At 43.1% G+C, this 263,846-nt stretch overlaps 10 protein-coding genes, 2 non-coding genes and 1 pseudogene across 23 annotated transcripts; 5 read left to right on the top strand and 8 right to left on the bottom strand.

The window, feature by feature from the left end:
* Positions 1 to 16,086: 16,086 nt before the first annotated feature.
* On the bottom strand, positions 16,087 to 32,293 carry slc25a20 (solute carrier family 25 (carnitine/acylcarnitine translocase), member 20). The gene is given in 9 exon segments (NM_203768.1): positions 16,087 to 16,611; positions 18,477 to 18,601; positions 20,540 to 20,649; positions 24,690 to 24,762; positions 24,888 to 25,005; positions 26,419 to 26,509; positions 27,293 to 27,420; positions 28,080 to 28,172; positions 32,149 to 32,293. Coding segments are annotated over 9 exon segments (906 nt in total). The 5' UTR covers positions 32,254 to 32,293; the 3' UTR covers positions 16,087 to 16,548.
* A 7,174-nt stretch (positions 32,294 to 39,467) lies between these two features.
* Positions 39,468 to 68,203, bottom strand: p4htm (prolyl 4-hydroxylase, transmembrane (endoplasmic reticulum)). Its single transcript, XM_002933057.5, has 9 exons — positions 67,805 to 68,203; positions 62,790 to 62,871; positions 54,179 to 54,369; positions 52,292 to 52,388; positions 51,675 to 51,837; positions 45,384 to 45,569; positions 44,665 to 44,755; positions 41,683 to 41,806; positions 39,468 to 40,028 (listed from the first exon to the last, which is right to left on the bottom strand). Exons 1-9 carry the CDS (start codon positions 68,168 to 68,170, stop codon positions 39,811 to 39,813), a joined length of 1,518 nt encoding a protein of 505 aa, XP_002933103.2. The 5' UTR covers positions 68,171 to 68,203; the 3' UTR covers positions 39,468 to 39,810.
* On the top strand, positions 54,915 to 62,012 carry frzb2 (frizzled related protein 2). Of its 2 annotated transcripts, none has more exons than XM_012961122.3 (4): positions 54,915 to 55,433; positions 56,833 to 57,002; positions 57,564 to 57,650; positions 59,796 to 62,012. In XM_012961122.3, exons 1-4 carry the CDS (start codon positions 55,108 to 55,110, stop codon positions 60,110 to 60,112), a joined length of 900 nt encoding a protein of 299 aa, XP_012816576.1. In that variant the 5' UTR covers positions 54,915 to 55,107; the 3' UTR covers positions 60,113 to 62,012.
* Positions 68,204 to 74,763: 6,560 nt separating the features above from the next.
* arih2 (ariadne RBR E3 ubiquitin protein ligase 2) lies at positions 74,764 to 107,169 on the bottom strand. 2 transcript variants are annotated; one of them, XM_012960809.3, is made up of 16 exons: positions 107,057 to 107,169; positions 103,565 to 103,641; positions 102,489 to 102,863; positions 89,877 to 89,944; positions 89,023 to 89,086; positions 87,800 to 87,947; positions 87,174 to 87,295; positions 85,542 to 85,651; positions 82,462 to 82,579; positions 80,280 to 80,330; positions 79,652 to 79,673; positions 78,517 to 78,668; positions 78,083 to 78,226; positions 77,218 to 77,286; positions 76,582 to 76,665; positions 74,764 to 75,538 (listed from the first exon to the last, which is right to left on the bottom strand). In XM_012960809.3, exons 3-16 carry the CDS (start codon positions 102,738 to 102,740, stop codon positions 75,467 to 75,469), a joined length of 1,476 nt encoding a protein of 491 aa, XP_012816263.1. In that variant the 5' UTR covers positions 102,741 to 102,863; positions 103,565 to 103,641; positions 107,057 to 107,169; the 3' UTR covers positions 74,764 to 75,466.
* A 2,350-nt stretch (positions 107,170 to 109,519) lies between these two features.
* On the bottom strand, positions 109,520 to 148,780 carry LOC101730580 (rab GDP dissociation inhibitor beta). Of its 3 annotated transcripts, none has more exons than XM_012961689.3 (11): positions 148,740 to 148,780; positions 122,441 to 122,548; positions 121,522 to 121,618; positions 120,798 to 120,927; positions 120,252 to 120,450; positions 119,210 to 119,341; positions 118,126 to 118,225; positions 114,551 to 114,722; positions 113,295 to 113,439; positions 110,933 to 110,987; positions 109,520 to 109,706 (listed from the first exon to the last, which is right to left on the bottom strand). In XM_012961689.3, the coding sequence occupies exons 2-11, from the start codon at positions 122,485 to 122,487 to the stop codon at positions 109,563 to 109,565; spliced, it is 1,221 nt and encodes a 406-aa protein (XP_012817143.1). In that variant the 5' UTR covers positions 122,488 to 122,548; positions 148,740 to 148,780; the 3' UTR covers positions 109,520 to 109,562. The 3 variants fall into 3 exon arrangements, with proteins under 3 accessions (XP_012817143.1, XP_004914150.1, XP_004914151.1); XM_004914093.4 differs by lacking the exon at positions 148,740 to 148,780 and adding an exon at positions 127,716 to 127,801 and having other exon boundaries at positions 120,798 to 120,932; XM_004914094.4 differs by lacking the exon at positions 148,740 to 148,780 and adding an exon at positions 127,716 to 127,797.
* On the top strand, positions 134,464 to 137,317 carry LOC116410515 (annotated as a pseudogene).
* A 1,904-nt stretch (positions 148,781 to 150,684) lies between the features above and the next one.
* Positions 150,685 to 163,392, top strand: wdr6 (WD repeat domain 6). 2 transcript variants are annotated; one of them, XM_002933076.5, is made up of 7 exons: positions 150,685 to 150,774; positions 152,831 to 152,970; positions 153,937 to 156,391; positions 157,255 to 157,350; positions 158,559 to 158,675; positions 160,478 to 160,593; positions 162,808 to 163,392. In XM_002933076.5, the coding sequence occupies exons 2-7, from the start codon at positions 152,904 to 152,906 to the stop codon at positions 163,284 to 163,286; spliced, it is 3,330 nt and encodes a 1,109-aa protein (XP_002933122.1). In that variant the 5' UTR covers positions 150,685 to 150,774; positions 152,831 to 152,903; the 3' UTR covers positions 163,287 to 163,392. The 2 variants fall into 2 exon arrangements, with proteins under 2 accessions (XP_002933122.1, XP_004914153.1); XM_004914096.1 differs by lacking the exon at positions 150,685 to 150,774 and adding an exon at positions 152,559 to 152,649.
* A 91-nt stretch (positions 163,393 to 163,483) lies between these two features.
* LOC100485975 lies at positions 163,484 to 170,274 on the top strand. Of its 2 annotated transcripts, XM_002933056.5 has the most exons (4): positions 163,484 to 163,746; positions 165,046 to 165,202; positions 166,875 to 166,983; positions 169,483 to 170,274. In XM_002933056.5, the coding sequence occupies exons 2-4, from the start codon at positions 165,176 to 165,178 to the stop codon at positions 169,998 to 170,000; spliced, it is 654 nt and encodes a 217-aa protein (XP_002933102.1). In that variant the 5' UTR covers positions 163,484 to 163,746; positions 165,046 to 165,175; the 3' UTR covers positions 170,001 to 170,274. The 2 variants fall into 2 exon arrangements, with proteins under 2 accessions (XP_002933102.1, XP_031757041.1); XM_031901181.1 differs by lacking the exon at positions 163,484 to 163,746 and having other exon boundaries at positions 164,620 to 165,202.
* Positions 170,275 to 171,197: 923 nt separating this feature from the next.
* Positions 171,198 to 183,450, bottom strand: dalrd3 (DALR anticodon binding domain containing 3). Of its 3 annotated transcripts, XM_012960526.3 has the most exons (13): positions 183,149 to 183,447; positions 181,365 to 181,672; positions 180,293 to 180,582; positions 178,861 to 178,919; positions 178,286 to 178,396; positions 177,626 to 177,696; positions 177,063 to 177,121; positions 175,571 to 175,653; positions 174,505 to 174,628; positions 174,357 to 174,415; positions 173,380 to 173,493; positions 172,185 to 172,253; positions 171,198 to 171,825 (listed from the first exon to the last, which is right to left on the bottom strand). In XM_012960526.3, exons 1-13 carry the CDS (start codon positions 183,335 to 183,337, stop codon positions 171,706 to 171,708), a joined length of 1,656 nt encoding a protein of 551 aa, XP_012815980.1. In that variant the 5' UTR covers positions 183,338 to 183,447; the 3' UTR covers positions 171,198 to 171,705.
* Positions 183,451 to 192,970: 9,520 nt separating this feature from the next.
* Positions 192,971 to 193,047, bottom strand: mir425 (microRNA mir-425). The gene has a single exon (NR_049626.1). It is a non-coding gene; the product is annotated as a microRNA mir-425 (primary transcript).
* A 3,129-nt stretch (positions 193,048 to 196,176) lies between these two features.
* mir191 (microRNA mir-191) lies at positions 196,177 to 196,262 on the bottom strand. The gene has a single exon (NR_049685.1). It is a non-coding gene; the product is annotated as a microRNA mir-191 (primary transcript).
* A 41,640-nt stretch (positions 196,263 to 237,902) lies between these two features.
* On the top strand, positions 237,903 to 243,214 carry ndufaf3 (NADH:ubiquinone oxidoreductase complex assembly factor 3). 2 transcript variants are annotated; one of them, XM_012960866.3, is made up of 6 exons: positions 237,903 to 237,987; positions 238,773 to 238,889; positions 240,159 to 240,351; positions 241,031 to 241,097; positions 241,540 to 241,640; positions 242,058 to 243,214. In XM_012960866.3, exons 2-6 carry the CDS (start codon positions 238,798 to 238,800, stop codon positions 242,154 to 242,156), a joined length of 552 nt encoding a protein of 183 aa, XP_012816320.1. In that variant the 5' UTR covers positions 237,903 to 237,987; positions 238,773 to 238,797; the 3' UTR covers positions 242,157 to 243,214.
* impdh2 (IMP (inosine 5'-monophosphate) dehydrogenase 2) lies at positions 242,665 to 257,687 on the bottom strand. 3 transcript variants are annotated; one of them, XM_012960932.3, is made up of 15 exons: positions 257,512 to 257,687; positions 254,772 to 254,820; positions 254,579 to 254,680; positions 254,347 to 254,421; positions 253,245 to 253,451; positions 252,308 to 252,395; positions 252,017 to 252,216; positions 251,721 to 251,811; positions 250,428 to 250,523; positions 249,043 to 249,114; positions 244,732 to 244,875; positions 244,278 to 244,422; positions 243,706 to 243,849; positions 243,441 to 243,524; positions 242,665 to 243,045 (listed from the first exon to the last, which is right to left on the bottom strand). In XM_012960932.3, the coding sequence occupies exons 1-15, from the start codon at positions 257,607 to 257,609 to the stop codon at positions 243,024 to 243,026; spliced, it is 1,617 nt and encodes a 538-aa protein (XP_012816386.1). In that variant the 5' UTR covers positions 257,610 to 257,687; the 3' UTR covers positions 242,665 to 243,023.
* Between the last annotated feature and the right edge of the window lie 6,159 nt (positions 257,688 to 263,846).

The raw sequence follows: 263,846 nt of genomic DNA on the forward strand, positions 1-263,846 counted from the left end.
TGGAAAACCAGTTAGTGTAGACCTAGGCCAGTGGCCCCACAGTTTAGCAACCACTGACAGACTGACTGTCACTCTCTGCAGCAAGAGGATAAGTTTAACCCCCTTACTGTATGATGTATAATAAACTATACTGCAGAATAAGCCATTGAGTATTAAGAGTTAAAACAAGAAACCGTAGGTCACTTTGCACTTTACGGAATTTCAGAATATACCCACCATGCTTTTACATACCCCCTTGCTGTCTAATTGGTCTATACCTGTATTAGTTTCACAATGAAAATGCCCTGTTATTTAGAACTGGGTTTAGCATCTGCACACTGGATTCTTCTGACAGACGGCTGGCTAATTTCGGAGCCTTGACCTATTTCTCCGTACCTGATTAATCAGGTATTCGCCCCCCCCTAATGTATGCATTTTGCTGCTTTTTTTTTAATTCCTCCCCAGCTGAATGAAGTACATTGCAGCAGATAGCATCGTGAGAACATGGTATAGAAGTCAGGTTTCCATGGAGACCCTGCTGTGAACAGGGGCTCTTATAACTAAATTGAGCAAAAGAACAAAGGCTGTAGGAGAAGTGGAGAATCAGATGCCATACACACTTTGCGCACCCCCCCCCCCCCCCCCATCCAGCATTGTAATGAGCTAGCCATGGATAAAGTGGGGGGTGTTTTCTAACAAGCTTGTCTCATTCAGGAAAAAATAGAGCTGATTTTACACTTCCATATAAATGCCTTGTAAAGAATAAATGGGGGATGTAGGGCTTATCTAACCAGGCAGTATTTTCATGGCAGTTAATATTCTGAAGCCGTGAAGTGATTGGAAGAAAGGAAAGCTGATTTCCCTGGGTTATGTAACTGACCAATGTCCTTAATCATCGCAGATTCCACTGACCAATTTATCTCCACTTCAGAACATCTGCTGGGGCCCTTATAGACCTTTCATTGTTTTAGTCCTACAACAAAACCACCGTAAGAGTCACCATTCTCAGTAAGTTTATTGAAACATCCAGCAGAACTAGGTCCAGCATTTTCATCTGAGGAAGGATCATGTGTAATCCAAACATGTTGCATGGGACTTCTTAATGAAATGTACAAGATGGATAACCATTACCAGGAATGGTGACTCTCCAGTGGTTTTGCTTTTGAACTTGAAGCATTATACAGACGGAATGTTGTCTGTTCACCATAGAAGGACCATGAATACAGTTTCTACTGTGCAACTGTAAGGGCCTTGGCCATCAGAGTAGAGGAGAAAAGCCAATAAATGCCAGTAAAGGCATTCACATCCCATTTGAAGGGTGGAAGAATTGCATACAGCAGGAATATCCATCCTGAACTTCTCCAGTTGTCGTTGGACTACAAAAGTCATCCACTCAACCTTCAACCCTAACCAGCCCAATACATACAACTAGGCTTTGTGCTTGATGGGGATAGGCACCTCTCCCAAACGGTCCTATAATAAAATTACCCAACATTCCCAATTATTATGATTTTACTATTCCTTTATACTTTCTTGTTACACTATGTCCAATAGGTTTTTGAGAACATCTGCTAATTCTGCAGCTCCAACTCTGCTGGGAGGGTATTCCACAGCCTTACAGCCCTATAAAAAACCCTTTGTGAAGATGAAAAGGCCTTCCTTCTAAACTCAAGCGATGGCCTTGGGTGATGCCTACAGAGCTGGTCATGAAAAGATGTGCAAAAAGGCTTTCTATATTTGCCCTGGAATATTTATAGAATGTCACGTATAACTGAGTGGTGGGGGAAACACACACAGTCTGTCTTGGGTTGGCAAAAGGGGAATAGTTATTGCCAAAGCCCAGTGCAATACAAATGTACCCACCAAGTACAACCTATTCTTATAATCAAACAAAGCATATTCATTTTAAGATAATCCTGGGAGAAAAAGAGCCTTTTTTGTGCCATGTTTAATACGTCTATCTGTGTGTGGCTGTGGGTGTATTTGGGTGCAGGTATAGAAGGCCCCCGCCCCCGTGGCATCCATGGAACACAAGCTCTTAGCGAAGCAACTATGGAATCTCCAGCACAGCAATTCCCTCTTATCACTGTTATTAAAAGGGTTCAGAGTTCACTTGCGCTAAAGATTGTGGCTCAGGAAAGACTGATCTCATTGTTCTCTAAAGAGGTGCCGGCTTGTGAATAATTTTGTTTGTGTGACTGAGAGAAAATATCACCGACCAAGGTGAACCTAACCGACGGGCTGAGAGAAGGGAAGCACAGATAAAAGTAGAGAATGGTTTATTCTATTTCATGCCTGCCTAGTGTCTCAACTCAATTTTTCTTTCCTTATATTAAGTTCCCAACTGATGAGTATCAAGGTGGTCCTTCAGTTACATGAGAATGAGGGTTCTATTTTCATTTCATAGTACATGCATCTTAGGTAACTTGAGATCCATTTACTATTGTGTGAAGCAACAAATTATTAATTGCTACCAATCAACACCCACAGTGTTGAACTATGGCGTCCTGGGACCACTGAGGGCTGCCACCTTGTAGGCCCACACCCCACATTACAAACCCTCCCCAATGCATACGTAGGGTTGCAACCTTTTCTTCAGCCCTTTACCAGGTGATGATGTATGGAGTAGGGGGTGGATCCAAAGGGGTGGGGCTATGATGTTGCAAGGGCGGAGCAGTGACATCACAAGGGCAGGGCTAGACAGAGCTGGTGCAAATTCTGGGAGTAGGCTGGGTTTGGGGGCATACAGTGGGAGAGATTTCTCCCTGTAAACACCCACAAAAACAATAATATGTAACAGTCCAACCAAGTACACACTAAACAAAAACCCAATGGGATTTTCAAACCTACACAAGTAATATCTACCTGATTTTTATCCAGATATCAAGAGAGCCGGACCTTCCACAGGTCCCTATACAATGGCTAAAACGTTTTAATTTGTGTTTATTATAAATAGCTAAGGATCACATTTTCTTTCATAGGGCAATACTATTGGGGGGTATTTTTAGTTTGAAGTCTCTGCTTCCACCTGAGCGTTGGGGACATTTATTATCAAATGTCCCAAGTTGCAAACAGTGAGAAACTATCCCTCTGCAATAATTGAAGCTTTGCTTGTGCCTTTCCCAATAGGGAGCATTTCCCCCTTCCCAGTCATCTCAAACACATTCTCTTCCGCTTTATTAGGAACAAACACCGTGACTTGTTGTATCCCGGTGAAACCTGATGCTGCTTTATCACCTACAGTTATATGATCTGGAAAGTTATTAGCTGGTCAAATTTCACTTTTCCTTTCAAACCCGCTGCCCAGAATGCTTAGCAACCTCAAACCAAGCTCGGAAATGCATCAGCTTATCTGTATGGACCAGCGCTGCCGGACTGCGGGGAGATTTCCTTACTTACTTGCGGCTTTCAAGTTTTTTTGGCTTTTAGAAACCATTTAGGCCCCAGCCTAGGACAATTCCTATCAGCACATTCTTGTTTTCCTCTGCTGGGGCCAGACCCCCCGGATACTAAATGCAGCACTTTGTGGCATTGCAGTGCCATCATGTATATTAGCTCTATCATGTTTGTTGTAGGGTAGTTCATTGGTGTTGGTTTAGGCAGGGCCCGAGTTTTAGTTAAATTTCACCAGTGTGTATGGGTTTTTATACAGGGCAATATTAGAAATATAGATAGACTCATGGGAATTGTCGTAGGCTGAGATCCTCAGGTACTCTAGGTAGGAGGCCAGTCCAGCTCTGTAATTATATAGAACAGTAGAACCGACCCCCACAAATAAATAAAATGGGTTGAGTTTTCAGCACAGGTATCACAACCATGGGAAAGCGAAGATTCTGCAAATTAGCAGCTTCTATGTTAGTGCAACACCCAGGCTGTGTCACCCACACATACATCGTCTTTTGCACCTCTCCCCCCCCCTCGCTCACACATTAGCGCCACCCCCAGTACCAGCAGGATCCAGTATTCCTTCCTACATCACTTTATTATCCCTGGCTTCCCTTTCTCACAGATTGCACAGGGAATGTTTTCATACAGAACTGATTATTACTCAGCCCCTGGCTCCCAGTTTCTATGGCACATTTAATGGAGAACTTTGACTTAAACATTAACCTGCAAGTTCCTGGGAACGGCGGCATTAACTGTCCAACTCCCTGTAGCTTCCCAATAGCCTTCCTGCTGGGAGTCTGTTACCCATGGAGCTAGGCGGTAGGGTTAGAAGTACTCAAGCACTACTTATACTAATGCTAAATAAGAAGAACTGAAGGGTTACATATGGAAGAGCAGTGGGCAAAGTGCAATTTTAGTCACAATTCAACAACTGTTGTTTTCCCAGAATTACAGGGGCAATTGTGCTGTGAGGTACCTACTTAGTGCACCGCAAATTCCCCGGCATATTGGACTCTTCTTACAAGTCGGACGTCTATTGTATAAGAGGAGTGAGCCCATTACAGTGGCCATTGTGTCTGCCATGGGCTCTCATCTCAGGATTTGTTATGTAAAATGGGAACAGGTGATTAGGGAGGTTTTGAACCCCACTGATTTCTACAAGAGGCTCCATCTCCTGATACACCACTTAGCTACATTACTTACCGGCTCCATCTCCTGATACACCACTGAGCTACATTACTTACCGGCTCCATCTCCTGATACACCACTGAGCTACATTACTTACCGGCTCCATCTCCTGATACAGCACTGCAGTTCCATTGCTTACAGGCCATCTTTTGATACACCACTGCAGCTACATTACTTACTGGCTCCATCTCCTGATACACCACTGCAGCTACATTACTTACTGGCTCCATCTCCTGATACACCACTGAGCTACATTACTTACCGGCTCCATCTCCTGATACAACACTGCAGCTACATTACTTACATGCTCCATCTCCTGATACACCACTGAGCTACATTACTTACCGGCTCCATCTCCTGATACAGCACTGCAGTTCCATTGCTTACAGGCCATCTTTTGATACACAAATGCAGCTACATTTCTTACAGGCCCCATCTGCTGATACACCACATTGCTTACATTCTCCTTCTACGGATACATCACTGCAGCTACATTACTTACAGGCTCCATTTCCTGATATACCACATTGCATACATTCTCCATCTACGGATGCAGCTACATTCTCTGCATCTCAACTGCAGCTTTATGCCTATAGACTAAACGTCTGATACCCCATTGCAGCTACATTGCTTACATGATCTATACCCTGATACACCACTGCAACTATTTTAATAGTATAGTTATTTTTATATGACTGTATACTTGCAGCTCATTCAGCAGTAAATCAAATGAAATGTGTATGATAAGCAAAGTCACTGCCCTGTGGGACCCTGCCATGAGTCAGACACATTAGCTGGGAAACAATAAGGCACAGTGTGGGTCCCTCGGGAGAGAGGCACCCAGGGGTTAGTTAGATGAGTTTGCACTCATGGGGCTGAGGCTGTGAGAACAAACATGAATATCTGTGAGATCCCTATGACAGAGACAGGGCAGGAATGTATTTGAAAGCAATCAGCACATGCCTTTCACAAGTTGTTCATCCAAGAGAAATATTTGTGGTCATGTGCGCAGTTCTAAACAGGCAATTGTTAGCTGGTTTCCTGGGACTCAGAGATAGGGGAGAAACAAAATATATTGGGATTTTGCCAGCTAAATAAACACAGAAATGGTACATGCTGTATGGCCACAAATGTTAACTGCACGCTTATCCCCAGCCCTGTGTAGCCTCTGCCACAGCCACATCCGGGCCTTTAGAGCTTACAATCTAATGTCAGTGCATGGATATCCGTCACTTACACCCGAAGGAGAAATGGCTCCATAATTGGATCACTTTAAGGCAGCTAAAAACCATTTAACCATTAAATAAACTCAATAGGGCTGTTCTGCCCCCAATAAGGGGTAATTATATCTTAGTTGGGATCAAGTACAGGTACTGTTTTATTATTACAGAGAAAAGGGAATCATTTAACCATTAAATAAACCCAATAGGACTGTTCTGCCCCCAATAAGGGGTAATTATATCTTAGTTGGGATCAAGTACAGGTACTGTTTTATTATTACAGAGAAAAGGGAATAATTTAACCATGAAATAAACCCAATAGGGCTGTTCTGCCCCAATAAGGGGTAATTATATCTTAGTTGGGATCAAGTACAGGTACTGTTTTATTATTACAGAGAAAAGGGAATCATTTAACCATTAAATAAACCCAATAGGGCTGTTCTGCCCCCAATAAGGGGTAATTATATCTTAGTTGGGATCAAGTACAGGTACTGTTTTATTATTACAGAGAAAAGGGAATCATTTAACCATGAAATAAACCCAATAGGGCTGTTCTGCCCCAATAAGGGGTAATTATATCTTAGTTGGGATCAAGTACAGGTACTGTTTTATTATTACAGAGAAAAGGGAATCATTTAACCATTAAATAAACCCAATAGGGCTGTTCTGCCCCCAATAAGGGGTAATTATATCTTAGTTGGGATCAAGTACAAGGTACTGTTTTATTACTACAGAGAAAAGGGAAATTATTTTTAAATATTAGAATTATTCACCACATTCACTTACCCCCTTGGGGCCTTGGGACACTCAATCTCTGGCCCTGAGAATTATTATGAAATAAAAATGTAATGTAAGCATCAGCTCATAAAAATAAGTAATAATAATATATAATATTACTTATATATTTAGACACTAATAATAGTGTCTGAATATAATCACTTACATTGATACTGACACAGTCTCTGTATGACTAACCGACACAGAAATAACCAATGGCTTAGGGAAACATCGTCAGATCCGCCACACACAGTCAGGGCTGAAACAGCAGATAAGGAGGTAGAAACAATAGGATTTCTACCTCCTTCTGCCGATTCAGCCCTGACGGCAGATTTTGGTCAGACGCCTTCTATGGCGCCCAATCAAAATTTTCTAACCTGCCCGATCAGCGAGTCGTCCGATATCAGCAGCTTCCTGCGATATCGGTCGACTCGCCGACATGCCATACACGCACCGAATATCATACGAAACGAGGTTTTGTACGATAGTATCGGTGCGTGTATGGCCAGCTTAATAGGGGACATTGTGTGGGGGAGTGGGAGGTGATGTTGCACAGGGGTGGGGAAATGGGCCGGACTGAGTTAGAAAATGGGCAGGGCATAGGCAGGACTATCCTTATAAGTGGTAATCCAGCAGCAGAGAGGGTCGAGACAGGGAGGGATTTACATTGCCAATAAATTTGTAATATCCGCCCCCAGCCCCAGCTGCTGATTTACCGGCTGTGCTGGTCAAATACCAACCAGGTGGGAACCCTACGGGGATGGTCACTAACACATTGGTCCTGCTGCAGACTGCACTTCTGCATTAGTTAGGGAATCAACATTTAGGTGTCAGTATCACTTTAAATATTCTGTACTGCCTTTTAGGGTATTTTTATCAAATACATCATTGACCTGCGCTCCCTTTGCCTCTGTGATGTATTTAAACTCTCAAACAAACAAAAAATAACCCCCTGCACACAGCCTGTATGTAGGAGAAGGGGAGGGAGCGAGGGAACAAACAGGAGCAGAATGTATAATTGAGTTTATTTAGAACATTGGATGAAGCTTATAAATATGATGGTTTTATCCTGCAAAATCAGATTAGTCCTTGATTGACTGACAGGGAATGATGGGAGTTGTTGCTGAGCAACAGCTGAGGGAGGAGTTTGTGTGAATGTGCCAGTATAGCCAGTATAGGGCCAGTTCCAGCTGCTGCTGCTGGGGAATCTGCACACAGCGGCGCTTTCCCCTCCTCTTAACACAATTTCATCTTCCGTTTATAGGAGTGTGTGGGTGGGGGACATCTCAGTTCATAAGGAACCTTAATAAGCTCCAATCAGTGAGCTGCCGTTATACAAATGTAAGCACAATCCTGATTGGTTGCTATGGGTATTACACCTGATTTATGGATATTTTAAGTTTCATTGTCCCTATATTTGGCTGAACCGTTTAACCCCACTATGAACCATAAGCACATTTCTTAAGATTTAAAAGCTGAAATGCTGGCGTTAGCACCCCTTCAAAAATGGACCATCCCAGAGCTCTGAAACGGGGGTGGTTCACCTTTACGTTAAATTGTAGCATGTTATAGAATGGACAATTCTAAATTTTCAGTTGGTCTTAATTATTTCATTTTTATATATTTTTTTTAATTATTTGCCTTCTTTTTCTGCCTCTTTCTAGCTGTCAAATGGGAGTCACCGGCCCCAGCTACCAAAAAAAAACTATTGCTCCGCGAGGCTGCAGTTTTATTCTTATTATTACTTTTCCTTCTATCCAGACCCTCTCTTATTCATATTCCAGCGTCTCATTCAAATAACTCCATGGTTGCTAAGGTAAACTGGATCCTAGCAACCAGATTGCTGCTGAAATTCCAAACTGGAAACTTACCTCAACAACCCCTTTAAGATAAGAAAGCTAAGGAAGGAAGAAGAAATCAAACCATGTGAGCTTTACAGCACGTGCCGTTAGGAAAGCTGCAGAGCAGTAACCAATCATGTGCAAGAAATAATGGGAAATGATGAGATGACAGGGTCCCTAATTATTTCTTAGTAAGTGTGTAATTAGGGGGTACAAGCCTGGGCGCTACCCCTGTACAAGCAGAATACAATGAGGCCCAGTGACAATGCCAATAAGCTAATGTGACGCACACCTACATTCCCAGCCTTTGTCTCCGCTTCTCATGTCAGTGACACAAAGGCTTCGTTTGCAATGCAAATGGCTCATATGATGCGCATCACTTGCTTTCCACGTGCCGCGGAGCTGCTTTGTTGCCATATGGAAACGCTTCCCTGTCTCAGCTGCTTGGGATTGTGGGGGAAACCGAGGAGAGGGACACTGACAGTAATGGGTCCAAGAAAGTACCGGTGATTTTTGACGCTCCAGGGCACAGCCAGGGTCAGACTAAACAAATAAGGGGGTGTTTCCCGCCATGACTGTCTATGTAAAGCCTACATTTTACTACAATGTATAAAAGTTGGGCACATCACCCGCACCTAAATGGCATCATGTATACTGTATATATATATACAGGGTCGGACTGGGTGGTGCAGGGCCCCCCTGGGCTCCCGCCCCAGGGGCCCTGCAGGTGCCCCAGCAGCCGTGTCCCCTACCCCCCCAGGGGCCCCCCTAACCCCCCCCACAGGGCCCCCACCTGATGTCCTCCCCGAGCGCGTATAAATTGAACGCGTCGGGAGGAACAGTCAGAAGGGGGAGCGCCAGCAAAGGTCGGACTTGGCTGCCAGGGCCCACTAGGGCCGGGCCCACCGGGATTTTTCCCAGTCCGACCCTGTATATATATATATATATCCCCTCTGCCAGCACCATCACATTTTCCCATAACAAACAGCAGCTTTCTCCCGGTGGCCATTTTCCCTCGGACACATCATCCGTGACATTTAATTCTGCAAACAGCATACGTGCACAAAGACCCCTATTTAGCGCACATTTTAGCAAGACTGCAGGCTTACACTTACATGAGCACTGTAATGGTTAAGCTGAGCTTGGGAGTAAAAAAATAGGAGCAGGGTTTCTATGGGAACCAGTAATGCCTTCTCTTCATTGGCTGCTAGACTGGAGGAAGTGTTTAGTAATCAGGTGGAAAGAACTGAGCATGCCCAGGAGCCAAAAGCCAAAGTAAATTCCTGAGGGAGGGGGGTGAGTGGGTTTCAGGAGGAGAAGGAAATCTAAGTGATTAAGGGGATGCTGCAGCCTTACTATTAACCTTTAAACAACCAGAGTGCCAGGTATTTAAAGATTTCAAAGAGGCTGTTCACTGATTACATTTTTGTGTGTGCACAAGGGCACCTAGGGCTACTGGCACCCAAGACCCCCTGCTGCCTCCACTGAACCCCCCATCCTGCACACCAGCACCGCTGCCCCTTGCCACTGCTCCAGCTTTCCCCAACCAACTCCTAGCACAGCGGAAGCAGATGTGCCCCCACACTATGGGGTAAACTGTTCTCTCCTCCCGTTGTGCCCAAGGAACATGCTGCCTACCCCCAGTCATGGCTGTGTAATACTGAGACTTGCAGACTATAATCTCTAACAGTAAGTCTGAGCCCTGAAACTCCCAGGACCTGCAGGTTTAGACCGGCAAAGCACATCTTTAGAGGTTAATGGGTGGGTGGCAGGACGATCTCTGCCAACTGCCCCAGTCTGTGTTGTTAGCATGCCAACAACTTCCCTATTGGCTGCCTGCCCTGCCATTGTTTATATACTCGCAAGTGCTTGCCCCGCCCCTTATGGTGACATCAGTGATGGGCAGCGTATAAATAATGAGAACATGCCATGTTGGGGGGAGAGCAGGTTAGGGTCGGGTTAGCTATTTGCCCCCCAGTATCACTAGTGCCCCTGTCTAGATCTGAATCCCCAGTGCATTAAGCCAAGTCATTCTTTTCAACCAATTAAAATGCAGTTACATATACTGTAAAAGGATATGATCCCTTTAACTTCTGCCTGGAAAATATGCTATATATTATAGGCTGTGTTTCTATTAGTAAGCTAATTAGTCTTTATAGACTCTCGGTTCCTATTAACCCCCCACCCCCAGCGCCTCGGCCTCGCTCTGGCACATGAGGGTGCAGGGAATTGAAACCATTTATTTTAACACTGATGGCAAAAAGGATATAAATTGAGCTAAGAAGGGAAATAAGTGGAAGCGGCGGGTGGGACTGGAAGTTACACGGCAGGAGGTTGTGTTAATGAATAAACTGACGCACGGAACAAACCATTTCAGACACTAAGAGCAGCAGTCAATCAATTACTCCATAGACAGTCTCTGGGAGGTCCATTTCCCACTCAGTACCAGATGGATTTGCACTAAGTACATCTGTACTGGGATTTATTGGCCCCTTACTCACAGAGCACTTACATGTCCCCCAAAGCAACTCAATGCGGGGATAAAACAGCCCAAAATGGAGCAAAGTCCGAATGTCCTTTATTTAGGGTACGGGTTGGCCCAGCAATGGCAGTGACCCCAGCAGCCAAATCACCGGTTCCCTTGTTGGGAGCTTTCACTTTTACTATTATTGTAAATTTTTATTGTCCCCTTTTCTAGAGACACACTCATCTTCCATTCTCACTTCCAAACTGCTACCTAGTTGCTAAGGCAAGTGGGACTCTTAGCAACCAGATAGCACTCCAAATTCCAAAGTGAAGAGCTGCAGGAAAAAAAAACTTGATCATTAAAAAAAATGGAGAAAATAATGAAGACCAATTGCAAGCTCTCTCAGAAAATCGCTGGGGGTCAGTTATAAACATTGGGCAAAGTTGCACCTGGCAAGTAACTCATGGCAACCAATCAGATTGCTTTCAGCATTCAACCTGCAAATTGCTGGAAAAGTCTAACCACTGATTGGCTGCTATGGGTTCTGACCAGGTGCAAATTTGCCCAGTGTTTATAGAAGAGCCCCACTGTCTGCATCATCATTATTTAAAGGTAAACTACACCATTAATGTTAAGCAGCCTGTGATTTCCTCATTAGGAAAAGCCAAACAAAATGATATTGTACTCGGGGCCCGACTTGAAGAAGAAGGGAATTTGTGTGAAATCCTACTGGTTTCCTAGTTACACCTGGAAACCGTCTGAGGGTCAATTTGGATGAGATTTGGTGTGAATACATAGGGGGTTATGTAAAAAAAATCATTAAGTTTGCCCAGGAGCAGTAACCCATAGCAACCAATCAGCAGGTAACTATCGAGAAGGCAAGCTCTGTAGCGGTTATGCCTAGACTTACATACTCTTAGGGACTTTGGCTAAATTACCCATACAGAATTATTTTCATATGAGCTGTCGCTCATGCCCCTCAGATCCCATTACATTATATGGGGCAGCCCTGCAACAGGAGTGCAGAAAAGGCCAATAACGGCCTCTTGTGCAGGCAGAATGCAATATAGTCAATACTGTATTCTACTGCAAACATAAAATAATATCTGTGAATAATGAATGCTGTTCCTTCAGACAGGTGCTTATTTGTCAGGATAAAACAACGAGTGATTGTTCGTCTCGGGCCAGAGGCAAAACTCCGCGCTCAATGTTGGCACTCACAGCAGCAGTTAGCAGCAAGAGTATTTTGGGCACACAGACTGGGTAAATAAAGCACAGCTGTGAATCGCTGGAGCGACCCATCAGAACTTTCCTTACCTGGAACTAGAGATGTAAATGTCTCCCAGAAAAAAAAACAAAGTGGTACGTTCCAGTAGTGTCAGTGCATAAAGTAATGAATAAATGATGATGATGATGATGAGAGGGGCTGCTATGCAGGAAACATGGTGTCCCCTTTAAACGGGACGGGCAACTAACATCCTCCCAGCAGCCCTGAAAGCTAAAGAGCAGTACTTTGCGTGATGTTGTGCCCCAGGGGCAAGAATGATCCCCAGGGGGCCCCCAAAGCGCTGTGCCAAATAGGCATGTCCAACACATGATGATTCCTGATCTTCATACAAACTGTAATTTAGTCTCAAGGGCCCCTTCAGAGACCAGGGGTCAAGAGCAAATACCCTACGAGCCATGGGGGAATGAGCCCCCAAGAAGTCATTGCTATATTGAAACATGGCTTGCAGTGATTGGTTGGGCTGATAAGTAGCAGAGGGCACCCATTGGTCATGTGCTTGATTCATAGCCTGGCCATCGACACCAACTCAAATCAGTACTCAGCGCGCCATGGGCCACTAGTGCCAGGGAATGTTGCCTGGAGAGTGTGACTCTGGGCTGGAATTCAATGCCCCTCTGGCATTTCAAGTACACAGAGGCCCAAACAGCCCCCCCAGCCCAATAAATAGTGACTGTCTATGGCATCTTACAGCAGCCCCTATGGCATTTGCCTGAACCCAGAGATTGCCAGTTTCCAGCTGACACTTGCCCCTACAGATGCAGCTAGAGAGCCCATTTCCGGCACTGGCCAAGGGTCTCCTGGAGCATAAAAACTTTCCCTGCAAGACGCAGGGGGAGAATAATAATGTATATGAATTAGACAGGGGAGACAGCTAGATGGGACATCTGGCACTTATCTGCCTTCAGATGCCATAGAAAAGCAGCAGCAGCCCATAGGCTGATTAGTGGCAGGTTGGGATGTAACCCACATCTCTCTCCCAGCACTCCCATCTTTATTCCACATTCTAATGCCGCTCGCCTAATCCCCCCACTCGAGATGCCTGCGCTAAGTAAAGCCTCTAATCTGCTTTTGTCTCACTGCTGTTTTTTTCTCTTTGTAAGTGCGTCCGTAATCCAGAGGCAAGCGTGGGAAGTTTGATTGTATGAGGCCCCCGTGAGCTCTGTGTGTCACTGTATTTGTGTGGAACCAATGCCGGGGGAATGGGAAGGAAGCTTATTATAGGTGGGAATATTATAGGGAGAATGGGAAGGAAGCTTATTATAGGGGGGAATATTATAGGGGGAATGGAAAGGAAGCTTTTTATCGGGGGGTATATTATAGGGAGAATGGAAAGGAAGCTTTTATATAGGGGGAATATTATAGGGAGAATGGAAAGGAAGCTTATTATAGGGGGGAATATTATAGGGAGAATGGGAAGGAAGCTTATTATAGGGGGGAATATTATAGGGAGAATGGAAAGGAAGCTTTATATAGGGGGGGAATATTATAGAGGGAATGGAAATGAAGCTTATTATAGGGGGAATAAACAAGAGCAAGGGAATGTGCCTAATTATAAAATTAGTAGGAGATTTCAGCAAGGGCACCTACAGAAATCATACTATCCATGCCCTCTCCAGCTGCCAATGTGCCGCTCACTCCAGTAACCATGCAGCTTATGAGCTGAAATACCCGGTGACATTGAGGCACTGCCTAGGCAATACACTCATGCCACACAAGGGGCTCTGGGAAGCTGGGTATGGCGGCTGGTATCAGGTGGGAGGGCTGGTGCCCATAAAGTGATAGTGTAAAGGGGCCATACTCAGTAAGATCGCTTGTTTGGCGAGGTCGCCTAAGTGAACTAATCTTCTCCCAATATGCCCACCTATGAGTGGGCGATCGGGATAATTCGATCGATTGAATTAAAACATTGGGCATAGGCACTGTCGGTTTGGGGACCGCATTAGCTCCCAGATCCAGCAGAAAAATCAAACCTGACAGATTGAGATCTGCCCAGTTTCAGGGCAGATGAGGCCCTTCGGTGGTGCCCATACATGGGCAGATAAGCTGCAGACGGGGGAGCCTTCATCCTGCCAAAAACAACCTTTAGGGCCCTTATACACAGGTGTTTTTACCCCCAATGGGTACACAGACCCCCGTCTGTGCCAATAAATGTCTCCATCTATAAAACAAGACAGTGTATATTCTAAAGCACTGCTGTCCCTTTAAGGCACAAGAAGGAAGTGTAAGTGGCACTGTGTGCGCCAGTCCCATCACGTGGCCCTCGGCATCACAGGAGGAAACCCCGTTGGAGCAGAAATGCCGTTGCCTAGTGAGACAATTGTAATTGGGATATCATCCAGCAGGATTAATTACCGCTCTCGTGTAATTGCTCCCCTACACAAAAACCCTCTGACGTCACCCGTCACTTCTCAGGCCTTTATATAATCCACTAATACATTAATCCTGCCGCAGGCTGTCACTTTGTCCTACACCCTCAAGGTCTTTTCTTTAATAGCCCCAGAGCACGGCCCCCAGAGCTAATCAGGCAAATCCCCACTTCCCCTCTCTGTCTGATGCCACTGCTGCAAGTTGCCCGCTGCCCCCATTTGCTCAGGGATTACACAGATTCTACCTGCACCCAGCTGACTTTAGTTTAACCAGTGAACTGCCATGAGGTTTCGCCTTGGTGGCACAGTGGGATTTTAGCTACATTGGTGCCACCTCTGGACTGGGATTCAAACTAGACCCTGGCATTTCAAGTACTGAGACCAAACACCAGCCCAATAAATAGTGAGTGTCTCTGGCAGGGGTGCCCAAGAGGTAGATCGCGGCCTACCAGTAGATCACAAGTTTTTGGTAGACCACAAGGCGGGATGCCCCCAACATAACAGAGCTTTTGACTACAGCCATACTGCTGTGTTGACACTTGTATAATGTTATGTGGCCATTAAATGTGAATTTGACACTGCATTTATATATACTGTATATATTTCTATGTGTATTTAGGTATTAAACATCAACTTTTTATTAAAGCAGATCTCATGATGGAGGCCAGGTGGCAAGAGTAGATCACAGGGTGACAAACTCTGGGTACCCCTGGGCTATGGCATCTTACAGCAGCCCCTCTTTGCCAGAACCCTCAGAATGCCAGTCCAGGTCGGAAGCTATGCCAGTGGGGCCCTATTTTCTATATAGGCACCTACAGGCCCTGTGCTTGGGGAACAACATTAGTGAGGCGGCCTAGTGGTTCTGATGTAGAACGTTTCCAATTTTGCTTTATGCCCCCAGCTCCCCCCCCCCCATAGAAACTCTGCACTGTATGCCAATATAGTTAGTCCCCTGTACTTCAGAGAAATGTACCTACTGTATATAAAAACCCATTAAGTCTAAAGCATGACATCATCTTTTAAAGGTCCACTACACCCTAAATTATCTGCTATCAGGGAAATATTCAGCACAGTGTATTATCTATATCCACACTATAAGCAGCACCTGGGTGGCTTGTTCCTGCCAATTCTAATAAGTCAAGGCAAACCATAAGTGGGGCTTTTCAGCTGACCACACCCCAGTGACATCAAACCACACCCCCTGGATAAAATGGCTACAAGGTGATTAGAACACCATGGAGGGGCTATGGCAGGCAATATCCAGCCAATAAACAGTCTCTAGAGTACTGCATTATGTGTATAGATAGGTAACAAATAACATAGTAATAATAATAATAATGATTGCTCTGACCGCTGAAGAAAGGTAAGTTCCCTAACAAAGTATTTATATTCTGTGTGATTTGTAGCACTTGCATCCACTGGTAAAGACAGAGATGAGTGACACAAAGGCCCAGAGGCCATAAATCTACTCTTTTTTACACCATCAAAACAGAAGGCCCATTGGCAAACAACACAATGTGTCAGTACCCATGGGCGAGTGAGATTCCAACTGTAATTAATCAAGACGAGTGACATTTGTTAGAAGGCTAAAGTTTTACTGCTGCTAAAATGCATGTATAAAATGTATCCGTTAGAGCGACACAGACTGTCCCAACAAGTGGTCTGTGAGCCGATTAAGCGCCCCATTGGCTACACAGAGCGCTGGTGTGAGGAACAGTAAAACCCTGTTACACATATAATTATTATACAGAGTATTTGATACTTTTAGCCATATACATTCATATACTGAAGAGGCTTATCTTCCCCAAATGACTGGGGCACTAGCATGTACACCAAAAGCTGGGTAGGGCTATGGGGTGTCTCAGTCTCAGATGTAAGACTTCGGTGTTAAGAGAACAGCACTAATTTAGCACCGCTCACTAATAAGGCAATTTATTGTGTATTTCAGTCCATGTAGTCATGGTGCTCTCTGAGAGGTACCTAGCAGCGCAGTCACCGACAGCCACATCTTCACTTCTACACCTAATTCTGGGTTTCACATGTTCGGTGCCATCCAGTTCAGGAATTTCATGGCTACCTCAAATCCAAGAAAACATGCCTAGGAACAAGAGGGCAGACAGACATCATTTTGAAAAACTATTTCAGGTATTAGCAAAAAATGCTTATTTAAAAAATAAATGACCATACTTATTGTTATTACTGCTGCTACAGTCAGCATATCATTGTCACCCAGTATGGCCCATCTAATCTAGCTAGCTTGTCACCCAGGGTTCCGTCATCTGATGTAGCTGGCTTGTCACCCAGAGTCCCATCATCTGATCTAGCTAGCTTGTCACCCAGGGTCCAATAATCTGATCTAGCTATCTTGTCACCCAGGGTCCAATAATCTGATCTAGCTAGCTTGTCACCTAAGGTCCCATCATCTGATCTAGCTAGCTTGTCACCCAAATTCCTATCATATGGTCTAGCTAGCTTGTCACCTAAGGTCCCATCATCTGATCTAGCTAGCTTGTCACCCAAATTCCTATCATATGGTCTAGCTAGCTTGTCACCTAAGGTCCCATCATCTGATCTAGCTAGCTTGTCACCCAAATTCCTATCATATGGTCTAGCTAGCTTGTCACCTAAGGTCCCATCATCTGATCTAGTTAGCTTGTCACCCAAATTCATATCATATGGTCTAGCTAGCTTGTCACCTAAGGTCCCATCATCTGATCTAGCTAGCTTGTCACCCAAATTCCTATCATACGGTCTAGCTAGCTTGCCACCCAGAGTCCCATCATCTGATCTAACTAGACACAAAGCTGCATTATCATGTGTAGCTAGACTGGCACTCTATCTTACACAGCAAGCAAGACCCTATCTAATGTGGCTAGCCTGTCAGCCAGAGTTGCTTGATCTAATGTAGCTAGGAACACACAGGAGTGTCTAACAAGCAGGGGTGTAGCAGAAGTTAAACTACATGGCATCCCCTCTAACATCCACAGCAGACTCTCAGTGATAGCTTTGCCATAAAATGTGTTGCCCTGCTTCCATCTTTAGCATGGCTCTGTGAGCATGAACATTTTCCCAGTGACATGTGAGTCTTACTGAATAGTGAATTCTCCTGTGATTGCCTCTGGAGATGTTATGTGTGACTGCAAGGAAGTGCTTGCTACGATGGGCCACTCTACAGCATTTTATATCATGTGCTACATTGCTAAATGTCCTGTCTGCTGTCAGTCTAACATAGTGTTTCCATAACTACATGGCACATTGAAAAAAATTGGAGCTCTACAATAGGCTTTCCTGGGGTCCTCAGATAAAACTGTTTGAACCACTGAATATTTTCTGCATTTTCCAACAATTAAGCAGGGGAAAGCACTCTGATAGTGTATTACCCTCTACATACTATATAACCTATGTTAAAGTTTCAATTGTTGTATATGAGTCATATTCTAATTTAGGGGCAAGGGCTAGGCCAGGTGGCTAAGGAAAGTACTGGCCGGTGTTACAAATGTGATGGTTAAGAGATCAGGTGCCGTAATTTAGGCTGCACTGTGCGACTACAAGAAGCGATTTAGCAGCACCAGAATAAGGAAAGCCTATAAGTACGTGAATGTGGAAAGAAAATAGTTGGTTTCTTGCTAGTGCATCCGGCAATGCGTAAATTAAAAACACAATCCTGCCTTAATTGAAGCAAATCTAGTGATGAGCCAGGCTGAGACAGGGGGTTGTTATAGGGCAGAAACTGACCCTGGCAGTTCTGAGCTGGTAGAAGAAAGCTGAAGATCTTCTGTCTCTGTTGGTACAAAAAATACCAACCTGTGCCCTGTGTAATGCAGCTCCAAGGAGCCGGGCTGAATCTGACTAACTTGGTCACATTGGTGCCACCAGGAATGAAAGCACTGGAAATCACAACTTTCTGTGTTTGTGGTGATACCCATTGCCGCTAAAGAAGGTGGATACTGTGTGTGCTCTTACCGCATTAGCCGGGAATGCCCGCAGCATAACTGCCGTGAAGCCTTTGTATAGGGATCCTATGCCTTCCTCTCGGATCAACTCTCGTAAAACGTCCCTGAATCCATTTGGATACTTCCCTGCTGGAGCTATAGAAAAGGAAAACACAAAAAGCCCACAGTTAGTCATTTCCATAGCTAGATGAACAACAACACTTGCTTTACAGGCATCGGCTATCAGTGATCCCTGCCGAAAAATGGAATTCTCCAGCGCTTCAAGTGGATACAGGTAATATGATGAGATGGGTCAGGTCACACTCACAGCCCTGTCGGGTTCCACCAGAACCTTCACCTGTGGTATCTTGCTAACATGATGTTATTAATGCTAATTTGCCATGTTTTGAGTTGCACAGTGTAATATACGATTCCTCTTTCGTTGCATTAGGCCATAAGAGCCAGCTCCTAAGCTCTGTATACCCTAAGAAAGGTTCGGAGTGCCAGCTTGGTATGCCAATTCATTTTCACTACCCATATACACAGCACTACAGAATATAATTTAGCAACAAACTAAAATATACTCACAGCACTGCAGGATGTGAAAATGAAATAATGAACTTGTATCTCCTGTGTACACTGTAATTAAATCTGTGCCAGGTAACGGTCATTAACTAAGCAAAGTGACAGCGTAATGATGTGTTCTCCATGCAGAACTGCAATGACCCACATGAAATGAAAACAATTAATTGCGCTGTAGCTTTGCTGATTTCTCAATGAATGAATGACCCCGATGAGTCACTGTTACCAGGGAAATTTGTAAGAAGGATGCCTAAAAACTGCTGCACAACGGAACCAGGCCACCGCCTCTGCAATTAATCATTTACTGTTACTTATATAACTACTGGGGATTTCTGGGTTATCATAGGGATAACTGAAAACTTGGAGGACTAATGGACATCTCAAATGTGTTTCAAAAGTTAGGGCCCAGACTGGCAATCTGTAGATTCTGGCAAATGCCATAGACAGTTACTATTTATTGTGCAGTATGGGCCCCTGTGTATCTGAAACGCCAGGGCCTATTCTGAATGCACCAGTCTGGGGTACTTTTTATTATACAACTGCACCAAGTGAGGGAATACAGGTTATGGGCGATAGCTCTTAGTACAAGTGAGGGAATACAGGGGTATGGGAGATAGCTCTCAGTACAAGTGAGGGAATACAGGGGTATGGGAGATAGATCTCAGTACAAGTGAGGGAATACAGGGGTAGGGGGGATAGCTCTCAGTACAAGTGAGGGAATACAGGGGTAGGGGAGATAGCTCTCAGTACAAGTGAGGGAATACAGGGGTATGGGAGATAGCTCTCAGTACAAGTGAGGGAATACAGGGGTATGGGAGATAGCTCTCAGTACAAGTGAGGGAATACAGGGGTAGGGGGGATAGCTCTCAGTACAAGTGAGGGAATACAGGGGTATGGGAGATAGCTCTCAGTACAAGTGAGGGAATACAGGGTTATGGGAGATAGCTCTTAGTACAAGTTGATCCAGGGACTGGTCCGATTGCCATCTTGGAGTCAGGAAGGAATTTTTTCCCCTCTGAGGCAAATTAGAGAGGCTTCAGATGGGGTTTTTTGCCTTCCTCTGGATCAACTAGCACTTGGCAGGTTATATATAGGCATTATGGTTGAAAGTGATGGACGTATGTCTTTTTTCACCCTAACTTACTATGTTACTATGTAACTTCTACTTTCCCAGCATTCTTTCGCAATACCCTGGGCCAGTGCAAGCACTGTACAATAGTTGTTGTTACCAGGGATTGCTGAGTAGTAGAAAATGACGGCATGGCGCTATCATAAGAGGCACTCCGGGACCATGGGCTTTTTAAAGAGACGTTCCAGTCTGAGGTCCCCGGTATCAATTAAAGTCACTGGGGGGGGCCTAACAATTTGGAAACCCTCAGTAATAGCAAGAAAGGGCATGATGCAGAGCTAGATCATTAGCTTGAAGAACAGAGAGAGAGACAGTCTCCAAGGCTGTTGCTGAAAAGAATGGCGACACCCTGGAGGGTTGCGCGAGAACGAGACTTCACCCACCTGTCTGGAAGCGAGATTTTAGCACGTCTGGAGGAATTGCAACAGCCCAGTTAAAGATTCCTGCCATTCCGCCAGCAAAGAGAATTTTCGGAACACTCAGCTCACTTACACTGTAAGGAAACATGAACAGCAGAATTCAGAGACAGTTCTAAGGCCTGCGGCAATCCCTGAAAAACAGGCAAAGAATTTGCTTGCTAGGGATAACTTGGCCTTGTGACCTAATGCTTGCGTATGCAACAAATCAAAGCTAAATACCGGCAAGTTTGTATCATAAAATCCATAAATATCACAGCAGTGATTTAAGCCACATGTTCAGGGTTTGGCAAGCTTTACTTGTCCTTTAAAAGGCCTTTTGTCTTTGTGGGACCATATAAGCTGCCTTATTTTTTTGTGGTCAGCTTAGATAAACATAAAAAGTCGGCAACATCAAGGCAGCATCTATTGTATGCCCCCAATGTAGTTCTTACAATGTTCAGACTTAAAGGGTTAGTTCACCTTTAAAAGCTGTAGTATTATGTAAACAGCAATATTGCACCTGGGCTTCATTTTAATTCTTTTCAGCAGACCTCCAGTTTGATGTTTTAGCAGCTCTCTCATTGCTAGGGTGCAATTTACCCTAGCAACCAGGCAGAGGCTTGCACGAGAGACTGCAGAATGAATAGGAGTGGGTCTGAATAGAAAGATGAAGAATAAATAAGTACATTTTAGCCTCAAAGAGCAACTGATTTTTGGCTGCCGAAGTCAGTGACCCCCTATATGAGTGCTGGTCCTCTGTTATATATATATATATATATATATATATATATATATATATATATATATATAAAAAGGAAGAGTGGAGCACACCCTACAAAGGCTCAAATGCCTTGGGTTCTGGCAAAATGAGGAAATATAAGGACAGAGAGCCGCACGCACAAGGACTTAATGATTAGTGAAAACATTTATTTGAAAAAAATCCAACGTTTCGAGTACTGACTGTTTTGTCCCTGAAGAAGAGTACAGTCAGTACTCGAAACGTTGGATTTTTTCAAATAAATGTTTTCACTAATCATTAAGTCCTTGTGCGTGCGGCTCTCTGTCCTTATATATATATATTATATATATATATATTTATATATATATATATATATATATATATATATTATATATATATATATATATATATATATATATATATATATCAATCCAAATGGTGTCCGCACTCCAAGGCTCAATATTATGCGGGGTGCATAGCCAAAATTATGTATATATAGAAAATAATCATCTGTGGCCAGCACACCCTTCAATGCTTTATCAAAAATTTATTGAAAATATATTGTTAAAACCTATATATATATATATATATATATATATATATACACACACATATATAAATATAAAAGTTCCCGATAAACAGCACTCACGATATAGTGAAATCTCAGGCGCCTGGGTGCAATCCTCTTCAGCGTAGATAGTAAACAAAATATGAATCGCATCGCTCAGGACTTACAACAAAATTGTAGTTTATTAAGTGTAAAAAAAGACAACTGACGTTTCGGCCACAATTGCAGCCTTTTTCAAAGTTGCCAAAAAACAGTACATCTAAACTTAAATACCCTGTGTGGCGGGAAACTCGATAGTGACGTGTCAAAAATGACGTATACACTCAGTGAAATTGGTTACATACAATGAAATGAAAAAATAAAATAAAATAACAATGCCCTTTACCATGTGTCAGAAATATTTTTTCAATGTGTGTAATAAAGGATATAAAATAATGTTGTAAACTGTGTCACAGTTCTTTTAGCCGCGTAATGTGCTCTAACTTGCTCCTACTATTGGGGCGCGGGGCTACGTCCTTAATGTATCAATATTGAATTATTTACGGCCCATACTTCTCTAATTTGTATAGATAAAATAGAGGGGTTAGTTGGACTCCAAAGGGTATCACAAAACAAGTGCGCTATAAATTTTCAAGCATTATAAACATCACTGCATATTATAATTAATTTCGTAATATAATTATACATTCAAAAGATTTTAAGAGTAAGATATCCAGCAAGCAGAATACGAGTGAAAGAAGTGTACATAGTTATTTGAAAATTATTAAGAAACCCCATTACCTCAATGGACCAGGACCCCCGTGGTGCCGTTCAAGTAATTACCTCCTCAGTGATATTGGGGAATAAAATCCCCTATTTCAGCCTCGAATAGTAGGGAGTGTGTTCATGTCCTCTGTGGTATAGGTTTACTTGGTGTTCGGATGCGTTGCTAAGGTCATGTTGCTATGGACCTGTGCGTCTTGTGGGGCCTTAGCAACGCGTCCGAACACCAAGTAAACCTATACCTTTGGAGTCCAACTAACCCCTCTATTTTATCTATACAAATTAGAGAAGTATGGGCCGTAAATAATTCAATATTGATACATTAAGGACGTAGCCCCGCGCCCCAATAGTAGGAGCAAGTTAGAGCACATTACGCGGCTAAAAGAACTGTGACACAGTGTACAACATTATTTTATATCCTTTATTACACACATTGAAAAAATATTTCTGACACATGGTAAAGGGCATTTTTATTTTATTTTTTCATTTCATTGTATGTAACCAATTTCACTGAGTGTATACGTCATTTTTGACACGTCACTATCGAGTTTCCCGCCACACAGGGTATTTAAGTTTAGATGTACTGTTTTTTGGCAACTTTGAGAAAGGCTGCAATTGTGGCCGAAACGTCAGTTGTCTGTTTCTACACTTAATAAACTACAATTTTGTTGTAAGTCCTGAGCGATGCGATTCATATTTTGTTTACTATATATATAAATATATATCAATGCTCATGAAGAAGATCCTTTAATTAGACACCACTGACAGGCTGCCAGCTCTTGCTTCTTGGCATTACTACCCAATTAATAATGGCTGTACTGTGAGCTGGAAGTGGCAATCCATGTGCTGGGATTATGCACAGTGCCACTACTGTCTCATTCGTATGCTTCCCTGAAACTAAAACAGCACCAACTTCCCCCAACAACACAGAATGTAGCTAGGAAATAGAAAAACACTGATATAATTAGCAGCACTGAAAATTCAAAGGTTGTTAGTACCTCGGGACATCAAGGCTTTCCTTGGCATTTGCAGAATGCTGCTAACTACCACCATCCAGTGATGGGAGTGCTAGGAGAGTACTGTAAGGCTCTGACTGCTCAAAGAGGTCTGTGGAGAATAGGGCCACGCAGGGCATTGAGGGGCTGAGAATCCCACAGTACGTCACTGCTTGGAGGGGCTACATGTGACCCATGGGCCCCCAGCCCTGATCTACATTATACTAGTATGTTGTTAGTCAGTCAGCAGGGGGCAGTAACCCCCACAGCTTTTTGTTTATGGAGATTTTTTTTAATGTGTGCATTTGTGGCTATACACATTTTTGCCCATTAGCCAGATGGTATATAAGGGATTAGGGTCTGCCCCTGCTTCCAACATAGCACAAGTTAGGGTGAAGACACACAGAGCTACTAGTAGCAGCTACTTGTGGCTACTTAAATAGACAATGCTGATCATTTACTGATAATTGTCTCTACGTGTGTTTTAGCAGAGCCAATTCTCAGTATTGTCTATGGCAGGGGATTTTCTGGCATTTAGTAGCCATGACAAGTAGCTGCTACTAAATAGCTCTGTGTGTCTTGGCCCTTAGGGGATGGGTAGGAGAGATGTCTAAGTGCCACCCACACACACACTCCTTGTAAATACTGTGCTGCCCAAAGCTGGCAGTGCTGTATTCATGAAGGCAAACATAGGTCTCAGAAAGGGAGCACAGAGACCATTGGCATTTTATCAAAAGAGGGCAGGGTGCCAGGTGCAAAAAAAAAAATGGGGGTTTGTGCCAGTCTTTTGCAATCTGCACACTGCCTTTCAGTATGTAAATGACCCCTAAAGTGTTTACCCTCACTTTGAAGCCAAAGGCAATGAATGGGTGTCTGCATGTCGGTGTTGTATCTATTACACTAAGACATATCATTCCATCTTAAAATTATTTCACAGAGGCAAAATCTCTTATAATCTATCACTGTTCTTAAAGTAGTCGGATCTGACTGCTCAACTGAAAATGTTCTGATGCTTTGAGAGGCTGTAGGTTGGTCCAGCCCAGAAAGCAATTGAATCCTAAGTTTGATTACCTGTGTCCCTCTGGTGTGAGGATGTTCTTCAGCCATTCGTAGGTCATGAAGTACATTCCACTGGCCGGAACATCTACAAAACAGCCAGCCAGGAAACACAAATTAGAAAACAGCGACCTCTAGTGGAGAAAATAAAATAGTAACAAAATACATGTAAGTTGCTATAATGCAGGTAAAAAATTCACCTTCCCCACATACCTCTCATAAGTGTGAGCACCGTCCCTTTGTATATTCCCCGAATTCCGGCCTCTCTGTACAGCTGCTTGGCACAATCCATGGGGCCAGCATATTTGACTTCTCCAGAGGCAGCCTGGATCTGCAAGAGCACATTAGTGTGTAATGTATGGGGAGCCATTATAATAACAGGCCAGCTGTACTGGCACAGTATCTCACAGACTCACAGGGTAACTCCAAGAGGAGCAGGATGATATTTTTAAGCATGAAGTTTCAGGAGAGAAACCGTTATGGTTGGCGACCATGAGCTATGTTTTGTAAATAGTTAACATTACAAAGGAGAAAATAGGACAATAAAGGTGGCCTTACATGGGCAGAATTTAGCTGGAGATTTGGAAGCTCATCTGCCCATGTATGGGGCACTTTGACAATCCTACCCAACCAATATCTGTCCAGATATCAACTGGACAAATTTAAAAATCTCATGATCTCAAGGTGGGCAAATCAGGGAAAGATCAACTTGTTTGGCGACCTCGCCATATGAGGGGATCTTTCAATGCATGGCCAGCTTATAAGTTGGGAGATAATGAAGTACAGTATGTAATGAGTCAAAGGCCATCTAATGAAGGTATTTACATTCATCTAAATACAATTAAGCTGCACCACTAACCAATAAATTCCTTTGCTCTACACACATCTCCGCCATATAATTTGCCTTAGTGCATGAATTCTCCATAACCTCAGGAGAGCCAAAGGCTATTCCCTCTGCTAAGGCAGCAAGACATATCAACCCTGCCCACCCTTACCTGTCCCCCCTCTCAGCCCCAGGCCAGGGTGAGGGTGCTAGTGTAATAGAGTGCTGGTGTGATTTCCTTACACCTAACCTCCTGTCAAAAAGATGGAAGTTCAGCTCTAAAAATGGCCCCTAGTAAAATACCACCTGAGGCACTGGGTTGAATAGCTGGCACATAAGGAGAGGGAATAATAGTAATACTAACTCATCTTCATACCAGTGCACCTCAGATCAAGTTGGGAAATCTGTAAATGCAACCGCACAGTTTGTCCAGTACCCTAGTAGCAATGCTGTGGAACTGCCCTCACAGGTTCTACAGGAGCCATGTCTGTGGATATGGTCCGGAGGGGTTTTCCCTGCAGCTGCTAAACATATACCTACCTACTCATAGGAACAAGCACACACATGAGCTTTACAGGCTGTTTACAAGTGCAGTCTCTTAGTGAAGCAGCAGCAGGAATGCTATTATGGGGCCAGAGAGCCTAGAAGTTCCTGCTAGCACATAATCATTATATAATCTGTAATGTATAGTGATATAGAACTAATAAATGTATGTTGCTGGGCTGCAAACTAAATTCTCATTATAAGTAATAAACACAGCTCTACTAGAAATAACCCCCCCTTTTCCCGTCACTGTCATTTGCTACCACAAAAACAAAACATACAGGCATAGGGTGTCAAAAGGAAACAATTCTCCATGATAAATGAGCTTTGGGTTACAACTGGTTATGTAGCAGCACTTTCTGTGGCCCTTCTGCTTACCTGCAAGAGGCACTTGATTCGCTCACCTGGAGCCATGATCGCAGTAGTAAATACTCCCGACAGCATCCCGGCAGCAAAGAGTTGTGGGTATCTAAAAACAGATCAGTAGTGTTGTACATAAAGTGACTGACAGAGAAGGTTCTCGTGACTTGACTATGGATCAGCTATAATCAAAAACTGCCCAGTGACACCTAACTGGCCAGTCATTTTAAAGACAGTACAGTACTATTCTGTCTGCACCCTGCCAGGCCAACAGTGACAGACAATAAGAGGATCAGGCAGTAATACTGAGATGCCTGAGCTTAAGCTAGGATACCCTTAAACCCAGGCTGCTTTTAGTTGCCAGGCCCAAAGCTGCGGCTTTCTTTTCCAGTGATCAGAGGGCCGGATAGTAAAATTCTCCTTTAGAGCCCCAAGGTGCCATATTAATATGTTTAATGGCCACTCACTCTAACAGAAGGTTATTTACTGAACCTTCTGCTGAATACAAGAAAAGCCAGCAACAAAGCAGAGGGGGTGCCGTCCCTGTCCTGGTGATTACCATCAGCCCATAAAATGTTCCAAGACAGTATCATGTCATTTCATATTCCAACTGGCCTTAGTGGACACCAAGGACCATTTGCACCAGTTGCTGGTGTGTTGCAGCATTTTGGCCTGAACTGGGAGTCAAAATAGCCCCTAGCATTGCAAGTACACAGAGGCCCTAGCAGCCCCCCCCCAGCCCAATAAATAGTAAGTGTCTATGGCATCTTACAGAAGCCCCTCTGGCATTTGCCTGAACCCACAGATTGCCTGCCTGACAGAAATACTCACACACACACACACACACACAGACACCTCTATAGGAATAGTTGGAAAATAGAAAAGAACTTACGTCAGAATGTCCTCAGGGTGCTTTTGCTGGAGCTTTTTACCAAGGCCAAAGCCGAAAAAGCAAACAGCAAACATGGGTGTTACACCGATAATGGGAGCTGCCATGCCTTTGTACAAGCCGCGGAGACCCTGAAAAGCAAGAGTGTGAGGTGAGTATCTGCGCCATGTTTCCCCTCCTAGAGCGCAGCTCAGTGCAAAGACAAAGCAGTGATAAACCGAAACAAATAATTTGTGTAATATGCTTATCATAAACATGCTGCCATGTCGGACTGGCAATCTGTGGATTCAGGCAAATGCCAGAGGGGCTGCTGTAAGATGCCATAGACAGTCACTATTTATTGGGCTGGGAAGGCTGTCTGTGTACTTGGAATGCCGGGGCCTACTAAATTCATATAACACACTAGGGCATCACGGGACACTTTGTCTGTGTGTTTGGAGTGTGGAAGGAACCCCAAGAAAACACAGGGAGAAATTACAAGCCCCTTGCAGGCAGCACCTATGTTGGAATTGAACTCAAAACCCCCACCATGTAATCAACAGAGTAACAAAGTAACAAAAATAATGAAACTGTAGCCTCACAGAGCAATAGTTGTTTGGCTGCCGGAGTCAGTGACCCCCATTTGAAAGCTGGAAAGTGTCAGAAGAGGAAAGCCAATTATTCAAACTCTATTAAAAAAAAAATGAAGACCAATTGAAAACTTGATAAGAATAGGCTATTCTATAACATACTAAAAATGAACCTGAATGTGAACCACCCCTTTAATGCAGATTACACAAAGGCAACGTACCTCATTTACAAGAGTCTTTTTAAAGCAATCAAAGGTTCCAGAATATAAGGGAGGTATCCCCGGCACCGGCTTTGGTTGGGTTTGAATCCGAACCTATCAAATATGAGACAAAAGGTTATTTTGATACATACTCATTGCATGGTAAAGTCAAGCTAACTGGGAGGTAAATGAGGATACAGCACCCTCTCCCTATACACACTGCTCCACACAGCACTCAGTGCCAAAGCTGGCATTATAAAGAGAGGGCGACCTATGACTGTGTTGGTATATTGCCAAGACATCGTACCTGGCAGTACAGGAGGGTGGCGCTATAGTAGGCAGAGCATGTGAATTGGGAGCATTACAATTCCCCTTTGCACTGCCCAGTATGTAGTGGGATTAGCCAGTGAATGTAGGAATGCAGAGAGTGGGACTGACATGCAGGTAGTGATTAACTTACTAACCTGCTCTCCGGCCTCCAGGGCCTTTAACCCACAAAGCAGCTGCCGCCTGTAACCTCTGGCTAAGGAGCTGCAGTCTGTCTGTCCTTCTGTTACTTTCTAACCCAATGCACCCTCTGCCCAGTTCTTTGGCTCCTCGGCCATGGCCTTCCCAACTCATTTCTCCTGCTACTTTCTCATGGCCTATCAATCCAGGGTTCCCAAGTGCAGGGATGTCCAACATTTTATGTTTTCAACTACAACTCCCATAATCCCCTGCCTTAGGAGCTGACATTAACTGCATTTCAGGAACTTTACGGTTTAATGTATAATTTAGTATGGATTTAAAAGTGCTAATGATTCTATATACTGTACTAGGCCTTTCCTGTCCCCCTTCTACTTCTTCTTTCAGGGGGCTCTCCTGCAACCCTTCTCCCTATTCTTACAGGGGGCTCTCCTGTCACCCTTCTCCCTATCCTGGCAGGGGGCTCTCCTGTCACCCTTCTCCCTATCCTGGCAGGGGGCTCTCCCGTTGCCCTTCTCCCTATTCTTGCAGGGGGCTCTCCTGTCGCCCTTCTCCCTATCCTGGCAGGGGGTTCACCTGTCACCCTTCTCCCTTATCCTGGCAGGGGGTTCACCTGTCACCCTTCTCCCTATCCTGGCAGGGGGGTCACCTGTCACCCTTCTCCCTATTCTTGCAGGGGGCTCTCCTGTCACCCTTCTCCCTATTCTTGCAGGGGGTTCACCTGTCACCCTTCTCGCTATCCTGGCAGGGGGCTCTCCTGTCACCCTTCTCCCTATCCTGGCAGGGGGCTCTCCTGTCACCCTTCTCCCTATCCTGGCAGGGGGCTCTCCTGTCACCCTTCTCCTTATCCTGGCAGGGGGCTCTCCTGTCACCCTTCTCCCTATCCTGGCAGGGGGGTCACCTGTCACCCTTCTCCCTATCCTGGCAGGGGGCTCTCCTGTCACCCTTCTCCCTATCCTGGCAGGGGGCTCTCCTGTCACCCTTCTCCCTATCCTGGCAGGGGGGTCACCTGTCACCCTTCTCCCTATCCTGGCAGGGGGCTCTCCTGTCGCCCTTCTCCCTATCCTGGCAGGGGGCTCTCCTGTCGCCCTTCTCCCTATCCTGGCAGGGGGCTCTCCTGTCGCCCTTCTCCCTATCCTGGCAGGGGGCTCTCCTGTCGCCCTTCTCCCTATCCTGGCAGGGGGGTCACCTGTCACCCTTCTCCCTATCCTGGCAGGGGGCTCTCCTGTCACCCTTCTCCCTATCCTGGCAGGGGGCTCTCCTGTCACCCTTCTCCCTATCCTGGCAGGGGGCTCTCCTGTCACCCTTCTCCCTATCCTGGCAGGGGGGTCACCTGTCACCCTTCTCCCTATCCTGGCAGGGGGCTCTCCTGTCAACCTTCTCCCTATCCTGGCAGGGGGTTCACCGGTCACCCTTCTCCCTATCCTGGCAGGGGGCTCTCCTGTCACCCTTCTCCCTATCCTGGCAGGGGGCTCTCCTGTCACCCTTCTCCCTATCCTGGCAGGGGGTTCACCGGTCACCCTTCTCCCTATCCTGGCAGGGGGCTCTCCTGTCGCCCTTCTCCCTATCCTGGCAGGGGGCTCTCCTGTCGCCCTTCTCCCTATCCTGGCAGGGGGCTCTCCTGTCGCCCTTCTCCCTATCCTGGCAGGGGGCTCTCCTGTCACCCTTCTCCCTATCCTGGCAGGGGGCTCTCCTGTCACCCTTCTCCCTATCCTGGCAGGGGGGTCACCTGTCACCCTTCTCCCTATCCTGGCAGGGGGCTCTCCTGTCAACCTTCTCCCTATCCTGGCAGGGGGTTCACCGGTCACCCTTCTCCCTATCCTGGCAGGGGGCTCTCCTGTCACCCTTCTCCCTATCCTGGCAGGGGGCTCTCCTGTCACCCTTCTCCCTATCCTGGCAGGGGGTTCACCGGTCACCCTTCTCCCTATCCTGGCAGGGGGCTCTCCTGTCGCCCTTCTCCCTATCCTGGCAGGGGGCTCTCCTGTCGCCCTTCTCCCTATCCTGGCAGGGGGCTCTCCTGTCGCCCTTCTCCCTATCCTGGCAGGGGGCTCTCCTGTCGCCCTTCTCCCTATCCTGGCAGGGGGCTCTCCTGTCGCCCTTCTCCCTATCCTGGCAGGGGGGTCACCTGTCGCCCTTCTCCCTATCCTGGCAGGGGGCTCTCCTGTCGCCCTTCTCCCTATCCTAGCAGGGGGCTCTCCTGTCGCCCTTCTCCCTATCCTGGCAGGGGGGTCACCTGTCGCCCTTCTCCCTATCCTGGCAGGGGGCTCTCCTGTCAGCCTTCTCCCTATCCTGGCAGGGGGGTCACCTGTCGCCCTTCTCCCTATCCTGGCAGGGGGCTCTCCTGTCAGCCTTCTCCCTATCCTGGCAGGGGGGTCACCTGTCGCCCTTCTCCCTATCCTGGCAGGGGGCTCTCCTGTCACCCTTCTCCCTATCCTGGCAGGGGGCTCTCCTGTCACCCTTCTCCCTATCCTGGCAGGGGGCTCTCCTGTCAGCCTTCTCCCTATCCTGGCAGGGGGGTCACCTGTCGCCCTTCTCCCTATCCTGGCAGGGGGCTCTCCTGTCGCCCTTCTCCCTATCCTGGCAGGGGGCTCTCCTGTCACCCTTCTCCCTATCCTGGCAGGGGGCTCTCCTGTCACCCTTCTCCCTATCCTGGCAGGGGGCTCTCCTGTCGCCCTTCTCCCTATCCTGGCAGGGGGCTCTCCTGTCGCCCTTCTCCCTATCCTGGCAGGGGGCTCTCCTGTCACCCTTCTCCCTATCCTGGCAGGGGGCTCTCCTGTCGCCCTTCTCCCTATCCTGGCAGGGGGCTCTCCTGTCGCCCTTCTCCCTATCCTGGCAGGGGGGTCACCTGTCGCCCTTCTCCCTATCCTGGCAGGGGGCTCTCCTGTCGCCCTTCTCCCTATCCTGGCAGGGGGCTCTCCTGTCGCCCTTCTCCCTATCCTGGCAGGGGGGTCACCTGTCGCCCTTCTCCCTATCCTGGCAGGGGGCTCTCCTGTCGCCCTTCTCCCTATCCTGGCAGGGGGCTCTCCTGTCGCCCTTCTCCCTATCCTGGCAGGGGGCTCTCCTGTCGCCCTTCTCCCTATCCTGGCAGGGGGCTCTCCTGTCACCCTTCTCCCTATCCTGGCAGGGGGCTCTCCTGTCGCCCTTCTCCCTATCCTGGCAGGGGGCTCTCCTGTCGCCCTTCTCCCTATCCTGGCAGGGGGCTCTCCTGTCGCCCTTCTCCCTATCCTGGCAGGGGGCTCTCCTGTCGCCCTTCTCCCTATCCTGGCAGGGGGCTCTCCTGTCGCCCTTCTCCCTATCCTGGCAGGGGGCTCTCCTGTCGCCCTTCTCCCTATCCTGGCAGGGGGCTCTCCTGTCACCCTTCTCCCTATCCTGGCAGGGGGCTCTCCTGTATTTCTTCCCATTCCCTGAGCAGCCCTTGCCACTTTTATCACTATATCAGGCTGATATTCTTCCCTATTGGCTTACGGACGCAGGGACATGGGTTACTAAACTACAACTCCCAGAACCCTCTAACATTAAGGTTTCAAAATCTCTGCTTCCGGCTACCGGCAGGTGCTGGGAGTTGCAGATAACAGCAGGAGGGTCCCCTGACAGATATTCCGAGTGACCCACCTCCGCTCCTCACCTTAATAGTGTCCAGCGGGTGCCCGGCAAACACCAGGCAGATCCCTCCGAACCCGCCGGCAAAGAAGTTCTTCATGGGACTAATAGGCTGCGGTTGCTTGGCCATCCTGAGTGCGGTGAGGGGGAAGGCCGGTATCCGCTGAGTGAAAGGCACCTCTCCGGTACGGGGCAAATACTACTACCCCGACCTTTGCCCTACTTCACCCTCCAACCCTGAGACGACCAATAGCAGCAAGAAACGAAGGAAGCTGATACTAGCCAATCATCGTGCCTCATTCGGCTAAACCACGCCCTCTTCTTTAAATTGACACAAATAACTCGCCTATCGCCGCTCACTAGAGCACAAGCCCCGCCTCAGCCCTGTATAGTGGCAATGCGGAAGCCTGAGGCGCCATGTGTGTAACTGGCAAGAGAGTTCATTCATTTGTGTTTACCCTAAATTATTGTATTTTATACACACACACGGTTATCCTGACTAATACTGAGCGTACGTAGGTGCTGAGCGGCCTCCCAAAGGAATCTCTGGCTACTTCTGTGTGAAACATTTAACTGTTTTTGTTTCTGTTGTGTGTGTGGAACCTGGCGCTCACATGATCATTTCTTAACCCATGTATCGAGCTTCCGCCCTCACAGTTTGAAGAAAATTTACTTTTCAGCTTATTTTCCAGTATTAACACCCCATGATTCATTAATAAACGTGATGCAATACCAATTACATTTACACATAACTTGAAAGCCAGAATACTTTCTATCTTCCCCTCCTGTATCGATTATTGATTATATGTTACTCTGTATGTCCAATGTATGAAACCCACTTATTGTACAGCGCTGCGGGATATGTTGGCACTTTATAAATAAATGTTAATAATAATAATATCGTTAGGCAGCATTTTATTTTTGGGCTTCCATCCCCTTTCCTTGCCCACTGGGACGTGCATATACACAATACAGAGCTTTCCTGGGTTGGACTGGGATGGCAGGGCACCAGGAAAATACCCAGTTGGCAGGGTCGGACTGGGCCGCTGGGACACCGGGAAAATACCCAGTGGGCCCCAGCCCTGGGGGGCCCCAATGGCCCAGACCTGACCCTATTGCTGCTTTCTCTGACCTCCGATGTCCTCCCCTGAGGACAGGGGCCCCTGGGGGGGGGAGGTTTTAGGGGTGCGTGGCGGGGCCCCTGTGGGGGGAGTTTAGGGGTGCGCGACAGGGGCCCCTGGGGGGGGTTCAGGGGTGCACGATGGGGGCCCCTGTGGGGGGGTTTAGGGGTGCGCAGCGGGGGCCCCCGTACGCACGAGCGCAACCTTATAAAAGGGCCTGTTGCCGCCATACAAGGAGCAGAATAAGAAGCAGGAGCCACAAGAAGAGACGGGGCCGGAGCGCTCGGCTGCAGCCAGCACATCCCGCTGGCCTGGATAGTTTAATGAATGTTCTGCATTTCCATAATGCGTGTCCAGTTGGCACCGGACACCCCAGTCCTACACTGGAGCTGTCTGTCATGAAGAAGATAATGATCCAGTCCTGTTTTTTTTAGGCCTGAATTGCTATCTAATAACATGAAATACGGTCTCAAAAAGGTCTGGAATGGAGCTGATGTATCAAGCGCAGCCCTATATACTGCACATCATGCTTTTCGTATCCAGCGGTTTCCATTGTGTTGCAGATTGGCTCTTGGGCAATTTCTAGATGGAATATATTTTATAGAGAGGAGGAAGAGGAGAGGTGAAACTTGGGACAGAAATGGACCTTTAGGCAAGGTAAAAATGGGGCATAAAAGATCATGGGTACTGGGAGGAGATATGGTGTTTTGCTTATAGCCATAATTAGATAAATATACTATATAGTTATTGTTTCATATAGCATGGTGACTTGGTAAATCATAATTTTATGAATCTTAATTCCCAATTATACTGTCATCCTAACCTACAGTTCTGCCCAAACCCTCTATCCCCCTAGCCTACAGTTCTGCCCAAACCCTCTATCCCCCTAGCCTACAGTTCTGCCCAAACCCTCTATCCGCCTAACCTACAGTTCTGCCCAAACCCTCTATCCCCCTAGCCTACAGTTCTGCCAAACCCTCTATCCCCCTAGCCTACAGTTCTGCTAAACCCTCTAGCCCCTTATCCTACAGTTCTGCCCAAACCCACTATCCCCCTAGCCTACAGTTCTGCCAAACCCTCTATCCCCCTAGCCTACAGCTCTGCCAAACCCTCTAGCCCCTTATCCTACAGTTCTGCCCAAACCCACTATCCCCCTAGCCTACAGTTCTGCCCAAACCCTCTATCCCCCTAGCCTACAGTTCTGCCCAAACCCTCTATCCCCCTAGCCTACAGTTCTGCCCAAACCCTCTACCTCCCTTGGCTACAATTCTGCCCAAACCCTCTATCCCCCTAGCCTACAGTTCTGCCCAAACCCTCTATCCCCCTAGCCTACAGTTCTGCCCAAACCCTCTATCCCCCTAGCCTACAGTTCTACCCAAACCCTCTATCCCCCTAGCCTACAGTTCTGCCCAAACCCTCTATCCCCCTAGCCTACAGTTCTACCCAAACCCTCTATCCCCCTAGCCTACAGTTCTGCCCAAACCCTCGATCCCCCTAGCCTACAGTTCTACCCAAACCCTCTATCCCCCTAGCCTACAGTTCTGCCCAAACCCTCTATCCCCCCTAGCCTACAGTTCTGCCCAAACCCTCTATCCCCTTATCCTACAATTCTGCCCAAACCCACTATCCCCCAGCCTACATCTCTGCATCACTATGCCCCTCCAGCACTACCTCACCAGTACTACACCTCCCTTTATTAACGCATTTGCTTTCTATAAATGATCCAGAAGTTTTTGAATGTCGGAATGGAAAGTACAAAAGACACACATAAAGAGTTTCAGGTGCTGAGTGTAACTGTTTATTTTAAAGTCTAATCCAATGAAATACAATCAAATGTGTGCAAATAACAAATTCACATGAATTCAGTGGTTTTAGGGTGCTTAGTTGTGCAAATATTGATCCACATTCTTCATTTAATTAAAACAGGCATTTCAGAAAATAAATAGATATAAATACATAAATAACACAAAAAAAACAAAAACAACAGATTTGCAATAAGCATGGCTGACAATAACAGAGAGGCTCGTGGGCCCAATAGGAGGTTACAGGAATCTCTTTGGAAGCGTTGGCTGAGAATTGGACTTTCCCAATGTACAGGTTCAGAATCCTTTATTAAAGCAGGGGGAGTCGGGCCTGCAGCCAAGCAGCGCTAAGTAGAAGAGAGTTTGCAGGGAGGTATCATTTAGCAATAGCTGAAGGACCACAGACCGGACATGATAAATATTTAACCATTTGCTAAAGTTAAGGTGGCACACATGGGCAGAATTCAGCTGCCGATTTAGAGCCTCCAGACTGATTTGGCAGCTTATCTGCCCATGTATGGGCACCCCCGACCGATATCTGGCCAAAAATTGACCAGATCTCGATCGGGCAGGTTTGATTTTCCGTCAGATCGGTGACCACATTGGCTCGTTGATGCTTTCAGTCCAATGGTGCTTATGCCCACCATTTTAGTTTGATCGTTTGGCCCTAAGGCCAAATGATCAAATTAGCCCAATATCGCCCACCTTAGGTGGCCAGTGATCAATCAGCATGGATTACGTGAAGCCATTGCTTTCCCAGATATACCAATCACACCCGAACTCCTGCCAGACTCTAGCACCAATTCCAGAGCAATGTAACCTATTGTAACCAGAATGGAGCCTCCACTTGCCTCTGCGTCTCCATCAGTAAGACTTACAGTATAAATGAAACAATACCCATGTTGCCATTAATAAAAGCTGCTTAATGTAAATTCAGTCCATCAAAATGTCTGCACTTTTCTGCATTTTAGTGTCCAAAAACAGAGATAAAATATCAACAAAGTGGTAAAAATCCTGCACTTTATCCCCGACCCCTGGTATTTCTTACATTGGTTCCAGTAACTGACGATTTGTTATTGCATATTGCACTTGATTACAGATAGACAAATAAACAATTTAAAAGCACTTTGAAACTGATACATGATATGCTCTCTGCGTGGGGCTGATACTTACAACAATTATCCCACAATAAATAAAAATAACTCAAGTTCTCTCCAGGACTAAGGTCAATTAAATGGGGAGGAAAAGCAGGAAGCCTACACGTTGGTTGGCTGTGTATAAGGGGAGGTATATTTCATATTGTATAGAGTCGGACTGCAGGAGTACTAGAGGGTCTGCCAGTGGGCCCAGCCAAGGATAAGTCCCATCAGCCCTTTCTTATTTCCACCATAGGTCTATATGACAACTACAGATATAGGATCTATTATCCAGAATGCTTGGGACATGGGGTTTCCCATATAAGGGTCACCATACTTTAAATCTGCTAAAAACTATTTGAACATTAAATAAACCCAATAGGACTGTTCTGCCCCCAATAAGGGGTAATTATATCTTAGTTGGGATCAAGTACAGGTACTGTTTTATTATTACAGAGAAAAGGGAATCATTTAACCATGAAATAAACCCAATAGGGCTGTTCTGCCCCCAATAAGGGGTAATTATATCTTAGTTGGGATCAAGTACAGGTACTGTTTTATTATTACAGAGAAAAGGGAATCATTTAACCATTAAATAAACCCAATAGGGCTGTTCTGCCCCCAATAAGGGGTAATTATATCTTAGTTGGGATCAAGTACAGGTACTGTTTTATTATTACAGAGAAAAGGGAATCATTTAACCATTAAATAAACCCAATAGGGCTGTTCTGCCCCAATAAGGGGTAATTATATCTTAGTTGGGATCAAGTACAGGTACTGTTTTATTATTACAGAGAGAAGGGAATCATTTAAGCATTAAATAAACCCAATAGGACTGTTCTGCCCCCAATAAGGGGTAATTATATCTTAGTTGGGATCAAGTACAGGTACTGTTTTATTATTACAGAGAGAAGGGAATCATTTAAGCATTAAATAAACCCAATAGGACTGTTCTGCCCCCAATAAGGGGTAATTATATCTTAGTTGGGATCAAGTACAGGTACTGTTTTATTATTACAGAGAAAAGGGAATCATTTAACCATTAAATAAACCCAATAGGGCTGTTCTGCCCCCAATAAGGGGTAATTATATCTTAGTTGGGATCAAGTACAGGTACTGTTTTATTATTACAGAGAAAAGGGAATCATTTAACCATTAAATAAACCCAATAGGACTGTTATGCCACCAGTATGGATGCTATTATGGATGCAGCTTAGGATCAATTACAAGGTATTGTATTATTATTACAGAGAATAAAGTCATATTTAAACATTAATTATTTGCATAAAATGGAGTCAATGGAAGACGGCCTTCCCCTTATTAGGAGCTTTTTGGATAACGGGTCTTTTCAGATAAGGAATCCCACACCTGTATTACATTTAAAACTGTCTACATCTAATGTCAGCTCCTTTGATTGGCCCAAGCAGGCCCAGAGCGACACTAATAGGTGGAGATTTGATGCAAGATTTTTTGCACTAAAAAAACTAGAATTCGAGTTAAGGTTCGGAAACTCAAATGTCTGTTTATTTTGTATTTGTGAGTTTATTCGATTGAAAGAAACAAACTTGAATTCACAAACTGGAAAACTGCTAAATAAGCCCACTAGTGTAGCTTTTTGCCATGGTAACAAATAACTGTCTATAGATATATACTGTAATACTGACGGAACCACTGATTGCTCAGTGACAGTAGATAAACAGACGGGCCCTGCTGGGCCGAGGCTTCCCCTATGCACTAACACCTCAACACAAAGCACATGAATTTCAAAGCAATTCCCATGACAATTTCTTTGGTTTAATCAAAGATCCCCCAAGCTGCAATTCCTGATCTGTAGGGCAGCCAGGCAAAGGCATGCTGGAAAAGCTCCCCACAGGCAATTTGGGCACCCCATAGCTACCCTGTTACTGTAATTCCAGGTGATCAGAGCCCCCATCACACACACAAAAAAAAAAAAATTGTTGAAACACTGATATCCTGCAATGCTACCTTCATCCAGCAGATGTCTCCCTTTCCCACTGTTTGCAGGCAATGCAAGTAGTGAATATGTATATACAGAGCTTGTGTGTTTGAGGCATATGCGGTGAATGATGCAGTATATATATATATCGTAGTCACTTACTAAACGTACATATGAATAATGGAAGTTGCATTGTGACTGTGTCTGATAAAATAAAGTCAAATAAAGCCCCCATGCCTCCTGAAGACCATCTATAAGAACACGGTAGAAAATATATTCTCTGTATTTATAATTGTAACTAGTAATGATATGTATAAATTCAGATGCCATTTACAAACAGTGTACTGGCTCATTGCTGGACCAGAAAATACACGTATCTGTTGCTCGGGGGGCTGGTTTACAATCGAGCACATACTTGCTCCTATCTACTGTTTAATAACTGTATAATATAGTATCATGTACAAAGTTTGCTCTAGGTGTACTAACACATATCAACCAATCAAGTGTTTGCTTTCATGCAGTAGATCAGTAAATGCTTCTTTCTGATTGGTTACTAGAGATAAATCCAGCCATGTCCCCAAGGGACCCCAATGATGCTGGGGGACCCCGGACATATGCCCCCCTCTGCCTGACCGCCTCTGCAGTCTCACCAATGTTATTCCTTTGGTCGGTAGGTATGGGAGAGGGTATGAAAATCCTCATTGTAACAGCAACTGGCTCCCTGTTGGCACTGTGATTTGTCTCTGTAACAACAAACTGTGCCATAAACCTATAATCACTGTAAAAAAAAAAATAATCCAACCTATAATAAAGCTATAAAGTACATGAACATATACACAATGAGGTAAAACCAAATTCTCCTAGACTGTAATGTATAAATGCAGCATTTTCACTTGTGTCGTACTCAGCTTTAAGCGTAAGCTCACGGGGTACATTCACCTCTCTTTCCACTTGTGATTATTTCCCGTACCTTTGTAGGTAACAGAGAAACATGTTCCCCTTTAATTACAGACAGCGAGCTGAAATGCCCCCCAGCTAGAGTATCGATATTGCTCACACTCTCTGCTCTCTTAGTTGTAGGATATTCGGCCAAATGCCGACACTGATATTCCCGCTTCCTTACTGTAACACAGGAGTATTTTGTTTCTATGAAGCCTTTTAGGAGGACGTTATAAGGACTAGATATATAGATATGATTTGTAGGCCTTTGGTATCCTTTGTAAGTGAAAATAATCTGTAATAATTTGTAGCCAGCAGGGGTCGCTGTTTCATTGGCTTCTTCCCTTGGATAACCAGTCATAGGAACAAAACCTAAACCCAAGGCGATATAATATTATTGTTTATGACTGCTGCTGTTTCCAGGAGAAATGTAATTGCCGTTGATGGCAATAGCAACAAAATTGTCCCTGTGTTACTCTGCCCTTAGAAATAAAGTGCCACGGGGCGCCTGGACCCATGCAGTCTGACAGCTGATTCCAAGACGTTTTCTCACTTACCCACTGGAGTTGGGGCACCAAGCGATTGCACTTGCATATTTCTGCAGCGGGTATGTACAAACTACCCCCAGCGGGGTATTTCTTAATGCATCACCTTCCAAATGCCCAGAGTTTATTGGCGTGCAAGTAAAATGTCTGCCTGGGCAGGGACAGATACGTACGTGGGACCAGGCTCCTATAGATCCATATGCATGTCCTTGTAAGACTTATCTACTGCCCACTCCCTCTGTATGTCACTGTCCTCTTTGGCATAGCGGGCCATCTCCTGCTGGAACCAAAGCTGCCGCTGCTTGTTGGGATCCACATTGATCCAGTTGTTTGCGATCCATTTGGTTCCTGCTGTGACTAAGCAGCCTCCATGCAGAGCAAACTCATCAACGTCCCCAACCCAGCCTACAATAAAAGTAATATTATAGATTAATGGGGTTATGCATATAAAGCATTTAGGGTTATATTCTGGTATGTGTGACTGCCTCTACTTCCTGTCTGGCAAAACAGCAGCAGTCAGGTCTTGCTTTATGGCAGATATTCAAAGAATTAGAGCTCATTTATGCAAATCTTTTTACACACAATGCAATGTTTTCCCCAGCATAATAGTTGGGGCCCCACAAAACAGAGTGCAGTAATAAAATATTCCAAAGTGCCCTCTTCTGCTTTAGACTTAGCGATGAGGTCTTGTGAGGAAAAGAAAAGAAAATATATAGTGTAATACTGTTATTACTTCGCAATGTGCACTCTCATGTGCTTTTTAACACCAGTGATGACTTTTACTTATATCACCCTTTTGTGCCCAATTGTGATCAGGGGCGGGCCAAGCTGACCGGGCGCCCTAGGCAACCTGGTTGGCCAACTCCGCCCACCTCCCCGCCCCCCCGAACGGCGCATGCGCGCCGAAGCACAGGAGGCGGTGCAGGGGGGGCGGGGCGATTAGATCGGTCATTGCTAATGACAAGCAGCGGAGGCAATGACAAAGTATCACTAGGGGTAGGCAGGAGACGCTCCTGCCTGGCGCCCCTCAATCGTTGCGCCCTAGGCAGCTGCCTCTTCTGCCTACCCCTAGTTCCGGCCCTGGTTGTGATATCCCTTTCCGATTGCCAATCTACTTACAGACCCCCTTGGGTTTATATGGCATCCAATTGGTTCGCTTGTAGCTCATGACTCTACTTACAGACCCCCTTGGGTTTATATGGCAGCCAATTGGTTCGCTTGTAGCTCATGACTCTACTTACAGACCCCCTTGGGTTTATATGGCAGCCAATTGGTTCGCTTGTAGCTCATGACTCTACTTACAGACCCCCTTGGGTTTATATGGCAGCCAATTGGTTCGCTTGTAGCTCATGACTCTACTTACAGACCCCCTTGGGTTTATATGGCAGCCAATTGGTTCGCTTGTAGCTCATGACTCTACTTACAGACCCCCTTGGGTTTATATGGCAGCCAATTGGTTTGCTTGTAGCTCACGACTCTCTGCTTTCCCACCTCTTAGTTTCAGGCAGTGTTAGGAACCTCTTCACATAGGTAAATTTCCAACTTTAGCAACTTTAGGTTAATTCCACGACTTTTCTGTTTCCCTTCCCCTTCTGTGCACTTACTGTGGACGCGGAGAGGAGCACTATACAGGGCAGGACTGCTGAACCCAGGAACGACACTGCAGGTCGGGAACAGGGAAAGAAAAAGGAGCAGCCACCTGATCCATACCAGTGACTCCTGATACGTGCATCCTATACTTTGTTTGTGTGTATTGGGAAGTTTTATTTGTATTAAAGTAATTACATTTTTACACATATGGCGTATGCATTTATCCCACAGTAAGTGCACAGAAGGGGAACGGAAAGAGGGCCAGTGGGGGGAGGCACAGGGGAGCCTATGGCAGGCAGGGTGGATGTAACTCACTTATTGTGCCTTTTAAGGTTGCCTTTGAATAAGGTTAATGAACTGCGATATGTGCCTCAAGAGAGACTGCTGAACTCCATCTCCCTGCGTCACAGAGCTAGATTTCAGCTGCAGACTGCAGATCTATATGGGTCATTGTGCCGCAGGAGCTTACCTTTTCCGTCAGACAAATAGTTGTACCAGAAGACCGCTGTTCCCTGCCGAGGCTTTATTCTCAGGTTTCCCTTGTCGCAGTGCTTCCTTGTATCTCTGAGATCTACATCGTTCTGTATCAAGGACTGAAAAAGAAGGAGAGAGTGCTACTTACAGCTCACGCTCAGCCTGGCCTCTACCACTCACACTAAGCTGTGGGGTCCCCATTAAATGATAGGCATGGTACAGGTATGGGACCTGTTATCCAGAATACTCGGGACCTGGGTTTTTCCGGATAAGGGACCTTTCCGTAATTTGGATCTCCATAATTAAGTCTGCTAAAAATCATATAAATACTGAATAAACCCAATAGGCTTGTTTTGCCTACAATAAGGATTAACTATATCTTAGTTGGGATCAAGTACAGGTACTGTTTTATTATTACAGAGAAAAGGGAATCATTTAACCATTAAATAAACCCAATAGGGCTGTTCTGCCCCAATAAGGGGTAATTATATCTTAGTTGGGATCAAGTACAGGTACTGTTTTATTATTACAGAGAAAAGGGAATCATTTAACCATTAAATAAACCCAATAGGGCTGTTCTGCCCCAATAAGGGGTAATTATATCTTAGTTGGGATCAAGTACAGGTACTGTTTTATTATTACAGAGAAAAGGGAATCATTTAACCATTAAATAAACCCAATAGGGCTGTTCTGCCCCCAATAAGGGGTAATTATATCTTAGTTGGGATCAAGTACAGGTACTGTTTTATTATTACAGAGAAAGGGGAATCATTTAACCATTAAATAAACCCAATAGGGCTGTTCTGCCCCCAATAAGGGGTAATTATATCTTAGTTGGGATCAAGTACAGGTACTGTTTTATTATTACAGAGAAAAAGGGAATCATTTAACCATTAAATAAACCCAATAGGGCTGTTCTGCCCCCAATAAGGGGTAATTATATCTTAGTTGGGATCAAGTACAGGTACTGTTTTATTATTACAGAGAAAAGGGAATCATTTAACCATTAAATAAACCCAATAGGGCTGTTCTGCCCCCAATAAGGGGTAATTATATCTTAGTTGGGATCAAGTACAGGTACTGTTTTATTATTACAGAGAAAAAGGGAATCATTTAACCATTAAATAAACCCAATAGGGCTGTTCTGCCCCCAATAAGGGGTAATTATATCTTAGTTGGGATCAAGTACAGGTACTGTTTTATTATTACAGAGAAAAGGGAATCATTTAACCATTAAATAAACCCAATAGGGCTGTTCTGCCCCCAATAAGGGGTAATTATATCTTAGTTGGGATCAAGTACAGGTACTGTTTTATTATTACAGAGAAAAAGGAAACCTTTTTTAAAAATTAGAATTATTTGCTTATAATGGAGTGTATGGGAGATGGCTTTTCTGCAATTCGGAACTTTATGGATAACGTGTTTTCGGATAAGGGATCCCATACCTGAACTGTTACTCGTGAGAGGCACACACATTATTCCATTCCCATTATGTAATGGCCCTAGCAGATTCACCTTCGCATAAAATTAATATTTTGTAATGTATCCTGCCCATGTAATGGGCAAAATGAGCACAAAATGCAATCAGAATCAGTTTAAAATGTTGACTTGGATTTCCCTGAATGGATTCAGTAAGACAAATGGAATAATTTGCCATTAATGGGTTAACATACCATGATTATATTAGCTTGATGTTTATTTAAGACTCCAGCTCTTCTGTGTAATAATTATGGATATGGTTTTTATGATTTTTTAGTTAGATTAGTAGCACTGGGAGAATGGTAGAGGAGTTTACTAGTGTGCTTACCAAATCCTTACGTGGATCTGTATTAATGGAAGGCATGGGCAGCTCCACTTTGGTTACAGCACCCCTCCCAACATCACGTGTCCCTTTAGTGGTGCCTCATAGAATATAAAGTGAGTACATTTTTAAATATAATTGAGTAAATTGAGACGTAAGTCAGGGAAAGTCCCTCAGTGACAAGATGCGGTGCAGGAATGAGGAAAGGCAGCCTTAAGGTGGCCATACACGGTCCGATTCTAGCTGCCGATATTGTTCCCTTAGACTGATTCGGCAGCTAATCGGGCCGTGTAGGGGCACTAATGATGGGCCTGCCCGACTGACATCTGGCCTGAAATTGGGCAGGTTAAAAAATTTAGTCGGATCGGGGACCGCATCGGCTCGTTGATGTGGTCCCCGAACCAACTGTGCCTATTCCTGTCGTTGGGGCCAAACGACCGAATTAAGCTGAATTCGCCCGATATCGCCCACCCGTAGGTGGGGATATAGGGAGAAGAGCTAGCGGATCTTAGTGTGTATGGCCACCTTTACACTTGTGTCACACAGATATCTGGCTGATCAGACCCCAGGCTGAGTGGGTAGAAACTGCACAACTGATTGTATGAGGGATGGCTTGGACTGGCAATCTGTGGGTTCAGGCAAATGCAAGAGGGGCTGCTGTAAGATGCCATAGACACTCACTATTTATTGGACTGGGGGGCTGTTTGGGCCTCTGTGTACTTGAATGCCAGGGCCTATTTTGAATCCCAGTCCATACCTGCTCCTCCTATAACCAGTTTTGCTGAGTGCAGGCAGTGCTGCATACAGACAGGCATTACAGGGTGCAAAGAGTTGCACTTCAAGGTGCTTGGAACACTGATTTTCACACTTTTCACCTTGCTGCCCTGTTTGGTTGTTTATTTTGCTGTGACCATCCCCTTGACAGATTAAATGAAAAACTTAGAAAAACTGGGTTTACATACCAGAAACTTTGCTTGGATAATTTGGGAATAAGCTGCCATTCTGAAGCAAAACAAGCTGTTGCAGAATGACCCAAAAGGATCTTCCTGATCTAAACGCTTCCAGCCAAGGTACAGCTTTGCTTCTGCATTGTGAATGGCTGCACTGTGCAAAATCATTGCATTTAACTGCCTGAAACTGTCTTGTGTGTGTGCAAAACTGAACTGCACGACTCACCAATTCCTCATATGTTCTGTTATCGGCTACTGGAAAAGTGGTCTCGCCTCCCCCCGTCACGTTATTCAAGTAAAACAGAACAGTCACATAGCTGCAAAACAGAGAAGCGAATGTACAATGTCAGCGTATCAGCGTATTTTGGCTTTCTTGACACAATAAAAGGAAATGCCTGGTTAAGGCACAATCCCCAGATTTCAATTTACAAATATGCTTAAGGCTGGTAAAATTGGGGCTATGTCCACTGACAGATGCTTTCCATTCAACTAAATGGGAAACTCGCTGTCCATGGCAGATGCTTCTGTGAGTGGGTAACTTACTAAAGCAGGCCTGGACTGGCAATCTGTGAATTCTGGCAAATGCCAGAGGGGCTGCTGTAAGATGCCATAGACAGTCATTATTTATTGGGCTGGGGGGCTGTTTGGGCCTCTGTGTACTTGCCAATAACAAAAGGGCCTATTTTGAATCTCGGTTTGGCCCTGCACTAAAGCATACTGGACAGGCTACATTAGGAAACAGAAGAGGGATATTTATGGATGTGATGACCACCTGTTAATGCTACTTTTTCCTATCAAAAACACTACACATTTTGGGTATATCTTCTGAGTTCCACATTCGGATATAAAATGTTGGTCCTGTTTATAAAGGCCACAGGCATCTAATTAGGGAGCGGCTTTTATTTCTGGCTTCACAAGGTATCTTGTATCTGTATCTCGCCTTACCGACAGGAAGTTTCAAAAGGGGCCGTTTCATTGGTTGTTAGCTTTGTATGGGTGCACGCAGTCTCTGGGAACACCGGGCCGCTGTCCATATGGGCATGATAATGTCCTCCCGTGTCATACCTCACCACCTGCAGAGGCTCGCTGTTCTCCACGATGTCCAGGGGCAGATGGGTAAGTTTAATGACTCTGTAATGGAAGCAGGGACACTGATAAATACACAAACTAGAAAACCGCTTCAATGGTGCAAATCTGCGCCCCTTAGAACTCATTTAGAGAGCACTTGCGTTCATGAGAATTGTGCATAATGTGTTTCATACCCCATATTTAGCCCAGACCAAAGTGAGAATCACTTACTAAAGTAGGCCCGGACTGACAATCTGTGGGTTCAGGCAAATGCCAGAGGGGCTGCTGTAAGATGCCATAGACAGTCACTATTTATTGGGCTGGGGGGGCTGTTTGGGCCTCTGTGGACTTAGGGTGAAGACACACAGAGCTACTAGTAGCAGCTACTTGTCGTGGCTACTAAAATAGACAATGCTGATCATTTACTGATAATTGTCTCTGTGTGTGTTTTAGCAGAGGCAATTCTCAGTATTGTCTATGGCAGGGTATTTTCTGGAGCTTAGTAGCCATGACAAGCAGCTGCTATTGGTGCAACAATGCGTACTTTCTTGATTCCATAATGATATTCGCTCCATGTAGCTCCACACAGGCCAACACTATGCCTGTCAATGGAGCAAAAAAGGAGCCCATGACAGAGTTTCTGCTTTCCTCCATCTGGGTAAAAACCGCGGGTGGAGAAAATCAGAGGATCTGCTCTGTGTGCCTTACCCTTAAGGTGGCCATACAAGTAGCAATTTAAATCTTTTGTGCTACCATTGGTCGCACAAAAGATCGTTCCCACCCTCCACTGACGTTCAGGGCTGAATCTTCAGATATGGAGGTAGAAACAATAGAAATTTTACCTCCACCTGCCGATTCAGCCCTGAATGTAGATTTTGCTCGGGCCCTTCAATGGTGCCCAAATAAAATCTTTTAACCTGATCGACCGATATCCGCAGCCTTTTGCAAAATCGTCACCTCATCGAGCCGCCATATACGCACTGAGGTTTCGTACGATATCATCGGTGCATGTATGGCCGGCTTTAGGCCCCTATACATCCCTGAATCAGACGTTCCCTAACAAGCCAATCTTTAAATTACTTAAATGAAAAATAACCCAGCCAAGACTTCTTAATAGGGGTGAACTCACCAAACAGACGTAGTGGGCGCAAGGACATGCCTTCAGGCTGATAGAAAATAATAGGAAATGAATCAGTACATAGTGAGAAAGGCTGGCACAAAGAATTGGACCACAGAAAATAATGTGGTGCTGTTAAAACATGAGCTGAATGATGATCAGTTGACCAAAAATGGTGCTGAGGCTTCTTATGTTTGAGATGCTTTTTCTTTAAATAAAATATGTTTTATCTTAAACCGCATTGTTTTCAGTGGCCCAGTTCTTTGTTCCAGCCTATTTCACTATGTAGTGATTCATTTGATTTCATATAAAGCCATTCTTTAGCCTTTCACCCTTTTTACACTTATTTCTAGTGCCAGCAGTTTAGTGATGCCCCCTGTTGTGTTAGAGCCGTAGGAATGAGTAGGCAGGATTGGCACAGCTAACGGAACTAATTATCTCTCTCCGTACTTACTCATCTGGTCATTGTTTTAGTAGCGTCACTTTGTGTTACTTATTAACTGAGAGCAAACAAGGGGGAGGCACTGTCAGCCAAACATAATTAGCTGAATCCAAATTACCCATTTCCTTTTTTCTCACTTAATTAGCCCTGTGTTTAAATGAGTTAATCAATCCTCTGTCTGGTTATCTCACACTCCCTGGGAAGCTGGACGTCACCCCACTGGGATGCAGATTTAGCAAAGAGCCTATACCATTCGCTTATTTGTGTAGGGATATTTAATATAGTGATGGGAGCTCAGTAATCAGGGTAAAATGCTTCCCATTGCTGGAGCAGCCCAATAGCTTCCAATGTCAGATATATATACACAACCCACAACTATGGCAAATTATGTGATATTATGTACAAGAACTATTAGCCAGAATGCTCAGGACCTTGATAAAGGATCTTTCCATAATTTGGATCATGTCTTCATAAGTCTACTAACAAATCATTTAAACATTAAATAAACCCAACAGGGCTGTTCTGCCCCCAATAAGGGGTAATTATATCTTAGTTGGGATCAAGTACAGGTACTGTTTTATTATTACAGAGAAAAGGGAATCATTTAACCATTAAATAAACCCAATAGGGCTGTTCTGCCCCCAATAAGGGGTAATTATATCTTAGTTGGGATCAAGTACAGGTACTGTTTTATTATTACAGAGAAAAGGGAATCATTTAACCATTAAATAAACCCAATAGGGCTGTTCTGCCCCCAATAAGGGGTAATTATATCTTAGTTGGGATCAAGTACAGGTACTGTTTTATTATTACAGAGAAAAGGGAATCATTTAACCATTAAATAAACCCAATAGGGCTGTTCTGCCCCCAATAAGGGGTAATTATATCTTAGTTGGGATCAAGTACAGGTACTGTTTTATTATTACAGAGAAAAGGGAATCATTTAACCATTAAATAAACCCAATAGGGCTGTTCTGCCCCCAATAAGGGGTAATTATATCTTAGTTGGGATCAAGTACAGGTACTTTTTTATTATTACAGAGAAAAGGGAATCATTTAACCATTAAATAAACCCAATAGGGCTGTTCTGCCCCCAATAAGGGGTAATTATATCTTAGTTGGAATCAAGTACAGGTACTGTTTTATTATTACAGAGAAAAGGGAATCATTTAACCATTAAATAAACCCAATAGGGCTGTTCTGCCCCCAATAAGGGGTAATTATATCTTAGTTGGGATCAAGTACAGGTACTTTTTTATTATTACAGAGAAAAGGGAATCATTTAACCATTAAATAAACCCAATAGGGCTGTTCTGCCCCAATAAGGGGTAATTATATCTTAGTTGGGATCAAGTACAGGTACTGTTTTATTATTACAGAGAAAAGGGAATCATTTAACCATGAAATAAACCCAATAGGGCTGTTCTGCCCCAATAAGGGGTAATTATATCTTAGTTGGGATCAAGTACAGGTACTGTTTTATTACTACAGAGAAAAGGGAAATCATTTTTCCTTTTTTTTAATTATTTGATTATGGTTTTCCCATAATTCAGAGCTTTCTGGACAAAAGGTTTCCAGATAACGTATCCCATACCTGTATTAGACCACAATTTTTCATTTAAAGGTACCTTATATACCTCAATGCTGGTTTTATGGTTGTCGAGGAGCACCCACTGTATAATTTTTACACAGGGGGCCATTTAACTGTCCCTGCTGGATATAAAATCTACCCAAATCAAGGAACTGTACATATAATTCAAACATAGCCCAGTCACTCTCCACTTTACAAAAATGAATACAGACATAGTAATGCATATAATTGTATAATAGGTGGCCACTCATAGGGGCACATTTACTAACCCACGAATCCGAATCCGAATTGGAAAAATTCCGATTGGAAAACGAACATTTTGCGACTTTTTCGTACTTTTTGCGATTTTTTCGGCGCCTTTACGACTTTTCAGAAATTGTTGCGACTTTTTCGTTACCAATACGATTTGCGCGAAAAAACGCGAGTTTTTCGTAGCCATTACGATGCGCTCGTATCTTGTCGCGACTTTTTCGTATTGAGCGCTCGTAAGCGGCGGGCGAAACTTTCAGACTTAGCATGATTTTGGAAGCCTCCCATAGGAATCAATGGCACTCTGCAGCTCCAACCTGGCCCAAGGAAAGTCTCCCATAGGGATCAATGGCACTCTGCAGCTCCAACCCGGCCCAAGGAAAGTCTCCCATAGGGCTCAATGGCACTCTGCAGCTCCAACCCGGCCCAAGGAAAGTCTCCCATAGGGCTCAATGGCACTCTGCAGCTCCAACCTGGCCCAAGGAAAGTCTCCCATAGGGCTCAATGGCACTCTGCAGCTCCAACCCGGCCCAAGGAAAGTCTCCCATAGGGCTCAATGGCACTCTGCAGCTCCAACCCGGCCCAAGGAAAGTCTCCCATAGGGCTCAATGGCACTCTGCAGCTCCAACCCGGCCCAAGGAAAGTCTCCCATAGGGCTCAATGGCACTGTGCAGCTCCAACCCGGCCCAAGGAAAGCCTCCCATAGGGCTCAATGGCACTCTGCAGCTCCAACCCGGCCCAAGGAAAGTCTCCCATAGGGCTCAATGGCACTCTGCAGCTCCAACCCGGCCCAAGGAAAGTCTCCCATAGGGCTCAATGGCACTCTGCAGCTCCAACCCGGCCCAAGGAAAGCCTCCCATAGGGCTCAATGGCACTCTGCAGCTCCAACCCGGCCCAAGGAAAGTCTCCCATAGGGCTCAATGGCACTCTGCAGCTCCAACCCGGCCCAAGGAAAGTCTCCCATAGGGCTCAATGGCACTCTGCAGCTCCAACCTGGCCCAAGGAAAGTCTCCCATAGGGCTCAATGGCACTCTGCAGCTCCAACCCGGCCCAAGGAAAGTCTCCCATAGGGCTCAATGGCACTCTGCAGCTCCAACCCGGCCCAAGGAAGTCTCCCATAGGGCTCAATGGCACTCTGCAGCTCCAACCTGGCCCAAGGAAAGTCTCCCATAGGGCTCAATGGCACTCTGCAGCTCCAACCCGGCCCAAGGAAAGTCTCCCATAGGGCTCAATGGCACTCTGCAGCTCCAACCCGGCCCAAGGAAAGCCTCCCATAGGGCTCAATGGCACTCTGCAGCTCCAACCCGGCCCAAGGAAAGTCTCCCATAGGGCTCAATGGCACTCTGCAGCTCCAACCCGGCCCAAGGAAAGCCTCCCATAGGGCTCAATGGCACTCTGCAGCTCCAACCTGGCCCAAGGAAAGTCTCCCATAGGGCTCAATGGCACTCTGCAGCTCCAACCCGGCCCAAGGAAAGCCTCCCATAGGGCTCAATGGCACTCTGCAGCTCCAACCCGGCCCAAGGAAAGTCTCCCATAGGGCTCAATGGCACTCTGCAGCTCCAACCCGGCCCAAGGAAAGCCTCCCATAGGGCTCAATGGCACTCTGCAGCTCCAACCCGGCCCAAGGAAAGTCTCCCATAGGGCTCAATGGCACTCTGCAGCTCCAACCCGGCCCAAGGAAAGCCTCCCATAGGGCTCAATGGCACTCTGCAGCTCCAACCCGGCCCAAGGAAAGTCTCCCATAGGGCTCAATGGCACTCTGCAGCTCCAACCCGGCCCAAGGAAAGTCTCCCATAGGGCTCAATGGCACTCTGCAGCTCCAACCTGGCCCAAGAAAAGTCTCCCATAGGGCTCAATGGCACTCTGCAGCTCCAACCTGGCCCAAGGAAAGTCTCCCATAGGGCTCAATGGCACTCTGCAGCTCCAACCTGGCCCAAGGAAAGTCTCCCATAGGGCTCAATGGCACTCTGCAGCTCCAACCCGGCCCAAGGAAAGTCTCCCATAGGGCTCAATGGCACTCTGCAGCTCCAACCTGGCCCAAGAAAAGTCACCATACTGAAGCTTGAATGAATCCGAATCTTTCGTAGTCGGCGCGAAGGCTACGAAAAAGTCGTGACTTTTCGCGCAAGTAGTAACGCTACGAAAAAATCGCCAAATTTTGCGCAACATTCGGAATGGCAACGAAAAAGTCGCGACAATTTTCCGAAAAATTGCCAAATACCGATCATTACGAAAAAAACGCAATCGGACGCATTCGGCCCATTCGTGAGTAAGTAAATGTGCCCCCTAGAGTACCTTGGTCAGGCAGTTCTACCCTGCTGATCTGTTATTAAATATGTAGTGGTGACCAAATCTACCTTTGGTTTCTCACCTTTATAAATAATATAACTCTTAATAATATGTATGGTTCAACACCATACATATGCAAGTATAGACAAGCACATACCTTGTATCTATTTTTGTTTATTTATCTATTATTGTGATGACCCCCTGTCTTATTGTATTAATGTATTGTTCTACTGTACAGTGCTGTGTACATAAGTAGAGCATTATAAATATATATATATAAGATATGCATACATCCATATAGGTGGAGAAAATGTATTGGTGATCTTTTGACTGGTGCAATTCTACTTTTTGAGACTGTAAACAAGCCTTCAGTTGTCCCATAATGTATTTTGTATATCTCTCTTTTAAGTGAATGATATACAGAACGCCAAGATGCCCAGACAGCATTTCCCTGGCCCTCAGACATAAAGATGCTCCTACCTCTGACGAATGGATCTCAGCACATGATGGGCACCTTCTCCCTGGTACAGCCAAGTATGATGACTATTCCTGACCAGGTCACTCATGGTAACCTCCTGTTTGCCCAGATATTTATGAAAGTCCCTGAGGTTTAGTTTCTTGAATTCATCCAGGCTAAGGACTCCTATGAAAATAAAACAGACAATGTTAGGATAAAGTAGTAGCCATGCATTGAAGTTATCTTTATCTACTTAGCCCTGAGTCTGCCATCTTTGCTGTGGCCAGACTGCCATCTTTGCTGTGGCCCTGGGGCTAAATGACTGGATTACAATGACAGGAATACGAGTCGTTGGAGCAAGGACTGCATCAATAAGCTGATGTGGTCCTCGATCTGACATCAGCCTGATTTTGGACCAGATATCAATTGAGTAGGCCTGTTGGAGGGCCCTATACACAGGCAGATAAGTTGAAGAATCTAAATCAGCATCTTAAATCTGCCCATGTGTGGTCACCTTATAGCTGGCCATACAATTAAAGATTCACTCCATCTTGAGGGGGGCAATATTGAATTGATCTGATCATTTGGTGGCCCTTGTCAGATTTTTCTGATAAAGCATGAAGGATTTTTGCAGCCTTACCATTTCCATCTGGATCAGCTCTCAGTGCAGAATACATCTCTCTGATGTTCTCGGGGGTCATCCATCTGCCGTTGCCTAAACGAGAGTGGGTTAATACCTGTGGTAAAAAAAAACAGATAATGAATAGATGAGGTTGGGGTTGTCTCAGAGTCTCAGAGTCAGAGGAATTTTCTGCTCAGTAATATGTAATGCACACTGACACCCAATGCTTACATAAGGTGCATTTTATTACAGCAGACACTTGCCTTGAAGGAGCACGAGTCCTGTAATTTAATCAAGACCAACTGCAGACCTCACACACGCTGAACTGGGTCACGGGCTGGTCTGGCTGTCCCTTTTGGCTAATATATAGATTGTAAGCTCTACGGGGCAGGGACCTCCATCCTTTGACTCTTAACTGATTGCAACTATATCTTTTATTTATTTGTGTTTATTCTTATACAGGTATCGGACCCCTTATCCGGAAACCCGTTATCCAGAAAGCTCCGAATTACGGAAAGCCTGTCTCCCATAGGCTCCATTATAAGCAAATAATTCAGAATTTTTAAACTGATTCCCTTTTTCTCTGTAATAATAAAACAGTACCTTGTAATTGATCCCAACTAAGATATAAATAATCCTTATTGGATGCACAACAATCCTATTGGGTTTAATTAATGTTTTATTGATTTTTTAGTAGACTTAAGGTATGGAGATCCAAATTACAGAAAGACCCCTTATCCGGAATACCCTTGGTCCCGAGCATTCTGGATAATGGGTCCTATACCTGTACTTTGTATTTATCTCTTATTATCTTAATAACCCCCTGTTTGTATTAATGTATTCTACTGTACAGCGCTGCGTACATAAGTAGCACTTTATAAATAAAGATATACATACATACATACATACATCTACACTGACCTTGTATGAACCTGAATAACCATGAATAACACAACAGTATTATGCTAGTATAAGAAATTAAACAGAGCTGCATGATGCCAATATCTACTTGCTGCCCCCATACTTTTCAAGAGGCGGGGGGGCCATGTTTTTTATGTGCACATATTTATTACTAGGTTGTAGCATAATGATGAGAACAACCCCTTCCCAGAAGAAGAGATACAGAAATTTCTGTTTATTTAGTAATTGAGAAACAATAGGCTGGGTTATTTATTGCTCTACTGAGATAACAGCCCTTGGATATATCCTTTTTGTTGGCATTTAGGAAGCAAATACAGGTATGGGATCCCTTATCCGGAAACCAGTTATCCAGAAAGCTCCGAATTACGGAAAGCCTGTCTCCCATAGACTCCATTTTAATCAAATAATTTAGAATTTTAAAACTGATTCCCTTTTCTCTGTAATAATAAAACAGTACCTGTACTTGATCCCAACTAAGATATAATTACCCCTTATTGGGGGCAGAACAGCCCTATTGGGTTTATTTAATGGTTAAATGATTCCCTTTTCTCTGTAATAATAAAACAGTACCTGTACTTGATCCCAACTAAGATATAATTACCCCTCATTGGGGGCAGAACAGCCCTATTGGGTTTATTTAATGGTTAAATGATTCCCTTTTCTCTGTAATAATAAAACAGTACCTGTACTTGATCCCAACTAAGATATAATTACCCCTCATTGGGGGCAGAACAGCCCTATTGGGTTTAATTAAGGTTTTATTGATTTTTTTTAGTAGACTTAAGGTATGGAGATCCAAATTACAGAAAGACCCCTTTATCCAGAATGCCCTTGGTCCCGATTGTTCTGGATAACAGGTCCTATACCTGTACACGATTTCCTATAGGCAAGCCTGGAATGGGATTCGAAATAGGCCCTGGCATTTCCAAGTAACCAGCCCCCACCCGGCCATTAAATAGTGACTGACTACTATGGCATTCTTACCTCTTTTATTTGCAGCTGCCCGTCCTGGTTGTGATCCAACAGATTAAAAATATCAGCTTTGCTAATATCAAGGTTGTCCATGGCTTCTTTGTACCCATCTACTGGCAAAATCTGGCTGGTCTGGAGTCCTTTCAACCTGGCCAGATGGATGAGCAGCTTGCACTCTTCTTCCGTGAGAAAATTAGGGATTTCTAACAAAAAAATCAACAAAAACAAAAAATAAAGTGGCATAAAATCTGCCCCACCAGGTCTAGCCTATTGAATGTATCAGCAGTAGTAGTATGTGGGCATTTTGCACCATTTTTCACTGTTATTTTCCGTTTCCGTGTCAAGCACTGAACTAAATTTTGCAACGTTATGTATAATCATGAATATACCTTTACCTTGATTGGGAAGACTTGGTCAATTAGATTGTTACAGTGAATGTAAGTTAATAGGAAAGCAGTCAAAGAAAGCAAGTTAGTTAATGTCTGTTTGAGGATACCTAAGGAGAGATAAATAGTCCTTTCTTAAGTCAACAAACGGTTGTTTTGCTTGTGTCAAAAAAAAAAAGAATTCCAAATGTTTATACAAGGGAGATAATTAATGAGGGGGCTATGGTCAAGCAAATTGCTCTCCTTAGTGATCCAATCAAACATACAATAATACCCCCCAAGATAATGATTGTATAGGAGGGTCGGAACGGTTAGCCCCAGTTGTCCGTCCTCATTACAACACCTACTAATCCAAGCAGGCTCCCTACAGGACTAAACAATCGCTGTGGTATTGTATTTACCTACAGAACACCAAGAGTGCTCAATCTTAATGAGAAAGGATTAGCAGCCAAGTGACTTCCACACTATAAAAATCCATTAGCCCAAATCAAGGCAAGCTCACTCGCCTGATCGTTTGGGGAAGGAGAAACATTTGCCTTTAGTGCAGCGCCTATAATGGCCCCTCAGTCGTGTCAGAGTCTGGGAAAGCTGTGTTCCCAGGGGCAACTGATTGTTTTGTTGTGCTTCTTGACATGTGGCTCGCAGTCTATGTATTTGGACTTCTTCGGCAGCTCTTCAAGATGCACGCGGATCCCGAGGAGCATGGCTCTGTGCTATGACATTGGATATTCAGAGATGAGGATCCCCAACTTGCTGGAACATGACACAATGGCCGAGGTGATCCAACAATCCTCCAGCTGGTTACCGCTGCTGGCAAGGGAGTGCCACCCCGATGCAAGGATATTCCTGTGCTCCCTATTTGCACCTATTTGCCTGGATCGGTAAAGTACCATATTTGCAGCACCTTTTCCTTTCCTTGAAACCTTTATCCCTGCATCATTATCATATCACGAGAGGCCACTTGGTAGGGCTTGTTATACACACTAGATTTTCCTGATTTCACTTACAGCCTGAGGTTACTAACCTTATCTTTCTTATTCCCTGCACTGAATATAATCCATGTTTCCTGGAAATGTATATATAATACACAAGGAATATCCTGTAAATGATATCCTTATAAACAGTGCTTAGTGATGTCAGTTATTATCAGTGCTTGGTGAGGTAATTTCTGTCACATGACTCACTAAAACTTGTGTATTATAATAATAAAGTACCCCCAAGGTCACCTTGGAGTTCCATGGCCTATTATATAATATCCTTTTACAATAGGGGGTACATTATTCTCTATATAATACATTTATACCTGGATGAATATATTTCCTCTCTTATTTAGTACAAACCTACATCACATCTATGGCCATTATCTGACATATCTGCCTATTATATGGTTTAGTATTGTTGAAAACCTCATGGCTGACATTCTCCTGTAATTTGTATCAATGAAATACAGTCCAGGCTTTGATAACACATATAGGACATATACAACATAGTGTAAATCTTTCCTTATCAGCACAGGAACATGGCACATTTCTTATGTTACTCAATGCTGATACACTGCAAACTGTCTCACCGGGAATGTCTCGCTTTGGTGCTTCCGATATTGCAGAACTACAGCATCCACCTGCTCAGTTAATAAAGGAATTCTGGGAGTTGTAGTCCTGCAACGTCCGTGGAATGTAAGGCTGCCTACGCTGCCTCTTTTGGATAATGAGACGCATCGTCGTTGGCCAGTCCTCATCTAACAGCGGAAATGGCTACTAATTAGTCCCTTTGATTGGTAACAGTGGGAACAATTGGCAGAATGTGCCCCAACTGAGTCCCTCAGTTTTCCAACTGCTCCATGTGCTTTTAGCCATACAATTATATTTGGGAATGTGGCCTCATATACAAAATCATTTGTTGTTTTTTGCTGGAGTCTTTCCACCTAGTTTTTGCTTAATGAATTACTAATTAGAACTTATTAAAAATTTCAATAACGTCATGTTATAGCTCAGCAATGTGTGTTCATCCCTTTCCCTCTTTCCACTCACTCCTGGTTCTGACTTTTTTAATACTGTAGCAGAAGTCAGTTCTTCTCCAGGACTGTTAATCAGCAGGCTTCTGCTATAGAGCCTCAGATGTCAGAACCAGCAGTGCATGGAAAATAAACAGAAAGACAGACATGGTTTTACGTATTAAATTTTAGAGCTAATTTTAGCATTACATTTTCTTGTATCCCCTTAGATGCAAAACATGTTTCTTATGTGATTATTCTCTGCTGATTTTCCTGTCTGTTCCCAGGTATATCTACCCATGCCGCAGTCTGTGTGAGGCAGTACGGGGCAGCTGTGCCCCTATAATGGCCTGCTATGGGTACCCATGGCCTGAGATACTCAGATGCGATAAGTTTCCTGAGGACCACGGCATGTGCATCTCACCCATCACAAATGGCACCGGTTCTACCCGCAGAAGTAAGACAATTTTCTTTTTACTTGAATGTGACCTCAGTGAGACAAAATGGTATTGATTATTGTAGGCTCCCCCTTTCTCATTAATACAAATGGCAATTTATGGCACATATTTTGTCCAATGTAAGGCCAATGTACTGTATTGCACAGAGCAAACTGGCCAGGGAAAAGGCCAATGTACTGTATTGCACAGAGCAAACTGGCCAGGGAAAAGGCCAATGTACTGTATTGCACAGAGCAAACTGGGCAGGAAAAAGGCCAATGTACTGTATTGCACAGAGCAAACTGGGCAGGGAAAAGGCCAATGTACTGTATTGCACAGAGCAAACTGGGCAGGGAAAAGGCCAATGTACTGTATTGCACAGAGCAAACTGGGCAGGGAAAAGGCCAATGTACTGTATTGCACAGAGCAAACTGGGCAGGGAAAAAGCCAATGTACTGTATTGCACAGAGCAAACTGGCCGGGGAAAAGGCCAATGTACTGTATTGCACATACCTGATTCTGTACCATATTGCCTATAAGGAATGTAGCAACACTAGAGCTCTTTCCCTGTGTTACAGCAGTGCCCCGAGCCAGCTGTAGGGACTGTGAACTTGAAGAAGCCAGCACAGCCAAGGAGATACTGGATACCTTCTGTGATAATGATTTTGGTAAGTAAAAATCATTATTTTCAAACTGACCCACGATGGGCATGTGATTGACTAGATTCCATGTCAGTCAGTGCAAAGTCCTATCTGGGTTTCAAACCTTCAAAAACTACACAGGGAGGTTTAAACCTGGAATGTCCTGTTCAGAACTGGACTGGACTTTGAACATTTTGCACTTTCATGACACTCAGGACACCCAGGAACATGTACAGTGGAAGATAACCCACTGCGCTGGCCCAGTGTGCAGGAACTACTACCATGGAACCTGGGAATGGAAGGATCATCCCTCTACTGAATGTGTCCTACTGAATACTACTGAATTGGTGACAGATGTATCAGTGCCAAAATGCGAGGCCTGGCCTGTTCCTGCTCAGAAGGGGCACTTTCCATTCTGCAGGATACAGAGTGATGCCAGGCACAGAGTAGTATTTAGTCACTCACCTCTGCCTGGGGGCAGCAGCAGCTAAAGTGCCCTGTGTGCCATAGGCCCTAATGATACACTTTCAGGAGTGAGTTCCTTTTGTAAGAGACATTTCTGTCTATGCTTAAGCAGCGGGTAGCCAGACAAACCATTAATTAGATGGCACATGGTGAGCTCTTCAGCAGGCTTAAAGGACAACCAAAAATACAATTTTTTGCCTAATAAAAGAAAACTAAATTTTAAGCAACCTTGCAATATGCATTCATTACAAATTTGTAATGGGTTTTGCATTATTTGTATGTATAATTGCTAATAAAAGCAGTGTTTGCCAGTCCTTTACTATTCCCTGCCCTGGGGGCTTTGGCATTTGAAACAATGTAACACAAGGCAGCAGCCTGACAGACCTGACTCGCTGGAGGAGACTGACCTTTGCAACACTGTTTCAATAGCAATTACATTTACACATAACTTTGAAAGCACTCAAATGTTTATTAAACTCATATTGGAAAGTTGCTTAGAATTATGTTTTCTTTTATTAGGCAAAAAAATATTTTTGGGGTTGACATGTCCTTTAGAAGTGCCCAAAATTGCTCAAAGGTTCCCAAAATCAGGGAAAGCCAACCCAAAAGCATGTAAATATTTGATTTATTGGTTGCAAAAGGACAAGGGGACAAGGTTTGGGTGGAATATGGGCGGGGATAATGGGAAATAACTGGGTTGGGTTAGGGGCATGCAGGGCCGGATTTCTTAAATCGGCGCCCCAAGGCCTTGCAACACTGTTTCAATAGCAATTACATTTACACATAACTTTGAAAGCACTCAAATGTTTATTAAACTCATATTGGAAAGATGCTTAGAATTATGTTTTCTTTTATTAGGCAAAAAAATATTTTTGGGGTTGACATGTCCTTTAGAAGTGCCCAAAATTGCTCAAAGGTTCCCAAAATCAGGGAAAGCCAACCCAAAAGCATGTAAATATTTGATTTATTGGTTGCAAAAGGACAAGGGGACAAGGTTTGGGTGGAATATGGGCGGGGATAATGGGAAATAACTGGGTTGGGTTAGGGGCATGCAGGGCCGGATTTCTTAAATCGGCGCCCCAAGGCCTTGCAACACTGTTTCAATAGCAATTACATTTACACATAACTTTGAAAGCACTCAAATGTTTATTAAACTCATATTGGAAAGATGCTTAGAATTATGTTTTCTTTTATTAGGCAAAAAAATATTTTTGGGGTTGACATGTCCTTTAGAAGTGCCCAAAATTGCTCAAAGGTTCCCAAAATCAGGGAAAGCCAACCCAAAAGCATGTAAATATTTGATTTATTGGTTGCAAAAGGACAAGGGGACAAGGTTTGGGTGGAATATGGGCGGGGATAATGGGAAATAACTGGGTTGGGTTAGGGGCATGCAGAGCCGGATTTCTTAAATCGGCGCCCCAAGGCCTTGGGCATTGCTCGCCCCCCCCCCCCCCCGCATATGTGCATCCATGTAACTTGGGTACGGAGCAGTGGGGAGAGGAGGCGCTGAAGTTATCTGCACGTCCGGTCCTTACTGCTCTGTACGCAAATTTTCAGTGCGGCTTGTGCCGGCCTAGGCCCGGGCCTTTGTGACAGCTCTCTATAGACAAAATATTGGTTTGGGATTAATATTAAAATCTAATGAAATTGAGCAATTAAAGCAGGGAAACAAAATTTGAATAATCTTTTTTTTCTCCCTGTGTAAAGTTGCCAAGGTCCGTATCACCAAAAAGAACATCACTTCGGCTAACCTGTATGACTTTGATTTGGATTCCAAACTCGAGATCCTGAAACACGGCTCCTTGCCTAAAACAGACGTCCTCCCTAGGCTTCAGCAGTGGCTGGATCTGGATGCTACCTGTGTGCAGAATATCATGCGTGGGACTCGCACAGGCATCTACGTGATTGGCGGAGAAGTGCAAGAGGACAAGGTAGTGGTGAACAATGCCTACGCTTGGCAGAAAAAGAACAAAAACCTGCAGTTTGCCGTACGGAAATGGAAGAATCATAAGTGTCGGCCATAGGAATTCCCAATTTGTTCTACTGCTGAAAATTTATCTATATCTGTAAATATCTATACTAACTTACTATAAAAAAAACTTTTTGGAAAAAAAGAGATGGTCTCCTACTGCATCAGAGGTCCCCAGGGTACTCAGAGAAGGTATATTATTGCGCTTAAGATTTACTTAGGGGTGTGTTCTCACTCAATATACATACTTTCTCCTCTGTAAGTAACAATGAAATGGGCCAGGCAAAAAAATAACTTATAGCCAATATATACCCTGTAGCCAATTAGTATATGTTCATCAGACCCAGCTACTCACAAAGAACAGCAGCTATTGGCTACATTCCACCTGGGTAAAAGCAGAACTGGTAGAAACTCTATGATCTTTATGGCAAAGAATCAGATATGGACCCTCTTTCTTAGATACACGGACTCATTTGCTGACATGGGTCTACAGCAGCAGTTATGGTTGATTAATTAAGTAAAAATCTGATTGGCTGCTAGGAATAACTGCACTGCTGCACCCATGTTAGTAAATTGCCCTGCAGTAGTTCTACTGCTTACACATGGAAGAAAAAAAAACCCAGCAGCATATTAAAAAAACTATCTAATTTTCTTATTTAAAGCCAAACAGCACTGTTTAAGTCTGTGTAAAAAAAAAGTGGGATCAATAAGAGACTTACCGACAGGTAATGACTGCAAAAAGCTCTAGTGCACTTATATAGGGTCATTATGTACAGGGATAGGGATGATGGCACACTGGAGCTTGTTATGGGACAAACCCAGGATAATAAAATACTGAGCAGGACCTGGGGGTGGGGGGCTGTTTGGGTCTAAATGTACTTGCAATGCCAAGGCCTATTTTGACCCCCAGTCCAGACCTGACACTAAGAATAGCTTCCCCCTGATTACTCTGGGTACCACAGACAGTAGGCCATGGTTTTTGGGAAATGATGACAGGATAACCTGTGAAGTTATATCATTGCTGCTTTTCCAGGGCAACATATTCCAACAGCCATAAAGGAGGGCTTTAACTAATGCACATTCCTCTTGCACTCAAATGCTTACATGCCTTTGCAGAACTGAAATAAATCCCATATACTATGTTTATATGGCTGATAGTCCGTTGCACTGGTACATTAATCATATTTTAGTGTAATGTGATAGAACTGAGAAGGGTAATGTCAAGAGACACTTCCTACCTCAGTAAATTAAGCTTTTGCTGTTCTACCTGGCTCTCATCTGGGGCGAACACAAGGGGGCACTCAGGTTACACGTTTGTGATATTAACATATAAAAAGATTTAAAAAGCAAAATATCTAATGTACATTGCAAAAGTGCTGAGAGGAGCGCTCTGAGAAATTTTCTTTCAATCAGTACTTCCATTCAAACTATAATGATATCACTGGAAAAGAGCCATCAAAGTGACAGTCCTTATTAACCAGAATAATGACTTAATGGCTGGTTATTGGTTAATTTCCCCACTGTTAATACAAGTGCGCTGTAAAATAGCAATGTAAGTGGAAATGTAACATTTCTGAAGGGGTGGGGGGGGGATTTAGATCTGTACAAAGTGCCACACATTTTCAAATGCTTATAAATAATAATTAAAATGTGTTTAACAACAAATTCTGGAATGGTTATATGGAATAGTCATAAACACGAGGGAGGAGTATTACCTTATACACCATACTGTATGTTTTAATAGCTAATTAATTACTAATCTCCAAAGGTCAAAAAATATAGATTCCCCATGTACTGTGAGCTTGTTAAATGGATCTTGTACAGCACAGGCAGCCAATGGCATTGTTGCACCACCTTGGAACCCAGATGGAAATCAATATAAGGGCCTGAGGCACCTACATCCCATATTGCAAGTACTGAGAAAAGGCAAAGGACTAGTAAGAGAGGCAGGTCACTCTAAATAATACTGTAGGGAATAATGGGAAATATACGGATGTTACAGCCACAGAGAGGTTATTGCATCAGATTGCAGGCAAAATGTACATTATTTTGTACAATACACAAAGTTTAATGCGCTGTGGCACACGTGGCATCACTAATAATAACTGATATTATGAAGTGCCTTTTATAAGAATGTTTATTATATTTAGTTTATCAGTGTACAGAAAGGAGGCTGAATTGCCTAAAGCTGGACTGTAGTGGCACGTAGTGTTATTCAGTAAATCCTCCCCTCACTGCAGGCTGGATCCCAGCTCTGAGCCCCACTACAGGGCTGAACTAGGGATGCACTGAATCCAGGATTCGGCAAAATACTAACCTTTTCAGCAGGGTTCAGCCGAGTCCAAGTCAGGGCTGGACTTCAAGCTAGTGAGCCCCTAGTCTGCTCTTACACCCCCTGCCCACTCACACACCAGAACCTTAAATATAACATGAACATTGGTCACAAATTTAGGAAAATTGCAAAACGACCGAATTAGCCTAAATGACCCCGATATTGCCCACCCGTAGGTGGGGATATCGGGAGAAGATCCCCTCGCTTGGCGACCTCGCCAGGCGAGCGGATTTTTACGTGTATGGCCACCTTTAGTCCACCACTGGATGGGCCCAGATGTCCCCAAATTGCCATATAGGAGGAAAGGAAGCACATGAAAAAGGAAAAAGTCATGTAAATATAAGCACTTTATTTGAGTTAAATGATGCTAAGATCCTGCAAAAAGTAACAAATCTCTTACCAAACAGCAACGGCTTCAAACTCAGAGTTCTCAGTTCATGGATTTTGTTTGGAACCAAGTCCACCCTCTCTCTGTGACCAACCTGAAAAACAGTATTATTGCTATTAGGTGTATGATTCTCATTAGTATATTATATATTCTGTCATTATGAGAGCGGTGGGATTTATTTCAGAGTATAAACCTGTAGGAATTCCCTAGTCAGAAACCGAGCGAAGCCAATAACACCAATAGGTATAATCATTAGGGGCCATTTATGACTGTAAGAGCAGATGTGTTCCTGCACATTTTCCCACCGTGAGTTGTCCCCTTTATCATGGCTGTATCTATATATAGGCACCCATGGGTCTGTGCCTAGGGCGGAAGCCTTGGGGGGGGTCCCCCTATATAACAGATAAAAAAATGAAAACCCACCCCAGCCGCCACCAGATGCTTGCTTCCTGGCCAAATCCAGCAGCGGAGCTGTAGGGATGAGAGTTCCTGCGGTGATCACTGGCACATGTGACATTGCTTCTAACTGAGGTGATGTCACACATACAGCAGTGACATCATACGCAACCTAGGGGCATAGTTAGGTCCAGGGCCTACGGTGGCACCACAACATCCCCTTATGCCTGCTGGAATTCCGGGGGAAAAGATATGCACTTTTTTCACTGCCCTTGTGATCGAAAATAATTCCCTAATATATATTGCATATGAAGTGCTTAGTGCTAACGACACATGAAGAAGAAGATCCCTGTACTGCAGAGCTTACAATCTATTTAATGTATATTCTAAAGTTGCTTAGAATTATATTTTCATTATTATTGTATTTTTTTGGTTTACATCCCCTAAGTTTTTTTTTTACTAAAGAAATAAAATGAAATTATAAGCAAATGTTCTATATTCATTAATTAAATACTCTCTCGTCACACCAAGAGTCAAAGCAACTAGTTGCAAGGAGCAGACAGGGACAGATGCTGCTTTTGGCATGTAATACCCCTGAAGTGATTAACTAATGTATATTGCAAAGTTGCTTAGAAATAGATTTAATTAAGCAAAGTGTCATTCTGAATAATTGCAGCGATGCAGAGACTTTTATAGACTCTGCTGATATTATACACATTTGAAAGGGAATTTTGATATAATTATGAAGCTAAAATACTGAGAAGAAATTGCTGCATCTACCGCACTTTTGGTAACCCCTTTAGTGTTTTATCTGAGCCTATTGGGATAGCACAGTCTGTAGTGTCTGATATAGGGACGGGGATTCTAAAATCAGTCAGCCCTCATTCCCACCGCTGGGTGTGTGAGATAACATATTGCTACAGACTGGCCTGTATAACATCATGCAACACCCCCTCAACATTGTAGTGGTAATACTAGGGGGAGGGGAGCCGTAAATACTGTCACTTACATAAAGCCCTACAGCTGTTACAGCACCATCTTTCCCTACTATACCTGCTATCCCACAGCCCCAGTCCCTTCCCAGAGGCTATTATCCCCCCACTGCTACTATAGGCACCATCTCTCCCTACTATACCTGCTATCCCACAGCCCCAGTCCCTTCCCAGAGGCTATTATCCCCCCACTGCTACTATAGGCACCATCTCTCCCTACTATACCTGCTATCCCACAGCCCCAGTCCCTTCCCAGAGGCTATTATCCCCCCACTGCTACTATAGGCACCATCTCTCCCTACTATACCTGCTATCCCACAGCCACAGTCCCTTCCCAGGGGCTATTATCCCCCCACTGCTACTATAGGCACCATCTCTCCCTACTATACCTGCTATCCCACAGCCCCAGTCCCTTCCCAGAGGCTATTATCCCCCCACTGCTACTATAGGCACCATCTCTCCCTACTATACCTGCTATCCCACAGCCCCAGTCCCTTCCCAGAGGCTATTATCCCCCCACTGCTACTATAGGCACCATCTCTCCCTACTATACCTGCTATCCCACAGCCACAGTCCCTTCCCAGAGGCTATTATCCCCCCCCCCACACTGCTACTATAGGCACCATCTCTCCCTACTATACCTGCTATCCCACAGCCCCAGTCCCTTCCCAGAGGCTATTATCCCTCCACTGCTACTATAGGCACCATCTCTCCCTACTATACCTGCTATCCCACAGCCCCAGTCCCTTCCCAGAGCCTATTATCCCACTGCTACTATAGGCACCATCTCTCCCTACTATACCTGCTATCCCACAGCCACTGTCCCCTCCCAGGGGCTATTATCCCTCCACTGCTACTATAGGCACCATCTCTCCCTACTATACCTGCTATCCCACAGCCCCAGTCCCTTCCCAGAGGCTATTATCCCCCCACTGCTACTATAGGCACCATCTCTCCCTACTATACCTGCTATCCCACAGCCACTGTCCCCTCCCAGGGGCTATTATCCCTCCACTGCTACTATAGGCACCATCTCTCCCTACTATACCTGCTATCCCACAGCCCCAGTCCCTTCCCAGAGGCTATTATCCCACTGCTACTATAGGCACCATCTCTCCCTACTATACCTGCTATCCCACAACCCCAGTCCCTTCCCAGAGGCTATTATCCCCCCACTGCTACTATAGGCACCATCTCTCCCTACTATACCTGCTATCCCACAACCCCAGTCCCTTCCCAGAGGCTATTATCCCCCCACTGCTACTATAGGCACCATCTCTCCCTACTATACCTGCTATCCCACAGTCCCAGTCCCTTCCCAGAGGCTATTATCCCCCCACTGCTACTATAGGCACCATCTCTCCCTACTATACCTGCTATCCCACAGCCCCAGTCCCTTCAAAGAGGCTATTATCCCCCCACTGCTACTATAGGCACCATCTCTCCCTACTATACCTGCTATCCCACAGCCACAGTCCCTTCCCAGAGGCTATTATCCCCCCACTGCTACTATAGGCACCATCTCTCACTACTATACCTGCTATCCCACAGCCCCAGTCCCTTCCCAGAGGCTATTATCCCACTGCTACTATAGGCACCATCTCTCCCTACTATACCTGCTATCCCACAGCCCCAGTCCCTTCCCAGAGACTATTATCCCACTGCTACTATAGGCACCATCTCTCCCTACTACACCTGCTATCCCACAGCCCCAGTCCCTTCCCAGAGGCTATTATCCCCCCACTGCTACTATAGGCACCATCTCTCCCTACTATACCTGCTATCCCACAGCCCCAGTCCCTTCCTATAGGCTACTATTAGTACTATAAGAACCATTTCAGCTAGGACCTGGATAAAAACAGTTCTAAATGCCATTGAGAGCAGAATCCTTAGTAAGATCACAGTAGTGGCACAGCTGAAAGCTACAGCTGATATGCTTTTGCTCACATAGGGTTACACAAGCACATATTGAGAGAAAAAAAGCCATTGAGAGTTAACAGGACAATTTAGAAGTGATGTATGACAATGTATTACAGATAGAACAGGGAGAAGGGGGCTGTTTAAGATTCATATCAATTTGTCATCCCAAAGTGGGTCAAATCATAGAGCAGCTGCTAGACACATTGGTGCCACTGTACAGACCATACATGTGGTATCTCCATTTAATAGAATCAGAGCATCACAAACAGGTTTGTTCCTCAAGCAACAGTAATAAGGCAGCTGATGCTGCTCTGTGTATTATTAACCTCAGAGCAAGGATTTCCCCGGCTAGAATCAGCGCCGGATTCGTCCTTTCGGCGCCCCTAGGCCACCCCCGTTGGTCGCCCCTAAGCCCCCCCCCCCCCCCGTGTGCGCATGCGCGAATGCGCGAATGCGGAACCACCGCCCCCATGTGCGCATGCGCGAACGCGGAACCACCGCCCCGTGTGCGCATGCGCAAACTCTGAACCACCACCCCCTGGTTGCGAGCGCGCATGCGCAAGCATTTAAAGTCCGATACGGAGCAGTGGGGAGAGGTCCCCGTTGCTCCGTAAGGGAGGCAAACTTACACATTTTATTGCGGCGGGGCGGCATGCCGCCCCTAAATTTTTGCCGCCCTAGGCCCGGGCCTTTGTGGCCTCGCCACAAATCCGGGCCTGGCTAGAATTATCAGAATAAGTGAAAAACATCAGTGCAGCCCAGTAAGCCAGAGATTAGAAGGGTCTCTGATTTTTTACATGATGTAGTAACCTTAACCTAAAGGTGGCCAACGCAAGTCAGTTGAGGATTCCATGATCCCATAAGGTGGCTAGTAAACCTACACTAAAGGTGGCCATACAGAAGTCAGTAGGGGATTCCATGATCCCATAAGGTGGCTAGTAACCTTACACTAAAGGTGGCCATACACAGGTCAGAAGGGGTTTCCATGATCCTATGTGGCGGCTAGTAACCTTACACTAAAGTTGGCCATACACACGTCAGTAGGGGATTCCATGATCCTATGTGGCGGCTAGTAACCTTACACTAAAGGTGGCCATACACATGTCAGTAGGGGATTCCATGATCCTATGTGGTGGCTAGTAACCTTACACTAAAGGTGGCCATACACCATGCCTGGGATGATAGAATAGCTATTTCAGCCCTTTAGAATGGATCACATAGTATCCTGCATGGATAATGAGTGTCAGGAATGGTTTTAGGGTACACTCCCCTTGGCTCCCAGTATCTCAGGGGTCTGTATGCGCATGGGATGCTGGTAGTTGTAGTTCAACAAAAGCTGAATTGTCACATAAGTTACATATTCTCCCCTTAGGCTAAGGGCACATGGGGTGTTCTATCCAATAACACTGTTGGCCAGCAGCAGACAAAGCCCCTGACAGGGCAAACCTTGCTGCAAAAACACTTAAGTGCCAATGGCATTCTGGCCACAGGTGGGACACAAGCAAAATAGCCCATATGCCATAGGCTTTAGTGTGGGGCCCCAGCCTGTGCAATGCTTAGGGCCCAATCTCTAACAGCCCTGAGTAGGATGTAGCCTGCAGCCTGCATTGGCTTCTATACAGCCAGACTGAATCTACATGTTGTTCCACAGAGCCCCCCCCCCCATGTTGCTGTAGTAGTGCCGGCCCCACAGTATAGGGGATTGCCCCGCCCCCTCACCTTGATGCCCTCCAGCCGGGGCAGATATGTGTAGGGACCGGCTAGTTCCTCCAGGCGCGATATGGGCCGGGGATCCGGGGTGGGAGTCCCTACAGCTGCCTGGCCTGTATCCCCGGCTCCGGGCTCGGCTCCGTGTTGGTTGCCATTGCTGTAATACACATAGAGCAGCAGGGCGATGACATTCAGGATGTACACATGCACGAACACCATCACCACCACGAAGTACGAGCGGGAACACACGCCGCCGCCTTTCTGCATCCCGGCCAGTCGGTCTCTCACAGGCGGGGGCGGCGGGGGTTCATCCTGAGGCGGCGGAGGCCCTCCGGTTATCGCACTCCCCAGAGCAGCCGCCGCCGCTGCCTCCATCCTCCGGCTTTGACAGGAGCCCGGGAGCGCGCTGGTTGCTATGGAGACGGTGTGCGGTGCGCGCCCCCGAGCTGTCAGGGACGAGTCGGATTTGCGAGAGCGGGAGGCGGGGCCAGGGGAGGGGGTTGCTAGGCAACCGAACTCGGTACTAGGGACTGACAGGCGTGCTTGTGTTGTGGTGGGAATTCCTTCTTCTCTCAGGTCTACGGATGGGAAAAGTGACAGTGGTCTATACGTTCACTAGTATTAATAAATAAAGTATTTTAAGCAAGGTTCAAGGGTTAAAGCGACGGTCCTGCTGCCCAGAGCGTTTCCTGAGGGACTGTGGGGTTGCAGGCCTGTCAGGACGTTTTGTAACTAGAATTGAATGGAACTTGTAGAGATATCATAGTAGGGCCTTGTAAGACATTTTTAATACATTTTTATCAGTTCCATACTGGCACCTCTGTACAGTCTGGGACTGTCCCTAACTGGCAGACACAGGGTCTGCTTCTTCAATAGTCACTCTGACAGAAAGAAGCCTAAGGGTGAAGACACACGGAGCTACTAGTAGCAGCTACTTGTCATGGCTAATAAAATAGACAATGCTGATCATTTAGGGCTCTGGCACATGGGGAGATTAGTCGCCCGCTACAAATCTCTCTTGTCACGGGCGACTAATCTCCCCTACCATCCCACCGGCGAAAATGTAAGTCACTGGTAGGATGGCACACGCTGCGCAGGTGACATAAAAGTCAATTGGAATAAGCAAGTTAAGCAGATCCTCAAGGCAGTCTTGAACATTATTCAACTGTCAGAAGTGTATTTACAGAATTCTTAAACATAGTCCTCTGCTGGTCACTTCCCTTGAGGCAAAGCCCTTAAAGCAACCTGTGCTGTTTGGCCTATTTTGGAATCCCCATCAGGGGCAGGCCGAGCCGACCGGGCGCCCTAGGCAAATGTTAATACATACAGCAATGGCCCAGTTAAACAGGAATCTCTGACACTGCCTTCCTTTAGTGCCATCAACAAGGCAGCTGCCCCATCTGTTTATCCATTAATCTTCAAATCCATCTCTTTCTAACAGCCTGTTTTTTTGCTTCCAATCTGTCTCTTTTCTCCTTATGTAATCTCCTCCCACTCTTCCCTCAATGCTACGCACACGCTGCAGTCTCTCTAGACAACCCCTTATCACCTTCTTTTAGACCAGTGATCCCCAACCAGTGACTCGGGGGCAACATGTTGCTCACCACCCCCTTTGGTGTAGCTCCCAGTGGCCTCACAGTAGTTGCCAATTTTTAAATCTCTGGCTTGGAGACAAGTTTTGGAAGCCCAGAGACACAGTTTTACTCCAAGCAGAGCCTCCTGCAGGCCAGCAGTCCCCATGGGGCTACCAAACAGCCAATCACAGACCTTATTTTTTCATGGTTATGTGGCTCGAGTAAAAAAAAAAAGGATCCCTGTTTTAGATCCTTTCAGGGTGGGACTAGCCATTTGGTACCTGCTGAAAGGCTGGTCTTTATATTTTATCTTTACTAGGATTAGACAAGCCAGTTCACTTCCAAAAACTTGATACTGTTGTTAAAAATACCTTTTAACTGCATAATTAGTTAAATTCAATTGTTGCCAGGAACCCACGGGTACCAGCAGTACAGAATGAGTATTGGATAGCTAGCTGAATGCAGGTACTGGTAGGGTGTGCCTCAAATTACCCATGGATTAGATTTGGTGCAGTATTGTGCCCTTCAATACTATATGCAGCCCCTCCTTTTCTGCCTCCATCTTGCCCCTCTCAGAATGTCACTTCCTTATATCAGGGCAGGGAGTGGGTTGGGAAGTGGGGGATTGCAGACTGCAGGCTCAAGGGGGTATAAATGCAGATTGGATGCAAGCCCATTGTGGACTAAAAAAACTGTAGAATTTTCCTCTATTTTTGGCGATCATAGTGTAACATCACTTCCAGGGTGTGCAGGGGGGGACAAGAAGTCATTATTTGGGTTTGGCCTGTTGAGATAGCTTGGTGAAGATGGCAATGCATGGGTTCCAGCGGTTACACAGGTCTACTAAATTAGAACCGAGCAGGACAGCTTTTTGTCTCCCCTGGTAATGTGCCACCTCCCTGGTTATTTGACCCTTTGTCCAATTCTTTGTGTTACTATGAACCAAGAGCTGCTATAGAAATATATACGGTATATGTATATATATATATATATATATCAGTCCTGATGGTGTCTGCACTCCAAGGCTTTAGTATTCTGTGGGGTGCACAGCCAAAATCGGAGTATTTAGCATGAAATAATCCATGGCCGGCACACCCTTAAAATTCAAAAAAATTTTTTTATTGAAAACTCATTGTTTAAAAACCAACGTTTCGGTCCTCATTAGGACCTTTATCCTTGATGAAAGTTCCTGTAGGAACTGAAACGTCGGACTAATAAAGAACCTCACTTCTCTACTAATCGTTTAAAGCCTCTGATGTTTAAATAGCCTGTGAGTGCCGGTCTATTCCGCTTTCCTATATATATATATATATATATATATATATATATATATATATATATATATATATATATACATACATATACAGGTATATACACACACTTACATATTACGGGACCAGTACCCTATGTTAGAAACAGACAGCATGGAACATAAAACAGATCATGGAAAGTGCTGAGAGACATCACGCACACATGGACTAAAAATATCTCCAATCTCCCAACTTATCAAAACAAAGTGCACTGCTCAGCGCCAGGATAGGGCCGGAGCCATGCTAACGGGATTTAGATTTCCTATACCCAGGTTTTAACCCAATAACCACCAGTGACCGAATCTGTTACCAAATGCCGGCGGAAAAGGCTAACTGTTTTCCATTGAAATGAATTGTAAGCTTGTGCCTTGAGAGCAACTGATGCATTAAAATAAAGATATATAATATATCCAAATACAGCAGGCTGGTTAGCAAGTACATTGGCAAATACAGTAAACACTAGCACCATCTCTGGGGATTCCCTTCCCAAGGAGATAAGGAGGAAACTCAACACTGGAGGAATCATTGATTTTTTTTGCTCAGTTAAACAAAGTCATCAATAATTAGCGGTTTCCAGTGGGCACCGGCAGATGGTAATTAGGGAGTTACCCTCACTAGGGCTTTTGGGCTGTACCATAAAAGGGTGATTACTATTAGGAATTAAAAAACGGAAAGAACTTGTTAAAGAGGTTACAAAATATTACTGGTAAGTGGCCTGAGGGGCTCTTACAGGCAGTTTTTTTTAATGCATTTATATGTAGTTTTCTAAATACACATTTCTGTCGGTTCCAAACGCAGCCCTCTATTCTATTGTCTTCTGAATGTGAGTAAAGTGCAAGCAAATGCAGCATGGGCGTCTAACAGAAAGGCAAAGGCCATAAAACACAACTTTTAGGTGCACTCAGACCTGCGTCTCAAACATGTCATATAAAAAATCCCATTTTCATTAACAGAGCCAGCTCTGTGCATGTGAGTTACAGAGGGGATACAATGTGCAACAGATTCCGACCACAGCTAAAGGGGGCCCTACAGTAAGGCTGGGGCCCTAACGTGAGGGGAAAATGGTGTAAATCAAGGAGAGGCATTGGGTAGCCCCCAGCTGTAATTGTACTACAAGCTCCAGCCCCTGACAGCCTTCAGATAATAAAATTGTGACAGCACAGTTACCCTTTAAACACCAGCAATTCATTTGCTTCATTTTCTATGTTTGTTATTACTATGGAGCAGCACAGTGCCACAATACTTAACGCTAGGGTACTGGGGTTCCCCGATTCCTGCCTGGGCTCCAATTGCAAGGAATGTGGATGTTCCCAGCAGTGATGAGGGGTCAGACTCACACCTACCCCTTTACATTCTTGGCCTACCTCATTAGGGACTTGCATCAAAGATCATGACAAAAGGGTGTGGGCTTTAGAAACACCACCCCCCCAAAGGCAAGGCTAGCTCTGATACTGCAGTCTAGTTTTGGCCCAAACATAACTAGTTTTCTGTGTCCGTGTTGGTTTCTGGTTCCCCTCCATAGGAAGAGTTGCCACCCCACCAGTATTTAACCAGCCTATTTTACCCCACTCCAAATGACATCACAACCTGCCCCAGAACCCTAGTTTGTGTACATGGCATAGAGATCTTAGATTGTAAAGTCCACTGGGGTAAAAACTAGTGTGCATGTGTAAAGCATTGCAGAATACCATTTAAAGAATATTCCATAGGGCAGGTTGTGGCCATGCTGCTCCCTATTTAAGTAAATAATAGTGAGTGATCAGACCACACACAGGAGTACCCTTCTTTTACAAGGTGGAGCAGTCCATTAATACTAAAGGGTAAGCAATGAAACTCATGCCTGGCTGCTATGGTGGAACTGTGGTGTGTAGGAGCCTTTGGGGCTGCCCCACCAGGGGTAACCCCACCACCTGCCCAACCCCCTCCCCTATGAGCACAAATGCATTATACTTCAGCGCAATTGGGGAGGGAAATCAGCAGGGTAGCGCCGGCTGGGATTGGATCTGGGTTGGCGGGGTGCACTTGATTTTTTTTTTTTTTTCCCCAGTGCCCACTCCGACCCTGTGGGTTTCACCATCACACACAATATTTGTAGATGAGGAATTTTGGCTACTGGCAGTTTTATCAGCATACTGCTACTCGCACCTCAGTGAGTTGTGATGGAAAACACAGACACGTCCCAGCTGTCTCTGTGAATTCCTTGCCATTTATATTTATCGTTCCTGCTTGATAAATACAGCTGGGATGACTCTGCCTTTTTGAAAGTGCTGCTCAGAGAATGACACGCACAATGTGCCCAAAGACTGATAAACTCACTCAGCAGAGGATCCGCCGAGTGGCAGCTATTCTGTTGTTGCTGAAGGGAATCCCTTGGGTCAACTTCACAAGCTGCTGGGCTTTATGATTCCGAGACAGCTGGGCAGGCGCCAGATGCAGCACAGACCTTGGTGACATACAGACATAATATACGTGAGCCAGATAACTGTTTCCTCTGCTGCAGTTTCCATAGGGGGCAGTGGCACTGATACAGGTTTCCAGAGGTGCCCAGTGTAGCACTGGCCTACAAGGGGATTGTATAGGGGGCCCAGCCTAGGAGTATTCTCACCCATCCTAAAGGTCCCCATACACGGGCCGATTCTAGCAGCCGATATCAGTCCCTTAGACCGATTCGGCAGCTAATCAGCCCGTGTATGGGCACTACTGACGGGCCTGCCCGACCGATATCTGGCCTGAAATCGGGCAGATGTTGATCGGGCAGGTTAAAAACTCTAGTCGGATCGGGGACCGCATCGGCTCATTGATGCGTCCCCGGACAGACTTTGCCTATACCACGTCATTATAATTCGATTGTTTGGCCCCAGCAGCTCTCCAGTTTGTAGTTCAGCAGCTATCTGGTTGCTAGGGTCTTGTTTACCATAGCAACCAGACAGGTGTTTAAATGAGCTGATTCTGTGTACTGCTTACAGGGCCACACACACAAGGTTCAGTTTCATCAGCAGGCAATTACCCTTCCTATAGACAGGCCCGGACTGGCACTATGTGGGTTCAGGCAAATGCCAGAGGGGCTGCTGTAAGATGCCATAGACACTCACTATTTATTGGGCTGGTGGGGGCTGTTTGGGCCTCTGTGTATTTGAAATGCCAGGGCCTAATTGCCAGGGCCTGTGCAAGGAAATCAGAGCATCCAGACTCCGTACCTATACAGTAGAACCCCAGTATTACATTTTTGGAGACCATAAAAAATAGTGTCAAATCCAGGAACATGTCAAATCAAGGAAACGCTGTGTGATATATAGGTGGGACCACAAAAAACACTGCAAGATGAGGAAAAACGTAAAATCAGGGGATGTAAAAATCTCCCTAAAGCTCCTGGGTTAGGGGTAAGTAACCATGGTCTAATCCTCAGGCACATGTAGCTGGGGGACATATTAAATGCACTGCAGACTTATGAAGTTATGTAATAATAAAAGGTACTAAGTTTGCCCAGTAACCCATAGCAACCAATCAGCAGGTAGCATTCCTGGGCAAACTTAGTGCCTTTGATTATATAGGGGGTTAAGAATGCTAATAGGCAGTGTAAAGGTCCCCTTACACGGGTCGATTGTAGCTGCCGATATTGGTCCCTTGGACAGATTCGGTAGCTTAGCGGCCCGTGTAGGGGCAGAAACGACGGCCATACCAGACTGATATCTGGCCTGAAATTGGCCAGATATCGATCGGGCAGGTTAAAAGATTCAGTCGGATCGGGGACCGCATTGGCTTGTTAATGTGGTCCCCGAACAGACTGCCCCATTGCCGCCATTATAATTCGATCGTTTGGCCCCAGGGTCAAAAGATCGAATTGGCCTACATGTTCCCCGATATCGCCCACCCGTAGGTGTATGGGGACCTTAAGACTCACATACAAGGAGGGGCCTTGATATGGCACGTGAGCTTACATATTTTGGCCAAAGTGCGGTACTAACACCTCATTTTTTTTGTAACAATTCTTTTTAAAGGCAAACTGGGTGCTGGAAGTCATTCAAAAAGGTAGAAAAACCGTCAACCAAAAGCTAGAAAAAAAAAAAATAACAAGACCAAAATGTTTTAAAAAGTGTTTTTTTTTTCTTTTTTTTGTAATTCTCTTTTTCTGTATAATTGTACAACAGTTCAAAATAACAGTTTGCATAATAATCTAAGTCTATTAACAGCCATTCAAAAAATTGAACTACTTTTCCAAGAATTGCCTTCTGGAACAAAAAAAAAAAGGGGGGGGGGGCGCGGAAAGAAAACAAGTAAAAAACAAGAAGTATTAACCCTTCCTCTGCTAAAGGAGCAAAACAAAAGCATGGGTTACAGGCTCCCGCCAGCAGCAGAGAGGGCGAGGATGTTAAACAGAAGAAGGAGGGATAAGGGGGCGTAGATGTGAGACGGGATACCGGCGTATGGCAGTTAATGTGGCAGGGTGTTAGTGCAAGAATGTGAAATGCTGGGCCTTCTGGGTGATGAACACTCAGCCCCAAGCTGAGAGTCCGCCCCAGCCGACCGGCTGCTAATTTGATATCCCTGGGTTAGTGGCTGAGATGGGGGGGGGGGGGGAGAGAAGGAAAAGAAAAGGGGACAGAAACAAACGGACCACATTTCGTACGAGCGAGCGAGCAGGGTTGTAAGAAAGGTGGATTCTCTTCACATTCCTCTGAGCGTCTGTATCTTGCAGCATTAGTCCTCCTTCACAATCAACATGCTCATGTTGCCAAAGGGGCGAGGGGAGGAGAGAAAAAAAAAAAAAAAAAAAAAGCACCTCCCTTCTAGGTGTCGTGGAAATCTTTTAGCAGTGTTCTCCGGCGTTGCTCAGCTATATGCATCTGATTCTCCAGGTCCTGAAAAAGAAAGGCAGTGAAAAATGTAGGCTCTTCTCCAGTACTAAAGGGTAAATAAGCTACAGCTTTTATTCCATTTAGGTTCCTTTAATTAAACAGCTGGTTACATAGCCGCTTAACCCTTCTATCCCATAATCACTGTAGCTCCTGACTGAGCAAGAGGAAGGCAAAAAGAAAAAAGCAATCTTAAGTCGTCTCCAATATGCTAGAATGAGAAAAATCTCTACTGCCAAATATGTTAGAAATCAGCCTAGGCCAATAGATAAAGATGGCAAGATCACCAAATGAGAGGATCTTTCCCAGATATGCAGGTATAGGGCTAATCTGATTGCTTGGCCCCAGGGCCACATGATCGGATTACAATAATGCAAACCTGCCCGATCGAGACCTGGCCGATGTTCAGACAGATGTTGGTCGAGTAGGCCTACTGGAAGAAGTGGTGCCTACTGGGAAAGCTAACTTCCTCTGCTCCAATGAAAAGGGGGTGGAGCTTCATGCTAGATAAGGAAGTCGGTAAAAGAGCTGTAGTTGAACTGGCTGTAACAGAGAAACTAAATACAACTGCATTCAGGGAGGAAAGCATGTTATTCTGGGTAATTATATCTATATATATATATATATATATATATATATATATATATAGATATAGATATATATATATATAAAGGGTTTACTTATTTTTATATATGTATTAAGTATAAATCATAGTTATGGTCCCAAGAATATCTTATCTAGAAGAGCAAATACATATTGACCTCTAACTGGGCTTTGAGTCATATCTAGGAGTGTAAATGGTCATTCTCTCCAAATGTCACCGTATGATTCAAGCTGAGACCCCCTGCCACAGCTGCCAGCCCCCCCCCCCCCCCCCCCCCCCCCAGTTTGGGACCCTATGCCTCAAGTCATAAGAAGTACTGCTGAGAGACATTGGGCAATGTGCCTGTTCTGACCCACAGCCAATTACCCAAGGTATCAGTTCTCTTTATTCGGACTGGTAAGTGACTGAAAAATGCAGATTGTAGCTGATCGTCAAAAACACTTACCCCTCTATCATAGCTATCGGCTCGTTCCACTTTCCAAGAAAGATTCTCTATTTCTGCCTCCAGCTGCGCTTGCTGATACTCAAACTGTAAGAGAGACCACACTGCTGAGAAATTGGGGGAAAACACTACCAAAACAATGAAACTTAATAATCAAACATAAATCCACTATTAGCCAAACCCAACCTTACAATCACACAGTGTTCTCATCACACCCAAAGATAAAATAACTAAGGGTCAGCTGTCATAGCAATGCATCTGGGCCAGGATTAAAGGGATGGTGAAATCACAGCTTCATTTGTTTATAATCCCAGGTCGTAAATTCCCATTTAATTAACAGCAAACTGAAGCCACAAGAAAAAAAACACATTCTTTGGGGTAAGCACAGAAAACAAAAATAAAGCTAATACTACAAACGTTGATGTTACATTCCTGGAGTTTTTAATGGATCCTAATATTATTCTTAGCTCCAAAAATCTATTTTAATTCCTTAATTTTATATCTTTTTGCCCCGGTAATTCATTTGTTTGTTATTATGATGGGCATGTTAAACCCTATTTTAAAAGAGAAGGAAAGATACAATCATGAGAGGGTGCCAAATATAAGGCACCCCCAGAAAGGAGGTTCACATATACTCACCAGCTTCTTCCGTGGGCCGGATTCCATGTAGTAAGCGTAGGGATATGTGTATTGCAGAGTGTACCGACACTGGTTTTTACATGCGGGAGAAAAACCATACACAGGATCAGCAGTGCCCACAGGACTTAAGACAATTAACCATTTGTTTTTCAGTCCCTACTATTTCAAATACTATTCCCATCAGTGGAACATTCATATAAGCAGAATGCCAGTTACTGTGTAGAAGAGCACACAAAGGGCACTAAAGTTACAGCAAAGTTTAGAGACAGCAAACCTTCAAAATATATGCACCTCCAACAGACGTTATGTATTGTAATAGAAGGTGCCCAGTTTGCTGCATGTCTAGAAACTCATAGTAACCAATTGCATGTCTCCTTTCAAACATCAGCTCACAAGGGTTACAAGAGTTTTGCACTTGTTAATACACTGCCCTTTACTTAAGGAATAATCCTACATATATCCTACACATATACCCTAAAATAGACCAAGCTCTCTGTGCCCTAGCACATTTGGGTGCCTGTGCCACAGCCCCAGTAGTCAAAAGGCTAATTCTTGGCCTGAGAATCATCCCCTACTCTTGCATCAGCCTTTCCCTGTGCTTGCACCTAGAGCCACTACGTCAGCCTGGGTGCAGGCATCTAGAGTGGATTTCAGCACCAATTCATGCATACAAGCAATGGCAGAGGCCTAGAATCGTGTGTGGCATTAGCCTTAGCCCCCCAAATGTATTTATTATGAAACCAATTACAAAACTAAATTGGGTGCGTGACAGACCAACAAATAAAATGGTCTAGAGTTTCTAGGTTTCTTTACAATAAAGCATTTGGCTGATGCCAGACTATGGGGAAAAGATGGACCTACTGACCTTTGCTAGCAGCTTTGCAGCATTCTGGAGATACTGCCAGTCAATCCAGGTACCAAGATTGTTCATGACTCTCTCCTGAATCTTCTCTTGGATCTGCTGGTAGGTCTGTGCCTCTAGCTGCAGGCTTTTATTGTGATTCTCCCACTGGCCAAGTAACACAACAGTAGTGAGAAGAGAAGCAGGAGCATAACAATAACAACAATAACAATAACAGTGGGAAACCCATTAGTAGTAGATAATAGCCATGAAATGTGTCAGTGCTTCAGGGGTGGCAAGCTCTGGGCTATATGATTATATTTATAGAGAAATACATACAGATCAGGCAGAGAACAAGTCCTTGGTATTGTTACACATACATAGCCGGCATTATACAAGCATATTAAAATTTCTTAGTGGCAGCTTATTTATTAGGTCTGTGCTGAGCTTCCACTCACCCTTTCAAAGTAGAACAAGTATTTCTTCAGGGCCTCTCTGGCCTGTGCCTGCTGGCTCTGATTGACAATATCTGGGTTCTCTTTGTACCGACTGCATTCATAATACTCGCTGCCGTGGGTTTTCCAGTCCCCCAAACACATCCAGCAGAAGTCTGAAAGCACAAATAAATACAGCTGTGAGGGCAGATCGCCAGGGCTGGGTGGCTGGTGTTTCTCTCTAATACAAATTTCTCATTTTTATCCAATATGGACTCCTAAATAAGAACATTTAACTACAGACAATGATAAATTGCCATACATGGGCAGACTTGAGCTGCCGATTAGAGTCCTTCTGTCCCTGTATCCCTGTATGGGGGATGCCTGTCTGGCCTACCTGACCGATATCTGGCCAAAAATCATTCCTTACTACAACGTCTCGCACAGCCCTAGGGCTAAACAATCAAATTAGGCTGATATCGCCCACCTTAGGTGGGTATATTGGGAGAAAGATCCCCTAGTTCGATGATCTCTTAACGTGTACTGCTACTTTAAGGCCATTGAGCACTTTTTAACCTAAACATACCAGAGACCTCTTGTTTTCAATAGTTTGCTAGTGACCATTGCATCCATAAAGCATATTAATTCCTCTTTGTATTTAGACCCTCACCTAGCAGATCCAAACCAAGGCTCTCTGTCCCCAGTCACCCACAACCCCACTATCCCTATGGGGAAGGGTCAGGGAGGGGGTCTAATGAGCTACTAAAAAATAGTGTGCTGCTCTGGCCCTGCATTCCAACAGCATGTCAATCTAACCACTGCCTGATTACTAGGGTAAGGGAGAAACAAGCAACCAAATAACGGTCTCATTTGCAAACCAGAGAGCTGCACAACAAAAAATGCCAAATTGCCTTTATAAGATTTTTGTTTCTCTGATTTGCAAATCTCATTGTCAGAATACTGATTGGTCCCCGCATACCCAGCAATGTTATGCGCACAATGCACATTCTCTACCCAAATGCACAAACCTGTCCGTGGCAACCCCGTTATGTGCTTCAATAGCAACTGCCATTTGGGCAGAATTTTAGTCTTTATCTTCCCTTTTTTGCTCAGCTTTAAGGTGCTTTAATAAAGAATGGATTTCATGAAGTGATCTTACCGTGCTTGCATTTGGAACATTGCTGTAAGAGAAAAAAAACAGAACAAGATTAATGCTCACAATTATTGGGCAATTTATATTGGCTTCATCTTTAGCTGGAAAACACAAATTATTATGGCTCTAGGCCAAAACCTTGTGAATCTTCCCCTGATATGTCCACATCATCTGGCCCAGCCCAAACAATAGGATCACACTGACGGGATGCAGGCTGTCAGGGCAAGGACCGCATCAACTAACCAGTGCAATCCATGCCCTGAAGGGATTTTTAAACCTGCCAGATCGACATCTGAACAATTCTTGGCCAGGCTGTTAAGCTGCCGATTCCAGTGCAGCTTTTATTGACCAGTGTATGGCCACCTTTAAACTGAAAATTCACTTAGAGCATGGTACAGACAATGATATTTCTAAAACAAATTGCAATTAGTCTTTTTTTCCCCAACTTGTTTCTGCTCTTAAATTATTTATCCTTTTGATGATTTTGCTCAGGTTTCAGTTGTTTTGTTTGCCTCACTTAGAAGTGGGAAACTTTCAACAGAAACCTCCTCTATTTATACAGCTGAAAGGACTTCGAACTTATGTGTTTGGGAAATAATTATGAAAGAATGTACTTATTATTACAGATACTCACCATGTGATTGCATCCTCCATTCTTTTCAATACAAATATTGCACTTGGGACACTAGAAAGAGTAGAAGAAATGCATTCAGAATGAGAGGATAAAGACACTATATTTCATATATTTACATTATTATGCATACATACATACATTTATTATGCAGACTAAACTGTACAAGGTATCCCCAAGGTGAAGTGGTGAACCAGCTAGAACACGTCTTAAAGGAACAGTAACACTAAAAAATGAAAGAGCTTTAAAGTAATAAAAATATAATGCACTGTTGCCCTGCACTGGTAAAACTGGTGTGTTTGCTACAGTAACACTACTATAATTTATATAATAAGCTGCTGTGTAGCCACGGGGGCAGCCATTCAAGCTGGAAAAAAGGAGAAAAGGCACAGGTTACATAGCAGATAACAGATAAGCTCTGTGGAATACAATAGTGTTTTATCTGTTATCTGCTATGTGCCTGTGCCTTTTCTCCTTTGAATGGCTGCCTCCATGGCTACATAGCAGCTTATTTATATAAATTATAGTAGACTTTCTGAAGTAAACACACAACTTTTACCAGTACAGGGCAGCAGCATATTATATTTTAGTTACTTTTATACACTTTCATTTTTTGCTGTTACTGTTCCTTTAACACACACTGAACTAAATGGAAAGAAGCTATGGGTGGAGGCAGCCATTCTGATCACCGGCAGTTCTCCCTGAACAAACTAACTATGCTGTAGGCCTAAATAAATTAACAGTGTTAATTTAAGCCTGATGCAACACAGGGCTGGTCTTGGCCTGCAGAAAAACTGAGGTTTCTTTATTGATCACCCTAAAATGCTTAGGAATTTTAAAAATTCTATGGTTTGTTTGTTCTGCCTCTGGCTGAGCTCTTATCTCTACACTATCATAGCTTAATTATATAAATACCTCTCCAAGCAACAGTACCAAATGGGCTACAGTCATGACAGCACATTAACAGGGGTAAGAAAAAGCCCCAATACTGCATTACATGAAATATATGCTATTTAAGGTGTGCATAGCGCTAATACAGTATATCAAAAATGCACCATTCTTTCATCGACTATTCTTTGTGCCATTCTTTCAGATATACAGGTATGAGATGTTATCCAGAAGCTCCGAGTTATGGGAAGGCCATCTCCCACATCTCTTGGAAAAACCTAGGTCCCAAGCCTTCTGAATAACAGGTCCTGTACTATCCCCACCTCTGAAACTGTGTTTTCCTCCTCCCTCTCCACTCTTTCTTGAGAGTTCTTTTTCCACCTCTTCTTCCAATAAGTATTTTAGACCTTCCATCTGTTCCTTTCCTCCCTGTATGATCCACAATAGATTGCCAAACCCCACATGCAGTCCAAAATTGCAGAGTATTTATGTATATGAATTTTCACTAAATGTCTCTGGTTTGATAAAGTTTATATAAGTGAGAAAACCGTTTGTGTTGTACCAACATGGTAACCAGAAGCATCATAAAATTGTTTATTAGGACCAAACCTGATTATAAGTGATTGCTGACAAAAATTAAACCCCCTTCTTTGATATCATAGACTAAATCAATAAAGAATGTTTATCAGACGGTATCTCTGTAATGGGCTTTTTACCTAAACCCCCTTGGGAATAGCGCCAAATGGTTTAGTCCCTCCCCATTATGATCTAAGGGAGAGGTAAGAGCTCTGTCCCTGTTCTGTTTAATATAGTGTCCAAATCTGTTTTAAAGAGTTAATTTCTCTTTTGCAATAAGTTTACATCTTCTGCTATAGTCACTGTGTGTTGTAGAGCAACTTTACTGAGCTTGCAGTGCAGAAGAGCTGAAATTTCTTCAGGGCACATGGTACATCCCAAGATGGCTGCTGTGTAAGTGACAGGCACAGTCTGAGCAGCACCGTTATCGGGTCATCATTGTCTCTTTACAATGCAAGGAGACTGTGATTTACTAACATCTTATGTATTTTACCCTATGCTGTATACAATAAAGTACACAGCTCTTGTAATATGACTGCCTGTTGTAATGTAGGTGGGCCTTGCAGTATACATACAGTGGCGGTGGGTTCCCCTGCTGTTTTACAGGGTTCCAGCCAAGTGCATAACGAGTGCACTCAATGCTGAGCGAGTGTGGGGATCCAGTAGCTGCGCAGGCTGGCGTGACAATGCAGGTTACATATGCACTTGGTGTTCTCCTTACATCTTTAGTGTGAGCACTTATGTAGTTGGCGGTTTCGGAGTCATCTGCACACTTTGTCAGCCACTTCCGGATGGTGGCACAATCTGTGGGAGCGTGGTACATCTGACGACACCGGAAGCTGAAAAGAAAACATTGCAAGGGCTTAGAACCCAGACAGCTGGGTAAATACAAGAGTGATTGGTTAGAAACATTACCTTGAGCCAAGGGATAGGAGTAAGACCTGTTCTACATTACTACAGACCAGGTCCATACTAGGATTCAAAATAGGCCCTGGCATTTCAAGTACACAGAGGCCCAAACACCCAATAAACAGTGAGTGTCTATGGCATCTTACAGCAGCCCCTGGCAGCATTTGACCAGATCCCACAGATTTCCATTCTGGGCCTGCTACAGACCACTGTATAACTTGTCCCCCCCCCCCATCTTTTTTTTATGTATTGCAGACAATTATGTTGTTAATGCCTTACAGTGGGAAAACATAAAGAATGCATTTTGGTAAAAACCATTTTTTTATACATAGGGTATAATCTTACTTTTTGCTATGGACACCAGATGGATAAAAATAAACATGCTGATCGAGGCCGCCCTTCAGCAGAAGCCACACAAATTGCCCCACCTGCTTCAGTTACTAGGCATAAATTTCTATATACCCCATACCTCTCCTGCTCTGTTACAATCCCCTTACAAAGAAGCTACAGTTGCTCTCTAGTAAACAAAGACGTGTATGTATTTGTACTTGTACGTAAGCCCATGTGCCCCAGGCCAAAAGCTGGTGTTTAGCTTGCCGACGGAATAATGTTATTGGTATCAAAAGGCAGCAAGTGGATAAGAGTAAGCCATTTAATACATAAGCAGAGTGGCTGGGTGGGCTGAGAGGTTATTTACAATCTCTAAGCATAAAGTAAGCAAGGTAACATAAAAATGTTTTTATCCAGTCTGGATCCTGAATTGGCAGAGGCGGCAGCTCCAGTTCGTGCCTGCAGTCCAGCGGAGCGCTTTCCACAAACGCAGCCAAGAAGGGGTCATGGCAAATGCCAGGAGTTTAATAAATGCAATGTAGCTCGCAGCACAAGCCAACGCACAGAAATAGAACTGGCAGGCCTCTGCTTTTTATTTAAGATGTTTTCTGCAGAAGAGACTGCTTCACAGTAGGACTCACGGAATCCTTGAACCAACAGCAAATTATGGAGATTTCTGGCAGTTAACAGCATTAAAGAGCACATAATACATTTATACACTGAAGCAGGTCACTTACAAAACCTACAGTGTAAGTGATAAACTGCTACACTGATCCATTGCACCCAGGAACTGTGATCACTTGAATGCAAGTAATACAGGGAATGCAAATGATTGGTTGCTGGGTATAACTTCATTGGTGCATTTATCACCGGTGTCAGTAAATAAGCCTTGAAGACAGGTAATAAGTAAAGAGTGCACATCTGCTTCTACACTCATCTTCAGTCAGTAGATGGAGCTGTAATATATTCTATGCACCCCAGTTTGGTACTTCTTGTACTTCCGGCAATTTATTTAGTACCTATGTTAGTAAATCAGCCTCTATGGGTTTTGTTTAACCATGTAACTGCTGAAGGTGGTAAAATGAATGATCTGGGCAGTAAAGGCTTAGCATAGCACAGGATGTAAATGTTACAGCCTGCAGCAGTTCTAGGTCAGGGAACAAAGGGCTGGCCCCTTATTTACTCCACTGCCCATTGACAACAAAGTAAAATGGGGGAATGAATGTCCTCAGCAATCCAGACAGGTGGAAACCATATATCTGCTGTTGTCCTTGCATCTTGAACCTCTCAGCACTGCTTCTTCATCTTGAACAGCATGGTGGTCATCCTTTTGGACCTGCAGCCCTCCTGCATCTGATGCTTGTCAGCTTGGACCCAGGTCAATGACACACACACTTACATGAACATACAGCTTAAAGAGATTTACCTATATGGATCTTAAATTAAGCTACTCCCTAGAAGTGTGTGTAGGGGCTTTGCATTTGAAAATGACAATATGAAATGCAGCACAGAGTGCTAAGTTCAGTGCCATCTTGGGCACATATGTAGCACCTTCAATTCTTTAGGGGCCAATTTGACAGCAAAAAAAAAAAAAATGGAGGAAAAAAAACCAAGGGGGAAACGCTCTTTGCCGCATCAATTTCCAGATTTTATAAAGCGTTTTCCAGCTTCTCCCCTACCTTAAAGACAAGGGTAACAGTTCAACTGTGTGACGGGAGTTTGGCAGCCATACGGCAAAACACGTCTGGGAAATTAGCAAAGTCTGGGAACGGTACCAATACCTCAGAGACCTAATCCCCTGCTCCTCGACTGTGTGGCTTTCTGATTAAGTACAGAACACCTACGGCACTCTCTTGCCCATAGCAGGGATCTCTAGAAGAAACATTCCTCATGTGTTCCTGACAAACTTAATGGGAAGGAAACTTTTCCAAGTACTTAACACAAAGCAAATGGTTTTCAGGCAGCAACAGTAACATGGTGCTTTTGCAAGTAGCAGAGGTGATGACAACTTTCACTAGCTAAGCTCTCCATCATAATCCTTAAAGCTGTGCCTCTTCTGCTCTCTTATGGGGAAAAAACCCTTAGCTTATTATTTATTTATTATTTGAGTTGTGGACTTTATACTCTTGTTGAACTTTTCAAACTGATTACTGAAACTGAAGACTACTTTTGGTTTTAAATTAGTCCCCCATCTCTGAGGAAAAAAAATCAAGTAATCAAATCCTTTTCTCGATTTATATATAGTATAGTGAAATTCCCACTATAGAGACACCAGTAAGTCTTATGTCACACAGCTCTTTCAGCTGCAGCCTCATGCCTTTATATGTCCGGGTAAGTCACTGAACTTTGAATATCTTTATATTTTAAAATAGATGGGGGACCTTCCTTTTGTACCGTGATCTCAACATCTGAATGGTAGGAGTTGTAATTCAAAGTAACAGGCCTACAAGTGTCAGCTCCTGCTTAACATGTAAATCTTTTAGAAAGCAAATTTTATTTTAGAAAGTTCACATTCTAACCTTTTCTAAGTTTGTGTTACTTAGTTTAACTAAGGTTACTTACCAGAAGACCTCGCTGCACCGGTTGCATTGTACTCGCCGAGCCTTTGGCTCCTGAACCTGTATGACCATTGGACAATCTGCCCCTGGACAGAGCTGTAGCTGGTAGTGGCTCTGGGTAAAGAGTAACATGTAAAAAGGTCAATGTTATATACCAACAGATGGCCCCTGCCCATATAATTCAGGATAGGAATAAACACGTAGAAGCTGAGGGATATAGTTTCATATAACAAAGGGCAGGAATATACCATGATAAGCATATGGAACACCAGGATTCAGTGTTCAGCCAGGATTCGGCCTTTTTCAACAGCGTTCGGCCAAATCCATGGTCCTGACTGATCCAAATCATTATTATCATATGCTAATTAGGATTTGGAAGGGTTAATGTAGTAGCATAAACATGGAAGTGTAAAATTTTTCGCCACGCGGTTCAGTATTCAGCCGAATCCATTTTTATTCGGCCGAAAAATGGATTCAGCCAAACCCGAAAAACTGGGTTCCGTGCATCCCTAGTGTATTTATAAGTGTGTGTGTTTGCTGAGGCTCAGAATTAGCTCTGAGATTAATTACATCTGTAAAAAAAAAAAAAAAAGCTTTGCTCTGCAGGCAAGCAAGAAAAAGCCTGTTTGTTAAACAGTAGGGGGTGGTCTTAAGTTAATCCTTTTCTAACCACAAAAGAAAACATACCCTCAGATTCTTTTGAATTATATTTCTTTCCAGGAGTATTAAGCCAACAGAGGTCTCCCATACACCCCCACCCTAGTAAAGTCCACTGTAGTTGCAAAAATACAAAAAACACAGCCTTAAAGTAACGCCCTATGTGTGGAACTGACCCTTTCAATGATAAATTATGAACTAGAGCTCATTTATTAAATCCCCCCGCCCCCCCCCAGTAAAAGGTAAAGGAAATCATTTATGTAGAGCTTCTCTCCAAGGCAGCCATCATAGGCACACTAAGTATGCTGGGACACCAGGAGATTAAGTAACTTGGTAACAAGGAATCGAACCAAGTTACTTACAAAGGTAATTTCTATTGAAAGTAGGTTTTGTCCCTTGGTAGTCTCTGCAATGCGGGTTCTGACTAAAGTTTCAGGGTCCAGGGAATAGAAAGGGACAGACCAATACTGCTTTTCAATAGCAATTACATTTACAAATAAACTGATGGAAATCTGTCCATTCTTTAATTAGGCACATTTTTATTTTTGGGTTTACATCTCCTTAAATGAGCCATATTTCTCACAACGATCAGTGGGAATTCTCTGTGTTTTGTCACTGTGGCATAACTATTATTCTGTCACACAAAATGGCCACAGACACATTTACTGCATTTAAAATCTATAAACTGACACTGAAATGTGTCTTTAAACATAACTAAAGTACAACAATCATGATTATGGCACTGAGAAGCCTGAAGACCCTAAACAGTTATTGGTCCACATTCACTGGAGAAGTGACTAGTGCTAAATAAACCGGTCCCGCTTCGCTGAAAAATTTGCAAAACGCATTGAAGCCAATGGGTGTTTTTTGCAGCTATCGTGCAACTTTTTTGTTGCCGTTGGAGTTTATGGGCATTTCTTCTCATCAAAACCTGGCGAAAAATTTCAATTATCGATGGAAGTGACATATCTCAACATACCTCTACATAGTCCCTGAAGAGATAACGTCTGTATTTGTCCTTTAATTCTTCGTTGGGTAACAACGGAAACACAAAATCCTCTGGTGTTCGGAGCAAGCATTCCTGTGCCATGCAGGAAATCCCTAAATTAGGGAGAGAGAATAGAAAAATGTTCACAAACCATATTTTTAAACTTACATATTTACACATGACACATATACACCTTTAGTCTCCAAATATGCAGTTTTAATACATTATTCAAATTCAGAAAGAAGTACTTCTACATCAAACATGCAGAAATGCTCCGCCCCAACCCACGTCATCTACACTATACCACTGATATGTAACACCCCTCAGCAATCAAGGGGCCCAGGAGGACTGTTTCAAGGTTTAAACTGGAGCAGATTGCACTCACATACCCTACTATCTATAACAACTTGACAAATCTTTATTCAATTAAGCAACGCCATCCGCAATTAAGTTGTTCATGATGCATGGCTTAGTCAGTATCTGCCCCAGTGGAGCCAACAAACTGCCTAGACTCTAATTGGCTCCACTGGGGCAGATACTAAGCCGTGCATCACGAACAGCTTTGTTGCAGTTGGCATTGATATCATGGAAATAGGATATCATGGAAATGGTCTTACCTACACCAGCCCCATCTTTCACTAGAACTGTGCAGTGCTGCTCCCAACAGCTGCGACAAAACTGGTGCTGACAGGCAAGTGAGAGTAGATTCTCCTTCCGTACGAACTGCATACAGACGGCGCAGTGATGGGAGGAATGTGCCATAACCTACAAAACACCACATTAGCAATTAGGGTACAGCAAGTCATGGGGCCAGGAAAAAAACAGTTCACTACAACTGGGGAAGAGTCCTGCACCTTAAAGTCACCTTATCATTTTTTTCTTCCTTTATTTATTCTAAGTAGCTGAAGAATAAGCATGCTAAATGCAGAGGTCTGCCTTGCCAGAAAGGTACGGCTTACCTATTTATGAACACTGAAGAAGAACCAAAATCAGGGATAACAAACCCTAAGACAGCTGGTTATTAGAAGTGCAATTCATGTTAAACTTTAAAAAAAGAAATATTTATTTTCTTTATTTATCATATTGCGGTTTGACACATTGCCAGCAGCAGAGTTAATCTGCATGACAGGGAAAAAAAGTTTAATGGGTTTGAGAAAAATGTATTACTTATTACCACTTTTAATAGTCATAAGCTCTTTATAATACTAATTGCATTCCAGAATGATGTAAAGGTCTGTACAGTGTTCTGTCATGCCCAGATCTGCCCAACCCTAATATACATGGCCAATTTTAAATAAAGCCTAATTTGAGCTGCCTACTTGTACTAGAATGAACACACCCAGTAATAGGGACTGTTTAAATACTAATACATAAAACAGTCCATAGGAACGTGTCAACATTACTAAACAGTTGCGGCACGAAAAGCTTTTTAGATAAAAGTCCCCCACAGCCACACTCTAGTCCACGCAGGGGAGACACTCTGTTTTCCTGTGTCACACCAGGTTGGGGGGCAGCGCGATCCTTCAATAGGCTAATTACAAGTGGATACATTACTCCGCCCTATGACAGGTTCACACCCCCCAAACCCAGCTTGATGGACACAACTACAGAGGATCCTTTTGCTGCATTGGAGTGTCGCTCAGGTAAGTACCACTCAGTTGGAGGTGCCTTTGGGGGACATTTCGCAAGACAGATTTTTATGCTGCAACTGCTTAGTAATACTGACGCATTCCTTTGTATTTTCATTAAAGTGTCAGTGTCCCTTTAAATCCCAACAAGCAAATACTTCAACACCACCTCCACAGCCAGAAAATCAACGTAATAACCCCTGGACACTTACATGTTTAGATGATAAAAGTTGAACTCTTGCTTCTACTAACAACTGGGCAGAATTCAGTTTATGTCTATGGGAGAAACATACATGAGTTATTTTATTATTCTTTATATTAATAAACCAGCAATATCTGGGTTTCCAAGTTCAAGCTGCAAACCCTTCAGTGTTCCCTAAGGAATTTAGCCTCACATGCAGGTGCTTATGTTAATATCCGACTGAATGATTTGATAAAAATAGCCCAGGAACAGACATACTTGGCCCTGCAGATGTGCAGAATGGTCAATTCTGGCCAAGCTGGCACTCAACTGCAGCCACAATGAGATCTTCTCAGTTCTAATCAGACGGACCTGCACCCTCATTGTTTACCCATTACATGATCCTGACCCATGACAGCTTCATCCCCAACAGACTTCTTGCTATAAAAGTTGACATACCACCATATCTGACAACATCCAGGGATGGCAGAATGTGGGGGGACTCATTAAATCGTATGCAAAGGCCAACGTTTGTCACTACAGTTAGACGTGTAGAACTTTTTTTGCTTATTATTTCAATATTTCTTGACCCGGGCAGCTGCCCAGGCACTTTCTAGGTAGCTGAAAGGTGGTTAAAGTGGATGGGATTTCTTGCAGAAGATTCAGGGTATCCAATATTGTGCCAAGGCCAATGGGGCTCTAAATGTGACTGTTTTTATATATAGGATAAACCCATGTAAATGGGAATTTTCTAAGAGCCTTAAGGAATTTGTTCCCAGAATCCCTTTGACTTATTGCATACGTATGAGGCAGTTTCCTCAACGCTTTTAAATTGTATATATAGCCCTGAAACAGTTAATAGCTTTGATTAATAAAGTGCCTTACCTTTCTACAATCTCTGAGACTTGCCAATGAAAGTGAACTAATATGAGCTTAGCCACAGAATGAGATACCTAGAAAAGGAAGAATAAGACAGTCAATACAAAAAGCAATAGTGTTGCATTACTTACTAAACAATTGTACCAGCAGCCTATAAGGAAAGTATAGCTTTGTACCCCCCTCCACACTAAAGTAATCCTTTCCCTTAGACCCGGGGGTAGCCATTCTCTTCTATGGAAAACATACTGTCAGTGGGTACTATTCCATTGAACACCACTTTGCCATCTACTCATCTGTCCCAAGAATCCCCTGCAGCCAGGCACATGTACAATCAGAAATTGTTGTTCGCCTTTAAATTAACTTTTAGTATGATAGAGAGTACTATTCTGAGACAATTTGCAATTGGTCTTCATTTTTTTAATTATGTGGTTTTTGAATTAATTTAGCTTTTCATGTAGTAGCTATCAGATTGCTAGGGTCTAAATTACCCTAGCAACCAGGCAATGATTTGAACAAGAGATTGAATGCAACTAGAAGAGGGCCTGTATTGAAAGGTAAGTAATAAAAGGTGACAGTAACAATAAATTGGCTTCACAGAGCAATAGTCTTTTGGCCTCTGGGGTCAGGGATCCCCACTTAAAAGCTGGAAAGGGGCAAAAAGCAAATTATTATTTATTGAGTGGCCAGTGCCTCACAAATCGGTTGACCCCACTGCCACTGATTAAGCTTTTCCCTCTCAGTAGCATAAGTAAAATGACAGGAGTTCATTTGAAGACAAGCAAAGTGCATCACAAGCTTATTGCCCCGATACCCACGAGACTCTGAATTTCCTTTGAGGCAGCGCTTATGCTTTACAGTAGATTACGTTTACATTTAAAAGACCACACGAGTTGGGAAACAGTTACAGAAATATCTCCTACCCTCCCTTTAGCTGGCTATTACCTGAAGCTGACCAGTAACAAAAAGATCATTTCCTTTCCCCTACAATAAGTTATCAATATTGTCAATAGCCAAAGCTATCAAACCACTTAGGGGTCCTATATAAAATGTCTGCCATGCAGGAAGCAAACAACAAACCAGCTCCCCATGTGGGTGGGGTATCAGTGCTTTCATTTTACTTTTAAAGGAAAACTATTCCCCACAAACAATGTAGGTCTCTATAAAATATATTGCATAAAACAGCTCATATGTAAAACCCTGCTTCATCTAAATAAACCATTTTCTTAAAAATATACATATAAGTAGTATGTGCCATTGGGTAATCCTAATAGAAAATTGCTATTTCAGCCAATGAATTGGCAAAGTTCCATCTGTTGGTTAAGTATTCTTTCTGTTGGTATAGATTTCCTTTAATAGTCTTTAATTTATACAGGGAGTGCCTTCCTGCGGCTGAGATATATTCATTGGAATGTTCCTGACAGAGTAGCCATTGGAGCAATGGTCACCGGGCTAGAAGCAAAGTTGCCTGTGTGGCTTTTTATTTTAGCTGTGTCACTAAGCTGGTTATTTCCTCCTTCCTGTAACGGCTGCACCCGTGCCTCACACAGCAATGCATAGCAGCAATAGCCGCACTCTGCAGCATAACTCAGCCTCTCACACAAACATGGATGGCCAGCGGGGGGTGCTATTTAGAGTTGAGCAACATCATCTGACTACCAAACATGTAGATCAGGGGTCGGGAACCTTTTTGGCTGAGAGAGCCATAAACAGAGAGCCACATATTTTAAAATGTAATTCCGTGAGAGCCGTACAATATGTTTGGCCGCAGATGCTGCGGGGCAAGGTAGGGTGGGTGCCAAGGATGCCGGATGCGATGCAGAGGAGGGCGTGGCCTGCGGTCGGCGGATAGAAGATGTGTTCTAAGGCTTAGAACACGTCTTCTATCCGCCGACCGCAGGCCACGCCCCCTGTTATTTTTTTTTTATTAAAGATTTGACAGTGAGCCAGATGCAGCCATCAAAAGAGCCACATATGTCTCCCGAGCCATAGGTTCCCTACCCCTGATGTAGATTGTTAGATGGTTTCCCTGAATATGCATTACCTTATTGAATTTATCCCACAGGGCATTACTGGAGCTGCAGAGTCTGCAGATGTGAGAGGGTTAGAGTGGAAGTTACCAGCAGTTTCCGCCTACTGCAGGGATTCCCATGATGGGCCCAATGCCATGACAGACCAGTTTGAGAACAAAACAGCAACCCTATGGCTCGGCAATTCTGGTGGTTAAAGGGGTTGCTCACCTTTGAGTTATCTTTTTTTTTAGTACAGGTATGGGACCTGTTATCCAGAATGCTCAGGACCTGGGGTTTTCTCCATACCTTAAGTCTGCTAAAAATCATTTAAATATTGAATAAACCCAATAGGCTTGTTTTGCCTCCAATAAGGATTAATTATATCTTAGTTGGGATCAAGTACAGGTACTGTTTTATTATTACAGAGAAAAGGGAATCATTTAACCATGAAATAAACCCAATAGGGCTGTTCTGCCCCCAATAAGGGGTAATTATATCTTAGTTGGGATCAAGTACAGGTACTGTTTTATTATTACAGAGAAAAGGGAATCATTTAACCATGAAATAAACCCAATAGGGCTGTTCTGCCCCCAATAAGGGGTAATTATATCTTAGTTGGGATCAAGTACAAAGTACTGTTTTATTATTACAGAGAAAAGCGAATCATTTTATTAAATTAAAATGATTTGCTTATAATGTAGCCTATGGGAGATGGCCTTTCCGTAATTCGGAACTTTCTGGATAACGGGTTTTTCGAATAAGGGATCCCATACCTGTACAAGCATATTTATAAATATGCATTCATGTAGAATTGATTTTCAATCACCATATAGTCAATCATTTATTGATATATAGGTTTGTTATACACCGGTGGATATACATAAACAAATCCATTTCTTTGGATGATTCAGTAACCCGTCGGTGGGATAAAGCTGACTGATCAAATCATTTGGCCCACAGGCCAAAGAATGGGTTGGATGGAGGAGCTGTGCTGCTGGCTGACAGGTAAGGTGAGTTACAAGCAGTGCACCCTACACTGCAGGAGATGCACATATTCCCTAGGGAGCGGTTATTATTAGCATTTGTTCTAACATACTAGTAGCTGGAGCCAGTTGCCCTAAATGACAGATGAGATGCCTGCCCTAGCCAATCATTACATGGCCACAAACATATATATGATTATCTTGTTGGTTTCCAAGCAGAGGCATGCACTTAAAAGTGGCAAGTTACCAAAATCTGCACCATAAAGGTCAAAAAGAACCCTGTTATAGGACTGCAGCATGGAATATAATGTGTTATTTGCCAAATAGGTAACAATACCTCCCCCTGGTTTTAAAGGAGAACTAAGTCCTAAAAATGAAAATGGCTAGAAATGACATTTTATACACAAGCTTACTGCATCAGTCTAAGGTTTCAGCATCTATATAGTAGTAATTATCCAGGGCTGTACAGTTGTCTCAGAATCCCCCTATCTTGGAGTTTGTTAGGAATGTCAGTGACACTGCACATGCTCAGTGCGCTCTGAGCAGGTTTTGAAAAGCAAAGCTTAGTGGTTGCATAGGGGCAAATAAGCAAGCAGAAAATAAGGTTTTCCTGTCTGATGCTACAGGGCTCATTATTCAATTCTGCTGTTAATTACACTGGTTCCAGAGCTGCCATGTAATGAGAATCTGAATTCATTACTAATCAGCATTGTATTGTGACATGTATATTCTGTATATATAGTACTGAGTGGGTCCCTAAGCTCAGGTAAGTGACAGCAGCACAGAGTATGTGCAGGGAACCAGCAGAAAAGAAGATGGGGAGCTACGGGGGCATCTTTGGGGGCACAGATCTTCCCTGCTAAAGGGCTGTGGGTGCCTTGGGCTGGTACAGAAGCACAAATCATAATGTACTGAAGCCTACTTCTTCAGTTCTCCTTTAATTGCATCTTCTATTAAAGACATATCCTAATCATTTAATTCTGTGTCGCTAACAAGTAGCACTATATTATTTGGAATGTAAATATTTCATTTATTCCAATGGTTTCTCCTATCTGTACTTTTAATATATAGATATATAGTACAAAAGTAGTGCTTTATACACATATACTGTACATATAGATATCTCACCAGCCCTGAATGGCTTTCACCTTCCATCTTGGCTCCTACACTGTCATACAATGCCAGCTGATAATGACTGGTTCTAGTACCTAAGTATTTTTATTTCTATCCTGTAAATGTCAAATGTATAACGTTATGTCATTCTAGACAACCACTTTTACAAATGGGGGGGGGTGCAGATAGCAAAACCTCACTTATAGGAATCCCATTCCCTACAGATATCTGCCCAAATAATATGGCTCAGATATGCTAGAGCACCACAGACGATAAACACATACTTTATCTCCCTGTATGATGGGTTGCAGCTGGCATTTCAGGGTCACAGTACAGACTTGGGGTACATTAATTTTCTTTACTATACATGGTTGTTGCTAGCCGATCTCTAGTAATATTCTGCTGCGCTTGTCATGTTGCAAGGAACATCTGGTGGGGTCATGGATATGAAAGAAATGGCTCCCCACTGGCACCCAAACCAAGGAGGGCAGAAGCAACAGCTTATGTAAGGCTGCGGTTCTTTGACGCCAGCTGTGAGTTGCACCATGTGATCTATATGTTTCTATCTACAGAAAGAATTTGAACTTTATCAGCTCGCTCCCTCAGTTCCCGTGTCCAAGGTCTGTTTGCACACACTGAAGGACACACTCACAGTGCAGCACATAATTCTTCTCCCCACAAATATGGCAAAACACAGACACAATGGGAGGAAAAACACAGGCTAGGCGGGCTTCCCTAGCTTTAGATAGATGAGTAGCTCAGACTCCAGACATTGCAGTATTTCATGTACAAAGCTACTAAAGGGGTTAATACCCACATGCCCCCTATATGGTATAGACAATAATATTCTGTGACAATTTGCAACTGGTTTTCAATTTTTAGTATTTGTGGTATTTTAGTTATTTAGGTTATTGTTCAGCTTCTCCCCAGTTTGGAATTTCTGCAGCTATCTGGTTGCTAGGGTCTTGTTTACCTTATCAACCAGGCAGCAATTTAAATGAAAGACTGGAACATGGCTGGGGGGTGGCTGAATAGAAAGTAACAATAGTTATAAAATCATAAGCTCGCAAAGCAATTGTTTTTTAGCTGCTGGGGTCACTGACTCCATTTGAAAGCTGGAAAGAGGAAGGCAAATAATTCAAAAACTTTAAAGAATGAAAACCAAGTGCCAAGTTGTTAGGAATAGGACATTCTATATTTTTAGAGAGACCTACGTTGTCTGGGGCATACTTTACGTTTAATGCTAACCCCGAAATGTAATAAGAAGGCACAGAGTTTGCCCAGGTGTAGTAACTCATAGTAAATGCTACCTACTTATTGGTTGCTATAGGTGACTAAACCTGCAGCAAATCTTTTTTCATATTTCAAAATGCTTCAATAGTTTTTTGAAACACACAGACACAAGGTCTAATAAATAACATATGATGGTATTAGATAGTAATACCCCTTTAAATACAGGTACACTCAGAAAGGGGCCCTGCACAGAAATATCTATATTTTATCTTTCTATTTTCTTTCATGCACACTTCATTACTGGGAAAAATGCAACTGAAACATAATTGGTGAATGAAAGAGGTGACCCATGTGCCACAGTATCAGTGTCACTGCAATGTTACACTCTATAGTGGTGGTGGTATGAAGTTTATGGCAAAGCACACTGGGAAGTGTGAAGAAAGGCTTAAAAAAAAAAAAAAAAACACGTTGAAAAAATATGTGCTGGTGGGCCCCAACCCTGCCGGCTGGCCGGCCAGATCACCCCTCCAGGTCAAAGCACAATTCTTCCCCCCTCTGCCTGCCTGCTGTAGCGCTTATGTATACTCACACCCACCCCTGCCAACTTCAGTGATGCCAGAAAGGGGCAGGACAGGCCCAAGTATACAAAGAACAGTGGCTCTATATAAAGATCAACTTTTTGTCCACCGACACATCACTAATGGGGAGACCAGTTGGGGCTTCAGAGGTACAGTGGGACAGGGAAGCATATGATATGGAAGGGGGGAAAAAAAGGTGAAAACAGAAGTCATATTGAAAGAGAAGTTGATTGGAGGGGGGGGTGGGGTGAAGGGTTCCATTTCAAAGAATAAGTCACTCTTTCTAATGAACACTCTTGGTAGTGAAGCTTGTTTGTGTGCGTCAGACTCCCGGGGGCAAACAAAAGTCACTTGTCTAGCTCAGTCCTTATAAAGCAACATGCTCACCCCACAGCAACAGGCTTATCTGGCACACATGGGTTTATAAAGCAAAAACAGGCACATAAACACTTCCCCAACATGTAAAATATACTTATAAATGTATCATTTAATATAAATAAGAAACTGACTTCAATTACTATGAGACTACCTGTTACATAGGGTGTACTCCAGAAGATCCCCAGAGCCCCATGTCACAAGGATAACACAAATATCTTTCACACGAAAGGCTTTTTCCCCACCCATTTGGTTGAACTGAAATCTGCAGTGTGCAAAAGCAAAATTTCAGCAGCAACTGCGTGTCAAAATCACTTGAACTGAGCTTGATTTTAGATGTAAATGGGGTACAAGTTGAGTCTAGAAGGGGGATAGCTAACTGGCAGAGCTCTCATTGAAAACTGTGATCATTTGCATCTGCGATCCACTGGGTCAAGGTTGGTGTGACTTAAGCTGGCCATACACGTTCAGATTTAAGTCTTCTTTCCATGAACGTTCGGATATCAGTCGTAGGTTTAAATGCAAACTATGTGTTAAATATAAACTACGTTTTGTACGATTTTATCGGTGCATGTATGGCCATCTTAATGACACAACCCTGGGGCAATGGTTAGGTTCAGAGTAGCAGCAGGGGCAGTTGTTCACCATTCATCATGAACTCCCAGCTTGGTGATTAGAGACATTAGGGTGCCTAACAAACTAACTGGTATGCCCCAGAGAATTTCACTTTTATGGTGTTACTGGCTCAGTTTATAGTTTTACACTTAGATAGGGGACACACTGCAGCAGATGCCCACAGACACATGGACAGGCACAGAAGTACAGGTATGGGATCCATTATCCGGAAACCCGCTATCTAGAAAGTTCCGAATTACAGGAAAGCTATCCCCCATTTACTACATTATAAGCAAATAATTCTAATTTTTAAAAATGATTTTCTTTTTCTCTGTAATAATAAAACAGTACCTGTACTTGATCGCAACTAAGACATAATTACCCCTTATTGGGGGCAGAACAGCCCTATTGGGTTTATTTAATGGTTAAATGATTCCCTTTTCTCTGTAATAATAAAACAGTACCTGTACTTGATCCCAACTAAGATATAATTACCCCTTATTGGGGGCAGAACAGCCCTATTGGGTTTATTTAATGGTTAAATGATTCCCTTTTCTCTGTAATAATAAAACAGTACCTGTACTTGATCCCAACTAAGATATAATTACCCCTTATTGGGGGCAGAACAGCCCTATTGGGTTTATTTCATGGTTAAATGATTCCCTTTTCTCTGTAATAATAAAACAGTACCTGTACTTGATCCCAACTAAGATATAATTGATCCTTATTGGAAGCAAAACAAGGCTATTGGGTTTATTTAATGTTTAAATAATCTTTTAGTGGACTTAAGGTATGGAGATCCAAATAACGGAAAGATCCCTTATCCGAAAAACCCCACCTGTACAAGAAATGTTTTACTTTATTACAATGACAGCCTCACCTAGGCTCCCACTATTATTCTTATTTTATTTTATTTCTACAGTGCAACACATTTATTTAGCACATCATTCCCAATATTGTATCTCATGTTGGCTGCTGCCTGTAATACTTATCACGTCCTACTGGCCAGCTACTGTGTTCTAATACCATTACAGGAAGCCAGGGCATACGGCCTGGAAGGCCAGATGGACATGGACACAGGGCTGATTCTTGGACTGCAGAGAATTAGGAGATCCGCTGGCTTCAGCTCGCTCCTGTCTCAGTTCTCGTTGGCCTGGGTGCAGAAACACGGAGCGGATTTCAGTGTGGAAATGCAAAAGTAGAAATTTTCACTCCAAAATATACTTCATGCCTCTGCACTGGCCTGGGTGCAGACACAGGAGTGGGTGAAGGCCAGAGAATCAGCTGGGTCTTGGCTTGCTGAGAATCAGTTCTCTGTGGCACTAGCCTAATATCCCTGGGAAGATAACTAGCATAAGACGACCGTAATAGGACATTTTGCAGGTACAACTTCCCCTTTAAGCAATAACAGGGTTTAGATACAGATTCATAATAAAAATTATATAAAAAAAAAAAATAGTAAATGACACCTGATATAGAAAACATTTGTAAAGGGATTGTAAGTCAAGGCTGCAGCTTCAGCCGACAGCTACCCTCCTCCACACAGGCCCTTATAATAATGCTGAGCTTGCACTCTATCACGGATCTCTTTCCAGCCCACACACTCGTGGGGCCAGATATAGTACTAATTACTTGCACAAAATAGATGGCAAAGAGCAGCGTCAACATCCTCATATCCGCACCAGCTGATCAATAAAGGGATTATTATGGGACCAATGCAATGGAAAAACGTGTATTGGTTCTTGGAAGAGAAAAAAAATGGTATAGGGTTCAGAAACTTTCTAAGCACCTTTCCAGTATACATTTATTATTATATAAGTTTTCAATGGCTTTATATTTTTTTGTAAATTGAATTTTTACTGAATTAAGTATCTGTCTACCCCTTGGTATTCTCTGCACTGCTGGCTCTAACTACAGAAACATTGTAACAGCAACGTTGCATGCAGCTGTGAAAACAGAAACGAGGCTGGACTTATGCTACAATATTTCAAGAGTCAGAAACAACAGTGCAGAAAGGGAGAGACAAATACTGCTTCCAGTTGCAATAAAATCTTGGAACTACAGTGGTGTGAAAAACTATTTGCCCCCTTCCTGATTTCTTATTCTTTTGCATGTTTGTCACACTTAAATGTTTCTGCTCATCAAAAACCGTTAACTATTAGTCAAAGATAACATAATTGAACACAAAATGCAGCTTTTAAATGAAGGTTTACGTTATTAAGGGAGAAAAAAAACTCCAAATCTACATGGCCCTGTGTGAAAAAGTTATTGCCCCCCTTGTTAAAAAATAACTTAACTGTGGTTTATCAATTTCAATTTTCAATTTCAATATCAATTTCTGTAGTCACCCCCAGGCCTGATTACTGCCACACCTGTTTAAATTAAGAAATCACTTAAATAGGAGCTACCTGACACAGAGAAGTAGACCAAAAGCACCTCAAAAGCTAGACATCATGCCAAGATCCAAAGAAATTCAGGAACAAATGAGAACAAAAGTAATTGAGATCTATCAGTCTGGTAAAGGTTATAAAGCCATTTCTAAAGCTTTGGGACTCCAGCGAACCACAGTGAGAGCCATTATCCACAAATGGCAAAAACATGGAACAGTGGTGAACCTTCCCAGGAGTGGCCGGCCGAACAAAATTACCCCAAGAGCGCAGAGACAACTCATCCGAGAGGCCACAAAAGACCCCAGGACAACATCTGAAGAACTGCAGGCCTCACTTGCCTCAATTAAGGTCAGTGTTCACGACTCCACCATAAGAAAGAGACTGGGCAAAAACGGCCTGCATGGCAGATTTCCAAGGCGCAAACCACTTTTAAGCAAAAAGAACATTATGGCTCGTCTCAATTTTGCTAAAAAACATCTCAATGATTGCCAAGACTTTTGGGAAAATACCTTGTAGACCGACGAGACAAAAGTTGAACTTTTTGGAAGGTGCGTGTCCCGTTACATCTGGCGTAGAAGTAACACAGCATTTCAGAAAAAGAACATCATACCAACAGTAAAATATGGTGGTGGTAGTGTGATGGTCTGGGGTTGTTTTGCTGCTTCAGGACCAGGAAGGCTTGCTGTGATAGATGGAACCATGAATTCTACTGTCTACCAAAAAATCCTGAAGGAGAATGTCCGGCCATCTGTTCGTCAACTCAAGCTGAAGCGATCTTGGGTGCTGCAGCAGGACAATGACCCAAAACACACCAGCAAATCCACCTCTGAATGGCTGAAGAAAAACAAAATGAAGACTTTGGAGTGGCCTAGTCAAAGTCCTGACCTGAATCCTATTGAGATGTTGTGGCATGACCTTAAAAAGGCGGTTCATGCTAGAAAACCCTCAAATAAAGCTGAATTACAACAATTCTGCAAAGATGAGTGGGCCAAAATTCCTCCAGAGCGCTGTAAAAGACTCGTTGCAAGTTATCGCAAACGCTTGATTGCAGTTATTGCTGCTAAGGGTGGCCCAACCAGTTATTAGGTTCAGGGGGCAATTACTTTTTCACACAGGGCCATGTAGGTTTGGATTTTTTTTCTCCCTAAATAATAAAAACCCTCATTTAAAAACTGCATTTTGTGTTTACTTGTGTTATCTTTGACTAACAGTTAAATGTGTTTGATGATCAGAAACATTTTGTGTGACAAACATGCAAAAGAATAAGAAATCAGGAAGGGGGCAAATAGTTTTTCACACCACTGTACGTCTTCCTTTCAAGGAAAAAATTTAACCAAAGTTTATTTTTCTCCAATAGGATTATTCACAGCTATGTAGAACTATTATGTAAAAAAAAGTGATATAGGCTGACCAAGAGATTAGCCACAGGCTGCACAGCACAAACTTGCTGTAATGTCAGAAAAAACAAAAATTAGGCTTTTGGGTGCTTCTCTGCCAGCTGCAATGCACTAATGTGACAAATGGCTTGTGTGCCATCAGCCTTAACCACCCAAAGGATTATCATGTGACAGAATGGACGAGAAGGGAAGAAGGATGGGTATGGGCAAAGCGCCTGTTAACTATTACAGACTGATGTGTCCCAGTTTTGGCTATGCTTGGTGACTACGGAAGGGGGCTTTGTAGACATGCAGCAGAGCTGTGATTGTTGGATGCCTCAGTGAGGGCTGGGGAGGCAGATGCTGGTATCTCATTTTGCATAGTACAATATATTTGTTGCTGTATTCTGGTGCGTGTGTGTGTCTTTTGCTATTAGGGTTGTGCCTTTCTTGCTGTGGGATGTTAAAAAGGGATGCTCACCTTAAAATTAATAGGATGCAGGGCTAGATATTGAAAAACAAAAAACATTACATTGTGGTTTTGTGAATAATTACTTTTTTCTTTCCCTCAATTTTATAAGGTTACCTGCTTGCTAGGGTTCTACTTATCTGTTGCCTGGTTGCTAAGATAAGTAGAACCCTAGCAAGCAGGTAACGATGTCACTGACTAGCACCACAGTCATCATCAAGTCCAACAGCTTGCCGTGTGTGATGTGCCATGTCCTGCCTGGCAGTTATAAATTCTACTCATACCAAAGTAAAGTATCATATCCATTAACCAGCACGGCAGCCAAATGCACACAGCATTCATACAGTACATGCCAGTCACAGCGCAATGAGGCTATAAGCTAAAAGAATAATCACTTATCTCAACTGATAACAGTCCCAGACTCAGGAGAACACTCAGACAGCTCAGTTTCAAGAGCTATAAAGCCCAATAAAGTAAAAATGACTGGATAAGTATGAGTTAGAATCTGAATGACTAAGCAAAAGTGAGGCATCCTTACTGTACATGCGTCAGGTCTAAAGAGGCAAAGGGAATGCCTGGGAAGCTGGGGTAAGCCAGTGATGGTTTGTCTTACAGAAAACTACCCCAGGCCTGTGTAAAATTTAAAGGCGAATACTGGCTGGGGTTAGATGTAAGCGATTAGAGTCACAACGTTTGCTCAACAAATTGGTTTTCCTTGTCATTGAATGACAAAACTAAGAAATACAGGTAACCATTTTAACTTGCACTGGAACTAAACATGGCAACCCCAGTGTGGTTCATTGCCCTTTAAAGAGAAAGGATCCCTATTTCTACGGAAGGCTCCCATTTACCATTTACATTTGCTGCCTGTGTATGCCATGCTCTGCCCGCCCTACACAGTCTGTGTGCCATACTCAGCATGACTTATGCTGCCTTTGTGTGCCAAACTATGCCTGCACTATGCTGCCTGTGTGTGCCATAATCTGCCTGCCCTATGCTACCTGTGTGGACAGCACTGACTTAGGGTATAGGTGAAACTTTGCCTTTAATGCGGCTATACACACAACAATATAATCAGGTTATGAGGCTTTTTTAGCCTCTCTGCCTAACAAGCAAAGCAAATACTGGTCCCCCAAAAGGTCACAGTAACCCCACTGGATTTTAAATTAATCTCTCCAGCCGGAAAATCAATTCTGCTGCTGGAATAGCATTGAATTGCTTGTTCCCCCATTAGCCTGGATGTGTTGAAGAAAGGTGTGGCCTCTGTCATTTCCCTGGTCTGCAGATGCCCTGTCCATGTTTCAATGAAACCAAGCAATTCAGTGCTATTCAAACATCCATAATATCTGACTAATTGGCCTATAGTCTAGTTGACTGGATAACCCCGGCATGACTCTTTTACCCCAAAAAGGCATAATAAGCATGCACTGTTTTCTAAATGTATAATGAGGCAGTAATATGTCTGTGCACAGCTCACCTTTAACATGGAGGACAGATTTGCCATTTGTTCATTCAGTGCACTCTCTGATTCTCTGTAGGTGAGACAGGTAAACTGATACTCCTCTGGATCAAATGAGTCAGCCCCCTGTTGCTCGACATCGTTCGCAACCCCAACGTAATAATCCTCAATGTCTCCTGGATCATCATCTTCTTCCTCCTCCTCATCCTCACAGTTAGGGTCATAGTCCTCATTGCTGTCTGATCCTTGACTGTTCATGTCTACAGACATTTTACCATGGGGGGTTTAAAGCAGCCCAAAGGAATGGGGGATGGAAAGCAGCCAAATATGTGCTTTCTCCTTTACTGCAGGACACTTAGCTTTTGTCTTGTAGCCATCTGTGGCTTCAGCATCCTGGAACAAAATGGAAAGGAAAATTTAGGCAAACAAATGGTATTGTAAATTGTATTGAAGAATATTTCATAGGTTTTACTGAAATTAGCAGAGCAATATACCCTTGTTCCCCATGAGTTCACTATATAGGGCTTGTGTTGGACATGCATTCATACACCTTAGTTATTTCTTGCACTAAAAAGTACAGAAAAAAAACATTTCCTTGGTTTTTTCACAGCACACCTGGGAAATTTGTAATAAATTAAATTATTTTTATCTGGTAAAACCCTTATAAATGAACTCCTCCTTATCTGTCCACCAGAGAAAAAGGCAGCATCCATGGGAAATTAAAACAGCGATTCACTGGGAGTCATCCCATGCCTGTGTGGGTTTTCACCAGTTACTCCAGTTTCCTCCCATATTACAAAAGCATGCAGACAGGTTAATTTGGTAAAACTGGCCCTAGTGCGCATGAATGTGACAAGCACATTAGATTGTAAGCTCCAGTTGGACAGGGGCTGAAGAATATGTTGACGAATATAGTGTCCGACACTGTATAAAGAATAAAAACAATAAATATGTTTTTCAGAATTAAAAAACACTTGAATTCAAATTGAAAAATAAAAAGTAGCCAACAGATTTAAAAAGAATCAATCAATTGCAATCACTGGGGAGTGGCATCCCCCCCCCCCCCCCCCCCAGTGATAAAACCTTCCCTTTACCTTTAATCATACATTATACATCCAATTGGCCCAACGAATCAGTCCAACCCAATATTCTTTCATTGAGAAGGGTCACCCTGGAGGACAAGATATGCACATTATGCCCATGCACATGATATATAATTAGAATTAACATGTATTTATAATGCCCCAACATAGGGCACACAAAGAAAATAAAGCGAGTTAAATCTTAGAGCTACATCTTTGCCATAATGAATCATTTATAGCTTTCTTTGTACAAATACAAGAGGCTTTGATCCAAACAAGGCTGTGCGGCCTGAAAGAACAACACAAATCCTCTGTGCGCAATAAGCTGTGGCAGCTGGAAAAATATTTATCTCTGACTCCCTTCTGGCCCACTCACTGCTATCCTGTCCTGTCCAGGTCTGCTATTTTGGAAGAACAAGCATAGCACACAGCATTCTGGGAGCTGTAGTTCTCTTGTGGCTGCAAAATTTTGAGAACCAGAAGAACAAGCCAGTGGGAATATCTGTAGCAAGCTTATATAGTTCCATGCAGTTCTTTAATGTTAAGTGCATGGTTTTCTCCTTATGCACCCATTGCACCAAAATCTGTGTAACAAGATTTATGTGCCCTTTAATTACTTTACTACAACTCCCAGGAGAGATATTTTACTCAACAAGAGCAGAAAAGCAGCAGGTCCTTACAGTGAACATTTCTACACAGAAAGTGTATCAAATAGTATCAAAGAAGGGATCATTTCCAAAGGGAACTTCTGCATCCGATGGTTCTTGTTGGCTCTCTACAAGTGCCCAATGGCAAAGCACCATCACAAATATATTGGACTTCTACTCTTGGGCTCGACAACCATCTCACATACCAATAGGGGGGTTGGCATAACATATCCCTGCAAAAAACTCCCTCCCAGCTACAGATGCAACCCTGGTCCAGCTTCTTCAACATCACTCCAATTGGTCTAAATAAAATTATTATTAGCATTCCTATTCTATCTACTTCCGACCTGTGACTAAAAAATGCTGTCTGTTTGTCAGGGCCACTGACCCCAGCAACAACACCAAAAAAATGACTTTGAGTTTAGACAAAGTATTATTTTATTTTATTTTTCCTTGCTTACCACACCTTTTCTATTCATATTGCACTAAGGTTATAAAGTCCTGGCAAAAAGACAGCAGTTTTATAGTCCAAGCCCAGGTGCTACAAAACAAGATGAATAAATAATTCAAAACAACCAAATGCAGGCTGATTGCAAGGTTTAAGAATACCAGTGTCAGTACCCTGCTAAAATGTCACTTTAAGGTAAACTGCTCCTTCAGCCAGTGTGAAAAGAGTGACTATGTTGCAGGGGGTGGGATAGACAGAATACACGATTCCCCAAAGTAACACAACACCATTCTTTCAGAGTAACAAGAAACACTAGTATATCTCTAACAAACAATACATGGCACACTCTGTCCCAGGCTGACCCCTTGCATCCCTATCCCTTAAACTCCACTGTTTGTGCTAATGCTAGCACTCTTTCCTCACAGACCTGTCTACTCTAACCCACCATTGCTGGAAAATACTGTATACCTGTGTAGATGGGGACCAACACAAACTTTAATTTTTTGATTTGTCCCCCACAGGCCACCTCTTTCTCCCTGCCCTGCCACCCTCTGATTTTTTCTTAGCTCACAAAGTCTCTTATTTACTTATCCTGACTATATTACCATGTTGATAAAGGGGCCCAAACACACACCTATATTCATGGCTGTGTTAGTTTAACCGTACCATACCAAATGAAAACAACGTTTTGGGGGGTACACAACTCCCTGCGCCAGGTGACATTGTGACTGACGTGGCCCTACGTCAGGGAGTCGCACCACCACAATGTAAAGCTATTTTCATACACAGGGAGAGCACCCAATTCCAAAATGTTGTTGCAGCTTATATTTCCATATTACCAGGTGGTTTAAGCACTGATTGTCTATAGGTCCCACAATCCCATGCCATTTCCAGCCCTCACATACTGCATCCATGATGGTTCTCCCTTGTACCTGCTGCAGCCACATCTCAAGCAAGTGTTCCCATCTCACCTCAGTTACCATTGGCAGGTTCCGTATAAATTTCTGCCCTGATACCCCGGTATTACTTACCATCATCAGCCATCATCAGCCAATCGGCATGCTATCACTAACTGTCAGCCCTGTGTGTCAGCAACATACTCCGCAGTGTCACACTACATCTTTTGCTGCCCATATTGACCTTACCAACCCAGGTACCATAGTAACTGCTTCCTTCTTACCCAAAACAGGGTGCAGTGAGGCAGAAACCATCCCACTTTCTATGCCATCCTGGTAACATGTCCCATACACATGGCATCCTGGTAACATGTCCCATACACATGGCATCCTGGTAACATGTCCCACACACATGGCATCCTGGTAACATGTCCCACACACATGGCATCCTGGTAACATGTCCCACACACATGGCATCCTGGTAACATGTCCCACACACATGGCATCCTGGTAACATGTCCCACACACATGGCATCCTGGTAACATGTCCCACACACATGGCATCCGGGTAACATGTCCCACACACATGGCATCCGGGTAACATGTCCCACACACATGGCATCCGGGTAACATGTCCCACACACATGGCATCCTGGTAACATGTCCCACACACATGGCATCCGGGTAACATGTCCAACACACATGGCATCCTGGTAACATGTCCCACACACATGGCATCCTGGTAACATGTCCAACACACATGGCATCCTGGTAACATGTCCCACACACATGGCATCCTGGTAACATGTCCCACACACATGGCATCCTGGTAACATGTCCCACACACATAGCATCCTGGTAACATGTCCCACACACATGGCATCCTGGTAACATGTCCCACACACATGGCATCCTGGTAACATGTCCCATACACATGGCATCCTGGTAACATGCCCCATACACATGGCATCCTGGTAACATGCCCCATACACATGGCATCCTGGTAACATGTCCCATACACATGGCATCCTGGTAACATGCCCCATACACATGCCACTCTGTGTAGCCCCTAGGAAACTTCACTAACTGCCATTTGCTTTGCAATTCCAAGCCCTCTGGCCCCCGCTAACAGTGAATTCAGTAATCCCCGGTGCCCTGTCACTCCAGTACAAATGTATAGACAGGCTCCTGTCAGCTCAGTAACACATCACTGATGGCCATTTGCCCTACTGCAGCTTCACGTACAGACTCCGCCATCCCAGCAGCACGGAGGGCCGCCATCAAGGCGGGGGGGAGGGACAGTGGTCCCGGGCGGGGTGGGCTTTTGGGGTTTAAGGGGGGGCCCGGCTGTGCTGCACTTATTGAATTACCGGGCCCCTTGCTGTCAGTGAGCTGCATACCCGGAGAGGGCGCTTGCTAGGGTGCCTGCATGTTGTCTCCCCTACACCGCTTTCATACTGCCCCCCAGTCCCGCATTCCCTCACACCGCCCGCAGTCCCGCATCGCTACTTACACCTCCCGCAAAACTGTAAGTGCAGCCTCCTGCCTCACACAGACTCCTAACGCCTCAAGTCTCATCACGCGAGACTGGCGTCACCACTACACGTACGCGCTGTGACGCATCACGCAGCCGCCTTGTGGGAGGGGCGAGTTGGCGTAACTCTGCGTTACATTGTCGAAAGCTGCTGGCGAGTCGCAATAGCGCTACTGCCTCATGATAATTTGTCTTTCATCGACTCGCACCTCCTATTGCTGTCAGAATAAAAAACAACTTTTCTTCCGTGTTGGTTGCCCACCATACCCTCTGCCAGTTAGCTCTCAGTTTTTTAGAACTAATTTCTATTTTCTCAGCTCACACCTGCACCTCTGAGTTGCAATATGGCTTATACTTATTGAGGAGTGAAGCTGCCAGTTCCTTCAGATCCTCAGTTTCTTTGCATAAATGTAGAGCTCAGGTCTAGTAGGCAGTCACTCTTTAACCACACAAACCACAGGAAATTAATAGATCAAGATTTCTGATTAGGCCAGATCTGAACTAAGTCACAACTCCAGATCACTGACCACATGCACCACTATCTAAACCACATGAAAAGAATTGAAAGAGTTGCAATGACCAGGAATGCTACCTCATCTTGCCCTGTAATAAAAAAAACAGGACAATATGTATAGCCACATTTTTTAAAGGGCAAGTAAGACGATGCATAGAATTATTTATTTTTTGCAGTGCGCCAGGAAACTTTGCACCCCGTAGAACTCATACACAGAGCACTTGTACCTTGTTTTTGTACATTGCTCCAACATTGATAAGTGAGCCTCAGGTCTTCAAACTAGGGGCTGATTAAAGCTGCCATCTCAAACCCCTCCAGACCAAATTGGCAGCTTATTGGCTCATGTATGGCTCCCGCCAATCAGCCTGCCTGACCTATCGAGTAGGCTTGAAAATCCAGTTAGACAAGGACCTTCTAGGTATAGGCATGTCCTCTGACACTGGATCTCATGCCTAATCTCCCACTTGATCTTATAGGCTACCCACCACAAGGTTGGCCAAATTGGGTAAATATCAGCTCATTTGATGACTGCCAAATAAGTGAATTTATCTCAGTATGACCAGCTAAAGATCTGGAGAAATGAGTAGCGATATTGTTAACATTTCGAGGTGCATTTTGAGCTGATGGTGCTGGATAAACCTTTTCGTATTGTAAATAACACTGAGCTGTGGTTTAGCAACAGGTGCAGTAAAAGGGACATTTGGAAAAGGCGTGTCTATATTTTAACAGAATATAAAAACCCAGGATCACTCTAAACTTTATTTAAGCAGAAAGCGAAGTGCCTTTTGAATAGCAAGCACTGTACATTGGGTGCACTAGCTCTGTGTGTACACTCTTTTAAGACAAGGGGTTCTAGAATCCAAGTCCTGAAGCCATGGATGCCATTAGACACAGAGACAAGGGGTTCTAGAATCCAACTCCTGAAGCCATGGATGCCATTAGACACAGAGACAAGGGGTTCTAGAATCCAACTTCTGAAGCCATGGATGCCGTTAGACACAGAGACAAGGCGTTCTAGAGTCCAAGTCCTGAAACCATGGATTCCATTAGACACAGACACAGTTAGAAGTTGCTCAATTACTGAATACACGGCACTGTCTTCAGTATGTCTTCATTTTATAGCCTACTTGTAAGTGACTCTTGGATTGCCTCCTACTTATATTCTACCTCACAATTATCTTCAGGTTAAGGTTCTTGGTTTGTCCCGACCTGTCTGATCCATTGCTTTCAGACCAGTTTTACATGTGTCCAATTAGCATGGCGTTACTTGCCACATCTTCCATTTTTCTTGTCACAAGATTTTCCAGAGATGGAGATGGCTAAATCATATTAACGGTGGGAGAAAAATATTTTTATTGGGAAAATCAATATTAGACTATAGCATGGTTCCAGGATGACTGTAAAAAGTTTGTAAAAAATATTCGTTTAGGAGGCAAATACGAGGAACAAAGAGTCAACTCGTCTTAGAAGCACTGGTTTAGATGTTGCAGTAGACTCTAGAGCAGGGGTCCCCAACCTTTTTTTTAACTGCTCTAGAGAAGCCAATGGTTCCCAAACTTTGGTGCTGCCTCTCTAAATGGGTCCAGAACAGTGGCTAACAAGGCTAAGCCTGAAGTCTTAGGGTGAGATTTGGTAGATACTTCAGTTTCAAGGTTAATTAGTGTAAGATTTAGGATACAGGCTTGTTTGCTGTCCTAGATATTCGTGGAATTATGGCAGAAAGGCTGATACAGCACTGTATATATATAACTTTACTATGAGCAAAGGGTGGTCCTGACCAAATGTTGGACATCAAAGGGATGCCTTAATCAAAAGTCCAAAATAGTCCAACATTAAACATAACTGAAACAATTAAGTTGCACAAGAGGAAATAGGCAGACGCCAGATACATAACATGACAGAATAAAGGCAATGTTAAAGAACATAAGCAAAGTCAAATTATTTTATATAAAAAAAAAAGAAGTAATAAAATCATTCTTGGAAATCTGAGTTGTCAGAACTCCACATGTCACTGAAGTCCAAGGTAGCACCTGTCATTCTTTTAAACATGTCCTTAATGTCATCACACGTTGTCTCAAAGTGCGTGGTGGCATCATATGATCTGGAGATAAAAATCTGCAGGAAAACAGCAGCCATAGTCAGTTACTGAGGGTTATCCCGATACCCTGGCTAGTTAGACTCTAATCCCCATAGTGAGTTGACCTTTCTTGCATCGCTTTGTTATTCAACCTCTGGTAAACTCGGTATAGCTAGAGGGTCGCTGACCCTGGTGCAAAATTTAATGCAGGTCCTACTTCTTATTGCCAACACCTCCACTTTCCCCAAGACTACTAGCTTCTCAATCTCCAGATACTGGTGAAAATCATCCAGCTATAAGAGAGATGCTAACAAGGTACACAGTTGTAACTTTAATCATAACGTTACTCAGCCATGGGGAGGGCTTTAGCAGGAAGTTTGCCCCACTGTGGCCTGTGACCAACACATTCTCTAATGCTGAGAGTTGTAAGTTATGTAACATTCAGACCACAAGTCAAGGCTGAATTTAAATGTTGTGCAGGGCCCTCTCACCCCTGCTCGAACCCTCCCCCCACACTGCTTGTACCCTCATCCCCCCACTGCTTCCCTCACCCATCCACCCAGCACTGCTGCTGCTGCCACCCACTCCAACATGATCACCTCCATTGGGAACTGGGTCCACAGGAGATTCAAATGGCTGTCAGAATTATATTATTATACATTATTATAATACACAAGTTGTAGTGAATCATGTGACAAAAATTACATCACTAAGTATTGTTTAAATATTTAATATAGTACCCCATATTGTAAAATATAAGGATATTCTAAGTCACAGAGGAGTTCCATGATGATATCAAAGCACAAGGCCAAAAGCTGAGTGTTTTTATAAGGGTTATAGAACTTCAAGGTCACTTCTGATTTTCTCATATTTACAACAGGGTACTTTATTATGATACACAAGTTTAAGTGAGTCATGTGATAGAAATTACATCACTAAGCATAGATTATAACTGATGACATCACTAAATACCATTTATATGGATATCATTTACATTTATATTCATGGCTCTGGTGTATTATAAGAATATATATTGAATAATGTTATAAATATAAGACATTTAAACTGTACACCTCTGGGAAAAAAAGCCATTTGGGGTTATTTACTTGTAATTTACTTGTTATTTATTTGTACATAATGCCTATTATCCCACACCCCTTACCTAAATCGCTGACACTGGTCAGTTTTGCTTTAAAACATTAGGGCTCTGAACCAACCTGAGCAACCAACCACTTTAGCTAAATGTCCAGCTCTGTGATCTCACCTGATTTTTTGTCCCGTCGTGCTTTGGAATAAATTGATCATTTATGGACACAAATCTGTAAAATATGAGTAAACTATTAGCAAATGCAATTATTAAGGCCTACAGACACAAAGCCAATCACATTGCTGGGATTTAAACATATAGTTGGTATTAACTACAACTCCCATGATCCTTAGTTTTCCAGTGCTTGGAGATCATTCAGCATGGAAAATGTGAATAGCATGCAAATGTGGAAGCTCTACTTTGGGCATGCTTATAAATTCATTTGAACTACTGAGACTTTTTAGTCCCAAAACATTAACTAGAGCATCTTTGGGCTAAAAAAAAAGCACTAGCAGGGTTCATATTCATAATGCCATGCTTCTGTGCAGCCCCAGACTGGGATTTCAAAATAGTCCCTGGCATTTCAAGTACACAGAGGCCCAAAGAGCCCCCCACCAGCCCAATAAATAGGTTACCAGTCTGGGCCTGGGTCCAGTGCTTGCTGAAGTTTGTACCTGCATGGAATTCCATCCGTAAATGATCCCTAAACGTCATTTCTGTAAAGTGGAGCACAGTGCCTTTGCGCCAATTCAAATTTGAAGTTGAATTGATTGAATTCGCCAAGTCAACTTTCAAAAAATGAATAGAATTGCCTCGAATTTGCCTGTCAAGCAGTGAAGTTACCATCAGGTACAAGGTACTGCCTTATCATTACTGCAAGACAAACATCTTGTATAATACAACATTCCATGGTTTGTGATAAAGCAGAAATATCATAATCAGCTGACGAGGGCATAAAAGAGCATATTAAGGGGGTGGTTTACCTTTAACTTAATTTTTAGTATGATGTAGAGCAGCGATCCCCAACCTTTTTAACTTATTAGCCACATACAGATATAAAAAGTGTTGGTGAGCCACGCGAGCATCAAAAAGTTCTTTGGGGGTGCCAAATAAGGGCTGTGATTGGCTATTTGGTAGCGCCATGTGGGCTGGCCTGCAGGAGGCTCTGCTTGGAGTAAAACTGTGTTTCTGTGCTTCCAAACCAACCCCTTGGATTTACAAGGGGCCTGCTTTAAATTTCTCAATAACTTTATCCCTGATCTGTCTGGTGTGTTCTTTGGACTTCATGGTGTTGTTGCTCCCAATATTCCCTTAGACAACCTCTGAGGCCGTCACAGAGCAGCTGTATTTGTACTGACATTAGATTACACACAGGTGCACTCTATTTAGTCATTAGCACTCATCAGGCAATGTCTATGGGCAACTGACTGCACTCAAACCAAAAGGGGCTGAATAATTACGCACACCCCACTTTGCAGTTATTTATTTGTAAAAAATGTTTGGAATCATCCATGATTTTCGTTCCACTTCTCACGTGTACACCACTTTGTATTGGTCTTTCACGTGGAATTCCAATAAAATTGATTCATGTTTGTGGCTGTAATGTGACAAAATGTGGAAAAGTTCAAGGGGGCCGAATACTTTTGCAAGCCACTCTATAGTAACATGCACTCCTTCCCCTGCATGCAATACTGTGGCGTTTAGCTCACAGAAATGTCTCGCCTGCCTTTAACAGCTCATTCCAGTACCAGGAATAGAGAGTCCCTCTGACGCCACTTCCTGCATTCCAGGGAAATTCTGCAGAACACGCTGCCCCCATTAGTGTTGCAAAACAAAACCGCCCTCGGAGAAGCATGAAATACATAGTTTCGCCAACGCAAGACACATTTAGCCATAAGAGGACTAAGCCCTTGTGTGGCCCAGGCTTAAAGTCACAGTACATTGTGTCCAAAAGATTGTGTAAATTGATATATAAGATACAATTACATTTTAAAACCCACCCTTCAGTCTTGCCTGTGTAGTTTTTTTTTATATATTTGCAGACCATAAAGGACCATTTTCATATTTGCAGAACATAAAGGACCATTTCCTTAATCTCTGGTTTTAAATCCAAGGCCAGAGCAAGGGGTAGACAGCAATTGCTCTGGCCTAGGGTGTAGTTATATATGGAGAAGGGGGGTGCAATTCTACAAAATATGTTTATTGTGGGGTGCACAGCAGCACCCCAATGCGAGTGGTTCATTATTAGACCAGCTCCTTGTCTCCCATAACCCTTACTGTGAGTGAGACAAGCAGCGGGCATACATATGAGCACATAATTATAGTTTTTTGTTTAGTCGTAGCCCAACCTTCCTGCACTACTAACAACTCTCATCTCTATTGCCCGCCCTACAAGTAGTTGTGGCCTTGTTTAGAAAACCAGGGACACATAAGCGTTGGGCTGGGAGTGGGGTGACTTCCCTCAGATTAATATCAGTATTCCAGGGGCAGTATCATTTTACCAGCAAATAAATGGCCATGGAGCACTGGCTCTGCTTACTTTTGATCAACAGGCTCCAGTAGCTCCAGGGCCGGCTGAATCTCTTTCTCTGGATCTTCCGTTTCCACCGTTGTGCTAATTATAGCCACGTATTTCCCATCTGATGCCACGCAGTGTGAGCAGGAGACCATGCAGACATAGATATCTGAGCAGAGGGAAAAGACATGACAAACTGAGTTTGCAGCCACAGCCACTGCTAAAAATACCCCTTGGCACCTGGTGGGGTAAAGGCTCAAACTTGCACTTGCTAGGGTGGGATGAGGGAGCTAAGCAGGGTACATATATATGGTAAAAGTTCAGATATATGGTTGCGCTGCTCTTTATTTTTCTAGCATGCTTTATGTACCACCAATATATAATTCTAAGAACCTTTCCGATGTACATGAATTTGATACATTTTGATGATTTTAAAGTGCACCTATCACCCTCCAATAATAGAGCTCTGGCGGGGCTACTTGCCCCCAAGCAAAGTGGAAGGAAATCATTTGATTGTGATAGATACCCTTTAACTGGTTCTGACAGAAGTAGATCCATCTTCAGCCTAGTTTTTGCTAAATTGGTTTAAGAGAACGAGTTTACGAACAGAAACGGGAATATAAACAGCCAGGCACAAAGGTGGCCTGCGGGTGGTGGCTAGAGGGTTTACGTGCCTTCATTTGGGTCAGCACCAAGAGGAGCTGATGAAATCTGGGCTTTTGTCTTTCCTCAACTACAGCCTTCATCCATTAATCGGCAAATTAAAGAAATGACCCATAATATTGTAAGGAATCGGCAGCTACAGGCGCCTACTGTCTGACATGCACATACCCCACTGCTGAGCTTCTCTGTACCCAACATCTGGTTTTCTGTTCAGCCTGACATGTGTGTATATTATACATATTATGCCCTGCCTAAATATTTATAGGATACAAATCTAAATAACTGTTGGAATCAGGATCCCAGTTACATCAGCACTTGTTGGATTAGAATATTGGGCTGCTTTTATTTTTTTATTCTATCAGAGTATAAAATACACTCCATCATACAACCTACACTGCTTAGCCTTGCTTCTCCTCTCATCACTTCATTCTCTGGAACTCTCCAGCCATCAGACTCTCCCCTTCCTTCCAAATGCTCTCTAAAGACCCACCACCAGTGACTGCAATGGCTACCCTGGAACTTTACTTATTATTATATAATATTTAACATAGTTTAGCAGCACATATAAAACAACAGGTTGATATAAGAGTATCACTTTATCATAATTATCATTATACCTGATTTGCGGTTAACCTGAGTCTGAGGAATGATGATTTGACACGAGGTGCATTCGTTGGTGTCTCTAATTGGGTGGCTGAGGATGCAAATGGCTCTTATCACGCGACCAGTCTTCTTAACTTGATCAGGGACATAACTGGGGTCACAGATCAGCTGCTTACAGTGAGCAATCTGGAAGACAGGGCATGACATTCACAGCAGCCATTCTTTTGATATCAATTGTGCAAGGGCTTACATTTTAGCAGCCCTCTGCACTCCAGCACTTGAGTCAAACCAGCACTTGAGCCGAACCCTTCATAACTAAAGGCCATATTGTATTTACACTAGGTAACTTAAAAAGCTTTATGCATTTACATTTTTCTGCAAAATGTTCCTCTGTTTAGGGGAATACTGTAAATGGCCAGAAGCATGTGGGCACACCTACCTGTCCAACATCCTATTCCCAGACCAAGGAGTTTAATATGAAGAAGGTTCTCCCTTTACTGCAATAACAGCCTCTACTTATCTAAGAAGGTTCCCACTAGATGCTGGAACCTTGTTGGGTTGGTGTTGTTTTCTCTAGAGAAATCGCACATGTGAAGGGACATGATTATTCTTTACAAGAAAAAAAAACACAGGGCATTTAGACAGACAGAGGGGGATCTTTTTTCCCATATTATTAGTATTATAAACATTTATTTATAAAGCACCAATATATTCTGCAGCGCTGTACAATAAGTGGGTTTAATATACTGGACATACAGAGCAACATACAACACAACCAATAACCGATACGAGATGTGAAGAGTGCCCTGTCTAAAAGAGCTTACAATCTACAAGGAGAAGGAGTTAAGACACAAGGTGTGGGAATGGGCAAGATGAGAATTAAGAAATGTGAGAGGTGTGGCGCAGGTTATTGCTTTTAGCAGCACACTGAGGTTATGATTAACCAAATGAGGGTAAGCTTCTCTAAATAAATGCATTTTTAAAGATATTTTGAAGGCAGAGAGATTGAGAGAAAGTCTGAAAGATTGTGGGAGCAAGTTTCAGAAAAGGGGGGCAGCCCTTGAAAAGTCTTGAATGCGAGCGTGTGAGGAGGGAATGAGAGAGGAGTTGAGGAGCAGGTCAGTAGAGGAGCGTAACAAGCGGGTTCCCCAGAGATGTAGGGTGGGGCAGAGTTATGGACTGCTTTGAATGTGAGAGTCATTAGTTTGAATTTTATCCTGGATGGTAGGGGAAGCCAGTGCAGGGATTGGCAGAGGGGCATGGCAGAGGAGGAGCGGTTGGAGAGGTGTATCTGCCTGGCAGCAGTATTCATTATGGACTGGAGAGGGGACAGTCTCTGAAGGGGAAGGCCAATTAGCAGAGAGTTACAGTAGTCCAGGTGAGATATGAGAGCTATCTCCCATAACCCTGTATTCCCTCACTTGCTAAAAAGCCATCCAACCCCTTCTTGAAGCTATCTAATGTATCAGCCAGTACGACTGATTCAGGGAGAGAATCCCACAACTTCACAGCTCTCGCTGTATAATAATATATTATCATTTTGAATGACAACCACATCCACTTCTGAAAATGCCCCAATCTATGCGCTGAAGCACTGCCCTTAAAGGACAATGAAAGGTTAATATGAATTAAAAGTAAGTCTAAAGGCATTCTTTTTAAGTACTTACTGCATATCTAAATTCCCAGATCCCTGCTTGCTTCTCTGAGATATGGTGCTGGCAGCCTACAGCAGTGTGACGCCTACAGTGACATCACTGAAATCTCTCTCCCCTTCCTGTAGGTGCCAGCGGTAGCCTTCCTATTCTCTGAGCATGTGTGTAACTTGATCCTGTCTCCTGTTCTGAGCTACACATGCCCACCAGCCAATCAGAAGCGGATCTGGCAGAGGGGAGGGGGGGAGGGAATGAAACACATGTGCAGTATGAAGCAAGGAGGGAAAGGAAGGGAGAATACCTTTTTAGAGATGGCTGCCTGTTCTAGAAAATGTGAAGTAAGTGTGACTGAGTAAATATTTGATTAGGTGAGCCAAAAGTGTGATGTTTTTACTAAACAATAGGAGGACTATTGGGCAGTATGCTTTTTAAATTTTGACTTGCATTCTCCTTTAAGGAGCTAAGGAATTGCTTTTCTAAAATTCAGGTTCTTTGTTACCCCAGCGTGTATTTGCATCAAATGAAATACAGGTATAGGACCCGTTATCCAGAATGCTCGGGAACAAGGGTATTCCGGATAAGGGGTCTTTCTGTAATTTGGATCTCCATACCTTAAGTCTACTAAAAAAATCAATAAAATATTAATTAAACCCAACAGGATTGTTTTTCGCATTCAATAAGTATTAATTATATCTTAATTGGCATCAATTACAAGGCACTGTTTTCTTACTACAGAGAAAAAGGAAATCAGTTTAAAAATTCTGAATTATTTGATTAAAATGGAGTCTATGCGAGACGGTCTTTCTGTAATTCGGAGCTTTCTGGATAACGGGTTTCCAGATGAGGGGTCTGATACCTGTATAACATTATGGTCACTATTACCCAGGGGTTCAACCAGTTGCACATTTGCTATACGTTCTGGGTCATTAGAGAACACTAGATCCAATATAGCATGGTTTCTGGTTGGCTCCTCAACAACCTGTGACATAAAGTTGTCATGCAACAAGTTTATAAACTTGTCCTAGCAGTACTATGGCTCCAGTCAATATCAGGATAATTAAAATCCCCCATTATTATCAAACTAGCAGCCTTTTCTATTTGCAACAGGAGCTGAGCCTCTTCGCTTACATTAAGGGGTCTATAGCATACCCCTACCATTAATTTGAATAACTTACTACCTGTGAGAAGCTCAACCCATAAGGCTTCAGCTCCCTCGTTTACAGTTACCATCACTTCCTCCTTAATATCAGTGTTACAGTAAACCTTCCCTGTAGTTTTCACTCAGTAATATCATGTGCCAGATCTAATCAGTATATATGGAATTTCATGGGGACATCTCTCAATGCACAGTAGCTGTTCCACCCTACAGACATTACGCACTGTTTGTGGTGTCCCTCCAACTTTACTGTACTAGCATGTCTAACACTGTTTTTATAGAATCCCCATCAGCCCCTGCAACTTCCCTTCTGGCAGCCATTTTGTCTTTGTGATTTTTAGACAGGAAGCAAATGTAGGGAAAGTTCACAGATTCACAGCTGAATTATGGAACGTGTAAGGTGATCTATAAAGAATGTATGTATTATAAGTCACACTATTAATATATGCTGCAGGGCCACATAGCTGTCGACTTCCCTGGTTTTGTTGGGAGTTACATGGTTCCATCCCCCTGGTTTTCCATCACCATTCCTAACTCCTCTAGGTTTTAAAGATTCTCCGGCAATTCCGCACATACAGTGTGCGGGGGGGCAGCACTAGATCTGGGTTTATTTAATTTAAGATTTATTTTAGACCTGGGGCATCGATGTTTCTGTTGCTTTTGTTTATTGCCCATGTGCAAATTTGCCCAGCGTTAGTAAATCAGCAGGAGGCTTAGGCAAGAATCATTTACAGTAGGGAGGTGCACAGAACATGAACAGAATGGTACAGACTTGTCTTACCTCTCCCTCCGACTTCACTCCAACTACTTGTCCATCTTCCATGAGGATCTCATCCACAGGCTTATTTAACATATAGATCCCACCAAACAGGGCACTCAGCCTAAGATGATTGAGAGAATATTTAAGTATTTACCTAAAGCGGAGAGCTCACTTTGAAAGTAGTTTACATTTGGAGTCAGGCTGGGCCTGATATCCCAACACCACATTAAAAGCCATGTAAAAAATGTGCCAAAATATTAGGCACCCCCCAGTGAAATAGATTGCTAAGTTTTTTTCCCAGGCTGGTAAAGAAAGGAATTGCCCTTTAGTACCAGGAGATTCCCTGTACCCCCAATGGATTTGGAATGACTGTTTCAATGCATTATTATATAGGTTATATAGGTTTGTAACATACATTCTAAAATGTTTATCCTTTATAAAAAGTAAGTACATTTGGGCAATCAAACCTTAAACCTAACCTACAGTATGTAACACTGACAAGTTTTAGTAATTTGCCTATATAGTACATACAAAGTATTAATATTAATCCACATTTACTAATTTTTAAGACATTGTATAATTCTAACTGTATACATTCATTACTGGGTGTTTTCTATAATGCGGGCATAGCATAATAAAGCTATCAGACACTTTCAAGGAACTGTGTCTCATTTTTAACTCTTTTTTATGGACTGACCATCTCCTGTGTTTGCATTTCATATTAAAGAAGAGATTCCTAGCCTAAAAAAAAGTCTCGAAAATCTGTATTTTTATATACTAAACTTACTTTACCAACCCAGAGGCTCCACAGCAGTCACTGACACTGAACATGCTCAGCTTGTTTATGGCTAAGAAGCTTATCTTAGGGGTCATTGAAAATCTTCAAAACTTAAAGTGAGGCTTTAAGTCGGTCCCTAAGTTTAAGTAATTGTAAGTCAGCAGATGGGGTGCTACTGTGGGTATCTGCTAAGGCCCTTATTCTTACAGCTAAAAGGCTTTGGTGACTGGGGGTTTGTACAGAAGCCCATACAAATTAGTAGTTCTAGCCCAATTCTTTGTTAAACTTTTTTTTTCTAAAAAGTAGAATTCAGTTATTGTTTCTTACCGGGCAAATCCTTGTGGAAGCTCTCCTAGTCCATACAGGGGGTAAAGATACGGGCTTTTACTGTATTTCGCAAGTGATTCACAGTATAGTTTGATACGGTTTATTGTTTCTAAGCATGGAAGGTCCAAGTAACTGTAAAAAAAAAATCAAACTGTACAGTCAGCAGCCAACTATACTCTAATGTCAGTCTATGTAGCATTACCAGTGGCATTATTTACTATTTCATGCTGCAGTCAGGAGTGTGTGATGACAAATGTAGCCTGTTATGGACATTAACTTAAAGACAGACAGGAAGCAGGCTTGCAGAGAACCCTGGGACAGGCTTGGACTGGCAGTCTCTGGATCCTGGCAAATGCCAGAGGGGCTGCTGTAACATGCCATAGACAGGAGTGATGTGCAGGCCAGCCTGATACCCGTAGGACCTGCGGGTTGAGCAGGTTTGGGCCGACCTCGCCACATCAACTGCGGGTTGCGGGCAGGTTCAGGTTGAGCGCTTCTGCTCACCCTCCCTGCCCGCAACCTTACACTGCCAGCTTCCTCTTCCGGCTCTCTAATTTATAGGTGCATGCCTGGCACACCCCATTTCGGGGTTGGGCGCGGGTCTATAAATAGAGGGAGGAAGCCGGGTCGGGTAGGGTTCGGGTTGGGAGCGGGTGGGTTAGGGTCAGGTGCGGGTCGAGTATTTTTTGACCCACACATCACTAATAGACAGTCACTATTTATTAGGGCTGCTTGGGCCTATTTTGAATCCTATCCCAGACCTGCACTGAGTTACCTACTACTAGAGTTCAATGCTTGTGGCAGCAGTTTATCAATGAGTTATTTTAAGCTGGCCATAGAGTAACCAATTCTCCTGGGTATCCGTCAGACTGTCCTACAAGCCTAATGGATGGATACAATAAAGATATGAGGGGTTATTCAAATATGTGTCCTGTAGCTAATTTGTTAATTGGGCCATGTTTTTGATAGAAATAAGTAATGGAAAAGACAATGTTTTTGATAAAGTAATAAATAATAAGCTTTAGCATCAGTGCCCACTTACTCATCCGTTCTGTACAAGGCGAGGGCATGACCAGTAAAAGCCATGACTTCTGGACCTAGATCGAACCTCCTATATAATTCTCTCATGGTCGTCTTTGTTGGATCAATGTCATATTGAGTCTTTGCACACTGCTCGTTGAAGTTCACCACAAACAGGAGGAATTTTCGGAAACGCCTTTTTTCAAATATGCCCATTAGGTCTTCCATAAAGGAGAAGAAAAAAAAAAAGAATCCATGGGTCTTTTTGTTGCATGGCACATCAAGTCAAGGAAAGGCAAGGAAGTAAAAATGGCTCAGCAGAACCAACATCCTTAGCAGCACATTTCTTGACAGAATTATCTTAGCAGTCAATGTTTATAATCATGATAATCACCTGTCAAGAAAATCCCCCAGCACATTCGGGAGCAAAGTGACAGAAAGGTGATTATGAGTTTTTTTTTGTCCCCTGCACATGGAACTACAAACCACCCAGTTGACAAAATGCTCCAGACTGCCCTGTGTGCCACTGCCCTTACTAGGTTATCACTAATATTTTTAACCATCTCACCAGAAGCCAAAGCTTCTTCCTCTGTACAAGGGACTTTGTGAATTTTGCCAGCTTTGTAGACATAACTCCCATCTACAACCTTGAAGTCTATATATCGGGTGACTTCTGTGTAGAGAAGCATCTTCACCAGCTGTCCTAACAGAAGGAAGAGGAGAAACAAATAAGTGTTGATATGAACCCCATTCCCATCTAGAATACGCTTTTCCTCTGCCAGCTTTTATGAGACAGTTCTAAAACTTGTCTTTTGTTTTCCTTGGAAGTGACGGTGGTACAAAGAGATTCTGATTTTCTCAAAGCTCAAATACACTGGTGGAGACTATGCCATATTCCATCAGCCTTATAAATGATGGGGGGCTAGACTTGGTACTCCTGCCGTTATTTAATCCACTTTAATGTTTTTCTTTCCTCGGGTACCAAGTTGTTGCTGGATTAGGTCTCCCATTATGCTTCACTCCATATATGTGCTTCACAATGCACAAGAAACCCTAAAATTACCACCCAGCTAGGGCCAGGGGTAGATACAGTGCCCTCTATAGGCATTGCAGTTACAGCACCATGTTAGGTTCCAGGTTAGTAAACTGGCTAAATGTGTGTAGGGGTGCACTGAAGACTGGCAGCAAAATAGACCTCTCCTGTACCGTCAGTAAAAGTACATTTATTATAGTTTATTCTGAAACAGGCTCCATCTGTATTAGTTTAGTATTTGTTTATGTAACTTTCTTACCATTGGCCATAAGGAACTTTGGTACGAGATCCACATTCCATTCCCTCCCTCTGCCCATTGGTTCTGGGGGTCCATTAACTTTAAACCTTCGATACAGCTGAAAGCACAACATTGACCAACACAACATTGAGCTGTTATTACGATTGAAATATCACAATGACTACCGAAAATGAAAGGACGGGGCAATCAGATCAACATAAAAAATGCTGAACTGGAACCGCTCAGTCCTTTCTATCGTCTGTTCCAAAAGAAGCTCTGCTGCATCTATTGATATAGGGATACCCTGGAACTACCACCACCTCCTGAGCAATAATAGCTCCAGGGATCCCATCAAACCCAGCATCAATAGGCAGAGAACACTTGTGCCTAAAGAATCAGGCACGGATAAGATTTGCATGCTGGACACCAGAAATGATGGCAGATGATGCGATGATTCTGGCGCATATGACAGATGCAGCACTACTGCATCAAGCACAACATCCCCTTGCGACTAAAACAATAAGTTTGTGGTGAAAAAACATGGCTATTGTGTTTGATGCCTGTGCAGCTCTTAGGTAGCTTATCCATGGGCCAAAGCTATCTATTTCACTGGGGGGGGGGGGGGGGGGGGGGTGCATAACATTTTGGCACCCACCAGTGTAATACACTATAACCCTTTAACATCTGACAGCTTTGCAGTATTCCCTTTCCATGTGTCCTTATAACTAATCTACCTAATTCAGCTGCTGAACAATAACCTATGATGCCCTGAGTGACATGATGCTGATAGCTGAACTAACTGAACTACCCAAACTTAAGGGACGGGGGGGGGATGGTAAACACAGAGGCGTTAGTCCTCAGTATATACAATCAATTTTTATTGATTAATTGGATTAATAAGAAGGAACACTGTCAGTCCTTATATAACATCAGAAGGTACCTCTTCCAGGGGAGTGATAGATGCGGTCTCTCCTCCATAGTAATCATTCCGGTCTATGTGCAAAACCTTCTTGCCATTCACAGACATGATTCCCGATAATACACATTCCTGTTCAAGAGGCCAAAAATACAGATCCGTAAGTGCAGCTCCAATGAGTGCTTTCCCTGCTAAGTCTTATGTTGCCCGCCAACAGCAGACATACATGATATCACGAGGAAATGTTTAAAGTTGTCTTTGGAATAATGGCCACAGCATTCTAAAACATGTTTTTTGAGTCAAACTATACCTTAGTGCAGTGATCCCCAACCAGTGGCTCAGGGACAACATGTTGCTCCCCAACCCCTTGGATGTTGCTCTCAGTGCCCCCAAACCAGGTAGTTATTTTTGAATTCCTGACTTGGGGGCAAGTTTTGGTTGAATAAAAACAAGATTTCCTACCAAATAAAGCCCCCTGTAAGCTGATAGGGTGCATAGAGGCTGCCTAATAGCCAATCACAGCCCTTATTTGGCTCCTCCATGAACTTTTATGGTGCTTGTGTTGCTCCCCAAGTCTTTTTACATTTGACTATGGCTCACGAGTAAGAAAGGTTGTGGATCCCTGCCTTAAAGCAATATGTGGCAATAATATATATACGTTGGAATGCAGAGTAACATTTTCTAAACCAAATGAACTGATTAAGAAATCATCTTACAGTTACTCCAAATTAAAATATATAGGATCCATGTATAAACTGCTGTTACTGCCCTCTAATGATACTCTTTCAGAATACAGGATAGAGAATCAGCTTTGCAATTGAAAAAGTAATTTATTATTAATTACAGGTACAGGACTTGTTATCCAGAAAGATGGGGACCTGGGGTTTTCCAGATAAGGGATCTTTCCTAATTTAGATCTCTATACCTTAAGTCTACTAAACAATCATATAAACATTAAATAAACCCAATAGGATTGTTTTGCCTCCAATAAGATTTAATTATATCTTAATTGGGATCAAATACAAATACAGTCTTTTCACAGAAAATATGACGTACGGAGGCATACATTTCTGATTGAAGACAAGGGAAACAAAGTCACTCAATAGCAAAAAAAAAAATCGAATTGTTTCATTCATTTTTAAAACTGTGACTGTTTAAAACAAACTTGCACAAAAAATGTTAATGCTGAAATTCTTGTTCATTTATTTCATTTGAATTTTCGAGATTTTTTTTTATCCATTGATAAATCTTGAAAATTGGAATTTGGAAAATTCTAATTTGAATAGTGTCTAGATCACATGGAAGAAAACAATCTCAGAATGTAATAAATTTGTCCCATAATTAAAAGGGATGCATGAGGACTCACCCTACGCAGCTTGGGAACCCACTTTTGGGTCCTGACTTTTAGGTTAAGAATCCCTAACCTAGACTCCACAAGCATACAATACTACAGGTACAGGACCTGTTATCCAGAATGCTCAGGACTAAGGGTATTCTGGATAAGGGGCCTTTCCGTAATTTGGATCTCCATACCTAAGTCAACTAAAAAATCAATAAAACATTAATTAAACCCAATAGGTTTGTTTTGCCCTCAATAAGGATTAATTACATCTTAGTTGGGATCAAGTACAGGTACTGTTTTATTATTACAGAGAAAAGGGAATCATTTAAACATGAAATAAACCCAATAGGGCTGTTCTGCCCCCAATAAGGGGTAATTATATCTTAGTTGGGATCAAGTACAGGTACTGTTTTATTATTACAGAGAAAAGGGAATCATTTAACCATTAAATAAACCCAATAGGGCTGTTCTGCCTCCAATAAGGGGTAATTATATCTTAGTTGGGATCAAGTACAGGTACTGTTTTATTATTACAGAGAAAAGGGAATCATTTAACCATTAAATAAACCCAATAGGACTGTTCTGCCCCCAATAAGGGGTAATTATATCTTAGTTGGGATCAAGTACAGGTACTGTTTTATTATTACAGAGAAAAGGGAATCATTTAACCATGAAATAAACCCAATAGGGCTGTTCTGCCCCCAATAAGGATTAATTATATCTTAGTTGGGATCAAGTACAGGTACTGTTTTATTATTACAGAGAAAAGGGAATCATTTAACCATTAAATAAACCCAATAGGACTGTTCTGCCCCCAATAAGGGGTAATTATATCTTAGTGGGGATCAAGTACAGGTACTGTTTTATTATTACAAAGAAAAGGGAATCATTTAAACATGAAATAAACCCAATAGGGCTGTTCTGCCCCAATAAGGGGTAATTATATCTTAGTTGGGATCAAGTACAAAGTACTGTTTTATTACTACAGAGAAAAAGGAAATCATTTTTAAAAATCTGAATGATTTGATTAAAATGGAGTCTATGGGAGACAAGCTTTCCGTAATCTGGATCATTCTGGATAACGGGTTTCCGGATAATGGATCCCATACCTGTACTAGCAAAATTCATGTAAAATACAAAGATGCTCAGAGGAGCAGAGGCGCATTCTAGGTTTACAACTGATTTCAGTTTTGTGTTTTCCTTTAACTCTTCAGTTGTACAGGTTGTAGAACTGGTCTTCATTTATTTATAGTTTTTGAATTATTTGCCTTCTTCTTGAAATCATTTTTAAAAATTAGAATTATTTGCTTATAATGGAGTCTATGGGGGATGACCTTCCCGTAATATGGAACTTTCTGGATAAAAGGTTTTCTTGGATAAGGAATCCCATACCTGTACTTGGTCTACCTACCCCAAATATACAGTTAAACTCATGGGGGCAAGGTGAAAATATGCCTGGTTATTGCATATTGCACCAATAATAAACAAGGCCGTGCCTCTCGCTCCAGCAGAACAGAACCGGCCATCGCGAGAAGCTGGAAAGAGTTCTGTGTTTGTTTTTGTTGGTGTAAAACGAAGACAGCTAATCTTACTGATAAATCAGATTGAGGTATTAGCCAGTGACAACATTACAAATCCCCTAGCAGCTGACACCTGGCAGCAGGGCTGATCTGTGAGTGATGTCAGCAGAGGCAGTCGGGGCTCCCTGAGACGTGACTGAGTGCAACTTGGTACAACTTAGCTGCAACGTGTAATGGGGACACCCCTAAGTGTAATGGGGACACCCCTAAGTATAAAGCAAGTGCAATATTAATACTGACATATTCAGTTCTGTGCTGGGTATGTAGTTCAGTAACTGGAAGGAAACAAGAGAGAGATCCCTGTTACAACAATTCATTTTATAACCTGTATGAAAGATGAGGCTACTGGCCTGCTGGCTCCCTAATGTCATTCTTAGATTTAGATCAATCATTTTGCCTGGCTTCTCAAGAACTACCACTGCTATGCTTTAACACTGAAACATATACAGAATATCAAAATGATGTGACATGTGTAAGTGTCCCCCTCCCAGCACATTATGCAGTGGCTGTCAGGCCTGAAGTTGGAGTCAAAATAGGCCCCGTGATTTCAAGTACAAAGAGGCCCAAACAGCACCCCCCCCAGCCTAATAAATAGTGAGTGTCTATGGCATCTTACAGCAGCCCCTCTGGCATTTGCCTGAACCCACAGCATGTCAAGTCCCCTTTATTTGGTCAGGGTCCACCTTAGTTGATAACATATGACAAAGGAACACATTGCTGTATCAGACATCGATCCAAGAATACCTAGGGCAAAAAAAATCACTGTTTACCCCAAATATTACCCAAATTTACTTGACTTCAAGGAGCATTCTCCCCAGTATTATCCTACTGTCCTTCAGACTATGCCTCCCACACACTGCTCCAAGCCTGCCCTAGTGGGACCAGTTCCATAGTCTGGGAACCACTGTGCTAAAGGTTGGCATGTAGCGCAGCTCTAGTGCTGCAACCCTTTAGGCAGTTCACATAAAAAGAACAGGAGTCATCAGGAGCAGTTTTGGATGCTGAAACGCTCCAGTGGAGAAAACACACACATGTCTTCAGCCTAAAGAGTAAAGCCTTATTGTCTAAAACAAAGAATCTAGTACTCAAGTATTTATCTTTTGATAAATATCTCCATAAATTTGGGATTCACAATAGATCTGGCCAAGAGAGTGCCAAACCAAATCCCAGATTCAAAAGTATTCAAAGTTTGTAAAAGGGAAAAGGGAGAAAGGAATCCTTCTCATCACATATACTAATTCTCCAAGATTAGCGACTTCTTAAGGGCATAATATACAAAATTGAAAAAAGTTAAAGAGAGAGACAACCCCTTTATATTAGAAGTACGCTGTTCAAAAGCTTCCACTCACTGCCTTAATTGCAATGATAATCAGGCATATACAGTACAATTCATTAACCAGTCTAGGAAAGTGACTAGTGCTTATTGATTATAAAGTGTGTGTTCTTAAAAAGTGCACATTTTCAAACCCAAAATTACTCCAACCTGAAAAAGTAACTTAAAAAAACCATTGTAGGAAGTGCTTAAAAGCACTGTCACTTTATATTTAATGAATTAATTGATTTAATTAAGTCAATTAATTGATATATCTAAAAATTGAAAAAACACAGCACCTTGGCACTGGCACTTTATACAATGGTTTTTTAAGTTACTTTTTTAAGTTGGAGTAATTTGGGGTTTGAAAATGTGCACTTTATAAACAGCTTTATTTTGACACCCCAGGAACTTTTTCATGCTTCCCTACTCGTTTTATGTTTAAATGTGGCTCACAGGTAAAAAAATTTGGGGACCCCTGCCCTAAAGTAATCAAACCAAATCCCAACCATTATTAACATACTTGTGTCTGAGCAAAAGGCAAAACCAAAACCTATATTGTCACCTTTAGTTTCCCAGTGAAAACTAAGAATTCCGTAACTTCCTATTAAAAGTGCTGGGATGAGGCCAAATCTCAAAATGAATAGGCTCATCCTTACAGAATTTCACTCAGGGCACATGAAGCACTTGCTGGTATTCGAGGCACAAAATGCAAGGCGAACTGTTTTTTCAAGTAAGAAGAATAATTCTGATTGGCTAACACTGTCTCTTTCTAACAAAATGGCAAACAAGGCATTAAAGCAGGTGTATTTAATCCCATTAATTGTACAATGCTGAGGAATATGTTGGCATTTTATAAATACACGTTAATAATAATATTTAATCATTCTCAGATCCACACTTCCTCATCTGTCTGGGGGATGCTGGGAACTGTAGTTAAAGAAGGCTTTTTTTATCTGAATAAAGAAACCACTGGTCTTTGGTCATGTTTGGAAGATACCAATACTGATGCCTTTATTGCCATATACAAGGAAAGACAACTCCCCCAAATTGTTCTTTGCTTACCTTTAGCCCTGTCCCCAAAACAATGACATCATACATCTCCTCCATGCCAGGCAGACGCGGCACTCACATGTGTGGGTCTCGCTGATCTTAGCTTTGAAAGCAGAGCGACAAGAAACAACCTTAGCTTAATCTGATTTGCCAGACACTGATAAGCCGGCAGCTTTCAATCAGCCAATAGCCCCAGTGACCCAAAAGCTGGACCACCTGTCAGTAATCCATCTGAGTATTGCATACAGGGGCAGGCCGGTGTGAGAAATATTGGGGGGGGGGGGGTACCTGAAAATGAATTTGTACAATAGACAGTAGGAAGATAAATGCCTTGGTAGCTACACTTTCAATTTATTATGGTTTTGTGTGTGTGTTTTTTATGATCTGCACAAGGAGACAAACATGTGGTCCAACCAGACCCCAGGCATTTAGATGGGCCGCCTCTGTATGGGAATATTGCAGGCAGACTCATACCTACCCATCCTAAATATCTTTGGAGTTCTTATAAACTGGTGGTTAATTTGGCAAACAAGTAGTTGAAGGAGAAGAAACTTCCCAAATTTCATTTCTAACCAATAGGCCCCCCCCACACACTCCCTGCCACCCCCAATCATGTTATTGGCTGCACATAAAATTGCAGGGGTGGGTGGCCATCAATTTTGACCATATCACATCTGGTATCACGTCTCCCTCAAAAGTATAGGCCACATGGATGCTTTGGCAGTTGAGAAGCTTGTTGAGAATCTTTCCTTGTGTGGCACTCCCCCCCCTCCCCAGTTTACCAGGGCAGCAAAAAGCCACTCCTGGTAACTTCAAGAGCTGAAATTTCATCTTTTTTCTGGAATTTTAGCTCCACTTTTGCAGAGAGTGCATTTACTCTCTGTACTAACAATCCTGCCCCCTTGCCTAAAAGTTAATCGCGGGGGGTAAGGAGAGCATCACTTCAGCCAACTGAATCAGGGAGGACTATTATGACCTGATTGGCTAGTCAGAGCATACACAGTGGCTTTCACTTGCTCTGGGTTGGATGTCACCCCCTGGAAGGCAGACATCCCCTGGTGTGTATTGCACCAAATTAACTCATGTAGGCCTCCCCAAGCATTCATTTCAGCTTGCCTATTCTTTTATAAATAGTAGAAAATATTTGAAACAAGAATTATTTATTATTTTTGCAACAAAACTCAAAATTAGGGGAAGATTTATCCTTGATAATTTTTGGACGTTTACCCCCAGGTCAATTTTACCAGGAGACGATTATGTTTTTGGAATGTGGAAAAACCGGAGTACCCGGGGCAGACCAATACAGACACAGGGAGAACATATACATCATACAGTATGATGTCATATAATTGCCATGGTAACCAAGTTTGCTCCTGCTGGGTGGTGTTAGCTACATTCATTATTTTGTAAGAGCAGTCTATATACAGACTGTAGGGTTTATTACCTAATACGGTGCACTGTTGAAAATATACAGCTGCACCTAATGTTGCCACCTGGCTGGTATTTTATTGGCCTAGTCAGTAAAACGCCTGCCAAGGCCAAGGCTGGTTTTACAAATTTACCAGGAAAAGTAGTTGCTGGTAAATTTGTAATAACTGTAGGTTCAGCCCCTGGCCCACCATGATCCACCCAGAAACCACCTGATATTTATCTTTTCTTATCCTTTACTCTTTCTCTACATTGGCCTAGAGACATCCATGATATCATAGCCCCACCCACTTTTGTCATCACCCCATCCCTTCTAAGTCACAGACCACCCCTTTTGTCGCTGCAACCCTAATTGCACCCGGGCCCCACCTCAAATAAGGCCCAGTAGTGTGGCAGTGGCTATATTAATTATTAATTAATTAACTCTGCAAATTAAGAACTTTTTCCTCGCACCAACCCCCACCAGGATAATTGAAGTGGAACACAACAGCTCTCTCTTTATGCTCGGGCCCGAGGGTATTCTGGATAAGGGGTCTTTCTGTAATTTGGATCTCCATACCTTAAGTCTACTAAAAAATCAATAAAACATTAATTAAACCCTATAGGATTGTTTTGCCTCTAATAAGGATTAATTATATCTTAGTTGGGATCAATTACAAGATGCTGTTTTATTACTACAGAGAAAAAGGAAATCAGTTTTAAAATTCTAAATTTATTTGATTAAAATGGAGTCTATGGGAGACGGGCTTTCTGTAATTCTGAGCTTTCTGCATAATGGGTTTCCGGATAAGGGATCCCATACCTGTACAACATTTAAATACTACCTGGATGCATACTTTGCCATAGTTCTGTCTGTAAATCGTCAATTCAATTGTTGGGTAATTCTATATTACATTAGTGAGTTTGTATTATTGACTGTGGTTAGACAAGCGTTAGACAGTGAATATGTGAATGTGGGTATTTGGGTCAGATAACCAACAGGTGCCTAAAATCCTACAATATCTGCATTTATTAAACTCAAGATACTTATCAATATATACATTGCAACACATGGGGGGGGTACAAATGCTGCCACCAACAGGGGCGGCCTCGGGGCGCCCAGATCCCAACTAAGATATAATTACCCCTTATTGGGGGCAGAACAGTCCTATTGGGTTTATTTAATGGTTAAATGATTCCCTTTTCTCTGTAATAATAAAACAGTACCTGTACTTGATCCCAACTAAGATATAATTACTCCTTATTGGGGGCAGAACAGTCCCATTGGGTTTATTTAATGGTTAAATGATTCCCTTTTCTCTGTAATAATAAAACAGTACCTGTACTTGATCCCAACTAAGATATAATTACCCCTTATTGGGGGCAGAACAGCCCTATTGGGTTTATTTAATGGTTAAATGATTCCCTTTTCTCTGTAATAATAAAACAGTACCTGTACTTGATCCCAACTAAGATATAATTACCCCTTATTGGGGGCAAAACAGTCCTATTGGGTTTAATTAATGTTTAAATTACTTTTCATCCAAATTACAGAAAAACCCCTTATTCAGAAAATCCCAGACATTCTGGATAAGAGGTCCTATACCATCTTCCTGTAATTTGGACCTTTTTGGATAATGGGTTTTCAGATAACAGATCCTTTACCAGTATGGAATGCTCCGGAAAAAGCAAATATTACTAACTATATTATCACTAAGTCCAAACCCTTAGAGGCCTGTTTCTCAAAATTTCTACTTTGAATAACCACACAATTAAAAAAAAACTTGCATTTTGCTTGTTTAAAAATCTGAATATCAAAAGTTTGGAAGAATAAAATTATGGAAAAAACTTGAATAACTTGAATTTTACTCATCATTTTTGGAGAGTTTACATGGGTGAAAGTTTAAACTCGCCATTTGATAAGTACACTTTTAAAAATCCCATAGGAATGAATTGAACGTGGGTGAGTTTTTATGTATTAAGCTCTAAACTCCCATTTTGATAAATCTGCCCCTTTATGTTTAAAAAAAAAAAAAAACTTGAATAGCATTAAAAAAAAAAAACTGTTAAATTGGAGGAAAATTCTTAGTTTTAAATTATTTGTTAATTTGTTTTAATTACAATGCATAGAAATTGAAAATTCATATTAGTAAGGGATCTTTTATTCTGAGGATTCAGTTGGGGAAAATGCAGAGATTCAGATAAAAAGTAGTATTCAGCGGTTTGGGGCAATTCTTTCCATTTAAAATTGTTATATTTATTGTTTAATCATGTATGAAAAGTTCAGTAAGACTATGCTAAATGCTAAGCAGTAATACAATAGAAGAGGAGAGAGCTGTTTATAGGCCGATCCCCATAATCATGTCATGTTCTATCCCACAGAGAGTAACATCATCTGACATATACCATCCGGAGAGAGCAGATGTATAGGGTAAGTTCCAATTCCACTGGTTTCCCAGTCAGGCTAGTATTAGCTTGGGCACATAGGACATTTTCTATTGAACAAGTCCCCTAGCATCATTGAGGACTTCATAGATAGACTTTGTAGTTTAATAACTTAATGAAACCTTTTGTATCTCTGCAGAAGAAACCTGAAACACAACAATCTCGACTATCTGTTTCTATGATAAAAGCAAAGCCTTGTGAAAAAGAACAGACGCCTAAATGTGAAGGTAAGTAGGCAACAGCACTCATTAAAGACTTCACAAAAGATTCTCATTTCTACTCCTGAGATACTATTTTCCATTGATTTATAGAGCACTACTATTCATAAATATGTACCCTTGTGTTTTTTTTCATATATATAAACCTTATACCATCCAAAATTCCCATTTAAAAGTCCAAAAAAAATCCCAATACATCCAGGCTTAGCCATTCCACCCTGGTTTTGAAGATCCACATTGTTCATTAGTGAATCTACTCTTTAGGAATTCCTTGTGTGGCACGCACAATTATGGTGATGGTCAAGTCAATTGTGTCCATGGATGCCCCACGTTAGCTAATCCCTTGACTTACTGGAAGGTGGTCCAGGCTGAGAGTAATTTAAGGGTTCCCATTTTTTATCTGAGCAGCCTGAACAGGTGTATTTGCACCTCCTGCAAGTTGATATAAGCATGTATGACCTTTGTAAATAGCATCAATGCGTGCTGAATTTAGTTTCCATTCTACTGCTTTGCATTACTCAATAGTTTTACTAACCATATTAGAACAGAGGCAGGGGTTGGAATCCTGTTGGACGCATTTAGGTTGGAATGTACCCAGTGATGAGCATAGGAAAAATACCCCACTCACTATTTGCTCTGTATCTGGTAGCCGCTCCTGAATGATTTCATAGTTTCAAACTTTAATTGAATGACAGGAGTAACTGTATGAGGCTCTGTTAACATAATCATAGAAAAAACAAGGTGGCCACTAATCAAAGCTGTTATTTATTTTTTTCTTGCACAGGTTTTATTTATGAGACATTTGTGAAGAAAACCACCCATGATACAAAAAAGAACCTCGAACTCGCAAGAAGCACCAGGAACTTAGTGGAGACAGCCATAAAGGTCAGTTTTACACCGGTGACTTCCCCACATCCAAAATGAATAGAAATGAAGAATTCCAATGACAGCTTTTAGCTCTTTGTTGGGAGTGGAAATAAACAGGCAATCTTTATTAATATGTATCTTTTCTATAAACTCACAGGAAAAAAAGATATTCAGTATTTCCGGCTGCTATACTGTCCTGCGGGAGTGCCTGCTGAGAAGAGGATGGGTGGAGAAGACGACTTTCAGACCTGGTAAGGCTACACAAAGACTATACAACTGTTTACTGTATTAGAAATACACATACTTATTGGATTATACATTATATTTAATGTAAATGGAGCCTTTGTGTATTCTTCTAAAATATTATTTTTGCTTTTCAGCGGCAGAGGCCAGCATAGTGGTTGATTCAGAGGAAAACCTGAGATTGAAGGTAAGCCCAAATGTTTGAATTATTAATATAAACACACAGAGACCTTCATGTTATTTAAGTCGATATGTATAATATTATGATTCTTGATCTATGGTCAGGACCCCAAAACCCAGTCCCTATGATGCTAAAGCAAGAGCTTTACAACGGGACAAAGAATGACTGAATATTGATAACAAATCTCTTTGTTTCTTTTTTATAGTCGAAGCTTCTCTTCAGTGTGGATCCCAACTTATGACTTACTCAGAGAGGATCAAATGATAAACCACTTTCGAAACGCTAAATGCTTCACAACCAAGGTGAGCCCCTTGTACACATACGGTCATAAAACCATAAAAAGTGTTGTCCTGTGTTAATTTGGACCCTTAAATAACATATTGCTTAACGGACAGATTATGCATGGTTAGATAAGTAATCTAATATGTTACAGGTACCAGGATTCATTATTTGTCCATTTTTTGCAAAATTGATTTGTTTCTATGTCTCTCTTCTAGGCGGGGTTGTGCACCCTTTTGGAAAGCATGCGTTGGTTTGCAGATGTTGATCCCTACTCATTTGTCCCACGTTGCTACAGACTGAGGCAGAAAGATGAATGTCAGGAATTTATTGGTAAGATTTCGTGTTTGCTGAGCACCTCTTTTTGTAATTTGGGGAGGAGGCAGACATTTTGTTATAATTAAGCAGTAGTAATTATGGCTCAACAGTCATAGAAATGAACGAAAATGATAATCTGAACAAAGTCCTATGGCAGGCCTTAAAGCTATGGCCTGTTGGCCTTTTTACATCTATAGTTCATCTGATTTCATTTCATAATAGACCATCCATTCTAACAAAGACTTTATTTCCCTTTAGATGATTTCATCCAGACAGCTGCCCGTGGCATTTTGAAGTGGGTTTCTGATTCAGATATTCCAGCTTATCCATTTGATGATCCCAGACCGGGGACAGAAACGGTGGATAGCAAAACGTGATGAGTGGTTGAGTAAGTGAAAATCACTGATAGTTTAAACTAGTACCTATACCTGTGTAAGCTATGGAAAGTTCTAGCAATTTCAAAGGCCATGATGCTAGAGCTGACACAGTTGCTATGATATTTACATGTCCCCTTTAGTATGGTGCTGATCACTACAAATTAGTGCCTCCATAACCTGTGTCATGTGATGTTGCTATAGGCAGCCTATAGAAGAGACACCATCATTAACATGTAAAGGCTACTGAGACCTATGAAATGCTTAATAGATAACAAGGGGACTTTTGTCTCTATCTAACTCCTAGAAAAACTGTGTTTATTCATTTCACTAATGATCCTGCTGTTGTTTTGTTTTAACCCCAAAAGCTGGAAGGACCAGTCCCAAACAAATCCGACATTATCTTGATGTCCATTACAATTTGTGAGATGTATCTGGACACATTGGAACACAAGGACTTAAACCAAGAACTGCCAAAACCCAAGCCACCCAAGTTCTGGAAAGAATTCTTGAGTGACTATTACCATGTTATCCAGTAAGTTACGTTACATAGAACAAAATCTATGGCACTGTAGATTGTTTTAGGTGCATATCTGAATGTGCAACAATATGTAAAATCTGGTATATTATATCTGTAGCAATCATACAGCATGCATGAACCTTGAAAATGTTGCTATGTAATTCTATAGTAGCGTGCCCATATTCATATATTTGATACAATAATGGGACAGTAATTTATTTGAAATCAATCTTACCGTACCTTGTCTTTTTGCAGCGATGGCGCCACCATAGAGAATGCTACACTCTATGCTACTAGGTGCCATTCTCTCTTACACACTCTTGAGGCAGTGTGCCCTCAGATCGACATTGAAGGTGAAAGGAATATCTGGATTATAAAACCAGGAGCCAAATCCCGAGGAATTGGTATGAGACCTGCCTAATTAGTATATTTTATATGTCACAGTTAATCTGACTGTTCCATTGAGATTGTTATAGATGAAGTTGTTCTGACTGTACATATTTTCACAGGGATAATATGCAAGAACAATTTGGAAGACATTATGTCGCTTCTGGACAGAGACCCAGTGATTCCCACTGATGATTTCTGCGTGGTACAGAAATACATAGAGAGGCCACTCTTAATCCACGGAACTAAATTTGATGTGCGTCAGTGATTTCTGGTGACGGATTGGAACCCTCTAACCATTTGGTTCTACAAAAGGTGTTATCTCCGATTTTCGTCACAGATTTTCTCACTTAAGAATCTAAACAGGTTGGTAGAGGTTTGACCATTTCAGCTACTTCTAGTGCCAAAGACATGTAGGCATCCCCTCCCCTGCTCTCCCCTAGTTTGTTTATCATTCAAAAACATAACTATATTCTGGTGATGTTGCAAGTCAATATGTACCACTAACTGTCTCTTTAACATATTGATCTGCATCATCTCAAAGTAATATCAAATGCAGAAGCCCTGTTGGGCCCTGCACCCCCCCAGTCCGACCCTGCCCTGTCCTGAGCATTCTGGATAATAGGTCCCATACCTGTACTAATTCTTTTAGATTGTAACAATTAAGGTAGTTAAGATTAAACTATAAGCACATAAACCCTTACAACCAATAGTGTTATTGTTTTTGCAGATCTGTACATCTATGCAACAATGCCGTACAGAAGTACTGTAAGAACTCCCCGGCACGTCATCCTGACCTTCCTGCAGAGAACATGTGGCATGACTATCAGTTGAAGCAGTATCTGAAGCTGATAGGCGCATTTCATGCATGGGATGACATAATGTTGCCAGGGATGAAGGAAATTATTATTCAGATGATGAAGAGTGCGCAGGATAAAGTAGTGCATAGAAAAAACACATTTCATCTATACGGTGCAGACTTTATGTTTGGCGAGAATTTCCAGCCATGGCTGATAGAGATCAATGCCAGCCCTGCACTGTCAAAAGCCACATCTGTAAGCAGCAAGCTCAGTGCACAGGTCCAAGAAGACATCCTACGTCTCATCCTGGACCGAAGAGAAGACAGCAAATGTGATGTGGGAGACTTTGAGCTCCTATATCAGCAGGTATGTATATAGCAACCAATATTTGTCTATTTATTAACAGTTAAAAGAAACACATACACACACTAAATGGTGGCTGAAAGGCAACCAGTAGACATGGGTTAGGCTGTACAAAGCACTTTTCAAGAATAGGGGTGTAAGGACTAGACACACATAGAGGGTGATTTTTCAACGTTCGAGTTTGATTATTTTCACAAATTAAGTGAAGATTCGAATTGTGGTTCAAAAACTCGAATGCCTCGTATTTATTAAGTGCAAAAAAACCAAAAACTTGAATGTAAAACGTTGTTATCTAAAAGCTTGTGAGTTTATATAGAAATCAATGGGAGTTGTCCTAGGCAAAGTCAAGCCGTCATTTCAATTCGAGTTTTTAGAATTTTTGCAGCTTTTTTTTTCGAATTTGTCAACTTGAAAATTTGAGGTATTTGAGTTTTTTCATACAAACGAGGTTTCCTTATTAATAAACAAGCAAGCATTCGATATGCGAGTTTATTCGATACAGAAAAACAAACTCAAATTCACAAACTCAAAAACTGATAAATAAGCCCATTAGTATGCTGCAGTTGTGAAAAAGGTGGCTAATTTGAAGATAATAACATTAATTTCCTGCTGTTCTAACTATTTTACCTTGTTGAATTTTAGCCTAAAATTGAAATGCCTATTTCAAGAGAAAACCTGCTAGTGAAAGGAGTTGCTATTAAAAAGCCGCGTCTGCTACAGAAACGCTATACTCCTAGAATTATCAAACATGACTGCCAGAGTCCTTGCAAGCCAAGTGATTCTGCAGCCGATGAAGAGAAGGAAACAAAGATAAAAGTTCCTAGTACTTTAAAGAAGTTAGATATACTTCCTAAGAAGATAGTACTAGATGATATCAAAGGAGCAACAAAGCCTTTGAAACCCAAGGATCTTGTGGTGCCTAAGAAAGAAGAGCCAAAGCTTTCGATCCTGGATTTCAGGCAACTAAATCCAACTAGAAAACCGAGAGATCACAGCAAAGAGAGAGTAGATCTCCGTCCTACAACCAAACCTATATTGGAAAAGCATCTCAAAGTAAAGGATACGGCAAAAAAAGTGGAATCTGAAAAAGAGACGCTTAAACCTCTCCCTTGTTTATTCTGCAAGGGACAGATTTGCACGTGCCGCAAACCCTCAAAGAAAGTTTTTAGAACTATTGGATTTCCCTTGGATCTTTGGCGGATAAGAAAATGAGATAATTCCCGACCCCTCAGGTTGGGCAAGAAGTATGTGCAGTGTAGGGTGGGTGGTGGGCCAAACTGCACGAAGACAATTCTGCTTCAACTTATTAATGAGGATTCGTCATAATAAGTGCTAGAGGCAAACTGGTGACCATCCTCAGGAGAAGCAAGGTAAGGGACTTAGTCAACAATGACAAATTACCAAGTCTAATACATGTGTCAAAAGAGCATTTTTATAACCTACTGAATTTCTTTTAGATTGTTGAAAGAGAAAAAAATGAGATACACGGCATGAAGTATTTCCTGCATATTCCGTAGCTGAGGGTTAAGGATATGCAAGCCTGCCTGAACCCTCAGGTTGGGCAAGAAGTATGTTACCTGTGCAGTGTAGGCTGCACAGGACTAGATGGACTAGAAGCAAACTGGTGACTGTCATCAGAAGAGACAAAAGGAAAGATGGTGGATACTGCTCTACAACTATCAGGTATCACGGTAGTCTGATGATTAGTAGCCTCTCCTGCGCTTCCCACTGGACCTGAACACCGGATGTGGAAACAGTAACAGGCCCAGCTGAAGAATAGCAGTAGTGCCGTTGATGAGAAAGCCGGTAATAAACAGTCTTTGTACAGCAGTAATGCAAACAGGCACTATGAAGCAGGGGTAGTCGAGAAACAAGCTGAGGTCAAACCGAGAATCAGAGTCCGAAAACAAGCCAGGGGATGATCAGAAGAATAACCAGAAGCCGAGCCAGAATCAGAAGTCAGAAGGACAGTCAGGAGGATTCAGGAATGCTTAGTGTCAATTTGCAGGCAAAAGATCACTTCGCAAAGTGTGTTAGGCCTGGGCGTCCTTAAATCCGCAGGGAGCATGCGCGCAGCATCAATACGCAACGTGCGTCAATACGCGGCGTGCGTAATCTCGCGCGCCTAGTCGCGCGCCCGCGCATGACGCGCGTTTAGTCGCGCGCCTGCGTGTAGCACACGCCCAGACGAGCGCCCATGTGCGGCATTGTTCCGGCCGCGCGACCGCGCCGGCGCATATCTACGCCGGCGCTGCCGTGCGGACACACGCGCCACGGAGCACACGGACCTGACTTTGCCCTCCCCCAACTCGGATATCCTTTCCATTTGACAAGATATTGCAGGCGACCCCTGTTGATTCTCGAATCCAAAATGGCTTCTACTTCGAATTCATCAACACCCTCAACGGACACCGGAGCAGGAGGATCAGAAATTCTGCCTGGGAAAGAGTTCTTGATTACAGGTTTTAACAAAGCCGAATGAAATACTGGATGTATCTTGTAGGAAGTAGGTAGCTTGAGTTTGAAGGCTACTTCATTTATCTGTTGGACAACGGGAAACGGACCCAAAAACCTTTGTCCCAACTTCTTAGAAGGACAAGGAAGTTTGATATGGCGGGTAGAGAGCCATACTAAGTCTCCAACACGAAACTCCGGATCCCTTCCCCGCTTACGATCAGCAAACACCTTGAAATTTCTTTGAGCTTGGGTCATAGCTTGTTGGATAACTTGAACATTCTTAGAGATGAATAAAAGACGATCTTGTACAGCAGGCACTTGAATCTCTTTTGGAAAGTTAGGGAGGATATGTGGGTGACAACCAAAATTAGCAAAAAATGGAGTCTGTTTGGTAGAAGAATGACAAGCATTATTGTATGAAAATTCAGCTAAAGGTAAAAGCTTGCTCCAATTGTCTTGTAAAAAAGACGAAAAACAGCGAAGGTATTGTTCTAAGGTTTGGTTTGTTCTTTCCGTCTGACCATTAGACTGAGGATGAAAAGCGGTAGAAAAAGCCAATTTAATCTTTAATGAGTCACAAAGAGCTCTCCAAAATTTGGATGTAAATTGAACCCCCCGATCAGACACAATTTCATCAGGAACCCCATGAAGACGAATTATTTCTTTAATGAAGACTTCGGCTGTATAAGCGGCAGAAGGTGTCCCAGACAATGGAATGAAATGGGCCATTTTAGAGAGACGATCTACTACAACGAAAATAGTGTTGAAACCTTGAGAAGGTGGCAGATCAACGATGAAGTCTATTGAAATAGATCCCCAAAGTCTAGAGGGTATGGGTAAAGGATGTAACAAACCCAAGGGCTTAGTACGAGAGTCTTTGGAGCGGGCACAGGTTTCACATGAAGAAACATAAGTTTTGCAGTCCTTAGCCATGCGAGGCCAATGAAAAAATCTCCTAGCAAGATCCAAAGTCTTAGAAACTCCCATATGCCCAGCCAAAGGATGATCATGGACCATTCGTAGAGTCTCCAGCCTAAGAGACTCGGGTATAAAGATCTTGTCCTTTAAAAAATAAAAACCATCATGAGCTTGTAAATCTTCTGGGAGTGGGACAGAAGAAGAGACCTCCTTAATCTTAGAAATTAACTCACTCTGAAGCAAAAAAAAATTTTGTGGTCGTAAGATTGTATCAGGAATGTCAGTCTTTTCTTCTTCAGAGAACATCCTCGACAGGGCGTCAGCTTTTTTGTTTTGACATCCAGGTCTGTAGGTGATGTGAAAAATAAAGCCCACCTAGCTTGACGAGGTTTAAGGCGCTTGGCTGTACGAAGGTACTCTAAATTCCTATGATCGGAAAAAATAATAATAGGGTGGGCTGCTCCCTCGAGAAGATGACGCCATTCTTCAAAAGCTGCTTTAATAGCTAATAGTTCTCTATCCGAAACGTCATAATTTTGCTCCGAAGAGGTAAGTTTCTTGGAGAAAAAGGCAACTGGATGGAGAAAATCTTTACCAATATCCCTTTGAGACAAGATGGCCCCCACAGCGATTTCAGAGGCATCAACTTCAAGGACGAAAGGTAAAACAGGATTGACATGTTTTAAAATTGGTGCCGAGACAAATAATTTCTTTAGGTGGTCAAAAGCCGTTTGAGCTTGAGTTGTCCATGAGAAAGGTCTGGAAGTACATGTCAAATCTGTAATAGGTGAAATGACCTTGGAAAACCCTTGGATAAATTTCCTATAGAAATTGGCAAACCCGATAAAGCTTTGTACTGCTTTTCGGGAAGAAGGAATAGGCCAATCAATAACAGCGGATACCTTTCTTTGATCCATTTGGACTCCCTCGGTCGAAATTATAAATCATAAAAATTCGATGGAGGATTTATGAAATTCACATTTTTCCAGTTTTGCGAATAAGTGATGGAGCCGTAACCGCTTGAAAACCTTTTGCATATGAACTTGGTGTTCTGCCTCGGATGTAGAGAAAATTAGTATATCATCTAGATAAACGATAAGGAATTGGTCCAAAAAGTCTCTGAAGATATCATTAATAAAATGCTGGAAAGTTGCTGGTGCATTGCATAATCCGAAAGGCATCACTAAATATTCAAAATGCCCATAACGGGAGCGGAAGGCTGTTTTCCATTCATCACCTTCCCGTATTCGGACCAGGTTATACGCACCTCGTAAGTCCAATTTTGAAAAAATCTTAGCTCCACGAAGATTCTGAAAAAGTTCTGGAACAAGAGGAAGTGGGTAACGGTTTTTAATTGTAATTTGATTTAAATGTCTATAGTCAATACAAGGTCGTAGAGAATGGTCCTTCTTCTCTACAAAAAAGATACCAGCTCCTGCAGGTGATGTAGAATGACGAATAAACCCCTTTTCTAGGTTCTCATCAATATATTTCTTCAAGACATCGAGTTCAGGTTCAGACAGTGGGTAAATTCTTCCAAACGGAATAGCTGCTCCCGGTAATAACTCAATGGGGCAGTCGTAGACCCGGTGGGGAGGAAGAACATCTGCCCCCTTGGCATCGAAAACATCGAGGAAAACTTGCAGATAAGGTGGAATGGAATCCAATCGGGAATCTTGTAAGGAACATAAGGCCAAAGACTGGGTTTCAGAGCTACTGGAAATAGTATGGGAAATACACCAGTGTTCCAATTTATTGTAGGATTGTGCAACTTTAACCACGGGAACCCAAGGATTAATGGAAACAAAGGTGAAGCAACAACATCAAAAGACAGAGTCTCAATATGATTAGTGTCAACAGTCACAGAAAGTGGCTCCGTCTCCATTGTCACTGGTCCAGAGGATATCTGTGAACCATCTGCAGTTCTTACAAGGAGGGACTGTTGCTTAGGACGTGTGGGAATTCTGTAAGTCTTGACAAACGAAGCATCAATAAAGCAGCCGCAGGCTCCAGAGTCAATGGAGACTTGATTCTCTAGATGACCTAGGGACCACTGTAAGGATATAGGAACGGTTAATAAAAGAACTTCCTTCGATGTAGCAGAAAAAGATTGTCTATGAGGCTTACCCGCAGGTCGGGTAGGACAGTCCTTTAGAAAATGACCCGAAAGACCACAATAAAGGCACAAATTGTGTTGCCGTCTTCGAGACCTCTCCTCAGCTGAGATGGCAGACCTGATAAAACCAATCTGCATTGGCTCAGAGGGATCCATGGAAGTGGTGGGAGATCGAGGTCGCGGAGTCAAGGTAGCTTTCGGAAGGACCCAGGAAGGAGAAGCCAGAAGAGATCTTTCTGCATGCCTCTCTCTCAACCGTCGATCAATTTGAATCGTCAGATCGATAAGCTGTTCCAAAGTCTCAGGAATTCCCACACGAGCCAACTCATCTTTCAAGGACCCACACAACCCCAACCGGAACTGATGTCTTAAGGCCTTATCGTTCCATTCTGTATCGGTGGCGTAGGAACGAAACTCTGTGACATAATCCTCCACTGGGCGTTTGCCTTGCTGAAGTGTACTGATCATGGCCTCAGCCGTCGCAGACCTCTTGGGATCATCATAGAGCTGAGCCAGTACACCAAAGAAAGCATTGGAGTCACTTAATAGGGGACTTCGGGTTTCCAATAGTCGGTGTGCCCAAGTCTTTGGTTCTCCGGACAGCAAGGAGATTGTCACTCCCACCTTGGTTTGTTCAGATGCATACATCTGCGGCTTTAGTAGGAACAACAGACGACAATCATTTAGGAAAGCACGGAACTTCTTTCTGTCCCCAGAAAAACGCTCGGGCAGTGGCATCTTAGGTTCGATGACTGGAGAGGTGGTATGTACAGCATCAGGGGGAACTGGAGGAGCTACAGGCGCGTCAGGAACCGGGTTGACAACTGCATTTAGGCCTTGAAACTGAATCTGTAATTGCTGATAACCTCCTTGTAAGTCTTGAACCGCTTGAGTGAGTGTGGTTAACTGCTGGGAAATAATGTCCAAGGAGGCAGAGGCCACTGGTTCATCAGGCTCCATGGCGAAGTGATACTATCAGGTATCACGGTAGTCTGATGATTAGTAGCCTCTCCTGCGCTTCCCACTGGACCTGAACACCGGATGTGGAAACAGTAACAGGCCCAGCTGAAGAATAGCAGTAGTGCCATTGATGAGAAAGCCGGTAATAAACAGTCTTTGTACAGCAGTAATGCAAACAGGCACTATGAAGCAGGGGTAGTCGAGAAACAAGCCGAGGTCAAACCGAGAATCAGAGTCCGAAAACAAGCCAGGGGATGATCAGAAGAATAACCAGAAGCCGAGCCAGAATCAGAAGTCAGAAGGACAGTCAGGAGGATTCAGGAACGCTTAGTGTCAATTTGCAGGCAAAAGATCACTTCGCAAAGTGTGTTAGGCCTGGGCGTCCTTAAATCCGCAGGGAGCATGCGCGCAGCGTCAATACGCAACGTGCGTCAATACGCGACGTGCGTCAATACGCGGCGTGCGTCAATACGCGGCGTGCGTAATCTCGCGCCCCCGTGCACGCGCTCCTAGTCGCGCGCCCGCACATGACGCGTGTTTAGTCGCGCGCCTGCGCGTAGCACACGCCCAGACGCGCGCCCATGTGCGGCATTGTTCCGGCCGCGCGGGCGCATATCTACGCCGGCGCTGCCGTGCGGACACACGCGCCACGGAGCACACGGAGCTGACAACATCCGACCAATTCATTCCCAGGATACCCTTCTAGTTTTTTGTAAAATATCTTTTCTTTTATTAATGTTTTAATTAATAAAATGTATGAAAGATACATGAGGATATTTGTTGTAGGTTTGATTTAGGTTTCAGATTTGCAATTAGATTTAGGGTAAAAGGTGGCCGGCCAACCTAACAATTAGAATAAAATGACATACAAATTAGGGTCTTTTAAATACACTCTTGAATGAATTCATTATTCATTTTTTTTATTCATCAAATAGTTAAACCTTTTTAAAGTGATTTCCTTTTTCTCTGTAATAATAAAACAGTACCTGTACTTGATCCCAACTAAGATATAATTACCCCTTATTGGGGGCAGAACAGCCCTATTGGGTTTATTTAATGCTTAAATGATTCCCTTTTCTCTGTAATAATAAAACAGTACCTGTACTTGATCCCAACTAAGATATAATTACCCCTTATTGGGGGCAGAACAGCCCTATTGGGTTTATTTAATGGTTAAATGATTCCCTTTTCTCTGTAATAATGAAACAGTACCTGTACTTGATCCCAACTAAGATATAATTACCCCTTATTGGGGGCAGAACAGCCCTATTGGGTTTATTTAATGGTTAAATGATTCCCTTTTCTCTGTAATAATAAAACAGTACCTGTACTTGATCCCAACTAAGATATAATTACCCCTTATTGGGGGCAGAACAGCCCTATTGGGTTTATTTAATGGTTAAATGATTCCCTTTTCTCTGTAATAATAAAACAGTACCTGTACTTGATCCCAACTAAGATATAATTACCCCTTATTGGGGGCAGAACAGCCCTATTGGGTTTATTTAATGCTTAAATGATTCCCTTTTCTCTGTAATAATAAAACAGTACCTGTACTTGATCCCAACTAAGATATAATTACCCCTTATTGGGGGCAGAACAGCCCTATTGGGTTTATTTAATGGTTAAATGATTCCCTTTTCTCTGTAATAATGAAACAGTACCTGTACTTGATCCCAACTAAGATATAATTACCCCTTATTGGGGGCAGAACAGCCCTATTGGGTTTATTTAATGGTTAAATGATTCCCTTTTCTCTGTAATAATAAAACAGTACCTGTACTTGATCCCAACTAAGATATAATTACCCCTTATTGGGGGCAGAACAGCCCTATTGGGTTTATTTAATGGTTAAATGATTCCCTTTTCTCTGTAATAATAAAACAGTACCTGTACTTGATCCCAACTAAGATATAATTACCCCTTATTGGGGGCAGAACAGCCCTATTGGGTTTATTTAATGGTTAAATGATCCCCTTTTCTCTGTAATAATAAAACAGTACCTGTACTTGATCTCAACTAAGATATAATTAATCCTTATTTGGGGGAAAACAATCCTATTGGGTTTATTCAATATTAAAATGATTTGTAGCAGACTTAAGTTATGGAGATCCAAATTACGAAAGGATCCCTTATCCTGAAAACCCCAGGTCCCGAGCATTCTGGATAACAGGTCCCATACCTGTATATAAAAAAAACGCAAGGAATGTAAAGATGAGCAAGAGCCTTCCTTCATGCACCTTTACTTCCCTGTAACACAACCGTTACGTGCTCACAATCTACTCACAATTTTAAAGGGGAACTATACCCTAAAAATGAACATGGCTAAAATGCCATATTTTAGATACTGTACTTCAGTAATGCACCAGCCTACAGTCTCAGCATCTCAATAGCAGCAATGATCCAGGACCGCAAACCTGTCACAGGAGCTCCCCATCTTGGAAAGTGTCTGTGACATTCTCAGTGGGCTCTGAGCGCCTGATGAGAAGCTGAGCTTAGGGGTCATTGCAAATTATCAAGCAAAAAATAAGCTGATGCTACAGGGCTGATTAATAAATTCTAAATCTAGCTGCACTGGTTTCTGAGCTGCCATGTAGTAATTATCTGTATTAATTACAAGTCAGCCTTGTATTGTGATATTATAAATGGGCCCCTAAGCTCAGGTAAGTGGCAGCAGCACAGAGTGTGTGCAGGCAGGGCCACCATCAGGGAGGCACGGGGGGACAGTTGTCCCGGGCCCGGACAATCGGGGCTTTAAAAGGGGCCCAGCCGTGATAGTTTTTAAGCACGAGCCCCCTTTCAAGTGTTACGGGTCCTTGGTTCATTGGTTGTCAGCGGGTAATTTGATTGGTTGCGCCCTGTGCATATGCGTGATGTCAGCACGCACGAGCGCAACTTTATAAAAGAGTAGATGCAGCGGCGAGACAGGGGACATAAGAAGAGCCGGGGGACATAAGAAGAGCCGGAGGAAGCAGGCGGATGCAGCAGATGGGTGCTGGGGGGAGCCGCAGGAAGCAGGGGGAGCTGGAAGATGTTGGGGAGGACACTGTGGGGGAGCTGGAGGGTGTTGGGGAGGGCGCTGGGGGGGAGCTGGAGCATGCTGGGGAGGCCGCTGAGGGAAACTGGAGGATGTTGGGGAGGATGCTGGGAAGGGCGCTGGGGGGAGCTGGAGGATGTTGGGGAGGGCGATTTCTGATGGCGGCCCTGTGAGTAGGAAATCAGCAGAAAAGAAGATGGGGGGCTACTGGGGATTTTTTCGGGCGAAAAAATCTTCCCTGCTAAAGGGCTGTGGGTGCCTTGGGCTGGTACAGAAGCCCAAAATTATAACGTAGATTTCTAGCCAACTTCTTTATATAAGCTTTAGTTCTCCTTTAACAGAAGAGTCTTATAGAGAACACAGAGCAATCCCTTTCAGACAGTCGCACCCTTATATCACAAAATATTTTTTTCTTCCACTTGTAAACGCACCATAGATTTAGTACACCGAGCAGAGATTTTCATGAATGGCTGTCATTTATCAAAAGATCTGAACTGAAAAAGCACGAACAAAAAAAAGCCATGGAATGCAACTTTTTCATATTGTCACACAAATGCCAGTGTCAAAAAACCCGAAAACCTCTAAATCTATGTAGCAAAGAAAGATCTTTCTGTTGTAAAAGGGACTTCTACATGATCTCAACAGGTTTTAGATGGTGTATTTTAGCATTCAATATTGTTGTGGTTTTGTTGCATAATAAATTGCAAAAAAAACCTTTATTTTCACATCAAATTCAGGTTTTCAGAGACAAAAAGCTTGACCCCAAAAATTTGTGCCTTTGTAAATACCCTTTCAAGAGACAGTGTAGGACAGGGGACGGGGGAGTCAACATAACATGTGAGCTGCATATTTTGGCCCAAGTAGTAACATCTCCTGATGATATTTACAAAGGCTCTGTCTATGAGCAATCATCTTCTTTCTCTCTGTATGCTGGTTTTTTATGCTCTGTAGGGCTATAGTTTATTATTGTTGTTACTTTTTATATTCTTATTTTCTTTACAAGTCCTCTCCTATTCGTATACTAGATTCACATTCAAATCACTTCCTGGTTGCTTGGACCCTAGCAACCAGGCAGCTGCTGAAACTCCAAACTGGAGAGCTGCTGAGCTAAAATACAAATAATAAAAATACAAATAATAAAAAAATGAAGACCAAGGGGCACATTTATCAAAGTACGATTGAGTCTGAATACAAAAAATTTGTATTTTTTCTAATTTATAGAACTACGCATCTTTTCTGTGTTTTTTTCATCAATTTGTGCAACTTTTTCGTACTTTGCAATAAAACTCATGCGACAAAATTGTATTTGTCGCAACGAGTACGAACGTTTCGGATTCATTCAAGCTTCGGTATCGTGACTTTCCTTGGGCCAGGTTGGAGCTGCAAAGTGCCATTGAGTCCTATGGGAGGCTTCCAAAAAAGTCAGAAGTCAGGTTTTCCTGCCGTTTACAATCGTTCGGATACAAAAATTTTGTGACTTTCGGATCGCCAACACGATATTATCGTGACTATTACGATTTTTTCGTAAGCATTTTCGTGACATTTCCGATTATCAGAAATTATCGTAAATAATTCGAATTTTACCCGTTTCGGGATTCAAACTCGTACTTTGATGAATCTGCCCCCAAGTCTCAGAATATTACTCTCTACATCTTACTAAAAGTTAATTGAAAAGTGAACAACCTCTTTAAGAGCATAGTTTTCTTTGGTATCTGGGCACCAACTTCTGGCTGACATATATATACAGTATAGAAGGTGGAGTTGAACATTAAATATCTCACTCCATAATGCCAGGCAATGATTAAAACCCAAATAGCAAATTCGCCACTCCTGCTATTACTCTTCCAACATGATTCTAATTTAAAGATCAATACATCACAGTGTAGTTAGTAATTTTAGCTATAAAACTCCTTAAATTAAAAATACTATTATAAGGACTAAAAGTTAATTAGCAGGAGCCGGACATAAGAGGATATGGCAATGATTAGAACCCAGATAATAAAATCACCACTCCTACTAGTACCCTTTCCAGCACGATCCCAATTTAAAAATCAATACATCCCAGTGCAGTTGATAATTTTAGCTAAAAAAATTAATTAGATTAAAATTAGATTATAGTAAATACTATAAGTTCATTAGCAAGCACCGGACATAAGGAAAAATGGTAGAGTCTGGGTAGAAAGGAGTTTAAAAGAGGAGAGAGTAACTTCTTAAAAAAACAATCGTTCCAAATACTAATTAAACATATCTGTTATGCCCACCAAAGTGAATCCCTCTAGGGAATTGAAAAATTAGACTATAGTCCTGGCCGGGAACTTTCCTGTTCACTACATTGACAAAAAACATCAATTTAAACGATCAGGCCAGGGGCCAAACCTAAGCATATCCTGGATACAGGACACTGTGGATCCCCCTCTTCTCCTCCAGACTCTCCACTCTCTTGGCCTTCGTGACACTGCCTTATCCTGGTTTTCATCTTATCTCTCAGACCGATCCTTCAGTGTCTCTTACAATGGGGAATCATCTTCTCCCTTGCCTCTTTCTCTCGGGGTTCCTCAAGGCTCTGTCCTGGGCCCCTTACTATTTTCTCTCTATACCTCCTCACTTGGCAAACTAATCAGTTCTTTTGGCTTTCAGTACCACCTCTATGCTGACTGTCACGATTACGGCACTTCAGACGCACGTGACTGTAGGCGTGGCTGTCTAGAGGGTCCCCTGACAGTCTCACACACCTGACACCCAGGTCAGACTAGCGTCACAGCACCCCAAAGACCAACCAACGCTCACACACTCATACACAACTTGCTGCCACCACTCTCATACTTCTTACACTGGCGATGAGAGATGCCAAGCACACTGGTAGAGAAAGGGTTAATGTAAAGAACCAACACACACACTCTCCTTACCAGCAGTCACAGGGTTAATCAGCAAACAGCATACAGAGGGCTAAGGCACACAACACAGTTACACACTCGGAGGTTAGGTGCGTTTTAGAGCATCAAGGACAAACTTATTAAATTTTATATTTAATATTATAAAAAGTATAACAGTGCGAGTTTAAACAAGATGTTACAAAAAAGGACATACGATAAAATAAGTACAAACAGTTTTAAAATAAAAGGGAAAAATATAGTCCTATACTATACCAAGCAAAGTCCTTCTAGTCCTGGAGGCAAGGGGAAACCACAGGATAAACTTCCAATAGAAATTGGTCCTCCACAGAATATCAGCGTATAGTCAGAAGAGCTGACTATTTATCCCAGTTTGCAGGGGATCAGGTAACTGGACACTCCCCCCTCCCTCAGGAATGCAAGGGGTGTCACCATTAGCAGGACACAGTGTGAGTTTTATGGCCTCCTGTGTATGGGACTGAGTGTATGGGACTGGTCCAATGATACCAATGTCCATAACTCCTTGTGGGAACATAATGGAAAGATGAAATTAGATTCATCAATTCTAAATGATCCCACCGGTCCCATCCAGACTAAACATCACTACTGTGTGACCTGCCCCTGCCCAGATACTCCTATCTGACAAACCGAGTACCCAAATCTAGTCATGTTTGGACTGGTATGAACGGCCGTAGTAAATTACACATATACTCAGGTTTTGGTACCTCTAGTATAAATGGTATGGGTTCTGGGACAATAAATGTTTGTGAGGTTGGGTTATGGTGTGACCTCTACATCACCTATGATGGGTTTTGATGTGAACTCTAATTCACCCCCATGTGGGCTTTCACTCCCCCACATGGCATGGCCCTTATCAGCCAGGGATTAGAGCTGGGCATTCCAGGATGTGAGGCCTTTACACATGGCTGGTTCCAGACCCTAGTGACCAGAGGCCTGTTATACATCTGTTTCTGTCACAGGGGGAAAATTTTTGTGATACCTTGGCCTGCTTGATTAACCCTTACAGGCCTATCTCATGACACTGACGATACTCAAATCTATCTTTCCTCTCCTGATCTCAACCCAGAGCTTCTAACTCGCGTCTCTTCCTGCCTGTCCGCTATCTCCACTTGGATGTCCCAACGTTACCTTAAATTAAACCTCTCTAAAACTGAACTGGTTCTCTTTCCCCCATCCAACGCCCACATTGTTCCCGAGGCATCTATAACGGTTAACAATTCTACCATCACCCCATCTTCCCAGGCCCGGTGCCTTGGGGTTATCCTTGATTCTGCCCTGTCCTTCACCCCTCATATCCAATCACTTATCAAATCATGTCACTTTCACCTAAGAAATATCTCCAAAATCCGATCATTTATCACCCAAGATGCTGCCAAAATTCTTATTCACTCTCTTATAATATCTGCGGAATATGTTGGCGCTTTATAAATAAATGTTAATGTAATGTAAGGCACTAGTGTCACCAACTGTTATTGGAAAATAAATATTGTCCCTTCTATACTTATAGGCTGTAGATAAATATACCTCCCAACAGTCCCTGGACAGTCCCCAGCACATAGATAGCCCCATAAAATCCCCATTTTTTTGTTTGCCCCTCCAATCACTCCCATATTACATAAAGCAGCATGGAATGCTTGGGAGACTGACACTATTTCTGTCATAAAACTCAAGGGGAGGAGACCCACACAATACCATGTCAAGCTAGGCCACCCACCAATTTTGTCTTTCATAAAATACTTGGGGGCCACCACTGTGCTTGTTTTTCAAGGGGACAACACTATTATTGGCGGCAGTCTCAGTAACTGATAGAGCTACAATTTGCTGCAACCCCTTACTTCAGCTACAGCACAGCCTATACTGCGCCATGTTTGTTTGCCAGCCATTGCCTACTAGCTTAAGCCGGTTATCATCTCTTGGGCCACTGACGTTGTTCCAATATTTAGTTCAACATGGTTTAAACTGCTGTGTATAGCACTGAGGTATTGCCTCCTATCTCTATCAGTGCTGTCCCAGCCCTACACCAAAGTGGCTTCTATAGAAGTATAATACACTCAACTGCCCGCCTGTTCCTACATCTTAGCAAAAAACGAGCAGCTCCCAGTGCCACTATCTCCCCTGGCCCTGCTTTCACTTATAATGTTCCCTCATCCCCCACAGCCCAGCATTTCATTCCCTCACAGAGGCAGCTAGCCCCGCCTCTTCCTGCACCTCAGTCACCTGACCGGCTTGTCATCACACGCCGTCCCTCAGTGGCAGAGCCTGACATGAGGTAGGATTCCGGAGCTGCTGCCCTGTCAGTGGGCATCTTGCTCTACCCTATAAATGCCCCTTCTCATATTGTTTTGCTTTTAGCAGCTGGTTTGCTGCTCTGGGCGCCCAGAACCCGTAACACCAATGTTACCCATGGTATTTTATGGCAGATTGAAGTATATACTCTCCACTCTCTTTAGGTTATACTCACTGCAAATGTGAGAGATCAAGTTCAGCAACATCAACATGCAGTTACTTGCTGATCTATTACTAAGTTAGCCTGGAAAACTTGTGCTTTTTTAAACAAAGTCCCATGGAGTGCAGTACTCTCTCTCTCTCTTTCTGACTGTCTCTCACTGTCTATATTATATCAAATCTGTCAAGTAGCAGTTGCAATGGTTAAAGTACCCAAAAAACACATAAAGCGCTTTGGGCTTCCTATTATTTTTTTTTATAAACAATATAAACATACTTTAATAGTAATATTTAGTAATATTTCCTTCCTCTTGTTTCAGAGCTGAACTATTATTAGCCAACTGGGTTGGACTGGGTGGGGTGTCCCTGCCGGCCGCATCCCCTAACCCCCCCCCACAGGGTCCCCCACCCGACATCCTCCCCTGAGCGCATGTAAGTTTCACATGTCGGATGGAACGGTCGGGCAGCGCCAGCAAGGGTCGGAATTTTACCAGGAATTTTTCCCGGCGGCCCAGTCCAACCCTGTTAGCCAACATGTTCTCTAGCACTTTACAGAGATTATACATCATTCATAGTAACATAGTAAGTTGGGTTGAAAAAAGACATACGTCCATCAAGTTCAACCATAATGCCTATATATAACCTGCCTAACTGCTAGTTGATCCACTGCTAGTTGATTCCCTTCAGTTCCTGCCCCTGTGGAGCTTACAGTCGAAGGTCACTTTCCCATTCACACACACTATGCTCAGTTTTATCAGGAATTATTTAAATTGCCTGTATGTTTTTGGAGAGTGCATGCTAACTCTTAATGAGACTTTGGCCATAGGTATTCTATCTTAGGTTTCATGTATGTTCTCAATGTGTCTTTTGGGCACCCTCCAGGTACTCTGGTTTCCTGCCACCCTACAAAAACATACAGGCATGTCATTGGGGCAGATTTATCAAAATGTGAGTACAGAGCTGAATACATAAAAACTCACCCACGTTCTATTCATTCCTAAGGGATTTTAAAAAGTGTATTTATCAATGGGTGAAAGTTAGAACTCACTTTTTGATAAATACACTTCTAAAAACCCCATAGGAATGAATAGAACGTGGGTGAGTTTTTATGTATTCAGCTCTGAACTCACATTTTGATAAGTGTGTGTGTGTATACCATATATACCGTATATACTCGAGAATAAGCCGTTCCGAATATAAGCCGAGGTACCTAATTTTACCTAAGAAAACTGAAAAAAACTTACTGACTCGAGTATAAGCCTAGGGTGCGAAATGCAGCAGCTACTGCTAAGTTTCAATAATAAAAAAATAAAAACAAAATAAATACCAGTAAAATTACATAAACTGAGGCTGATCATATACTGTATATGTATATAACAGTATTCACTTGTATTCGCAACACTGATCACATGATATGGATATACCTGATCAGGATTGCTAATACCGGTAAATACTGTACTTAGGTAATAATTATAGGTAATTATTGATTGATTGATTGAAGTTAAACACACACGAGTTTAACTTCAATCAATTTTGATTAACTATAATTAGGATCTATACAAAGCTAGGTATTACTAGTACCTTGAAACTGGATTAACTGCGTGTGTTGTCACTTCTGCCCAGGTGCGCAGAAGAGCGCACTATTAGTGGGGTTGGCGGAAGCAGGAATCGCTGGCAGGGGGTCCCAGGAGAAAAGCGGGTAAGCAGGGGCATCACTTCCGCCCAGGCGCGCAGAAGAGCGCACTATATCTATCTATCTAGATATCTATATAACTATCATAGTGATCATTTATGTATAAAGCTTTAAAAATAACTTGGCAACAGTCACTTGCTCTTTATTGCCTGCAGCCAACAGTGACGCTACTTATTGATTTCTGCAGGATGTTCCTATTGCAGTGTAGAACCGGTCTGATGGATTCTCTGGTTGGAGGTTGAGAAAAACCATAAGCAGAAATGGAGTCTCTGCTGCTGATTGCACCCATTACAGCGCTGGAGTTTGTTGGCGACCATCTCCTGTCTGGTAGGTTGTAGTATAAATACAAAGTTCTAAGATTTAGGTAACTGACTCTGCTATATGGGAAAGAATATGAGAAGGTTAAACTGGGTTATGGCTGCAGAATTGCTGCTAAAATTGAATATTTAGCAGTAAAAAAAAAAAAGCAGCTAATACATTTGCACTTTAGCATCTGATGGAAACCCTATAACCAAGGATCACATCTGAGGCTAGAGAGTGTGGTTGTAGTGAAATAAAAAGAACCTGCAAACCCTGGTTCCTTGTTCTTGTTGTGGGTTCATCTTTCTTGCACACCACAGAGAAGAACTTCTTTATTGCACAGTTGACCCATTAAATCCTTGTTTATTCACTGAAAGCTTAAGGTTTCACCATTTCAAAGAGCGTTACCCAAAGTTGGTCACACTCCTCTCTCTTTTGCTATTCAATTCCTACTCTTTCTTTACAGCAAATGTTTTAATTTCCAACTTTTTACCTTTAAAGGATAAGTTAACCTTTGAATAAGTAAATGTAAAGTTGATGAGAGTGCTATCCTAAGCACCTTTGCAATTCATATTTATTATTGAATAATATTCATTATTGATGATGGTTGGAAACTGACCAGCAGGTGGTGCTGTTGTAGCAAAATTCTTTATATTAACAGTACATATTTCCATTAATTTCTTCAAATTAAAAATAAATTAATAATGCAAATTGCAGAAATGATTAAAATAGCACTTTTATCAATTTTATATTCACTTATTAAAACAACAATGGGTGGCACATCCAGCTCAGTTGTCTAATGTCTTCTGTCAAAATGCATTGGGGCCTGTTTAGCTTAACTGTGGATCATAGTTTATGAGAACTGTAAGATGTAAATGTGTCAATTCAGCAGAATTGGCCATTCAGCTTGGCTTGTTACCAACCCCTTTTTGCAAGCTGCCCCTGGGGTTTTACATGGAGTGTGGGTAAATTATATTTTTATATTCATTGCAGGTGAAGGCCCTTATCTCACTGTGTATAGTTTGGAGAAAGATCACCTTATCTCACATAGGAAAAGGCAGAATGTTCTCCAAGGTTACACTATCCATGGCATAAAGCTCAATTCTTCTGCTACGGTTGAAGGTGAACCCATGATAGTTGCTGTGTTTGGAAGCAAGGGGCTTATCGTTCTGCAGCTGAACATCAGTGATGATGACGTGAGCCTAACAGAAATCTGTATGCTCAGAGAACTACATGACTGGATTTGGGATGTACAGTGGCTTGGAGACTGCCTAAAACCAGCAGCGTACCTTGGTTTAGCCCTAGGCCACAACTCCGTGGCTCTTTATGATTTCTTAAGTGGGAAGGTTCTAAAAGAGGTCCATTGTGCTGAGAAATGCATCTTGTACTCTGCTTGTTTCTACGGTCACAGCTGGGAGGAACTGGTGCTGGTTTCCGGGACCGTTTTTAACCAGCTAGTTGTTTGGGGAGTGTCAGATCCAACAAATAAAGATGGACGAACAGAACCAAGGCAAAGGATAAGCGGCCACAATGGTGTCATATTTAGCATCTTTTATAAAAAGAAAAGAGGTCTTTTAGCTTCCGCCTCTGATGACCGCAGTCTTAGGATTTGGGATGTCGGCGACCTTGTGGCTAAGAGTTTTGATGTCAAGTGCCTTCTTGTGTTGTATGGGCATCAGTCTCGAGTGTGGTCAGTAAAGCTGCTTCATGAAAACATTATCAGCATAGGGGAGGACTCCGCGTGCATCGTGTGGAATTACCAGGGGGACATTGTCAGTCATTTCAAAGGCCACAAAGGTCGAGGCATCAGAGCAGTTGCTGTACAAGGCCGGGAAGATTTGGTAGCTACTGGAGGGGCAGACTCTGCCATTAGACTCTGGCAAATAAATGGAAAGTCTTCTAGGTCCAACGAGCTCCTTTCATTACAATTTAGTTCATCTCATAGCCCAGGGGCTCCAAAGGCCATTGCTATGGTAGATACCACTTTGCTCATTGTTATGACAGATTTAGGTTCCATCTATACATACGATTTTATTTCCAAAAAGTGGAGTTTTATTCTCACAGATGAGAACTATAAATCCTACTGTCAACTTGATATTTATAAAACATCTAACAATGTCTTATGCGCTATTGGGAACATAACAGGGGAAATCAAGATTTTTAGTCTTTCCTCTCCTAAAATTTTCAAGGACCTTAAATGTCACCAGGGTAAAATACATAGCCTGAGCTGGGTAGCGCCTTTATGCCCTGGGTCATTCACTTGCGGTCTTTTCTCATCTGGCCCATACGGTCTGATGGTGTGCTTGGAGGTCACGTGTGTTTCTGGATATGTTGAATCTGTGGCAGAAAAGGGTCGGTTTGTTTTGCCAGCATGTAAGCAGAGGTGGCATACCAGTGTGGCCTTCCTCCCTGATGAGGAATTCATAGTGTGTGGGGATCGTAGAGGCTCATTAATGTTATTTCCCATGAATGCCACAAACAGAGGACAAGACCTCTTCCAGGGGGCCATTCAGAGTGAAAGTGGTGCCTTACATTTGAAGGAGAATGTAGATGATTTTGTAGGTGAACAAAGACCCAACTGTCCCTCAACTGCCTGCTCAGTGCTATCTGTGGAGGGTCCTGTTTCACTTTTGTTTGGCATTCATGGCAAGTTAGGGGTAACATCCATCAGTTGCCACAGTGGGTTTGTGTACAGCACAGGGCGGGATGGATTTTACCGTCAGCTGAAGGTAGAGAGAGGCCAGCTAACTCTGCTGCGCAAACTTAAGTCCTGCAAGGGAATGGAATGGATAGAGCGCCTGTCATTTACTGCTGATGGCAATTTGTTAGTGATGGGTTTCCATGCCACTGACTTTGTGGTTTGGAGTACAAGAACCAATGAGAAGCTTCATTGTGTCCCATGTGGAGGAGGGCATAGGTCATGGAGTTACAGAAAAGAAGAACACACTGAGGTATTTGCTTATATCAAGTCTTGTGATATTTTTGCCTATTTGAGCCACCCGGTTGGGAAAACCCAAAGCATATTAAAAGAGCCAGTGCATGGCAGAGAAATAACCTGTGTCAAATACGCGGGGTCCCTTAAAACTTACGAGCACCTACATGTTTTATTAACAAGCAGCGAAGACACCACTGTGAACATATTATGCTTCAATGCGGCAACAAACAGTCTGTACCAACTTTCAACAATTAGCGATCATATCTCTAGTGTAAAAGCCCTGGCTTTAGCACAAACTAAGCCTTGTTTCCAGCAGGACAGCAGCCTATCTGCCGTGCTGTTCAGTGCAGGAGGGAGGGCAGAGATAGAGTGCTATCATATACAGATTAACCAAGGCAAGGATGAAGAAAGTGTCTTGTGCCAAGTAATCCACCTTGCGTCCCACAGACTGGATGAGCACTGGGACCGAATGAAGAATAAGCACAGACTTGTCAAGATGGATCCAGAAACCAGGTAACTTGTCCAGTCATCTCATCAAGCCTCAGTGTGTCACTATAGCGCATCTGTTCATTTATAGTTAGCTGATTCCATCATAGAAATATATTTAATAGGGAATTTCACTCTTTTCCAAGATGCAGTTTTGGTAGTGATGCTTACAGTGTTAAAGGCACGGTTATTGCCTGTCAATGGCATTTGAGGCCTAGGGGCAAACAAATAATAGTCCTACTTCATCCAGTTCAAAGGGCCACCAAAGTATGAACTTTGCAACATAGTTAAACAACAACAAATAAATGTAAAATCTGTTGCCTTTAGCATGTGTGGCAACTATGACCATGATGAACGAGTGTCTTATAGTGGATATTTATAAGGAAGAAATGGGACCACAATTTCTGTGTTTTAATTAAATAAAATGTGCAGCATTTATGAAAGGAAAGATTTTGATACATTATATGTACTTCTCATTGTGGGCGGTAGGTGGCGCTAATGATCAGTCTAACTGTAGTAATAAAGTCAATGGCCCTGTTGGTTACTGTGAGCCCACAGATTGATTCCTGACAAGCAGAAACACTTATCAGGTGGTGCTGCACTGTGTAGCCTTCTGTTGGAAAATTTGGACATTGGGTCAAGTTACATAAAGTCTAAATTGCTCTTTAGAGCTTACAATCAAAGCTTTCCTTAAAAGGTGTATGCTTTTAATATTATAGACTTAGAAACTGCCTCCCATTGTGCCATTGCCCTAAGAGACTGAGGTGCCAGAAGTGGTTTTATAAACTGAACTACTGCATTGTTTTCTAAATCAGTTCTTCAGATACAGTGAAGTTCTGCTGCAATAGCAATGTATTTAACATCTTCTAATGTTCCATCCATCCTTTCAGGTACATGGCAATCACAGTGGTTGGTGAGGAGGTTCGTGACAACCCACCTTCCAGTTTGGTGTTTCTTGCTGCAGCCTGCAGTGATGGATCTGTAAGGTGTGTACTACACTGGCATCTGGTAAATAACTGACAAAAGGGGTTTTAGGTCCCCAAGTTTGTCCTCAGGTCCCACCAAATAGTGCACTATTGTACAGGTGAACCTATCAGATTGTATTCACTTATTAAACCATGTCTGATGTGAGTATATCCAGTATTTCTTGCTGGTGCTGACTGACTTAAAGAAAAACTATACCCCCAAACACTGTAGGTCTCTATAAAAATATATTGTATAAACCAGCTCATATGTAAAGCCCTGCTTCATCTAAATAAACCATTTTCATAAAAATATACTTTTTTAGTAGTATGTGCTATTGGGTAATCCTAAATAGAAAATTGCCATTTTAAGAATTAAGGGCCTCCTGCTGGGATCATTGGATTCACATTGCACACAAACAAGCCAAGGCACACATACATGCTAGGCCCCATCAGCCAATGAATGGGCAGAGTTCTGCCTTTTGCTCCCACACTACTTCCTGTTACAGTCAGAGCTGCATTATTTCCTGTCAGCTGATCTCTGAGGGAGCACACAGCCCATCACTAAATGGCGGCTCAAGGGAAAGGATGTAAAAGGGCAATATTTACTGATATATATATATTCCCAGTTTGGCCATTCTTAATAGTTTATATTATGTTAAGTGACCTATCTGTTGTGTAAGTATTCATTCTGGGGGTATAGTTTTCCTTTAAATGCTGCATGGCAAAGCCTTGGAGGAGCAGAATAGCTACAACCCATACAGTATGACGTTTGAGCCTTAATGTTGCTTTCCAAAGTGGCATAAACCTGCACAATCTATCTTCTAACCAAAGCACTTATTTATTACTGCACAGGCCACAAGTACAGGAAGCACTAAAGCAATACATACAGGGTACAGGGCAGGGTGCAAAGTGGCAGATTGCCACCGTTTATTGCAATTGGCACCTTGCCTTTCACATAGCAAATGACCCCCTTTTTTTGGTCTGCAAACTGATTTTAAATAAGTCATGGCAATATGTATTGTTTTATATTAAAGTTGAAGATGAGAGCTAATCATATCACACACTGACACTAGGAAAACCCCAGGTCCCGAGTATTCTGGATAACAGAATACAATACCTGTATGTATATGTTTGTGTGTGTGTATATATAATATACATACATACATACACATAATTTCTGTTTATAAATGGCCCTAACACTCCTTCCCCCCCATTTTCCTATGTTGTAGATTTTTTGCAGTGTGTACGAATTCTCGGAAGATGTTGCTGGTAGCAGAGTCCTTTTATCACCAGCGCTGTGTGCTGAAGATTAGGCCATTTGTGCACCGCTTTGTTGGTGGAAAGAGGTGAGGATCCAGACATAATATATTTTTATTATATATCCTTAGATTTTGTGTAGGCATGTCATGGAACTGCAACTGCTCTTCGGAGATTCACAAACTGTGTTTTTAGTGCTGTATTTTATGCTCTTGTATGAATGTTTTTAATTAACCCATGAAGTTTATGAAGTTTTGTAAAGAGATGAAAGAAGGGCCCTTTGGGGGATCCATTGATTAAAGTTTTACATAGGGTTGTGCCAAATTCTGGATTAGGTTTGGGATTTGGCTTTATCTAAAGGTTTTTAAGCAGGTTTCAGATTTTGGCAAACCCTTAAGATCCCTTCACCCTTAAGGTCCCACTATATGTCCGACTCTATGCTGCCATTCTGACGCCACCTAGTTCACGGCCACAGGAGCACCCAGACACAAACTAAAGCAAATTTAGGAGGGCGCAAATTCTTTCACACCTATTCCTTGGACTGTCACATGGTTAGCCGCAGGTGGAGAGGAGTCATGTGTGTTACTTGCTTATACCCAGGGCTCTGTCTGTGAGACGGGGCTTCTCATGTCTATCTGTCCCTTTGCATTCTCAGCACTGCTTATGCTGAAAGAGTGTAGCAGAATGCAGCTTTCCTCCAGCTCCCAAAGTATGTTGCATATTCTGTAAATAACAGACCAGTAAGGAAGCATGAAAGCCACTGTGGCAATAAGGGGTTTAGTTTGGAAAGTTGTTTAGAATTATATATCATGTGATTATTTGGGTGGACAACCCCTTTAAAGCTGTAGCCCTCCAGTTGGTAGGAAATACACACGCAGTAAGACTAATAGCATAAGTCCTCCTTCAAAAAATCTACTGAGTTTGCCTGCATAAACATTCCCTCCTCCTTGACCCACTTGCACAACAGCTCCCGGCCCTCACTGTGCTGCTATTTTAAAGGCAGGAAAGGGGCCGGGGGAATACTACAATACAGAAGACGCCACAGTGAAGAGGAGACTACCTCATCTTTTGATCCACAACACTGAGCAATACATTTTGATGTAGGCTGACAACTGGACCATAGAAGGGCACGTATACAGCACTGAACATGGCCCTTTGTGGTCCTTTGCCGACCATCTGTTAAACAAACTGTATTTGCAGCAGAAGGCCTATTAAATTTCATATAAAAAAAACTGCTGTTCAGCCATGGGAGCACAGATTTATAGGTAACAGATGAGTTGTTGGAAGGACCTACTGGTAAATAAAGCATTAGAGAGGTTATTATATATTCCCTTATATATTTATACATAGTTATCATGTCACCTCTTAAGCGCCTCCTCTCCAGTGTAAACAAACCCAACTTGGCCAGTCTTTCCCCATAACTGAGACTTTCCATACCCTTTACCAGCTTAGTTGCCCTTCTCTGGACCCTCTCTAACTCAATAATGTCCCGTTTGAGCACTGGAGACCAAAACTGAACAGCATATTCTAGATGGGGCCTTACCAGCGCTCTGTAAAGGGGAAGAATAACCCCCTCCTCCCGTGAATCTATACCCCTTTTAATACAGCTCAAAACCTTGTTTGCCCTTGCAGCTGCTGCCTGGCATTGCTTGCTTACAGTATGTAGAATAGTCCTTGTAGATTGTAAGCTCTTTTGGGCAGGGCTCTCTTCACCTCTTGTATCGGTTATTGATTGCTTTATATGTTACTCTGTATGTCCAGTGTATGAAACCCACTTATTGTACAGCGCTGCGGAATATGCTGGCGCTTTATAAATAAATATTAATAATAATACAGTCAGCAGGCCAAACAAAGTTCTATATTTTTCATTATATGATTTTCTTTCCATTAGAGATCTGCTTTGCAGTGCAGCAACAGATGGGCGCATTGCGTTCTGGGATGTAACTGACACTATAGAAGAAGCACGTAACATCCTGCAAGGGGAGCATGAAGATTTTCAGCCACTAAGTAAGTGATTCTGAACCCAAGTCTGTGTTAAAAGTGGTGTGTCAACTGGGTCACTGCATTGATCTGATACATATAAACAGACCTACGTGTGTGCTCTAATTCATTTCCCTGTCCTAGTTGCCATCTACTTCCTGCCTGGTGTCACTGGGCAAAACTAAATAAGTTACCGTCCCTCTTCCTTGATATTTTCAACGGAGGTTGAGCCATTTTATTCAGGTGGAGAGGTGCTAATTAAATAGTTAATTTGTACAGTGAGATGAGTCCACCTATAAGTGTGCTCATTACAGATTTATTAAGTGCTGAGTGAGTTTCCCCAGGCTGGTACAATGGGGAGAATCTGATACATAGCCCTTGTACGGTTGGAAGGATACGCTTTTATGGCATTTCATCAACAATACAAATAAACTGTCAACCTGCTGTCTATCATCCAGGTTAGGAACTGATTAGTGTTCTTAATAATTTAAATACTGTTATATAAAACTGTTCATTATAGAGATATAAGACACTTCCACACTTCATAAAATAAGATTACACGTGCCATGTCCATCTAGGGGAATAGTGCTCGATATTTGATAAGTCTGCAACAATACTTCTCAACTAAAGGTGGCCATACCTTTTAAGATCTGCTCATTTGGTGAGGCTGCCAAACAAGCGGATATTTCTTCCAAAGTGTCCACCTCAAGGTTTTTGATATCGGGCTATTTTAATCATATGGCCCCATTGACACCCAGCCAGATATCAGTCAAAGAGGCCCAACGGAGTCACCAAACACAGGCAGAATCAGTTGCCGAAGCAGTCTGAAGGTCTCGAATCAGCAGCTTAAATCAGCCCATGTATGGCCACCTTAAGATAATAGGAGTCAAGTGTAAGTAATTTACTATCCACAATCCAGTGGGCAGAGAGAAGTGCCTTACCGCTCCTACCTTGCATCTCCGAATGATGCACAAGCTAAGGGTGGGAGGGAAGGATGCCTTCATACCTCCCCCATCTGCCCCTTTTGACTCTAACATGGTATAATGCCTGCCCCACTAAATTCAAAGAGCAGTTTGCAGGTGTCTGCAGTTTGAAACCAAGTATTTGCCTTCAATCACTACTCCAGCGGATACAAGTGCTTTATGCTCAAATCCAGTGCGTTCTGGTGGGGAGGGAACAGAGCAGCACGGCTGCCAGTAAGAGAAGAGCAGGGGTTCTATTTATCTATTTATGTCTCAACAGTGGTGCCAAATTTGTACTAATTTATAAATAAAATATAATTTCAACTACACTATCAGTGATGTAAAAGGCATAAAAAAGTATTTTTGCCCTATTTAAGTGTATATTTACATTTGCAGTATCTTCCATCTCCTTAAAGAACCCCACTTCCCAAACTGCACCACACATTTCCCCATACTGCCTGTTTGCCCATACTACAACAGGTTGGTGGCTTGATGTCTATTCCCCAGGCCTCTGAGCATCCACAGCTAAAGTCAGGACCAGATTGGATTTGTATGCTCTGGGGTTCTATTAGTGACAAAACAGTTGGCTCAATGTGGAAGCCACCAACCCAGCTACACTTGCCTGCCTTTTATTTAAAGGTACAGGCAAATGGGGCAGGATGAAGGAGTGCGGGGAGTGTGATTTGGAAGTGGGGTCCCTGTTGGGGAGATGTAGAATATAAATATATGTATATATAGCAGTGAAATTAAGACTATCTACCCCAGACTGATGCTAAGTTGCATGGTGTAAAGGTCTGAATGGCTGATAATGAGAAAAGGCTTAAGGTGCCCATAGACAGATTCACTCATATGGCGAGGTCGCCAAACAAGCAGCTCTATCCCCAATATGCCCACTTTGAAGTTTTGGATTTATTGATCAGATCGCATTAATGGGATACAGGCCTTTGGGATAAGGATTGCATCAACGTGCCAATGCACTCCTCACCCTGACAGGATTTTTAAATCTGCCCAAACATTATCTGGCTGACTCAGACCATCAGCTTGTATCGCCCTGTGTATGGCCCCCATTAGAGAAGAGAAGGGAGGGAGCAGATTTGATGGAGAAACCATAATATACCGAGGCCCCCTTAGAGCTCAGAAGGGAGGCATTATATGAGGGCCCAACCTGAATTGGATGGTGCAAGAATAGAAGGGCACATTAGGAATCATTTTATTGCATATTAGATTATAGAGAGTATTGAATGGCCTCCTAAATATCCTTTCATTTTCTATTTGTCAGACCTGGAAGACCCTTGCTTTACAGTTTCTGCTCATCAGTGTGGGATTAACAGCCTCCACATTCAGGAGACCAAGGATGGACATTATCTGGTGGCCAGTGGAGGAGATGACAACTCCATTCATATCTGCCAATTGACTGTGAACAACACAACCTGTGAAACAGATAACAGAACCAGCATTCAGCTTCTCAAAGTATTTACTGTCCCCTCTGCTCATGCCGCCCATGTCACCGGGCTTCGTTTTCTTAGAGAAGATTTACTGGCCTCTGTCTCTGTAGATCAGCGGCTGTCTCTGTGGCACCTTAGGAAGGATGGAGGTCTGCATCCCAGAGGCACCAAGTTCTGCCACGTGGCAGATGTGTCCGAATTAGATTGCTGGGAAAATGTTGCAACGGGAGGACATTACGGTGTCCTTTGCGGTCAAGGACTGGAAATTATGTGTATACCAAGCAAAGTCCCAGAATTGGACCAGGAAGGGTGAAAATTCAGAAACCCATGGGATCAGAAAAAAAGAACACAGCTGTTAATTTATATTTTTTTTAAATTTTCATACGCAAAAAAATTAAAATAAATCAATTTCTATGGTTTATATGATGTCTCTTTCCTCTTTCTGAGCTGACCTTTCACTTGCCTGTGTGTCCTGTTGCACATACAACTGTAACAGATACCTGGGAGTTTATTTGCCGCCTTCTGATCTCTTTACAGCTTTTATAATGAATACAAATGGGCCGCGCCATCCTATTCCTGAATTATTAACTATTTTTCACCCTTGACGGGTTGACATACTCCTACCTGTATGAATATTTAATTTCAATTTCTTTCTGGATTCTAGGCATGCCACTGGGAGAGTCTGGCACGTGGTCAAACAGCGTGAATAGTGAACATGCTCTTACCTTGATCATTTGGGATCTTGGGAGCATGGAGAGAGCACGGAACAGAAGGTATGCTTGCTTCCTTCAAGGAAGGACGTTTAGAGTACAGGACAGTCCATCGTGCATCATGTGCGGGTTACCCAAAGGAAAGGGTGAAGGAAGAGCAGAACTGACATACAGGGGGCTGCTGTCTGTGTTCTTACCATGCCATGACAGTGTTGCCAATTGGAGAGCTTTTTTAAATAGAACTCAGCCAGACCAGCTCCCCTCCTTGAGCTATGTATGGATTGGGCCAGTTATATAAGCACCTCCTCAGCAGGCCACTGTCAAGGCAAGGTAAGAACTGGAGCTCCTTGTGCAGGAGACTAGAGTAGTTATTGAGGCAAACAGTCTGGCTTTATTATTGGCTGTTTATTATGGATTTCTGCTGCATCAAGAGATTCAGTGCAATTTTTTTAATGGGCAGCATTGCCCACTGATGTGTATCGTACAGTCAGGGAGACTGTGCTTAGAAGCAACAGAAAGGGCAGGGATAATACATGAGGTATCTTGCAAATAGTCTATGGTTATGTTGTACATGTATCATATGAGCCCTGCAGCTAAAGGGCATGTTGCTCCAGTGTTTGAGCGCAAGATACATAAACAGTTATCTTAAAGGGGTGGTTCACCTTTAAGTTAACTCTAAGTTTTATATTATAGCAAGGCCAGTTCTAAGCAACTTTTAAATTGGTCATCGTTATTTATTTTAAATAGTTTATGAATTATTTGCCTTCTTCTTCTAACTTTTTGCAGCTTTTTTAAATGGGGGTCACTGACCCCAAAAATACAATTGCTCTGTGAGGCTACAATTTTATTGTTATTGTTATATTTTACTACTTATTTTTCTATTCAGGCCCTCTTCTATTTATATACCAGTCTCTCATTCAAACCGCTCCCTGGTTGCTAGGGTAATAAGTGCAAAAAAAAAAAATGGGGGTTTGCACCCTGCCCTGCAACTTCTATGCATATTGTCTGCAGTGTGAAACTCCATGGGGTCTCTCCCATGTAAATAAGTTCTGTGCATAACTGAAGTTATGGCTTCATACATTACCTTGCTTAAGATAATGTCAAATAACCCGTATGTATTAATAGTATGGGTTTTTCCTTTCATTCGTGTGGTTTGGTGTAACTGTATGGGTAGACTGACTGCCTGCATCGGGCTGTGAGAAATATGATCTGGTGCCATGTATATATTTATATAAGTTTGAATTCAAGTCATACATTGCTGGAAGTCATGATCCCTAATTGTATTACCTTGGAAATTAAGGCATTTCTCTTTTCTTGTAGGTCTCATCTGTAAGCATTTTATTTTCTTATTCTTGTGTCCAGATTGTGCCTTTAAAGGTTATAAACACACAGAGTGGCCGCCTCCATCCTAAAATTATTCAGCTGTGGATTTGCCTGTAGAAGGGCCCCTGGTGTTACCACTATTTCAAAATACCATCAGCACCTAAGCCAGATGAGAGATGGTGATCAAGTGAGCATGGTAAGTCTGCCCCCTAGAGGAAATCATGGATGGGACAGCTATAGATTTCTACGCAGAAATCAATTCTAAAGGTGCCTGCTGTATTGGGTTTCAATTTAAATATTACAGCTCACATAAAGATCTGGAATGTTAACCCACTGCGCCAGGTTTGGCAGCGTTAAGGTCACTGAGACTGGCTCATAAAACAATAAGCAGGGGTGGGACTATGTATATGTGTGTATAAACATAAATATCCAAAATTTCGACAGGACCTTTCTCAAGGATAAAACAACAATGTTCAAACCAACCTCAAATACACTCACAAGACAAACAAAGTGGAAATGTGTCCAATGCCCATCAATAGACCATTATGCAATTATCCAATCATAGCGTGAATGTGCAATTTCAAATGGGCCAATCTCTGACCATCATAAGTGCATATATATCATAAATTATTAAAAAATTATTACATATATACTAAAACATGTACTAAATTTGGCTGTGCACCCTGCAAGATAAAAAAACTTTTTGCATTGGAGTGCAGATACTGAAATCAGAAATGAATGCCGCACTCACAGGACTTAGTGAAAAAAGTAAAAGGTTTTTTTTATTCCAAACGTTCATCTAACGTTTCGGTTGTCTCCACAGCCTTTTTCAAGGAGGAAGGAGTGGGTTTGTTGTGCCATGTGTGATGGACCCCTGTATATCTGAAAATATGAGCTCAGTTTTAATCAATAATGTGGTTTTATATATCTCTTACCTTTTTGCGCAGGTTACAGTACTCATTTTGTTCCACATGAGTGCAATGAACATGATGGATGAACATACGGTTACCTGTTGTTTTAATCATGAAAAATCAGTTTTTTTCTTATTTCTTAAGCTAAACAGGGAAACTGAAGCTACTCCATGTTTGGTCCTATCAAGGTAGATATTTAGAATGCACAAGAACCAAACATGGAGTTGCTTCAATTTCCCAGGGCTTCCAGTTGTACCTTATGTTTCCCTATGCCCCCCAGGCTTACCTGCAAGCTAAACTGATACTGACAGTAAAAAAAACTACTCTTTGAAATAGGGAGTTACCTATAGGTCATGGTAATTGTTTTTCGCTGATAAGGCTGCTTATGTAAGTAATTGTTACTTGAAGTTCCTGAACCTGACTGTTTTGCCAACCTGACTGTCACTTCTCAGCCTGTCAGTTACAGCTTCTAATGCTAATGGCCTCCTGCTGCACAAATATGGCTGCCACTCATAGAGGAACATGGGGGATCAGATAGGGAATGTAAAAGCAATGGGCGTGTACTTTTATGGCCAATGGCCTTGGTGCCCTTTTTTTTTACATTTTTAGATGTTGTGCAGCAGATATATGCAGAACACACAAAATATACTTGATAAATAGTGTTCACGTTCTTTTTCTATAAGGAAAACATATTGGCAGCATTTATTCTTATGAGAGGGGGCAGCCATGATTGTTCACATGAGGTCACCATATCTAAGAACACTATTCACATTCAGCCATCAGAATCCATATTATCAAGAAATATTGGACATTGACCCATTGCTTCAGCAAAGCCTCCCAAAACAATTGGTTAATAAATGGGAAATTGGTTGCTATGGTTGTATAAAGCTGATACATACTATGGTATATCATACTCAGATATTCATTTTCCTTTGGGGTCCTGATTCTTTATTGCAGACAGCAGCGAGCAGCAGATGTTTCAATGGAGCAATTACTGAGCTGCTGGATGAGAAGGGAAAGAGATCTGCTTTACCGGTAATCAAGAAGGAACCTGGGAGGGGCGCAGGTAAGGCTTCTGTTGGGGAGCATATGCCTGGGGGGGCGTGTGGATCCCGCCCATAGACAAATGATGGCTCCCACAATAAGTGCAGCTGTCTCCGTTTGGTAATTTTATCCAATGAACTGGGAATATTTTGTAGTGAAGGAGCAGGGCCGGGCCCCACCCTAATGTGTTACGCACATAGCACTCAGTTCTTTGAGCCTGTGCCAACCGTCGATGATCCTAATCTCACACCTGCCGTAATAAAGCGCCACTTTGCCAAGATCCATAAATGTTATGTTTGGGTAATGAAAAGGCTTATGTGCCCACTGCTTCATCCGAGATCTCAGGACACAGTTTTGTGTTACGTGGCGCTTGGCCCATTTGGCTGGGTCGCCCCCCCTTTATTCAGCCGTTGGCTCCTAACGCATAGCTGGGGCTGTCATGTTACATGGCAAGGGGCTGCACTTCTGTTGCAAGCGGATCATTTGTGAAGAGCTAATGAACCCAACACAAAAATAACGATATGCCCTCTACAGCTGATGCCAGTTCCAGCCTCTGGCCGGGGTATCATTTAATCTTTAGGGCTCACCATTGGCACTAGGGGGTAATATGCTGGAGCACTGTGTAGCACTCACAGATAATGCATTTAACCCATACGCTGCCAGTGTGAGCTGTGTGTAGGGCAAGGCTATCCCTTTTTATACTGGTTAAATCATTTATTTTATTAACTCAGGTTGTGCTCAGTGGGGCTCTACAGCTTCACTATGATAGGGAATATAGTTATTATGGAGTGAATGAACACTCCTGAACCCAGCGCTTCTTGATGAGAAATCCGTGCATGTGAATCTTCAATGTAGAAAAGGTCAATGCTGCTTCCTCCTGATGTCAGCTCCCCTTAAGATGAGCCTCAAAGTATATGTGCAGTAGTGTTGGTGGAAGCGCATAAAAATAAAAATGAAATATATAGTGCAAATCAATATAATAAAGAAATCGAAAAATTGATTAAGGAGGTGTGTGCTTAATTAAAACACCAATGCTTAGGTAAAGTGACCCCAATACCATAGGCTAATATAGAATCTATATCTGCTCACCAGAGCGACTTATAAAGAAGCATGTAAAAACATCCCAACCGGGCATTGATAGAAGAGGGATCCAGTCACACCATATATATGGGATGGAGAACAAGGCGAAATATAGTGTAAAAACGTTTATTATATTAAAATCCTGAACAGTGCAGGCTACTTACAATGTAGTAGAAATGTAAAAGCATGGAACAGAAGAAGACTCTTCTTCTGTTCCATGCTTTTACATTTCTACTACATTGTAAGTAGCCTGCACTGTTCAGGATTTTAATATAATAAACGTTTTTACACTATATTTCGCCTTGTTCTCCATCCCATATATATGGTGTGACTGGATCCCTCTTCTATCAATGCCCGGTTGGGATGTTTTTACATGCTTCTTTATAAGTCGCTCTGGTGAGCAGATATAGATTCTATATTAGCCTATGGTATTGGGGTCACTTTACCTAAGCATTGGTGTTTTAATTAAGCACACACCTCCTTAATCAATTTTTCGATTTCTTTATTATATTGATTTGCACTATATTTTTTATTTTTATGCGCTTCCACCAACACTACTGCACATATACTATGATAGGGAATGTCTGACAGATTTTGTGTGTGTCCTGGGCCTCCCTATTAGTGGATAAAAGGTCTTATGTGACCTGAAACGTTGCTGCTGTTGTTGTTTGCCCCAAAAAACTTTGCAATAAAGGCATTTTAATCTACAAAGACAAGAGGTGCTGTTCCTGTTCTTCTGTACCTCCCTATTAGTGGGACATATATATGCTCAATATGTGTTCTGTATATATCGAAACTGTGGATTGGTCTTTATTTGTGCTTTTTTTAATTCACTTTTTGTTTAGCAGCTCTCCAGTTTGGAATTTCAGCAGTTATCTGGTTGCTAGGGTTTAAATTACTTTAGCAACCAGGGAGTGGTTTAATAGAAAGACAGGTTTATGAATAGTAGAGGGCCTGAATAAAAACATAACTAAAAACAAGTAATAATAACTATAAAATTGTAGCCTCACAGAGCCTGTCCCCACTTTGTCTGAGCTGAGATTTAGCAAAAACTTCAGCTTCTGCAGGGGTCAGTGACCCCCATATGAAAGCTGGAAAGAGTCAGAAGAAGGAGGCAAATAATTCTGAAACTATAAAAGATAAATGATGAAGACCAATTGAAAGGTTGCTTAGAACTGCCCATTCTATAACATACTAAAAGTTAACCTTAGAATTAATTATAGAATTATTACTAGTAGGAAGCCAGAGGTAGTCATTTTACTTAAGATTTTTAGACATACGTAGAGTATTGGAACCTGTGGGGTTATTCATTAAAGCAGCGCAGTATCAGCCTATAGTCTTCCCATGATCTTACTGAAACAGGAAATGATGTCATGTCTGAAGAAGGGAAACTAAATTCTATTCCTTTCGCCCCCCACCTTTATCCACCTTTATTATCCAGTTACAAAGAGCCAGAACCCCAGCAGATTGGCTGAGCACTCCCCTGCACGTCGCTCATCACAAAAGAGGATGAACAGCAAAGCTGAGCAGCTTAGTATGGGAGAGATAAGTCCGTGGGTCAGTCAGTCGCCTTCTGAGAGCTCCCTCAGTGCTTATCTGAGTAGTATCCCATCCCTGAGGGCCTGCTCCGAAAACATCACGGACCCACCAAAGAGTGCTTGGGGCACTGAGACCAACCTGCACACAGAGACCTCCAGCCCACAGACACCCCTTCCTGCACAGCCCTCGGGACAAAAAGATACCAAGCAGCCCAAACAGAGACCCAGGACCAATGCCATCAAGAGACGCTTCCAGAATAAAATCCACAGCACCAGGTTACCGCCGGTCCCCCCAGTGTCCGAGCTGAGCTTTAGCAGGAACTTCAGCTTCTCCTTCTTTGAGCTTCCTCGGTACCAGAGCCCTCAGCACTGGCTCCAGCGCCAGAAAACAGTCTATCTAGTTATGAAGCAGCTGCACTGACCAATCAAATCTATACTCGGTAATGGTAATGCTATTGCAATTAAAATCATTAGGACCCAGCCTTTCCATGCGAGACTGTAAGTTCATTTACTTTGCTATTTGGAGTTCTTAAATATCCTCACTATACAACAGGGCTCATTTACAAACAAGGAGGCAAAGTGCAAAAAACAGGTGCAAAACTCTAAGTTTGGTTTACACTTTGCAATTAAAATGGCAGCCATTTTGGAGTTTTATACTTGAAAAGCAAAGTTGCAGGTAAAACTGATGTAGTTGGCCAGCTTGAATAAATTGCAATACAGGGACAAACAACCCCTGTTTTGCTTAAAGGGAAGGGCATTTCTTGGTCGCTTAATGCCCTATATATATTGATAATGGGTGAGTGCAGAGGATCTTTTGTTTCTGTCTGTATGAACTTTGTGGTCACATCATCATGGTTAAAAATTTAGTGGTGACCACACCTTCTCCTTTTTTGGTCTGAATTGGAATCTTAAAGCGATACTCATTCCAATATTAACAGGACCGTCACTATGCCTATATTAATTCTAGCGCTGCTATTTTTTAGTAATGTATGTGCCCCCTGACCACCGCTTACTAACCTGTGTTGGTCTCCAGCATGGCTTGAAGTAGAGCAGCTTCCTGGTTTACATTGCGCTGTGGGGGCGGGAGGCACATACATTACAGTTCTACTTTCTTACACAGCCAGTGTTAACCAATTATATGCCCCTTAGTTGCCCATGAAATGCTTTATTAATGTCCATATCCAAGCCAGAAGTCTGTACAGTGGTGTAAGGGCTGTGACACGTGGAGATTAGTCGCCCCGCAACAAATATCCCTTGTCGCGGGCCGACTAATCTCCCCGAAATGCTATCCCACCGGCTAGAATGTAAATCGCCGGTGGGATGGCATACGCGGCGGCACGATTTGCAGAAGTTTCCTCTCAAGGCAACTTCGGCAAATCGCGCCGCCACATATGCCATCCCACTGGCGATTTAAATTGTAGCCGGTGGGATAGCATTTTGGGGAGATTAGTCATCCACGACAAGTGTGATTTGTCGCGGCGCGACTAATCCCCCCCGTGTGTCACAGCCCTAATAGGGAAAGCCGGCCCAACCAGTACTGAAGTTCCCTAATAGGTGTGCACACATACTGAGAGCTGCGGGAAGCATTTGTTTGCTACAGATAGGAGCACACACATTCTCTTATTATAACAGTGCATTTTATTGAGCGTATTCAGTAGAGGGATGCCTGCTAACAGGGCAACGCTTTGAACATGCTGGGTTGCACCAGGCTCTACATTCTCTGGGAGGGTACGAAGGGCATTAACTGTTACATGTTCCATTCTGGAACTTTCTCATGCAATGGTCAATAAACAGATTCAGTTATGTACAAGAGCTACTCCCCTAAACTCTAATCATCCACAACCATTAACTCGGCCTGGCAGAGAAGCCAGGAAATATCCCTTTAAATTATAATGTGGTCCCTGTTTCTATGGCACATAACATTTAACCGGTAAATCAGGGCTGTGCAACCTGCAGCCCTCCAGCTGAATAACATCTCATGGCATCTCCAGGCTGTTGGGAGAAACCAGAACAGTTCAGCAGCAGCAACTGGGGGGCCACAAGGTTGGACTGTAAACAACATGGTTCACCCTCATCAATGCATAGTCTGAAACTTCATATTCCGCTTTGTCCTTCTCAGAATTCTGTCAGATTTGGTTCAGCGGCAGGATGTGCAGTGTGTCCAGGGCAGAATGCAGCACGCTCTGAATGGCCTTCATCAGCTGCAAACGGGCAAACATCTGGCCAAACAAATGGCTCAGGGGTTCCTAGAAAACAATATCAGGGGAGTTTACGAGTAAAGGTAAGACAAGGTGTACAGGTTGGATTGGCCTGCCCACATACCAGAGAATCTCCCGGTGGGCCCAAGCTCTAGTAAGATAATTCCCATCAGTTCTTCATTGATTGATACCATTTAGAATGTTTTACTTCTAACAGTTGTGAGTAGTTGGTTCTAGAGACCCAAGATATTTTATGTCGAGGGTGGACAAAATTATATTTTTATTTGTGTCCCTTATGATAATGCACTTGAGACAGTCAACAGCCTATCTGACAACTGGAACTGCAGAAGAACCATAATTACCCATATTCCAACAATAGTTTATTATTATTATACACAGGGACTTACCCCTAAAATATGCACCCTGTTATAGTAGGAGCTGAAGTCCATGCTGAGGTTGACAAGGAATTTGCACACCTAGAACAATAAGAATCTAGAATAAAATGTCTACTCCTCTTAACTACAGATTCATTCCTCTTCCCAGAAGCCACCAAGCAGCATTCAGTTCACTGCATTGGGCACATTTCTGTGACTGCAGGCAGATCTCTTCACTGCTTTGATTACTCAGTCCAATAGGCTGGACAAATGGGAAGAGGAAAGAATTCATCAAATTAACCAAACGTAAAATAAGAATCCAACACTCTGATGTCCACTGTATGATCCATTACTTATGCAGATAGCAGGTTAGACCAAACATTACTATAAAATACACATAAAGGATAGAAAGATTTTATATTTACATTCAACGAAAAAAAAGTCACTGGTGGTACCAAGGCAGCCCCCCAGTTATTCTACATGCTGTGTCCCAGGAAAGAAAAGGAAGGAGCTCCTTCTTGGGGTCAGTAGTAAGCAAATAGTATGACTGGGGGTGCACCAATAGCAAATGGATCACTTACTGGATTCACTAGAGAGGGTATATTACTCTCTCTTTCTTGACAGGATCAGCTGTATCTGCACTCTCACTATATATTTATTGTATAACAATACTATATATTTTTCTGTTCAGTAGTGCTGAGCAGACCGCCTCAGTGGTAATAAGCAATATAGCAGCTTTCACTTGCATTGACAGATACAGACTTATAGAGCATGATGTTCCGTGCCCATATAAAACCAAGATAAATGAAATACTATGGCAGGGATTTCCCCTGCACAGAACTGTGCTTTGTGCATAGATAGAGGCAACAGAAAAGAAAGGCTTAGTGAGTTTCTAAAGATCAGGGATTACAGTACTGAAATGCAGGCCTGGGCTGGCAATCTGTGGGTTCTGGCACAGTCACTATTTATTGGGCCAGTGGGGAGGCTCTTTGGCCAGGACCTGTTTTGAATCCCAATCTGGACCTGCTGAAATGTAAGTGATCTCTGACTCTTTATAGAGGTGCTTGGTAACTTTTGTGCCCTCTTTTATGATAATTAACATGTATTCATAAAGCACCAGCGTATTCCATGGTGCTGTACACTAGTCTAGATTCATAAAACATGCAGGTTTATAGGAAGAGAATGTCCATATTCAATACAATACAAAACTGCTCTGGGGGTGCCTTACCGCCTCTGTGTTTGCTGTGACGCGGATCCCCCGGGAAGATAATGATATCTGCACAGACTGAGCGAGAACCTCAGGGAACGGCAGGATGTAATTAAAGAGAAGGAGCCATTCTCCCTGTGGGGGGAGCAGTGAGTTTAAACAATAAGATGAAGGCAGACCGAGGGGAGATGGGACAGTCCAAAAACAGAACAGCCGCCATCTCCAGACAATTCTTTTCAGCTTCTGTTGTATGTAAATAATACTGTCTCTGAGGGAATTAGAGCCCACAGATATCTCACTAAGGATGGTGTAATGAGCGTTACCTTTCTAAGAGGTGGGACAATTAACCTTGCAAACCAGGTGCCAATATTTATAGCCAATTGGGTTAAATGCCATAATGGTCCCCTTGGCAAGCCCCTAACATGTGGATTTTCTCACTGAAATCCACTTAGGAAAGATGAGCTTCTGGTCAGACATTCTGGAAAATCCTGATATATGTCCTAATTGTTCTACCCACTGGCCAATGAGCAGATGAGTCTATTTAAAGGACTGTATAGCATTCTATGTGGGGCTTGTATGGTCACATATCCTGTCATTTAATGAATAGGTTGGCCCACTGGAAGCTTAGTGGCAAATACATCATGAAGCAATGAAACTAAGGGCGAAGACACACAGGGCAATTAGTTGCAACTTTTAATTAGGCCGCTTTTCACACACAGTACAATGAGCGTCGTTGCGACTAATCGCTCATGCATTTTTGCTGTGCAGATTTGTCGCCACGACTTTTCAAAAAGTCGGGGCTATTAATTGCCCCGTGTGTTGCCCAAAAAGGCAAATATATAAGCAATGATCACTTTTCCCAGCTGTAGGGTAACTGGGGGGGATATCAGTGGAAGCACTGCTGGTTAGGCATACCGACAGCTTTGGGAAACAATGCTAAGCGTTAATGGTAAGGAATAGATAGTAAATACAATAGGAAATATAAAAGTCTTTATTACCTCTTCCCTTAGTGTAGAGTAGTTCAGGTCTCCAACTGATGGGAATTCTGGGTACAAACCTGAAAGCAAAAAGAAAAAAAAACCTTGCTAATTACTGAAGGAATAAAAATGTGCCAGTCATATGAGCGGTGTAGTAAGAGACTGGTACCTTTCTGTACTGCCGAGCTGTAACTTTCAAACATGGTGGCGAGTCGAGCACAGTTATACATTACAAACGCTCCGCTTTTTGTCCCCTTTGTAGTGATATTGGTATCTTCCAAGTCCAGTGTTACCTGAATGTACAGGAAGGAGCCTGAGTTCAGGTAATTCAGCATCAGATATATCATGGCTTCCAACTAAATACAATCTTATAAGAGACAGAAAATGCTCCGAATTAGAGGAAGACCATCTCCCATAGACTCCATTTTAATCAAATAATTCTAATTTTAAAAAATGATTTCCCTTTCCTCTGTAATAATAAAACCGTACCTTGTACTTGATCCCAACTAAGATATAATTACCCCTTATTGGGGGCAGAACAGTCCTATTGGGTTTATTTAATGGTTAAATGATTCCCTTTTCTCTGTAATAATAAAACAGTACCTGTACTTGATCCCAACTAAGATATAATTACCCCTTATTGGGGTAGAACAGCCCTATTGGGTTTATTTAATGGTTAAATGATTCCCTTTTCTCTGTAATAATAAAACAGTACCTGTACTTGATCCCAACTAAGATATAATTACCCCTTATTGGGGGCAGAACAGCCCTATTGGGTTTATTTAATGGTTAAATGATTCCCTTTTCTCTGTAATAATAAAACAGTATCTGTACTTGATCCCAACTGAGATATAATTAATCCTTATTGGAGGCAAAACAATCCCACTGGGTTTATTTAGGGGGTGATTTATCAACGTTCCAATTTGAATTTTTTTCATGATCAGAGTTTAGTCAATGGGAGATGTCCCAGGCAAAGTCAAGTCATATTTTCATTTTGAGAATTTCATGGTTTTTGAGTTTGTAAACTCACAAATTTGAGATATTGGAGTTTTCATTATTAATAATTAAGTGAGCAATCAAAATGCGCGAGTTTATTCGATTTAGAACAACAATCCACAAACTCGAAAATTGATAAGCCCATTAATGATTTTTAAGGCATGAAGATCCAAAATACAGAAAAACCCCAGGTCCCAAGCATTCTGGATAATAGGTCCCTTATTTGTACCAGGTGTTACCTGACTGCGATGCGCTGTAGACATCATCTCAAACTTGATGGCTGCCGATGCCAGACATGTGATAATTTCATCCCACCTGTTCCCTTGGGATAAAGCACAGGTTACAGGTACTAATGAAGTTATTAGAAGGGAAGCCTCTTACTCTTATTTTGATATTTCTGGGAAAGGGATACTGACTTCTCTTTGTTCCTGACATAAAACCCGACCTCCCTATAATAAAAGTCAGACCGTTTAGGCCAGTGGTGGGCAAACTTATTAGTCAACTGAGCCAAATATCAACAAAACAGCGATTGAAATTTCTTTTGAGAGCCAAATTTTTTGCAGACTGTCACTGGCTCACTGGTGCATGAAACGAGCCTCCCCTGCACTGCGTATCCCGCCCCCCGCCTGCGCCGTGTCTCCCGTAGCCCAAAGACCAACCCCTCCTGCTGATTTTTGCTACTGGCAACGAAAATGCGATCGCACTGTACATGCAAGCCCGCACCTGGAAGAGCCAAATTCAAGGGGCTAAAGAGCCGCAGTTTGCCCACTACTGGTTTAGGCTAATGTCCCATGGAGAGATTTAGTTGCCCGCGGCAGATTGTTGCTACCACAGACTACTAATCTCTCCGAAATGCCTTTCCACCAAAGCGAATCCCACTGGGTCTATGCACCGCTTTAGCTTTCCAAAGTGGCACAAAGCTGCCTGCAGGAGGAAACTTTGCGCGACTTCGGAAAACCAAAGTGATGTTTAGGCCTTTCCACCGCCAGTGGAAAGACATTATGGAGAGATTCGTCATCTGGGGTAGAAGACATCTATCGCAGGCGAGTAAATCTCTCTGTAAGACACAGACATTAGCTTTAGGCCATGCTGCCGATATACCCAGGCCACTAGTAGTTACACCCACAGTCAGGTATGCCCGTCTCTTTTCCCCTCTAGATTGCCCTGCAGTCTTTCTAATTTAGAAGCTTTAAAGGGCCACACATACACACATTGGACTGATTCAATATGATGATCATACATTCATGCTAAAGAGTCTCCCTCTCTGCCATTACTTACATACCCCCTCCCCCACTTTTTGCTCTGGAATAACTAGCACTTTGTACCACAGTTATACTTATTGCAAACTCCATTCCCCTTATCTTTGTATTTTCCTCTCCGTCTACTGTTCCCCTTTTGGAAAACCAGTAAAGAGAGATATCAATAAAGAGTCTGTCGCAATGTTGCTAGGTTGAACGAGACCTAAATGCCATTTCATTTAAATTATTATAGAAACTAGAGACTGACATACACAGGAAGAACAGCAATATCTACACACACGTGAGACAGCGGCAGAAAGGCAACATGGAATAAACCCACACAACTTCTCATCTTTCACAAACACAATGACAATGTGACCCATTCCCAAACCACAGCGGAGAAAAACCCATTTGTGGTGTTTATGCTTCATGCACTGGCAGTGCCACACACACAGACTGATAATAAATGGAGATATAGGAGAAAAAATAGAACCTTGAACACTATCTCCATATTTCATGACAGAGGCTTCCTGCATCTGTGATTTCCGAATACTGTGGGAAAGGAAAAAAGAACATGGTGGGAATTTCCTGTAAGCAGTTCATTGCTATTGAAATCAGTATTCTTTGTCCCTTGCTCTTGTCTGGTTCTGACTCTCGAAGCAATGTAGCAGTCTTCTCTAGATATGTCAGCTGGCTTTTGCTGCACTGTTTCAGAAGTCAGAACCAGCAGAGCAGAGACTATAAACAGCCAGAGATATACTACTAGCAAAAACAACCAGCGTACATACAAATAGCAGTATAAATAAATATACAGTACATCTATAATTCCTTACATAAGCCACAAAAACGAGGGAAACCCTCCTATGTTTCAGGAACCCACATGATTACCCATAAGTGACACTGGTACTGTACAAGAGAGCAAGTTCAAGTTGGCTGGAGTTTGGAGCTGCAGATTATGGGCAGATTGTTCTACCTCGTGCTGCCGAACGGGTAAGATCTCAACTAGGACAGGACCTGGAACATGAATGGTTAATATAAGAATAGTTGATGCCTTACTGGAAGTATTGGGCGCAGCTGACAGGTGACAACGGGTTCAGCACTCTGACTGGTCCGCAGATGAGATGTTTCTACAACAGAGTGAAGGTTCTTATGAAAATAGAAATGGGGTTTAGTCAAACTGCCATCGCTTTAGATGTCGCTGAACTACAATTCCCAGAATACCTTTCCCTCATCAGTCCCACCTTAGCTTTCACAGGTGCTGCTGGGAGTTGTAAATGCTGGTGTGCTGAAGTTCACATCTGATTGTTTCACTGCTTTCATACCAGCAATTGCTTTCAGACACAGTATAGAGCAGGCCTAGAGTAACAACCGCACTACCCCATTGCTCTACATCCACTCCAAAGTATATCAAGCAGTATTCCAGTTATAGTGATACACAATGGCTCTCAAGCAGACTCCCACTGTGCCAAACATACGCCCATGGCTGATAGAATGGTTCATTTTGATGCATGCTGCAGACTCCATTGGTTTCTCTGCAGCCATGCAAATTGATACCAGCCTTTCAGCATGACTTATGCCTGTATATAGTTCTGACTGGGCTTTTATAACAAGCTGTAATGTAATCTACTGGCTTCTGTACAGCATTTCATACTAACCCTTATTCTCTGAAACATGGACTCTATGTATTTACAGTAAAATGCATGTTTTATTAAAGACCTGTGTGGTTGCTCCAGGATCCAGTATCCTCCAGAGTAAGTCCAGCTTCTGCTGGTGGAACTCATCCTCACAGCTCACCACGTGTAGCACGGTGCAGTGTGCTGCCTCCTCCTGGTCATTACAGGAAATACAATGATGTAGTTATATCCTATAATGGTTTCCATAAGGCTGTATATCTATAATAATAGCAACGCCTTAGCTCTAGCCCACACATGTAGAACTGTCACCTCTTTTCAGTTTGTCTTGCATATTAAAACGCAATTGTTCAATGCTACTTATTAGTTCTGTACCTATACTACTACCCCTTGCCTCATTACATGTCATATAGTTAAATGGGCCAGTTATGCACTGTATATGGCCCTTTGTATGGGCCAAACAGATACCATACAAGGGACCATAAACAGTATGGGCACCTTCCTATTGGTCCACTTTATTGGGCCAACAGCCAAATGATAGTACATGGACATCAGTTGGCCACTATACAGGCCACAACTACATAAATCCCCATAATGACCAAATATAGCAGAAAACCATTTTTGGAGTAGGAACCAGGCCATAGAGCAGCATATCCTTACCTGGCACTCCTGAACACACGTCTGCAGCCATGCTACATGCTCCAGGTCTTCCTCACTCACTAAAATATATAACATGTTCAACTGTCAGCCTGTTGGCCCTTCTTTACAGAGATCAGTTTAATTCTCTGTGCTGGTATAAAGCTGGACATACACGTTCAGATTTTAGTCGTATTTGGACAAAAATATCATCAGATACACAATACATGCATGGATTTTATCTGACCAAAATTTTCTAACCTGTCCCATCGACTAAACGACCATTCACCATGGTATAAAAATTATGGGGACATTGATCCAGAGCCCACACACCCCGAAAATCATACACATTTAGTTTTGTGCGATTATATAGATGTGTATATGGCTAGCTTTAGACTGACTGATCCTGATGTGAATACAAACCAATGCTTAACTCTACGCACTGAGAGTAATTAGGTGACTCTACTGGTCCAATAGACCGATTCGGCAGCTTATTCGGAAAACAGGTTCACACATAGAAACAGATTTGTATCAAAAACATACAGATCGAAACATTCAGAGATGTGGAAGCTCCAGATTCCTAACAATTCAGGGGTGATTTGTCCCCTGAGTTTGGCATCGGAGCCAAAAAGAAAAAGAAATAAGGAAAAAGCAATTATTTTTAATGAAATACATTAAAGTAAGACATTTATTGTTCCTATACGTTAGCAGTATATTTATCACTATTAAATTTTGATGCACTTGATACACTAGAGTATATTATGGAAGTATTACTATGACATACGCATGTGCTGTTTTATATGTCTTTTTGCAATTTGAAAACTTGATATATGCAATTTGAGAATGTATATATTGAAAATTTGTATATTGAACACTATGGGTTAAATGGAGGGCTGGAGTGATGGTCCCTCCCTTTCCTGTGGGTATATAACACTTGATTGTATTTGTATGATTAGGCTTGATAAAGGGCTGGTTTAAGCCCGAAACGTTGCTGTGTGCACTTGAGTAAAGTCACTTTTTTCTACAACATTTCCGGAGTGCTGCTGTTTTTTAATTTTATCCTGGATATTGTTTTACCCTGGCTGAGGGTTCAGCTTGCACCTGGGGCTACAACTAGCCGGTTTGTCCATTGTGTAGCACACCTTAATCAATTTATCGGGCATGTATGGGCACTAACCATGGGCCTGCCCGACAGACATCTGGCCTGAAATCGGCAGATCTTGATCGGCAGGTTTGATTTTTTGTTGTGTCCCTATACTCGTCGTTCTAATTTGATAGTTTGGCCCTAGGGCCAAACGACGAATTAGCCCAATTTTGCCAACCCATAGGTGAGGATATGGGGACAAGAGCCGCTCGCTTGCCGACCTCACCAAGTGAGCAGATCTTAGCATGTATGGCCACCGTAAGGGAAACTCTCTTTTAATCAATAATGAAAGTATTAGAGAGCAGTTCTTACCAAGGAAAGCATCCAGGTTTGGGTCATACCCCTGCTGAGACAAATGCTGCTCCTCAATAAATGGTCTTAGGTGCATGTTAAAAAGGACACGTGGCGTCTCATCCTGAAGTTCCTGTTGTTCTCCATCATTGCAGTTGACATAAATACATTCCTTCAGGCTTTGCTTAAAAGCTGAAACTGTCTCCCCAACAGAGGTCGCCTCAGATACTGAAGGCCATGATACACCCAACTGGTGCAAGAAGTTTTTAATATCTTGGTTCTGCACAGCAGGGATCAGCTGGACTGTAGCTCTGGAAAAAGAAGCCACACAAAGCTAAGGCAAGAGACAGTGAACCAGGAATGCAGCATTTGTGTATTAAGTGTAAATAAAGGGAATTTCTTTCCTGCAGCTGTTGAACTAAAACTCCCATCACCCCCCCCAATAAGATGTGTAGCCTATATGTCTGCGGTAGCTTTCTATTCTTATCAGCCCATTATCAACCTAGATTTCCAGGGCTGGTCTAAGGGCGAAGACACACGGGCGATTAGTCGCCGCTACTTTTTGAAAAGTACAGTGCACAGTGAAAATATGCGAGCGATTAGTCTCTTTATACTCTATGGGAGAAAAGTCGCCATGACTGGCTTAATTAAAAGTCACGGCAACTAATCACCCCGTGTGTCTTTGCCCTTAGGGCAGGGTGCAGATGATAATGACCTGGTAACCCAACTTCTGAGAAGGCAACTTGGCTAGAATATTTTATCAGCAAATGTACAAACGGTATATTTTAGATTGTAGCCTTAATGAAGATACACTTATTATTAATGCTTCTCTTCCTTCCCCACACCCCACCCTCTCAGCAATGACTGGGTAGTTAGTATGGTTAGTTAGTATGGGGCAACATGCGCCAGTTTGTGCAGAACTGGTGACACCTACAGGATACAGACTCTGGTAAAGGTGCCAGGGGTTTGAAGTAGAAGCAACAAAGGTACAAAAACCACCCATGCCTAATTGGTGTTCTAATTTAAAAAACAGCTGGAGGGCCACAGATTGCCTACGACTTCTATAGAGGCTGCAGCCTGGGAAACCACTGACCCTGTAAGTCTGAGCAGCTCAGCCAGGTGATCAGTGATCAAGGCAGCTCTTAAATGGCTCAATCTTAATGAATCCAGATTCCGGCAGGCATGCAGTGGGCTACAGTTCAGTATTACTACGTTCTGTCCACCGGGCACATCTGAGGGTGCAGGTCTGAGATACGGGGAATAGTCTGTGAGGAGGCGTTGGAAAACAGCAGGTCTGTCCAGTTGTATGACAAGTCCAGCTTCACTTTGCAAGGAGCTGCGGATCGGGGGCATTCCTGGGGAATTCAGTGACTTCAGTGTATTTAGTAGATCCTCAGGAACCTGTAGGTATAAATGAAAAGGTCAGTGTTTGTCACTGTAACTTACAGCCCTGCCCCTGAACTGTAACACCCACCAAGCTGGGAGCTGTAGAAATAAGAGAGCGGAAGAGCCAAGTCGGCTAAGCTCAGAAAATATTTCAGTCTGTACCCAGCTATCAGCGAAGCTGAATATTCCCCTATTTGTGCCTGTAAGTTACTCTCCCATTTAGATTGTAAGCTCTACAGGGCTTTAATTTTGAACTTATTGCAACTGTATCCAGTTATTTGTATTTATTGTTATATTTGTATTTGTCTATTATTATTTTAATAATTTTAACCTGTTGTATTAATCTATTGTTCTACTGTACAGTGCTGCATACATAAGAAGCGCTTTATAAATAAAGATGTAAATACATACATACATTACCCTTATACTAAATGAGGGGGAAGAGAAGGTTACATAGTTACATAGGGTTGAAAAAAGACCAGTGTCCATCAAGTTCAACCCATCCAAGTAAACCCAGCACACCAAACCCACACCTACCAATCTATACACTCACATACATAAACTATAAATACAACCACTAGTACTAACTGTAGGTTTTGTGGCAACCAATACCATAAGAGCTATGCAAACCAGTGCAGTTGCATGTGAGTTTATGTGCCCTACTCTGTGTCACGGGTATCGGAGGAGAGGGTCAGTGACCCCCTTATCCAGATGGGGGTGATACATGGACATAAATGTCAAAAATCAGGCACTGTTTCATAAAGGTACAGGTCAGGTGTTGGGCAGGTAAAGGGCCTGTGATGTGTACTCTTGCTGGTTAATGCTAGAGCCCCGCCGACCCCGCTCTGAGCTTCCTGAGAGACAGATGGTTTCAGGGTGAGCTGTCGGGAATGGGTAGTAGGACAAGTCACAGGTACAAAGGGGAGAATGCGCACAATAATGCTACGGCATGCCCAAAAAGTGGCCAGTTGCTTAACCAAACAGAACTGGGGTCATAAGTTTGATTCCAGCCAAGGTATGACCCACAAGGCATGATCCACATGGCGTGACCCACAAGGCATGATCCTGGCGTGTATGAATGTGATAGACTGTATGTTATTCTGGGGCAGAGACTGATCAGGTAGGTGGGCTCTCTGGGGATTAGGAAGGCAAGAAATTACAGGTGGGAAGGTCCTGTTTCAGGCTGACCTGTGCCCATAGGCTATTTGCCTGCCCAAACCGATGTACAAATAGGCAGTGAAGAAAATGTTACCTGCAGTCAGCCACTTCTGTTGGGCAATTTTATAAACAAGGATGAATTCCATGACCCCCTGGGACCATCATTAAGAGCTGCCCCTGCCTGAGTGGGAGTATGTAAGGCAGCAATGTTATACTATATTCCTTAATAGCTCTGCGGCTGCTACTGCTCAGCTACATCAGCCACTAGCCTGCTGGTCTGTCACTGCTCCCTAGAGTACAATGGCACTACAGCAGGCACACCATATGGCTCACCTCTCCATCCGGGAATAGTTTCTTTAGGGCCCCTCTTGGCACCAGAAAGTCTCTGCTCTTCAGGTTTCTTGGGCTGCTCTCTTTAAACCAGACTGTAGGGGGCACCCCCGAACCCTGGACTGCATTACTCAATGCCCGCAAAGCCTCTGACACCCGCACTGGTTCCGCTCCGCAGCATTTAGTGTCCATGGTGATCCAAATGACAACTCGGAACCTTTATTTTATGGCCGCAGTTTCCGGGGACTCTTGGTATGGTACCTGGTACGCCTCTTACAGGGAAAAAAGGGCGTGACATCATCGACCGGGCCCAGCAGCCATCTTGGTAGAGGTTTATTATGCACAACTGATAGATTGTGTCTAGAGAATGTCTTTTTTTTTTTTTAGGAAGTCCCGCCCCTATATCTTTTGTTCCCCGCCCATTCATTTTTCTTTCAGTTGTTCTTGTCCTCCTGATGTTGTGTTTCCATTAATATTCATTCTATATAACTTATGTTTCCACAACTTCAACTATGTGTGACATAAGCAAGGGGCTATGGGTCCTTTGTTGTCTGTCATTATCCAAAAGCTGATTTGTGGTGCAAAACTTCCATTACATTTATTATGTAATGAGGGAAAAATGACAGCAGGTTTCACCAGATAGCCAGACGGTGCTGGTATCCCAGCTTTCCCATAAGTCTTGCTCACTTTGGTCAGTGGGGCAGGGAGGCTAGCTGGGCAGTTTGATATGTATGTATGTATAACTTTATTTATAAAGCGCCACAAGCGTACGCAGCGCTGTACAGTCTTACAGAATACACAATTACACACAGGGAGGACAAGTGATATAATAAATAAATACAATAAATATATATATAAAAGTGCCATGTGGTATGAAACACAGTAGGAAGGAGGTCCCTGCCCCGTAGAGCTTACAATCTAAAGCTGGCCATACACGTGGCGATCTGACGATGTTTCGTACGACCATCGGTCGCACGAAACATCGTCAGATCCGCCACACACCATTCAGGGCTGAAACGGCAGATAAGGAGGTAGAAACAATAGGATTTCTACCTCCTTCTGCCGATTCAGCTCTGAAGGGAGAATTTTGGTCAGGCGCCTTCTATGGCGCCCGATCAAAATTTTCTAACCTGGCCGATCGACGAGCCGACCGATTTCAGCAGCTTCCTGCGACATCGGTCGGCTCGCTGACATACCATACACGCACCGATTTTCGTACGATAATATCGGTGCGTGTATGGCCACCTTAAGATATGTGCTATTGTTGAACAGCAAGAATGTATATTTCTCCATGTTGTCCTCCAGTTATCATTGAATGGGCGGAACAGTGAACTGCTTTCTTACATTCAAAATCAGGCACCAAACTAGGGTTGCCACCTGTTCTGGAAAAAAATACTGGTCCTTCCTATATTTTTGCCATTTTTTCCAATTAATAACATTGGCACCAAGCATCATTTTTACCGGCCAGGTCGGTAAAATACCGGCTTGGTGTAAACCCTAGACCCAACCATAGACCAGGAGTGTAACAGCAGGGATATAAGACCTTGAAGGTGTATGGGGATCCTGACCTGATATTCAATTTTTCATATATCGAAACAGGTACTTCCTAAAGAATTCTACTGCGGGGCCCAATAACTGCTGTTACACCTGTGTGTAGTAAAAAACAAACTGTAAGGGAAATGGATAACTGTATAAAGCAATGAAAGATTGTAAATGTTCTGCTATGTGTCTATATGCATACTGTGAATATTTGGTATATATATTTATTGTACAAGGCAGTTTATGAATGAGGCATGGGTTCCCAGCATTGTTCAAACCCTAAATGGTTAATAGTAACTTTTTAAAGGAACAGTAACACCAAAAAATGAAAGCGTTTTAAAGTAATTAAAATATAACGTACTGTGGCCCTGCACTGGTAAAACTGGGGTGTTTGCTTCAGGAACACTACTATAGTTTATATAAATAAGCTGTTGTGTAGCCATGGGGGCAGCCATTGAAGCTGGAAAAAAGGAGAAAAGGCACAGGTTACATAGCAGATAACAGATAAGACACCATTGTATTCTACAGGGTTTATCTGTTAGCTGCTGTATAACCTGTGCCTTTTCTTCTTTTGAATGGCTGCCCCCATGGCTACACACCAGGGTTTATATAAACTCTAGTAATGTTTCTGAAGCAAACACAAAACTTTTACCAGTGTAGGGCAGCAGTACATTATAGTTTAATTTCTTTAAAATATATAATTTTTTTGGTGTTACTGTTCCTTTAATAAGATGCCATCCCCACATTTCTTCATTACCTTTAGGGTGAAGACACACAGAGCTACTAGCAGCAGCTACTTTTTTATGGCTACTAAACGCCAGAAAATCCCCTGCCATAGACAATACTGAAATTCCCTCTGCTAAAACACACGCAGAGACAATTATCAGTAAATGATCAGCATTGTCTATTTTAGTAACCATGACAAGTAACTGCTACTAGTAGCTCTGTGTGTCTTCACGCTTAGCTTTGTCTACTTATAATGATGCTGTGTACCTGACTTTAGCTTTGTACTGTAAATTTGATTACATTGCTTTGTGTGAAAAACTTTTCATTTTCCCCTCTCTGTTGTTTTGGTATAACCAATAGTAATCATGTGCCTTTCAGACAGAGGATTGCTGATGCTGCATGACTGAAATATTATAGGGGCTTGATATGTAGAAGCTGTGGCTACTCTCACTTCCTATATGCTGCCCCATGGCTACCGGCCTAGAAGAGGCATCAACAGGTAAAAACTTTCAGTTTGGTTAGCCTGTGCATCTTGCTCAGGAATATCGGCTACAACGGTCCAGCCCTCAAGGTGCCACACAGATAGACAGGGAATATGGTCACTACCAATTCTGCCAAGTATGTTTAATGAAGAAGTCAGTAGTACTTTGTTGTTCTCCAGTTAGCATTACAATTAAGCCTTAGCAGAGTCAAACCTGTGTGTGGATGATTGGCCCTGTGTGACTCTGGCCTAATTGCTAATGATAACATTATATGATAGGGGTTTTCCTGTTGCTGCCAGATGTGTATTAGATAACAGGCAGTAACTACGTACAGTATGGGATTATATAGCAATATATACTGATGTGATATGACATATATACCCCATTGCAAATAAACTTTGGTAAAATAGACAGTGCTATCTTAAGACAGTTTGCAATTGGTCTTAATTTTTTGTGGTTTTTAAAATGTATTTCCCTTTTCTTCAGATTAGAATTTCAACAGCTATCTGGTTGCTAAGTTCCAGTTTGAAGGATGCATTAGCCACTCCCAGCTCATCACCATATGTCTCACCAAAATAAGAGTTGCACACATTTAAGTCTTCCTTTTAAGCAAAGCTAAAAAAAAAGATCTTTTTTTTTTACTGGAGAATTTTGTTGTCTATCACCTTTCCAGTGTACGCTAAAATTTGTTAAAGAACAAACACACAACACAGAATTTTAATATGCTGAAATCCAGCTGAAAACAGCTCTTCTTTTTCTGCATCATTTGAAATCCTGGCAGGGGAGGAGGGACTAAAACATTGATGTTACAAATTGTAACAATTTCTCCACAGCTTACAGACAGCATGCAGGCACTACATAACCCACAATGCATTGCAGTGTGATGTTTCCTTTCCTTATTGACATCACGTGTGCAGGGCATTGTGGGATTGGGAGGATGCAGGCTGAAGGCAGGCGACTACTGTTACATTTTATTTTATTTTTTATTTTTTATTGGGCAGAGTTCCCCTTTACGTGATAGACTGGAAGATGAAAATGAAAAAGTAAAGTTTTATTGTTATTATTGCGTTGTATTGCTTCTTTTTCTTATTTGCCCTTATCTGCCACCTCACAGAGCAAGGTTTTCAGCTGCTGGGGTAGGGTGACCAGATAAAGGGAAAGTTGTGCTCAACCACTAAATTGTAAACCATTAGGCGGGGGTGCAATGAGGCTGTGACCACAAAATACATATAAACAACCGCAAAAATTCCTCTGCACTCACCCATTATCAATATGTAGAAATAGGACATTAGGACATTTCTGTGCATTCAGCTACTAAGAAATGCCTTCCCTCCCCACCCCAAAAAGAGGGATTGTTTGTCCGTACATTGCAATATACTTCAAGCTGGCCAACTACGTCAAAGTCATCCCTTCTGGCCAGTCCTACAATTACTGACCTATATAAGTTATTTAAGATTAGTACTGAAAATACAGGACTTGTTGCAGGGCAACACTGACGGTTCAGCCTCGCTAGCTGGATTTTCTAGATGTGGCTCTGAATTTTCAAGTGATCTGGTCACCCTACTCTAGGGTTCAGGTGTGTCTTCCACAAATTTGATAGCATTTTAAATTGAAAGCTGAAGTGAAAGGCAAGTGATTAAAAAAAAAACAAAAAAAACAACCTACAAAAAGTGAAGACCAAATAAAAAGTTGCAAAGAATGGGCCATTCTATAACATGCTATGGTAAACTGCCCCTTTATTAAGTGCAAGGCTTTACTCAGATGACAGTCAGATCGTGTGATTTCCCACATGACAATTAATTGCCTGGATTGTTTGCTTTCCCCACACACAGGACTGGGAAATGCAAAGTGACATTGTAATAAATCAGGCAAATCCGCATCTCATGAGGCAAATAATTACATTTTATTTTGTGTATCTTTATCCAACATGTTATCAGTGGGTTACTGCTGTGCCAAATCTATTCTCTCAGTAATTGTAAAATATCCAAGGATTTTAGGAAATATTACCACACTGCCAAATATTTACTGATAGGGCATAAAAGCCCCTAATTAACCTCATTTAACAACGTCATTTAAGCTATGTGGCACAGAGCTGCTGGATGTGGGAATTAGCATTCGGGGAGTATTTGGCATGTGTACTTCACTAGTTTCCTTTCCACCAGCAGTGATGTGAACTAGGGATGCACCCAATCCAGGATTTGGTTCGGGATTCACTGAAGATTTGGACTTTTTCAGCAGGATTTGACCGAATCCATGGTCCTGGCGAACCAACTCCGAATCCTTAGGGTGAAGACACGCAGAGAAACTAGTAGCAGCTACTTTTTCATGGCTACTAAATGCCAGCAACAATACTGAGAATTTAGCATTTTAAACAGGCACTTGACTGTTCAGCGCACAATACAGGTATGAGCCTTTGAAATGAATGGGGTGCATTTCTGGTTTGTCATGAATATGAATTAATTCTGGTCATTTTATTGGCAGACAGTGGAGCTAATAAATGCTCGGTTGGCAAATGCCCAGAATTGCTGCATATGCCATTACTTTATAAAATGTTATAAAACTTTTGTATATTATAAAATGTATTATTCCTAGCTATTTTGCAATTGGTCTTCATTATTTATTTTTTATAGTTATTGAATTATTTGCCTTTGTTGTCTATACCTCTCCAGCTTTCACATAGGGGTCAGTGACCCAGCAGCCAAAAACTTTTGCTCTTTGAGTCTACAATTTTATTTTTACTGTTACTTTTTTATCCCTTATTTTTCTATTTAGTCCCTCTTCTATTCATATTTCAGTCTCTTCAGACCCTAGCAACCAAATGGCTGCTGAAATTCCAAAACGGCAGAGCAGCTAAACAAAAAGCTAAATAACTGAAAAACTACAAAAATGAAAACCAATTGCAAGTTGTATCAGAATAGCAATATCTACATCATATAAAGATAACAACCCCTCTAATGCAGTGCTCACAATTGTATGACTATAAAAGGCAGAAGATTTATATCAGCTAGAGAAGGCATACACACAGCATAGAGATAGCAACCGCTCATTGCATCAGTCTGTTATAGCGAATAGGATGTGACCAGGACTTATCAAACCACATCAGGGAACTCCCCTTTGCAGATTTAGTTTCACACTTGTTAATTAGCAATAAGCTTTATTTTGTAATTATTCTATTATGGAAAAAAACACAATTCTATTTTTAAAAAAAGTTTTGCATAAAAGTTTATTATAAACTTAATAAATTAACATAGTAGTAAACATAAATAAATAGACAGGAGTCACAAAAAGTTTTACAATACAAAATAAGAGAAACGGGAGAGGTAAATGTACTTGGCAATGGCACAATCACAGTAAGACAATGCATAACGCAGGCATGACCTATACATGTAATTACAAACAGCTCCATGTGTTCATTCTTTCATTATAGAACATATTAATTTGCTTTTAATTATATACACAGCCTGGCAGTTAATGTTGTTACCTACTCCCACATTGGCAAAGATAATCAGCGTGCCCGAGAAGCACTCTGTGAATGGATCCTATGGGTGCAGTTATGCCCCCCTTAGTGCTTTAAAGGAACAGTAACAAAGTATAGTTTATATAAATACTCTGCTGTGTAGCCCCGGGGACAGCCATTCCTGCACTGGTACAGCTGGGGTGTTTGCTACAGAAACCCTACTATAGTTTATATAAATACTCTGCTGTGTAGCCCCGGGGACAGCCATTCCTGCACTGGTACAGCTGGGGTGTTTGCTACAGAAACCCTACTATAGTTAATATAAATACCCTGCTGTGTAGCCCCGGGGGCAGCCATTCCTGCACTGGTACAGCTGGGGTGTTTGCTACAGAAACCCTACTATAGTTTATATAAATACCCCGCTGTGTAGCCCCGGGGGCAGCCATTCCAGCACTGGTACAGCTGGGGTGTTTGCTACAGAAACCCTACTATAGTTTATATAAATACCCCGCTGTGTAGCCCCGGGGGCAGCCGTTCCTGCACTGGTACAGCTGGGGTGTTTGCTACAGAAACCCTACTATAGTTTATATAAATACCCTGCTGTGTAGCCCCGGGGGCAGCCATTCCTGCACCGGTACAGCTGGGGTGTTTGCTACAGAAACCCTACTATAGTTTATATAAATACCCCGCTGTGTAGCCTCGGGGGCAGCCATTCCTGCACTGGTACAGCTGGGGTGTTTGCTACAGAAACCCTACTATAGTTTATATAAATACCCCGCTGTGTAGCCCCGGGGGCAGCCATTCCTGCACTGGTACAGCTGGGGTGTTTGCTACAGAAACCCTACTATAGTTTATATAAATACCCCGCTGTGTAGCCCCGGGGCATGAATCCGAGTCCGGCTGAATCTCGAACCGAATCCTGGATTCAGTGCATCCCTATTTCATTTAATTAATTCAAAATATCCAGTTCTACTCCCTCCATGAGGCAAATTGGGGGGGGTAAATTAGACTAGCTGCCTCAGGTAGCTCCAGACTGTGGGTTCAGGCAAATGCCAGAGGGGCTGCTGTAAGATGCCATAGACAGTCACTATTTATTGGGCTGTCGGGGGGGCTGTTTGGGCCTCTGTGTACTTGTAATGCCCAGGGCCTATTTTAGATACTAGTCTAGTCCTGGCCTCAGACATTATTAGGGCTCAGAAACACCCCTTGACACATCCAAATACTGATCACCTTACACAGGTATTAAGCATTTAGCTTTACATATATAAATGTTACTGTCACTCTGTTGCCCTTCTGCTGTCACCTTGCCATGTGTAATTGTAAAATATCTCCCGTCACTTTGTTCTGTGGAAATAAAACAAGTAAAAGTTAGTTTGTAAGGTTTCTGTGTTGTGCCATCAGCTTCCCAGCAGTTCCCTGGTTCATTACCTGCCAATGTGTAAATCTGTGGAGGAAAAAGCAGAATTTCTGACAAGTAAAAAAATGCCAATATTTAATATTTGCGTGTCATGCCATCAGCTTCTCAGCTTTTCCCTGGTAGCTGGCATCAGCCAAGAGATGATCTGAGAATCTATTCTCACGCCAGACCAACTTCTGACTGTCTGCAGCAACAGGAGAGCGAATCCTGCAACCTCTGCTTTCCCTTGGGTGGGCCCTGCTGAAGGGCCACATGTCTTTGGGAGACAGAGTCTAAGAGCCAACTAGATAACTAGCATTTCTATAAACTGCTGCTACTACTCATGCTATTCCCAAGGCAAGGGTTCTGTTGCAGTAAGCTTAGTTGCACTTAGGTGTTTCTCAGTCGGCTAACTGGGCCAGGGTTAGGGTTGCCCAGACTGGCAGTCTGTGGGTTCTGGCAAATGCCAGAGGGGCTGCTGTAAGGTGCCACAGACAGTCACTATTTATTGGGCTGGGGCTGTTTGGGCCTCTTTGTACAGGTATATGATCCCTTATCCGGAAACCCGTTATCCAGAAAGCTCCGAATTATTTGCTCCTGAGGAAGCGTTGTGCAGGGTTTTTATTCTCAATAAACAGATTTACACTATATCTGCTTTATATCCTTTATCCTATATACATTGTTGAACGGATTCCCACTCCTATCAAGGTTCAGCTGGGTTTGCCTATTTGTTCCATAATTGAATCGTTCTGGTGAGCAGTTACAATATATACATAGTTCTGGTTACACTCCACAGCGGTGTTTCATATAAGTTATTCACGGCAGTGGCCATTATATATTTTCTTTTTCTTATTGATCTGCACTATATATTTTTATTTTGTTTTTCATGCGCTTCCATCAAACTTTGTACACATATTTCGAGGCTCATCTAAAAGGGGAGCTGACATCAAGAGGAGGCAGCATATCTTCACTATTTGTTATATTGTATTGAGGACAATACATAAACTGACTTTCACCAAGAAGCGCTGAGTATTTTGGGTGTTTCTCACCTTTTGAACAACAATCCGAATTACGGAAAGCATGTCTCCCATAGACTCCATTTTAATCAAATAATTCAGAATTTTAAAACTGATTTCCTTTTTCTCTGTAATAATAAAACAGTACCTTGTACTTGATCCCAACTAAGATATAATTGATCCTTATTGGATGCAAAATAATCCTATTGGGTTTAAATAATGTTTTATTGATTTTTTAGTAGACTTAAGGTATGGAGATCCAAATTACGGAAAGACCCCTTATCCGGAATACCCTTGGTCCCGAGTATTCTGGATAATGGGTCCTATACCTGTACTTGAAATGCCAGATACTATTTTGAATCCCAGTCCATGCCTGAACTGGACTATACTATAGCAGTATTATGTAATCAAACCTTCAGGGCTCATTTAATGATGTGAGCGAAAGTATGAGGTAGAAAACCATGCGTGTGCAAAAATGGCACACATTAAGCCATAGCACGTGCACAATCGAGCACATAAGGGCACAGTGGGCAGAAACACAAGTGTACCCTGTATATTTCCAACTGACCATGACACTTTGCAAAGCTGAAAAGAATCAGAAGAGAAAAGCAAATAATTCAAAAACAATAAAAAATGAAGTTACTCTGAAGGGCAATTTGCAATTGGTCTTCATTTTTTATTATTGATAGTTTTTGCATTATTTTACGTTTTGTTCCGGCACTTAACTGGTTGCTAGGGTCCAATTTATCTTAGCAACCAGGGAATGGTTTAAGAGATTGATATATGAATAGTAGAAGGGCTGAATAGAAAGATAAGTAATAAAAAGTTACAATAATAATATCATTGTAGCCTCACAGAGCAATAGTTTTTGGCTGCCGGGGTCAGTGATCCCCATTTGAAAGCTCGAAAAAGGCAAAATAAAATGAAGACCAGTTGAAAAGTTGCTTAGAATTGACCATTCTATGATATATTAAAAGTTAACTCAAAGGTAAACCACCCCTTTAATTACATAACCCCATAAGTAATTGCAGTTTGCAAATCTGCCCCAGTGCACTAATCACCCGGCATCTAAAGATTGGGTTCCTGCCCAAAGCATTCTTTGTCTGGACAAGTGAGTCACTTACTCCCCCCACTGTCATGTACCACATGGAAACTGTCGCGTTCCGCCATCAGATCGGCGTCCCAATATCTCGACTGGTGTCGAAGAGAGAGCTTTGGAGCGACACGATATTCCCGATGGCGCTGTGAGTTTCGGCTCAACGGGAGTGATCGTGTCATTCCAAGGCTAAGTCTCTCCATGGCGTCGCCTGTACAGGAATTGTTGTAAAATTGCCAACCCGCGTTAGTAGCTATTATGTACCTTTATGTTATACATCCAATTATACAGAGCATTATTATTATTATGGATTATAGACTGCATGCCAAACATCACAATCCTACAGGCTGAATAGGAGAATAGCAGTAGCAGAAGCATGCAAATCAATATGGGAATATGAGTATTAAGAGTAGTTTCAGTAGTCAGAACCAGCAGTGCAGAGCAAAGAAAGGAACAGAAATCCGCCATAGAAGCATTAAATGTCATGTGGCTGCTTTTGCAGGAAACGAGTGAAGGAAATTGTAAACAGGAATTTTAATTTCAAATGTCTATTAATTTCCAGGGGTCTCTTTTTTCTTTTGCTGGTGGTCGGATGCACAATAATAAAAGGATATAAGACTGTTGGAGGCATGGCTACCCACAGGCTGCAACCGCAGCGTTTGGGTCACACATGTGACTCTCAACGTTTTCCTGTGGCCCTCGGGCTTGAAATCCACCCGCGCCCTCGTGTCTAACGCATTTCATTGATACAGGGCAACCTAAGCTGGCGTTCCCTCCAACGGCTCTTGTGGTTTCTATGCAGGAAATCAGTAGTTATCTTTAGAAATCACTTGCTTAAGAAGACAGGGAAGCAGAATTATAAGAGGTTTCCGATTATTCTGAAAGGGGAGAACGTGGGCGAATGTTAACTGTTGAGACAGTCTTTGCAGAAGTGGGAGAGGCTTTTCGTTACTAAGTATACATGGCATCAAGCGGTGCTTCCGAAGTGCAGGGCGGCCCAGACTGAAGGCCAGATAGGAGAGGTTTGGGAAGAATGCCTGTTTTATCCTTAGATACTCCTGGAAGCCCAGCTTGAAGGTATACTAGAGTGAAAATTGGGGGTAAATATTAAATGCTGCCTTAGATATTTTTGGAACTATGGCTGAATGACTAATACAGTGATGCTACATATATCTGTAAGTGCGCTAAGGGGTGGGGCACAGACAGATGGCTTAAAAAGATGGGCTTGAGTGAGAAGATACACTACCTGGTGCAGTTTTGCAGTATATTCAGTGGCGTAACAAGCACACCCTGGGGTTGTGGGGGGGCCCAGACTGTGGGGTCTGCTTCCCTTATTTTTCATTTAAATTTCCGCTCCACACCAGCTCCCAGGTAAGAAGCAGGACAGGAATTTACAAGCAAGTGCAGGAGGGAGCAGGGAACATATCATAGTGTAGGGGTAATGGAAGGGGGCGGGGCTAAGGGAGTTTGCTACTCTGCTACTTTGCAGGGGGGCCCAGCACAGAGTAGTTACACCACTGAGTAAATGCTTATTCATATTCTTTATATTTTCCTGGAAGGCCAGCTGGGGTTATACACTGCCCTAAGTACTATTACATATCATAGGAGTCACTGTTAGGCCTTAGTATATATTTTTCCTAATTCTTATTAAAGTACAACTAAAGCTTAACTAAATACGTTTTTTGGGCTTCTTTACCTTTACCCTTTAACAGGGAAGGTTTGTGCCTCCTAAAATTCCCCAGTAGCCCCCCATCTTCTTTTCTGTTGATTCACTGGACCTACTGTTGGTTACTAAGCTAAGGGCCCAACTCACAATATACTCTATATATAGAATGTTAAAGTCTCAATATAAAGCTGATTAGTAAATAATACAGAAACCAATGCAATTTGCATTAGAATGTAATAATCAGCCCTGTAGCATATGACAAGCAAACCTAATTTTCTGCTTGATAATTTGCCCCTAAGCTTAGCTTCTCAACAGCTGTCCCGAGCACACTGAGCATGTGCAGTGCCACTGACACTTCTAACAAAATCCAAGATGGGGAGATCCTGTCACAACTTTGAACACTCAGAAAATTACTGTTATAGAAATACTGAACCTTTAGGCAGGTGCAATAAGTTCAGTTTATAAAATATGGCATTTCTACCTGTATTCATTCTTAGGGTTTAGTTCTTCTTGCTTAAAAAAATGAATATTTAGCTTTTAAAGCTTTTTGCTGCCCCCTGCCGCCTTTGGCTCGAGCCACCATGACCATGGAGTACTTACATCCCAAACCCCATATTTACTAAAAGGCACTACGTTTGCCCAGGAGCAGTAACCCCTGATAATCATATGTAGTAGTTAGTATGGAATTAAATACCTTTTATAGGGTAAAGCTGCAGCAATTCTGCTTACACAGAGCTTCCCCTTGTGTGGTCGTGTGTTATAAGTGTTTGTGAGTCACACCGAAACATTCAAAAATACACGCAAAAGTAATGTACTCTGCAAACTTAGTACATTGCATTGAAGTGCATGGGAAGCAAGTGCAGTACATTTGCATAGTTAGAATAATTGCATATATGTTATTAGACTTGTGCCGCTTGCTATGTGAATTTCTACTAGTGACTTTTCAGCTACGTTTAACCATACTAGCCTTTATATATGGGGTACTAGATATTGTGTACACTTACAGAATACACTTCAAAATTGTAATAAATGACCCAAAAAGACATGCAAAATAAATAGAGTTGTCCTACAAAGCCCTGGCCTGTTCTGCAGCTATCAGGACAGATATAGAGGGTCTATAGATTAGTAAGATAAAAGTGGCAGTTATATACAACTGCTTTCTCAATATTACCAGTCTTGACATTTATTAACCATGGCCCAAATTTTTTCTGGGAAAAATGTTATCTGTTCTCTGTGCTATATTAAAACGCCTTCAAAAGCAGTATTGGACTGGGGGAAGTGGGGCCCACCAGAAAACTCTATAAAAGGCGAACCATTCTGGCCACTCTATCCCCCAGCTAAGGGCCACCCACTCCACATAAATACCGGCGCCAGCGATTCCACAATTCCAGCCCCCTAGCACTTCACCATGCAGCCTACTGGTGTGCTCAGGCTGGTGAGGCCCAACAGGACTAGGGCCCTCCCGATACACCGCCAAGCCAGTCCAACCCTGGTCAAAAGATAGACTAATGAGTAGTGGTGCAAATGTCATCATACCAATGGAGCGTATAGCAGTTACCTAGAGCCTGCTGCTTGTCAGCCAGCATGGGAGACGTTTCCATTAGGTCGAACCAAGCAATTGCCTCAGTGTCTGAACCCTGAGGGCGATGAATGGGCAATAGATCCGTGAACGGGTCCCAACTGCAGCTGAACATTTTCACAACAGCTGCTTTTGGGATTCCGTTGTCAGAGCTACCGCCTGTACCAACTCTTCCCGGGCTGCACATGGAAACCTGTAAAAGAAAAACACATGTACTAAGTATTCCAAAAAGGTGCCAATTCTAGATGTACCCACTTTCTCATTTGTTATGCTTGTAAAAATGTTATCGGCTACCAGAAAGGCCAAAGGAAGCCATAGATATGAAACTATCTAGGGGCAATAGCACACAGGGTGACTTCCAGCACCTTGTCCCTGCAGGGTAGTAGCTCTATGGGCAGGGGCCAGAACACATAAAACCCCAACCCCCTTTCACGTGTATAGCAATTGACTAGAAGTGTTGGTGCACTTGTCAGGCAATTGTCAACATCAGAGATATGATGCACTTACCGGCTAATGGTCAGAGCATTATACTTCTGACTCTGTGCTTGGTATGCAATTATTGTCCCCTGGCCATTTAACCACTAATTATCTAGGCCAATGATCCCCAATCAGTGACTCGGGGGCAACATGTTTCTCATCACCCCCTTAGATGTTGCTTCCAGTGGCCTCAAAGTAGGGGCCCATTTTTAAATTTCTGGAGTTTTACAAGGTCCGAGACACAGTTTTATAGCAGGGTAGCAGTCCACATGAGGCTACCAAATACCCAATCACAGCCCTTATTTGGCATCCACAAAGAACTTTTTTTCATGCTTGTGTGGCTCCCCAACACTTTTTACATCTGAGTGTAACTCACTTTACACACCTACGTGAACTCTAACCCCAGGCTAGTTACCCTGACCTTATGTCTCAGCCCTCCCTTTTAGAATGTAAGCTCTTACGAGCAGGGCCCTCCCCCTAGCATCTCCGATCCTCATCCAATGTAACTGCAAACCATTTTTGTGAATTGTTTATATGTACATGTTAACTGTTCTGTCTTTTGTATCCCTCTATTCTGTAAAGCGTTGTGTGAATTGATGGCGCTATATAAATAATAATAATAACTCACAAGTAAAAAAGGTTGGGGAATCCCTGATCTAGGCAACAAAATTCTCAGAGCACTTAGCTCAAGTTATCCCTTAGCTCAAGAGCTTCCTGCTTTGAAGCTGTTTTAAAAATAAACCAGCTTAGCTTAGTCTTCCCCATTCTCATGCTTCCCAGTAAGCCCTCCTCTCTTAAATCTACAGCCTGATACAATAGTTCCCATATAAGCTTTATTCAGAGAACATGCTCAGCAACTGATGGATCAAACAGTTTAGACATTCAGCAACTAGACATAATGAGCTGGCATTGAGAGATATGTGATGAAACAAATTAATTTTAAATAGTGCACGTTTTACAAAAATCATTAAACAAAAATAGAAATCAGCTTAAAAGTTAAAGGAGAAGAAAGCTACTGATGCATTTTATTGCTAATAGATTAGTCACAATAGTGCAAGAACGTTATTTTTTTTTTACAGAATGCTTTACCAATACCTGAGTAAACAGCCTAAAATGCTCTCTCTGTTTGTTTAAGAAAACAGCTGCCATTTTAGTTTGGTCTGACATTACTTCCTGGCTGAATCTTGAATGCTCTTGGCTCAAATTACACAGCAGAGATTGGAGGGGGAGGAGGAGAAGGGAAGGGGAGAGTGGAGCAAACTGAGTAGGCTCGTGCCGTGCCCTGAAGAATTTTTCTGAGAGCAGGAAGTCTGGCACAGAAGGTCATGTGTACAGAATAGAAGGAAAGAAATGTGGTGACAGAAAGAAATGACTCAGAGCAGCAGTTCTGTATGTGTTTTGGCTGTATGTACATAGACCTTTCTGATAAAGCTTACTTAGTTTTTACCTTTCCATCTCCTTTAAATAGACAATAGTACATCAAGTTCAGCCTTTTCAAATTATCTACAGCTCTAGTTAATATATGGTTTGTGAATGTGAAGTTCCCCTTTAAAAACTCCTGAGGAAGAGAGGAGTTCATACTTAAATGGGCAAGGAAAGCCAAATCACAGTTTTTTCTCTGGACCAGAGCTCCTTTTAGGAAACAAAAATGCTCCGGCCTGGGGGTACAGTACTGGGGGTTTCTGTAAAAGATGAGAGCAGTGATGCATGGGATGTGCTACTTTTTCCCCAGGTCAGTGCATTTCTCTTCCTAAAATGAACAGCCACCCAAGGAACAACTGAATTTACAGGTGGTGCCCCAAAGTATTTGCTTTTTCTTGTTGTAAAGAAACCAGATGTACATAAAGTTAGAGAGCCATCTAGGGTCATGGAGGGCTTGTTTACATTAGTAATAGCAGAAGTACTAGCAGCCTTGCCAAACCATCATCTTCACCATTTGTCTATATAGCGCTAGCAAGATAAGCAATACTTTATATTTATTTTTAGCAACAAGGGAATCATTTGGGTTAAATAATATAAATGGGATCATTGAGTTCTACTCACAATAAGTTACAGTACAATGCACATAAATGTCCCATACCTACAAAGGCAATCCAGTTACCCACAGAACCATAAGCCTTCATATATAATATAATTTAACTTTCCCACAGTACACTGTAAAATCCTTACACCCACAAACCATAACTGGACCTTACCAGGACTTGCAAAGGATGCAGCACCATCTCAATCCATCAGTAATTCAGCACCACCAGATGGCCCAAAGCGCCACCAGATGTCTTCAAAGACAATTTAAAGGCACCAACAGCATTCCAAAGGGTCCAACCAAGTCATATACATTGATAGAGTACCCAGAGACCTGCAATCATACACAGGAAAAGCCATCACCCCAAAGCCACCTAAAGGGACCCCCAAGCATTTTGCTGCTGAATAGACAACACTTTGCATGGTAAAGAAGTTACATTCACGCCAAGAAACTTCATGGTCTGAGATCAGAGGGAGTCAGAAGCGGTGAGTGGTTCAAAAAATCTGTGGCCAGCAGCAAACAAAAGGGTTAATAGGGGCAGAATTAGCCTCATACATGGGTCTTGGCTCCTGACTTCACAGGTTCCAAAGAGATTCACTGAAGTGATTTAAAATGCAGAACAAAGCGGCTACAAAGAGGAGAAACCAGACACCGGGAAACTGCACTAATGAGGAAGACAAAGTGCTTAGCCCACAGATCCTTGTTTTGTTCCTCACCTGTGGCGTGAAATTACATCGCCATTAACCCCTTGTGGCACGGCAGTCTCAAGCAGACCCAAGGGGCTGACAATTTTTTGTTCAAAGGTGTTCCCACAAGGGTTACCTCCATGTGTACATCACTGTTGGCCAGGCCAGTAGGATCTGGATCAGGAATAAAGTGGCTAAAAGTAGAGACCTGAGGGCAGATATGTACCCCCCATGCTGCCCTCCAACTGGGCCTTGTTTAGACCTGTTGGAAATATCTCTAGTGCCATTTGGAAACAAAAGGGCTACAAGATTAGGAAATGAAAGTGCGGGAGCACCATACCATGTTACACCTGTAATTTGTACAATTAACAGAGGAGTTCTATAGGAGTACTAGGAGGTCAATTTACTAAGGAGCTGTAGAAAAATGGCCAAAAATACATCTGCCTTATACTATTGTCACCTCTAGTAATTTACTTGTCTGCAGTAATACAGCCATCTTCTTGTCTATTTATTAAACTCACTCTACTGTGAAATGCTAGAACATTGATTACTGTAATCATTTGCATTATCCTGTCATGGCAATCTGTGGGTTTAGGCAAATGCCAGAGGGGCTGCTGTAAGATGCCTTAGACCAGGGATCCCCAACCTTTTATAACTGTGAACAACATTTTAAAAAAAAAAAGTGTTGGGGAGAAACACAAGCATGAAAAACATTCACGGGGGTGCCAATAATTGCCTACTTAATAGCCCCTATGTGGAGTGGAAGCCTACAGGAGGCTCTGTTTGGCATTATAGCTGGTTTTATGCAACCAAATATTGTCTCCTTACCAGAAATTCAAAAGTGAAAACCTACTTTGAGGCGACTGGGAGCAACATCCAAAGGGGTGGTGAGCAACATGTTGCTCACAAGCCACTGGTTGGGGAACACTGCCTTAGACAATCACTATTTATTGGGCTGGGGGGGCTGTTTGGGCCTCTGTGTACCTGAAATACCAGGGGCTATTTTAATTCCCAGTCTAGACCTGACAGCGTTGTGAATAAAGCAAAATTTCAAGTGCACCCGCCATGTTTTTTTCTCCCCAGAATTCCAATTTCAGCTGATGTGTTAAACTTGGCATAATTGTGCTTGCAATTTTTTTATGGAATTGGATGTTATTTTATTATCTGGTTGGCATAATTTTCAGCATTTGGCGTGTGAGTGATGTGCACCCAATTCTTTTCATGGTGTTGTGCTGCAGGCCAATATGGCAACCCTGGAGCTACCACCTAGTTCGGAGGTGATGGTAACTTCAGGGTTCCCCTGTGTCAATAGACTGAACTGCACTTACTTTGGGGCAGGAGGTAGGAGGGGCCAAGCAGCATGGAGCACAACTATATAGAAGCGCAAGGAGTGCCTTTTAACACAAGTACCTTTAATGAATGGGGTTTTTTGCACAACTGATTGTGGTAATGGTTGTAAAGGACCCCCAGTGCGTTTTACCACCTGTCCAATTTCTAACTGGCAGCAAAATGATAAAAAAAATAAGGCTCCATAGACTGTAACACTACTTGCACTACTTGCACTTTACTAAGTGCACTTAGTAAAGCTTAAATACTGCATAGTGTTCAAAGGTTTGCCCCCTTTGCTAACAGAACTAAACCTGCTTTTAACACAATGGTATAATTGGCTTATAGTATGTTCCATGCATTGGTGAGCAGGCAAGCAAGACAGGGCTGCATTAACAACTGGGCAAAAGGAAAATATGTCTGGGCCCACCGGGGCAGGTAAGAGGCCTTTTTTTACCTGCTACTAATATGCACAAATGTGTGTGCAGTAGCAGTCTGCCATGTAATGCCTCTTGTATAATCCATGGTGCCACCCATCAGATCTGAAGGTGGTACGCACACAGTGCAGCACAGAGCACCATGCATTTTCCTACATGCCACTGCTGCCCAGCATTATGACTAAAATGCATGGAATTTTGGGGGATAAAATACTATCATTATCATACAAATTAACAGCCATCTGAGAGGCCCTCTGTATAATGAGTTCCTCCTTATCTCAAACTAAAGACTGCTGCTTGGGGAAGGGAGGGGTTTGTTTATACCGAACTCATTCACTTTATTTACCCAAACTCTGCTCTTGACAGGGCGAAACAGGGGGATGGTATACTGATAAAAACAAAACAATTATATAAGTGCTTTACAATAGAAAAAGGGTAAAATGATGGATATTTTTTAAAACTGGTATTTATGCCCCCTGAGTCATGATACTCACAGAAAAGAGCATTGGGGCACTAAATTACGACCAGCAAGGGACAGACGATGGGGCTTATTGCCTTTCTGCTGTACCATAAATATGGCCCAATACTCTTTTTGTGACTACAGTAATTTATACCATATAACACTCTAAATCCATGATTCATTGTCTTTTAGATCTGGAAATACTGAGTCAGCAGCCCATTTATAGGCAGCCGTTGAAGACTTCCCCTTAATATGAAGACGCTTATTAAAAAAAAACACTTCAAGATGAAGATTCGGTTATGGTTTTCACAACATGCAGTTTTAATTTTTCATAAGCGTCTTTGTTTAGGTTATTGGCCCATTAGATGGAAGGGTGAAAGTTTAACAGCCCTGGTCTAGATACTGCTACAACTCCCAGCATTCTTAGTGAGTTATTGGCTAGCTGAGGGATTGCAGCTGAGAATCCCTGTATTTTAATATGACTAAAGGAAGTTTGGACTATGCATTTGTTTAGGGGCCACTCAAGGGTCAATTCTTGGCTCAACTTTTGTTACCTGTGAGCCACATTCAAAAACATTGAAAAAACATTGAAAAAAGTTCCTAGGGTGCCAAATAAGGGCTGTGATTGGTTATTTGGTAGCCCCTGTGTGGACTGGCAGCCTACAGGAGGCTCTGTTTGGCAGTACCCATGGTTTTTATGCAACCAAAACTTGCCTCCAAGCCAGGAATTAAAAAATAACTCCCTGCTTTGGAGCCACTGGGAGCAATATCCAAGGGGTTGGTGAGCAACATGTTGCTTCTGAGCCACTGGTTGAGGATCACTGCCATAAAGGTCTAAACCTTCAATATATTTTATATTTGCCACTTCATAGTCAACTCATGGCCCCAAAGAGAGGCATCACAAAGTGGATTTGGCTGGTCCATTGAAACTGTATTCCTACAGTAGCTGTGTATTTATTGTTATTCAACAAGCAAATGCCTCAAACTACAAACAACGCTTCGACCTAGAAAGACTCAGAGGGGAGAGTTCATGTCACACTGCTGGGCAGGGCAGAGCAAGGCTTTCTCATAACAGGGTGAAGCAGACAATATAATAATAAATGAGGAAACTGGCAGAGCAGGATGGAAGACAAGTGGTGCCAAATGGGGGTTTCCATGTGAGCTGCATCCCATCTGCTGCAAACATACACTGCTGAACCACCAGCCTAAACTGGCACAGAACCATGGGTTACCTCACCCCTGCCAACAGCGCCATAGCTGGGAGGGCTGCACAGGCAGCAGCTCGGGGAATGCAGATGCTCGGAGGTGTTTATGCTGCATTCAAGTACCTACCTGCCCTTGCAAGGCCAGTGCCAAAGAGGAAAAGCCAAGCAAGGAAGCAACTAATCAGGGGTATTATGCATTAAGCAATTTCACATACGTGTCCTTATGTAACCACATAAATCTGTATTCTTGCGCTTCCCACTCCTATTTCAGTAAAATGTTTGTTCCCTGAAATTCTCATTTTCTAGCATTTCGCCTATTTACCAAAAATATTTGCATCAAACCATTTTTCAGTTATTTTGGGGTTTTTTTTTTTAGCTGAAGTCAAACATGTTTCTTATTTCTCACTACTGTCTGGAAAAGTGAGTTCTAATTTACTGTTTGTAGGCAAATTAACATTTCTTTTCATCACTTTGGATGAATTTGCTATTTTACATTTGCTTTTCACAAGTAGGTTTCTCGTTTACACCAATGGAAAAACCTTATCGGGGAGTTGAGAGTAAAGTGATGGCAATTTTGATCAGTTGGATTAAAACAGGAAATCAAGTGAATAGGTCACTATATTAAAAAACAGTGCCTTGTACTTGATCCCAACTAAAATATAATTAATCCTTATTGGGGGCAGAACAGCCCTATTGGGTTTATTTAATGGTTAAATGATTCCCTTTTCTCTGTAATAATAAAACAGTACCTGTACTTGATCCCAACTAAGATATAATTACCCCTTATTGGGGGCAGAACAGCCCTATTGGGTTTATTTCATGGTTAAATGATTCCCTTTTCTCTGTAATAATAAAACAGTACCTGTACTTGATCCCAACTAAGATATAATTACCCCTTATTGGGGGCAGAACGGCCCTATTGGGTTTATTTAATGGTTAAATTATTCCCTTTTCTTTGTAATAATAAAACAGTATCTGTACTTGATCCCAACTAAGATAATTAATCCTTATTAGGGGCAAAATAACCCTTTTGGGTTTATTTAATATTTAAATAGTTTTTTGTATCAACCTGCTACTGCACTAACCTTCCATATGTTTAAATGGGAGAATGAAGGGTAAATATGACTGTGTAAATAATATGCAACATGACAAAACAAATCTAAGCTTTACAATCAACCTGCATTCCGATTGGCAGGGCCACTGACCCTAGCAAAGGCACTGCATTCAAATACAATGACATACTATAGAGCAGGAATCCCAAACCCTTTTTACCTGTGAGCCACATTCAAATGGAAAAAGAGTTAGGGAGCAACACAAGCATGAAAAAGATTCCTGGAGGAGCCAAATATGAACTGTGATTGGCTATTTGGTAGACCCTATGTGGACTGGCAGCCTCCATGAGCCTCTGTTCAGGCGTTACACCTGTTTTTATGCTGCCAAAACATGTCTCCTTAACAGATAGAGTGGCTGGCACATCCAGATCACCACCACCACTTTGTTTTGGTGGTGATCTGGATGTGCCAGTCGCTCTCTCTGTCAAATTTTGCCCTTAGTTAGCTTAGGGCTTGAGCACCTGGACCCACCATATCAATGGGTAAGCTTTTAATATACCAGTCCACACTTAACTGTTTCCATTGTATTAAAACTTGTCTCCTTACCAGAAACTCAAAAATAAGCACCTATTTTGAGGCCATTGGGAGTAACATTCAAGGGGTTGGTCAGCAACATGTTGCTCTCATACCACTGGTTGGGGATCACTGATACAGAGGATGCAGACCCTAAAACTGCTGGTGGTCCCAGGAATTATAGGGGATAACTGACTGATAAGAAGTTGCATTATATTTTTATGAGATGTCTTTTTCCCAAAGAAAAAATAGATCCTGTATAAAAGAGCCCTAATAGAAAACAAGGGCCACTGTTTCTTAAACAGAGCATTGCCATTTGCAGTGCCACCATAATTTGAGTGCTGTCCCACCCATATCCTAAGCTTGGAAGTACTGTAGATTAAACCCTGAGACGGATCTAGATACACGGGAGTGTAACGGCTGTGTCACAAGTGGCCTGGGGGCTGTGTGTGGCGCATGTTGCTCTCTGTCCCAGGCATATGAACAGGACAAGATGTCAAAAGCAAACAGCGAGGAGACTTTGTTTATCTCTGTAAACAGCCTGAGCGTTATCTGACTAAATTATGTACCTGAGTAATTAAAGTATCTGAGTTATTCCCGGGCAGAAGGGGGAATTTTAAAGAGACACATTACATTACCAACTTTCTATACCCATATTAATCACGTCGGCTGGTTTTCTGTCACATAGCAGATTTCAGATATTTATATTTCGTTACACAGATAAATGATTCAGTTTCCTTTGTCTCTGCTGAGCTTTCTCATCTCATTCAGGTGCCATTGGCAGTCTATATTCCGCTGTATGCCAACTGCTCGTGTATAAAGCCGAGTGGGTGCCGGGACATAGAGAAGGAACGCGCATTCACTCCCATTAAAAATCCAGTACATATATATATAGTGCAACAGGGCACCAAGCCATATAGTTTGGCATCTAGCACCTTAAAGAACCATAGTTTTTATATCTCTCCCCCACCTATGGTACAGGTATCTATTGTCATTGATACTGACAATACTTGCGCTTGCGCTTCTACATCCTTATTCTTCCTACTCATAACAGCAGCCCTGCCTTTCCAGCAATGTATCCTTGGCTCTCTGTAATCTATGTTGCACCTTCTGTTACCTGACCCAGACCCGGTATTGTTCTCTATGTACGAGTATTCTGTTAGCAAACTCATATTTGTCTATGGGTTTTATTATATCCTCTAGGCAGCCAATAAAAAGAAGCAGGGTTAGGGTACTGTATATACAGAGCAGTGGATAAGTGCTGAATTGTGAACATGTGAAAACATTTCTGTGCCGGCCACAAATTGTTGTGCATAAGACCATAAGACCCATTGGCCGGAAGTACTTTGCCCCTCTGTCTGTGTCATGCCATCGACCAAAGCCAACCATACCAGAATCTAAGTACATTTCATTTCCTCTTTACACGCCACATCCACAACTGAGATCTCCTTTAGTGTTAACAACAGCCAACAACACGCTCCCAGCCTGGGGGCCATCTTAACTCTTAGGGCTACTGATACCATCAATGGAACATCTCAACACTTCAACATTACCAAGGCCACACAAACTATTCACACCATCATGATTTCCTGCCTTGCCTGTTTCTAAAGTCTCTTCCTGTCCCTTCTAAACTAATGCTGTCCCCAATGCAACCCTAAGATCTGTCTGGGCTTCAGAGCTGGACGTAGAGATTAGGAGGCCATTGCAGATGACTTGAGCTTGAAAGTGACTCAGGGATTTCCAGCCTGTGACCATCTAGCCATTGAAATACAACTCTCAGAATCCCATGGGTAATCTTGGTTAAATATTATGGTTCCTAGCCCTGTAATCTAGGAAATATCATTGTATAAAGGATATTATGTAAGGCACCAAGGCAGGGTAACAGCTATTGCAAAAAAAAAAAAAATTCCCTGTGATAGGGTTTGTGAATCACTTCCCAACATTATGGGGGAAAATCATTGTGATGTAGAGCCCAGTGTATTCTAGTTATGCCATATACAGTATATATTCATTGCTTATTGGAAACCCCCATGAATCATTGAGATGAGGGGACCCTAGACAAGTAACTGTTGCTCTCAAACAAACCCAAACCCCTAACAGTGGAACATTCCATGTACCAAGTATGCACTCCAATTTTAGCAGATGATGTTTTCCGCTTAATGATGTCTAATAAAAACGAATTGACTTCTATAGCTTTTCTGTGACTATTAGGCGATTCATAGACTGGCTGTAAAGAAATTATGACATGAAGGGTCATAAGGTGGAAACACAGTCCCTCCTGTATATTTCTTTGTGTTGCTCAATAGACTGTAGGTGATAATCATTAATATTGGCACATAATAAAGAGTCATCCTATATACTGTACAATAGATGTGTGTATACATTAAACAGTTGATAGCAGCCTCGCAGGGTCACATAGGGTTTGTGGCACAGTGACAGAGAAGGCTGAGAACTGATTCTGCGCTTATCCCAGGTAGTAGTAAAGTTCCTTAGGCATTTCAGTAAGGTTTATCTAAGGACAACCACAATCAGTTATTTAAATCACTTGGGGTGGGGGTGACTGATCCAATTGTGCACGTGTGGATAAACCTAACTAGCACGACGGGCAGCTATGGAACAAAAGGAGGTATAATGCACCCATCCATGACAGGCAAGTAAATCTGGCTGCATACATCAGGCTGACCCATTTGGCCAAAGATTGGATCAAAACAGGGACCTTGCAACCTCAATGGGCCAATGTGGTCCACATATAATGGGATTTTTCTACCTGACAGATACATTTCTGAGCAGTACTACTTCCATGTTTATTCCTCTAATTTTCAGTGAAAACTTTAGAAGCCCATCTGGCAAATACAAGGACCTGCCGCGAGCTCTAGAATTATCGGCTACTTGAAAGGTTTCATTCTTGCTTCAAGTGAGTTATCATTCCAAATATCCCCCTTCTGTAAATATTTCTCTTTCACCTTTACATTCTTTCCAGTCACTGCGGTCTGAAAGCTCTTTCATAAAGATAAGTAGAATCTCTGCCATAAAGCAGGACAGAGCTGCTGCTTTGTTAGAGAACTATGTTACCTGACATTACACACAGCTTTGGGTACAAATGCTATAACCTCTAGTGTACTTTGGACTATGCTTTCCCTGAAAACCAAATAATAGCAAGGTTGATAGAAACTACTGGCCTCTCTTCATGTCCCAAAATCACAGACTCCGGGCAAAGATAAATGACCGCTTGTAACAGTGAGGGAGGCTTAGCATTCTGTGTCAGAAGCCAGGAATACATTGATTTTGTGGAATGTGACCTTTAGGCCTTCGTTACACAAGCAATTTAAAGAAAAATAAATAATGAAAAAATAAAAAAAATCAGAATCTGGGCACTTGCCTATCAGATACCTAATGAAGAAATGATACCAAAAATCTATTTAGAAAGAGTATTTCCAGCCTCTTTTTGTATGATTTTACTGTTAGGGGAAGCCCTAATGATTTAAAAATCAGAAATCACATAGAATCAGAGTGGATTCACTAGAGGTGCCTAATATATTCCATCCCAGGGAATCCACCTTTCCTTGTCTGTTAAGTGCTAAGAGACATAAATGGAGGTCTGTGCCCCACAGAGCATACACTCAAATTAGGTGTGTATCTTAGGGAAAAGACACATGGAGCTACTAGTAGCAGCTACTTTTTCACGGCTACTAAATGCCAGAAAATAACCTGCCATAGAGAATGGTGAGAATTGCCTCTGCTAAAACACACGTAGAGACAATTATCAGTAAATGATCAGCATTGTCTGTTTTAGTAGTCATGACTACTGCTACTAGTAGCTCTGTGTGTCTTCACCCTTTTAGTTGGGGTTGAGGCATTACTTAGATACAGCACAGTAGAGGTGAAAGGATCATAATATAACCGTTGTTATTAACCTATTGTATGCATACGCTCAAATATAAGCAGGGCCCTCCTGCCGTACCACCTAACTCCCCCTCTGCACTTTACTAGTCCACTAATTCTTTCATTTTACCGTATTACAAATCTTGCTCTGAATTTGGTCTACATGGCTGTAAGATTTTGTAGAACCCACAATATCAGCTTTAAGTCATCTAAGGTACCAGGAGTGACTTTGGACAAATTCCTCCAGGCAGATTTTCTCCAGGTTGCTCAGGTTAGTGGGATGATTCTTGTGCACCTTAATTTTGATGTGGATTGAGATCAGGGCTTTGAGGGGCCATTGTAGGACCTTGAGCCACTTTGGGGTGATTGTCCTGCTGGAGGATAACTTTAGTTTTTAGAAGATTGATCCAGATTCTCCTGTAGTTTTTCCTTTGTTTTTCTATGTTAAGCAGAGTTAGATTTGCACCACCTATGCTTTAAACTGACAAAAATCTTCAATCTTGGTCTCTGTTAATGGTTTCTTTCATGCCACCCTGCCATATAGGCCAATATTATGCAGAGCTCTTGATAGAGCTGAATCGTCCCTACATTATGGTGGGGGCAGCCTCATGCTATTAAACTAACTGCTATGTATCAGCAGGAAGATTGAATGGTGCATATTATCATGAAATACTAAATTCTGGTAAAGTACTGGCAGACGCAAAGTTCCCACCTTGGCATATGGCAGAACCATCATTGTTCAGTCAGTTGAGTATTAATAAATATTCTCTTGGTGAAAACCCATCCTTCAACAGGACAGCAGGCCCAAAGTAATGCTGGAGAGGGTCAATAGCAATGGCGCAGTCAAAACCCTGATCTCAATCCAACTGATGATCTGTGGCACTAATTGAAGATGAAAGTGTAAAAGGGCCACCCAAACAACCTGAACAACCTGGAGCAGATCTGCATGGAAGAATGGGCCAACATACCCCCTGAGCAGTGAGAAAAGAGCAAAAGATGGATCTGTTATGCAGTAAAATATATGAACTGAATACTTTTGCAACATATGAATATACACACACACACACATAATTACTGCCACGGGAATACTCCCTAGGTGCAGAGTCATTAAATGCCAGGTAACCTGCTAGAATGTTTTGGACTGTGGCTGGAAGGGGGGGGCAGAGCCCAATACTCCACTAAGACATGGCCCTGGATGGAATCTACCTGCCCCTGCAGTCAGTAATTCTAACCACAGTGGCACCACCCCTCCTAGAAATAAAACAATGCAATTTTAAAAGAACAGCAACACCAAATATTTAAGTATTAAGTATCTTAAAGTAGTTAAAATAGAATGTACTGTTGCCCTGTGCTGTTAAAAGTTGTGTTTGCTTCAGATATACTACTATAGTTTATATAAATAATTTGCTGTGTAGCCATGGAGCAGCCATTCAAACCAAAAAAAAGGAGAAAAAGCACAGGTTACGCAGCAAAAAACAGATAAGCTCTGTAGAATACAATGGTGTTTTACAGAGTTTATCTGTTACCTGCTGAGTAACCTGTGCCATTTAGCCCTCTTTTTGAATATCTACCACCATTGCTATACAGCAGCTTTGTTTATATAATTGATGTAGGGTTTCTGAAATAAATACACCATTAACCAGTGCAGAGCAGTAGTAAATAATATATTCATTACTTGATACACTTTCATTTTTTGGTGTTACTGTTCCTTTAAAGCTGCATGGATAAAGTATTCTCTATGTATCTGCTGTACCTTTAGGGAATAGGATGCAGGGAGATTTTGGCTTTGTGCTTTCAAGTGCCTCTCATAGGGGCTAAAGGAGGGCAATATTGGGCATTTGCTCTTATTAATGTTCTTAATTCTGCTCAGATATCAGCTAACCCCATGTCATTAGAGCAATAATGTTCCATTTTCAGGCCTTATTTTCTGTTACCAGAGAATTATGATACAAGATTGTTCTTCCAGGAGTAGTAATGTACTATCCGCAATAAGCAATTAGATCCTATCAGCCAATTGCAGCAAGGTTGTGAAAGCAAGACTCTGATTGGGTTACTGCTATTTTATTAAGTTTGTGAAGTCTCCAGATATCAGGATTGGAAGACATAGTACAGCAATTAGGCCTTTACTAACTGACTAATTAAAGTGATGGCATCTAAACAGACCCTGTGTTTATTCAACTTTGATGCAAGAATGGTTTATATGTGGGATCCAATTTGTGGCTCATTATGTAATTATCATTATATAGCCCCACAGGGCGGGTTTAATTTTGTGTGTTCCAAATTAAAAGAAGAACATGAGGTCAGTGGTCGCTATGGTTACCAATATCTTCTGTCCGTATGTACTTCTTTTTATAAGCGGTTATTGTGGTTTTATTCAGATCTAAGGGGCCCAGCATTAGGTGTTTCCCATAAATGATGGCCTGTATTAAAAAGCCTGATTGGAGATACTTTCTTTTATGTGTATTAGAGTCTCTGGACCCAAAACATCAACAACTGTCTTACATGCCCCCCCCAGATTGATGGCACATCCTCCGTGTTAAAGGAGAGCTCAAAAAAGAATTATGCTAAAAATGCTACAGGCTATGTTTTGGGGTTCTGTACCAGGGCATGTTTACTAAGATTGGAGATAAATATCACTGGTGATGTTGCCAATAGCGACTGGTGACTGTTCAAATCTAATTGCTGATCAGTTGCTATGGGCAACAACACCAGTGATATTTATCTCCAGATTTTGTAAGCACGCCCCATGTGGCATTTGAAAAAATCAAACTGGAATATATATATCAGTAAATATTGCCCTTTTCCCTTGAGCCGCCATTTAGTGATGGGCTGTGTGCCCCCTCAGAGATCAGCTGACAGGAAATAATGCAGCTCTAACTGAATCAGACAGTAGTGTGCCTTGGCTTGTTTGTGTGCACTGTGAATCCTATGATCCCAGGGGGCGGCCCTTAGTACTTAAAATGGCAATTTTCTATGTAGGATTACCCAATGGCACATACTACTAAAAAAGTATATTTTTATAAAAATGGTTTATTTAGTTGAAGCAGGGTTTTACATATGAGCTGTTTATGCAATATATTTTTATAGAGACCTACATTGTTTGGGGTATAGTTTTCCTTTAACCAGGGAAGGTCTGTGCCTCTTATGATGCCTTCAATAGGTCCCCACCTTCCTTTCTGCTGATTACATGCTCTGGGCTGCTGTCACTTGACTCCCAATATACAGTGTATATGGAATATAAAATTCCTTGACAGGAGGCTGATTATAATTCAGATTGAGCTCAGAAACCAGCACATTCTTTACCAGAATTGATTAATAATCAGTCTCAACCTTCATTTACATTTCACAGGGAAAGTAGCAGCAATAAAATCCATGGCTCAACGGCCACTGACTACCTTAGGATGAATCTGTGTTACATTTACCTGGGGAAATCAGTGACTATTAAATGCCCAGAGCATCACAGCCCTTGCAGTTCATTAGAGGCAGGGATCCTAATACCCCAATAACTGAGTTTGCCCCACGTTCAGTCAATGAACCATAATTGGAACCCAATCCAAAGTTGTCCACTATAGTTCCTTATAATAATGAACAGGAGTAGCACACTATGGAGTTATGTAATAAAAGGCACTAAGTATGCCCAGGAGCAGATCCCATAGCAACCAAAGAATTTACTGGTCACCTGTTTAAAAGTAATTATTGATTGCTATGGGTTTTTGCTCCTGGGCAAACTAAATGCCTTATATTATAAGAACACAATATAGGGTGCTTACTGTAGGGTGGGACACCTATATGTCATGTATATATATATTTAAATAGGGGTAATAACAGGGGACTCCAAGTGTGCACTAATGAATAATTATTTTAATACATGAGAAAAGAAACCCAATGTTTTTGACCCCCAAAATGTATGATTTGGATTACGTAGAGGGCCCTGTCATTACCTCTATACACAATTTACTCAAGTTGCGTAGATCTTTGGGCAGCCATATCTGACCTCTCATAGAGGATACCAATACAGGAAAATCACTGCCAGCCATGAGCACACAACACCATAACAAGCTGTTTCTATAAAAGCTGCACTCATTCATGATTTATTGGTTGAAGTCATACATAATTCCATATGACGCCATTGCTTTGCGTCTGTAAGAGCGGTGATGGTGCAAGAGGCAGTCAGCCCAGAGCACACACACTTAGGCCTCTTTAAAAAAACTCTTCACCTTTACAAATTCCACTTAGAATTCTTGAGATGAAAGTTTAACCAGAAGCTGCTTGAGTGTTCAACTGCATCAGCGAAGGGTGATAACTTGTTAACCCCTGCCCGGCCCGAGGGAAAGCCAGAGACCAAACTATTAAACGCTCTGCTGCTGCGGGAAAGTTAACTAGGCGCCCTCTCTTACCAACATGTATTGACTTTGTTTCTCAAAAGGGCTTTGTTAATAAGATCCTTCAGCTGAATAAAAGGGGGCTGCAGATGCTCAGAGGTAGTTCAACAAGATACCATTGCTCAATGGATACACTGAAATGTATATTGACAGATTAATATTTGGAACAGCACCAGTGTCCAGCAAGAGGCAATTTCTGTTCCCTAAGGTGCGAGAGAACCGCACCAGAATGTTGCTTATATTTTATATAAAGAGAGAGAGAGAGTATATAATGTACAGGATAGTCATGGCTCTTGTGTTTTATATGCCCATATATATTTATCTGAAGCATAAACATAATTCTATGTACCCCCAAACCAATTCTGAACCTGTAAGTGGACAATTGAAGATGATACATTTTAATGTACAAATATGTATGTACAAATTATGTCTGGCATTCATCTGAATATTATATTGTAGCTTACAATCTAAGGTCCCTAGCCCCATTCCTTCCCCTTTGTCTAAGGTCTCTAGCCCCATTCCTTCCCCCTTGTCTAAGGTCCCTAGCCCCATTCCTTCCCCCTTGTCTAAGGTCCCTAGCCCCATTCCTTCCCCCTTGTCTATGGTCCCTAGCCCCATTCTTTCCCCCCTTGGAGCTTACAATCTAAGGTCCATATTCCCACCCCCTTGGAGCTTACAAACTTACATCCCAAGCCCCATCCCCTTCCCCTTTGGAGCTTACAAACAAAGGTCCTTAGCTCACTGCCTGCATTTGTAGAGTGTGGGAGAACATATAAACACCTTGCAGATATTGACTGTAATCGAACCTAGGACCCCTGCGCTATATATTTATTGTTCACTTACTGCATGAAAAATGCACTTATAACTTATATAAAGATATCTAGCCAAGACAGCTATCCTAGGGTAATGCCTTGCCCCACATAATAATGCAGTACTTATACATGGCTGCCCTGTCACACACATGATGGTTTATCATTCAAATCAGTTCATGGCCAGTGAAGCTTACAATCTAAGGTATCACATTAATACAACAGGACACTTTTATCCAGAGTTAATTAACCTTTGGAGTGTGGGAAGAAACCTGTAGGAAATACGCACAGACACAGGGAAAACATATAAACCCCACTGCAGATTGCCCCCATTTCAAACACAGGACCCCAGGGTTGAAGAGCAGCAGTGCTATAACCACTGAGCGACCGGGCAACCCAACCAATACATTCATCAGTCATTTATAACAATGCAGAGATTTAGGATGATATGCAGAGAATATATTTCCGCTCTGTGCATTATGGGTTAGCCTGGCATACGGTGGTGCCATATTCCAGAGCTGGGGGCCTCCAATGTCTGCAGAAACAAACCCCCAGCAACCTTCAGCTGTCAATGACTGCTGCTCATTGTAATTCAGTGCTGGAGGGCTACAGGTTGGGCAGCACCGTGATATGGTAAACCCCATTATCCCACTGGGGAAATGGGTAAAGAAGAGTGAGTCCCTAGCAACAAAATAAGACTAAGGGCAGTCTCAACTCAGCTGAGGGAGGAATGATATAAACCCTAAACCACAATGCATCCCTTATTTATATTATGAATTATTCAACAATCGTTACACATTATAAGTTGTTGCTTGCACCCTTACCCACCCAAATGCCCTTTCTTCCCTATACTAATACCGACCCTGTATGCCAGTCTGATCCATAAAGAAGGGAATTAGAATGGATCTAACACAGAGAAGGTGCTTTTCAGCAGCAGTTAGGTTGGTAGGCTTTTGTCTGTGTGGGTACCAGTATGGCCTATTGTCTCTGTGCCCCACCCCTGCCACAGTCTCGCTTCCTCCTACACGCACATGGCACAGCCATGATACCAGGGGAAGCCCTTTGTAGTTTTAGGAATCATGTGAGTAAATCCTTTGCATCTTAACTTGCCCTTAAGTCTAATGCACCCCTGCACTCCGTATTGGTTTTCCCTGTGCAAACAATAAGTTTCTGCAGTCAGAAAAATCTGACTTTACCTTAAAAAACCCTGCAGGTGTGTGTCGCCGCCGTGGAATTTCCTAAGTTTCACTTTTTCACTCTACACACGCCTGCTAATAATGGGGATTTGTGCACCATCAGAGTGTTTCACCCCCCAGGGGTTAATTAGCGAGCCCCCTACATAGGAGGGGCCCCGTGGATGAGTTAAAACATAACTAAAAGTACAAAGGACGGATTATACTATTATTATAGTTATTAGATATATTCAGTCTATACAAACTCACGCCCTCCAGCTTCTCTCAGTTTGCCTGTTGGTGGGACTTGAAAGTTGCAGATTAACAACACCTGAAAGGCTGCAGCTTGCACATAATGCCCTATTCCTGGCATTGCCATAGTCCACCCCTTGTTTACCCCCTAAAATAAAACTATCCTACAGACTTTAAAGAGACGCTGCCAGGCAGACCCGAGAGTTATTCCAGCCTTCTCTATTACTCAGTTCCTGAGAGTCACTGAGTGTCCTGGCACCAGAAGGGTTAAGCTGGAGGAACAGTGATTACAAATATATACAGTGGGGATGGGGGGGGGGTAGAATGGCAGCTGCAATATTTTATGGCCCCACACACAACGGTTCCGGCCAGATAAGGACATCTGTCTTACCTTCTAATGCCTAGTTACCTTACTACCTGCAAATCACTTCCTGCAACTCTGTCGAGTGTGTTACCCTTCCCACCCCCCCATCCATCTGCACACTCTGATTTAACTACCCCGTGTTGGGGTTAATAAGCCCAAGTGGTAATGAAAATACTTGTTTCCCAGTAATTGAAGAAATTATATATATACTGAAACAAAGTACAAACACAAGCAGTAATATGACTAGTGGCACCTTGTCTCCTTCATTCTTATAGGCTTATAGCACATAAAGAGATCAGTAGTTGCTAGAAGCAAGTCTCATTGTACTTCTGGGGGCTACAGTAGCCGTCTCCTTGCCTCATAGGGAACAATGAAAGCTATTGGCAGCTTCAAGAAGCAGCTACAGATTCCCCCATGTGACTTAAGCCTTAGGATTCAATTGCCCTAAAAGTGGCTCCTCATCCCCTCCGTTATTGTAGGTTTGTGTCAGATAAAAAGATCAGCAGCTGCTAGAAATAGCTTCCATTGTTCTTCTGGGGCCTCATACAGAACAAAGGAACCTATCAAGAAGCAGCTACAAAGTTAAGCCTTTGCATTAAATTTCACTTTCCTTTTAAATGATACATGATGAAATAAGCTAACAAAAAAATACACACACAAAAAATGGCATAATATAACAGCCAATCACAACTGAGCTAATAATGTAAATAGTATCTATGGTACAGTTATAGGCAATAAAATATATAAAGGTGGTGCAATAGCTCTCTCTCTACCTGGAAGAGCAACAACCTAGTTCCAAGCGCACAATATAGGGTAAAGGGGAGAACACAGAGGATAAAGTTTTTGGGGGGACACATTATCAGATTATGCACTCGCTGTCCCTATGAAATGATTATTAGATTATTCCACCAGTACAACATTACCCCCCCCCCCCCCATCCCCAGCAGCTGGCAAGGTATTTGCACAATGAGGGATTATTTGCTCACTCCATGAGAAGTTCAGTAATCTTTAACTTTTTCCCTTTTCTGGAATGCAGTGCTGCACATCAGAGTGAAAAAAAATGAGAAGCAATCACTTACCAGCCCGGTGCTCTCTGATACCTGTTGGGACGGATCAGGCTTTTTTTATGCACATAGGACGGTCCCACTCACCCACACCCTCGGCTCCTCCTGCTCTATACTAATTCATCCTCCACCAATCAGGGGCCAGGGCAGAGCAGCCTCAAATCAACTTCCTCTTGTGTTAATCATAGTCATCATTTTCAGTTTTTGTATGAGTCGCAGGGACGGCTGTTTGTGAACCCTGTGGGGTGCTCTCTCTCGGCTGGAATAGGAACCCCAAAATAAAATGTTGCCTAGTGAATTATTATATTATTAACATTTATTTATAAAGCACCAACATATTCCGCAGCGCTGTAAAATAAGTGGGTTTCATACATTGGACATACAGAGTAACATATAAAGCAATCAGTAACCGATACAAGAGGTGAAGAGAGCCCTGCCCAAAAGAGCTTACAATCTACAAGGAGAAAGGGTTGAGACACAAGGTGTGGGAATGAATATACAGGTATAGGACCCCTTATCCAGAATGCTCAGGACCAAGGGTATTCCGGATATGAGGTCTTTCCGTTTTTTGGATCTCCATACCTTAAGTCTACTAAAAAATCAATAAAACATTAAATAAACCTAATCGGATTGTTCTGCCCCTAACAAGGGGTAATTATATCTTAGTTGGGATCAAGTACAGGTACTGTTTTATTATTACAGAGAAAAGGGAATCATTTAACCATTAAATAAACCCAATAGGGCTGTTCTGCCCCAATAAGGGGTAATTATATCTTAGTTGGGATCAAGTACAGGTACTGTTTTATTATTACAGAGAAAAGGGAATCATTTAACCATTAAATCAACCCAATAGGGCTGTTCTGCCCCCAATAAGGGATAATTATATCTTAGTTGGGATCAAGTACAGGTACTGTTTTATTATTACAGAGAAAAGGGAATCATTTAACCATTAAATAAACCCAATAGGGCTGTTCTGCCCCCAATAAGGGGTAATTATATCTTAGTTGGGATCAAGTACAGGTACTGTTTTATTATTACAGAGAAAAGGGAATCATTTAACCATTAAATAAACCCAATAGGGCTGTTCTGCCCCCAATAAGGGGTAATTATATCTTAGTTGGGATCAAGTACAGGTACTGTTTTATTATTACAGAGAAAGGGGAATCATTTAACCATTAAATAAACCCAATAGGGCTGTTCTGCCCCCAATAAGGGGTAATTATATCTTAGTTGGGATCAATTACAAGGTACTGTTTTATTATTACAGAGAAAAAGGAAATCAGTTTTAAAATTCTGAATTATTTGATTAAAATGGAGTCTATGGGAGACAGGCTTTCCGTAATTCGGAGCTTTCTGAATAACGGTTTTCCGGATAAGGGATCCCATACCTGTACTATTCTAAGCAACTTTATAGCATACATTCATTGCACACTTTCAGCGGTTTCAAAGTTATTTGTAAGTGTAATTGCTACTGAAAGCCATGTCTGTGCTGCCGGTTCTGTCTCTTGAAATAATGTACATGGCAAATTGCCATGTTTTCTTAACCTGAAAGGATAAGTAAACCTTTAAAATAAGTGAGTGTAAAATTGATGAGAGCGCTATTCTAAGCACTTTTACAGTTTACAATAATTATTTTTTTTCTTAGGATATTAAGGAACATAACTGTTAATATGAATGAATTTAGTTACAGCAGCGCCACCTGCTGGTCAGTTTCCAACCGTGATCCAGTCGAGGAAGTTGTCAGGAAAAAGAAAGAGGGCTGGTCTGATCTTCTTCTTGTTAGGAAAGAGGTTATGAAAGTTATGAGGTTTTTTAATGTTTTTCCTAACCAGAAGTACATCAGACCAGCCCTCTTTCTTTCTCCTCCTTGACTGGATCATGGTCGGAAACTGACCAACAGGTGGCGCTGTTGTAACAACATTCATTCATATTAACAGCACATATTCACCTTAATATCTTGGAATCTTAAAAAAAATGAATGTAAATAGTAATAGTGCTTAGAAGAGAACTCACGTCAATTTTACATTCACATTTTAAAGGTTTATTATACATTAAAGTAGCGCGCTTTTCGCCAAATCCCAGTGTAATCGTGGCCATGGCAATATTTATAGTGTGACAGTCGCAAACTATACAGCAGCAGGTACATGGGAGTATGGAGTATAGTTAGGATTACATGCTCCTCAAGTACAGGAGAATGTGCAGGGGCAAAGAGAGAAGAAGGCTTGTGGGTGCTGTGGGCAAAGGGAACCCTGTACTTCCAGGTTCTGCATGTACTGTAATTGGCAATAGGTGCAAGTGCTGTATGTGTAATGTGTTGGTGCACAGAAACTTGGGATTTCGCTCATAGCACTGAGCCCATTTATGATAAATAAGGTCTGGAGGTTTTGAGGCACAACAATTCCCACTGCACAATGTGAGGTTGGGGGCTGGGGCTCAGAAAGACTAAAACCATATATGTACCAGTGCATGGTGAACTAAGGTTGCCACCTGGCCGTTATTTGACTGGCCTGGCCGGTAAGTCACCCATAAGGGCCGGCAAATTAACTGGCAATGTACTTACGGCAAATTTGTAATGGCCTATAAATCCCTTCCTTCCCTGACCCTCTCCATTGCTGATCACCCTTTATAACTGTGGGCCCACCTCTGTTCCGCCCATAACCCCACCCAGTCCACCCATTTACATCACCATTACTGGCCTGATCCACCTTTCCCCGCCAATTTACCTGCTCCTTACATCATAGCCCTGCCCCTGAATGATGTCACATCCTGCCCCCATCCCAAAGGCCAGTATTAGTCACAGAAAAAGGTGGCATTGGCACACCAAGAAGGAAAGAGGCAGCACTGTTTGCCCAAATGAATGAACAACAGCAGGGTATCCATACTGTGTGTGGCCCCTTTATCTCATTCCTGCAGGCAGTGGCCTTCTATTAAACAGCAAACAGGGGGTTCCTATACTGAGAATGAGGCAGTACCTATGTCTGACACACTGACAGGCTACAAGATGCGTCCGAGTGTGCCAAGTATAAGTCCTTTGTGTCTGGTATTAGGGGCATTTGAATTGACGCCATATAGTTTACATCAGTAATCATCAACCAGTGGCTCGGGGGCAACATGTTGCTCCCCAACCCCTTGGGTGTTGCTCCCAGTGGCCTCAAAGTAGGTGCTTACTTTTGAAGTTCTGGTTTGGAGGCAAGTTTTGGTTGCATAAAAACCCAGTGTAAAGCCAAACAGAGCCTTCTGTAGGATGCAAGTCCACATAAGGACTATTTAATAGGCAATTACAGCTTTTATTGCCACCCCCAGAAGCTTTTTCCATGCTTGTGTTGCTCCCCAACACTTTTTCCATTTGAATGTGGCTCACGGGTATAAAAGGTTGGGGATCCCTCAGATACATTCTTCCTGTAGCTAGTAGGGATCAGTGACTTATACAAGACAGCAGGGAACTAATAAACGAATTAGGAACCTAATGCACAATTTTAAGCAAGAATTGAGTGAAAATCACCAGCCATGGGACAATTTTGTTTCTTTTTACACTGCATCTTAGGCAGCAAAAAAGTTCCAGGCAAAACATCTCAGACCTACCCGTGTGCCAAAGGTGAAGGACTTTGCTGTTTGCCACCATTTTTGGGTTCATGAACTGGGGGTTGGTGACTTTCAGTTTTACCTCTACAAATGGAATATTCTTTCACTATAAAGGGCCAATTTGTGCATGTACTAAATGGCAGCGGGCAAAGGTTAATAATGATTAATAACCTGTTTGTTGTCTACCAGCTAACAGGCGCAGCCCCGGTGGGGTCCAGACACCCCAGTCTGACACTGGTTCTCCCATTTTGGGAAACTTCTTCTGCTTTCACTGCCATAATGGCAATGGAGCTTAGTGACGTAACAGCGCTGCCCAAGATGCATTTAGCCAGTTTTATTGATAAATAGCTTCACACAAGCCTGGTGATAATGCACACATTGGCAAAGCCACGAGCGGCCAAATAAAATCCATGCTAACAGAAATGCTCTGATTTTACATTCATGTACAAGTAGCATATTCATATACATACCTGTATATTTATATACATCATAAAAATGACTGAAACTACTTTGTTGGGAGAAACTTTTATTGCGCTTTGTCTTTTTTTTTTATTGGGCTGCTTGTAAAAGGCGGTACGGTGAGTCTTCATGTCATAAAAGGGACTTACATCAAACAACTAAATGCAAAAAAGGGGACAAGGCGCTACCTGTCAGGTGTAAATCTGAAAACTTGTCCCAAGACTCCTCTTTGGGGCTCAAGTCTGCCCAAGAGGCCATGGTTTTGTGCCCAGTCTGGGTAAGGCACAAGGAGGTAATGAATAAAAGTAACCAGGTCCTGGAACCCATAGCAACCAATCAGAAATCATTTAGGAAGCTCATTCAAGCACAAAGAATTTGTCTACTTTTTTTTTTAATAATAATAATGAAAACTAACTGTGGAATAATGGAGAAACAGAAATAAGCAGATAATGTGCAGTAAATTCTTCCCTGGGTTTTGTAGTTCAGCCAAAGAACGCATTCACAGACAAGCCGTCATGCAATGTGGCCCTGAGTTTCATTGGATATAAAATTCTCTGAAATAAGTGCTACATGAGCTAACAGCAGCGGCGCAGGCAAAGCTGGTTATTATGGGCTGGGCGTAAGAGAAGTCATTTTGTTAGGGGTGTAAGCAGTGGCATGGGTAGCACGGAAATGTATGTGCCCATTAGTTATGCACCATGGTGAGCAAAATCCCCCGTGCCCCGGGCAGGCACTGATTTACATTGGAAGGTTATCTCAGGCCCCAGGCAAGAGGCAGTGTAACAGGTGGCAAACTCCCATCCAAACAATTATCAGCAGGGATGGAAAGTCCCCCTTAAAAGAAGACGCTCAATAAAATCTAGATACGGCAGCAAATCTCCATTATACGGTGCTCATGGGACCTGCCCAAGGTGACCCCTAATTGTAAAATCATGGGAAAAGTAAAGTGATTTTTTTTTCATTATGGGAAATAAAAGGAAACGTCACTGAAACACTGTTATTTTGGCACAATGAAACAAAATACAATTTTAAGTAACTTTCCAATATATAATATAGTAATATTACTTACAATGTTCCTGATGGTTTTAATGTTACTTATAACTGTGGTTGAAAGTGCGACTGTGTTGCCTTGGGGCCCTGCTGGATATTTCTATTGTGTTTAATAAATAAGTTGAACATTGTTTTTACAGTGTTCTCTTTTGTTTATAGAGATAGATAGATAGATAGATAGATATACCTGTAGATGATTGATAGATAGATAGATAGATAGATATACCTGTAGATGATAGATAGATAGATGAAAGTAAGAAAGAAAGAAAGAAACATAGATAGATAGATAGATAGATAGATAGATAGATATACCTGTAGATGATAGATAGATAGATAGATAGATAGATAGATATAGATGATAGACAGATAGATAGATGATAGATAGATAGATAGATAGATATACCTGTAGATGATAGATGATAGATAGATAGATAGATAGATAGATAGATGAAAGAAAGAAAGAAACATAGATAGATAGATAGATAGATATACCTGTAGATGATAGATAGATAGATAGATAGATATAGATGATAGACAGATAGATAGATGATAGATAGATAGATAAATAGATAGATGATAGATAGATAGATATACTTGTAGATGATAGATATTTAGATAGATAGATAGATAGATATACCTGTAGATGATAGATAGATAGATAGATAGATAGATAGATAGATGAAAGAAAGAAACATAGATAGATAGATAGATAGATAGATAGATAGATATATACCTGTAGATGATAGATAGATAGATAGATAGATAGATAGATAGATATAGATGATAGACAGATAGATAGATGATAGATGATAGATAGATAGATGATAGATAAATAGATAGATAGATAGATACATGATAGATAAATAGATATACAAGGTAATGTTAGGCTGCTCTAATGCTGGAGATAGGGTGCAAATAAGGGCACATTTGTCAGTTAGCCAAGACAGTATGAGTGCAGGAGAGGGAGGTATAGGGGGGGGATGAGGGTCTTACTGGGCTCCCCCTACACATCATTAGTCTGCCCCGATGTCATCATCTCTGTCCCTTTCAGACCTTACACACAACGAGGGAGGCAAACCTACTTGGGGACTAAGTGTCATAAAGTGCACAAGGGGCCACAGTGTGCCAAACTGCTTGGGAGTCACACAGGTTCAGGCTCTGGCATTTATTATCTATATCACATTCAGTCCTCTGCAAAATTATCTTTAAGGCACAATGCACCATATCCATAAGTAGGGTTTACATTACCATTAAAGTGGAACCCAAACACAACTTAATGCAACTTAAGGAAATATAATTTCAAGTAGCATTGCAATATACATCAATTAAAAAAAAAGCCCCGCCCCCTGTCCCCTGCTGATCTGGCTGGCTACTTTGAGACTCAAATAAAATGTAACAGTAGCGCCTGTCCTCAGCCTGCCTTCAGCCTGCATCCTCCCAATCCCACAATTCCCTGCACACGTGATGTCAATAAGGAAAGGAACATCCCAGTGCAATGCATTGTGGGTTATGTAGTTCCTGCATGCTGTCTGTAAGCTGTGGAGAAGTTGTTACAATTTGTATCATTAGTGTTTTAGTCCCTCCTCCCCTGCCAGAATTTCAAATGATGCAGAAAAAGAAGAGCAGTTCTGCATCTGGATTTCATATAAAAATGGTATTTATTCATAATTTCTGAAGGAACAGATTACAATGAGTATATTAGGGGTTTTTGTGTTATGTTGGGCTCTTTAACACATTTTGGTTTGGAATCTGAAGTTCCCCTTTAACTTCCTCTGCATGTTTAGTAGAACATGTATGCATAGGCAGGGAACCTTATGTATGTACCATTCAGTGAGTGCAGTCAGACCAGACTGGCAATCTGTGGGTTCAGGCAAATGCCAGAGGGGCTGCTGTAAGATGCCATAGACACTCACTATTTATTGGGCTGGGGGGGCTGTTTGGGCCTCTGTGTACCTGAAATGGCAGGGTCTATTCTGACTCCAAGTCTGGGCCTGAGTGCAGCCATGCTTGCCCTGGAAGCAGTCTAATGGAAGTTCCCTAAAGTAGTCAAAATATTATTAAAAATTGCAGACCAATAATTACCAATTTATAAATAAGTGTTAAAGGACACATCTCTGATATTCAAGAATATCCTGAAGAAGATTCTGTACCAAGTGTCGTGCATTAACATGGGAATTTAACCCTTTTGCCCTCTATCCATCATCTCTCATTCTCCCATCTTTGTCTTCTCTCAGTTCTCCAGATGCACAGATGAACCTGTAACGCCAAGACGTGGGTTCTAACATTGCCTTCATATGAGGGGATATACGTTAGAAGCAGCAGGGGGAGATGTAGAAACAAAGAGGGTGGGAGGGCAAGTGTTGGGCGGGGGGGGGGGGGGCTGTAGGGTTTTGCACAAAAGAGTTGGTTTCAATCAGTGGAAAACTGATATGTGATAGGGAGGGCACGGGCAAAGTAACAGCTGGGCCTGCTCGGAGCAGATGATATATGTTTGGGTATAATTTAAAAAAAAAAAATTGTTTGCCCTTCATTCTTGGGAAATAATGGGGGAAAGCTGGCACAGCTTTGGCACAGTGCACAAATAAAAAGGGGCACTAGTGGAAAGAAGTGAAAGATAAAATATATCAATGAAAGTAGAAATAATCCCTATATCTTCATACTTTAAGTCACAATAATGTGTGAGGGAATTTACTGGTGCATTTACCCATAGCAACCAATCACCAGTTTACTACAAACTAGGAGGTGAGAATAGAAATTTGATTGGTTGCTATGGATAACTGCAACTGAGCAATAATTATGGACCAACAGGTACTTGGGTTGCTGCTTATTTTTGCCCATAGTTAGGAACCCATGGAGATCTCCCCTTGCACTCAGGTACTGACCCCCTCGGCTCTGCAGCCAGATTTAGTTGCAAGTATCTGGCCCCCTAAAGCTGCTGTTCTAGTCATGGGATCTCTGGTGCCTATTTGGTAAATATTGCCCTGATTGCAGGCAAGTTGTGCAAGACGCAGTTTAGCAGTGCAGGCACTTATGCTGGGATTCTGGGGAAAACACAGCATTGTGCATAAACCAGGGGTGGGTAGGAGAGGCACGTGCCTGGGCGCTAGGCACACACCTCTTTTATTGCCTATCACTAGCCTGGGCCCTTGTTTATGCACTTGTTTGTAGCAGTGGTAGCAAGGTGGGCCCGGTTTGAGTGGGGCGCCTGTCCAGCTTGGCCTGGCACTGGTGTGAATGTTCAATTTGTGTCCAATAATTGCACTTTTGCCCATGCACCTCTTTCCATAAATGGGATGACTAATGCTGCAGGGACAGAAATGCAAGAGCACTAAGGGCAAAAGGGCAGCCCTAGGTACTAGGTTCTATCTATGGTCTGACAGTAAGTTCCGAGCCCCCCTGAGACTTCTATCCATTGCCTCTCCCTAACTTGTGCATCTAAATGATGTGCTAGGGCAGGGGTCTCCAACCTTTCTTACTCGTGAGCCACAGTCAAATGTAAAAAGACTTGGAGAGCTACACAAGCACCATAAAAGTTCATGGAGGAGCCAAATAAGGGCTGTGATTGGCTATTAGGTGCCTCTATGCACCCTATCAGCTTACAGGGGCTTTATTTGGTACTAAATCTTGTTTTTATTCAACCAAAACTTGCCCCCAAGTCAGGAATTCAAAAGTAGCTACCTGGTTTGGGGGCACTGAGAGCAACATCCAAGGGGTTGGTGAGCAACATGTTGCACCTGAGCCACTGGTTGGGGATCACTGTGCTAAGGGATGGGTAGGGCAGTAGATGCCTATGTGCCGTACCCCATCCGCCCCTCATGGAGACATGCAGTAATCCTTCTATCTGCAGGGCAAGGAGCAAACTACGAAAACATCATCATTATAATAATAGCCCTTTAACTGTGGGCATATTGTTCCACAGCTCTGAGCAAGAGGGGAACAAAAAGAACAAAGCTTCACCAAACATTTAGTTTGAAGTTTAAAGTGACATGTATAGTTCTTACCCCAAAAAATTACCCTCGCCCTCCCAGCTGTAAATCTACTTATAACCATCTGTACAACCAGAATTTGATGAACTTGTTTTGGAGCAAACCAGCCAGACAGGACAAAGTTAGATAAGGTTAATATGACAAGTGCTAGGCATTGCCTTGACGGGACTATTTTGGTTTAAAATCACGTGATAGTGAAGGTACAAGACAGCCCCATGGAACCAATCTATGGAGGAGATCTGCAATCAAAGCCCGTCATTGGCAATAGCCCTTATCTACGTTGCAGAGAAAGTGATGTCTATAGAAGTTGTCTTCTGTTTGAATAGATTCATGCAAAACTATAAGTTATATATATTTTTTTGGAACAGCAAACTGTTGGAATTGGGCCCTGTGTATAGCAGAACGTGTATGAGAAGGCTAAATAATCTTATACTTTGAGTGTGCAGGCAACACAGTTACCAGTTACAGCAGGGAGGATGAACTGGACCCTACATGTTTACCCATCCTGCAACCTTTTAGTCTTCAAATTATTTTAGATATCAGGCATGTTGTAACAACTGGGGCAGCAGGCCCAGTACCTTTTGTGGGGACCAAGGAATATAGTGGGCCTACTGAAGTAATGAATGATGCCCTTTCTCAGTATATGTTTGTGAAAAAGTTTATCTCATCCAATGCATGCAAGGCTCTTAAAGGAACAGTAACACCAAAAAAATGAAAGTGTATAAAAGTAATTACAATATAATGTACTGTTTCCCTGCATGGTACAGCTGGGGTGTTTGCTACAGAAACCCTACTATAGTTTATATAAATACCCCGCTGTGTAGCCCCGGGGGCAGCCATTCCTGCACTGGTACAGCTGGGGTGTTTGCTACAGAAACCCTACTATAGTTTATATAAATACCCCGCTGTGTAGCCCCGGGGGCAGCCATTCCTGCACTGGTACAGCTGGGGTGTTTGCTACAGAAACCCTACTATAGTTTATATAAATACCCCGCTGTGTAGCCCCGGGGGCAGCCATTCCTGCACTGGTACAGCTGGGGTGTTTGCTACAGAAACCCTACTATAGTTTATATAAATACCCTGCTGTGTAGCCCCGGGGGCAGCCATTCCTGCACTGGTACAGCTGGGGTGTTTGCTACAGAAACCCTACTATAGTTTATATAAATACCCCCGCTGTGTAGCCCCGGGGGCAGCCATTCCTGCACTGGTACAGCTGGGGTGTTTGCTACAGAAACCCTACTATAGTTTATATAAATACCCCGCTGTGTAGCCCCGGGGGCAGCCATTCCTGCACTGGTACAGCTGGGGTGTTTGCTACAGAAACCCTACTATAGTTTATATAAATACCCCGCTGTGTAGCCCCGGGGGCAGCCATTCCTGCACTGGTACAGCTGGGGTGTTTGCTACAGAAACCCTACTATAGTTTATATAAATACCCCGCTGTGTAGCCCCGGGGGCAGCCATTCCTGCACTGGTACAGCTGGGGTGTTTGCTACAGAAACCCTACTATAGTTTATATAAATAAGCTGCTGTGTAGCCCCGGGGGCAGCCATTCCTGCACCGGTACAGCTGGGGTGTTTGCTACAGAAACCCTACTATAGTTTATATAAATACCCTGCTGTGTAGCCCCGGGGGCAGCCATTCCTGCACCGGTACAGCTGGGGTGTTTGCTTCAGAAACCCTACTATAGTTTATATAAATACCCTGCTGTGTAGCCCCGGGGGCAGCCATTCCTGCACTGGTACAGCTGGGGTGTTTGCTACAGAAACCCTACTATAGTTTATATAAATAAGCTGCTGTGTAGCCCCGGGGGCAGCCATTCCTGCACCGGTACAGCTGGGGTGTTTGCTTCAGAAACCCTACTATAGTTTATATAAATACCCTGCTGTGTAGCCCCGGGGGCAGCCATTCCTGCACTGGTACAGCTGGGGTGTTTGCTACAGAAACCCTACTATAGTTTATATAAATAAGCTGCTGTGTAGCCCCGGGGCAGCCATTCCTGCACTGGTACAGCTGGGGTGTTTGCTACAGAAACCCTACTATAGTTTATATAAATACCCCGCTGTGTAGCCCCGGGGGCAGCCATTCCTGCACTGGTACAGCTGGGGTGTTTGCTACAGTAACCCTACTATAGTTTATATGAATACCCCGCTGTGTAGCCCCGGGGGCAGCCGTTCCTGCACTGGTACAGCTGGGGTGTTTGCTGCAGAAACCCTACTATAGTTTATATAAATAAGCTGCTGTGTAGCCCCGGGGGCAGCCATTCCTGCACTGGTACAGCTGGGGTGTTTGCTACAGAAACCCTACTATAGTTTATATAAATACCCCGCTGTGTAGCCCCGGGGGCAGCCATTCCTGCACTGGTACAGCTGGGGTGTTTGCTACAGAAACCCTACTATAGTTTATATAAATACCCCGCTGTGTAGCCCCGGGGGCAGCCATTCCTGCACTGGTACAGCTGGGGTGTTTGCTACAGAAACCCTACTATAGTTTATATAATACCCTGCTGTGTAGCCCCGGGGGCAGCCATTCCTGCACTGGTACAGCTGGGGTGTTTGCTACAGAAACCCTACTATAGTTTATATAAATACCCTGCTGTGTAGCCCCGGGGGCAGCCGTTCCTGCACTGGTACAGCTGGTGTGTTTGCTACAGAAACCCTACTATAGTTTATATAAATACCCCGCTGTGTAGCCCCGGGGGCAGCCATTCCTGCACTGGTACAGCTGGGGTGTTTGCTACAGAAACCCTACTATAGTTTATATTAATACCCTGCTGTGTAGCCCCGGGGGCAGCCATTCAAAGGAGAAAAGGCACAGGTTACTTAGCAGATAACCGATAAACCCCCATTATATGGGGCTTATCTACTAGTTATCTGCTATATAACCTGTGCCTTTTCTCCTTTTTTCCAGCTTGAATGGCTGCCCCCGGGGCTACACAGCAGCTTATTTATATAGTAGCTTTTCTGTAGCAAAAACACCAGTTTTTTGCAGAGCAACAGCACATAATATTTTAAAAAAATGTTTTTGATGTTACTGTTCCTTTAAACACATAGGCTGGCCATTGAGCTATCCTCTACAGCAGTGCTCACCATTTTATTACATGTAGTAGGCCAGTTATATCTCATACATTTAAAAGATTATATTGAAATGCTGATGTCAAATAGTGAAGTCTATGGAAATTGAATGGCCATAAAAATCCTTTTGAGGGCCACATCAGGCCCACAGGCCTCCAGTTGGACAGCTCTGCTCTAGAGCAACCAAAATTCCTTCATTCCTACATCCACTGTAGAACCTCAAGAGGTTTCATGACTGCTTTTCCTCATTAATTGTCATACTGTATGTAATAAAAGGCACTAGGTTTGCCCAGGAGCAGTAACCCATAGCAACCAATCAGCAGGTAGCATTTACTGGTCACCTGTTTAAAAGCAAACATCTTATTGGTTACTGTGTGTTACTGCTTCTGGGCAAACTGTGGGGGTATATGACATCTACTTCTAAAAGCATCTAATGACTGAATGTGTGGTTTTTCTGAAATGATTTTTGTTCATAAACATCTAGGAAGCACCTAGTTCTCTGCATTAGGTGCATGGGGAAGCATGTCCCAGCCATGCTGGAAAATATTATGCATAGTATTCCGCTCATAGATAATATTCCATTTTACCATTTACTTTGCTCTACCTAAGGATTTACCAGCGATTTACATTTTAGCGGTGGGATGGCATTGCGGGGAGATTAGTCGGCCGTGACAATGAAGATTTGTCGCACAGCGACTTATCTCCCCGTGTGTCACTGCCCTAAACCTGCTATGTATAAAACTTAGAATAATAGAGGGCACTCCGGGCTAGAATATTCTTGCCCTTTAACCACAAAAAATAGATACAAATGTATACAAAGTATATAATATCAAGGTTCTAGGGTTTTAACAATCCCCCCATAAGAGGACTATATATACCAGTAAATCCCCATATAAACCCTTTCTGGTGTGCAGGGTTTATATGGGGATTTACTAAACCTGCTATGTCCCTGTTTATCTATGAACACAGTTCCCTGGCTCCTTCATACGTCTATACGACTATCTAAAGAGTAAGCTTATCTTTCCAAGTCCAGTCCCCCACTGCCCTGTTACAGTATGGTGGTCTTGATGACATGCCTGTCCTTCTTTCCTGGCGCTATTACTGCTTTAAAGCAAGATACTGTACTACCGTGTTACAGGCAGTGCAACATACCTTGTCTTCAGTTATTAGTTCTGGTAGTACTCAAAACTTATTTTCAATGCCAAATTATGATAGTATGGGTCATGGTAACTATTTTCTGTAATAGTACTGGACCTATATAAGGACCTATATTACAGATTTTGAGACCAGACAAAACTAATAAAATGTTCTGAAGAAACTTGTCATCAATCTTCTTTGCATCTCAGCCAACATGTAACACCATTTCAGCTAGGGTCTTGATGTTGACCGAGCATTGCTTTATCCCACTTATCTCCATCCAGTCAAGGTCTTCTCTTTTAGTCTTAGTCTTGATTGCAACTTTATACACTGGGTCTCAACCCTGACTAGGCTCAAACTAGATGGACTCATCCCTTACACTGAAACTCTTTAGCTCGGGACAGCTACAAAACATAAAACGAATAGACCTGTCTCAGGCACTTTCTTTCTGCCACGTTTATTAGGGACACAGACAAGCAGCCCCACTGACCCAATGGCATGAGATAGGACCTGATGTGGGACCCTTATACTTATAGGAAGTACTAATAATTGCAATGACAGATTCAGTATGGAGGGTGACTGCATGCTATCAAAGGAGCACCTGCCTGCCCCAAAGAATATTTAATTACAATGAGAAGGCTGCTCATTAAACAGAAAATAGCGGTGAGCAGTGCAGGGCTCAATTACACACTCTGAGTGAAAGGCAAGTGTTCAGGGAAAAAAACCTGCCAGCACTGCCCTGTTATAAGCTGGCAGCCGTGCCTCCGTGTCCCCGAGCCAGGTGAAGTGTGATTATTGGTGTATTGTTGAGGGTGGGAGTGTACAACGCAGATGTTCCTTGTAACTGACACCCAACGTACCCTGTTTCCCAGGAGTACTTTCTGCACTCACTAAAAGATTGGGAACTTGTTTAACACGTTCACTGCCAGAAGAACAGAGATTAATATCATGCTTAGCTATTGGGGTCAGTTATTGTATACTCGATACACAGGGAAAGGGTATAAGATTAACAAGGAAATGTCTATAGAAGTGGTTGAAGTACAATAGAAGAAGAGCAAAAGTTCTTGGGGTTTTATGGTTCAGACCCCTCTCAGCCATTGTTCCAAAGTTACCAAAACTTTTCTCTCCAAATCTCACCTTACTTGACCCTCAGGCTGGGTTTCCAGGAGTATCTAGGAGAGCAAGTTGGCATTTTCCTTGTATCTAACCTAACTAGCCTCTAGTCTGGGCTCCCCTGGGGAAGAGCTAGTCTCACTGTGTGCAGTGTCAACCGTATCTTGTTTAGAAGTGCACTATATGGTACTGTCTGGCTGGGCCAAGGTAAAATGTTTGCTTTACAATAAAACTGCTTGCTGTGGGTACTGCATGGGTCTAGCATTATATTTCATATGAGCAGTTATACAGGAAGAAATATGGTGCAGGTACAGAATGACTTGATATTACAACTGGCTAAGGAAAGACAAAGAAATATAAAAAGAACTGGAATATTAGAAGGCCTATTTACAACCAGGAAGGGCAAATTCAATGTGCGAAAACCATCACAAACACAAAGGGCCCCATGTAATATGTCCCTGATAGTGTAATAAAGAGCACAAACTGAGCCCCTATAGTGCTTATTCAGTAAACACCTGCCCTCTAGACCTTTTGCTGAAATAAAAATATGGCAGCCACAAAGCAACGCTATCCGTACCCCCTGCACCCTGATTCCGTCACTCCCTGTGCCCACCAGTGCCCCATAACTTGCATACACAAATGAAATTCCCCTCCACTCTGCTCCATTGATATCTGGTTAATCTAGACTTTCTCTAGGGCCATAAGTGATAAATAAGTGAATGGTACACACTATGAGCTGAACACCCTCTGTTTCATTATCTTATATACCTCTTTAGTGTGATCACCTCCTGTGCTGCCAACTTTAGTGGCTGAGACTCAGCCTCCCACTCTTTTGTAATTACCTATACCTATGGGCGGCCATACATGGGCAGATTGAACCAGTTGATGCCATTCTTGTTTAATGGCTAATGGATGATTGAACTTGATTGGATCAAAGCCATAAGTGGGCAGGTTGAAAAGACACACATCCATCAGGTTCAGACTTTTATGTCTAATTGAAACCTGCCTAACTGCTAGTTTATCCAGAAGAAGGCAAAGACCCCTCTCCCAAGATGGGGAAAAAACACTCTAACTCCAAGATGACAATCGGAACAGTCCATGGATCAACTTCCAAGTTACTTTTAGTAGCCCTCTATTTAGTAGCCCAATTTATTAAAAAGAGAGTACAGGTATGGGATCCCTTATCCGGAAACCCATTATCCAGAAAGCTCTGAATTACGGAAAGCCTGTCTCCCATAGACTCTATTTTAATCAAATAATTCAGATTTTTAAAACTGATTTTCTTTTTCTCTGTAAAAATAAAACAGCACCATGTACTTAATCCCAACTAAGATATAATTACCCCTTATTGGGGCAGAACAGCCCTATTGGGTTTATTTAATGGTTAAATGATTCCCTTTTCTCTGTAATAATAAAACAGTACCTGTACTTGATCCCAACTAAGATATAATTACCCCTTATTGGGGCAGAACAGCCCTATTGGGTTTATTTAATGGTTAAATGATTCCCTTTTCTCTGTAATAATAAAACAGTACCTGTACTTGATCCCAACTAAGATATAATTACCCCTTATTGGGGGCAGAACAGCCCTATTGGGTTTATTTAATGGTTAAATGATTCCCTTTTCTCTGTAATAATAAAACAGTACCTGTACTTGATCCCAACTAAGATATAATTACCCCTTATTGGGGCAGAACCTATTAGAAATTCACATTTTTATCCCAGGTGGTTTCACCACTACAATTGAATGGGGGAAATTACTACGTGATAGTTGCTAATTTTTATTTGTGAACAAGCTAAATTTCCCCTTTGCTCTGCAGAGTATATTTAATCCCTGAACATAGCAAATCATTTGAAGGAAAGAAAGAAAATGAGGTACTGGTAAGAGTCATAGGGGCCCTATAGGACAATTAGCTTGAGTCAATCAGAATGTTGGCCTTCACAGGGCTTGCAAACTAGCTAACTTAGCCAACTACATGGGAAGGAACTTCAGCAAAATACATCTGTATCTATACTTCTATATGTCTAGATGTTTGTTTCTTCTGTGGCAGCAGATATAATTTTTTGTGCCAATGTAGGCAACATCCAGTCTCTCAGCTTGGTTATGAAATCTGTGCCCTGTGTATTGTGTCCCTGCTCAAGGTTTATCTTTTCCCAGCCACATACACATTGGCCTGTAACAGCAAAAGTGATTGGTTGTTGCAGACATGTAGGGTGGGACAGCAGTGAAACTGCTTTGGACATCAGGGTCATTAGTTTGAGCTTTATCCAGAATAGCCAAAGCCAAAGTATGCCAGAGTGGCATGGCAGAGGAAGAGGTTTCCTGCCTGTATTGGTCTGGCACTTGCATTTATTATGGACTGGATTGGTGGCAGTCTCTGGAGCAAAAGACTAATCAGTAGAGAGTTTCAGTGAATACATGGCATGATGGTAGTGTGAATTAGAGTTTTGGTGGCCACTTGTGTGATTAATGGTTGTACTTTAGAAATATTCATTGAGTGAAAGTGGCATGATTTAGTTATTGATTGGATATGAGGGGCAAATGAGAGCGTAGAATCAAAGACAACCCAAAGACACTGGGCCGGCAACAGGGAGCAGTAATATACAACTCCAGAATATTATGGGTGTTGGGGGGGGGAACCATATCTGTCTTATGCAGGTTTAGATTAAGGAAGCACTGGACATCCATGTATAAACGGCAGGCAAACAAGAGACCCAAAAAGTTCTGGATTGAGATTTTGGGAAAAGAGATAAACGTTGAGGTACTGGTTTAGTTAGCCAAGGGAGGAAGTATACAGACAGAATAATAACAGGCCCAGACTTGAACCTTGAGGATAAGCCCAGACTGGTAATCTGTAGGTTCTGGCAACTGTCAGAAGGGCTGCTAAGATGCCATAGACACTCACTATTTATTGGGCTGGGGGTCTGTTTGGGCCTCTGTGTACTTGAAATTCCAGGGCCAATTTTGAATCCCAGTCTGGGGCTGCTTGAGGAACCCCAAGGAAGGGAGAACATTATACCAATGAAGCAAATGGAGGTCTAATTTGGAGCAATTTGCTGCCCACAAAGTTGGACAGAATCTTTTCTAAATCTCCCCATGGACCAGCACCCCAAAACAACAAACTAAAAAAGAAAGTTCAGCCTGAACAATCAACACCTTCCTTATCTGCTGTAAATGGCATTCCTGTATTTAACTAGACAAGTCAATGAAGATTAATGGTTTTCTGAAAGTGATACTGATGCAATATCTGATACCATTGAAAAACCCAGGTACTTTCCACTAATTTACTGACCCATTTCTTGTACTCTAATGGAACCAGTGTTCTGCAATTGGGGTTTGTGGTCTTGTGGTGATGCTAAAAATTGGAATTTTAATGAAGTAAGCATTCATGCGTATTGTACATATTGACACATCCCTTATTTTACCATCTGTTGTCGGCACTCTGGTCCCTTCTTGCAGCCATTGTACCATGTGCCAAGGTTATATATAATTAATAGGCTCAGTGCCTTTTGCTGCAAGGTTGTGCAGATTCTTATCACTACAAATAGTCTGTAATTAGCAAAGACAAAAATGATTTAACTCTTTAAATGCTGCTGAGGTATGGAACATATTTATATGGATTGGGATATTCTTTATATATACATTTAATAATACATTATGGACTGTGGCATAGCAGGTATAGTAGGGAGAGATGGTGCCTATAGTAGCAGTGGGGGGATAATAGCCTCTGGGATAGCAGGTATAGTAGGGAGAGATGGTGCCTATAGTAGCAGTGGGGGGATAATAGCCTCTGGGAAGGGACTGGGGCTGTGGGATAGCAGGTATAGTAGGGAGAGATGGTGCCTATAGTAGCAGTGGGGGGATAATAGCCTCTGGGAAGGGACTGGGGCTGTGGGATAGCAGGTATAGTAGGGAGAGATGGTGCCTATAGTAGCAGTGGGGGGATAATAGCCTCTGGGATAGCAGGTATAGTAGGGAGAGATGGTGCCTATAGTAGCAGTGGGGGGATAATAGCCTCTGGGAAGGGACTGGGGCTGTGGGATAGCAGGTATAGTAGGGAGAGATGGTGCCTATAGTAGCAGTGGGGGGATAATAGCCTCTGGGAAGGAACTGTGGCTGTGGGATAGCAGGTATAGTAGGGATAGATGGTGCCTATAGTAGCAGTGGGGGGATAATAGCCTCTGGGAAGGAACTGTGGCTGTGGGATAGCAGGTATAGTAGGGAGAGATGGTGCCTATAATAGCAGTGGGATAATAGCCTCTGGGAAGGGACTGTGGCTGTGGGATAGCAGGTATAGTAAGGAGAGATGGTGCCCATAGTAGCAGTGGGTGGATAATAGCCTCTGGGAAGGGACTGTGTCTGTGGGATAGCAGGTATAATAGGGAGAGATGGTGCCTATAGTAGCAGTGGGGGGATAATAGCCTCTGGGAAGGGACTGGGGCTGTGGGATAGCAGGTATAGTAGGGAGAGATGGTGCCTATAGTAGCAGTGGGGGGATAATAGCCTCTGGGAAGGGACTGGGGCTGTGGGATAGCAGGTATAGTAGGGAGAGATGGTGCCTATAGTAGCAGTGGGATAATAGCCTCTGGGAAGGGACTGGGGCTGTTGGATAGCAGGTATAGTAGGGAGAGACGGTGCCTATAGTAGCAGTGGGATAATAGCCTCTGGGAAGGGACTGGGGCTGTGGGATAGCAGGTATAGTAGGGAGAGATGGTGCCTATAGTAGCAGTGGGATAATAGCCTCTGGGAAGGGACTGGGGCTGTTGAATAGCAGGTATAGTAGGGAGAGATGGTGCCTATAGTAGCAGTGGGATAATAGCCTCTGGGAAGGGACTGGGGCTGTGGGATAGCAGGTATAGTAGGGAGAGATGGTGCCTATAGTAGCAGTGGGATAATAGCCTCTGGGAAGGGACTGGGGCTGTGGGATAGCAGGTATAGTAGGGAGAGATGGTGCCTATAGTAGCAGTGGGGGGATAATAGCCTCTGGGAAGGGGCTGTGGCTGTGGGATAGCAGGTATAGTAGGGAGAGATGGTGCCTATAGTAGCAGTGGGGGGATAATAGCATCCGGGAATGGACTGGGCTGTGGGATAGCAGGTATAGTAGGGAGAGATAGTGCCTATAGTAGCAGTGGGGGGATAATAGCCTCTGGGAAGGGACTGGGGCTGTGGGATAGCAGGTATAGTAGGGAGAGATGGTGCCTATAGTAGCAGTGGGGGGATAATAGCCTCTGGGAAGGGACTGGGGCTGTGGGATAGCAGGTATAGTAGGGAGAGATGGTGCCTATAGTAGCAGTGGGATAATAGCCTCTGGGAAGGGACTGTGGCAATAGGATAGCAAATATAGTAGGTCATTGCTGCTCCATACCCACTGAAATAAACATAAGCATTTAGATAAAAAAAAATCTACCTATAAGCACAGCATAGTCCACAAAACATATTGTTTAATGACAGGAAGAATCTTGGATTCTTGGAGGTTTATTGTTTGTCTTTGATTTGCCCATTTTATTTATTTTCAACCTCATCTATTTTGGTTCATTGCTATTTGGCTTGGGATAAAGGGTACCTAAGTGAGATATTGTGTTGAGAATTTCCCTTGCTATGGGGATAGAGCAGTAAATGGAATTGCAGGCCAGCCTATACTGGCTGATATGATGTTTGATGATTTAAAAAAGTCTCTTTGAACAAAAATGATATGAAAGGTTACAGACAGAGCTTTGGGTACGGCAGGGACCCGATTTGCCTTGGGATTCCGTCAGGAAAAAAATTGATGGAAGAAGTACAAAACACTCACACTGAGCAACAACTCTGAGAGTTGTAGCACAACGACTGGAGGATTATAGACGTGACATTCACAATTATATTTATATTTTTACCTCAGGGTGAGTGGCACTTGGTGTCACATCAAGCCCCATTTATGAGCAGTAGTAAGTGACAGTTAAAATGGAGGATGGATTTGGGCGTATTGTGCCCCAGAAAGGGTCCTTGCACTTCTGCACGCTTACACTGAGCACTAATGTATATGTCGTGCCTCTTGTGTTGAATTGTGTGCAAGCGACACTAGGGAACCCTGAATCCACATCTCTGGACTGACTGCTAGTGCATGTATCGTTTCCAAAGCATTTATAGGCCGCTGCGGTTCTCCCTCATAGCTCTGTTGCACTGTCTGTGCCTGTAGTGCTAGAATACCTCGCAGTGTGTACAGTGTCTTTGCATCTATGCCATGAGAAAAAAGGAGAACCTTCCCTCGGGTGGCATTTACCAGGGGGTGGCAGAAATGTACTTGTATAAGGTGGGGGTGGCAGCCAGGGGCACTGATGCCATGAGGTGAGTTGAGATATTTGCCTCAGGTGGCAGCGGCCCGCAACTTACCAGGGGTAGCAAAAACAGGCACAGGCAATGTATTTTTTCTCTACCTACAGGGCACTTGTAGTTTTGTAATATATTTTTTATCCCTGCCTGCACTTAGAGCGTGGTAACTGTCTGAAAACCATGACATGCCACATTTTCTTTTGCTTGTGGGAATCTGCAGCCTTAGGCAGCCACATACACACAATAAATAGTGACTGTCTATGGAATCTTAGGGTCCCCATACAAGGGCCAATTCTATCTGCCGATATCGGTCCCTTAGACCGACTCGGCAGCTTATCGGCCCGTGTAAGTGCACTAACGACAGGCCTGCCTGACTGATATCTGGCCTGAAATCAGACAGATATAGATCAGGCAGGTTTGAAAATTTAGTCGGATCGGGGACTGTTAGCTCGCTGATGTGGTCCCCGAACCAACTGCGACTGCGCCTATGCCTGTCGTTCTAATTTGATCTTTTGGCCCCAGGGCCAAATGACTGAATTAGCCCGATATCACCCACCCATAGGTGGGGATATAGGGAGAAGAGCCGCTCGTTTGGTGGCCTTGGTGGCTTGGTTTTTCGCATATACATAAAAAACAGATGGCATCAGCAGAGGTATCATTTGGGGCAGAAGTTTGTCTAAGGCAGGTCTGGACTGGGATTCAAAGCCCTGGCATCTCAATTACTGGCATTTGCCAGAATCCACAGGTTGCCATTTGGGGCCTAGACTGGTGGGTCCAGTCAGAATCAGCCATATAACTGAGCCATATTTGGTGTGTACAGCCGTGATGGGACGGTCCCCTTTAAGATTCCTAAAGAAATATGTTTTCACAACACAAACTTCCCGCCCTTACAGCAACCAGTGCGTCCCGCAGCAATTCCCATAACATCCTACTTATAATGCAGGCACACTAACTGGCCACTAGATGGGGCGCTGTATGAAGTGATGCGGGAGTAAAGGCCGGTCTCTATGGTAGGTATCGGTGCCGGGCGGCCATGCTGTATGTACAAGGGCATGAATACACTGTGAGACTGTGGCATTGCTTCTCTCCGGTAGGTTATCGCTGGGGTGTGTGGCCGGGTCTGTGATACACGGTGTAGGGATCCTAGTCTAGGGGAGGAACGGGTGTAGGGTGGGACAGAATGAGTATTTACCCTGGGTCCCAAGGTTTATAGGGGGCACAGCCATGAGTGATGTAAACTATGACTCCCAGGATCCTCCAAAAGCCTTAATTCAACTATAGTTCAGCAACACTTTTCTGCAAAATGGACACCCCTAATTTATTGTGAATATAGCTCCAGATGAGACTGGGGTTATACCGCCATACAGCTACATAGCCAGGGGTACAGGCCAAGCCATTCAGTGATTCCTCAGGGATGTGCCCTCTGGCCACTCAGCCCTGCCCTTGGCTCTGGCACAGGGAATCCCAGCTGCAAGTTATATGGCTGTGCCAACTCATGGCATTATAGGGGCACAATACACACACATTCAGCTTTGTCAGCACAAACAGGATACATTGAACTGACACTTGCATTCTTCCTATTTTATTACCTTAACAAAAAGTACAAATTCTATTTCTTTTTCATTATAATGAGTTACAAGATGATTGTTGGGTTGTTTTACTCCCTCCTCAATGTAATGGGATGAGTTACAAAGGAAAACTGCAATGTATACAGACCTGCTCCTATATATAATAGATTTCTCCCGTTGTCCCTGCCAGGTTGTGTGATTAATGTATGAACTGCTTTTATTCACAGGCCTCTGTGATCCCAACAGACTGCTATGGCTCTCTCAGCAGCACTCAGGCTTCAGTCTCTGCGCTCTCTGGCCCCTCACTGCAAGCTCTTTGCATCTGCTCTCCAATCACACACACAGTAAGTATGGCACAGTGGGGCTCATTCATACACACATGGCACATTTGCACCAGGGCAGTAACCCATAGCAACCAATCTGTCATTAGATTTTTCCAGCCAGCTGCAGGGAGAACACGAAACGCAAACTTCTGATTGGTGGTCATGGGATACTGCCCAGGTGCAAATTTGCTCAGTGTTTTTAAATGCCACAGTAAGTAACAAATGCATACAATGTGTTGCTGCAAAAAAATGCAGTTTAATGGTTCAGGTTGTGTCTTAAGGTGCCCATACACGTGAAGATTCACTCGCTTTGCTCTGATCTTCACCTGATATCCCCACCTACGGGTGGACGATATCGGGGAACATATAGGCTAATAATGGTGGCAATGGGGCAGTCGGTTCGACTGAATCTTTTAACCTGCCCGATCATTATCTGGCCAATTTCAGGCCAGGTATCGATCGGGTCGTTTCTGCTCCTACACGGGCTGATAAGCTGCCGAATCAGTCCAAAGGATCGATATCAGCAGCTACAATCAGCCCATGTATAGGGACCTATAGCAAAGAAGCACCATTTTGTTTCCCAGGGCTAGTGCAGTGCAAATGTGTGATATTTCAATATGGGTTACTAGACTGGGGCAGCGTTTGCTCATGTGACGCAGTTTTTTGTGCCTAATTCAAGATTCAAATAACTTTATTAATCCCAAAGGGAAATTGCTTATGCTCGGTTACAGATGCTCACAGTTATCTAATAAATAAATAAAAAACCTCCGTAAAACAGTAAGTATCAACTTTATAGGAATGATAATACATTATGGCTCAGATCAGGCCCAGACTGAGGTTCAAAATAGGCCCTGGCATTCCAAGTACACATAGGCCCAAACAGCCCGCCCCCAGCCCAATAAATAGTGAGTGTCTATGGCATCTTACAGCAGCCCCTCTGGCATTTGCCAGAACCCACAGATTGCCAGTCCGGGCCTTTCTGCTGTAGGAACAGGAGTCACTTGGAGACCACCAAAGCAGGATTTTGGGTTATATAGCAGATTCTCAGTGCTGCCCCAGGGAAAGCACTGAGTCTACAGTATATCACAAAGTATTATTTGATTGTAGGTGGGAAAGTATATGTCCCTAAGTGACCCAGCGGTAAATAATGATCACTTCTAGAAGTTTCTTATGATACAGTGCAGTATGATGGTGGGTGATATTCCATTCAAATGTATATATGGGCAACGTGCATTCCTCCAGATTGTTATACCAATTGCCCTTAATCTGGTGACTCTACTTTGCTTGCAGGCAGCCATGCCGGTCTCACCGCCTTGCTCCAACAGACGACGAACTCTATCAGAGAACCACTGTTACCCGCCTAGAGAGAGACTCTGCGGAGTTCATGTTTATTGAGACTTACAGCTCACAGGGGTTCATTATTAATGGGGACAAAGTAGTGGGCCCGTGTGCTGTCATTCCGAAGGCCATCCTGCAGTGGAACGTGAGTGGGAATTTGCTTCATCCCAGTGTGACCAGCTGTCCTCCCAAACTGCTTGCACTGTGCAAATGACTATCCAGTATGCATGCATTGTCCTGGAGGGATTATTTTGAGGTTACAGTATGTGTGAGCAGGTTGGGGGATTAAACTGGGAAGTAACATACCTTTAGACACACTCCCCCATATGTAATAAGAGGCACTAAGTTTTTCTTGGAGTAGTAACCCATAGCAACCAATAAGATGTTTGCTTTTAAACAGGTAACTTCTACTTGCTGATTGGTTGCTATGGGTTACTGCTCCTGGGCAAACTTAGTGCCTTTTATTACATGACCCCCAGTGTGATTAATTCAACTACAGTCTGGAACTGAAACTGTTCTCTCAGGTTCCCTTTGTCCAATGTTTATAGTGTATAGATCAGAAAGCATTCAGTGTGACAAATATGTAATTATATGAGAATTCCAGCAGGGGGCACATACTTTTTTTTTTTTTTTAAGATCACTTTCTATACAGCTGTGAGCCAAAATAGGGGTCTGACAGGGTTTGGAGGTAATTGTAATATAATTTAGTGCATCTTCAAACCCTGTCCGACTCCGTTTCCCTGGTTATGTATATAGGGGTGGGGGTTTACAAACGCAGTTATTTATAATCTCTCCGTATCTAACTAACTGTTTCCTTTTTATAGGTCGGGTCTTACAAAGATATCAACTTGGAGAGTCTGTCATTGTTTCACATGCTGTCTCCCAGGATAGGTAATTATTTGCATCCTTCTGTCTGACAGGTTGCTTAGACTGGTCCAGTGAAATAGCACCTTTCTTATATACTCCAGCTCTCTGGGGTTGTTTGGGTCTTTGTGTACTTGTAATGCCAGGGCCTATTTTGAATCCCAGGCCTAATCTACGGGGGAATGGCCCATTCATGAAAGAATCAAGAAACCCTATACTCCAAACTTCTCCTGATGCCACTACACATACAATTTGTGCATTTTGGTGTATTTGTTGAATTGTACATTTGCCCAATAACACCCCCATGCTGTTTCATATGCAAATGATGGAGCAGTTAGGCAGATGTGGGGAGTTGTTTTGCTTATATATAGCATGCCTTGTATAAGGTATATGTTTTTATTTCCCACCCCCACAGAATGAGCGCATCAGTGTGTTCCAGGTTCTTATCTGCTTCTGCTTTCTCTGTTAGAAATCCTAGTTGTGGGAACAGGTGACAGAGTGGAGAGGCTGGACCCCAACATCCTAAAATTCATGAGACAGAAAGGGGTCGCTGTAGAGGTGCAGGATACGGTGAGTAGCCATGGTGGTTTATTTTGGATGTGTGAATATCGTGTGCTGTGGGACTAGAGTCTATGGGCTGGTGAAACTGATAATTCGCCAAGTGTCTGTTCCTGTGGTCCTGATGCAGCACATTCTTCCCTATCATGCTGTACTCACACAGGTGCATGTAAATGCTAGTGGACCGCAACATGTATTCGGCGCTTACATGCACCTGTAAGTACAGCAAGACACCAGTCTGTATGAGCCTTAATTCACTGAGGGACCCCTAACATATTGCCTCGCCCCAGTGTATTAACCGTGCATTTTCCTTTAATATGTTTGGTACAGTTCCTCATACTAAACGCAGAGTCTAAAACAGAGCCCATATAAATCTACACCCGGCCTGACTTACATCATTATAATAATAATAGAATTTGTCTCCTGCAGGCCAACGCTTGTGCAACCTTTAACTTCCTTGTAAGTGAAAGACGAATCACAGCAGCTGCTCTTATCCCTCCCCAGCTGGTTCCCAAGGATCCGTTGTAGCAACCGGACTGCTAATCTGGGCTCATTACATGGACTGGTACCAGTGGAAGCCTTGCTGGGGTTTCTGGGTGTATGAATGGACAAGCAGGGATGCCAGTTTGACACAGGGTATTGATACCTATGGAGCAAGGACTCGTTGTGTTATGACTAACTTTATGCACCATATGCCTCGGTTTCTCTTTCACTCCTCAAGCTTAAAGGGGAAACCCGAGTAACAATTTAATTTTGCAGCATTTACACATACGCGAGTGAAGAACCCCATGATATGGTCTCTTTTTACTGTTTGTAAATTCAGGAACATGTGTACCTCACAGAATGGTGGACAAGCAGTCATCCTCCATTTTTTCTGAACAACAACTCCCAGCACTGTCACTGGGATTCTGTAAGTTGTAATCACCTCTGGTGGGCTGCAAGTTGCCCCTTAGTATTTTGCAACAAAAAGCTAAAGGCATCTGTTAAGTTCCCATAATGTATTCTATTTTATAAGTAAAAGAGTCATCCATTAATATTAATTTATACATGTTTCAGTGTTTATTTGCAGTCAAATGGGACATAAAAAATGGTAATCATTCAGCTTTTCCATTCTGTGAGATGAAACTCATGTGGCGGTTACACAGGATAAGGGCTTGGGTGTGAGGCATGCTCGGGCAGCGGCAGGCACCTTCTTTATTGGAAGCCCTCTGTAAAGCAAAGGGTGGGATGCCCATGCCCCTGTGCGTCTAACAGTCCTTGGCATGAAGTCAGGCAGATGTGGCTAAGGCAGCCCGTGGTGATCCATACGGCAAGCACATGCAGTATGTCGGCAGGCACAGTTTCTGCTGTAGGGGCATGGCGGCATCAGGCAAATGGATGGCGGCACCGGTGGCTTTAGAATAGTCGCTTCTCGTACCTACGGCAGAAATGGGGAAGGTTTAGAACAATGTCTCAGTTCTTTGTAAATAACACGGCAATAGAAAGCAGTTTGTCTGTCCTTTACTATTTTCTCCTCCAATTCCCACAATGCCTTGCACACTTGTGTTTTCCTTCTTAAGTCTGTTACAGAACATGCAAAGCATTGTGGGAATTGGAGTCTTGGCTAGAGGAGAGCTGACTTGTTCAGAGGTAAACTAACCTATCCATTTATAGCAACTGATATCCAAACAGTCAATGAGCTCCCTTGTAACTGGCTACAGGGGAGCAACGTACTATCCAGTGGGGTTGGGGGGGTCAGGCTGCCAGCTCTCCTCCTATTCTCTAGCATTATTTGCTGTACAAGGGGTGCTGTGGAATAAAATGAATCCTTACGAGTGTAGTCCATGCACTCCTCCTTCCACCTGGGCAGACATGGTCCTCTTCTCAAACTTGAGTTCTCCTGAATACATCATGGCCCTGCAAGAGAAACCACAATCCATCTATCCTCTCACTGTGCAGAGCAGCAGAACTACAAATCCCAGAACCCCTTATCCCTATAATGGCATTGTATCCAGAGTGGGGAGTGAATGCAGCAGGTAACTTGCCCAGACAGCTCGGATGTACCGGAATATTTACTGCCAGGGCTGACTGCTCTTACCTGACTTGCGTTAGGCTCTTGGCACCAATGTCCTGGCACGAATGCTGGATTCCAGCAATTAAATATGGAATAAACTTGTGAATGGATCCCTTGTCCTGGACAGCCCCAGACACGCCCTGCGCAACCTTAATCTTATCCGCCTCGCTATTGGAAAAGGAAAGAAAGAAAACAATAAAATACAATGTTGGTCACATGATCATGCAGCTATTGGCTGGGATATTTACATACACCTACAGTGTTTTCACGCAGATTCAGAGTAAAAGGCATTCATGCAATAACTAAAGATAGAGGGATCATTTATCAACACTGGGTAAATTTGCCTGTGGGCAGTAACCCATGGCAACCAATCAAACTGTTATAATCATTGGCTTTTTTTTCAGCCAACTGGAAAGAGAACAATTACTGATTGGTTGCTATGGGTTACTGCCTACAGGCAAACTTGCCCCATTTCAGTAGATGCTCACCTTGGGATGGAGCTAGCACTCTTACAACTTTACTTTCTCTGTAAGCCTAACAGCCTCCTGGCCTCTGCTGAATAACACAGGCACCCACTGCACAAGTCAGGGCCTCACCTGAAGTATCTCTTCTGGCTGCTGACGTTCTTGTCCATGGCATCCAGAGAGCCCATGCCTCGGTACTTCTTTAACCTTATGCCATCTGAGAAGAAGTACTCCCCCGGGGCCTCTGTGGTGGCTGCCAGTAGGGAGCCCATCATGACTAAAAGAAGAATGTGCAGCAGGTTATTAACTACCCATTTACTGATGCCCCTGGCAAACTATAAGGGGATGGGGGGAGAGTTGGGCAATGGGGCATTATGTGCCTGTTTCCTTGTAATAAAACCCGTGGTGCAATAATAGAGGCTGCAATATCCTGTCCAGCCTGCAGCACTTATATACTGGACTTATTCCCTGCAACCCTCCAGAAGCAACACTAGGAGCTGTGTCTTATTTTCTAGATTCAAAAGTTCCCAGCATCTCTGCTACTGGGCCCGTGCCAATTGTTATAAAAGAGCAGAGTAAAGCTTACCTGTGGAAGCGCCCAGTGCCAAGGCCTTTGCAATGTGTCCGACAGTCTGTATGCCGCCATCGGCAATTACGGGAACGCCAAACCTCCTCGCATACTCAGACACTTTGTACACCGCTGTGGCCTGAGGCCTCCCACACGCCAGCACTGTTGCAGGGACACAAGCATGGAAACTAACATGAGAGTATGCCCCCCGCAATAAGTTCCTGTGGAACATGCCACAAGCCACGCATGCTGGAGACACGGGGTTATTATGATGAACAAGTTCCATTGTGGAAATTTAACTGCAGCCAGTTGTGCAGGTTCAGCAGCAACTGAGCCAAATGCTCCCTGGCTGCCCTCCCGTCAAACAGAGGATTATGGGAATGTCACAGTTCATATTTGGGAGGGGATATATCCAGTGGTTAAAGGCACACTTATGTTTTGGTTCCATGTCAGTCAGTGGTCCCACTCAGCCACACACTGGGTATCCCTTTCCAGCGAGCTTCCCCCAGGCCCAACCTAATGGCATGTACTGTAAGTCTCTATACAGTATGTGAGCAATAGATTCAAATGCCAGGCAGTGATGTGAGCAGGGATATAACTTGCTCTTAGCATGGCTCCTCTGCTCACAAGAGTAGAAAGCAGCTTAGTGAGCCAGGGACCGGGCAACGCTGGGCTGGACATGTCCCACTAAGGGGCCCCCAGCCTGACCCTTGCCCTTTAGAACTATTTGTTTGGCATCACTGCTTTAATATATATAGCCAGCCTTCCTACATGCACTAATACTGTATATACTCTAGTGTAAGCCTAGTTTTTCAGCGCCCAAAATGTGGGCTTATACTCGAGTCGGGTGCCATGGGTCCCTCCAGACTAGCACCCTCTGTCCTTTGTGTGCAAATTAGGCCCCCCGCGTCCAGACCCTCCAGTGCCCTGGCCCACTCCCAAATTCATCTTCATCTACCATCCTCGCCTGTCCCATTCTGCACTAGACATTGCACCTATATTCTATATAAACTATATATAGTTTTGAAGGATTTTAACTCTGTGTTTAACTTGGTTGCTGATTGAGCCAAGGGACCCTCTTCTCCACTTACAGAGCTAGTTTACGGTTTTCCTTTGAAATAAATATTTAAAAACATATACCCCACTGATGCCTCAATTAATGTAATTTTATTGGAATTTATTTTGATTATTGAAACTTAGCAGTAGCTGCTGCATTTCCCACCCTAGGCTTATACCCGAGTCTATAGGTTTTTCCAGTTTTGTTAAATTAGGTACCTCGGCTTATACTCGAGTATATATGGTTACTGGGCTGCTACATATTATGATTTGCACAGCGCCACATCACCTGAGTCACGACTAACTAAACAGCAAGTCCATTCACCATACAGAACCCAACTAAACTGACAGTCCATCCCAAGTGCAGTGTGTGATAAAGCAATCAGGGGTAATAGCTCCAGAACTGGGCAACATCGCACCGTTGCTTATATTCCCACCTACAGACACCTGTGCTTCATTATTATTGTGGCCAATGTTGTTCAGTTACTTCACAGAAGTAAACCAATCCCCATTCATAGGTCTGTACCATTCTGTCAGGCATAGTAACATTCACAGGGCCATACCATTTTATTGTTAGGTTATTAGGACCTTCAGGGTCTGTACCATTCCATCAGGCATAGAAACATTCACAGGCCATACCGTTTTAATTGTCAGAGCATTTAAACCTTCTTTGGGCTGCACCATTGTGTCAAACATAGAAATAATGACAGGGCCATACCATTTTATTGCCAGGGTATTAGAACCTTCAGGGGCTGTACCATTCTGCCAAGCATAGACCCATTCACAAAGCCATAACATGCTATTGTCAAAGCATTAGAACAGTGATCCCCAACCAGTGGCTCAGGAGCAACACGTTTCTCCTTGGATGTTGCTCCCAGTGGCCCCAAAGCAGGTGCTTATTTTTGAATTTGTGGCTTGAAAGCAGGTTTAAGTTGCATAAAACCCAGTTTAATGCCCAAAAGTGCCTCCTGTAGGCTGCCAGTCCACACAGGGGCTACCAAATAACCAATCATAGCTCTTATTTGGCACCCACAGAACTTTTTCCATTAGAATGTGTCTCATGGGTTTAAAAGGTTGGGGATCCCTGCATTGGAAAATCAATGGGGCTGCACCATCTGTCAAGCACAGAGACATTCATAGCAGGGCCATACCATTTCATTGTCAGGGTATTCGAACCTTCAGGAGCTGCACCATTTCAAGCATAGAAACATTTGCAGGGCCATACTATTTTACGGTCAGGTTCCTTTTGGGGCTGTACCATTCTATCAAACACTGAAACATTTACAGGCCATACCATTCTATTATCAGAGCATTATAACCTCCACAAGGCTGAAGCACTCTCTCAAGCACAGGAACATTCACAGGGCCTACCAATCTCTTGTGAATTAGAGCCGTCATGGGGCTGCACAAGTCACAGGGCCTACCAATCTCTTGTGAATTAGAGCCGTCATGAGGCTGAACAAGTCACAGGGCCTACCAATCTCTTGTGAATTAGAGCCGTCATGAGGCTGAACAAGTCACAGGGCCTACCAATCTCTTGTGAATTAGAGCCTTCATGGGGCTGCACAAGTCACAGGGCCTACCAATCTCTTGTGAATTAGAGCCGTCATGGGGCTGCACAAGTCACAGGGCCATCCCAGAAACAGTAATTTTCCCAAGTGCATGAATTTTCAGACTCACGTTTAGAAAGAACAATGTGAATACTATCACCTCAGAAACAAGGCCATTTACATTAAACACATTTAGGGGGAAAATAAGACATTCCCACCAAGTCCCTTTTTTTGGATGCAACCAATGACCTAGAGACTAGGAATACGTGAGATTGGGCTTTATCTCCTTCCATGATAGAAGCAGTGGAATGAACACATGCAGGATTAGTACATCAGGTGCAAAGAGAAAACCTATGGATATCATATGTCGGGTGGGATTTTAGTGTTCCAAACATGTGGGCAGGCAGGAACACACAAACACAAGGCAGTGATAGGTCTATTCACATGTCCTCCCCACAAGGGAACCCAAGCCATGAAGTGTCAGTCGGTGCAGGCAGAAAAGAGAAGGTCTCGCCTACCAATGAGAACTACAAACAGGAGGCCCACACCGATTAGAATTAGGATGAAGGTCACAGAAAGAGACATTTATAGCAAGCTCTGAGACCGACTCTTTGTTTCCCCCTTTCCGGAAGGGATCTCCAACTCCCAGCCCTTCAGCTGTGAATCTACAACTGTCTGTGGCCCCTAGTAACCAGGGGTTGTAGCCCCTAGTAACCAGGGGTTGTAGCCCCTAGTAACCAGGGGTTGTAGCCCCTAGTAACCAGGGGTTGTAGCCCCTAGTAACCAGGGGTTGTAGCCCGACAGCTGATAAGAGTCATGGGTAATGGAGATCCCTGGCCTGTGGCAAAGCTGGGCTGAGCTATCCAATATCTGGAGGGCCCAGGTCCAAGTGCCTTCATGGTTACATCATACACACACCTTAAAAGCAGGGTTCAAGGGCTCTGTTAAAAATTATGATTGACCAAAGTCTTTTTTGTTGGAAAACAGAGTTTGAAGAATCTTAAAACGGAGGTGAAAATAAACAACTTTTGACCAATGAGTGTGGACCAATGGACTAAACTGGTGCATAGTTAAATGATGGGTGGGGGGGGCAACCTTAAGAGGCACTCAGGCACCTCTCACAGCCACCAAACAGCAGTCTGTTTTGCTATTAAACCCAGTACAGTACATTTTCAGCTCCTCTTGTAAAGGAATTATAACACAGTAAGGAGGGCTAGGGGGGACAGGAAGGAAGATGGCAGCCTGCATGATCATAAAATAGTGGCAACTAAAACAAAAGGGAGGTATAGTTGCCCATTAAACAAACCATCACTTAGGTTACTACCATATTTTCTTTGTCTTGGCAAATAAAATATAAAACATTTTTCACAGACTAGACGAGGAGTGCCTTGAAATTGTTCTGACCCATTGAAGTCTATGGGTAGTGATTTGCCTAGCAGAGAAGCATGAATGGCAGATACAATTAACCTTTGAAGCAATTAGAATTGTAAATGAAATTGCCACGGCAAAGTTACAGAATGCAGTGGGACTGATCAGATCTATGGAAGGAAGACATAGGCAGAACCCTGCTTTCACAAAGGACTCCCAAGCCCAGAACCCCAGACCCAGTTACCCAAAGCCACAGAACCCCAAGTGCATTCTACAACTACCAAATCAAGTCAAGCAGGGCAATGTGCAGCCGATTCCTCCGGCTCAGGGTGTGGGAAGGGGACATGTGACTTACTATAAGTGCCTGTCACAATAGAGGGGCATTTGGGGCTGTGAGACTTTAGGTCTGGAGGGATCAGAGGAGCAGCTAAACAGGGAAGAAAAACAAGTTCATTGGCAAAGACCATCTCCGGCAATGCTTCATATATACACGCTATATACTGTATATACACACACAGGGAAAGCAGCTACACCTTGCACCTGGGCTCCCATTTGCAGAAAGATCCTGTAACATAACCAACTGGCTTGGTTACTAACATGGCCAAGGTTTAGCCAAGCCCTGTACCCACACAGGCCTGTGCAAACTTTGCCTTTATTTCTGTTTAGGGTGAAGACACACTTACCTACTAGTAGCAGCTACTTGTCACGTCTACTAAAATAGACAGTACCGTTCATTTACTGATAACCGTCCATATGTGTGTTTTAGTAGAGGCAATTCTCAGTATTATCTATAGCAGGATATTTTCTGGCATAGTAGCCATGACAAGTAGCTGCTACTAAGAAGCTCTGTGTGCCTTCACCCTTAAGTATGATCAGTTGCAAAATATATTTGTCTGGGAAGTCTTGGACTCCTAATGGCGTATGTGTGTGAGGAGTCCCAACAGCAAACTTCCCTAGTTTTGGGACAGTGTGTGACTTGCATTAGGCCAGTGCTGAATGCTGTGGCCCTTCTGTTTCATGTTCCACAGCAACCAATTAGGTGTTAGCTTTCATTGCTCTAACAGCACTATGACAAAAAAAGCTAACGGCGGATTGGCTGCTGTAGATTACAGGTCTGGCTACACCTCAGCACCACCCTAGTTATGCTAAGCACAGAGGTGGCTTTTCTTCCACAAATTTCCTTGTAGTGCCCACTTTGTAAGATGCCCACCATAAGATTCAGAAAAGGATTTTCATTTTTCTCTACCCAGTGGGATACCATTAGCTTCACTTTGCACAGGTCCTCCTAGATCTGAAGGCCAACAACTCCCAGCATGCTTGTTCAGGCCATGCCTGCGTATGAGTGACTAAGATGGTGAACCTATATTACAAAGGATTTTGGGAGCTTTGGTTCCCAAACAAGATGGAGTAGTGCAGAACACAGAAGCAGTTCAAAGCAATTGTGGGGGGGCAGATAGGAATAGTAATCAAATTAACTGCCCTTTTAATAATGAGCTTATAACTATCTGTAAACTTTAGCCATACACAGGGAGGGGCTCATTATCTCTATATGCCTATAACCAATCAGTTTTCGGCTTTCTTTTACAAAAGTTTCCCCAGCATGCCTCTATACAGCTATAGGAACACTACCATGGTGACTGGGCAGTCTGTACATACAGAATTGTTGGGTTCTCAATCTGGGGCATATTTAACCTACAGGAGACAGTTGGGGGCCCCTGGCCATATAACAAAATGCATTACCTTCCTGCGTGATACAAATTGAGCCGCTCCCCATTCCCACTCTCAGCGCATCAGCCCCTGCGTCAATCAGATTCTTCGCTTGAGCAGCAGTCACGACTGGAGGAGGAGGAGGAGAAGAGAACAAAAACCTTCAGGTAAAAAAGGCAAATAGACAGAGAGGGAGCAAGGAACTAGAATAGATATGCATGGAGATTATAAGTAAGGATAGGGCTATGGCACAATGGGCTCATTGTATGGCAGCAACCACAAAAATGCCACCAACTGCTTCTTCCCTATGCACCACTGAGTTTGAAAGCAAAGCTGTGGGCACCAGTCTCTTCCAATTGTAGTTAGAGGGCTGTGACCAGCAGGGGCGCCATAGAGTTACAAGGACAAAGCTAGCAAGGAGAACTGTGTCCCAGCAGCACTCAAGGGATGACCCTAATTAGATGCTGGATGGGGAGCTGCAGTGTACAACTTTAAAGTAGTTCACCTTTAAAATGAACTTTTAGTATGATGTAGACATTGTTATTTGAGACAATTTGCAATTGGTCTTCATTTTGAGCTTTTTGTTTTAGCTTTGTGTTCAGCTGCAGCTCTCCAGTTTGGTATTTCAGCAGCTATCTGGTTGCTAGGGTCTTATTTACCCTGGCAACCAGACAGTTGTTCAAATGAGGGAGGAGAGGGCCTGCATAGAAAGATAAGGAATAATAATGAACAGTAACAGTAAAATTGTAGTCTTACAGAGTAATTTTTTTGCCTGCTGGGGCCAATGAACCCCAGTTCCAAAGCTGGAGGCAGAAGGGGTAGTTAAATATTTAAAAACTATAAAAAAAAACCTCCCAGCGGTCCCATCCAGTCAAAGCACAGGGCTCTATGGGAGGTGCCTATGCATTTGTATTGATGTTGCAATAAAGGGAATGATTTTACAGCAACAAGTCTCTGGTTTCCCGTGCCCTCAGCACATGTCCGTGCCCAACTATAAAGAGATAAAAATAGCCTCTAGTCTCTTTGGATTTACCATTTGCTCCTGACACTCAAAGGTAACAGGATTCGCACTTCCCAGCATGTGTCAGGGGCCTATTAATACCCCCAGAGCTCGCTCATGCATTCATTAGTCATGTCGCTCCCGGCTCTGCCGTAATGCTCGCCCCTTTAGCCCATGGTAGGACCTCTAAAGAGGGAAGCATTACAACAGCATGAAGTTAAAGGGCAAGTAGCACGCCAAACCAGATAATCAGGCATAGCAGGTTTACTGTCTGACACTGGTATTTTCTTTATAGAACATAAAGGCTTGGGGGGAGCAGTTCTTACCGTTGCCAGCGATCACCTGAAGATCTTGGTACTTCTCCTTGATGAACTTGATCATATTGATTTGGAAAATGGAATTTCCTTGTGATGAATCCTGGAAGCAGATAAGGAGAGGAGACGTGAGCTGAGAAGCACAAGGAGGAAGAGGCTATTCCTGCAATATTTCCTCCCCCTATAATAGATATCCAAACTGCTGCGCCCCCCGGGCTCTTGCACTATAACGACCCAACTGATAGGGTTGGGCAGAGTGGATATTGCTGCCGTAGATACAGGGACATGTATATATAGGTAGGACTCACAAGGACCACGGCATCCACACCGGCTTGCACCAGCAGATCCAGCCGATATTTATCATCCTCGTGGGTACCAATGGCCGCCCCGCATAGCAACTGTTTCTTTGCATCTTTGGAAGCCAGTGGATAATCGCGGTTCTTCTTCAGGTCAGTGCGAGCAATTATGGCCACCAGCTCGTCATTGCCATTAACAATGGGCAACTTGCCTGTGACAGGAAAACATGGAAATAAACTGCCTGCCCCCAGCAAAGGAACCACACCAATCTAATGGCACTGAGAATGATGGGAAATACTTGCCTTTTTTACTCCTCTGTAAAATTTCATTGGCCTCCTTTAACGTCACTCCAGCAGGTGCTACAACAAGGTCTTCTCTCCGGGTCATTATCTAAATGAAGGAAAAAGGCTCCTTATACTGGCCAGACACTACTTCCCACCGGCGCTGCACCACCGATTACTCAGGTCCCCCACTGGCTCACCGGTGTTGCCACACTGATTATTCAGGTCCCCCATTGGCTCACCGGTGTTGCCACACTGATTAGTCAGGTCCCCCATTGGCTCACCGGCGCTGCCACACTGATTATTCAGGTCCCCCATTGGCTCACTGGCGCTGCCACACTGATTATTCAGGTCCCCCATTGGCTCACTGGCGCTGCCACACTGATTATTCAGGTCCCCCATTGGCTCACTGGCGCTGCCACACTGGATTATTCAGGTCCCCTATTGGCTCACCGGCGCTGCCACACTGATTATTCAGGTCCCCCATTGGCTCACTGGCGCTGCCACACTTATTATTCAGGTCCCCCATTGGCTCACCGGTGTTGCCACACTGATTATTCATGTCCCCCATTGGCTCACCGGTGTTGCCACACTGATTATTCAGGTCCCCCATTGGCTCACCGGTGTTGCCACACTGATTATTCAGGTCCCCCATTGGCTCACTGGCGCTGCCACACTGATTATTCAGGTCCCCCATTGGCTCACTGGCGCTGCCACACTGATTATTCAGGTCCCCCCATTGGCTCACTGGCGCTGCCACACTGATTATTCAGGTCCCCCATTGGCTCACCGGTGTTGCCACACTGATTATTCAGATCCCCCATTGGCTCACTGGCGCTGCCACACTGATTATTCAGGTCCCCCATTGGCTCACCGGTGTTGCCACACTGATTATTCAGATCCCCCATTGGCTCACTGGCGCTGCCACACTGATTATTCAGATCCCCCATTGGCTCACCTCACTGAGTGCAAGGTCGTGCTCTTCGGATTTCAGGAAGTCGATGTCCCTGGATGAAATGATTCCCGCCAGCTTGCTGCCCATCTTGCCATTCTCAGTGATGGGAATCCCACAGAATCCATGCCGGGCCTTGGCCTCAAATACATCTCGGACTCTGTGTTTGGGACTTAGCACCACTGGATCTGTGATGAACCCTTGTTCGTATTTCTGCAAAAAGAAAAGTGGAAGAATATACCTATCACTGGAACCTGTTCCTTCAAAAAGTATAAATAAATCCCATTTTATATGCTGAAATCCAGCTGCAAAACAGTTCTTCTCTTTCTGCATCATTTGAAATCCTGGCAGGGGAGGAGGGACTAAAACATTGATGTTACAAATTTTAACAACTTCTCCACAGCTTACAGACAGCATGCAGGAACTACATAACCCACAATGCATTGCACTGTGATGTTCCTTTCCTTCTTGGCATCATGTGTGCAGGGAATTGTGGGATTGGGAGGATACAGGCTGAAGGCTGAGGACAGTCGACTACTGTTACATTTTATTTGAGTCACAAAGTAGTCAGCTGATCAGCAGGGGAACAGGGGGCGGGGCTTAGGGAACTGTTCCAAACCATATTAGTACATTAAAAATAGGAATGTACAAATGTAGGGTTTGGGATTCAGCCAAGGTTCGACCTTTTTCAGATCTGGCCAAACTGAAGTTGACTTAAACTTAAGTTGCACTTGGGTGGAGTTTCCCTTTAACTTATTATTCATGATATTAACAGTTTTACACAACTAATATCATATTTTCCCTACAGCAGCTCTAACTTGCTCTGCTGGCCAGCCTGCCTGTCACACAAGGGTTAAATGGCCAGTGCAGGCAGCACCTCCACACTCTGTTATATTCCTCCTCAGCTCCTTTAGATTGTAAAACCGATAGGTGACAAGGACTGTAAAGCCCAGGAATGCTGCCCTGTATCGGCCATTTATGCCAAAGGTGCCAGCGCAGCAGGGAAGAGCTCATGGGGTAAAAGCAAGATATCGGCAGGGTAAAACTGCCAATACGAATGAAAGCCCAAACTACTACATGATGACAAATGAAAGCTTTTTTTGCTCACCTTTACTTTCCGTACTTCGTTGGCCTGGAATTCAGGGGTGCAGTTGTGATGCATGATGCCAATTCCACCCGTTAACTTAATAAAAGAGACAAAAACAGAATAAGTCACCTCTGCCATAGGCGTGCCCAGCCAGTGAGCTCCCAGGCACTGCTGAACTACAGATCCCTACAACAACCCTCAAACCAGAAGGCCACAGGCTGGGCATCCCAGAACACTATTTGAAAGCACTCACCGCCATTGCGATAGCCATACTGGCTTCTGTAACCGTATCCATGGGGGAGGAAACCATCGGGGTCTTTAAGGTGATTTTCTTTGTGAGGGCTGAGGTGAGATCCTTGGTACAAGACAAGGTATAATGGGTTATTTTCACAGACACGGACTGCTATAAATGATATTTAAATCTAAATCTGACTGAAATCACTCACCACTTGGTCAGCTGTGAAGTCGATGTACCCCGGGAGGATGAGGAAGTCACTGGGATACGGGAGGAAGAGGAAACCATAGGTTATACTCAAGGAAAAATATACTGCTCCATATTATACACATATTGACTGAGCTTAGAAATATTATCTAGAACATAATAATAAGGCATCTCTATTATCCCCTGCCCAACGTGGATCTTCATTAAGCAATCCCTGGATTAAAAGCCTTGCTATGGGCCTATGGGTTTCTTAGGTCCTGGTGCAGCAGAGACCATATTTACTCTTCCAGGAACACAGGCTGAAGGGATGGGGCAAACGTGCCCAATAAAAGGCTGAACAGAGGGAAGTTGGATCCCTTCCTGGTACAGAAAGTTATTACAGGATTATCCAGGGATCAGCACGTGTGAATCCTTCAGGCAGTAAAGTTCTGTTTATGTGAAGATGCCCCACTCACAATATACTGTATATACACACAATATAAGGCTATGTTTCATGGGAGTCTGGAAACCAGTTAATTCTGCATCAGAAATTATTAATAATCACCTTCAGCATCTATGGTAGGTGTGGCTTCACTTTCTGCTTATGTTCTGCCTGCGCAGCTGCCCAGCGCACACTGAGCACGTGCAATGCCACTGACACACAAGAGACAGCCTAACAAGATCCGAGATGGGGGAGCTGCTTATTATGGATATAGCATTGCTGAACCTCTGGGCTGGTACAGTAAGGTCGGTGTATAAAATGCAGCCATGTTCTTTATTTAGGCTTGCCAGCTGAGCCCAGGCAGAGCAGTACATACTCTAAATGAAGGGAGGAGAATATTCCTGAACATAAAAATTTCTAATTAATTTGGACAACAGGGACCATTCTGCAGAATTATCTGCTGTAGCTCTGAAATCAGCTGTGGCAAGAAAAAACACTTTCAAAATAGCTGTAATGAATTCACCCTCACACAGGAAGGGGAGGAGCAGGGCCTTCTGACTGATCCAATCAGGTTTTAAAACTATGCGTTGTATCTGCTGTTCCCATACATTCTGTATTATGCTGCATAGGGGACACAGGGGCACTATGTAACAGGGCACTGCTTCCCTGTAGTTGTATCATAACTACATATTGTACGGTGTGGGATGAGAGTGATATTCCGAGATGATTTGCAGTTGGTCTTCATTTATTATTATTGGTAGTTTTTTTAATTTTTTTACTTTTTGTTCTGCGGCTCTCCAGTTTGGAATTTCCCCAGTTATCTGGTTGCTAGGGTCCAATTTACCTTAGTAACCAGGAAGTGGTTTGAGAGAGTGACTGAAGTATGAATAATAGAGGGTCTAAATAGGAAGATAAGTAATAAAAAGTAACAATAACAATATAATTGTTACCTCACAGAGCTATAGTTTTGTGGCTGCTGGGGTCAGTGACCCCCATTTGAAAGCTGGAAGGAGGCAGAAGAGGAAGGTAAATAATTAAGAAACTATAAAAAATAAAGACCAACTGAAAACTTGCTTAGAATTTCTGTAACATTAGAAGTTAACTAAAAGGTGAACTACCCCTTTAAAGGTTACGTAGGTTCCTAAAGGAAAGCACAAAATGCTGAGGCTTCATATTACTGAAACCAAAACAAATGTATAGCCGGTATGTGGCTTAGCCGTGCCCCATGCATAGGGCAAATGGGTGCCAGGGACACAGAATAGCCCTGTGCCAGGGGGCGGGTCTTAGTTCCTGCTTCTCACTGCCTTCAGGATCTCCCAGCATTCCACTGCCCTCCCAGTTACACCGCGTGCCCATAGGGACACTGCCGGGCACCACAGCAGCTCCTGGTATGTATGGGGGGGGGGGAATAACACTATAAAGCAATAAGGTGGGGGTAAAATAGAAAGTTTCTGACACTGGCCACTGACTGACCAAAGCCCCAGCTTTTACTGGCAGTCATGGGGGTTGCGGGGAGTTTTAGTTCAGCAAAACCCCTGTGGTGTGTGTGTGTGTGTGTGTGTAAGCCATACTCATGTTACCAAGTCCATTCTGAACAGCAGACTCACATGAATACCCAGCACTCTCCTAATTTGGCCGCTCCGGTTGCAGGTGGAGTTGTGTAACCCAAGGAACGCCTGGCTGCTCAGATACCATTGACACCAGTACAGAATGAAACTCTGCCCAGGGCTAAGGCAGCGGCGTGGCTAGAAGTTACTGGGTCCCACAGCATAAGCATTCAGGGGTCCCACTATACTGGCCATACATTCTGTACTGAACATACTGAAACCAGTCAGTGCCCTCAGGGCCCAGGTAGTGGCACGGTCACTATAGGGCAGAGATCCATAAAGAGTTAATCTGGCCCCAATTCATCCGCTGGCCCATATGGGTCAGTCCCTATATTACAGCTTGGTACCTTGGGTGATAGGGCGGCTATATAAGAGGGATATGAAGAAGTCTATATGGATTCACTGGATTATATGGAAACAAACAGGTCCTGTACTATCAAGGTCGCCCACATGCTTAGTTACCCTTTAAATCAGTAATAGCCAACCTCTCACTCTCCTGCTGCTCCTGAACTATAACTCCCTGCGCCCCATGCTACCCTTCCCCCGGGTCTGTGGCACACGTGACCTGACTGAAGGTGCGGTGGGTCACTATACAGGCTCCTAGTAGAGCAGAGATGATCAAGCTGGGGGCAACATGCAGAACTACAATTCCCAGGGCTGGAGCTGCAGTCTGTGCGCTTCGCCCTCTGCGCGTCCCCCCTGTGTCGGTCACTCACTTGTAGGTGAGCCCGTCTCCGGCCCCGAAGAGCTGCTGCGCAGTCAGCCCATCATCCGGGACATAGCTGGTCCCTCCGCTGATCAGATAGTCCGCCATGTGTGAACCTAAAGTGCCGCCAACACACCCCGCCTGCCCTGCCGCCACCTCTGTGCCTTCCCAAGCAAGAGGCCAATGTGCCCAGCGCTGCCCGCATTTATAGGCTCGCTAAGCGCCACCCCTTGACGTCGTAACAAGGCGACTTACTCCCAAACACGTGTGTTTAGAGCGGCAGGAACTGGTACCTGTGTGTGTGTTGTACATGGGCAGTGCCAGCGGGAGATACCATGGGGCGCAGGGGGGGAAGCCTTCTCTACTGCACGGAATGTGTAAAGCGCAACAATTGCGCCAGTTTGTAATACAGTTACTGGCATGGCAGCCATGGGCGTCCGCAGAAAATTTTCCAAAGGTGGGCAAGTAAGCTAGCATCATCCTGCAACAGACAAATATATATATATATTCTCATAGTATACACATAACACACATATAAAGGGGTCAGAAGACAGCAGAACACTAAGGGGCACATTTACTAAGACACGAATCCGAACCGAATTGGAAAAATTCCCATTTGAAAACGAACATTTTGCGACTTTTTCGTATTTTTTGCGATTTTTTTCGGCGCCTTTACGACTTTTCGGAAATTGTCGCGACTTTTTCGTTACCAATACGATTTGCGCGAAAAATCGCGAGTTTTTCGTAGCCATTCCGAAAGTTGCGCAAAATCTGCCGATTTTTTCGTAGCGTTAAAACTTGCGCGAAAAGTTGCACCTTTTTGGTAGCGTTAACACTTAAAAGGCGCGACGTTTCACGCAAGTTTTAACGCTACGAAAAGACCGCAACTTTTCGCGCAAGTTTTAACGCTAAGAAAAAATCGGCAGATTTTGCGCAACTTTCGGAATGGCTACGAAAAACTCGCGTTTTTTCGCGCATATCGTATTGGTAACGAAAAAGTCGCGACAATTTCCGAAAAAAAATCGCAAAATACCGAACATTACGAAAAAAACGCAATCGGACGCATTCGGCCCGTTCGTGGGTAAGTAAATGTGCCCCTAAGTCTAAATGTTACTTTAACATATTTAAGTCTATCACGCAAAACACTACTTGGTTGCTAGGTTAAGTCCCTAGCACCCATATAGCTGCTGGAAATGTTTGAAGAGCTGCTAAACAAAAATCTACATAATTGAAAAAATCACAAAGAAAATCAAGACCAACTGCAAATTGTCACTATCTACATCACAGACTGGTAGACACAACACAGAGCAGGACAGGCATAAAAAGGATACCCAGAGCCACGAGGCATCAACATTATAAAGGCACAAACATCATATTGATAAGCAACAAAACAGTGAGATCTGAAGCCCAGCCCTAGGACAAATAGTCAATGTCACACGAATGGCCTGATGATTTACAGTTGAGGCACACTAAATTCTCATTAACAGCCCATTTAGTGAAAAAATATTTAGCTCCATACATTAAAAACATCAAAAAGCTTCTTATTAAATCTTGGCAAATCTGGCATTTATTTCTGCATTTTAAAGTATATTTTTTAATTTTTTATAATAAATCACACAAAACAGTCACAGGCAGCACATCAGCCCAAACTTAAAACCAAATAATCACAGCACACATGAAACACCACCCCACCCCTAGTCACAGCACACATAACCCTAATCAGTTCCAGCACAGCAGCAACCAGCCCCAGTCACAGCACAGTCACATGTATTGCCCCACCCGAAGCCCAGCCACGGCCCAAGTAGATCGAACTAAAAAATGGGTAGCTGCCATTATCATGCCACATAAAAAAAGCCCCCAATTGCCCCCATGTACCAGTGCCAACAGCCATCATATTGCCCCCATGTATTTGTGCCAGCACCCAACATATTGCCCCCATCTGTACTGTGCCAGAAGCAGCCAACCCCTCATATTGCCCTCCCATCTGTACCTGTACCTGTGTCAGCAGCCAAGCCACCCCTCATATTGCCCCCCATCTGTACTGTGCCAGCAGCCAAGCCACCCCTCATATTGTGCCCCCAGGCCCCAGCGTCTGTACCTGTGCCAGCAGCCAAGCCCCCCTCATATTGCCCCCCATCTGTACTGTGCCAGCAGCCAAGCCACCCCTCATATTGTGCCCCCAGGCCCCAGCATCTGTACCTGTGCCAGCAGCCAAGCCACCCCTCATATTGCGCCCCCAGGCCCCAGCATCTGTACCTGTGCCAGCAGCCAAGCCCCCCTCATATTGCCCCCCATCTGTACTGTGCCAGCAGCCAAGCCCCCCTCATATTGCCCCCCATCTGTACTGTGCCAGCAGCCAAGCCCCCCTCATATTGCGCCCCCTGCCAGGCCCCAGCATCTGTACTGTCTGTGCCAGCAGCCAAGCCCCCCTCATATTGCCCCCCATCTGTACTGTGCCAGCATCCAAGCCCCCCTCATATTGCCCCCCATCTGTACTGTCCCAGCAGCCAAGCCCCCCTCATATTGCCCCCCATCTGTACTGTGCCAGCAGCCAAGCCCCCCTCATATTGCGCCCCCAGCATCTGTACCTGTGTCAGCAGCCAAGCCCCCCTCATATTGCCCCCCATCTGTACTGTGCCAGCAGCCAAGCCATCCCTCATATTGCGCCCCCAGCATCTGTACCTGTGTCAGCAGCAGCAGTGTCTCGAAATCCCAGGTCCCAGTCAGCCAAGGCCAGCAGTCCTGCTCACTTAGCCAGCCCACAGCACAACCGAACCGACCGCCGCCGCACCCAAGCGCCTTCTGGTGCCTTGTGTTTCAATGACACGCATGCGTAGGGGGGGCGTGCCCAATACGCATGCGTGTCATACAGGCGCACGGAGGTAAGCGCCAGTATAGGGAAGGGTGGGAAGGTGCGCGCCGCTCGGTTCCTGCTGCTGGGACATTTAAAGAAAATTAATCATGCCAGAGGGGGGTTTGGGTAATCTGTAAATACTGTTAAAACTAAAAAAAAAAAAAAAAATTTTTTTTCCCTTTAATATGCGCCCCCAAGTGATTGCGCCCTAGGCAGGAGCCTACTCTGCCTACCCCTAGTTCCGGCCCTGGCTGCAGCCGGCAAGTCAGAAGTCCGACTGAGGGTTTTTTTGCTACTTTTCCAGGGGGGGGGCAAGTGCCCCCTCTTGCCCCCTTCTGTGGACGCCCATGATGGCAGCCATTCTTCAGCTACATGGATTTGTAGGGTAGCATGTCATTGTTCAACCCCCCCCCCCATGCCCTAACATAGACACTGCTTCTTCAAGTGCCCCTAAGGGTGCCACAACCACTAGGCAGGGTTACCAGGTCTAATTATCCAAACCAGCCAAAGTCAGTCCCAAAACCAGCCCCAAACTAGCCAAACACTACTTCAAAAGTAGCACAATATCCACAGTGACAAAAAATCTAAAAGAAGGCATATGTTGGCAGGTATGTCACCAGAAATAGATTTAGAATATTGCGTTAATCCTAAACATGATATACATATGGGTGTGTTTAACTACATCTCCCAGAAACTCTAAGGCCACCCCCCATTCACGTGTGAACCCCCCAGAGGTCCCCATTTTTCCATATGGGAGCAAAATTTCTTTGCGGCAGGGCAGCATGCTGCCCCTCAATTTATGCCATCCTAGGCCCAGGCCTTTGTGGCCCTCTTCACAAATCCAGGCCTGCACAGAGCTACTTAGTAGCAGCTACTTGTCCTGGCTGCTAAACCCCAGAAAATACCCTGCCATACACAATACACTGCTAAAACACACATAGAGACAATTATCAGTAAATGATCAGCAGTTATAACTTAATGATCAACTGTAGAAAGTAGCAAATGTCAGCCCCCTCCCCACATGACTGTACCAAGTAGCAGTACAATCTCACACCAGACAGAGCAGGAAGCGGGTTGTAATGCAGACAAGCTGGGACTGGGAGAACAGCAGCAAAGCAAAGTCGAAATTGCATGCTGGGTGTAGTTTTATATTAACCCTGGCTTAGGCTAATGGTTAAATACAAACTACATTACCCAACATGCACCAGGAGAGGCATACCAGGTACACAAGGGGGAAAAGGTTGGCTAGTTTTAGCTCAAATCCGTACCTTGGGCTTGTACTTTGAAAACCCTCCCGAGCTTTAAATTAGTAGCCCAATTTGGTGGAAAACCCACCAACCCTGCCTCGGCCCCACAAGCCAGTTCTGTGCACATTGCCCCATTCCAGATTCCCTCTGTTATTGCATATTTGAATGGTCTCTGATATATAAAAAAAAAAAAAAAAATCTTAAGCAATCACTGCCCAGTTCTAATATTAGTGCATTTAAAAAACAAAGTTGCCCAACACGTGTTACCTATTGGTTACTCAGATGGTCATTGGACTAAATATAATTGATAATTAGGTTGTGCTAATTAAACATAACCCAGCTTGATTGCAGCCAGTTATTTGGTGACTCTAAACCTTGCTGTATATTGCACCTTTCCATGACAGTGAGTAAATACAAGAACGCTATGCCACCATCAAAGGGAAGTGTTTCATTGAGGCTGTTCAGCTGGAGGCCCATAGGCTGGCTTTGGCCTGTGAGGCATTTTTATGGCTTCCAGTCTGCCCGAGGGCTCCATAAACCTCTTAATATGACTCCATTATATAATATAATGCAGCTTTTGAAGGCAAGGAATAACAAATACAACTCCTTACCTGGCTCCAAACATCGGGCATTGCCCAGAGCAGGACAACATCTGGATAAAGAGCAAGTCAACCCCCCCGGCGTAAGTTGGAACGACCCAAATGTGGATGATTTTCTTATATTCTGGTTTCAAGCCCCGCATTTGTGGGTGGCCCCTGGGCCTTTAGGGTCGACATGTTTTGGAGACTTAATTGAATACATAGTGTCTTTAATTTTGTGGTTTCCCAATGACCGTTATCATTGAAAGATGCAAATGGGTCCGAGATCCATCCAGTAGAAGACCTGCCCAATTAACACCTGGTCGATTTTCGGGTAGGGCCACTGGGGCCACTAGGCAGATAAGTTGGGGAATTGGTCTATAGATTTACCCCAGAGAGAACTCTGAAGCTTTATTCACAAGAACAAGGCAACTGTTGCACAGATGGAGGAGAAACGGCCCATTTAGTCCAGACACTTCAGTGGTTTCATACTAAATTATTTTGTCCCCCACCGCCAGTAAAACTGTGCCTTGTGACATTAGCCCGAGACCTTGAAGTTCACTTGGTATAACTGACACTTTGGTCTGACTGTCACTATACTTAGAGAAGGAAAGGTAAAAACTAAGTAAGCTGTATCAGAAAGGTCTATGTAAATACAAAGTCCTCTTACAAAAGAAACACAGAATTTCTTGTCTCCTTCTTTGTAAACATGTTCTTCAGTATCAGACTTCCTCTCCTTTAGGGCTTATTCAGGTTTGGGGCAGGAGTCTGCCCAATTTGCTCCTCTCTCCTGCTCCCTCATCCCATAAGGATTCATAAAACTAACCCTCACACCCCACCCCCCCCAAGCTAAAATGGCAGCTGCTATCTTAAACAAACAGAGGGAGCTTTTAGGGTTGTTTACTCAGGTATAGTAATGCTTTCTGCAGAATAAATATATTGTTCTAGGTGGCACTAATGTGGCAAATCTATTAAATGCCAAAATGACTTTCTTTCTCCTTTAAAGCTAGAAAGTGAGACAGGGCTACATCTCTACTATTAAGTTGGGACTGGATCCTGGATCCAATAAACAGGAAGTCGGCAGGGAATATAGATAAAAGAAATATAGATAAGACCCACCAACCCACATCTAAAAATCCTACCCACATGGTACAGTTTTTGGTTTTTTTTTTTGCAGCTGCTGGTACCCGGCCCACTGCACTACTCTACATTAAAGCACATGGTTCTCCATATGCTGTGAGGGCAGTCATTTGACACAAATTTCGATATTGTACCCAAGGCCAATACATTGGGTGTATGAAGCAGCTTTGTTAGAGTTGACACAATTGTAAAATTTGGTTTAGCTGAAGGAATAAGCCAATCAGTGTTGAATTGGGTTTGGGACCTCCCCAGTCTGAGCAACACTAAAGGAGTATGAGACAAAAGTAAAAACAGATGCATCTAAAGCTGGGGCCTATACAAGAAGGGGGGAATCTTTAATTCTAGTAACCAATAGCAACCCAGCAGGTTCAAAATAAACACCAAAATGGTTGCTGTGGGTTACTGGACATCAGCCAAATTATTCTATTACTATACAAGAGAATTTGTATAATTAGATTAATGAGAAGTGATGTCACCTTAATTGACACCACAGTATATACTTTTGCTATGAATGTATCCTTCCTAT

The sequence above is a fragment of the Xenopus tropicalis genome, chromosome 4 (assembly GCF_000004195.4).
Source record: "Xenopus tropicalis strain Nigerian chromosome 4, UCB_Xtro_10.0, whole genome shotgun sequence".
NCBI lineage: Eukaryota > Metazoa > Chordata > Amphibia > Anura > Pipidae > Xenopus > Xenopus tropicalis.

Excerpts from the sequence above, each read along its gene's own strand:
- frzb2 (XM_012961122.3), top strand. The coding sequence starts at position 55,108 with ATGGCCCCTCAGTCGTGTCAGAGTCTGGGAAAGCTGTGTTCCCAGGGG. Across the intron at positions 55,434-56,832 it reads GCACCTATTTGCCTGGATCG|GTATATCTACCCATGCCGCA; the intron begins GTAAAGTACCAT and ends GTCTGTTCCCAG. Across the intron at positions 57,651-59,795 it reads CTTCTGTGATAATGATTTTG|TTGCCAAGGTCCGTATCACC; the intron begins GTAAGTAAAAAT and ends CCCTGTGTAAAG.
- p4htm (XM_002933057.5), bottom strand. The coding sequence starts at position 68,170 with ATGGAGGCAGCGGCGGCGGCTGCTCTGGGGAGTGCGATAACCGGAGGG. Across the intron at positions 44,756-45,383 it reads CCTTTTGAAACTTCCTGTCG|CTATGTGACTGTTCTGTTTT; the intron begins GTAAGGCGAGAT and ends TCTGTTTTGCAG. Across the intron at positions 41,807-44,664 it reads ACAGAACATATGAGGAATTG|TCCTTGATACAGAACGATGT; the intron begins GTGAGTCGTGCA and ends CTTCTTTTTCAG.
- arih2 (XM_012960809.3), bottom strand. The coding sequence starts at position 102,740 with ATGTCTGTAGACATGAACAGTCAAGGATCAGACAGCAATGAGGACTAT. Across the intron at positions 89,945-102,488 it reads ATCTGTCCTCCATGTTAAAG|GTATCTCATTCTGTGGCTAA; the intron begins GTGAGCTGTGCA and ends TTCCTTTTCTAG. Across the intron at positions 87,296-87,799 it reads GAAAGATGGGGCTGGTGTAG|GGATTTCCTGCATGGCACAG; the intron begins GTAAGACCATTT and ends TCCCTAATTTAG.
- LOC101730580 (XM_004914093.4), bottom strand. The coding sequence starts at position 127,760 with ATGGAGGAGATGTATGATGTCATTGTTTTGGGGACAGGGCTAAAG. Across the intron at positions 110,988-113,294 it reads CTGGAGCCTGTTGATCAAAA|ATTTGTGTCCATAAATGATC; the intron begins GTAAGCAGAGCC and ends CATATTTTACAG. Across the intron at positions 109,707-110,932 it reads ACGACGGGACAAAAAATCAG|ATTTTTATCTCCAGATCATA; the intron begins GTGAGATCACAG and ends GTTTTCCTGCAG.
- wdr6 (XM_002933076.5), top strand. The coding sequence starts at position 152,904 with ATGGAGTCTCTGCTGCTGATTGCACCCATTACAGCGCTGGAGTTTGTT. Across the intron at positions 156,392-157,254 it reads AAGATGGATCCAGAAACCAG|GTACATGGCAATCACAGTGG; the intron begins GTAACTTGTCCA and ends CCATCCTTTCAG. Across the intron at positions 157,351-158,558 it reads TGCAGTGATGGATCTGTAAG|ATTTTTTGCAGTGTGTACGA; the intron begins GTGTGTACTACA and ends CCTATGTTGTAG.
- LOC100485975 (XM_002933056.5), top strand. The coding sequence starts at position 165,176 with ATGAGAGATGGTGATCAAGTGAGCATG. Across the intron at positions 165,203-166,874 it reads ATGGTGATCAAGTGAGCATG|ACAGCAGCGAGCAGCAGATG; the intron begins GTAAGTCTGCCC and ends TCTTTATTGCAG. Across the intron at positions 166,984-169,482 it reads GGAACCTGGGAGGGGCGCAG|TTACAAAGAGCCAGAACCCC; the intron begins GTAAGGCTTCTG and ends TTTATTATCCAG.
- dalrd3 (XM_012960526.3), bottom strand. The coding sequence starts at position 183,337 with ATGGACACTAAATGCTGCGGAGCGGAACCAGTGCGGGTGTCAGAGGCT. Across the intron at positions 180,583-181,364 it reads GAGCTGCTCAGACTTACAGG|AGCTACAGTCCAGCTGATCC; the intron begins GTCAGTGGTTTC and ends TTCTTTTTCCAG. Across the intron at positions 177,122-177,625 it reads AGCTGCGCCCAATACTTCCA|TATTCGGAAATCACAGATGC; the intron begins GTAAGGCATCAA and ends CCTTTCCCACAG.
- ndufaf3 (XM_012960866.3), top strand. The coding sequence starts at position 238,798 with ATGGCTCTCTCAGCAGCACTCAGGCTTCAGTCTCTGCGCTCTCTGGCC. Across the intron at positions 238,890-240,158 it reads GCTCTCCAATCACACACACA|GCAGCCATGCCGGTCTCACC; the intron begins GTAAGTATGGCA and ends CTTTGCTTGCAG. Across the intron at positions 241,098-241,539 it reads CATGCTGTCTCCCAGGATAG|AAATCCTAGTTGTGGGAACA; the intron begins GTAATTATTTGC and ends TTTCTCTGTTAG.
- impdh2 (XM_012960932.3), bottom strand. The coding sequence starts at position 257,609 with ATGGCGGACTATCTGATCAGCGGAGGGACCAGCTATGTCCCGGATGAT. Across the intron at positions 250,524-251,720 it reads TCAGGTGATCGCTGGCAACG|TCGTGACTGCTGCTCAAGCG; the intron begins GTAAGAACTGCT and ends CTCCTCCTCCAG. Across the intron at positions 243,525-243,705 it reads AAGAGCCTAACGCAAGTCAG|GGCCATGATGTATTCAGGAG; the intron begins GTAAGAGCAGTC and ends TTTCTCTTGCAG.